We start from the raw sequence: 262,242 nt of genomic DNA, 5'->3' as shown, positions 1-262,242 counted from the left end.
AGGATCAGGAACACCTAGATAAGGCTACACTGGAATGTGTCCAGGCGGGTTTTGAATGTCTCCAGAGAAGGAGACTCCACAACCTCCCTGGGCAGCCTGTTCCAGTGTCTGTCACCCTCACTGTGAAGAAGTTTCTTCTCATATTTAAGTGGAACCTCTTGTGTTCCAGTTTGAACCCATTACCCCTTGTCCTACCGCTGGTTGTCACCGAGAAGAGCCTGGCTCCATCCTCATGACATTCACCCTTTACATGTTGATAAACATTAATAAGGTCACCCCTCAGTCTCCTCCAAGCTAAAGAGACCCAGCTCCCTCAGCCTTTCCTCGTAAGGGAGATGCTCTACTCCCTTAATCATCTTTGTTGCCCTGCTCTGGACTCTCTCCAGCAGTTCCCTGTCCTTCTGGAACTGAGGGGCCCAGAACTGGACACAATATTCCAGGTGTGGTCTCACCAGGGCAGAGTAGAGGGGAAGGAGAACCTCTCTGGACCTACTAACCACCCCCCTTCTAATACAGCCCAGGATGCCATTGGCCTTCCTGGCCACAAGGGCACAGTGCTGGCTCATGGTCATCCTGCTGTCCACCAGGACCCCCAGGTCCCTTTCCCCTACGCTGGTCTCTAACAGGTCATTCCCCAACTTACACTGGAACCTGCAGTTGTTCCTCCCCACATGCAGGACTCTACGCTTTCCCTTGTTACACTTCATTAAACTCTCTGCCCAACTCTCCAGCCTGTCCAGGTCTCTGGATGGCAACACAGCCTTCTGGCGTGTCAGCCACTCCTCCCAGCTTGGTGTCATCAGCAAACTTTTTTATAGTACACTCTATTCCCTCATCCAAGTCATTGATGAATATATTGAATAATACTGACCCCAGTACTGACCCTTGAGGCACTCCACTAGATACAGTCCACTAGATAAAGTCCCACCCTTGGAAAGCCTAGAAATACCTCTGCTGTGATCTTTTACTTGCGTGTTGGGCACAAAATGACACCAAGTTCAGGAATTCACTTTCCAGAAGGAAACTGTCCACAGATGCTCCAATGTACAGTGCAGTCCAAATGACCTTGCTTTCAGATGAATTGAGACTTTGAGGCTTGTCATATCCCTTTTTTTGTCTGGCCACCGTAGTTCGTAACAATATACTAGAAGATAAACACAAAAAACTCGCAGTCACCCTATTTTTTTGTGTGTGCATGATGAGTTTAGCATTTAAAAATGCCTTAAAAATGGTGTGACTTAATTTTCAGCAAGGATTGTTAGTAACTAAGACTTTGTGCAAGTGCTAACAGCGTTTTGTGGTATGTGTACACAGTAGGATCATCATTCCATGCTTAGAATTGCACAGAAATAGATTTTAAGATTTACACAAAGAACTGTAAAAGAATTCACCAGTAATTTTGGGTTTATTTTCATCCCACAAGTACAAAAGCTGATGCCTAACACTGTAAATACATTTCATTAAAAGGAACGATTTCTTTTCGCTTCAGCAGGTTTTAGGTTAGGCTCGTAAACCCTTGTGCACTGGGATGAGAATATAGGCCTGGCTGTAAGAAGAGAAACATTAATTTCTACTGTCAAAATAGTGCTGAACTGGAATATTGCTAGTATCAGTAGTATTGATCCACGAACCTCACAGATCTTTCTGCTCCAGAGAGAGTTTGATGCTTCCATGCAGCATCAGGCAGAGGAACTTGACAGACCACAGTGCATGTGTGCAGCCACAACATTGCTCTTGCCCTAACTCTTTTTAAAAGGGAAATGTCACTGAAGTTTAACTTATTGTACTGAAAATGGTCTAGTGATGCCTTATGTTAGAAATGGATTAAAAATCTCTTCCTCCCCAGTACTGTTATGGAACTTAATTACATGTTACCACTAAACATGTTACAAGACATAGACCCAGTATGGTACAGTAACAATAAACTGTTGCTAAATCCACAGTACCGTGATATTGTCCATGATATACATGTGAAATATGATTTCTATTAGGACTATGAGGTTTTGAATAGGTACATGAAGATGGATTTATGAATAAAATGAAATTATGATCTTTTTGAGTCAACCTCATTTCAGGATAATGAATAGCACCTCTGCCATTTTGAGGTATAACTGGATTTGAAAAATCACATTCTGTGGTGGAATTGTGGTTACATTACAGTCATTTTGTTGATGGATTTAGAAGCTTGGTGTGCTCAGGTGGTCATGCAGCCAACAAGGAAGTGAGAGTATCTCTTCCACTTCCAGCTACATGATGTGCAAGGGGGATTGAACTAGAAAATTACCTTCATTTTCCATGTTGAGTTTGTCCAATTTTATACTGTAGTGGAAGGTGGCACTTGCTGACCAGAAACCACTCCACAGTGCAGTTCCTACAGGAGCACAGCCTGGAAAGAAGTGGAGCAGATATCCATCCCAGACCTGCAAAGATTTTCTCAACAGTTAAAAAATACACCATTTCAAGTGCAGTTCCACTGTTGAAAATACCTGTGCAGAGATGAAACTTTCCATTTCAGGACTTGTATTATAGAGACACTGTATTTCTAAATCATGTTCTTCCCAAGCCTGAAAAAAACAGAGGTGCAAGCAGAGATGGAAGCCACCCATAGCTTGTCATACACTATGAATGCAGTATTCAGCAAAATTTCAACCTGCCAGACTGTTACCGTGCTGCTGAGGAGGGATGGATGAAGAGCTGGACCCCAGCCACAGCAGGAGACAACTGGCTTCTACAAGCAGGCAACAAGCCAGTGTGGCTTTTAACGCTAGGGCTGGCAAAAGGACACCTTTCTCTGAGCATCCCTTTATATAGCTCAGCCTCCTGAGGTTGTAAAATTCTCTCTCACACCAATTAATGAGCCTGGCTCTGAAGACACACCACATATGTAGTGCCACAACTCTTATTCTCATACTCTCCATGAAAACTACATTTTGAGGTAAAATTAAGAGATTAGTAACAAGTACAAATTAATCCTAAATACTTTGTAGTAAGGGAGGGAGCTTTACCTGCTACTCTGACACATTTGTTGCTGTTGGTGCCCTACACTGGCTACCATTATCATTCTCTTTACCCGTGAAGGTGGGGTTTCGGCTGAAATATATTAATAAAATATTATGTGCAAGATGAGCAACTAGTAGTGTAAATAACTATTGCATGACTGCTAGTGCTCAGGAAGTAATCTGTATCATTATTAACCTACCAAGTGAGGGTTTTCCTTTCAAAGCAAAGAATGTGTGTTGAGATAAGTAAAGAGATTTCTGTGGTTCAGTCCCAGCAGAACTACACAGGAACACAAATTAAGAGCCTGCCCAGGTACAGAAAGAGCATTACTCTCTAGAGTATAAAAGCAGATTTTGGAAGTTAAACAGGGGCATTTCTTGGTGGTTAAATACTAACTAACTAGACTCACTGACTAACTCACTAAATAAATAAATAAATGAAAGCAAGCCCATTGTGTCACTGAGTCCCAAATTAAAAATTGCATTTTGTTTGCCCAAGGCCATATACTTCTCTTACATGCTTCTCCAACAGAAATTGATGCTGTGTTCTGTGATTGCAATGTGACGATTCAGCTTTGCTGCATGGCACTGCAGTTATTGTGGCACACATTTGGTAAGTTCAGTGGAGCCTGAATAGGCTGGTCTTACTGATTACATATGACTCATTTGGCAATTAAAGAGCAATAAATCACACAATTCCTTGAAGTGTGGAATCCCCAGGGCATCTACATATCCATGGTGGAAAAATGCCATCAGCTTTCTTCCAGTTGTTTTTCCGTGGCTGCTGGACCCTGAAGTCCCTATGGAAGGAGCATGGCAGCTAGAGTACATCTGAACAATTCTTCTGCTGCAAGAAATGTTCATGCTGGAAGGCCTTACTTTGGGCCTTAATCGTGCCTGATGTGCGTCTTCTGCTTGAGTTAACAAGATAAAGGTAGGTAGGCAGGTCGTATTCTGTTTATCAGGGGAAAACTAAACAAAACAAAATGTTTTTCTTCCCCATTGCACTGTGAGGAAGCATATAGTGTTCTGCTACTGAAAGCATGCTTTCCAGCTGCTTTGTAGTACATTGCTCACCTTCAAAAAAAAAAAAAGCAGGATCTCTGCTAACAGCAAAATGAGTTACAAGAAATCCAAAACAGTTATACAGAGGTCTGTCTTTATCATCCCTTTTGAAATCATTGTCACAGAATCACAGAATCACATAATGTTGGGGATTGGAAGGGACCTCAAAAGATCATCCAGTCCAATCCCCCTGCCAGAGCAGGAACACCCAGATGAGGTTACACAGGAATGTGTCCAGGTGAGTTTTGAATGTCTACAGAGCAGAAGATTCCACAACCTCCCTGGGCAGCCTGTTCCAGTGTCTGTCACCCTCACTGAGAAGAAGTTTCTTGTCAAATTTAAGTGGAACCTCTTGTGTTCCAGTTTGAATCCATTACCCCTTGTTGTATCATTGGCTATCACCAAGAAGAGCCTGGCTCCATCCTGAGACACTCACCCTTTACATGTTGATAAACATTAATGAGGTCACCCCTCAGTCTCCCCTTCTCCAAGCTAAAGACACCCAGCTCCCTCAGCCTTTCCTCATAAGGGAGGTGCTCCACTCCCTTCATCATCTTCGTTGCCCTGCTCTGGACTCTCTCCAGCAGTTCCCTGTCCTTCTGGAACTGAGAGGTCCAGAACTGGACACAATATTCCAGGTGGTCTCACCAAGGCAGAGTACAGGGGGAGGAGAACCTCTCTGGACCTACTAACCTCCCCCCTTCTAATACAGCCCAGGATGCCATTGGCCTTCCTGGCCACAAGGGCACAGTGCTGGCTCATGGTCATCCTGCTGTCCACCAGGACGCCCAGGTCCCTTTCCCCTACACTGCTCTCTAATAGGTCGTTCCCCAACATATACTGGAATCTGGAGTTGTTCCTGCCCAGATGCAAGACTCTACACTTGCCCTTGTTACACCTCATTAAATTTTTCCCGCCCAACTCTCCAGGCTGTCCAGGTCTCTGGATGGCAGCACAGCCTCTGGCGTGTCAGCCACTCCTCCCAGCTTGGTGTCATCAGCAAACTTGCTGATAGTGCACTCTATTCCCTCTTGGATGATTTTAAGTGGGTTTAGCTTTCTAAGCTTAAGATAGTTGTCTGCCTTGCATTTTAAGTTGGTACACACGCTCTGTGCATATGCAGTCTTGAAACTGCAAAGCAGCTCTATCTGCAGTGCAGTTGTCTTGGCGCACACTGAAGATTGTGAAGGAATGGGTTAAAAGAAAAGACATTGTGGATGGAACCCTCAAAAGGATAATAACAAATTTATGATCAGCACCACCCATGTGTAGACAGCAAGACATTAGCATAGCAAAGTGAAAACTTGGAGATGTTATAGACTTGTAACCAAAGGAGGCTGTGAAAGCAGGCTTTTCCTGCACAAAGAAAGGGTTGAATAGGCAAGAGAGACATGTTGGATATTAGGATGAGGGACTTGTTTTTGTCAACCCGTAACAGACATGTAACAGCACATCTGACTTCTCTTTTTAATGTGCAGTTAATTAGACTCTGTATGAACCCAGTGGACTGCATATATACACGCTGGAAAAGCAAATGTAATTGGAGAGTTGTGGCACTGAAATGAATCCAGAGTGATGGCTCCCATGCTGCAGTTTGACATAGTCTGGTTCCTTGGATACCTCCCTGCAGCTGAGAGCTGTGGAACAGCCATCCGTGATGCACTGCCTACTTCAGCTGAGGCTTCCAGCTTGTAGACAAAGGAGAATAAAACTGCAGAATTGAGGCTGACAGTGAGAGGAAAGACAGGTGCTGCCAGCAGGGCCAGCTTCCTCAGAACTGCCATCAAGAACGCCTCCAAAAAGGATCGTGATGCTGAAGTGCAGTTGCACTTAGCCCTACAGAGATGCATCAGAGCAAACTGTTAAATCCCTCCTCTCAGCCTCTGGCTTCTACACTTCAGGGAAAAAAAAAAAAACAAGAATGACAGAATAGCAAGTTTCAAATCAGGTTGCAGAAAGAGCGTAGAATGTGCTGGCATGTGAAACATCTTCTCCACAAAGCAACAACTGCTTGCTGCAGTCAAAAATGGTAGCTAAGTGTGACGTGCACTTGATTTACATCAATTTCACAGCTACGTGTCTCTTGCTGTAGTTCTGGAAGAGTGTAATTATTCTTCTAAGTCTCACTGAAATTCACACAGTCCAGCTTTGACAAATAGGCTTTTTTTCTCTTTTTTATGAGACTGCTTCCTAAGGAAATTCTTGAGTTGCTGTGTGCAACTACCACCCTGTAATCTCTTCTATGACCTTCTTCATTCTCTCCAAGGTGGGGAAGGTGCTTGTGCCACTAATAAAGGCCAGCTCTGGTGTGGCACAAGAGTGTATGTTATATCATCCCTCCTGAATGATGCTCGCTTGGCTAACAAGGACTGTTTGGTTAGCTCACCAGTGTGGTAAGCATACCGACAGTCACCCAATATCTTGTTCAGTCCTACCTGCCTTTCATGGATTAGCCAGTACATGATTGCTTTTTATTTGTAAAATATTTGTACTCCACATGTAGTGTCCTTGCACCCACAAAAAGTCACATCTATAAACAATAATATCTACAAGCAAGCAAACGAGCAGCCATAGCTGCATTTTCTCTCTCATTTCTCCTGCAGCCTGTAGTGACAGCACTGATCTTTAGTTTAACAAGTGTCTAATTCAGTGCTGCTGCAGTGTGAGAAGCGCTCTCACTTTCTCCTACTTCAGTGTACAGAGTCAAAGTATGCATGTGTGGGAGTATGTCACACAAATATGGCTTCACAAGACGGACTGACAAATTTTTAAAATACTGCTTTCTCTGATCTCACTACTGGAATGACCCTTGTGTCCCTGATAAGTATTTGGACAGTTTTATGCCACCACACCAGTTCTTGTAACTGATGTTGGGAGGAGAAGAGTAGTAATTTGTTTTCAGAAAAAAGGGCTGTGTGGAACTTCCAGGGAAAACAGCAGAAGACAGGGTAATGTTTCTGATGTGCACATAATTCCACGTTATTCAGTAACTCAAATTAGCTGGGTCTACATCTTTCATTATATACACTGTTTTGGAAAACAGTGTCATTTCCTCTTGAATCTGAAAGACCTACCAGTCTAAGAGCTCCATCACCAGAATCACAGAATGGGTGAGGTTGGAAGTGACCTCTGGAGATTATCTTGTCCAATGTCTTTGCTTAAGCAGGGCCAGCTATAGCTGGTTGCCCAGGACAATGTCCAAGTGGCTTTTAAAGAGCTCCAAGGATAGAGATTCCAGCAGTTCTCTGAGCAATCTGTATCATTGCTCCATCATCCTTAAAGTGAAAAAGTGTTTCCTGATGTTTCCTGCCTCCCAGCCATGAAAGTGTTTGGGGCTGGAGGACCTGTGCTGCTGTTGTAGAGAAGTGTCAAAAGGCTCAGAGGGCTAGGGCTGGAGGATGACAGCAGCCGTTTGGGTGCAGAGGTGCTGACAGGAGGGCCCAGCAGGGACAGGGCTGTCAGCATGGCCTCTGTTCATGGCACCCAGCTTCACAGATCTTCTGGAGAGGTGGCTGAGTGGGTGGTCAAGAGACTTCAGACAGCTCTGCCCCAGTGACTGGAAGGGGAGGTGGGAAGGCTGGATGGCATGCCTTGCAGTGGCTTGTGCTTTGGGTTTTGAAAGAAAGATGCCCTAGAAAGCTTCTGGATCGTTAGGCGATTTCTATGAAGACAATCAGCCAGGCTCTCAGTGCCAGCAGGCTGTTGCAGAGGATGGGCCCAGCAGCCAGGCTGGCCGGGCGCTCCCCTGCAGTTGGTCAGGTGCAGGGGTTGGAGGACCCTGGAGCTGCATCACCCTGCTCCCCTCGGTCCCTCCCCACAGGCACCTTCTCCCAGCTATGAGCTCATTGTTGTTGTGCCTTGGACATGGGTGGTAGGATCACTACGAGGACCTGCTGCGCATCCTCTGTCTGGCCAGGGTCATCTGCTGGTGGGCTGACAAGCCAGCCACATTCTCTCGGTGGTCCTCATCTGCCCTCACCCCATGCAGGACGTGGCTGAAGGGCAGAGCAGGCAGGCAGCTCTGTGGACCCGTTGACAGAGGCAGCTGAAGGCTGCATTGTCCAGAAAGAAGGGTCAAGGGCCCTCTGCTCCTGCCTCCCACCACCCTAGCTGCTGCAGCTGGCTTGTGCTGGCCATCTCACCACCATCCTGAAGAGCCTCCCCAGCATGCGAGTCTATGTCCTGCCAAGAGACAAGCTCAAAGCACCTGAGCTTTGCTGGTGCCAGGAGTGGAATAGCAAAGAAAGCCCCAGAAAGTGGTGGGAGAGGGGAGGTGAGTGGCTCATGAAGGGTCTCCTTTCGGGCTGAAGAGTGTTAGCAGTAGAAGCAGCCCCATAGGACAACATGCCCTGACCCGCTTGGCTTCCCCCAGAGACACTGCCCCCTATCCAAGACCTCCTGCTCCCTCTGCCCTGCTCAGGTACCTGAAGGACACGGTCAGAGAAGGCAGAGGAACTGGCTGCGAGTCTTTGATGGTGCCCATAGCCCCAGCACAGCAGCCATGTGGGACACATAGCACCCCCCCCTGCAGTGAGGTTCTGCACAAAGGCAGCACTCCAGGTGGAGGTCCACAGTCCTAGCAGATCACCAGGACCCCCAGGGCCTTTTCTGTATACCTGCTTTCCAGTCAGTTAATCCTCAGTGTATATGGCTGCTTGTTCGTCCCCAGGCACGGGACTTTGAACCTCCCCTTGTTGAACTTGATGATGTTCCTTCCACCTCATTTCTCCACTCTCTCAAGGTCCCTCTGGATGTTAGCCTGATCTCTAGCATATCAGCTGCTTCTCCCAGTTTTATGTCACTAGCAAGCTTGCTGAGGGTACACTCTGCCTCATCATCCAATTTATTAATACAAATGTTGAACAATATTGGACCCAGTACTGAGCCTGGGGGTACACTGCTGGTTGCCACCTTCCAACTAGACTTCATAGCATTGATCATCATGCTGAATCCACCTCCCAAGCTCTCAACAAAAGTCTCCTCTCTAACCCCTTGAAAAAAATATTTTAAGCTGCTGAAGTAAAATTAGAAATATATAATGAAAACTTTGCATGGAATCACATCTCAGTGGGTTGTTTGAGCTTCACCATGACATTCTGGTGAGGCAGATCCACAAGATTTTGTGGAGGTCTGATGCCCACATAGTTACTGCTTAGCAACCAAGAGCTTCTTCAGAAGAAAGCAAATCCTTTGCAGCCTAGGAATTGGTTGCTGTGACTTCTATCCAGGAAGGAGGAGGCGAGCTGAAACTGTAAAGTGAGTGGCTTTCAGCACATTCATCTCCAAGAAGATACCAATGGCTTTATTCCTCACACCAAGATCTATGTCACTCTCTGAACTAAGCACAGCTCAGAACCAGCTGCTGCTGTGCAGATTATCCTGGTGCTCTGGGGACATGTGGAAGACTCACTTCTTTCCTCAATAAGATTATTGCTTATTAGTCTGCAACAGGACTTCCGCTGTCAGAACCCAGGCTGTTCTGAAAGTCTGCCTTCTTTTATATGCTTTGATCAAGTTCATTCATTTCCTCAGTCCAAGTAGCATCAGCCCAGCCTTGGGAAACACTGGCTACGCACCTAGTGGGGAGCCGGGGCCAGCTGAGGGTCATTCTTGCTTAGTGCAGTAGTGATCTCACCCTCACCTGTAAAATTCCCACAGGAGACCAGCTCCATAAGGTGGAGTGTCTACTGATCCTCTTCCAGAGTTCTTGAACTGGCCTTGCAGAGAGACAGATGAAGGAAAGGAGCAATTGCTGGGCCAGACTGGGAGCAATGGTTATTTTCCAGTGAGTAGTGGACATATCCAGAGATGTTTGACACAGGCCATTCAGAGTATACTCCAGCTGCAGGATCACTGGCACAGAGATGCTTGACCTGGGTTATCAATACTTTCCGAAGTTGGATTCTCATTGATACTTTGCAACTCTTCTGAAGAGTAAAGAATATGTGTTCTTACTCTCTTGTTGCTCCTTTCCCTGTCATGAAAACAAGATGCTGTATACAAAGAGGAGACAAAAGGAAAAGGATGTTCTTCTCATCTGTATTTCAAATGCAGTCTGTGTTAAAAACTGACTCTAAATACCCTACAATCTGAAGATTTTTTCTGTTGTTTTCATTACCCTTTAATGGGTCTGTTCTAATGTGTGACTTACATTGCTCTGCCACTTCTTAGGGTCTGTTCTGTAAATGTTAAGAAGTTACCTTGGAGTTGCTTCTATAAATATTAAGGCAGTCTTAACCACCATCTTATATGGTCTCTGTGGCAACATTTCAGTGCTATTTTTAGGCCCACAGTGTTGAGGCTGGTGTGCAGAATACATCATCGCTTTGCTCCAGGAGGTTCTCTTGCCTAGTAAGTTTTTAAATTCCATAACCTTGTCAACCTTGGTATTCCTTGTGGCTCCAGACTTTTTCCTTGTGCCATATGTAAATGCTCCTTGCTATGTTAAAAACAGTGACCTTTGTCACAAGTGACATGCAGAAAGATCTATTTCCTTCCAGCTTGCAGATCTGTTTTTACATGATTGTGTCTCTGCTCAACCCTTTCCTTCCTTAAAATCAATATTAATTCTATTGTCTCATATGTTATATTTTCCACACTTTTGAACAGTGGCTTTTCCACCTCTGGATGTTCTCTATCTGGTTTGCTACTTTTGTGTTGTGTTTTGCCTTTTTTTTTTTTCCTGACATCTACAGTCTATTGCAAGAAATGGAGGGCATCTAGTACTGAGTCAAGAGCATTTTTTTCCTTAAGTCTTACTTATGCTTAGGTACTTCCATAAAATGTTTGCCTTTTGTCCAGTAGCACAATACTGTTCAGCTTATGACCCAGTGAAACCTACAGAGCCATTCTTGAAGTACTGCTGCAAAACAAATTGTTCCCATCCTGTGTGTAACTATATATACTTACCTAAATTCAGAATGTTTGTTCTTCAGGATTTTCACCTATTCCTTCTGCTAGGGTCATCAGCCTTGTGTCACTGTGACTGTCATCAGGCTCTTGTGTAGGCTCCTGCTCCAGCATCCAAGCCATGGAAGTTGCTCTGGAAAAGCAGTGGACAACAAAAGCTCTCCTGGTCTCCACTTTCTACTTCTTACAGTAAACCTTCTTCCATCTGGTTATTCTGGACATGAGAAACATGTATTTTCCAATCAGTAACCTATAAATAATAGGGTTTTTTTCAAGGATCTCTTTTGTTGCTGTTTGTGATCACCTCTTGTCCATAAGGGGGCAATATATGGCAAGAAGAACGGAAGAGCTGAACTGCACAGAAAGTGCTGTCAGGACCCAAGGTTGGGTGTATCTTTGCTTTTCACACTGGAGTGTCTGTTTTTCTTCATTAGAGAAGGAATTTGATGGATCATAACCCTACACTGTTATTGTTTTCAAAAACAGTATTATGTCTGATGGCTGTAGAGAAACTCATTTAATTTTGCATAAATATGGCCTTTGATTGGGACAGTTGTGCTCTATTTACCATTTGCTTTCCTGTAGAGGGTGAGAAAAAAATATTTTTAAGAAAAGAGGGCAACATTTTTTTTCTTTTCTGGTATACCATATCAAGAACTAGTATAAAAATATTGTTTAGCTGGAGATACACAATTTTGAAAAAAGAAGTTTATCAGAAACGGATGAGATTACAGGAGGACTATTCCCTCAGTGGTATTGGAAGGGAAATCAAGATCAGCTCACTGGCAATTCATCCACCTTTATGCTCTCATAGCAGTGCTCTGTATAGAACTGGGAGAAAGATAATTTTCCAGCTCACACGTGAATTTGCCACTGTTGGATCAGCCTGATCCTTCACATAAAATAAAGAAGACTTGTAGCCAGGTGTCATTGATACCCAACAACTCAACAGTCAGGAGTAGCCAGAAGATGATGTTCCAGCCATATCCTGTTTCCTTGACCTGTGCCGTAGTCTTGCAGAGAAGTGTTAGTGTGTCACGGTGATGTGCACTTGCAGAATTAGTTTGCATCGTTCTCTGTGAGATGACAGCAGTGATCATTCCCTGTCCTGAAAAGCGTGTAGTATGTGATATGCAAGAAAAGACACTGCATAATTGTTCCAGAAGGGAAATTATGCAGAGGAGGCCCCAGCAGTCTCACTGTCTTTTCTGTCAGACACAGACTGAAAGATCTGAGGAATAAGTCAGTATCCAGGTCTACTCACCTGGGACCGGTTACTGTGAACCAAAGGCCAGGAATTGTACCTGTGAAGCAAGTGCTAGTACCAAGCTAGTAGGCTTTGGTTGTTTCCAGCTGCTACCATCTGAGAGTCCACTCTGGGCAAACTGTACTATTTAATTATTTTGGTGGTGTGGTAATGTTTCTGAATACATGCCAAGAACAATAGCAAAAAATACCTTCACTATGCTAATAACTGAAGTCATTAGCTTCTACAGAGGCCAGTTTCCCAGTATCATTCAAATACCAGGCAGTGTGAGTGAGTCCTGATCATCTCTTTGGGAAAACAAATTTGCCTCTTTGCTGAAAAATAGCGTCCAAGAGGAGTGACCTCATAATTACTCTGCTATTTCATGGAGCTGGTGATCTTGCTGTGGAGGGTAGCACATCTTCTTGAGATCTGAGATGGGCTATCTGACAGTCGACTCTTTTATGCCTCAAGGCTGCAGGTGCATAAAAAGATATTCTCCAAGATGCTGTCCTTTCTACTCTGCACAGCCTAAACCTCTTTCTCTTCTGTGTCCCTTTTCCTTTTTGGGCAGCAGTAGCCACCACCAGTGGAGCTCTGATTTATTTATCCTTTGACTTTCCTCTTGTGCCACTTGCCATTAAAAATCTCAGAAAATCCAGGCCAGGCTCTGTTCTGACAGAAGCTGAGCCCTTGGGAAGAGATGGCGGGTTCATATTTGTACTGCCAATCCTGCACATTTAGCCCCAGCAAAACGTTATGTAGGTAGTTGCTGCTTCTGCTGCTGCTACCTGCAGCTGCTGCTGTGGGTAGGTGGCTTCACATACATGTCCCTGCCTCCCACCAGGATCTGAGAGGGCGGGAGTCAGGAGACCTTTGTGCAGCATTTCGTGAGCCACCCCCATCACACTGCTTCTGCTGTGGCTGCAGCAAGCCGAGGCAGAATGAACAACAAAGAACTCAAGTCCAAAGCTGTATCCTTAACCTCTAAGTGTATACAGTCTCCCTAAATGACCACACAACTCATCACTTCAGTATACTCTCTGACTTTTAATACCAAATATATCTTTAAAATTAGAACTAACAAGACAATTAAGAAAAGGGAAGAGGGAGACAAAGAGATTTAAAACTCTAAAACTAAAAAAATTTCTCTCTTATGAATTTGAGAGGCAGAACAGATGGTCCTCATAAAAAAAGTTCAGGCAGAAGAAAGGAGCCTAGAATGTCTGTATCCTGCTCCTACTACACTGGGATCATGAGCAGCTGAAAGGCAAATGCAATTGATTATTCTGTTGAATAGTGATGTCCATCCTTCAGTGGTCCTGTCTGCAGCTCGCTTGATCAGTTTTTGTTTGTTCGGTTTGGGGTTTGTTTTGTTTTTAATTCAGAGTTCCTTTTTTTTTTCTTTTTTTTTTTTTTTTCCCCTCAGTAACCATTGTGCAACAAAATCACATTGTGTGACACTGAAACACATGGTCAGTTGAAGACCTTAGCTGGTCTTCTATAGACACCTTTTCATTACGAATGCATTTGTGCAAGCACTAGACAATTTCTCTGTAATGATGTTTGTAATAGGACTGTTCTTCGAGTAAAGTAGTGAAGAAGAAAAGGCAAATTGTAAGATCTCTTATTTTATTGATCCTAAAACATATTCTGTTTCCAACCTTCCAGACAATTGCTTAGCAGGTCAGTGTGCTTCTAAACAGCCGAATTGTTCTTCTCCAGAGATAGTTCTGTAAAGCTCAGTTGTTGTTAACTAAAACCTTAGCCTCCAAAATGTAAAACCAATTGAAAGGGGTTTGATCTTTAAGAAATTATTTGTCAGCTTCAAAACCCTAATATTTACCTTTCCTCCCTGTCAATGATGCACAAGTGGCAACTGAAGAGCCAGTAATTCCTTCAACTCTCTGCTAAACTTTTATTGAAGTTAGTGTGTCACCAGCCCTGGTGGGGACCACAACATTTGTTAAAAACCCAAACCATCTTGTCTTCTTTTATTTCTGTATTCACAATTCTCTTGAACTGCTTTCTAGTCACCTGGGAATCATTTTGAAAGTGGAAGCCAAGCAAGTACTTCTGTGGTACGTTTTTATTTCAAGTAATTGAGTTACTAGCAATTTCTGATGATCTCTTGCCATTCTTCCATGGCAGGCCTGTGACAGTGTATTTACAAGGAGGGTTGCTTCTAGAACTAACATTCAAAGCTCATTTCAGATTGCATTGGTTAAAAACTTAATGTTTATCAGATGCCAAAGGAAGAATATTTTAAGGCATTTCCTCCCAAAAATGGGTTTGGACTCTCCATCTCACAAATCAAAGGATGCTTTCTCAAAGTAAATGCTTTCTGTTCTAGCTTTGGTATTATGTTTTGTATGTTCCCTTCAAATTTTTTCATTTGGAAGGACTGTAATTACAGGCCAACCATGGACATGTGTTCAACTGAGGCAAAGTACAGAGACTGAAGCATGAGTTTTGTTGAATTTTCAAGAATTTTTGTCCTGTTCTTTAAGCCTAAAAATTCAGAGACATGACAAGGTTCTGCTTCTTCTAATTGCTTCTGAGCCACTGATCACAGTCATTTTAAAGGGAAACAAACCAGAACAAGTTCATTCTAATCACATTACAAACAAGAGAAAGACCTCACAGTTTCACCTAAAGCAGCATCTGACAGTTCAGACTGCAGCCATTACAGAAACAGCCATTCAGAAACCATTCCTCTTTTCTGTAGATTAGTCCTTTGATCACTTATATCTCCTTTCTGCCATCGTAAGACCTTGTCATTAATACATTAGCTTCTGCTTTATCCACTTGTCAATAGCAGACAGTATATTCCTACATGTTCACATACCCAAAGTAGTGGCACCAGCAGGCAGTACAATAACATTAAACTATGAAAAAGTATTAGGAATCATCCTATTAACAAGAATATTTTCCCCGAGGCAGAGCTAGAGGAATCTGGCTTTCTGAAGAACAGCTTCTGCACATCTGTGTTTTTCATCCTTTGGCTGCTCCAAATACATATCTGAAATGGGTCTTTGTGCTGGAAATGAAGTATTCAGAAACTGTACTACAAAACATTATCAGAAAAAGTTTCTGTATGCTACGAAAGTTCCCTCCCTGTATACATACTTGTTGCTGTTACTGCTTTGTGATACTTCTGCATGAGGAAAGACCATTTTTGTAATTAGAGTTGAATAAAAATAACACTTGAATGTGAAAGATATTTGCTGGTTTTTAGAATACTTTGATTTCTGGAAACAGACCACCTGCTGCATAGGACCCTTAAGTCTCCTAGCTAATCATTTTCTCTCCACTTGGACTAATTTTAACTCTTGCCACTTGAAAGTTTTAATGGTTTCAGCCACCTACTGCCTTAACTCAACTTTTCTAGACCCTTTCTAGCAGTCTGCCTGTTCATACATCTGAGGATTATAAATAGTTTTATTTGGAATCGGTCACTGGAGATGGAGGTGGAGAGACAGGAATCATCTGAGAGTAAATAGATTGTTAATTCCCTTCTGAGCACTGAGCTGCTGATTCACTCCCAATCAGTTCCCACACAGCCTGGGCTGAGTCAGCCCAGAGGGTGTTGAATAGTCAAGAGCAAAGACGATTCACAGGATAATGGTTCTGCAAAGACCAAAACAGAAAAGTGATTCAGAAGGGGAAACTAAAAGAAGAAAAACACATACTGGAGAGAGGGAAAGAAAAAAAAAAATTTTTTTTTAATTTTTTTTTTAAAAAGGAGGGAATTAAAAATAGACAAGCAACCTCTATGCTGCCAGTTCTGTGTGGGAAACAAAGGTGTTCAGAGGGCCTAGAGAAGAAACAGAGGTGAATGAAAGGAAAGGAGTGGATGGAAGAGAAGAAAAGACATTAAAAACTAAAAATAGTATCAGAGTGAAATCATCAGGAGAGAACCAAAAAGGAAAAATGGTGTAGGCGGAAAATGGGCTCAGAGCAGGGACACACTTCCAGGTGTGTCTCAGCCTCACTTCCCATCCATGTAAGCATGCACATAAAAGCTTGCATCTGTGAATATCATACCATACCTAATCACAGAATGGTTGGGTCGGAAGGGACCTCTGGAGATCGTCTAGTCCAATCCATCTGCTAAAGCAGGTTCACCAGACCAGATCGTACAGGAATGTGTCCAGGCAGGTCTTCAACGTCTCCAGAGAAGAAGACTCCACAGCCTCTCTGGGCAGCCTGTTCCAGTGCTCTGACACCCTCAAAGTAAAGAAATTTTTCCTCACATTCAGATGGAACCTCCTGTGCTTCAGTCTGTGCCTGTTGCCCCTCATCCTGTTGTTGGGCACCACTGAAAGGAGTCTGGTCCCATCCTCTTGACACCCACCACTCAGATATTTATAAACATTGATGAGATCCCCTCTCAGCCTTCTCTTCCTCAGGCTGAACAAACTCAGCTCTCTGGGTCTCTCTTTGTTAGAAATATGCCCCAGGCCCTTCATCATCTTTGTAGCTCGCCATTGAACTCCTTCCAGTAATTCCTTGTCCTTCTCAAACTGGGGAACCTAGAACTGGACACAGTACTCCAGATGTGGCTTCACTAGGGAAGAGTCTACCTCCCCTAACCTCCTGGTCACACTCTTCCCAATGCACACCAGGATACTGTTGGCCTTCTTGGCCACAAGGGCACATTGTTGACTCAGGGTCAACCTGTTGTTGACCAGAACTCCCAAATCCTTCTCTGCAGAGCTACTTTCCAGCAGGTCCACCCCTAACCTGTACTGGTGTCCAGGGTTATTCCTCCTCAGGTGCAGAACCCTACACTATACATATCCTTGGGGAGGAAATAGCTGGAGTGAGGCCCCACAGTCAAGGACTTCACAGCCTTTACAGATCAAAGACCATGAGATAGAAAAAAAAAAATAAGGTTCATAGGAGAAATGGGCACTCCAGAGATAAACGAACATATCAGGAAGGACTTTCAGCCAGATTAAAGCCAGCCTCCTCCGTTTTAGTTTCCTGTCAGTTCAGTGAAGAGGATGAAGCTCCTGATCTGGGTGCTCTGAATCAACCTATGGGACATTTCCACAACCTTTAGTTGCTCTACCGCTTCAAAAACTGCCCTAGGATTCCTCAGTCCTCGTACTGCAGTTGTCTTAAAGTTCAAGCCCAGTGCTGCAGCCTCTGAGTGTCTTTGGGCTCAGGACAGAGACCCACCACACCAGAGAGTGCCCTATCTCACACCTTGTGCAGGAGCCTTCCCTCCTTGCACTTTGTTCGTATGAAAGGCAAGTAGCTGCGGCGGTGCTACACCTCCCACAGCAAACAGCTCTCTGCTTGTATTCAGCACTGCTGAATACACATTTTCACACAGGAATACAGGCTCTGATTTCCTTCCTATTAAAGTTTCTTATTTTAAAACAGTTTGTATATATTTAACCTTCACTAGTTTAAGGAGGCCATAGGGAAATCTTGTCAACAACAGGACAGAAGGAGATTATTATCAAGAGAACATATTGACTTGCATCTGGCAGATTTAATGCACAGTAATGGTTAAAATTTTGGCACAAATTGATAGGATTGATCCAAAAGCTTGAGGACAAGCACTTAAAGGCATGCCCCTGGATACATCACTACTGTCTCTGCAGAACTGTATGGATCATGTAAGGCCGCCTTGACCAAGGTGCCTAAGTTAGAAGTGTTTTTTCCCAGAGATGTGTGTGAACTGAGTGGAAAGAGGCAGCGGCTGAGAAGATAATTCAGCTTTCAGTTGGACTAGCTTGTCCTCTGCAGGTTCCCTCCAGTCCCTTTAGTGAGTTGAAGAGCACTTGTATTCCCACCCCCATCACCTCAGCCAGATGACTAAAGACAGCAGGGGATGAGCCCAAGCCTACATCCCCAATTTAAGCACTAAGATAGGTGTTCAAATGAGACTATGCAAGTTCCTCCAAGAGTCTATTGGTTACTTATGTGTGAAAACAAGTAACTGTGATGTGAATGTTTGCATAAAAATTAATCCCACCTCACTCCTCTAGGGAGCTGAGATAAACTCAGCGTTGCATCTGAGCCTGCTGTGTACTGCTCTGGCATCCAAACACTTTCCAGAACTGATGAAAAATAAAATTAATAGTTCTGGTATATTGTTCATAATGTCACCCTTTCTGCCAAAGGGTGAGACTTGTATGATTGTGGTTTATGGTCTGGTGAACTCTCGAGGAAAGTTGTTTTGCTTTGTTTTTGCTGTGTATTCACATCAGAGAAGGGAAACTCTGAAAAACACTCCTCACAGTTTGAGTAAATACCATTGAGCTTTGAGATGCTCCCTGGCTCCTGGCATGGCCAGAGAGCAATTTTCAGAGTCTGAGACCAGCTCCTGATAAAGTCTTACCTCATGAAATAGAAGTGGTTATTGTATCTTCAAGACACTGAAGAAGGACTCCAGAGAGAATATTCTGACTGCGAAAGATTATCAGGAGGTGGCTACAGCCAAAGAGTGAATGACTATGTTGCAGGACTCCAAAATGGCAATTCCTATTAGCCTTGCAGTGCTTCTTATCAGCTGCAGATTTAATAAGCATCTTACTGATTTTTTATTTTATTGTCAAAGAAACAATTGATTTGAATCCCAGAAAGAAACAGAATTGCCTGCAAAAAAAGATGTACATACAAGATAACTAAGATAATAAACTTTGGTCTGGCAATGAGAAAGGGAAGTGTCAGGTTTTCCTGTGCCACCAACACTGGCAGTGGGCACTGCACCTGTCTTCACACGTGCACACAACACACGGCCAAGCACAGGTTGCTAAAAGCTGGAAGAAAGAACCATGGATGTGGTAGAGGAGATCCTTGGGATCACAGCCTGAGTACCCATATCACAGGACAGTCAAAAAAGAAACGGGTCATTGACAAGAATTTTGGGGTTTGGTTGTTCTGTAAAACAACCAATTGATGTGATGGTGACAGAGGAATAAAAGTCTAACTGATGTGGCTGAAATTAGGTATGTTTCCACCGAAACATTGACATTGTCACTGGTATTTCTGGCTGACAAGCATTGGTGCAGAGTGAATAAATTGTATTCTTCGCCAGTCACATCTGCAGTTCTACCACTTCTACGTGGTGTAGACTCCCAACAACTGTGTGAAGAGCTTCCCCCATCCAACACCACATCCCACCACCTTGGGGCTGGGAGGATATTTCTGGGGTGGAAGATGTCGGAGATGCACCATGCTGCCGTGAAGCTCACCCACTTGTGGGTTACTAATAGACAAACTGCTAGCACAACTGACAGGGGCAGTCAGTGTATTAACTGTACTCCTCTCATTTTTGCAGGACTGGGAGTCTTAGTGGAGAGGTGAAGAAATGTCAGAAGCATGGCCAAGGGGCCAGACTTGGTGTGGTCTGAGGAGCACAGGCATGTGTGTGCTTTAATCACAGAGTCTCCATGAGGAGCACCGTTGTGTTTCAGTGCCTTCAGGGGCTTTACAGAACAGTGAGGGAGTAACGCATCATGAACTCAGTGGATCTCTATATCATGTTCTGCTGGTTAAGTGGATAAAAACACTGTCCACAGATTTAAGGGGACAAGGAAGCTTTCTTTCTCTCCTCCCTCTTCTGAATAGAGTGATTCAATAAAGAGTGCCTACAGCAGAGGAAATCACTTTTGATCTTAGTCATCCCATTTTTACCTCTTGGTAAGAACATCAACTAGGTCACAAATTCCTTACTGAATACAATAGTGGAGTCAAACTCTCCCTTCTCAAAAGTATCAAAGTGAGGAAACAGAATTGACATATACATGGCAAAGAGAAATTACTGGGTAAGACTTTTTTTTTCTGTAAGAGATACTAGCTTTCACTGGCATAAGAAAAGCATGCTTAAAGTGAGTTATTTTGTTCAAAAAGCAATATTATGCTCACATGAGGATTCCTGTCAGGTTCAGGGCTTTTAAAGCAGTGAATTTTCTGTAATTCATTAATCTGGTACCATTTAGTAGGTCACTGAGTAGTGCAATAAAGGACAGCCCCAAGAAATGGCAGTGCTATAAAGGCAGGCAATAAAACTCTCCAATACAGCAAATGTTACCTATCTTTAAATGTCTGCTGTTGCATTTAGGATTAAACTTGACAGAATTAATCACTTCAGGGAGAAGACGAAATCTTTAGGCTCTGCTTTGCCCACTGCAGTAATTTTATACAAGTATATACGCAAGGTGCTGTTGTTGTCTGAATCGTGGTCTGCACACCCCCTTCAGGGGGATAGATATGAGCAGGCTGCTAGTGTGGTGGTACAGAAACCCTACAGGCAGCCACACCGCCTGTGTTGGGACTGACCAGAGTGCAGGTCCTGCTGTGTGTGGTGGTGAACTCTGCTGGGTCAGCTTGAAAGCACTGGGTTCAGCCCGGCATTGACCGGGGCTGTGACTGCTCCATAGGTGCTGCTCAGCTCTGCTTGTCTTCTTGGTGGGCTGGAGGCTTTAAGCCTCCGTGAGAAGTATGCATTGCTTATCTCCAAATTCAGACAGAGCTCTGTGAAGAGTATCCTCTGCCTTACCATGCCATAGCGATAGGGCACTGCTTGCTCAGCTTACTCTGATACTCAGAGCCACGGTGGCAGTGCAAGGGGCTCCAAGAAGATGTGAGACCTGAGCACCTCTCTTCTCCCACCATTACCCTGCAGGCATTGCACTACTACCTAACACCCTGCTCTAGAACCTGCAGCAATTTTCTTTTCTGCTCTCCTCACAAGGCTATTCTGGATTGGCATACCATTAACCAACAACACGGTAGAAGGGAAAGGAATGGAAATACCTGTACCTTTTGAAAGGCTATAACAGTAGGAGACATGTCAGATTGAATTTTTCCTTGCTTCAGAGCACCTTTGGTTTTATAGCTCCTGCGCTGAATATGACATCCATTTTATAATTTACACACTTGAACACATGCCTAACTTCAGAGGATTGTTTCCATAATTGAAGTTAAATCTGTGTTTAGGTGTGTTTCTTAATCAGTGACCGAAGGCTAATGCAGAAACATTGATTCATTATATAATAAGAATTACTAACACCTTAACACACTAATAAACTGCTAACAGGTTTCTGCATATTTGCACTGATAGGATTTACGACAAAAACAGTATACTTGCAGAATAATTTGGCGTCCTTATTAAGCAGGAATGAGTGGACTTACCCTAACTCATTATGTTTGACTGGAAAAATGATGTTTGTTTTTACTGATGCTGTAATTAGTTGTGTCCAGGTTAGGTGGAAAACTTTTTATATCAGCTGATGCCTTAACACATTAAGAAAATTTTGAAAGCAAGTTTTTTCAACAGCTCAGTCTTCAATAGTATGGTTCTAGTCTGTGTATATGCTTGACAGATGTGGATCTGGAATCTTACTGGGGTTTCCTTTTGAAAAAATATTAAGAAGAGTAACAGTAAGCAGGGGGGGTTATATATTCTGCCCAGAAGGCAAAAAGATTTTGTTCACTGAAAACATTTATTTTCTCTTCAAAATAAGATATCTCAAGAGCCGGGGGAGTGCAGGTACCATGAGTAATTTAAGAAGTTTGCACCTGTCCTGGTTTTGTTAAAAAACAAATTTCTCTTTTAGTGAATTTTGCCTGTCAGCTAAAACCTTCATATCAGCTGCATTTTCCTGGAGAACCAGACACATGTTTTGGTAAACATAGCAATGGAATGCAAACTTACTGATAAGCACGGATGGACATCTCGAAAGAGGGGCAACGAGAAACCGGTGACCGAGAAACTGACCAACTGTGTATAACATCCCATTCACGTGAATACTTCATATAAAAGTGGGAGATCACGAGGATCTTGTCCCTTTTTTCCCTTTTTCCTCATGGCTGACATTAGGAGAGGACCTTGCTGGTCGTCCCTGTGAACTGAGGCCTAGTGAGAGACTGAATCCAGCTCCGGTTGGCTACAGAGTCCAATCCAGGACTTTGGGTGCCGGCTCTGCAGTTGCTGGGACTTTCAAGATTGGTTTTGTATATTTTGTATTATTTTCTCTATTCTTATTAGTAGCATTAGTAAAACATCTTTAATTTTTTCCAACTCTCTTCTCTCTGTCCTTCTTTCCCTCCCGATCGCCTGTCCTTAGTGGGAAGGGGGGAGAGGGAGGGACAAAAGGGGGAAGTGGGGAGGAGAGGAGGTTAACAATACATCTGCCAGGGTTTGATTGTCACCCCGCAATCTTAACCCTCGACAGCACCTTAAAATGAAGTGGAAATTCCAAAGAGACTGAGAGGGAAAAAAGCACTCCCCAGGAAAAATAAATAAATAAATAAATAAATAAATAAATAAATAAATAAATAAATAAATAAATAAAAGAGTGACATAGGAAACTAAGGCACAATCAAGTTAACAACGTAATGTAGTGAGACAACCCCTGTCTGTCAGCAGCCTTTATCTGGAAGAGACCAAGTTCGAACCTGTTGTCCACAAGTGTCTGGCTTGGTATATGTTTTGACTCAGTTCTGTGGGATGAAGTTCTTTGTGCAGGGAGTATGTCTTATGACCTACGGTAACATTTCATATCCCTCTGAAAAACAGAAGATTGGCTTCTAGGAATTTGATGTGTGATCATCTGGAAACTCAATAGGAGGAAAGAGAGAGATACTCCTGCTACAGCCTATTACATCAGTATGTTGGACATCTGAGGCTAAGTACTTTAGTTACACAATGATAGTTGGAGTTAAGAAGTCAGCTAGAATTTTATGGAAATACTTGAAGGAGAAATATTTTCCATCACTATATTGACTGGGTTAAAGTCTTAGGATATTGGGCAGTTCAGAAGAACAAAATAAACAATAACAAAGAGTTGAGCTAAGCCTCTAAGTGAGAACAGTGGCTGTTCTGGGGATCAGATCCTGATTTGAGCATCATGGCATTTGAAAAACCTCAGTACAGCTTCTCTGTCTGGATACCTTCAGACAACACCCTCAGGGAGTGCATCTGGAGCTAGAGTGCATCAGCATTTGAATAACCTTTCTTTTCCAAACGCTGAGCTCACTCCAAACTGTTGTGCTTAATGAATATCCATTAAATTGCTGATATACCTGTCTTCCAAGGGGACACCATCTTAAGTAGCAACACAGTGAAGGAGCAAACTGTTCTTCACTTTGAGCTGGTACAATATATAACAGGCCTTTTAGAAAAAGGTATCTTTCACAAAGCTGCCCTTCTGAAGAAACAATTAAAAAAAAAAAAAAAAGAAAGAAAAAGAATGCTCTCTGTTGTGCTTATTTATTTATTTGTTGTATTCCAGTTTAAATCACATAAATGCCACTTTTTTACTTGAGTGTTGCCCAGAATTGGCACTTTTTAATGCCCTGCTCTCCTCACGTAATTGGGAAAAACTTCTCACTGAAGTACCTCCCAAGGGCAGATACTTGAGGTTGGTGCTGTTTGTAGCAAAGAATACTGCTTAACAGGGCAGTGCTAATGGGAACACGAGCTGCTTTCGACTTTTGTTCATCTCCCATTCCTGATGGTGCTGCAGGTTCCTGGGGACTCCTGGCTCTCTGCTTTTCAGATCCCAGCTCTCCAGCTTGCTTCAAACCCAGGACAGGCAGAAAACCTCCTCTCTTGTGCCTTCAGCACCAGTTGTGAGTGTTGGGCCACTGAAGATTTTACACCAGTTATGTATGAAAGTTCTCATCTGATATCAGCCAGGGCTCACTCATAGCTTCACTTTTATTAGGGGTATCATATGTCAGTCGGTAGAGCCAGAAGCTGCTTAGAGGCTGTTGCTATGAGAAGATCCTCCCCTAGTGGCACAGCTTATGAGCATTGACTTGTTTTCTGTGCTGTTTTTCTTTCCAGTGGGAGTGAGGATGTTTGGAGTAGGAAGTGTTGTGAGGAATCTGCGTGGTTTTGGAACAGTTTCTTTGTGCAGCGATTCAGCACTGAGTTCCAGCTCTCCCATCAAGATAAGCCAGCTACCCCATAGAAGCCTGGATCAGATTCTAATCCTGCCACATCATCAGTCTAAACAGGGAGGAAACAGACTTCACTGGATTGGCTAAGCTTTCAATTAAAATAGATGGAATGCTAAAACATTACAAATGCTTAAGCAGTAAAGTGAGGACAGGATAAAAATGAATGATTTTAGAAACCAGCACTGAGGGAGAAAAAAGAGCTGCTAGAGAAACTCAAGATCATACTACATCATATCTACTACGGAGAAAAATAAGCACTAGGAAAGCAAAGCATATTATTATGATGATATAAGGAACTATGTTAGAATGATTGTCTGCAGACTCCAACATCAAAATTAGACTAAATAATTTCTTTTCCCAGAACTGCGAAAGAGCTTTTCCCTCCACATGAATAATGTGTTTACCAAGTGTTTGCTTGTGTTCTTCATTACTGAGACACTGCACAAAGGAGCTCTGATTTTTTTCTTGGGAGGCACTATTTACCACAGTAACACCTGAGGTTTCCCATAAGCCTTCAGTCTGGATGTTTGTACATTAATGGAAAAGTCTGATGTACAGTCTGTTAATAGTCCTGGGCTTGCAGTAAGCTACAAAAGCTTTCCTTTCTGCATGTGTTCCAAATGATTGTATCGCAAACCAAGCAGTGAATAGCTGAGCCTGGTACAACAGCAAAGACAGAGGAGCACATGTGTTTGGACACAATCACTTCCCAATGTGATCACCCAGGTAGAGGCACTGGAAGTTCTGCAAGGAAGGAACAAACAGAAACTGCCTGACGAAGGGTTGGTAAGGCAGTGAGAGTGTCAAAGTAAGCACAGTTAGCACGGAGTGGTTGTTTTGATTAGCTTGTGAGTACTCTTGTTGCAGAGGCACCCCAAAATTACTCCAAGCAAGTAATAAGCTTAGACCGAATTTAATTCAGAACCAAAACCAAATGACAGTCCAAAAACAAGTGACAGAAGCCAATGCAAGCAGAGGACAATCCAAAATTAGTCTGCACTCTGGCAACATTTAATAAACTGCAGGTTCAATATACCAGTTGGAGATATCATTACCATACAACCAGAAAAGAATAATAATCCACAGCACACACACTTTAACTGAAAAGCAGCAGTCTCTTTCACTCAAGGGTACCCAGAAGAAATAATCACTTGCCTGTGATGGGCAAGGGCTCACTCAAGGATACATCCAGAAGAAAATAATCACCCACCGAAAAGAAGATGAGAGCACTCAATCCTGACAGTGTCACTGGTCTGAGGGGGGGGCTCTGATCACAGCCTGGCTGCTCCAAGAAGACCACTCAGAGGAGACTCTGGCAGGGCCCCCTTTTAAAGCCTGGTTGGATCTGGCTGTGGTCATTTCAAGCATGATCCAGAAGCTTCTCTGGGCCTGGGCACCTCCTTGGCTGAGGACTCTGTCTGTTGACGAAGGGTCCAACCCCTCCTGCTCTCCCAGCCATCACCGTGCCTTGGGGCAGGGGAATGTGACTGTCAGCACTGACCAAGGTGTGTGAGGACAGGCACAGTGGGGCACAAAAGGTGCTGAAGAGCCATTAGTCACCCTATTGAAAGCTCTGGATGTCATGGGGGTGTGGGGAACTGCCACAACTCTGTTTTAGCTAACTCCCTGTATTGTTGTATTGGTTTAGACCACCCTAGGGTTCTTGCAAAAACCTAGAACTGCTCATCATTTTGCACCTGTGGTCTGACAAAGCTTTGCAAGCAACAGGTCTCCTCTGAGTATGAGTCTCTCTTTGCACACATGGAGTGTGGAGAGCTTCCTCTCTTCTCTTTTTTACATCTGCAATAATTCATCCCCTTCGTGAGTTCTACTTAATTTTTTATTTCTGTCTTGGCTCTGATTTGTGCCAAGAAAGTTGTTCTTCCTTTTGCCTTGGATCCTGCTGTGCTTTGCCCTTACACTGTCACATCCATCTAAGCAAAGCAAAAGCAGGAGTCGAGGAATGGGATCATGCAGACTTTCTCTGTTGAGTTGGCTTTTAGCTGTTACCCATCTGCTCAATCTAAGGGGTTGTTGTGGGGTTTTTAACTCCATTTCACCATCCATGACTGGAAAATATTCTGGCCATAATTTGCGATCAAATGGACAGGAGAATTTCAGTTCCCCTCTTCAAACAACCAGCAATTAGCATCTATCCAGATCACCTGTTGCTTCCGACAACAGCTTGATGTTGGGAGAATGTTCAAGATGGTGACCTGCTCTTTAGCTGATCTCCTCTGTGTCATGGCCAGCAGGTAGTATGGTCTGCTGGACAGATGTTTTGTGAGCACAAGCAAGGAAAATTTGAGCCTGAAAACCAAAAGTTCCTGCAAACCTTTGTACCATGGAAAGGGCACCAGTCCAGACTCACATTATATAGAATTTATGTATTAGGGTTGAGCATGTCTAGAAGTGTTAAGTTCAGCATCTTGTATTTCTTGTTCATTTAGGATATACAAAAGTGTATATAGATTTCAACCTTTATTATTCTCATTTTCGAGTGTATTTTGACCAAGCCTTGCTCCCTAGGAAGCAAACTCAAGCTCTGTGCCATCTCTTACTTTGCTCCCTGCAGGAATGTTCCCTTCCCTCAGCCACAAACCAACTGCCAGTTGGATTTCCTACCTTTGCCCTTTGGTTCTTACCCTATTTAATCCTATCTGGTCATACACCTGAAAAATGTCATGTGCAAGCATACTAGCTGTCTTTATACCACACACAGAAGGTAAAAGCGTAGGATAAATCAATGACTTGAATTCATAAGCTGTCAGAGAGAGAAGATGAGGAAGTATTAGAAAAATATATGTCTGGGCAAATAAAAAAGGAAGGGGTTATTCTGGGCCTAAAAGATAAATCGGTTTTGTCTTCAATAGCAACTGGTCTAAGTTTTCATTGGGGTAGTATGAACTGATTTTAAGAAGCGGGAAGGACTGAGAAACAGGAAAATGTTGGCGGTTCTGATTTGTTAGACCTACGGAGGATATCAGAAAGTTAAGGGAGAAAGAAGTTTTTTTGCACTTAATTTATTCTATAAACAGCTTTTGTATTACACTTGAGAAAGGGCTAGAGTGGTCAAGACACTCTATAATGAGAGGATGCAGAAATTTCTCAGGAGATCCGGTTCTGCATTCTAACTGGTAATGGATGCATGAAAAGGCTAGATTTCATTGTGTTTATATAGCTGAAGTTTCACTGTGACAGTCTGGCAGCAAGTAAAGTATGTCCCACAAAAGGCTGTGCCAGAAAGATCACCAGTGAGAACTCCAAATACTACAAGATGCTAGAAAAATATGTATCACCTTTCAGGCTTAAAGCAATAGAAATTGCAGGTTTAAGTCTGGATATCCTCTCAGATCCCTAGGCTTTATCGATGGGCACCTAGTGGAAAACCTGGGAGATTACCAAGATTGTGGTCTGGAATTTGCTGAGGAGTCTAGCCATAGCATGTCCTACTTCTTGATAATGACTGCGGATGTCTGACATCCACTATGGGATTTTATTGCAAACTATGGGTGCAGTTAATTCTGCTCTGTTTTTTCCCAGTTGCAGATGATAGAATTTCCTTTGTTTTTAAAAACTATCACTAGAGATTATGTTCCTGTCATAGCACATAAAAATTATCGTCTTTAAACAATTTGAACCCAAATGCTGTTCTGAATCACAAAGATGAGAACTGACACTTATATGTGAACTCACAGCAACTGAAGAATAATGACCATTTTGGACATGCAGTATTGGTTCCACATCTCTTGAGCCAGGGAGTGCCTGGGAAGGTTGTCTGAATATAATTCTGCAAGTTCCTCTGGGTCAGGCATTCACTCCTCAACACGTGATAGGATGAGAGGAAATGGCCCCAAGTTGTGCCAGGGGAGGTTTAGATTGGATATTAGGAAAAAATTCTTCATGGAAAGAGTTGTCAGGCAGTGGAACAGGCTGCCCGGGGAAGTGGTGGAGTCACCAGTCACCATCGCTGGAGGTGTTTAAATGACTTACAGATGATGTTCTCAAGGACATGGCTTAGTGCCAGAGTTAGGTTAATGATTGGATTCTATGATGCTGAGTGTCTCTTCCAACCAAAATGATTCCATGATTCTATGGTGTCTCATTCAGAAGAGCCTGAACCTAGGTAGAGGCCCTAGAAATGGACACATCCTTGGCTTGTAGCCAAGACAGGAAAACCCATAAGGCAGGGGTGTATTTCAGGACTGTATAAATGTAGGAATACTTATATTTATACAATCCTAAAATTACTTTAGACCCTTCAAAGGCAACCATGAGGCTGATGTGGCCCCTCAGTGAAAATGAGTTTGATATCCCTGCCTAAGGGTTGTGGTGCAGAGCAAGGGTCTTAATCAGATGAGGTATTGGTATCTGTGGGTTACGGGACATTGTGGCAAGGGTGAGGGCACAGAAAATGGAAACGGGCATTTATCTGCATTTGTACATCAGTCCCAAACAGAGCCCTGCTCCATGACCAGGGCATTTGAGAGCCCTCTGAAATAGCAGTAAAGCTGATTTCTTTGAGTGGTTGCTTGCTGAGATTTGTGAAGATAGTGAGCAGTCTTTAATAGGAACTGCTATTTTAAAATAGTGTGATGGTTCCCACTAATCATCAGTTTCACCCATCATTAAGATTTAATTATGTGGCACTCAGAAAGATTTTCACAACTTTTTTTTTTATCTACCAAGTTCTGAAGGTGTCTCATTACAGTCTCTGAAAGTATTCTCAAAATCTTGCAGGGGCAACAAGACCATAATACTATTGGTCAGCTACATTCAGTTGTATTCAGAACCAGGGGAAGATTCTCTTGGTTCCTAATAGACCCTGTGTTCCTGGGAAGACGCCAGGGCTTTTTTATTCTACAAAATTTTTAAAAAGTTTCAGTGGTAATCCTCTTCCAAACCAGGGTGTGACTAAGGTCTTCTAGAACGAAAAAAATAATTGTCTCATCCACCCAGAAACCATCCGTAGTTCCTAAGTCCAGCTGCATCTCTAAAGTTCCAGTGCCGGGGACTCTGATAGTTACTTATTCACAGAAATTCCAACAGCATTAAGAAAAGATGATTGGTAGGTCCCGGGAAGAGAACTGTTGAAGTTATCAGAGCTCTCAGCAGAGGAAGGTGTTGAAAAAGATGAGCTCCAGATGTTCTTTCCAGTTGACTCCATTCAATGGTGCTACTATTGTTAAGGACAGGCAGCCAAATTCTAATCTTGCAATTCTTAAGTAAAAACTCAGATCAGCAAGCTCTTAGCTGCTCTGAAGTGCACGGCTTTTGAGATAAAGTATTCCCCCAGAAAATTCCTCCTCAGCTCTCATATTGCAGGCTCAGCTGTGTTTCAGTCAGGCATGTTCCCTCGGGGCAGCTCTTAACCAGTGCTGCTTAGTACATTTTGATGATCCAGGTTTTCAACAGAATTTGTTTAAGCCTGGGTAGGCCACATTCTGCTGCCTGACAGGTCAGAATGACCTTGCCTACATCTTCACAGGTTTGGTGTCTTTCAACCTTACGTTCTTTTAAGCAGGACTACCAATGGGAGGGTGGGATTTACCCCTAACACTGCGTAGTGCACTGTCCTGATCTTTTCGTGTGTCGTAGGGGCTTCTGAGCTGGCCCTGTAATCCTGTTTGATATAAAGGGGTTGTTCTGGTGAGCAAGATGGAATTTCTGAATTGTGGATTTTTTGTTTTTGATATGGACATGCATTACTCTCTCTGGCAGCTCACTTATTGTAGGTTAGAAGAAAATACTGTGAGAGAAGCACAGCTTTCTAGTCTGTTCTGCTCCTGTCTATTCAGGCTACATGGTGCTTGTGACCTCTTGTGACAGTGAAAACACTGAGAATCCTCACTTGTCTAACAAGTGTCTTACAGGTAGCTGTATGTTCCCTTAATATTGTTGCCTAATCTTTGGTGCCTGATAACGAGCTGAACAATTTGCTTCAGGCTTCTAGTCATCTCTGCACAACTTCCATTGCACCCACCAACACTAGAACTGCTGACATCCACTGCAGTGGTTGTGGGCTTGGAAATAAAATCAAATACAGTTTGCTGGATGCTGTCAGGAGAAATCCTCACAGGCGTTCCTCAGTTTTCTTTTTTGAGGAACTGTCGGAGGTCAGGTTAGTGATGGTATTCCTCTGTAAGTGCATCACAAGATGAACTGCACCAATCCTGACATACTTCTAGCGTTGACATTTCAGGTTTGACACATTTTGGAGGTGCTCTTCTCTTTGTATATCAGGCCCTAGAAACAATAGCTGGCTTTTCTGGATGATGCGCGTTTCATAGAATTCTAGAATCATAGAATGATTTCTGTCACAAGGGACCTTAAAGATCATTTTGATCCAACCCCCTGCCGTGGGCAAGGACATGTTCCACTAGCCCAGGTTGCTCAAAGCCCCATCCAACCTGAACTTGAACATTTCTAGAGATAGGGCATCCACAGCTTCTCTGGGCAACCTGTGCCAGTGGCTAACCACCCCCATCTTGAAGAATTTCTTCCTAATCTAAATCTACCCCCTTTCCATTTAAAGCCGTTACCCCTTGTCGTATCACTACATGCCCTTGTAAAAGTCCCTCTCCATCTTTCTTGCAGGCCTTCTTTAGGTACGGGACAGCAGCTATAATGTCTTCCAGGACCTTTCTCCAGGTGGAACAACCCCAACTCTTTCTGCCTGTCTTCATCTCTGTAATTCTTTCACATAATTCTAGTCCAGCATCCTCAATTGTATTCTAACTGCATGTTACAGATAAGATGGTTTCCATTATCTAAACATCATACATACAGAAGTCAAGTCCCTTCTTGGTGTTGGAGAATTCCGCTCCTTTGGAGAGTTTCTGAAGCTCCTGTGATACACTGATCTTGTCCGTGAGCAAGATTCATGCCAAACGGGCAATACAAAACCTAGATTCTGTTTCACTGGTCCTGGTTAAATCTGTACAGATCTAGCATGGATCTTGCCTTTGCAGCTTGTGAAGGGTTTTGAATCACCTTAGGTGAACTATCTGCCTCTCCAGCTGTCAAGGAAAGTGACCCTGAGCCATTTCAGTCATGGACTGAGGTTCATCTTTGAGAAAATTTCCAGGTTTCCTGTTATAATCCAGCTGGCATAAGCTTTGCTTTGAATACTGTGCTGGTTTGACTGAAAATGGGTTAATTTTCTTTGTGCAGTTAGAAACTTTTCCTTTTCGTAGCTCATTATTTGGATTTAGTTTGAGAACAAGCAGATAGCACCCCAGCACAGAGTTAATGCTTTTAATTGCTCTGGTCTGAGAGCCAAGGGCATTCTGAGCACCCTGTTTACAGGTGTTGAGGAAGGGGTACATGGATGAGGCAGAACTTGACTGACATTCAGACTGATCAATGAGAGTATTCCATCCCATTAGCATCATGCTAATTATTTAAGAGTGGGGCTTTCCGGTTTTGATTCCACCAGTCTCTCTGGTTCTTCTCATTCTCTCTGGGGGTAGCCAGGAACTTCACTCAGGATGCTTAGCCTGGCCTTTTTGCCATTTTGCAGAGGCCTCTGAGCTTTTCTGCCTTTTTCCTCTCTTCTCTCTCCTTGGATCAGCTGCTGGGAGCAGGCTTTTCCCTAGGTCTGGCTGCTCAGTATGTTCATGAGGAATTGCCTTGAGTATTTTTTATTTCTATTTTACAGATATATATGCTAGTAGTGTATTAAAGTTTTTGTTTCATTAAACTGTGTTTATCTCAATCCAAGTTTCTCCCTGCCCTTTTGATTCTCTCCCCTGTTGGGAGGTGGGGGTGGAGGAGAAGGTGAGTGAGCGGCTATCATGGTTGTATTGTTAGCTTGGGTTAAACCACAGCAAATACAAAAACAGTATTCCAGATACTGAGGTAGAGATGACACCTCTCTCAGGGAGTTCTGCAATTCAGCAGTGACCTCAGGAAGGTTGTGCTGATCATCTTTGCTCAGGATCTACTTCCTCTGCTTGATCTACTCTGTCTTCCAGTGAGGTGACTCCTGTTTTTCTGGTGATCTGACAAACCTCACCTCTCGTGGGCTCTTCACCGTAGTTGACTGTGCTCTGCTCCCACATTCAGAGCACTTGCTCTTCAACCATCTCTCCGCAAACAAGTGCTAAGAGTCAGACCTCTGGGCGAGCTCTCCCCGCTACTGCTTACTTCAGACTACCTGCCTCACAGTTAGCAAATACATTTCTGTTCCATTTTTCTGTTCATTTTTCACTTTTCCCATTTCTTTATAAGTACCTTCTCTGTGCCTTTGTACCTTCCAGCTAGTAATGAGGCATATCAAGCGTAAACCTTGATTTCTGGTGTTTTATTTAATCTCACTTCATTCAATAGCCCTTTCCATTAATTATTGGAACAGAGCTCTGCGGTATTGCATCTTTCCTCTGCTATTGCTGCAACCTATCCCATCTTGTCCCCTGTCCCACCTTTCCAGGCTGTGGGGCTGACTTTTCCACCTAACTATTTGTTTTTATGCCTCAGGCAATAGCATTTCAGCCCTAGCATTCTTTCCAGGTCAGGAACAGCAGGGAGTTTTCCTTCTGACTGCTTCTGATAATTTCCTACCAGGTGAAAAGAGAAGTGTGTATTCTGAGTTCCCAAATGGGCATTGATTTACACATTTGGAGTTACAGGCCTAGACAGCCATTTGACTAATGACATTTTGAAAGTGCAAATATGCTTTTTTTTTTAACCCACCTTCTGTCAACCCTCTCAAGCAATAGACAATCAAAATGTCTTGCAGGTGGGAGCTAGCTCCCATGGCCTCTGGTTATAATAGGTTGTCAATTATTATTTTTTGAGATCTAATGTTGAGAAAGTGAAATACCTCCTAACAAAGCTTCAGTGGTGGGGTCCTTTAAGTGAAGTTCCTAGTTTTAAGTTAAAGTGTTATTTAGTCACTGCTTAGGAAATTAGTGTAAGAAGACTAAGCACAAGACACTGTGAAAGGGGAGTGGGATTTTATTTTACAAATCGTAGAATCATAGAACAGTTTGGGTTGAAAAGGACCTTCAAAGCTCATCTAGTCCAACCCCCCTGCAATAAGCAGAGACATCTTCAACTAGATCAGGTTGCTCAGAGCCCCATCCAGCCTGGCCCTGAATATCTCCAGGGATGGGGCAACCTCTCTGGGCAACCTGTGCCAGTCTTTCACCACCCTCAGTGTAAAAAATTTCTTCGTCACATCTAGCCTGAATACTCCCTCTTCTAGATTAAAACTGTTACCCCTTGTCCTAGTGCAACAGGCCCTGCTAAAAAGTCTGTCGCCATCTTTCTTATAGGCTCCTTTTAAGTACTGAAACGCTGCTATCAGGTCTCCCCGGAGCCTTCTCTTCTCCAGGCTCAACAACCCCAACTCTCTCAGCCTGTCCTCACAGCAGAGCTGTCGCAGTCCTCTGATCATCTTGGTGGTCTCTTCTGGCCCCTCTCCAACAGGTCCATGTCTTTCCTGTGCTGAGAGCTCCAGAGCTGGACACAGGACTCCAGGTGGGGTCTCACCAGAGTGGAGCAGAGGGGCAGAATCACCTCCCTCCACTTGCTGGACACGCTGCTTTTGACGGAGCCCATGATACAATTGGCCTTCTGGGCTGCGAGTGCACATTGCTGGCTCATGTCCAATCTTTCATCCACCAGTATCCCCAAATCCTTCTCCCCAGGACTGCTCTCAATTCCTTCATCCCCCAGCCTGGATTGATATGGGGGTTTCCTTGACGCAGGTTCAGGACCTTCCACTTGGCCTTGTGGAACCTCCTGATGTTCACATGGGCCCACTTCTCGAGCCTGTCCAGGTCCCTCTGATGGCATCCTGTTCCTCAGGTGTGTCAATCACACCACTGAGCTTGGTGTCATCTGTAAACTTGGTGAGGGTGCACTTGATCCCACTGTCTGTGTCATTGATGAAGATACTAAACAGTACCTGTCCCAGTACAGACCCCCGAGGGACATCACTTGTTACTGATGTCCATTCAGACATCATGCTATCGACCACTATTCTCTAGGTGTGACCATCCAGACAGTTCCTCATCCACCCATCAGTCCACTCATTAAATCCATACTTCTCCAAGTTAGAGAGAAGGATGTTGTGGGGGACTGTATCTAGGACTTTACAGAAGTCCAGATAGATAACATCTGTAGCCCTTCCTTTGTCCACTGATGTAGTTATTCCATTGTAGAAGGCCACTGGTTGGTCAGGCAGGACTTGCCCTTGGTGAAGCCACACTGGCTGTCTCAGTCACCTCTCTGTCCTCTATGTGCCTCAGCACAGCTTCCAGGAGGATCTGTTCCCTGATCTTCCCAGGCACAGAGGTGAGGCTGACAGGTCAGTAGTTCCCAGGGTCCTCCTTTCTACCCTTTTTAAAAATGGGTGCAATGTTTCCCTTTTTCCAGTCACCAGGGACTTCACCTCTCTGCTGTGACTTCTCAAATATCAGGGAGAGTGGCTTGGCAACTGCATCAGATTGTTCATCACAGGTGCTACACTTTCTTTGATGGTCCTTTTTTGGATGACATACCTGTAGAAGCCCTTCTTGTTTTTCTTTGTATCCCTTGCCAAGTTCAGCTCCAGTTGCGCCTTGGCCTTCCTGACCCCATCTCTGCACAAGCCAGCAGTGTCCCTGAGCTCTTCCCAGTACCCCATCCCTGCTGCCACCACCTGTGCATTTCCTTCTCACCCTTTAATTTGACCAGCAGGTCTTGACTCAGCTGTGCTGGCCTCTTGCCCTCCTTACCTGATTTCTTACACCTGGGGATCAAGAGCTCTTGTGCTCTCTGGGCAGTGTCCTTAAAGATCTGCCAGCTCTGTTCCACTGCCTTGTCTCTGAGGGCAGTGTCCCAGGGGATCGAGCTGACTAACTCCTTGAAGAGCTGGAAGTTGGCTTTCCCAAAATTCAGGGTCCTGAATTTACTTTTCACCTGTCACTTCCCTCAGGACTGAAAGTCCACAAGCAAGTGATGACATCACCAATTAGCTCACTTGTACATCCCTCTGTAAGTTGGTTCTGTTCACTGACAATCTCACAAGAACATATTCCAAATCAAGACAAGCAGTAAGTGTCCTGATTATTTTCTTTTCAGGTTTCCAGCACCTGTGCAGCTCTGGCCTGTTGCCCTGTTGGGAGAGCTGACAGAAGAACAGCACGTGCACCAGGCTGTACTTCTATTTTCATCCTCCTGGCACCAGTGCATGGCTTTATCAGAGCACAGGATCTCTGGTTTTGGGGTAGACAACACATTCCTCTGTGTTTACCAGCTTTATTGCTTACAAGTCATGTCCCTGGCTACGAGCACAGGCCCTTCTTTTAATTCTTTCTCTGTTGTTTTTTTTCTCGTGTTTCCACATGCACGTTTCCACTTAATCTTAGAATTATAATATTTCTGTTACAAATCTCTGCACCTGTCAGAAGGTATTAGGATGGCTTGGGGGTGGAGATTTTCAAAGGATACCATATGGCAGGTTTTCTCACTAAGCGTGGTCCCATGTCACACACTAATGCGGATACAACCCCACTCTTGGTATCTCACTGGTACTTGTCACAAAATACTGAGTAACATTTTATATTACTTAAGAAGACATACATTTCTGATACTTGTGTAAGGTGGTAGGTCTGAAGGAGGATGGTTTCTTCCAAAAAAAAAGACAACCCAAAAATAAGTTGGATGAGTGTGCCAGTAGGAAGCCACACTTCAGGTCCATTCATTTTCTGTGTACATCCAGAACTGGCTTCTCTGCTGAAGCTTCAGCCAGGATATGAAGCACTCATGACCACCTTTGAGATGAGACCTGCCTGGTCAAGACCAACAAAACCCTTCCACACACATAACCCAACATTCCCTCGAGGGACAGGCACACTGTGCCATCTGCTGTCTCCAGCCCAGCAGAGGCGTGCCAATCACTTTCAGCAGACAGAAATGTTGGAATGGTACAGCAAGTAGTAATACTTTCAATCTGTTAGCAAAGCTTTCTTCACTCTTTAAGAAGCTCTGTCCTTTTGGTCTCTTTCTTTAATCTTTTGGGAATTGTTACTGAGCCTGTCTTCACTTAAAAACTGCTCCTGTTTCTGCTGGTATATGTACAGAAGCATATTTCTTGAATACTGAGATCAAAAGATCTCATAGATAATCTGCCAAGCTTCCAGAGAGTGTCAGGATTGTGCTTGTGAGACAAATGTTCTGAATACTTTCCATTAAATATACTTGCTTTCTTTTATTATGAATAAAGGTTGCAGAAAAAGGACTCTGACACTAACTATAGTGTAAGCAGACAAATTACACAAAAAAACTTTCTAGCAGTGTAGTTTTTCTATGGTTTTGTATAAAAACATATTATCTTCATTAGCTGTAAAAACAAAATTAGAATCATCTGCAGGATTTTGCAGTAATTCATTTAATTTCCTGTTTTCTGAGTTATTTGACTTCTAGAGCATGATTGCTAAGAGGGGAGGAAAAAAGCATCAGCTGCTTTTCTTTGAAGATGGTACAGGAAACTCCGGAAACATAAGAGGAATATATTTTACCAAGTCCATGTACATTCCAAATAGCGAACTAACTCTAGACAGAGCTGTGATGACCAGCAGTTTCCATCTGTTTAAAAATAAATTGAAAAAAAAAAAAGAAAAAAAAAGAAAAAAAAAAAAGAATTAATGTTCTTACTATACTTTAAGGGCCAGAAAAAAGAGATATGTAAAATGGTTGTGTAACAGTGTCAGAAAATAGGCACCTGACACCTTTAGGTATCAAAATAGTAGAGGTTTTCCCCCCTCCACTGCCTACCAGTCCCACCTCCAGCCCAATGTAAAGATCAGGTCTGCACTGATGAGTTCTTCCCCATCAAAGCATTGCAGCTGTTTTCCTTCCCACATCCCGAATCTAGAGCCAGAAACCTCCCTTTCAGTGAAATACGGGTATGTTGTTGGGCAGTAGCAAAGCCATCACATCAGGTTCATCCACAGAAACATAGGAAGTGGTTTAGCTCCCAGCGTACAGACCTCGCAGCTCTGCCTTGTCCCTGTGGAGTTCCTGGGCCTGTGTAGACCATGGTCTTGCTCTCATTACTGGACTCCAGCTAATATACCTTCCTCTGGCGTCTGGAGTGCCTCAAAAGGGTGCAACAAAAATACAGCAGCATGAATGAGCCACATGTAAAAGCTGAGCCTGATGAGGGCCTTGGAATCATTCATGGAGATTCCTCTTAAAGGCTTGATGCAGGAGAGAGAAATAGTGGTGTCCATAATGCACATGGCTTTGTTCTTGTGTCACCTGCTCCTAGTGCCTCATAACACAATCCTGTGATCTATCTAAGTTTCAGGGTTAGGAGGCAAGAGTGTGAGCACAGTCTCACAAATGTGATTCAGCTCCCCTCCAGCTGCTGAACAGTTTCAGCAACCACCCCTTCTAAGCAAAGAAAACCTTTCAAGGACCAAGATCAGAAATTATCCAAAGTTACCACTATCTGGGATGTTGAGGGAATACCCTAGCTGCCCTCTCCAACAAATGCCAAACTCCTGACCCAAAACACACCCTTCTGCACTGGCTTTGCTGCTGGGGAAGAAAAGTCTACAAGGAAGAGGAATTCTCCTTGGAGAACAGCTTTTATCTAACCTCAAAGGCAAGAGCTTCAGAGAGCAAAGGATTAATGAGCTCATTAGCAAACAAGTTGCATGCTGCTGCAGACAATAGCAAGATCTGATTTCAGACACTGGAACCTTTTGATTCTTCCCTTATTTGTGGGTCAGATCCCTTGAGCTATCCAGTTCCAGAACCGAGACTTAATTGTACAGCTGAAATGTAGGCCTGGTGCATGCAGGCGAACTGTGGTCTCAAGAAAGCTGGGCCAGGGACATGGCAAGTGCCTCAGTGCTGAAAATCCAGTTCTAAAACTCAGGCCAGGGAAGTATCTTGAATTCCTTTCAACTTGCATTGGAGCAGACCAGTTGCAAAACTATCTCTCACCATTTTACAGTTTCCATGGATGTGGAACCACCACAACATTGCAAAGTGGTCCTAAAAGCTAAATATTCTCCCATTAAGTGCCATATTTCTGGATAAGTTTATCACACCTCAACCATACCTATATCATTCTCTACCAGAATAACAAAACCTAATATCCTATTTCTGCGCCTTTACAAGTATTCTTAGACTGCCATCAGGAATATCCAAACCTCTCTTTTTTTGCTAATCTGCATGAGTTTGACCTCCTGCAGTTCTTTACTAGAAGGCATTTTCTGATCTGTTAATCATTCCCAGCTGTGCTCTGGCAGAGCTCTTGTTCACCAGCACCATTCTTGAACCAGCACCAGGAGCCAGCTGAGCACTCCGAGATTTGCATCCATGTCAAAGACAAACATGTAACCACTTCTTTGCAACTGGATGCAGGCCTGCTTTTGTGTCCTCCTTTAGACCTTGTGGCCACCATGACAGAGAGGGAGCTTGCGGCTAGCTAAGTGTCTGCCATGACCCCATGTCACTCCCCAAACTGCTGGGACAAGTTCCCTTATTCTGCAAGCCTACACAATGCTTTTCAGTCTTCAACGGATGATTTGACATTTCACTGCATTCACATGTGCTCCATTTGCTTACCCCACACAGTCAGCCTGCCTAGATTCCACATGGTTGTATCTTTATTTTGCACCCCTTTGCATTTATGGCTATTTTTTACTGTGTGTGCTGCTAACAGGCTGTGTGAGAGAATATAAAAAGAGTATTAGTTATTCAGCCCAGGAACAGCAGGAAAGGTGACCACTCTTCAGCTCCTTCCTTCCTTCCCTTTTTCCTCTCTCTTGTAGCTGCTGCCATTTTAGCCAGCCATAAGGACTTACAGAAAAGGACAGTGCATAGTAAAGCAGATGGAGATAAGAGTGCTTTGGTTGACAGTGGATGTGAACACAAGAATGTGGGGTCTGTGCCAGACCCTCTCCTCAGTGCTCACCCCCATGCAGTCTGTGGGAGGCAAAACATAGGCACCTTACACAGCTGAGGCATTCCATCCTCCTCTGCAGGTGTATGTGAACACATTTCATACTAGCTAGCCAGCCAGCCGCAGCAGCTGACCGTGTGGACTCACTCTCTTTAGTAAGCCCTAGGTTGCCGTGACTGCTGTTCTTACAACCCTCCAAGCCCATCTCTGTGACTGGCACAGCCTCAGATGTTTGTTATACTCTCAAAGGCTGTTCTGGATTCAGCAACACTTCATTTTTTAAGGTACTAAACACCTTGCAGAATTACAGTCTGTAAAATATACATCAATGTCTTTTCTTTTTTGTCTTTTGACTACCAAAAGAATTAATTAGAATCAGCATGAGCATAAGAACTGTGGAAGGCAGAACACGCTATATGAACTTTCTTGAGTCTGTTGAGGAACCAGAGAGTTCTCGTTAGAATTCATCCAAATGTCATCTTTGGTTTGCTTCTTTCAGAAACTTACTATTCCTGTGTGTCTAAAATGATTCTATGGATGTACTGTTCATCTGAGCTAATTAAAGCTTACAGGCACATTTTGCTCCTTTTCTATCAACAAATGCTGGAGAGGCTATATGTGCAAAGATGTGTGGTAGATCTTGGGGTTACACTATGACAACTTTATTTGTAATAAAAGGGATCAATCTGAGCTGATATTATTTTTTGCAAAACTGATTTATTGTTTTGATGTTTCAATAATAACCTAATAATTTTAATTCCAGGAAGGGGGAAAGAAGAATATGTTACATTCTCATATTTTCACTCATAAAACAGTTTATCTTTTATAAAACAGTTAGTATTGAATATGTTAGTGTTATAATTGGGTTTATTAACTCTTTCAGGTATTTCTGGCCAGCTTTTGATATAACTATTTTGGTTAAAAACTCTAGGGGTTGTATTTGAAGAATGATGGCCAAGCATTTATTACATCTCTGCCTTTTAAATATCTAGTAATTGGCTAAGTAATCTGTGGCTCTGAAAACTCAGATTTTATTCTATGTAAGGGACACTAAAGAAAATAAAACAATGGAGAAATCTAGTCTGGAAGGTGTCACTGTATGCACTATTCCGATTTTTTATTGTTGTCACTACCTTCATAATGTATTAAAGACTGCAATAGTTTGAATGAAAATACATGCAAGGCTGTTTTAAGAGCCAAACCCAGAATGTTGCACAGCCAGATTTCTGTTGATATTTAAGAAAACTGTTACTTCACTTTTCTTGTGTTTAGGTATTGATCCACTGTTGTTATTTACAATTTGCCCTGTTGGTTACAGCCCCTTTTGAAAACACAAATGCTGTTCTCTGCTTGGAGCATATATCAGGAAAGGCTCTTCCCATGTTATATATTAATATTAAGACCATATTGGAGTGAAAGGTCTGCATAACAAATTAGATTTATAGACAGATGGATAAGACAGACAAATAGAATAACTGGGTAGAGATCCAGCCTCAGCTGACATATGTTGAATCAATATTAAAATAGCTGTTTTAAACCACAAGGCTTTTACACTGTGTATGTTGACAGAAGTTAACAGGTGGAGAACAAAAGTGAGATTTCTCCAAAGCAAAGTAATGGGACATTTTTTCAATTATGATCTCAGTGAGGCAAGAACATTAGTATCTCAAAATGGGTAACATTTTTTATTCGAAAACATACAGTACAGGTACAGGTTTGCCGTGTTATCCTGTAAATCCAGAGTAAACAGGTTAAAAGCATTGGATGAAGGGAGGCTAATGCAAATAAAAACCCATGGCTCCTAACACTGAGAGTAACTGCTGTAATTGGCACAGGTTTTCCCCCTCCCCTGGCTGGCTGGCTGGCACAAGACGCAGGAATGTTGAAAGAGGTATCCTGAGACAGGTTGAGCGGCTTGTCACCAGCTGTTGGGGCAATACGTATTGCCACGTAATGACTCTGACACCGCTACAAGCTCTAACCTATTTTGGGATGTGTCTCATTTAATCAGAAAATCCTGCTTCTGCAATACTATTCACGGCAATGGTGCCTTGAGCATCTGCTAGGTTGGGGTCTTTTTGCACTAGTCATTACACAAAGTTGTAAAAAATTATAGTCCCCAGGACTGATGGCTCATTCCTATTGCACCCAAGGGGAGTTTTATCTCTGGTGCCAGTAGGAGCTGTAGTGTACCTTCACATATCAAACCATGCATGTCCTTTGTAGTACAGATCTCAGGCAAGTAATGCATTGCCTGAGACTTGATCTCAGCAAGGGAGACAAAACCTGTGATGAGAAATAATAGGATCAGTGGCCATGCTAAGGTAAAATAACAAGCTAATGGGCAGGATAAGAAGCAGCAGGTACCTGAAAACGAGTTTAAACCATTACCAGTACTTCTGCATTGACTTAATAAGCCTGTGTGGGGTTTCTTTCAGCAAAGACTTGTACCATGGATACCACAGTTTTCTAAGGTAAAAAACAAACAAAAAACCTTAACAAAACCCCCTAAGAAGCCATGGGCCATAAGGATCAGTTTTCTGGACTTAGGGATGCACAAAAAAAAATTTGTTATCCATCATCTTAACCACACAAATCCAACACTGGTCAAATTATTCCCAACCCCCTGCCCCCTGCTACTTTCCTCTTCCTCAGGAATGCAGACCAGATTTAAAAGCAGATGTACATTGCTATTTGGGTACTTTGCAAACATCTGGTGGTGATCAGAGGCCCCTGTGCCAGTTAATCCAGCTCACAGCTGGATTAATTCTAAGAAAAATAAATATCTTCAACAGCTACTGGGCTGTTGAACCCCTGAGGACCAGGGTAGGAGCAAGGAAGGTTCTTGTTAAGTTGCCTCCCATGTTATCAGCTGGATATGCCTTACAAAAGGGACAGGGATCCTGAGTCCCCAGTCCTGACTGAGTGAAGTGACTGAAAGTGCCTTGGTCTAGGCTTAAGCTGTCAGCAGGCACCACATCAGAGGATACTTGGTGCTCTGGAAATCACTCCTGCTGCGCATTGTAGCATCAGTGTAGTCCTGCTATGTCCACCCTGATACAGAGCCAGGAAATAGATCTAGATCTCGAAAAGCAAAAGGGAGACCAGCTTACCATGTGAAGGACAATAATCTGCAGGAGAAGTGTATTTCTGAGGCCAGACAGAAAGCAGGACTGTCTGTTTGAAGAGCCAACCCTGCAGTGAGTGAGTGTGAAGACCAAGCTACGAGAGCTAACTACCTACATCTTGCAGGTCTGAGCCTCTTCTTGGCATTATGCATCTTGGAGCAGAAGGGCTGGTTGGGTCAGAGGAAGGTGAGGTCTCTGCAATCAGTAGTTATCAATATTAACTACTGTTTCAATGGTGCCTTAATACTGCTCCAGCAGGGGCTCTTCACCAGCTTCTCATTCTTTGTGAAGTGCTTGGATCCTGGAGGATTGCTCACATATGTTTTTATTCTACCAGGGTAGAAACGATATAGGGAGGGTTTTGAAAGACCTCACTTAGTTTATGATGTCAGCCTTAGCCCTTGTATCACCTCCAAGGAAAAAGCTCTGAGCTGCTCTAAGTGATTGTAAAACCTACACCTGACAGTAGATGAAATAAAAAGGTAGCTGAGTACTTTGTTGAGGTGGGAGAAAATGTGGAACTTCTGTTGACTTTGATCAAGTGGCTTATTTGGGTCTTCCTCTGCTCCAGAAGCACTGTCAAGAGGAAATTCCAGCTGAAAAGGCATAAACTCTTTTTTTCAAGACATCTCAAGTATGTACAAATCTTGCACGCTATTTATTGGTCTATTTCACACGAGAGAAACTCTTGAGATACAGGACTGTCCAATGAAGTACAGCACACAGATCCAGTGTGAAATCCAAGTATAACAGACTAGCACACAGCCCTGTGTAAGAGACACAGGTATATATGTGTCTTCTTATTATTGCAGTTTCCAAACTGTGGGGTTATGGAGCAGCTGGTTAGCTCAAGAGCTGATAATCCTTAAACACTGAAGTACACAGAAAAGTTTCTCATATAATCATGTTGATTGGGGAGGATATTCGTGGTCTGTAAAATCTAAAATCTCATGTTTCTCACCATCTCGTCTAATTTAGCTTCCTATGGAGCGTTTTAACAATGTGAGGAGTAACCAGAAGTAAATACGGAAGTTTTCTCCGTCTGCTCATATTTTAAATCCACAGTTGGTCAAGCCCAGCATATTGAATTTGCAATAGGTTTTACTCTGTGCTACGTACAGAACTACCCATCTAAAGCCCTAGGGAGAACATTTAGAGGAGGAGCCAGCAAGATTTCCACTGCACTGATCCCCAGACCCTACCACGTGCTGCAGGGAGATGAGCAGCAGGACCAACCCTGATACTTACAGAGTGTTCTCTTGCAATGGAGACAGAGCATCTCTGCTGTAGGAGGGGACAGGTAGCTCTGGGTTGGAGATGGAGGAATGTGCTGAGTATAAGGAGAGGGTTGCTGTGGGGCACTGCAGCCAGGCAGGGCAGGACACCACCAGGAGATCTGCCACCACATCTTCCTTTGCTGCTGAAGGATTCACTAGCTTCACAGTTTATAACTCCCTGCAGTGGTGTCCAGAGCAATCCTGACCTGCAAAAAAAAGAGTATTTTCTTTTCCTTAGTTTAGTGTCCCATAAAGTTAACAAGACTGAAAAGACAGAATTGTTCTGATGAATACTAGGCTATATTTCTGTCAGAGAAATGATAACAGTTTATAATGCAAAGGCATATACTTAAGTTCACCTCATGAAAACACTTTGATTGCCTTTTCAGTCAATGTTAGCTTTCCAAAATTTTGAAAACTGCTGATGTTTGAGAAGTTTGATGTTCTTGCCTGCGGCAGGGACACAGCTGAGTGGTTTTGTTTAGAAGGAAGCGAAGGGTGTTTTTGTCAGAAAATGCTGAATGTTTACACAACAATCAGCCCTTCTCATATGGCACATCTGCTTTTTCAGAGACTGGCAGAAATGCAGTTATAACAGCAACATTTTGTCCCCAGAACTGCTTGAAAAAGAAAACAAACCCCAGAGCTGGTCACTATCTCCACCTGGAGAGAAAAGGCTGCCTGACATAACCAACACATCCAATAGCACAAATCCCACTCCTGTCCACAGAACAGGGCAGCCCACTGGGAGCTTGAGAGCCTCCAGAACGCTTCTGTAGAGATTTCCCCAGCAGCATGGAGAAGGGGTAGAAAATAGGGAATTCAAAATATTTGCCAGGAGCACCTCGAAAGCCAGGCACTGTCAGCTTCAGGTGTGGTGTCAGCTGTTCTTTTTTCTGAAGTGGGTAAAATGAGTGTAAGAAAAGCACTACTGCCATTTAAATAACACGTATAACTTCTAATTGCTCTGAAATACCTCTGGTTTCCAAAGGACAGCAGTAGGAATATAGTTTCTGCATTCGTCAGTAATTTGTCTTTCCACCTTGAGCCACGAAGATGATGAAGGGAGTGGAGCATCTTCCTTATGAGGAAAGGCTGAAGGAGCTGGGTCTCTTTAGCTTGCAGAAGAGGAGACTGAGGGGTGACCTCATTAACGTTTATAAATATGTAAAGGGTGAGTGTCATGAGGATGGAGCCAGGCTCTTCTTGGTGACAACCAATGATAGGACAAGGGGAAGTGGATACAAACTGGAACACAGGAGGTTCCATTTAAATATGAGAAGAAACTTCTTCTCAGTGAGGGTGACAGACACTGGCACAGGCTGCCCAGGGAGGTTGTGGAGTCTCCTTCTCTGGAGACATTTAAAACCCACCTGGACACATTCCTGTGTAACCTCATCTAGGTGTTCCTGCTCCAGCCAGGGACCTTGGACTAGATGACCTTTCAAGGTCCCTTCCAATCCCTAACACTCTGTGATTCTGTGAAATTCTTCCTCTATTCCCTTCCTTAATACTGTCTTTACTGCACTTTTCTCCCCGCCCCCCCCCTTTTTTTTTCATCACACCAGTGGTCTTTATCATTCCCCACCAGAGCACAGTTAACCTCAAGTGAGTTCGAGCCCACGGTCCTGCAAGCATATGCCACGAGTGTGAACTGCTTGCTGATGCTGTGGGCCAAAAGTCACAGCACAGAGCATCGCTAGGCACATACATGGACCAGGGTTAAATACTTCTTTGCTACCAGGTCATATTTCTCATTCTGTGTGGGAAAAAGTGACTGGAGTTGGTTTTGTTCTCCCAGCAGAGGTCCGATCTGGGCAGGATGTAGATCCCTGCTTGGTCAGTCAGAACAGCACTTGCTGAAGAGAACCAAGTGAGCTAAAATGTGCCTAAACTTCAAACCTGACAACTGGTGAAATGAATTCTCCTGCAAACCACAGAGTTACCCACCCCTCACTGTTACCATCCAACTCATGGAGCAGAGCCCTGCAGTGAGCAGTGCACATTCTGGGCACAGACCAGCAAAGTTCAGCTAGGTCAGTGCTTGGTTGAACTGGGGCTTTACTGGAAACAGCTGAGAAAAAGATTAATTTTTAATCTATTTCTCAGTCAGGAAGACATGCTGTCCCTAAGGAGAAGATGTGACACATTGCAGAGCTGTCTGTGCAGGCTCAGAGGCCCTGGGGACCTTGCCAGCAGTCATGGGAAAGGCAGCGTTCTGATGTGGAGTACAAACCTTGCCTTTGGTTTATTTTTTTCCCCCTCTGCTATCTAGGAGGCGATCTCTCTTTTCCTTTTGCCTCGAATGAACATTACTAGAAGCAGGGAGGAAAACTGGGAAGTTAATGGAGCAGAGACAAGGGTTAGAGCTGCTGCTTTTATCCCCCTGGAGTAATTCTGCTGGTCAAAAATCTGTGAAAACAGTGAATTTTAGCCACCAGTTTGTGAGCACTTGTCATGCTGGTTGTGAAATACTGTGATGCAATACTGTGATGCAAAGAGGGCTGGCCATATGTCTGGAGGAGCAGCTGTGCAAAGAAAAGCCTGGTCTCACAGAGGTGCGTTGGTGGGCAGTGGCTGGGTGGCCTGGATCTGTGGCAGGAAGGACTCCAGTATCTCAAAGCTGGGACACAGCTGTGTGCACAGCCCCAGCCTATAATTAAGCAGTGATCCTTGGTCATCCTCTCCCTGCCAGTCACTGAACCACACCTCAGCTTCTTGCTGTGTGTGGTGTGTGCCTTGTGGCGTTCAGCCACATTGAGAGGCTGGTGCGGGGTTTCCAGGGCTGTGAACACTGGCTGTGTGTACCACCATGGGTGTTGTTCAGGTGTCTCCACTGCCAAGGGGAGATGAAAATTAGAACAGAGATAAGGTGAAGCTGAAATAATATCTAAGAGGCAACAGTGTCTAAAAACGCACATTAGAAAGGGCCTTAGCTGTGTGCTCAGCACTGACCCACATGGCTAGCAGGCTAGACATAGACATGCTGTCCCAGAAGTTTCAGAGTGTGGGGGACCCCCTGTTGTCATGAAGCCAGTATGTGAACCTGTGCGATCATACCTACGTTCAGCATTTCAGTGTGAAGAAAGCCCAGGTTCATCTTGGTCTTTGTGGCTTCCCGGGAGTGATGTGATGGCCATTATGTGAAGGGATGTCCCAGGTGCCTGCTGGTCTGGCCTGCTGAGCGTTTGGGTGAGAGTCACACTTTGAAATTGTTCAGCAATGGGTTCACTCTCACCTGCAGGAGCTGCTCCAGCAGGAGAAGCTCAGTGTTTAGTAAGCAGCAGAGCACGGCTGCCTGAGGAGCTCTGCACTGACTTTTGACCAGCATGTTTCCACCCAGCCTCTCTCCAGACTTGGAGCAGCAAGAGTTTCAAACCATTTCGGCTGGACTGCATCTGTGCAAGGTAGTAAGACCTATAAGAGCAACCACTCCATTACTTGTCACCTCTTGTAAATGAAGCAGGACAGTATTTGGCTGAGAGCCCTCCAAGGACAACTTGCATGCTGCAACTTGTGGTGGCATTGGCTGACTAAGCAAAGTACGCTTTGAAAGAGCATGATGGGAGCGTGCTGCAAGAGTCTTTGACATGAAGCATGAAGAAGTCCTCACTACTTATTGCTGCTCCCATTTCAGGACTGCCTTTCTCTTTGTAGGAGTGAGTGTCTAGTAAAGCTTTTTGCATCAAGATGTTAACTTGGATTTACTGGCTGGATTCTAATTCAGGCAGTTACCACCTACCACTGCAAACTTTCCATGCCGTTTCAGTTGGCTACAGAAGGATTTTTCATTTCTTGTTCAAATTTGATTTAATTAGTTACTTCATACACTTGAACAATTCCTTTATTTCACACCCAGCGGCAAGTGAAAAGATGTTATGTAGCATATGCTTGGATCCACTTCAGTGGAAGATATTACCATCACTACTGGGGCTGCAATGCTGAATAAATCTATGCTGAAGGAAGCAAGCCAGCAAAACTGGAAAATACTTCATTGTAGAACATAGCATAGGGCTTAAGGTATCCTACTCAATATAACAGCAGCTCATGATAGAAATCTGTAGTAACTCAAATACATAATTAATAGTAAATGTTTAGCTCTTGATGTTATTGTGCTCACACTAACCATGAAAGATGGGATCTCCACTGAAAACAAGCCAGTTGAACACACAGCTTAGTCTCTGCAACAGTGGCCAAACCCCGTTCTAGATACCTGCAATTTTCTGACACCCAATAGGACAGACTCTTCCTCAGCTTCTTGAGTTCCCTCATTTCACCAAGTAAATTTTTTCTTCTCTTATATTCCAGTTGTTGAAATTCATTCACCACCCTCTGCTCAAAACTCTATTTATCCTTTTCCTCCCACTTTTCAGAACTGTCATGGTTATCAGCTCAGCAATGTGCAATATAGATTCTTGAGATCTGATGTCATCTTGCTTGGCATATGTTACACCCTCAAATAAGCTGTTGTGCTGAATAATGTACCATATGTATATCTCCCAGGTCCTCCCAGCATTGTGAAGACTTATCAGTGTTCTGATTATGTGCCACTTAAACCAGGATTTTTGTCCTTGTTATGTAGAGTTTCCAAGTCTGGTGTTACCAACTGAAATAAAATCCTCAGCTCACCCTCTCCTCTCTGCAGCATGCTGCTCTGCCTATCAGATCCTGAAAATGTTCTGGCAAAAGTCTACTCTGATTATCTTTCGGAGAAAGGAATTGTGCTTGCTTTTAGATGCCCACTTGTGCTGCAGCACTTGAGGTGCTGCTTTAGATGGGGGTTTTGCTTGCAACTGTTTTTTTTTGCATGCAGGTTGCGACGTGGAGTGGAAAGAAAATACAGCACTGAATTTCATCCTTCCTTGGGGAACTCAACAGAAAGAGATTAACAACCAAAATGTTCTTCCCCTAGGGGTTCAAATGGCATGGTAGGAGAGCCTCCTGCCCCACGGGAGTGTGCAGAACTAGATTGGGTCACCAAAGATGGTATGGAACCGCTTCCCTGGAGGCTTATTTGGACTTGGTTGGATGTAGCCCAGTCTGACTTACTAACAGTCCTGCTCCAAGAGGGGAGGGACAAGAACTGCCTTCATCCCCTTCCAGCCAACGCAGAGGTTGCGCTGTGTGCTAGAGTCTGACTATCCTGGTCTAGGAGGCTGCAGACCATGACCTCAAGCATGGGGGAAACACAGAATCATTCGGGTTGGAAAAAACCTTTAAAATTATTGAGTCCATCCGTTAACCTGACACCACATGCCTACGAACCTAATCTACACATCTTTTAAACACCTCCAGGGATGATGACACAACCACTTCCCTGGGCAGCCTGTTCCAATGCCTGAAAACCTTTTCCAGTGAGAATTTTTTGCTAATATAAAATCCAAACCTCCCCTGGCACAATTTGAGGCCATTACCTCTCATCCTATCACTTGCTACTTGGGCGAAGAGACCAACACCCTCCATGCTACAACCTCCTTTCAGGTAGCTGTAGACAGTGATAAGGTCTCAGCCTCCTTTTCTCCAGGCTGAACAGCCCCAGTTCCCTCAGACCCTTTGCTAGCTTCATTGTTCTTCTTTGGGCATGCTCCAGCACCTCAATGTCTTTCCTGAAATGAGAGGCCCAAAACTGAACACAGGATTCAAGGTGTAACCTCACCAGTGCCAAGTACAGGGAGACGATCACTTCCCTGGTCCTGCTGGTCGTACTATTCCTGATACAAGCCAGGATGCTGTTGGCCTTTTTGGCCACCTGGGCACATTGCTGGCTCATGTTCAGCCACCTGTCAGCCAACACCCACACATCCCTCTCTGCCAGGCAGCTTTCCAGCAACTCTTCCCAAGCCTGTAGCACTGCCTGAGACTGCTGTGATACAAGTGCAGGACCTGGCACTTGGCCTTGTTGAACCTCATACAATTGGCCTCAGCCCAATGATCCAGCCAGTCCAGAGAGGAGAGAGTGACTCAAAGTGGCCAGAGAATGCAGGGTGGTACCATGGTGCTCCTGCTCCAGCTGCAGACCATGCCTGGGCCTTGGGTTCTCTTGAAATGCCCCCGCAGGTGATGATCCCTACCTGGAGACAATGGAGTAGGCAGTGACTCCTCCCAAGGGCCCCTGACCCCCTTTCCCCAGAGGCTTGGGCATGCTGTTACAGACACCTCTCTGCAGCCAGCCCTGGGTGGGAATGCCTTGGCCCCTGCACAGCACGATCCCCACCGGGCACAGGCACATCTGGGCACTGAGGCAGCAGCCATGGCATGGCTCATGCTGGGTCAGACACACGGCTGAACACTGGACATCTTTTTTGCCTTCTCAAAGAGCTGTATAACGAGCAGATCCAGGATGCTTCTGTGGTGCAAGGGCTGCAAGTGCTGCTACAACACATCAAGGGCCTGCTCAGATGGACACTCTCATTTTAACCCATGAGGTCTCCTCACATATCCCATTTTCAGAAAAACTTCTTTGATGTCTTTTCTTGGAGGAACACAATAATGACTGCATGTGAAGTAGTGCTCTCCAGTTGTTACTCATGAACATAAGCACCAGGTCTAATGAGCCACCTTCATTTTTGACTTTAATGTTTTTTGCATGTATGTTACTGGCATCATGTATTTACATGACTCAAATTTAAAGACTTTGAAGCCATTAAAGGAAATTGGAGTTTGATCACCATTGTGTATCCGGTTTACAGTTAACAAAACATTCTGTTTTTCCTGGATCCCATTTGCACCCTAGGAAAACACTAGGAACAGATGGTTAACTATCCAAGTTTTACAAGCAGTTCAAACAGGAGTGGGCAAGCTACATGCTGCAAATGTTTATAGAGGTTAAGTGTAATCAACTCCTGCTAGTTCCTGTCAACTGCATTAAAAGTTAGTGGTGAATATGGGGAAAAGCCTAAGGAAATACAGATTTATGAACATATCACATTATTCCACACAGCATTTAAGATCACAGCTAAAGAGCTGACATAGATTAAAGAGTCTCATGTCTAAAGCAGAGACTTTAATTTTCATGTTAGGTTATTTACCAATACTTGTGACAAGAAAAATAAATCTTTAGTTCCATTTCACCCTGCAGATGCGAAAGGTTCTTACAACAGTTGCTGGTAAGAGATACTTCATCTGGAGTGCTTTTTTGTTAATGCTGATCTATTAGCACAGAGGGAGAAGTAATCTGATAATTTTCTTTGCGTAGTGGTTCCTTGGGGCAACTTAAAAGGTGCCTTTGGTGTTCTTGCTTTTGGCCAACTACGGATAAACTTCATACATCTTGTCATTCTTTATTTGAGCAAGACAGTGTGAGAGAGATACTGGTCAAGACTGGCAAAGCTTGAATTGATATGGAAACCCAAGACTTCACCTTCTTTAACTACATCTGAAGTGCAAGCCAACAAGAAGGTCTTTGCTCTATGACTTCTATGTGTATTTGGTTTGTAGGTGTATTTTTCAAGTTCAGCAAGAGCTGTACATCATCAGAGATCAACAGTCACTAGAATGTGCAGTCTAATAGTTTTCTTTCTTGCTTGTCCAAAGTGTCTGACGAGTAGCACACTCTCCCTTGCATGTGAAATATTCTCATCCTTCCTCTCCATATCTGAAAATGTGAAATATCTTCATTATACTACTAAAATCAGCATAATGACTCATTCAGTAGCCCCAAAAGATCTGATCAGAAGTCACTACAACTCATGAAACTTAAGATATATGTTCTATTTCATTAGTCTGTAGGAATATTGACCTGGAGGAAAAGGTTTCATGTTAAATAAACACCATTAGCTAAGACCATCCATGCTACAAATGGAGTTTTAAATTTAGAATTTGGAGAGAAGTGATGTAATGGGCTCTAGGCTGCAAACAGGCTTTGTTACACAACCTTTACACTGCATTTTTTAAACTAAGTCACAGGTGTGAGTAGCTATAAAATGTCCTGTGGATGGCACACTGGTTATCTATAGGATTAGTAATTCGGGAGAAAAAAAGTATTTTTTCTGAGTTAGTATTGACACAATGTGACACCCTGGTTTACTTTCAGGACACAAAACCTAGGGCCTGATCAGCTGGCCTCATTTACGTACAATAGATCTGTGTTTAATAAGTATTGAATTTTAATATGACTGAAAACTTTACTTTTGGAATCCGAACAGAATCAAAGTGCATTTACTGCTTGTATTGTGACAGCCAGCATTTTGTTTCCTGGAAAAATCTGCAATCACTCTGCTCAAGGCTTGCCAAAAACTGAGACGAGTTGTTGTGACAAGGCATGGTCAGGTTTGGCACTTCCACAGCAACTGAAGTTCTGCTCTTCTTTCCAAAGCCTTAAATACTTTAAAATACCATCAAAAAAATAAAAAAAAGACACATGCAGCCGTGCCTCATATGCTTGACTCCTCAGTAAGACAGTTGCCACTATGTTCAGTTTTTGATGAAGGAAGAGGTTTGGAAAGGAAGGAAAATGAAATCCACTCATGCTCTAAGACAACTAATGTTATTCAAAGAAATCCAAAGGGTGAGTATTAGATAATTATAAAGTAACAAGATAAATGCTTCTATTAAGAAATAATCCTTTCGTTTATCTGTCTGAATAGTTTTGTAAAGCCCTAGCTGATTCTTACAATTAAATGTTCTGTGATTAAAAAAGAAATTACTATCAGTTCAACACACAAAGAACACCTGGTTTAGAATATCTACCTGATTACTTTTTTGAGGAATCAACAAAAATTTCAGCTCTCCTTTCCAGTACTCTGAGTCCCTTTGTCTTGTGCCAAAGCGTTTGAAAAATACATTTTTAGCATGAGGTGCTACAGCACACCTTGGAAAAGTCAGGCTGTGGGATTACAGACTTGTCTGACTCCAACTGATGAACGTCCTACCAGCTCCTCACATAGCATCCTTCCTTTGTATTTGTGCACATGCTGCTCCAAGTCTTTCTTTGGTGCCAGGCTTCCAGTATGGTAGCCTTCTTCAGAGCTGGTTTTAGAACTTCAGTGAGCCATAAAACAGCTTCTTTGCCCTCACAGTTGATTGACAGATAGAGTGATCCCATCAGTAGCTGGGCCCTCCAAGGACAGCTTGGGGGTCAGTCTCCAGAGGTGATGCAGCTACACATCAGGCTGGGAAAACCTCTGGAAAACCTTGTTGCATCACCCACCCTGCAGCTCTGTGGCTCGGACAGGCACAACTAAGCACTTAAGGCTCTTCTTTGTCTTGCTTCAGTGTGTAAGTGCGTTGGTGCGGAGATACTAAAACACAATTAGACACAATGTGGGTAAGTCTAAGCACACATAGTTTTGTACAGATAATACTATAAGCTGTAGGTCCAAGAAATAATATTGTCCCTTTCACAAAACTTTCTTCAAGGGTTGTGCCTGGCCAGTGATGTCAGAACTCAGGTCATTTTGTTCTGAGAGTAAACAAGAGAAGTGCATACATTTCTTTGTAAAAATATGTAGTTCTCCATATCCTCATCCATATGGTAAAGGAGAGCTCAGGAAAATATCCTATTCTCCTTCTGAAAAGCAATGCTTCAAAAAGCATTGTGCAGAAACTTGCTGTGATGTAGCTGAAGTTACCAGTAACTTCCCACAGAAATCAGCTACTGAGTAATTTGGAACGGTCCTGAAAAAGGGTGAAGAGCAGAGGCGCACAAGCAGAGCAATTCATGATGCCAGGTCAAGCTATCTTGTCTATTCAGCATTGATGTTTGACCTGTGACAGCACCGGAGGCTTCTGCAAAAGTGCATCAGGAAAAAATCAATTTTGTGAAAACAGGAGAGGGGAGAAAGTGGGAGCAAGTCAATATATCTGCCATCAGATGTAGTCAGAAGAAAGAAGTAGACAAATTAAATGCATCTATATCAATTTAAAAATACTCTATATCAATTCTTTCCATGGTGTGTCACCTTCATATGCTAAATTACCTACATTTTTGTAGCAGCTATCTCAAACCAAGCCCCAAGGAGACACCTGATAAACCTACAACTGAAGGATGTATTACTAAATCTGAAAACACACAAGAAAGTTATTAAAACCTCAGACCACACTGAACTGACTGAAAGAAAATGCAAAGGATATCATTATTGTTAAGAACTAGCAGTTAAATGCTTAATGAAAATCAGATGGCTTGCATCCTGTGGGTAACTTCCAGGAGCATAGCCTATTTTATTTCATTCAAATGGTCTTTGAAAGAAATGTGGTCTGGTTTTGTTCTGTTCCATCCCCCTTGTGGCAACACATGATTTCAATAATGCTTCAACAGAGAAGCAGATGCAGCAACACAAGGCAGGCTCTGTAAGGTTGTCCAAAACCCTTCATATAGCCTGACAATTCAGAGAGCAAATGCCATTCTGAAATTCACTGTTTCTTTCTCCCAACGTATATCTTGTGATACAGGAAATAAGACCCTTCCTCTGTGCCAGTGGGCAGTTTTCTTACCCAAATGGTGAACAAAGGACCTCTAAAACCTGTTTTTTCTTTTATGTCAGACATTTCCAACAGGCATGCAAGAATTCTGAGTGCCAGAACAGCAAATCAGAAACTCAAGAGTGGAAAACACAGTCTTACGCAAATGCAGGCAGGACTTCTCTATAAACACATGACCTTACTGTGAAGGAGGTAAGGAAATCTTACTTTGCTCTGCCAGATAAAACAGCAAACTCACTTCCAGGAATGTGGGATGCTCAGAAAACCAGCAAAGAAGCACTGGCAATAGTCGCTGCAGAGGACTGACACCATCCTGATAAAAGGGAAAACACAATGGGCAAATTCTTTTAGATAAGTCTACACCCACCATTAAACAAAAGGCCATAAAATTGCCATGGATTCCTCTTCAACTGTTTTCTTTCATGAACAACACAGGTTAGTAAAACAGATTTCTGGACCCACTTTTCTGTCACTGATGTCCCTGCTTATCTCATTTAAGATGTGCATCAGGTTTCATTCAGAGTCAGCAGTTTTCATGGCTATGGGTGAATTTCTGATGCACAAAGGCATCCATATTTGTCTCCTGTCCTACTGCCAACTGATCATTAAATCCCAGGGCAGAAGCTGTAAAAGCAGTGACAGGGGCATCCTAACATGTGTTGGAACTTCCCAAACCAAACCCAATAAGCAATTACACGGACAGCTGGCAACTTAAGTTTCAGTCTTCCTCAGGGTGGTGAGATCAGAGGAGAGTAAACTGGCATAAATGGCAGTGTCAAGACATGCCAAGGTAAGTCAAGGGCCTTCTACACCAAACTGACCTAAGTGTACCTATAAAGGACCTAAGGCTGGCTTCAGAAAGCTGAGATGGTAATATTAGAAGAAATGTAGGTAATGCCCTGCTCTTTCCACTGTCTTTCTCTAGGGAACTGTAATCCCAGCTGACCTTGTTCTCCCTGGACTCTCTGGTGGCATTTGATGTCTACTGGACGGGGCTGCAAACAGCACAGAGCCCTTGGAGATTGCTCTCAAGATCTGCCTTTGCTGGAGGTGGTATTTAGCAGCTTCTGTGCCTCCCACAAAATATTCCTCGGTGAAAAGAAAAACAAAAAAAGAGAAAGAGAAGAAGCATCCTGCCTGCTTCAGTCCTTCTGAGCATGTCACTCTGTTGCTATATTCTCTACACTGCATACTGCTGGTTGCCAACACCATTTTAACACTTAGTCGTCTCTCTGTGAAGACAGTTACCTGGGCCACCTAAAATAAGGAGACCAGGTAAACAAAATAATCCTCGTGAGCCCCTATGGAAGCAGAAAGAACAGATGGGAAACTGCTTTCTTACCCCATGGAAGTCAGGGGAGTTTCTGAGTTTTTCCATATTCTGCACCGAGGAAACAAGACCTGACAAGATTTTTGTGAGAAATAAGGTATCCCTGCCCACTGCAGAAAAGCTACTAATCCTCTGGCTCAGCCACTTGCCTAAAGCTGTGATGCAGCCAAAAGTAGTTCTCACTGCCCTTAATTCAGAGCAGAGAGCTGAAATCCCTCTTGCACGTAATAGAGTATCAGGTATTCCAGGAGAATTTGTGCCTGTTCTGTAACCATCAGTTCCCTTCCCCTCTCTTAAAATCCCTATCTGGGTAAGAGCAGTCTTTCCTGTCCAAAACAGTACATTTTTATAGAATGTACATGTTAGAAAAATTTGCATTTTCGAACAGCAACAGTTTCATCAGACAGTGTGTTACCAGCTGTGGATGTGCTGCGGCCCCTCCTTTTCCCCATGGATGCTGCTGAGCAGTGGAACACGCTACTGGAGGAATGTGCAGAGGTGCCTCTCACTGTGGTCACAACTAGGAGCAAAACTTGCTCAGAAATCCTGGCCTGAACATATGCAGCCCAGTTTAACCAAATATCAGTCTTGGCTTTTAGAAGTGGAAACAAAAGCTTTCTCCTTTTCTTCTTTAATGTCTCCCCACCCCCTTTTTTGTGTTTCTAATAATTCTCAGAACACAAAGACACCCCATAGCTGGAACTCACATGAAAGCCTAATGACTTTCTCTTCAGCATCAGACTCATTAATGCTATGGCATTAAAGTGCAAGTTAAATATAAACTGAAATAACTGACTGCAGGAATGGAAAAAGGTTAGAGCAGAAGAGTTAAGATTTAAAATAAAGACAACTAAAATGCATACAGAAAAGAAAATCAGCTACATTTGTTTGAAATAATTACCTAAATAAGCAATAATTGCAAGTGCCAAACCCCTACAAGAACATGGGTAGGCGATAACAGCTATAATACGTGGAACTCAACAGAGAGGGATGCATGAAGAGTAAGAGGGCAGACACGGGGACACTGTTCACAGCACAGCAAGGACAACAGTTTATTCCTCAAAAAGCGAAGGGCAGCTTTCAACATGACCAGTATTACCACTTGCACAATTGCTGTTGTGCCAACAGTAAATCAGCTGGCAGCAACTAATAAATGATTATTCACCACAGTGAATAACATAATACCAGCAAAGGTGGACTCCCTCTTCCATCACTTGAAGGTTGCTTTGGATAAAACCCAGCTTTGCAGAGACTCACACTTCCTTGTGTGTGCTCTCCCTCTCTCACCTCTACACTCTCGGAAACACAAACCATGAGGTGTTTGTGTGAATTGGCAGGCTGCCTAGCCACCCTTGTCAAAATGGCTTGGCAAATTTGAGCTGAGCACCGGATGCTTACGCAGGCACTGCTTCTACTTAATGAGTCCACTTGATACCCAAGGCATGCAATTTCTCTGCACTCTTGGTTTAACTGAAGGACCGGGAACATTCTGTATTTTGATGACAGTAAATCACCAACAAACTCCACATGCAATACTTCGACATAATAAAAATTTGAAACATTGACATTCATGATGAAAAAAAAATAAACGTGTTTTTAATGAAGGAATGAGCAAAAGGGAGCTGCACAGCACTAAGGAACAGCCACAAGCGATCGGCTGATTGACCGCAAGATCTTATTTGCTATGGAAATAAAGTTGTCCCATCATTGATTCCTGGTCTCAGCTTAGCTTTTAATGAAACTCAATAAACCTTGCTTGCTCCATCTTGCTAGGCTGGCCTAGCACATTACAAGTAATTTCTGTCTTTATTTTTCAAAACCTGCAGCAAGTCAATGGATTTCCCCCACCTTTTGCCCACAAAAGCATCATGTTGTAGCTAGTGAAGCAGGGCCTTTCACAGTCCCAAGTGCTGTAACACTGATAAATCTCTCAACAACAGGTCCGTGAGGGTGAAACCAGATGGCTCTGATGCTTTCCCTTGCTAATCAGTTTTTCTCCTTCCAACCTGACCTGATTTCACCTGTTCCTGGCAGCTTGGCTCCAGGCAGAAACGGCAAACCAGTGTGGTACAGGAAACACTGGACCTCCTTCTTTGCTTTAACACATCCCTGAGGTCATGCAGAAACTCACCTGCCCTCCCAGCAGCTACCTCTGACACAGAGCTCTGCTCCAAAATCGGCTGCCCCTGGCCCTCCCCGTTGCTGGACAGGTCTCCTAGTGCAAGAAGGCCAGTGTAGTGGAGCTTGGTTTCCGCACTGCTGCCCAGACCAGGACACAAGGTACCACAAGAGCATCAACTGAAGAGTGTCCAGAGGAGGCCACAAAGTCACTAGGGGGTTTGGAGGGGAAGCCGTATGAGGAGCTGCTGAAGTCACTTGGTTTGTTCAGCCTGGAGGAGACTGAGGGGAGACACCTCATCACAGCTACATCTTCCTCACAAGGGGAGGAGGAGGGGCAGGCACTGATCTCTTTGGTGACCAATGACAGAACCCAAGGGAATGGCAGGAAGATGTGCCAGGGAAGGGTCAAGTTGGACATTAGGAAAAGGTTCTTCACCCAGAGGGTGCTGGAGCACTGAATAGGCTTCCCAGGGAGGTGTCACGGCCCCAAACCTGACAGTGTTCAAGAAGAGACTGGACAACACCCTGAGACACATGGCGTGAACTGTGGGGTTGTCATATGCAGGGACAGGAGCTGGACTTGATGATGCTTGTGGGCCTCTTCCACCTCAGGACATTCTATGATTCTGTGATTAAGCCCCACATCATCATCATGTCTGCATGGCTGGGTCTCACATAGGTGCAGGATGGCAGAGCTGCCAAGAGGCCTGTGTGCCAGATACCATGTGGGCATATGCCTGGCGAGTGGTTGGGCCAGGAGAACGTCTCTCACCCAGAAATCCCCCTGTGCTCAGCCACTTGTTACCTTCCCAAACCAGGACCAGCACTCGCAAGCTCTGCAGGCAAAGCTGCCCATGGGTGTTCCCTCACCAGCTTCAGGGGCAAAACGCTTAATGGGCTGAAGCTGTTTAAAGCTGCTGTTCAGCGGGCACACACCTGGCAGCTCCCTACAACACGGCACAGAGCATCGTGACGACTGAAATACCTGGACCAGGTGGGCAGACGAGAGTGTCTTTTCCAGCGGCACAGTTAGGGCTGAATGAGGACAGTGGCTGGACGCTAAGCCAAAAGCTCTGGGCTGTGCACTTTGGTATTTGACCATCTCAACCCTCTGTGTGGCTCTCTAATAACAGCTGCTCTGCAGAACAGCCTGGTCCTGCACTGGTGCTCCAGCAAGCGCATAAAAACCCATCATCCCACTGGCAGGGGTTAGCACTAAGCTGCATTATGGAGCTTTTTGCTGAAACAGGCTAACCACTAACAACAGACTGACAAGATTCGTGAAACTGGATGTTGGTACTGAGAAACAGCACCATTTTTTATGTAGTGTCTTGGGAGTCAACTTGGTCTTTAAGTACATTAGTGACTGGACAACTCATTGTCAACAGCACAGACCAGCCAGATTGGAGCTACAGTGTGGTTTGTCAGGCTAACATAAGAAGCTGGTCTGCCTTTCTGTGTGTGGTGAAAAAAAAAACCAAAAACAAACAAAAAACATTATGAATGATGAATGGTTCCTACTACAATGCCAAGAATAATATCAACCAAGAGAATAAACGTACTCAAGTGAGTCAGGAAACCATTTTAACTAGGAATCAAATACAACCAGGTGTTTTTCTTAATGGAGTGCTAAACTACATTAGCAAAAGCAATGTGACTTCACCAATGTGTAAGCGTACATAAAAGCCTAACGTAACATCATTTCCAGAGAGGGGAAAAGACATTTTTAAAGCTAACTTGAAAATGTTAAATAGACCACATTTGTAGCAATTCATTCATAACAATTTTCAACTTATTTCTTCTGAAATATACACATTCCTACAACCAGCTAACAGAAGGACTCAGAATAGCCCCAAAGGCATCTACAGATGCACTTTAACCACAAGATTGCCAGAGAGCAGGGATGCTAAATGTGCAACTTGCGAGTGGTTCACCCGGCCCACACCCGCCAGCCTCCTCCACAAAGGAGAGCTCCGCAAGCTGGATGAGTCACTTCCAGGGAACAGTCTGTTCCCAGCCACCCCCTTCCAGGGGTGGGCAGAGAGGAGGGGGCCCACCTGCTGCCCCCATAGCAGCAAGACAAGGGAAACCCAGGGACATATACTGAAATTGCACGTTGTAGGCACGCACACAAAGAACCCATTATTTTGAGACTGCAGAGCTGCAGCACATACCACAGCCAGCTGCTCTGCACGGGAAGCAGGTTGCACACAATGGCCTCATGGCCCCACCAGTGCCTTCCAATCCATTAACTTACTCAGTCACTGGTTTGTCAAAATTTTGCTGTCATGCAGCCCAAGGCTCATGTTCAGCAATATCAGAAAAATCTGTGCTTCCCCATTTCCCCTTCCATAAAGCATTTGTGTTGAAAGAAAGGATTGGTACTGAAGAGATAGAATTAAAATTTAAAATCTGACCTCATCAATATGCCATATTGTTTAAATTTCTTGTTCTAGCAGACAGCAGGTTTGTTGTGGTCTGTTCGTGCTGGGTGTCTTTCATTGTTGTTTGTTTTTAATGGACAAGATAAAGCTTTTCACAAGGAAAAAGACAAATATTTTTAAAAAGATAATACCCATAAAAAATACTACCAAAACTCCACTAAAATTCCAAAATTTTAATCTTGGAACAACTTTTTTTTACAAAGATATTTTAAAGATTTGAGTGTACATATTCACAAAAGCAACAACTAAGGCATATTCCCCATAGCCACGTTTATAAATTAAAGACTTTGAAAAGTCATGTGACCTGATCTCATTTAAACCTTACCAAGATACAGGCGATAAAAATATTAAACGTTTGACTTACTTTTGCATGTAGTGGACTGTAGGTTTATACAATTATCATGCGTATGAGCTAGATTAATTTCAAATCACTGCAACAAATACTCTAGTAAGAGCATAAAGCTTAAACATTATTTTAAAGTGCTCATTAGAAACCAAACATTTCAATTACAATTAAGAAATGTTAAAGATATTACATTCCTTACATATCGAGTCTGCAAGTACAGTATGTACACAATCTACAGTCTTGTCTTTATAAACAGGAAATAATTTATCTATATATCTCAAACGTGACTAGTAGCTGAAGATAAGCTGAAAGACTACTCTGATTTGGCCAGGAAAACAAACAAAAAACACGAATAGTTATCCCCATATATACAGCTACTGGAATTCTGCATCCCAAGTGCTGCCTTTTTGGCCAACCTCCTTGACTATGTCTCCTTACACCTACTCATGAACATCTGTTGATACACTGTAAGCAAAGAATTAACAGCCTCTCCCTTGTAACAAATTTCTTGGGTCTCTAGAATGGGTAAGGCTGCTGCTAAGACAAAACATAATGAGATTTAAGTTCTTCAATTAAACAGAAGAAATATGCGCTGCAATGTTCTGTAGTTTTCAGAGATGCAAGAACTCTGAACTAGACTGTCAAACAATAAAAATTTAGACTTTTTATTTTAGTTTTTGGACGAACTGTAGTGCTCATAAGAAAATAAGACAAAACTCATTCAAAGGCATACGTGACAAATTTAAAAGCCTACATCAGCTTTCTTATAAAACCCTAACCAGTTCCTTTCAATGCTGAGCTGCAGTATGTTTGCTAGTCAAGTCTCTTGTCGTGACAGGAGCCAACCAAACCCCTCCATCTCACTACCAGTGCTCTGTGATTTCGACTTAACAGTTTTGCAGAGTGTGGTATTACCCTGTGCATAGGCTAAGCCTGTTTCACACACGCCCAATACCAGGTACCTGTGAAATGTTAGTACTGTACATCATCGCACTCCACATAGTGTACACACTTTTCAACAATCCCCCTCAAAGTACATCGTGACAGTTTTTCAAACATACAACCACCCTTAAAACACAAGACCCAAGAGTGTTCATGACAGTACAATAAATAAAAAAAAAAAAATTAACTTCCTCTCATTGCTCTTCATTTATGAGCTACCACGAAGGGTAACATTTGATTTTTTTACCAGCCTTTTCACTGATTTTGCAACTGGACTTCATAATTTTCAGACAGATGCCAGAGTATACCCGCTCACATATAGTAACATGATTACAGTAAAATCAAAAGCCACAAAATAAAATAACAGTGAACATTCTGTCAGTGGAATTTTAACTTTTGGTCAACATTTCTGCTAGGCTAAAGACAAAATTATGCAGTACAAAATCACTCTAACGTCTGCAGGAATAAGCCTCTTGTTTGCTTTAGCCTCAGCTTAGTGTGTGGCCAGCCTGAAATATGCAATTTCTAAAAAGAACAGGTAGATAGGAGATTGTAAAGCTGTATTTCTTCCTTACTTGTACCCCTTAGTGGATTCTTCCCTTGCAAAACAACATTCATGTGAAAAAATGTGCTGTGGCACTCAGAAGAGTTGAAGGCAAACACGTGTATGGGCAACAAAAGCTGTCAAGGTGACAGACGATTCAAGGGACTGCTTGCTTCTCCACCTGCAGCAAGCTTGAGCGTTGTTAGCTTTCGAGGGGGATGCTGAGGACTCTTACGAAGGTTGTCGTCCATCTGCAGAGAAATAATGAGAGCCGGATCTGGCAAACAGTAGAATACAGATCATACGATTAGTCTTATTTGTCAGGGCTGCCACCATTAATACTGGTTTGGGGTATTTTTTCACCCTGTTATTTCAAGCCCAGGCAAAACTGATGTCTTGGTTCCTTTCCGCTCCCAAATATATGCTTGTGTTAGAGTTATTATTCATTCTATCTGCATTTGGTGCATCAAACCCAGCACAAATAGATGTGGTTCTGCTCAAATCATTCTGTCAAGATTACTAAAGAAAGAAACATTGCTACCTTCTTCTAAGAGGTCAAAGTTTTACTACAGTATAATAGCCAAAAGCTGCTACAAGGCACATCAAAACTCAAACTGCTAACATCAATGGATGCTTTTGCATGTTCAGCACCTTCAAGAACAAACCTTTTTGAAATCAGAAGCGTTCTAGAAGTGCTGGGTAAAGTTAGATCAGTTACAGATTTCAAAACGTATTTAATAAAAAGAACTCATGAGAAGACCTTTTCAAAACAAGGTTAATATTAATCTCTGAATATAAAGATTTTACATTTTCATTGGAAATCCATCTAATGTCCTCTGTGTAATGCGGTATCAAAAAGAGTCTGTTTAATACAGAATAAACAGAATCACAGAAGACAGCACAGGGGAGATCCCCAGAGGTTATCCAGTCCATCCCACTTCCACAAGGCAGGATCAGCTTTACCTAAATCATGCCTGACAAATGCCTATGTAACTGATTCATTAAAAATTCCACAGCCACACTTTAATACCACAAAGAGGAGATACAATCAATATCTAATGCTACAGAAGCTGATCATAGTTAATGGTCTATTTCACATACTGATCTTTTTCAAGAAAAAATGCCTCCTGTCCTTCTAGTTAAAGTGTTCTGTCTGCATCAGAAGACTAATTCTTTACCAGTATTTTTCACATAAGTTGTATAGCTTTGATAGGTGCTGAGTAACAGCCTTAGGAACAAAGAATATAAAGAAATAGAAGCTGGAAGTAGAACAAGCAGGAGAAAGAGTGACTGTGGGTTAGTGACTGCAGCGCTCAGCTGGAAGCAAGGACGGTTGGCGATTGGTCTTAACTTGCAGGACCATTGCCGAGTTTTGATCAATACATTCAGCCTCCCTTTTGCTGGAAAGTACACTTGAGGAAAGACACTCTTCTTTCGCTGGTATGCGCAATTGCAAGACAATGTTCTCTTGATTGTAATAAAAATACTTTTTAAGTACCAGGCTTCATTAATTATTCCTTTCAAATTACATAATATTCTTCCCGCCTCTCTACACAACGTAACTCAGTAGAAAAGAAGCAATTAAAATAAAATGTCCATTACACAGTTGCAGTTGCCATGCAAGAATATCTGCAAAAACCACAATGAAGCAGGAAAACTAGAGACTGAAGCAAAGGTAACCTTTTCAATCAAGTTGGATTCCTTATTTACAAGTTGTGTGAGTTTCCGCAGATTAGCATCTGCTGTATCCTGTCCAGCCGGAGAATGGCCTGGAGAGTGAAGGCAGAAAGAGGAAGAGTGAAAAGATATTTACAAAAGCCTTTAAGTCCTTCAAAAAATAAACCCAGATTGGAGAGAAAGTTCACATAGCATTTTTATCATAAGAAGAATTGGTTAAGACATTCCATGTGAGAAAAACAGAAGTGCTAAGCACGAGCCATAGCGCAGATACAGGTGCATTTTGCCAATGCTTTACAGAGACTGAGTATTAACCCTTGCTTTTAATTTTCAGTCCCTTCTGCACAACTTTGGAAGTCTTCCTTCACCATTTCCCCAGAAGAGCTCTGGCAAAAACTACATAAAATATAATTCTGCCTTTGTTCACAGATGGAACCCTGGAGTCCTAAACCAAACAAGACCATACAGGACAAATGGGGGAAAGGAAACACAACTTACCTGAGACAGTTAACCTGAAGTAGAAAGTTAAAATATCATCACAGAATCGACACAGATTGGGAAGCTGTTTCAAATGCTCTTGTAACTGTACTCTGGGGAAGCACACTTTATAAATCGGTGCAAGGAAACCAAACACAAAGGCATCCAAGGTCGTAGGCCTGAAAAGAGTGACCAAACAAAAAACCAAAGTGACTGAGGCAAGACATTAAGACCTCTACAACATAACCATTTTCTGTGTATGTCAAACATAACATAATAAGCTCTTCTGGCATTCCCTCTCCATATTGATCTGGTAAATGCTTCGTACAGACTATCTACTGATTTCAGCACCTCTGAACCAGGGCCATGCTGGCAAGCTGAAACAGTAACTTCAGCACTAAAATCTAGTCATGCTGCCATATACATGGATAAAAAAGCCACTCCGAAACATACTTCTGGCACCACAAAAGCCAAGCTGTATGCGAGGCAGACAGGATCCTCTCTCATGAAGTGGTCTGACTTCATGGCTAAAGAAGCAGAAGATCATCCTTTTTAGGACCTGTTGGCACTACACTGGAGGCAATATTCGCCTCCTGCTCTGTGCACATACCACAGGAAAAGGAGCATTCCTGGCCCTACACACTCCTCTCATGAGGGCAGTGGTAACACCTCACGGTTAAGAGTATTTTTTCTACATACAAGCACAGCAAGTGACACTCAGCCACTTGCATTGTCTAGCACTACACTATCTCATCAAGCACCCCACATTTTCTTGGCAGCTGTGGGCAACATCTGCCCCTCTGTGAAAAAGTGCAGGATAAGGGAGACACCATGTTGCCTTAGTTCAAAAATGGCATTTGTGCCTTTCACTCATTCAGATTTATCTTAAAAGCAGAGGGTGAGACATAGAACTACTGTTTAGCACTTTTAACATTCTAGCAGGTTAAAAAACCAAATGTTTAAGTGTTCACAGGGTCATGTGGAACCTGTTTTATTAGTCATTAATAACACATACACACACACAAAAAAAAAAATCACACTCACATATCTCCAAAGAAAAACTGAGATGTTCCCAGTCTCTTCGACAGGAGATTTAGGCACTCCTTGGCATCCCTGTATATCTGACAAGACACAAAACTGTTTAAGAGCCCTAAGGTGTAGCAAGGCTTGAACATACAGCACTGTTCATAACTGACAGAGAGCTGCAAGACTGTTTCAGTTCTTGTCTCTGACAGCACCAACTTACAAAGCCTTTACTACACAACACGTACCTGTGCTTCCACTTCAGCAAGACTGTAAAGTGGAGGCCCGCCCCTGGTCAGCAGGATCCTGTTCAGCGCTTCCCTGGACATCTTTCCAGGCAGATACAAACTGAGTGGGAAGGCAATTCTTGAGGCAAACCATGGCTTTGTCACACTGGAGTAATTTTCAGCCTCAACCCAGAAAGTGTGCAGCTGTATCAACATAATGACAAACACAACTGGAATCTGAGTAAGAATAGTACACATCTCTTAAAAGCTTGATGTGTAAGATGTCTGTTCGAGAAGCATAAGTGCCAAGAATTATTATAATTTAAGGCAATCAGGCTCCATAAAGGTTTATACTAATCCTTTTGAGTGTAGGAGTATATAATTAAGGAAACAGCTAAATAGAAACAACAAAGATATTACATACACCTATATACACACACATAAAATGGCATACACACTCATGTCTATGTATGTGTATATATACATACACACACTGTACATAGAAAATACATTAAAAAAAGTTGCAGACATACAGGATCGGGTTTGAACTTTTCATATTTTTAAAATTTTTATACAAATCTTAAAATAAAGTACATTTTAAAATTACTAATTTGAAACCTTGTGGGTCAGCTGAAGAAGATAGCCTATAATATAACTTGGTCAGAATATTTTTTCCTTTACAAACTGAAGCCAAAGTTATTCAAGAGTTCCAGTGTATGGGTATTTTTATATCTCTAACGTAGACTAATATGGTGAGGCCATGTGGCCCATCTGTTATTTAGAAATGAAAAATGAAACTATTGATGGGTATTTTAATTCCTCAAAAGTTCTAACCAAACAGTTCAAAAGGCTTCCACAGTTGTGCACCCCACATTAGACACACCACATCCTACTCAAAGTTTTTTCAAAAGAATCAAATGAAACAAAAAACGGCCACAATAAGCTGTTTTCAGGGTACCGTTTCCCAAAAAAGCATCAAAAAGAAAAAGCATTTGTAGGTGGCTTTTTAAAATTTCTTTCATAAATGTATTATTATTACTTCAGATCCCAAACATACACATTTCCTTACTTTTCAGAAATTGCTAGGCAGTATTTCCAAAACTGGACTAACAAAGCAAATATGTTCCAGCCAGGACTATCACTGAGAGACTTTAATGTCTCTCATGTGGAGCACCTCTTGTAGCATTCACATCCAGAATTTCTGGTTGTTATAAAGTATTTCTCAATACCTACCAGAGCAGGAAGCAGCTTCTCTTCAAGTAGTGCAATATATGCCAGTGTATCAGCTCCTTGTTTTGCGGACAATTCATAATCAGCATTATACTTCTATCAATTAAAAAAGATACATACTATGAATAGTGTTACACAGAACTTTCCAAAAAGATAATCAATGCAACCCAAAGTTGCCTCAAACTTAACAGCTATCAAGTGAGTAAAAACAACATTTTTTGGGATAGAGCATGTGCTCACTAGAATTTCTTCACACTTCAAGTCAGCTATGTCAAACATCCCTCCTTCTCCCGTTTCCACTTTCCCATTCTTAGATTTTTGGGTCCTCCTATTCATAAAATAACTCTTGGCTCTTTCTCACTGCTTTCCAAGCAACTTTCCAGTGATACAGAGGAAATTTTTCAGTACTTAGGCATGCAGCAAACCTCTGGTAAGTCTCTATCTTTATTTTTGAAGAAGCATCTAGCACTTAAGCTGATGTAATCATAAAAAAAAGACAAGTATTCCCATCTTTTGCTGTTAATTACCACGCTAGAAGTTTAGAAACGGGATACTAACAATATGAAGGACCAAATGCACAGGTAAATTAACGTAGTCACAGCTGACTGAGATTTTAATTCTGATACTGAATCCCTTTAAGGTACATTAAAAAGGTTGATTAGTTTTTCGGAGGGCAATTCACTTTGTTAATTTAGAAACAAAGGCTCATCTTTGTTAGATAGATATCTGAAAAGCAAGCATATTATTTTTATGCTTTAACTCAAATAGTTTTTTCTTTTTTTTCCCCAGCATTAAGGAATCTTTGGTATTCAAATGGCTGTGAAACTCCTGAATTTAAAACAACCGTCTAAGATCCCATCTCAAATGCAGAGTTTTCAGATTCTGTTTTCCTCCCTCCAAAGATTTAAAGTTTCACTAACATGGCATTCATCAGATAATCTTCTTGACCATGCAAAGACTGAACTTTTAATGTAAAAGCAGAACAGTGAGCTGGAGGACAATCTTAGAAATCAAAAGATGACACCACGCTTTATTAGACATCTTTATACTTTGTGAAAAGAAGAAATTGGGTAGCTTTTTTCTTTGTGAATAAAACATCAATAGATTTGCAAAAGGCAAGCAAAAGTTGACTACACAATAACATATTGTGCATCAAGAAATACTTGCAGACATTTTTATGCTACAAGCTATAGAAAATCTACATAGATTAAAAACAACACTGTATGTATTATCCTTCGAAAAAAGAGTACTAGCAGACAATTATGCATTTAAGCAGTTAAAACCACACTTCCTAAACTGTTACACCCTAGGCCTGCAAAGCCATAACGATGTTAAAACTGTCATAATTAAGAGTAGGATGCTCAGTGAGAAACTGATCAATTAAGGCCAGTTTCTTGTCCTTTTCAATCAACAGTTTTCTTGTGCCTATTTTTAAATCTTTCACATAAGCAACAATCAAACTTTCAAACAGAAAACTGTTATCCACTATTTTGCAATTCTTATGCATGTATGAAAAACAGGAAAGCATTGGGTTTAAACTGAGTTCCAGATTCTCAGAATCCTAGATCAACATCTAGAGGGGACAAATAGAGTCACTACAAGACAGAGAAAACAAATCTTTTCAAAGAGACCTACCTGCTTTCTTAAAAAGTTCAGTATTTTTGCTGGCTGAGAAATAACAATGTCTTCTGATATCAGGACTGGTACATCTCCTTGAAGGCATAAATAATACAGACAATTTATATGGATGAGTTCTAACATAACCAGAAAGCAATCAGTTACTTCATCCGCTTTCCTTTTCTCCATAGCATGCACATAAACTAAAGTTTACATAGCAAGGGAGTCCCACCAAGGTGACTGTCCTGGTTTTGTTAAGAACAAATTTCTCTTTTAGTGAATTTGCCTGTCAAATTTATTTAGTGTACTGTGGCCTTCGCTAATAACAACACATTAAAAAGGCACCACATAAATCAGACTCAATCCAATGTCTTCTGCTAGATATCTGATACTTTGAGAACAAGGCTGCTTGTCTGGATTTCAGATGTTCGTCTTCAGACAATTCCAACCCAATCCAACTGTCCTCTCAACTTATTCAGTTCTGGGCCTCTCCTTCCCCTCACTGCAATTTATTCCTGCCCTTCTCCTACAAATCCATTTTAACCACCTGTTTTCTCTAGCCTTGCCACAACCACTGCTCGAGCTACCACTGCGTAACCATGAATTACTACAGAACCAAGTAGTTGCCTCCTGCCAGAAGCTTACTGGTCAGCCTTCACTCATCACATTGCAAGATCAAAGACCACAGAGTGTAACATCTCTTTAACCGGGGCTATCTTACAGCATATTCATAACAAAACTGCCACAACAATCCTAACATGACTGTGTTGCAAAATACTCATAAAAGGATCAATCATCAGTAATAGTATTTGGATCTGGGGTTTTTAATGGATTTTACATATTTGGGCTATGAAGAAATCCACTGAACTTCTGGCAAGTACACGCAGCTAGTTCTTGGTATTTTCTGCTAACAGAAAACAACACACTAAAGAGCGAGAGTCAAAGGCATGACTTTTGCATGGATACAGTAATGCCTAAACTGATGATGTAGTAAGTGTAAATTACACAGTAGTCTTACCCTGCAGTGATTTAACTGTCTGGAACACACCAAGACAACAACTTAAAGGCTGAGCCAAGCAATGTGTAGAAGTATTCAACACAAAGAAGTCCTCTCTCACATTTTATCTTCAACTAGGTTGTTAAGTCACGCTTTCTGAGCCAACCTCTCTACCTCAGCATAGCACTAAAAATCCCACCTGGGGCAAGTCTTTTTGAGGCTCACATTTCACTTCCAGCTGTACCAGCCCATTAAATTATATACAATTAAAGAACACTGTTTCCATACACGAGTCCAGTTATTATCATTATTAATATGCAAAGTGCGAAAAGCTTAAAAATATGCTGTCACTGTACCATCAATTTAGACTGTCTGGCAGAAACAGGTATGTACTTTGCACCCCTGTTTTCTTGACTGCTTCACCCATACACATTTTAATAAAGTGTCCTTTCAGGAACTTTATTTATGTCTTTCATAATTTTACTGTCACAAATTCATCACACTTGCTCCTGTAAAATCATTTATTGATGCACTGTGAAAGTAGGTAGTCTTCACTGGGGTGGGTTACACTCATGAACACAAAACCAAAGAAAACTCTGGAACAACGCAGAAATGGGAACCTGCATGTATAACGTGGCTGCGATTGAAAGAATAAAAACTGCAGAGATTGTACCTTTCGGAACTCTCCAAGAGTTATTTATAGTATTCACTGTCAGGGGAGCACCAGAAAATTTGGCATAAGCCTAAAACAAAGATTCCAGGGAGAAAAATCGAGTCAGTGTGAGTAAGAAAAGTGACAGATGTTTTTTGGACAGCTTCGGGCGCTGAGGCCCGGCTAGACGCGAACGCTCCGGTGGGTGTGCAGTGCAACAGCGCTCCTCGGAGCGCCGCGGCGGCCGGGGCCGGGCAGCCCTCGGAAGGGGCCGCAGCGCTGCCCGCGACTCCGGAGGGAACACGCAGGGTCCGCGGGGGAAGGGCCGGGGCCTCCCCGCCGGGCCCCACTGCCAGCCCAGCTGCCTCCCACCCCGGCTGAGCACGGCGGCACCGGCGGGGCCCCTGCCCCGCACAGGCCCGGCCTCGGAGAGACAAGGGCGGGCGCGCCCCTCGGCGGCGGCGCTTAAGAGCCGGTGGGTCAGCCGTGCCGGCGGCAGACAAGCCCACGGGCGCCGTCCCTCCCTTCTCCCTTCCCTTCCTCCCGGGGCGGGTGGTGGCCGCCGGCCGTTACCATGACGGTGAGAGACTCCGGGTGCAGGGACGGCAGCCCCCAATCGCCTCCCCAGCAGCTCAGCTCCATGGGAGCCGCCATCTTGTCCGCCCTTCGCGCCGGCCCGAGCAGCTCGCCGCTGCTGCCCTCGCATGGCGGCGCCCGAGCGCCCCCAACCGCGCCTCGGGGCGGGAGAAAGCGGCGGCGGGGCGGGCACGCCTGAGGGGCCACCGCCCTCCCTCGGGCCGAGGGGTCTGCGGGCGGCAGGGCAGGGGGGCGTCCTGCCCCCGATCAGTGCTGCGAGGGCCGCTGGAGGCGTCGCTGAGGGGAGGGCGTGTCGGCGACATGAAGCCGTTGCCCCCTGAGGAAACGCCGCCCGCCCTGGGACACCATCACTTCACAGAATGGCAGAATGTTAGGGATTGGAAGGGACGTCCAAAGATCATCTAGTTCCCTCGCCGGAGCAGGAACATCTAGATGAAGTTACACAAGAATGTGTCCAGACGAGTTTTGAGCGTTTCCAGAGGAGGAGACTCCACAACCCCCCTGGACAGCCTGCTCCAGTGTCTGTCATCCTCGCTGTGAAGAAGTTTCTTCTCATATTTAAGTGGAACCTCCTGTGTTCCAGTTTGTACCCATTGCCACTTGTCCTATCTTTGGTTGTCACTGAGAAGAGCCTGGCTCCATCCTTGTGACACTCACCCTTTACATATTTATAAACATTAATGAGGTCACCCCTCAGTCTCCTCCAAGCTAAAGAGACCCAGCTCCCTCAGCCTTTCCTCATACGGTAGATGCTCCACTCAGTCATCTTTCTTGCCCTGCACTGGACTCTCTCCAGCAGTTCCCTGTCCTTCTTGAACTGAGGGACCCAGAAATGGACACAGTATTCTAGGTGTGGTCTCACCAGGGCAGAGTAGAGGGGAAGGAGAACCTCTCTGGACATACTAACCACCCCCCTCTAATACACCCCGGGATGCCATTGGCCTTCCTGGCCACAAGGGCACAGTTTCATTCATGGAACACTGTGGCTTGTGCGCCTGCATGGCCGCACGCCAGCTCTCTGGCATCGTTGTTGTGACTTTCCACAGGAGCACAAAATTTGGCTTTTGATCAAACGTTGAGAGCAGTCGTCAGCAACTTGGCTTTAAAAATAAGGAACTCTTGACCATATGGTACCAGTTTTGAGCAGGTTATAATGAAAACCTATTCAAATGCGGGTCTTTTTACTGTGGACCTTTAATTAAGGGCATCGAGGTGTCAGCTGTTATATTTCAGTGTTCCTGCAGGCATGCCACAGCACACCTAATGTACTAAAGTGAAGTGCAATGTTTCCATCCTTCCCTGCAGACATGCCACAGCATACCTAAATGTTACTGAAGTGAAATGTTTCCATCCTGCCCACACAAGAAAAAATATCACATGCTGATTCAAAAGAAAAATCGCCCTGCACTGACCACCCGTATTTAGGTCTTCCACGCACAGCGATGATGCAGGTGGTTTCAGATCAGCACGAAATTTGTGTTGTAAAGTGTCATGATAAAAATCTATGACACAGATCTGACATCATTCTGCTTCATTTCACAAGGAACATGGGAGAAAAGAAGAAACACGTATCCAATTTTTTTTCCTCAGAAAACACACCACTAGCTATGCTAACAGCGCAAAATAAAAAACCAAAACCAAATCAAAACGAAAACCTACATAACATTTCTCCCTGCAAAGACGTACTGAAAGTATGTATTCTTAATGACACCTTTCTTTTCTTTTCCTTCCCACAAGGACCAGCTAATTTCTAGTCAGTCTCTCCAGGTACTTTGCTCTGGCCTGTTCACCATGCAATCACCTCACTGAGATGTGCAAGGTCTGCAGGCAAGAGTGGCTCCAAACAGCTGTAGCCCCAAACAGCTGTTTCTATAAGAAGGTTGAGCCAGCCTATGGCTCTTAGCAAGGCACGGTGCAAGAGGACTTTAGAAGTAAATAGGAGCGTAAACTTTCTTTGCATTTCCTTAGGGCTCAATTAGTCTCTGTGCTGTTGTGGAGTACAGAGCCAAGGCAGAGGGAAAAACAGGCTATCTGCATCTTCCCTCCCCCCATCCAAAAGCTCCTCAGGAACTTTTTCCTCTTGGTTGCCTGAGTGGAATTCCTATTAGTGTAAATGAGAAGTAAATAGCTGCATTGAGAATGGATATATGCCTTGACTGGAAAAAGTGGGGCTTCAATTTGTGTTTCTGAAAAAACAAAGCTTCTTCTGAAACCCGTGTTTGAAACCTTATGTTCAACAAAATTTTTATGAAAATGTGGCAAGGTCAAACCCAGAACCGTCGACTTAAATATGGATGGATGTGCTTTAGAGCTGATATTTCACTTGCATTAAGATCACTGTGTTAATTGCCCATGAATCTTGATTTTTAATCATCTATATAATTCCATAAAAACAGGGAGTCTCCTGAAGCATATTAGGAGCAAAATATGAAAACTGAATTAAGCAGCAGGAATTTCTTTCTGCTTTCCCTATCCCATTATTTGGAATTTGAACAAGTCATGGACACTTCTGTAAAGCGAAATCTATAATGTTGACAGTGTCTCTATATTCTGTATGCTTAGAAATTTACTGATTTACGTAAAGTAAGCAGAACAAATATTTTAATGGCTAAGGTTTACTTGCAGATCCTATATAAAAAAAATATAGTCATAAATTTCTGTAGGAAACCTCCTTATGAAATGTTACTGGCTTTATGAAAGTTTCCTGATAATGTTTTGACACCTGCCCAAGATATTAACCTCCAGTTAGATAAGCTGCAGTTGTACTTCAGAGGATACACAAGTGTAAAAGCAATAGCTAGTATTCCATTGTTTTTATTGAAAAGGACAATTAGAAGGTCAAATAGCCCTTTCCAGACAGCAGATAAACATTATACTTTGTGAAAATCCCTTAAAGAAGGTTCTGCTTGAGCACAAAATCCCCTTCAGTCTGTAACATACTCCAATAATAAAACTCAGCATAGCAATGAAAGCTGGAAAAATTGCAGTGTCCTTTATGTGTACTGGCTAAGTTTATCTAAGCAAGGACTTAAGTTTCTGTTTACATACATTGTGAACTGATTCCCTTCTGTTATACTGTATTATGCAGCACGCTCTGTTTGCAAAATATTGCTTCCATGTGCATTCTTGGAGAAAAACCACAAAGAATTAGCAGATGTAGAGCAAAACTAAAATATGGCCCTCACAAATCTAACACTAATGAGTATGTAGCACTACAAATAATATCGTCTTCCCACAGGTGATGAAAGACTTCTCCTTAATACATAGTAAAGAAACATTGGTGTGGCTCTCGGTCCACATATTAACCTCTGTAGCATCTGTGCTGTTTCCATCCTTTAGGTCAAGGATTAGTTCTAGACTCAGACTTCTTTCTAGGCAGCTTGTGGCACTGCAAGTCCTTACTTCTTCCTTTTTTTGTCCCATGTCCTTGCCTCCTGCTCTACCCCTTTCAGCCTCCCTCTTTTCCCTGGCTCCATAGCACTCTGCATCTGCTGCTCTGTTTTTCTGACTACACTGTGTAGCTCTCTGCCACCCGGTGACACCACCACGTCATCCTGTCACTTCCATTGCAGGGGTACAGATGGTGGCAGTGATGCTGAGGCACTTCTTGTGTGGAGACACATATGTAAGACCAGCAGGGCAAAGAGGAAGAACAGTCCTGAGCTGGGACACAGCAGATATGAGGGAGCACCCTCCAGCCTGGTAATGGGCAGGGAAAGAAACGAGCAACTAAAGGAGTGGGTCAACACTGCTACACAAATAAGCTAAGAAACAGGATGTGTTATAGGGTATATACCATGCATGCAGGCCAAATAAAGGGCATGTGAATATAGGGCAGCTGAAGGTATTTGAAAGTCCCATTGCACCTGCATTGGAGAGGAGCCCACACCCTGCACTGTGTGGCAGCGGAGCAGCTCAGGCAGACCCTTGGCAGCGCATTCTGCAGCCCCAGCCCCGCGGCGTGCTGTGTCTTGCCTCCCACACAATGAGCCCCCCAAGGGCTGTTCTCTGTGGTGCTCATTAGTTGCATACACCAAGTCCAACATGACTGAACATTAGTCAACACTACTTCTCTCACTTCACATAAAATTTTCCTCCTATTGTTGCCCTTCTTTTTATGATGTAAATAATATCGGACAGCTCCAGCTATTCGAACTGTGTTAGCAACCTGCAAGGGGGCCAGCCATAGCTTCCTGGGTTTCTTCTGATGTGACGGAGGGGCTGAGGTGCACACAGAGGCACAGGACAAAGAGGACCATGCAGCAGGTTGGGAAGCCCACCATATGCTGCCAGCTCCAGAGTGGGAGAAGTGCCTTGCAGCTCTTCTACCAGGGTCTTGTGGGAGACCCTTTCCTTTGCATGGTGGGAGCAGAGTGGCCAGCCTTATGGGTGGTTTCCCATGGGCATGGAGGAAACTGGTTGAACAGTCGCTGAGGCCCAAAAGGGCTTTCTCACTTGCTCCAGTTATTTCTTAATGTCAGCAACACATAGGCTGGAGTTTCCTGGAGTAGAAGAGAAACAGTGGGAAATCCTAGGGCCACACACAATACTGAAAATTGTTGTAGTTGAAAGCAGAAGTTTTTTCTAAAAACTGACTTTGGTTCAGTCATCAGGTTTAGTGATTTGTTAAGACAAACAACCTTTTTAGTACCCTCAGTCTGTTAATTTTGAGCTCTCCTAGTGCTCCTGAGCTCTCTAAATGAAATGGAGGAGCAGATGATATGCTTTGCACAAGTTGTTTTGGTGACACTCTTCAGTTAGGAAAAGTAGGTGAGTTAAATCGCTACCAAGACCAAGCCTACACACCAGTGCACCCCTGTCCGTTTTGAACTCAATGCCATTAATCACGTCTCAGCTCACATGGCTCCTCAAAGGGCAGGCTCCAGCCGGGATCCCGACAGGTGTTGATTTTGCTGGACCTCGGCAAGATCTCCGGCTCTGCCAGGGCTCTCCCACGGACGCTGCTCGTTCCCGGTTCGGGCCCCGACGGTTCGCTCCGTTCTGCGCCCCCGCCCCGACCCGCGGCCGCGCCCCACCGCGGACCCCGACCGCAGGAACGGCCCTACCCCGCCGCGGCCCCCGCCCGCCCGCGGGGGCCAGGGGAGCCCCGGCCAATGGTCTGCCGCCTGCCGCTCTCCCTCCCCGGACCTGGGGCCGCCCCCGTTAAACGGCGGGACCCGGAGCGGAGAGGCGCGCCGTCCTCCGCCGCCCTGCCCGGCCCGCGGCCGCCATGGGGTGCGAGCGTGGCGCCGCGCTGCTGCTCCTGCCGCTCGCCCTGCAGCTGTGCCCGGGCCGCGCCGCCCCGCCCGCCCCCCGAGGTAAGGGCCCCCTTGGTTTAGCAAACGTTTCTGTCCCCTCTCTCATTCAGGACGGCGTTGGGTTTGCAGGGTCCCGACCTCTCTGCCGGGAGCCCTGTGCTGGCAGCGAAAGGGGGCTGGGGGATCGCCAGCTCTGCAGGTGCGAGGGGAGCCGCGGCTGCCGCAGCCTGGGGGCACAGAGAGCGGCCGCTCCACCGCTGGGCTACTCCGGTCCCGCGGGCGCCTGTTCCCGAGCTTTGCCCCGCCGGACTCGCGGTGGGAACCGGAGGAGGTCGCGGCGTAGCCGCTCCATCAGCCAGCACTCCTAAAATCCGCAAAAAGTGATCTGGTTTTATAAGGATGCTGGTAGGTGTGTTGGACGTGTCTGAACAGCACTTTTTCAGTTTTAAGTTCTCATAAATGAGAAGTGAATTGGTAAGCTACAAAATTTCGTTGTGAAAACTACCTCATAAAGTGCATAGGAAAACAGCTACCTTCTAAAACCAACATTACTTTGGCAATGTTACACACATAGTAAGTCAGGAGCTGCTTTATTTGTGAGCTTGTATAAAGTGAGTGGTATCGCTCTCCAGTAGCAGCTTGGGACCGGGACCAGCTCAGCTACTAAGTGCAGCAGTTTGAGCAATTTGGTGCCGCTCCAGGAGCCTTAAAGCTGCTTCTGATTCTCTCTGCATGTTTAACCCCCTCCATTGTCTTATAAAGTTATGTTTGACATTTTAATCGGTTATTCCTTAGTTAAGTGAAGCCGATCCAAAAGACAGCCAATCAGATTAATTTAGCTCGATTTCTAAAAGCCTTTACTAAAGTCCTTGTTGATGTAAAAATATTTCAGAAAAGTGTTACATTCAAAAGTAGTGTATTGCCATGTTTTAAAAAATATAGACAGGTTTCTAGCTTGTCAGGAGGAGCCAGTGGAAGACCCCACTCTTCAGCATGTGGAATTTTCACCTTCTTAACATCAGGCAGAAAACATTGAAATAGGACTAGGGTTTCACTCCAGGTGTCTAAGTCACCGTTAATTATCTTGAAAAGTGCTGAGCAGCAGTGGAGCAGTGTTTACATTTACTATTATTGTGGTTAGCTGTGATCCAAAAAGAACCTTGGGGAGTCTCAAAAAGCTGGTGTGACATGGGGCAGAATTGAAGGAAATGGTCTTTTACTCTGATCTCCGTTCTCTCCTGTGCTACTAATTTCATGCCTCTTCCTCTTAGGGCTTCCTTTCACGTTTTTTAGCTCCCATCTGAAGAGCCTGCCTTGGTGTTTTTGGCAGGAATTATAAAGAGCGGTTTCTGCTGTCTGAGGGTGTAGTTGATCCCTTTTTAGCATTTCAATAGGAAGGTGAGCAGCTCCCTTCTAAAAATAACAGAAAGTGTGCAGGGGAGAGGATTCCTGGTCTGTTTCACCAGTGGGCTCAGTGTAGCCCAGTGGGTTTGCTCGGTCACGCTCCGGGCATGCCCAAGCGCTCACTTGTGCTGTGCGGATTGAAACCAGCTGTTTGTGCCTTTCAGCTTTGGCAGTTCTTTTATATCCATTTGTTTTCAAGTCTGCCTTTCCAGGCACAGAAACAAAATATTAGATTCTTCTAAAAATGAAAACTGAAATCCATGTGGATCTTTCTTTCGTGTTCCTTCCAAACAAGCAATTGTCTCTGCAAGGTCTAAAAACTGTCTCTCTCTGCCAGGTCTACTAAGGATGTAAAATGAGTTTTCATAACCCCATTCCTCTTCTGATAGCCACTTTTGCTAGCATGTGGTTAATTTTTGCTGAAGGATGGATCTGATCACATACTGCATCTGCTGGTTGAGGCCCTGTGCTTTATAGAATGCAACTACCAAACAGATTTGAGCATTCATTTAAATATGCAAATTTCAAAAATTTCAATAAATGTTTTCCGTAAGGTTAGGCAGACGTTTGCCACTGTTTAGTCATTATTTTTATAATATTCCTCCTCCATTTTTAAGTGTTTGACAGAGATTAATTACTCTCATGGGAATTGAGATAAAATCAGCCAATAGACTTAGCAGGACTGGACAAAATGTATAGCTATATTTTGTGCTGTCAAAAACTTAAGTACTGTATTGGCAGTGCTCTGGCTGAGAAGACACAGCTCTTATTTTATGGATTATTATTAACTGCAAAATGCTGTTGTACAGAGTAGTGATTTGTGTTTCAGTCTCTTGCTTGGGCAATTGCTTTGCTATCTGTGCGCTAAGCATGATGAAATATCCAGCTTTTTGCCTCTGCTGTCTGGATCACTGATTTCAGTGTGATGCTGTAAGTCTGAACGGAATGAAAGAGAAGTCCTCTGACCAGGTCAGTCTTTCATATGTGTTTCCTAGTTGTTTGACAAAACTATTACAAGTGCATCCAAATCAAGGTCCTGATTCTTTTTGTCCTGAGAACTCTCAGCAGAGCCATGGGATCCTTGGACCAGATGGAAGTGATGATCTGTATATCAATGGTTTCATGAGATGAAGGGAAAAAAATACGTCCTTTTTCGGAAATTACACTAGTGTCTAGATGAATGGATGCTCCAGAATGAGCAATGGAAGCAGCAGAGACCCAGGCGCTAATATAAGGGAACAAGGTTTCCCACATGGCTGTGGGTAGGTCTGTGTGGCTCTGTGATTGTCCTCTGAGTGCTCCTTAGTCTCCTTCTGCCTGTAGCTTGTGGAAACACACTGTATCAGTAGGATGGCCCCATTACCGTAGTTGACAATGACAGTTTTGAGCTTGTGCTGGCTAGAAAAGACTCATCTGCAATTGTCCACCATTTTTTTGGCCTTCGAAGTTACACTTAGTGGTACAACCATGGGCTTGAATCAAGGTAAGGTGCAGTGTGCTGCCTTGTGCCTTTGCTCTCTACATGGTGTTAGGGCTCTTCTCCAGTGGCAGCTCTACAAGATTGTGCTGGTCTGGGAGAAAAGCACAGCCCAGCTTTGTTAAGCCTGTGGAGTGGCAGTGGTGTACAATGGCTAGATATGCCATTGTATTTAAATGACACTCGTGCATAGTCATTTGTCAGACTTCATTGGAAGGGTATAATACATTCACTGTTTGAACAGTAGGGGGTTGAAATAGGAGATTATCAAGAAAACTAGTTGAATAGTTTATTGAGTTTGGAGACATCACGGATTTAGGAATATTGAGGAAAACCTGAGCTGTTTGTTGCAGTGTTTCAGTTGGGTAGCTGACATATGTACGAGTATAATGTTAGACTCTTTGCAGATGCATTCTGTAAATATTAAAAATTTGAAACAGCTTTCACTATGCCTTCAGGGTTATTCTTTTTTTGTCAGTTCTGTCTTTCATTGTTATCTGTACTGGAAGGGAAAGATGAGTCTTTTGTATATAATGTATCTTCTGAGAAGCCAATGAAGTGAGAAGGAGTTTATGAACATTGTATTGCTTACCTGGCATTTTACTATTTTAGTTGGTGCCCTGAAATTGCCATCAAAATGGTTCTTAGGATAAGTACAGTGGAAATCCATCTGAAAATGTTAATGCTGGATCCTCAGTCTACTCGAAGTGTGAAGACAAGCATCTGAATTTGTGAAAGCAGAAATAAGATAAAAAGCTTTCTGTTGAAGTGCATCCTAAGAAGAGAAGAATTTTAGAGATCTGCCCTAAAAATATTTGAGTACCTCAATTTGAAGACTAGATATTTCTTTGTTAATGAATTATTGACAATTCTTTTTTAAAAAAATTGCTGGAAGAGAATCAGTTGCAACAAAATCTATATGATATTTTGATAGAATCATAGAATAGTTTCGATTGGAAGGGACCTTTAAAGATCATGTAGTCTAACACCCCTGACATGGGACAGGAACATCTTTCACTAGGTAACGTTGCTTAAGCCACTGCCAGGGGCATTGGAATAGGTGATCTTTAAAGATGGTATTTGTATTGTTAATTTTTGTTTTCGTATTTTCTATTTTAGTAGGGCAACTTGGGTTCATTTTAAATTATCCATATGGAAATAGTAAAGGGCGTACAATCTCCAATGGATGGCTTCAGCCTACATGCTTCTTTGGTCATTATTATATTTAAATTTCTGTTGAAACTTGCTTATTTTTCAGTTTTTGACCTTCTTCCTTATGCCAACAAGAGAATGGTAACGAACTTCTTGCAACAAGCACTTGGTGACTCTACGCTGGATGATGTGTATTTGCTCTCAACATTCAAACTCCAGCCGAAGAGCACGGCCACTGTATTTGGCCTGTATTCGTCAGCTGAAAATAATAAGTATTTTGAATTTACAGTAATGGGACGGATGAATAAAGGTGAGTTGTTTGGAGTGTGTAAGGGAAAAGTAGTGTTAGATCTATAGTTATTGGTGTGTCACAGATGTTGAAAACTGTGTGATTAACCTATGTGCTTGAGTCATTCCTGTTGCATGTTATCACCACTCAGGCCCTCCCTTGCAAGATAAAAGTGTTGGTTACATCCCCTTCCACTCCTTTTCTCTTTCCCACTCTGGCTGGATGCTGCTCTCTCCTGGGTGGGGGAAGTTGACCTGACAATCAGCTGGTATCTCCACTTTGCCGTGGCGCTTACTTTGAGCAATGCTGAGAAAGGAGCTAAAAATGGAGTATGGAGACAGGAGTCACTTTTTTTCTTCTTCTTTTTTCTTCTTTTTCCCCTTGGGACAATCACTGGTTCATATTACTTAGGAATGTTAGGGACACACGCACATGCTGCCTCATGCATATGAAAGGCAAGTTCTTGCTCTGCTGACCCTGGAGTTTAGATGTGACTATGCATGACAAACATTCGTAGCACTTACAGGATTTTGGGTGAATTAAAGTGTTTGTTGTCCATTTATTGAAATTAGTTGATCAGGAGTCAAAGTAGGAACTTCAGCAGACTTTTAGAAATTGAGAGCTTTCATCAATCTCTAGACCAAATCTAGGATATATTGCAATTTTAAGGTTCAGTGAAAAACCGTCAAATGATGTGAATTATTGTTGCTCCATTGACTTCACCACTGCTCAGATAATTTGCTTCTGCCAATCTTGTAATCAGGCAGCTGAGTCCTGCATACTGAGAAACCTGACTGAGAAATTTCAGTTTATACGTAGGAAGATTATTCTATATGCTGAAGAAAAGCACACCTTTCACTTGGGAAACATAGAGGAATGAGTTAGATAAAGCATTGGTGGTTTTATCAGGTCTGCCAAAATCTTTCTGAGGTCAGGAAATAAGAACTTTCGTGCTCTGTGTGTGTTGGGGGTCGGTAACACATGGTCACACAGCCTTATCAGTAGGTGTCATACAATTCCTAACGCTGGCTTACCTAATTGCTGAATAAATGATAGATCACGCATACTCAGTCTTTCCCTCTCACACACATGATTATTTGTGGGAATGTTATACATACATATAGGAGTGCATATATATACACACAAATATATCTATATACATATCAAACTCTTCTCTCGATTTTCAAGAATACCTGCATGCCTGATGGTTACTCATACAGACTTATGAGACTTCGAAGTGGAACGTTATGTGGCTTCTTTTGGTTTTGTCCTTAGTATGCTAGTGTTGTATATGAGGAAGGTCTATGACAGGATGATGGCATAGAGGTAGGCAGCATGAAGAAATTCCTTCTTTGAGTGACCAGTATTGAGTAGATGGGTGGCGTCTGTAACCTACCTGTTATAAAGGACTGATCAGACAGAGGGAGGCTTTTCACAGCAGGCTGTTCCGTGGAGGTCTCTTTGCTTCCTTATTATTTTAAAACACCTTGTTTAAGGGACATGGCAGTGTGAAAGTAGTAGGCAGTGTTTTCTCATGTGGTTTCTCTGGAAGCGTTAAGTGTTCCATATAGCTCCTTCATACAGTAAGTTAAACTGCATCTAGGAGTTCATAATGTGAGCTGGAAGTATGGAGTGTGGGGGCTATTTGTGATCCTCTCAGGACTGGAGATTATCACTTAAGTGGTGAGCCAATGTCGACGTCTTAGTAAATGCAGGGTCTAAATATCTATGATTTTAGGAGGGTGCATATGTGCATAGCGCTTCCTCTGTGTGGTATTTCTACCTGTGCACCTAAGTCTGATCTAAGTAGCTGACAGCAGTCCTTAGTTATCCTTTAAAGTGCCACATTTGAGAGCAGTGTTCCAAATGATTTGCTCATGTTCTGGTTTTGTTGTGGAATACCTGATATTAAAATGGTCATAACATCTAGATGTTTTTAAAACACAGATCTGAATTACTGGCCAACTGATCAACTTGTTTTGGTTAGACTAATGTGCTTTTCAGAGGCAAACAGCTTCTCTGGGTTTCTTATCCTTTTTAAATGATTCTTTTATGGAACAAACAGCACTAAGTGCCTAAACATGATGTAACTTAACAATTCTGTGAAACAGTTCATATTTACTGTTAGGATTGGTGGTTTCATTGAAAATCTGTTTTCTAAACAGTACAGATGAGACACTAATTTTGATGAATGTCAGTGTAGAGTATCCTAGTGGCAAACATGTAATGCAGGGGCTTGATGAGTTAAATCTTAAGGAGTCAGAGACTGTGGTCCAGCAAAATCTCCCTTCAAAAGCCTATTCTAATTTACCAGATGGATATTTGGCTTTGACTGAGGAAGGAATACTTGATCCCCCATCCAAGCCAGACTACTCCTTATCCTGAAAATATTCTGGCAGGGTCTGTTCTAGTCCGTGCCACCACCTCCTTTTTCCTTCTCTAGCTTAGTGCTGCATTTGGTTGCACCGATTGCAGGGCCCAGATCCAAAGACCTTGCTTTCATACCACCAGGTGTTCATAATACTTGCATAAGTAAAATGTCTGCAGCATACTCTGTCTTGCCAGATCTTTGAGTTTGCCAAGAAATGCTACCTTTTAGCAAGTTACTGGTGACCTTATGTACCTTTGCAGAAATCTCAACTCTGGCAGTGTTTTGACGTAGAGAGCAGTGAAAACATTCCTGATATTGATCACAGCTGCTGGGACCTTAGCACTCGTGTAGACATACTCTGTTGTGTTTATTCTGGTGTAGGTCTGGATTTTTTGAATCTTTAGAATAAGGAATTAGAAAAATAGTAAGGAACATGTACACAGTTAACTCAGAAGGTCACCAGCAGAGGTATGATAGCATCAAAGTACATTAGTACTTGAGAGATGGGAAGGTAATTTGTGAAATGAATAGAAATGGGATGAGTTCAGTAGGTGTTATTAGCTCTGAAGCTAATAACAGTTTTTCCTCTGCTATATCCACAATTTTTGTTTGACCTCATGTTAATGTAGGTGTTCCTTGAAGGTCAGAGTATTTTTGAGCCCTCACTTGATGCAGCAGTAGCAGCCCTCTGTGAACTTCAAACATGTTTGCAAGAGCCAGCACTTCACTGTTCGGGTGCCCGGTGTTTGTGCAGCCTGGCTCCTGTCATCATCAGGAAATAAGGGACGTGTAGGCTGGTGACCAGTGGGGTCTTTGGAACTAATTCTGTCTGATATTGTAGGGTGGTTATACACTGTCTAGTGGCACTCAGCTCATTGCTTCCTCAGATATGTGTTTGGAGAGCCAGGGAGAGATTTTGTGGAGAGAACTAGCTAGCCGATCTAAGAGATTTAGCTTGCAGATCCTTGCTTACCAGTCTAATTTTCTTAGGAAAGAGACTTTTTTTTTTTTTTTCAGTATTACACAGCATGTAAGAGGTTTTGTTTGTCTGCTGTTGCGTTTTTTGGTGGGGCATTTTACTTCATAAAATGAGGATTTGTTGTATGTATTATGAAGTAGGTCGTTCACTAATGCCTTAAAGAGCTGAGACGGGGCTTAGTCATCCTTAGGTGGAATATCTCTTTTCTGAATTATATTTTGGTTTTACTTGCCATTTGTTACAGAGAAATGCAGGTCATTGGCTTGGAATCATGCTTCCTTTGATTTCTTTAATGATGCATTTTGATATACTGTCAGATGGCTTCACTGAATGCAATATCCATTGCTGAAACTGATTTTTTTTCTAGGTGTACCTTTCTGTTGCAGAGTATTTCTAGGTCTATCAGAAATGTATTTGCCAAAGTGCTGACTGCAGGCTGTCCACTGCACCCTTTACATTTACCACTTGTATTTTAGCATGTCATACCCCTGTAAGGTGATGTTGGTTAAGGCAGTTAGAGAGGCCTGGACAAAGCAGTGGAAAACGCTCTGCAAGCAGCAGTGCTTTGCAAATGGGCATTTGTGCAAGAGCCCTGGTAATCCTACTCTGAGGGTCAATATCCCATTTTTTATTACCATTTATATCTGCATATGGGACACATTTACAAAAGCTGATGTGGAAAAATGCCAGAGCAATTGCAGATTTCTGTAGTATCTTCCTTGATCAGCCTTGGGTTATCGGCTGCCCTCTGACAGCTCTGCTGTGTGTTCTGTACTAGTTGTGCTGCGCTACCTGAAGAGCGATGGGAGGTTGAATTCTGTGATCTTCAGCAACATCCACTTGGCTGATGGGAAACCTCATGCTGTCATCTTGTGGCTGAGTGGCCTGCAGCAGGGATCGAGCACAATGGAGCTGTATCTGGACTGCCTGCAAGTAGGGGCCATTCAGGACGTGCCAAAGGCATTTTCAGCACTTTCTCTGAGGTCGTCAGCAGTAGAGTTGCGAACTTTCCAGGAGAAGCCACAGGTGAGTGGAAGAACTGTGAGCAGGGTGAGCACATGAAGGGATCACCAGAATCATTCAGATCACTGAGTCCAGACCTCAGCCCTCCCAGCAGCCAAGCTCTGTACAATGGTGATTCAGTAATGCTTGAGTGTTAACTTGTGAAATAAATATAAGTTCCCTATGGAACAGGTAAAATCCTAGCTTGATTGAACCCAGTAATTACTACCACCCTTGCTTCAGTCCAGGTGTTTCTTGGCAACTGCACTTTTTACAAGGCCTGAGCTGAAGGTAGGAGCAGCTCTTCATCAGCTTCTTACAGCTGTTCAGTATGAGCAACCCTTGCCTGTGCATGTGGCTTTCCTTTCCACGATAAGCCACATGGACTAAAAAGATGAAAGAAGAGGGCTGACGTGGTGTGAGAGTCCCACCATGGTCTGTTGGACTGCAATAGCTTTTTTCCTCTGTCTGCCAGCCAGGGGTTGTCATACCTTCTTGTCATCTTCGTATCAGCTGTCTGATGTAAGCAGTATCTTGCACAAGTATCTTCCATCATCATTAATGCAAAATACGCATTACAAGGTGCAAAGGCATTCTGCCACCAAGGTTGCCCTGTTGCTTTGTTTCATTGCAGACTTGAAGATGAGCCTTTTTATGGAGAATCAGTAAGGTGCCCACATTCTTGACATGAATATAGATGTGTTTGAGGGTAGAAAAGAGACTGCTTTGGATTCAGTTCAACAGCAATGACAAAAATAATTCTTACGTGCCCCGAATATAAAAATATGTGAACTTTCTGGTGTGTGAGATCGTATGAATTGAAATAGTGAAAAAAAAAGTTCAAAATAAAGCCACAACTATGTGAAAATCTGCAAGACAAAGACTGGGGATTTTATTACAGATCAGATGGTGGTCAGTGGTCCTGAAGGGGATGGTACAGGTCCTCTGCACTCTTAGGAACTGGACAACCTCTCTAAAAATTAATTTGCTTTGTCTTATATTTCGTGTTTTTCCATAGTTGTACAAAAATTGTGAGCTTTGTTTTTCTTGTGAGTCCAGGAGGCACTAGATGAGCTGAAGCTGGTGACTGGAGGAACACTTGCCGAAGTGGGGAACCTGCAAGATTGTTTTCTTCAACAAATTGAGCCTGTTTCTCAGTACACTGGTAAGGCCTGCAACCAGGAGTCAACATTGTTTTTTAAGGTACCAGTGCAAAGATGCTAGTGCGATTAATATTTAAAATGTGGAGAAGCTATGTAGACAAGTAATAACGATTCTTAGACCAAATTACAGCCATGAGAGTTTCCTGAAAGTGTTTTAGAAATAGCTCAGTTTGGAGAGAAAACAGTTGCTGCTGGTGATAAAGCAATAAGTTGTTGTCCTAGGGAAGGAGGAGTCTGTAATGATTAAAAGAGGCTTATTAGCCTAATTTGGAAGACAGATTTTTGTGATCCGGATCTGTTTGTGTCAGTGTAATAACATTTTAAGCATTCAAATTGCAGAAGATTGCAGACAGTAAGTAGTACAAAATGTGATCAACTGCTACAGGCTTTATGAAGACAAGACGTATCAAAGTACTTATCTATATGACCATTATTGGTCTTCTGTTGATCACTGGAGTGTTCCGGAGAGGAGAGGAACAAGGTGTGAAGAAGGACACAGGAGACCGCAGATCGTGTTGGTGCTACAGCTGCGACATGGAACCTGCAGGTCCATGAGGGAAAAGCCATTGCAAGGCAGCCACTAGTCCTGCTGCAAGTTAGCCCAGGCTTTTGTCACCTGCTGGACTGGAAATGTGCTTTAAAACCAATCTGCTCTGCCTGTGCTGAGCATTGTGGAGGCTGAGCTGAGAGGAGGGAGGAAAGGAAGGAACTGAGGCTGCTGGGATTCCTGCAGGTCCCTAGGGGCTGGATGCAATGCCCTGTGATGGGTAAGGGTTCTCTCTAACCTCTTGACACAGCAAATCTGTGTTAGACTTCCCCATCTGTACCCTTTCCTAGTCCCTGTGGATCTGCCTTTCTGCTGCAGGTGTGAGGAAGAAGAATGGGTTCACACTGCAGGTGCAATATGTTAATGTGACAATCATGGGGAAAAATAAGTGAGGTCAAGGCTTGAAATAGCATCCATGAGAAGTTCTCTCTCACACCCTTACTTGTCCCCCATGCCAAACCCAACCCTGCAGCTTTGGTACTTTTGATTAGAGACAAGATACATAAATTTTAAATGAGAGCCTCCTGAGTACACTACATGAATGCAGGCATCAGTGGTGTGCAGTGATAACAGAATCTGTTTTGCCTTTTAGCTGTGTAAATCCTCAGTTGCATATGCTTCTGTTTTCTTGCTCCTTAACATATATATACACTGAGGCAAAAAATACAGAGTTTTATCATCAAGAGTTTCTCTTTCTACCTAAATGAACAGGCATTTGCATGTAGAAGGGAAGGGTAATTCACTGTTTCCTCCTGGAAAAGCTTACAGCTCTGTGCGCAAGGTTTCCAGACTTGCAGCTTTCTCATTTGTTTTTGCTCATTAATCAGTAATACAAATGGTAGTAGTACGTAGAGATATTGTCTCTCCCTGCCTGCCTCTGCCTGACTGAGCCTCTCAAATTCAGTTGCTTATAATCTTCAAGTGAAATTAGTATCACATTAGTAATAACAACTCACATTAATATATTCAAAATATACATAGTCAAATCCACCAAAGGAAAAGGCGCAAATGTTCCAACAGCAATATTAACTCACCTGCCTTGCACTTTGTGTATGCTTCATGCTGCCCTTTTACATGAGCAAGATATTAGATAACCACAATTTTTCCTTCAGCCAGAAAAAGCTGGAGTGCAAATGCTTAGCCATATAGGAGTGTGAGACCTATGTATTTTGGTAAAAGCATGTTTTTTCATATTATTTGGAAAATCCTTTGGAGAGCTTTGTACCTGAATAACTGTCTGTGGCTTTGACTGTGTGCCTGGTTGTTGCTCACCACGGTGGCAGCAGGATTCCCTCCAAGTTCAGTCTGTGAGACTGAGGCAGCAAGCAGTGTAGATGAGAATATGGTGATCAGATGGATGTTGAACATCTGTATTTGTGTCTTCCTGTGTGAGTAGCAGAATACAGAGCAAGATACACTGGGTTTAATAGGTGAGGTCAGTATGCTGTGTATAATCATCATCACAAAATAATTCAGGTCAGAAGGGACCTGTGGAGGTCATCTAGTTCATGTAGAGTACCTGAACCTGATGTAGTTTAAAAAGAATAGCTATGTTGCACCAGACAAAGTGTTCTTTTAACCTTGCTACTGTAAGAGACAGCATGCCAATATAGACCCAAGGGCAAGAGTATAAGAGAGTGGAGTTATAGTGTGGTTTTCGCTGGATGCTTTCCTGTTTTCCAGCAGTTCATGGCATACAGAGCTCTTGACTCAGGTAGAGCCTTTGTGTTTTGTACTCAGTATATGTTTCCTTCCATGAGTCTGTCCATCTGTCTGCATGAACGTTTCCTGGCAAGAAATTCAGAACATGTCTGAGGAAGTATTTTCTCTTCATGTTGAACCTGCCTCTTCATAGCTCTATGTGCAACTTGTGTAGCAACTTCTTTGGTGGAGGATTACAGGCTGACAGGAAACTCTTCTCTTGTCAGCCGTCATCCATGCTTTAATCATGGCTCGACCTATGGCCAAGTAACCACAATCTCTGAATGACAATTCAGGACTCTGACTTTGCTGGATGGAGGCAAGTGAGGTAGTTGAGCCAGTACTGCTGCCAGGAGAACTAGAAGAATTATCTATGAAGCATTTCATGCTGACTGGCAACTGCACAAGCTAGTGCTTGTGTCTTTGCCTTGCCTGGGCCAGTTACCTGTGCAGTGAAGGTAGTCGCCTGCTCTAAATCCAGGGCCATATACTGGAACATGTTGCCCAGAGAAGTCATGGGTTCCTCATCATTGGAAGTGTTCAAAGTCAGGTTGGACAGAGCAACCTGACCTAGTGAAATGTGTCCCTTCCATGGCAAAGGGGTTGGACTAGATGATTTTTAAAGGTGTCTTCCAACCCAAACCATGCTATGGTTCTGTACTGCAAGGTCCTGGGAAGAGAAAGACAAGGTAGCTCCCTAACATGGCCTTGGGCTTACAGAGAATAAGCATGTCAAGGGACTTCAGTTCCCTATTGGACAGTAATTCTTAAGATTTGTCTCAGAATTTAATTATAGCTGTGAAAACAATTCTGTTACTCAAGTTGTTGCTGGCTTAGAATATAGAGCTAGGGACTGGCTGAACTGCGGAGTCGCCTCAGTAGGTGGAGTGTTGATGAGAGAGATGACATGGTAGGATTGTGTAGCTTCAGGCTGTGCCTTTTGCTTACCCAGGATATACTGTGGACCAGCAGCTCCCTGGAAGGCCTGTCTTGAGTTCTCACCACTGATTGCCAGTCATTGTGCTGTAGGTAGGGCCTGCTGTAGGTCTTGGCTTTAAATAGGGGAAAAGAAACCCAAAACACACACAGCCACCAACAACTATGGGAAGTCATCTGTTTCTGCTGTGTTGTATCAATTTGCAAGTAGGACATGTACTTCATAGCAGTATAACCTGTTTATTCCACCTTCAAGTTTAACAGCCTGCAAAACTGAAATGTACGGAATAGATCTGGTTTTGATTTAGATGCTAGCCAACAAACAGTATGTGAAATCTTGAGAATTTTTTGCAGATTTCAATAACGAGAGTAGAGAAAAAAAACAACCAAACAAAACCTCAAGAAAAACAAGAACAGACCCCTGCATCTGTCCTGACAGCCTGTGTGCCAAGTTCCTCTCTGGGATTCTGAAATACCCATGATATTAAGTCCTGCTGGCTTCCAGTTAAAACTAAGACAAGATTGAGACTAGAGCAGAGGCAGGCTCTGGAACAGGTAGTTCCCAAGTCTTTAAACATCAATGTTTTGATAAGAAAATATCAAAGGAAGAAAATGTAGTATGTGATGAGTTGGGTGATTCCTGCTAGAATGTTTGGAAATGGTTAGACATGCTTTGAAGTACAGAAAAATGAGGTAAATATTGAGAAAAGCATTTTTCATGTAAGATTTCATTACTCGCAAAAGTAACACACGAATAAACCTCCCTGAAGCCATTGGGCATAATATCAAAATATCCTGCCTGCCTGGAAGTACAAGAGCATATATTTATGAAATTTGTTTTGACATGCAGACTTAGAGAAGTAAACAGCTGCTCCAGAGATCTACGAACTCAGGAAGGGAGCTTCAAACAGAAACTACAATGAGCTACTGTGCCAAACATACTTTTTGCTTCTTCTCTATCACTGGGTCAAAACTAATGTTTCATTTAACAGGTGAGAGTCTCATGTGAAGATCTTGGGTTGGTTCTGGTCCTTCACTGTGACTTATTACGGATGTCACTTTTGGTCTTGTCTCAGAGACCTTTAATTTGTTATTTGGTATTGAGAAATGGCTTTGGTGTGTTCTCATACTGTGTTGAGTAGACTTTTTGTGAGTCCATACAAACTCTGCATCCCCCTTAAGCAAATGCAGCCGTGAAACTTGTGTACAGTGTGGCGAGTCATCTTCTAGAAGAAAAGCCAAATGACAGTTGCAGGTATTAAGAGCACTGCTTTCATCAGAGCGGGCACTCTTGATGCACGGTTGGAGCTGCACAGTGAGGCTACTCAGAAAGCTGCGTGACTTCACTTTTAAAGCGTGCTGGAATCAGCGGTGGTGACATGGAATATACTTACGTGGTGTGACTTCATGTTGTATGCACAGATACTTCATGCCTTTGCCTTGCCCTCCTGTCCCAATTGGGTTATCACAAAACCCCAGCATTGAAATACTAAGTTTTTGCTTAGGGCTGCTGGCCTCAGGCCTGGGGGAAACCAGTAACACTGGTGGCATTGGTCACTGGTGGTGTTAGGTCTTACTAGAGCACCTTGATGCTGAAATAATGAAATAATAGTAGAAAAATTACAGACTGATTTTCTGTCTGGTGAGGTTTCTGCTTTGCCTGTTTCTGTGGTATACAGTAGTGTTCAGTCCAGAAAAGCCTTAAGTTCATACAAATCATTATGAAAACTGGAGCTAGATACTGTGTTTGCTCTAAGGATTCCTGCAGGGCTTAAGTAACTGTAATGTCTGCCCTCCCTGGCTCTTTGTGGTGTTTCCATCTTGTATCTCAGAAATCATCATGTCAAATGAAGGAGAGTTACGTGCATTGTGCATTCTTCTATTACTATTTCCCTGCAGGTGATTTTAACAGGCAGCTGATGGGCCAGATGATGCAGATGAACCAAATACTGGGAGATGTGAAAGACCTTCTCAGACAACAGGTACTGTATAAAGGCTTCAGTGTGAAATATCCAAAGCTTGCCACTTTTTTGATAGAGTCAGGGCAGAATTTACATAAGGGATAATGAACTCCTGTATGGAGTTCATTGCCTCAGAGGCATGACACAGTGGAAAAGAAATAACCATATAGGTCCTGGTACCCTGTGCTCGCTAGGGAGGATAACTGAAAGTCGGAGTGTAGTGGATTTGCTTATTCAGACTGAGAAAATCTAGTGTCTGAAGTGGAGAAGACCTCTCCTAGCCCAGTGTTAGATAGAGGCAGGTCTGTTGCATAAAACTGAAATTACATTTGTTACACTTGCTCGTGGGTGTCAGAACTGGAATTGCTGGTGGCGCATGCCTTTTATTAAACATATTATTCTTAAAGGTCCTGTTGATGAAGGCTGAACTGAAGTACAACCATTATCACTGTCCTTAATTTTATGGAGTACAAAGAGCATCTCATTTCAAAATGGAGTACCTATGTTGCATGGTTTGAGTGGCATTTTGGGGAAAAATGATAATGATTCTTCTGGCAGCCAAGTGCAAACTGGAGCTGCCTGCATCCAACTAATGTTTATTTTCTATATCCTCAAGGTCAAAGAAACAACTTTTCTGAGAAATACCATAGCTGAGTGCCAAGCATGTGGTAAGTATTCCTGCTGTTGCCTGTAAAAGGCAACCAGATGAGATGTACAGTCATTTTAAAACTAGTATTGATTGCATCAGCTTTATGTGGTTTCTAAGAAGTACTTTTAAAAAAGGCTGTGTCTAAAGTTCTAGATGTATTGGACACAACTTTAAAATAGATTTTCATTAGTGAAAAAGCTTTGAGTTTGCATAGACCTGGCTATCGCCTCTTGGAGGATAAAAGCCCACTAAAGAAAGCAGTAACACCCTGTGCTGTCTGTTCTTGCTCTGCCACAAAGCTGTGCCACATGGTCCTGCGGAGGGAGACATTGACTGCCAGGTGTCTCATGAACAATCTCAGTAGGAGGACAAGGGAGGAATCACGTTCTGCTCTGCCTGGTATTGTCAGTCTGAGGAAGATCCTGTGCAGTCCACCTGGAAGTCACTGGATTCTGAGTAGGCAGTCACTGGTTAGCAGCAGTAAGACCCAAAGGGTGTTACTTCCATCTTTTCACTCAATGGAAGGAATAAATGTTTTCCCAAATGCCACTGCATGACCCTCCTACACAACTGACAATCAGGAAACACATGCACTCAGTATAAAAACCAAAATACTCCCTTACTCGGTTGGGCAGGACGCCTTAAACTCATCGCGCCTTTTAGTTGATTTCTTCTCCCAGTCTGTCAGCCTCATCAAAACACAAGTTGAGCTCCAGCCAGGTTAACCTTTATGTGTAAGCACCAAAGAAAAAGACCATAAATCCTGCATGCATCAGTAGCAAAATTCAGCACCTGCCGGTGTCAGAAAACTTTGCTTTACCCCAGGCCTGGTCTCTGCACCTAAGCCGGTGTACTTGCATGTCCTGCAGCATGTTCCTGGGCTGCCAGCTGCCACTGCTTTTGTTCCTCTTATTTGTAAACTGTCAGATACACTCTTGAGAAACCATGGCACTGTTTTTTTATTAAGTGGTGATGTTGCCGATTTAGCCAGAGAAATGCCTTGTACCATCACACTTGAGTCCCTTGGGCTGTTTGAGCTCACTGGCTTCCAGAGTTTCCTCCCCTGGCCAACAGCAGGTCTGTGCTGGGACTAACCAAGCAGGAGGGCTCACATGTGTAGCCAAAAGATGCACGTGGGCTTAACAAAATAACCTTAGTTTCCCATGTCTGGGGACACAGCAAGCTGCTGGGCCATTCCCAACATAAGGTCTTTTCAGCCACAGCACAGCTGGTAGCCGCACGGTGCCGAAACACGAAGCCCCTGCTGCGCAGCATCTTGACAATCTCAGAACGCTTGCCAGCTAAAAACCATGATGGATGTTTCTTTCAATCGCTGAAACTGTTGTTCTTTCTGCATTGAAGGTTTGGGAACTGTGAATTTTCCAACTCAGCTTCCTAGGCGCAGTAAACCCAAATGCGAAGTTAATTCCTGCTTCAGGGGAGTCAGGTGTATGGAGACAGCCGATGGATTTCAGTGCGGCCCCTGCCCTGAAGGGCTCACGGGAAATGGAGTTACCTGCTCAGATATCGATGAGGTAAAATAGTGACTTTCACTGCATTAAAAAGAAAAAAGAAAAAAAAAAAGCTAAAAAGCAGCTGTTTCATAGATACCAATAGGATGCTGATGCTTGATGTCTTCAGCATTTGCTGACTGCTTGCACAATTAATATTAATTCATTCTAATTTGATTCTACCTCCCTATTTTGCTGTTGTTGCAACTTTGTGGAGGTCATCTGTGTGAGAACTTGAAATACCCTGGTGAGTTGAGAAGTCTCTTTTGATGTTTGGAAAAAAAAATGCAAACAGAACACACGAAAAATCCCACAACAACAATAACCAAACCAAGCTTTTGATGTAATTGTTTCTATTCTACAAGAAGATGCAGTAGTTTCTGTTACAGGCAGAACTGTATAAGCACTTCTTGTCAATATGGGCTTTATTCTTTAAATTGTAGTGCTCCTGAACAAGCCTTGGAGACCAAAGCCCTCTCTTCAACCCAAACTGAAGCCATGTTTTCAGCTTTACCTTAGAAGTCTATGAATGAAAATAAAAATTTATTGTTATTGTTCCTTTTGCTTCTTTATGGTTGTGTTGAAAGCTAATAATGTTGACATAAGTATATTTTTTTTCCTTGTGCTATATGTTAGAAATTCAGAGCTTGCTTGTATTGAGGACTGAGTTAATAAATTTACAATATCTGAAACTATTAAATAAAACCTGTGTTAATTGGAATGTGACACTTACTCAGAACACAAACAACAAAACCCCCTACAACTTCACTGCATTTTTCTTGTGTCATGATTTTTGCCATTACTCCAATGATTGTTATGGGAAAGCACCTGGATATAGTAGAACAGGGAACCAGGAGTATTAGGTTAGTAACTGTGCCTGTGGATGACACGGTACTACCAATGTACCTACCTAATGATTTAAAACAACAAAAGAGATTCCTTTTTTCTCCTTCCTAGCCAACAGATATGCTATAACTGCTCTTTTGGTTTACTTCCCACTGTAGACCATCAGCAGAGAAGATGCGATGTGCCCAGCTTGTATATGTCTGTGACAAACACTGGGGAGATAAAGTGGGTTGAGTGTCGCGGTTTCCCGAGTTGTAGGTAGTGTCTTTTGTTTTGTCTCACATGGCATGGACAGTGTCTGCTGCAACAGAAGGCATGAAAAATGGAGGTGAAGTTCTGAAATGTGAATGCAAGAGGTGAAACTGAGACAGCTGTGGTGCAAGCTTCATGCCACAGATGGCTGGGGAGAGACTCAAACCAGCCTGGGTAGGGCCCACAGATGGGTTCCACCTCCTGAGCCATACCCAGACTGGGGAAAACTGTGGCAATAATGTCCTCCCTGCCATTTTCAGGGTTGAAGCACTCTACTCATGATAGCAGTAGTGGGAAAACAAACTGAGACTGGTCTGTAGTGGCCTCATATTAAAATGGTTTTCTGTGAGCAGTCAGGCTCTGCCACTGGAGATTGATGTGCCTTTGTGTTCCTGCCACCAGTCCACGTGGCAGACCTCATTTCCCATTAGAAACGGTGTCACAGAGATGCAGTCTTGCTTATATGAGGTCTTTACGTGGACAGTGCTACTGAAGTGCCACCTAATATGGGGTAGTTCTGTTCACCAGTGAATATCTCATTTAACAGCTAGAGTGTCACTTACAATTGTGGAGGAGGAGATAAAAAAAAAGATATAATAAATGGCAATAGCTTTTCGTTGTCTAATAAGGGGGGATGTGTCCTATTATTTGTTTTCTTGAGTCAGCTGAGATTAAGAAGGAAAGTAATTCTTTTTTTAAGTCTTTAGGAATCTCTTCTGGGAGAGCACCTTTCTATTGAATAAACTATTTCTGTACTTTCTAATAGCTGCCATTTAAAAAGAAGTTCATATACAAATTCTGATAAAGACAAAGCTAGATGCTTACTCACTAAGAGCTGTTGTCACTTTTTGTGAGGCTGTTAGCATCTGTGCAATATGCTCCCTTATTCATAACCAGTTTGAAGACATTACTTTAATATGCCGATGCCCTGCATCTTGGGAGCTGCAGCTCTGCTTAGTGTGCAGTGTAATTTGAGTGCCCTCTGCTGCCTACACTAAAAAATCCACAGCAAATAAGGAGCACAAAATGTCTGTCCTAGGTTTTACATTTTCGTGATGCTATTTGTGAGCCTACTTCTAACGAATCTTTCCATGAAACACACTTTGATATTCAGCATACCTTTTCTTACTCCTTTGTGTGTGTGTTTGGTTGCAAGTTGTGTGTTTGTCGTAGGTGGGTATCTTCTGCCTTGTTCTGCCTCCATCTTGTGAATGTTTTTCTGTTAGCGATGGAAGGGGGAAGAAGGCATATTTTAAAAACTCTTTTATATTTCTTATGTTTCTTATTAATTGTTGCCTTTGAGCCATATGCTGCATGATGACATGTTGATGTTTTCGGTACTCTTACAAATGCTATGTAGTGGCTGGTGTCAGAAGGGCGGCAGTGTGGGACGTGGTTCCCAAACAGGCACCCTCAAGGCTGGTGAAATGGGTCACAGCTGTTCTGTAAAACTACATTAGGCAATGAAGCGAATGATGCCTTCAGGCCAAGGCTGATGCTGTGGATGTGTGGTATTTTGGGAGAAGTGCTGAGGGTTGTCTGTGAGCCTCTGGTCTGGAAATGTGTGGATGTCACTGACACATTGCTGCTCATCTGGCTCATGTTTGAACTTCACTTTTGGCTGTGAGATTTGCCCAAATATAAATGAGGGAAAAATGCTGCTGCCACTTTCATGTGTACAAAACACAACTGCAGGTGGGTTGGAGTTACACAGCTTTGCTGATGTTGTGGTCTGGACCCTTCCAAGGGACTCTCAGCCTCTGAGGGAGCTGAACCTGCCCAGCAAAGGGAAGGATTGGCAGTCAGAGCTTAGGGCATCAACCACAGACTATGGTGGAAGATTGCAAATGTTACTTACATTACAGGGATAGCTGAAGACCCTTGGGGGTCAGAAATACACGGAGAGACTGTTTCCTCTGTAAGCCAGCCCTGAAGAGGAGACCTGCAGACATTGCAGAGAGCACTGCCTTTGACATGTCTGTGCACACAGCCAGCACCCGGACGTTACTGAAGCATGAATGTGTGCTTGGTTCATTTTTTTCTTTGCAGTGTCGTTACAGCCCTTGCTTCCCTGGAGTACGATGTGTGAACACTGCTCCGGGTTTCCGATGCGAGACATGTCCCCCAGGATACACAGGACAAACCGTGCAAGGGGTAGGACTCAGCTACGCCAAGAACAATAAGCAGGTGAGTGGTGGCATCCCCGTGGTAACCACCATGGCAAGGTGCTCATTTATATCAATGCATCTGTGTTGCATTTTATTTATACTTCAGTCATTGTGTAATTGCCTTGTGCAGTTAGGCAGAGCTCAGAGCCTTTAAATTAGAAGATCTGGGTTGTGTTTGCTTGGCTTTAATGGGAGGATTAACAGCCCAATACTCAGGGCTGGTATGGAGACAAGAAAAAATGTCATTATTGGTATCTCTAATCAATTCTAAAGGGCCTCTGCTGATTTCTGTAAACTGGATTTGAACCAGGAAGAGTACAGCAGAAAAGGCCTATTTTACTCTCATTTTTTGCATGTTCCTGTAGCACTTCACGAGGGGAACATAGTTCTTGTCTAAACTCTTGTGGGCAAACCAGAAGTCCATCCTAAGGTTGAAATTTTCTGTATCACAGTGTTTCTGCAGGGTTTAGGTATGTCTGGTGATCCACTGGAACGCTAGCCTGTGGGTATATCTGTGCCATTCCAAGAGTGGTTTCAGGAGAGGCTATCACTCTATTCTGGACTCAAATTTTAGTGACTTTTCTTCAGACTCAGATCTCAAATTGACATTGTTTTTTTTTTTTTTTTACGTGTTGATTTGTTTTATTGCTAGATCTGCTTAGATATTGATGAATGTCAGAATGGTGGACTTGGACTCTGCGTTCCAAATTCCCATTGCATAAACACTTTGGTAAGTATCTTTTCATTCATGGCTTTAAAAAATTGATTATTTTAAAATTCCATTAGGCTGGGATTAGATTTATGGCTCTGATTGAAGACCTGAATAATACATTTGTTGTCTTCATCTAAGCCAAAGAACCCTTTCCCCTTTTCCTGACTAATAATAAAAAAACCCAATACTTGGTTTGTCATTAACATGTCCATCTGCACTGTATCATGATCACTTTCCCAGAGGAACAGCAAGAACTCCTCTCCACACCATCCAGTTATGTGTATTTATGAGTATGTTATTGCAAGGAACCTCCTTTGAAAGATTAAACCTTTGCTTCCTCTCATCTCCTCCCGCCTGGGAACTGCTGCAACAAGCAGTTGCCTGGGATTGTTGTGACTCATATGCAGGGTGCAGCACTTGGCCTTGTTGAACCTCATACAGTTGGCGTCAGCCCATAGATCCAGCCAGTCCAGATCCCTCTGTATGGCCTTCCTGCCCTCCGGCAGATCAACACTCCCACCCAACTTGGTGTCATCTGCAAACTTACTGAGGATGCCATCGATTTCTTCATCCAGATCAGATCATTGATAAAGAGATTAAACAGAACTGGCCCCAATTCTGAGCCCTGGGGAACACCACTTGTGACTGAACGCCAACTGGATTTAACTCCGTTCACCACAACTATTTGGGCCCAGCCCTCCAGCCAGTTCTTTATGCAGTGAAGAAAATGCCCATCCAGGCCATGAGCTGCCAGCTTCTCCAGGAGAATGCTGTGGAATACAGTGCCAAACGCTTCACTGACGTCCAGGGGGACAACATCCACAACCTTTCCCTCGTCCACTAAGTGGGTCACCTTGTCATAGAAGGAGATCAAGGTGGTTCAAGCAGGACCTACCATTCATAAACTCGTGCTAAATGGGCCTCATCACCTGGTTGTCCTGTCTTGTGTGTGCCACTTGCCACTGTCAAATACTGTTCTGCTATAGCTGGCTGCACAAAGCAGGCTTTCTCCATAGCAAGAGAGAGATTAAAAGTGTCCTGCAGGTGTAAGGTGGTCCTTTTTGCCGCTAGGTATCATTGAGACTGCCAGTAGTGTTTGAAGTGGTGTGCTTTCCTTGTGAATAACCTTGTTTTTCTAGGACTGCTTTCACTGTTCAATATGGTGTGGGTTGGTTTTTTGTTTGTTTTTGTTTGTTTTGGTTTTTTATGTCTAGAACATGTCTGTTGCAACTTGTATCTTATTGCATGACTAGTCCTGTTCAGGAGGCCATCAGGTCCTGTTTGCAGAGTACAGCAGGTGTCCTGCCGCCTGTCAAAACAGAGCAGTGTGGGTTTTTTACTTTTGTCTCCCTTTACAGTTTGGTCTGGAAGTGCTGCCTTAAAGGCTATTTTAATGCATACCAGAGCTTGATATAGGACAGAACATACTGAGCAAACTCAGCAGACTCCAGAAGATATTACCCTGGCCTCCATTAGGAGAAAATACATTGGCTGGTATGTTTTATATAGGCCATATCATGTGCCTGGCCCACCGATTATTTTACTCTTCAGTCATCTGTGTATCTTAATCTTCAGGCTAAAAGTATGCAGACAGCACAGACTAAAATACAGTGGCCAGCTGGGTAGTAAATGTATCTCTCAGTCATGATGGATGGGGACAATCCTGACAGTTCTTCCAACAGGCGTTGTAAGGGAAGAGTGAAGTTGTGCGAAGTGCCTCAGTTTCACAAAGGGATGGATACACGAGTTTGTCAGAGATCTGCATGTTTCTGTTCCTTGACATGTGAAAAATAATTATTCTCTATAAGGAAAAAAGATTGATTTTAATTAGCTTTTATGTCATAAGTTACAAATCTATAAGTACATGAGATGGAGACAAAAGCCACATGACATGCCTAAAGAAGACCCCTTCTTAACAGCATTTATCTCTTTATGTCTCATGTAGTGATTGTCCCAGCACACTCCGAGATTCCTTGTCTTAGCTCCTTTGGGTTTGTTTACACAAGAGAATGGCACAAATATAAAACATATACGTATAAGTCCAGGTAAACCACTGCAAAAAGTTACATGGATGTTCTTATTTTAGTGTAAATGAGGATGACCATGTATTCAACTCCTGAATGTTTTTTTTGAAGTACAGCATTTAGCTCAAATTAACTTAAAAACATTTAAGTTAGAAAAATAAAATGGGGCAAAGACATTATGAACTTTCATGTCTGTCTTTGATTAAAAGTTGTGGCCAGGTGAGTTTAGATAAGCCAATGGGTCTGCTTTACACAGAAGTAAGAGCATCCAGTATGATTGAGCAGGTGCTGCTTAGAATGTTACACAGAGTTTTGGCCACCCGGAAGCAGTTCAGAGTGATGCTGGCAGGGACAAGACCTCATGAAGAAGCTTTTGCTGCTACATGACTTTTCTTTGGCTTGAAAAAAGGTGAGACTAGAGTGTTTTTTTTTACCAGCCTGCACTGTGGGAGCCAAACCTGAATTTCACATAGAAAATAAAGTTTGTTCACAGTGCAAGAGGCCTTAATGGGTGAAAAATTACACTTGCACAGCATAAGCAGTGTGACATGCATCTTGCTTATGTGGTTGTTTTAAAAGTCCGGCTACTAACTTTTTGTTCTTACAGGGGTCTTATCACTGTGGCCAGTGCAAACCAGGATATACAGGAGACCAAGTCAGGGGATGCCAGGCTGAGAGGAGCTGCAGAAATCGAGCCCTCAATCCATGCAGTGTCCATGCCCGTTGTATTGAGGAGAAGAGAGGAGAAGTGACATGTATTGTGAGTTCATAAATTCCTGCATTTATACAGTGAAAAATAGCCTTTTTTAGGTTGTAACTGAGGAAGTCTCTGTGGTTGTTTTATACAGTTGAGTGTTTTAACCAGGTTGTGGCACACTGGCGCAGCCAGCTACAAAAATAACTGGGCTGAGTCTGTCTTGCAGTTGTTCTCTTCTTGGAGCATGTCTGTAAGGCACCCATACTCATGTACTGTATCTACTGTGTCTGTGTAATTAGATCTTTTGAGAATGGCTTTTATAGACTTTCTATAGTCTCCTGAGAAAAGACCATCCAGTGTCACTCTTCAGAAGACATCACAAGGACAAATTCCTCTTCTGGTGCTCAGCTACAAAGCTGTGAGTAGGGATCCTCTCTGCATAACCAATGTGCCTCTATTTGCCTGCTGATCAAGGTGGTATTTTTCCAACTGAGACCACAGATTCTAGGGACAGGTGGACTGTACTGTGCTTTCCAGCCGTGGGGGCAGAGGAGCACCAAGCAGCATATGAACTGTCGTTGTAGGAGTCTAACTGAAATATATTACCTACTTTTTCCAGCTTCCAAGGGTAAGCAAGAGACTAAAGCTGTGTCCTAAATCTGGATACAGTGCATGCTTTTGCTGGCGCTTTCTTTGGTCTCATTTTCAAGTACCTCTATTTCAGAGCAGAAGAATCTGTGATATTTTAAGCCCATGCTGTAATGGGAAGATGTGAAGATGCCTAGATACTTGTGTTAGGCAAGTCCTCGTTTTAAGGAGAGGCCACAGTTTGACATGCAATTCTCTGCACGCATCTTCAGTTAGAACACAAATTAGGCATTGGTTTGAGTACCAATTTAATTGACTAGGAGAAGCTTGTGTGCAGGTGCACTGAAATCATTAGGTGTTGCAGGCACACATTCCGTTTAACATCAAGTCTTAGCTCTTTGTAGTTGTGCCTAGATACAGAGAGCTTGAAACAAAGATTTTCTTTCCACGTTGGTGGATGCTGAAGTGTACCTTGTTGTACTTCAATGTCTCTCCATGCCTTCTGTATGTTAGTGTTTTCAAGACTGATGTGTGGTTTCCTTCCTGAATATTGCTACAGTGACTCATTGGCCCTTTGATAGTACTACCATGGTGTTTTTTTGATAGTGTGGCATTGGCTGGGCTGGTGATGGTTATATTTGCGGAAAAGATGTTGACATTGATGGCTACCCTAATGAAGAGCTCTCATGTTCTGCTGAAAACTGCAGAAAGGTAAGGAATAATTTCTTAATCCTGTAATAGTTCAGAGCCTGAAAGGTGAAGAGGAAGAATGGAAGAAACGTGACTGGATGTGTTAACCTTTTTTGAGTTATTGAATTCCTCTGGATAAATGCTATTTAATTTTATTAACTGACTAATTAAAACAATAATAGAAAAAGTCATTCCACTTATGAAAGTATCCAGTTTACCCATAGAATACCAGACACGTCTCATTTTTTTTGTCTAGGACAATTGCAGATTTGTCCCAAACTCTGGACAAGAAGATGCCGATGGTGATGGGATTGGAGATGCCTGTGATGATGATGCGGATGGAGATGGCATTCCCAATGAGCAGGTGCTATATATAGATCAGGCTGTAGGGATCTCTGCAGACAGAAGAAGCTCACGTTACTGCAATAGGCAGTGATTTTGAAATCTGGCTCACTACTTCTTGCCAGAGATTATCCCATACCCACCATTGTCAGCAGCTCTGTAAATCCTGTCTTTTTCCTTTATATTATATAGTCCTCAGTCTTGTAAGACTTAAATCCAGGCTGTCTCACCCAGCCTTAAATCCCACCAGTATATGTTCTGTTATTATATTTTAGCATTGAATTCTAGAGCTTTTTTTGTATACAGAACTTGTATCCTTCTGCCATACTCTGCAAAGCATAGCCTTCAGGAACTTTACTTGCATTAGTGTCTTTCTTTTGGAAGAGCAGGTTAATATGACATCATATTCCATGAGGGATCCAAAACCCACAGAAATTAAAGGGTGTCTAGCCAATAACTTGGAAAAACTTTTTAATCGTATTCTCAAAGCAGAAGAAGTTTCCATGTGGGTACACTACTGCAGAATACATCTGAGAATAAATTCAGACTGTAAGAGCCCTTTTACGTTCGCCCCGTATCGTGACATGCCCACTGTTGTTCCGTATTAATGTCCTTCTGTGGTATTACTGAATGTACTTCAAGGGAGACAACAAGAACACTCTATCCAGAATACAAATTTACGTGTGGAGCTTGAGCAGACTACCAGTCACAGGAGGTCTGTCTCAGGCTGTTTTTCCACAGAGGCCAACCCTAAATTCTGGTAGCTTGAAGCAACTGGTTTTATTAATGTTCTGTAAGGAAAGATGTTAAATTCTCCTTCAACTGTAAATCTATGTGTAGATTCAGCACCTTTACAGTCAAGTATCTTCTGTATGGTTGCTAAGCTCTGTTCTGCCTCTGTGTGTGCAAGAGAATGAGGCCACATGTGTGCTAGATGGGAGAGGAGAGTTTACACCACTTTGAAATAACGTTTTCTCCATATACCTCCTGAGAGTCTTAGAGAATCAACAGCAGATTGGTAGATGGGGTGGGGAGGTAGGGGGAAGAGAGAGAGACTCGTACTGTTTTGCATTAAAAAGTCCTGAATTTCAAAGTGTTTCCACCTTAGTTTGAGTCTCTACCAGAAGGGGGCAACGGCTTTTCACTGGGAGCATCTGTAAACCCTGTCAGGGTCTCTGAACTGCAGCTTTTGAGAAGGATGTGTAAGGAAACCAGGGCACAAAACCCAGAACCAGATTATTCACCATGGACCTATCCAAAATGAGAGTCAGAGGTCGAAGTTGCAAATAAAGCCTTATGATACTGGGTGTTAATGTTTAGGGTTCCCACAATGTGATTCAAAGCAGAGCTTTGAGGGAGCCAGCGAAATCTGATCCAGAGCTAATATTCACATAAAATATCAAACTGCTCATAGTAACCATTCTTGTGAAAGCAGAAATAAATACAAGAGTTATGTAAATCCACTAAAGTAGAAATTAAAGATGAGGGACCTGGTTCATGTCTGTGTCTCTTGCAGGACAACTGTGATTTGGCTCCCAATGTTAACCAGAGAAATGGCGACCAAGATATCTTTGGGGATGCTTGTGACAACTGCCGCAATGTCCTGAATAATGACCAGCGGGACACAGATGGTGATGGGAAAGGAGATGCTTGCGATGATGACATGGATGGAGATGGTTGGTAATTCTTCACTTCCAGCTTCTCTGATGCTCTTGAACAAGCTGCTAATATTGTCTTTGTTCATTAAACCTGTGTTTGGAATAGTTACTCTTTAGGTTAATATATATCTTATAGCTTCCATTGGAAGCAGATAAACCAAGCCATGTTTCATGAGTAAGTTAAGGTTGTTGGTTGTTCAGTAATTCCTTAAAGGTGCAGACATGTCCCAGAGTACCCAGCTGCTGCCTGTCTCAGATGCCCAAGAGCTACATACTGTCTTATTTTCATTGCTGTAGGAGGCTCAAAAGAAGTGACAAAATCACAACCCATCAAATGTAGTAATGAAGATGAAACGTTCCATCCTGTAAGCTGTAATACAGGAACAGGACAGAATGAATTGTGTGTAATAAATTGTGTGTGATGGGGTTGAAAGCTGTTCTTCAGCAAAGTGTTTCTAAGTTCTGTTAAATGAATGGATGCACAAATAAGAAAGATTTGCTGTGCAGGTTTATAATGTCATTGCGTAATTAAGTAGTTTCCTAAAAGGAATAGTGTCTTTACTGTTTTCGCTGTTTATTTTGTCCAATAACAAATATGGGAATTGTCCACTTTTTTGCTAGGTATTAAGAACCTTTTGGATAATTGTCAGAGGATCCCCAACCAAGATCAGGAGGACATGGATAACGATGGTGTTGGTGATGCCTGTGACAGCTGCCCTACAATCAGCAACCCAAACCAGGTCAGCAGGCAGAAAGAAAAAACATCTTCATTTCGAGAGAGGGACCGCTGAGGTCCAAAAGAATGCAAGAGAACGAGGCAGCTTATGCAGCCACAGTGTTTATCTTTCAACAGTAGGTACTCAGGGAAGTTTATGGAGCTTCAAATTCTCCTGACATGGGAAAGAGAAGCCACCAGGTGTATTTCTTTCATTAGGACAAAGTCCTGGTGTCCTTATTTAGTAAAACTTTCTCTGCTCCTAGGCAAGAAGTCAGTGAGACTTTTCATGTTTTGAATTCTGATTAAGCCCCTTGTAACTAACAAAAAATGCTGGAAACTTTAGAGAAACCTGGTGCATTTTTAAAGCTGCTTAGAAGTCAGCCTGTTGTAAATGAGAGATACTTTTTTCCAACAGCAGAAGAATCTTGCTTGAACTGTTCATCTTGCTTGAACTTCTGCAATCAAATTTAAGCCTGTTTATTCATTGTCTGGGTTTTTTTCTTTAATAAAACTGACTTTTTGTTTAGATAGATGATACAAACAAGAAAACACATTTTGTGAAACAAGTGTTTCCACATGCTTTCATTTTAATTGTATTTTATTTGCTTGTGTTTTGGTTTAATACTGCCATTTTAGTAGATGCTTTCAGCAGCTGATACTGGAACTTTCTGTTTCCTTTTGCAGTCAGATGTTGACAACGACCTGGTTGGAGATTCCTGCGATACCAATCAGGACAGGTATGCTGTGTTGTGGCCTGTAGCAGCAGCAGGAAAGTGGCAGAGGCTAGCCTTAAGCTGGAGCATGCTACTGATGCTTGGAGAGCGTTGATCCCTCAGACTAGCCTGGACTTAAGTCCATTGCCTCCTCAAAGACATCTTACTTCAAAAACAGTGTTATGATTTATCAGCCTAGTTGGTTTGCTGCCCTGTGGCACTACAGTTATAGAGCCCTTCACCTCTAGCCCCATGTTCACACAGGCTTCCTCTAAGTTCCTGTGGAAGTGACATTCAGAGCAGTTCTCTGGCTCTAAAATCCAGAGCACTGCTCAGAGCTTCTTAGTGAGGTAAAATATTTTTTTCTTTATTTATTTTTTGTTTTTCTTTTCTTTCCTTTTTCCCTTTAGCAGAAATTTCACAGTTAATGCCTGTGTGTTTTTCCATAAGAACGTACCATTTCAGAAACAGGATTTTATTAGCAAGTGTAAACCATTTGCAGACAGACCCCTTTGCTTTAGCACAGCCAGAGTGGCAAGACTCCTCTGTGGCTTTTACATGCTCTGAGCATTTGGGGGAGCACGTCCCATGGCTAATGCCTGGCTGGAAGCAGCTTCTGCATAACCAACTTTGGGGATGGCAAGTGTTCTCCTGGGCTCCTCACTTAAAGCAAGAGGAGAGGGAAGTCATAAATTCTGTGCTGGCACAGCATTTCTGCAGCTGCAGACGGCTGCAAGGTCTCACTCAGGTCTGTTGATAGCTGTTGCTGTCTGGGACTGTAAGTATGGGGAGCCCATTTTCCTCCTCCCATGGAGCATTCCCAGTCTTGGCCCAGTAGCTGCCAAACCCCCAAGCTGGGAGCTGTTTTAAGTCAATATGGCCTTATTTTTTCCTGTTTTAAAAAAGAACATGATTCCTTTTTTCCCTCGGACATAACTACTGTATTAGAAGCATTACATGGTAGAAATGCTCTAGCTCTCCCTGAGGTTAACCTTGCAATAGATACACGTGCATGGTCCTCATTGAATTTTATCTCAAGAATGTGCAGACATTAGTTGCTGTGACCTAAAATTAAAGCACCTTTCTTAAGGAGGGAGAGATAAGTGGGAATATGCAGATATAAGCGGCAGCACTGCCTTAATTTGGCTGCATGCCCCTTCTGCTCTGCCTGTGCTAGGCAAAAATCTACTGAGGTGAAGCATGCCTGCTTATTGCCAGAAACTATTTTGTTTATACAAAACACACCTGACTTCAGGACACTCTTTTGCGAAGATGCACTTAGCTCTTGGCATGGAGAAACAAGGCAGCCACCCCATAACTTCCCAAACCCTTTTCTGTAGTCTGTGTCCCCGTTCCTGGTGACTCTTCACTGTAACCAGCTGACACAGCTATGGGCTGGAGGGCAGCTTGAGAGCTACAGACTTTCTCCTCTCTTCCTTACTGCGCACCTCCCCTGTGGCGCCGAAACGTAACAAAACTTGCTATGCAGGGGGGTGAAAGTGATGCTTGTTTTTAAAAAAGTCTGATTTCAGGTGCTCATGCAGAGTCTCCCATAGTTTTTTATTCACTCTCACACCTGCATGTTCATGAGCACCAAGACACTTGTGGACAACGTGTGGCAAGGGACACCAGCTGTTGAGCTCTTACTGTCTCCTGAGTGCCTTTTGACTGGTGACACTGCATTTGTTGGATGTGCTTTACATGCCCTTTAGGAGTGGATGTTGTTTGGGATCTTGGGCTCTGGTAACTATTCCCACTCCATGGAAGGCTTTCTTTTCTTTTCCTCATCTACGTATTTTTATAGCTCCAGGCTTAGTCTTCATCTTCCTGCCACCTTATCATACAGTCTGTTTTGTGTCCCCACTCTGTTCATCCAGCTGAGGAACACGAGGTCATGGTGCCCCTGGTCTGTTTCCACCTCTGGCCGTGCCTCCAGTGTGTTTCCCACTCAAGGCACCTGTGCCATCCCTGTGCAGAGGCAGGAGCTGATGCTGACGTGCCATTTCTCTTTGTCTCTGTGCTCGCAGCGATGGCGATGGGCACCAGGACAGCACAGACAACTGCCCTACCATCATTAACAGCTCCCAGCTGGACACGGATAAGGACGGGTTGGGTGATGAGTGTGACGAGGATGATGATAATGATGGCATTCCTGACCTCTTGCCTCCAGGCCCTGACAACTGTAGGCTGGTCCCCAACCCAGGGCAGGAAGACGATAATGGTAAGATGGGCCTTCAGGAGCCATTTTGGTGCCTAGACACTGCATCCCTCCCCAGTCATTACACACGTTCACCAGGATCCAACACAGTCACCATGTGTGCATGCGCTCATCCCAGGATGTCCCCAGGTCCCCTCCCCAGGCACTGTGGATATCGGGGCTGAGACTCCATCTGCTTCTTGGAGACCTTGATCCAGTGGCTCAGCCAGATGTGGTTACTTGCTGCACCATAAATCTGCTTTCACTTCTCCAATGCATTCAGGTGATGGAGTTGGGGATATCTGCGAGTCTGATTTTGACCAGGATACAGTGATTGATCGGATCGATGTGTGCCCTGAGAATGCAGAGATCACCTTGACAGACTTCAGGGCCTATCAGACAGTGGTGCTGGACCCAGAGGGGGATGCACAGATTGATCCCAACTGGGTGGTTCTGAATCAGGTAAAAGTACATCTGATCTTTCTTACCTGTCTGAGAAAGATCATTTGAAAACCACAGTAAAACTGTCTCTATAATTACTGGACTTCTGGCAAACAAGGAAAAGTGGAAGCTGTTGGCTGACTATTTTGCAGGAGCTTTAATGGAGTAACTTTCTTCTAGCATATGATAGCTTGAAGCTTGATGCTCCAAATAATCTAAAATATATACTGGTCATCTTGTTCTTGGTGGATTTCACTGCTGCCAAGAAGGCAGATGTGACACTGTTGTATCACTCTGTCAAAATATTTCTGTAGCAAGCAGTTTCATGAATCCTTCCGAGAATCTGGAAGTCTGACCTGCTGTATAGCAAAGCATGTAATCCTAGATGGAGTCCAATAACTTATTTACACTAACAAATTTTAACCTTCAGGAGGCTAATGTGTTCTGAGTCACAAGGAATGTGCAATTCATTCCCAATGCCAAAGTCTCTGCTAAGCCATCTGAGATGTATACACCTTCATTAACCCAGCCCTAGCAGTCAGTTTAATCTGGAACTCCATGATCAAACTATGAACTAAGCCTAGGAAAATCTCTCTTCCCTGCCCCAGTGCCTTTACCCCCCCCCCAAGTCATATCTCAATTTCTGGCCAGGTTCAGTGATTTCAAGAAGAATATTGGGGTAGGGAAAGTATCAGAGTACCACTATGGCCATTTCTGCAATGGGAAAGGAAAAATCCATCCTGTCTTGGGGCACACAAGCAACTGAAACATTTGATTACAGTTCTTGTTTTAATTCAGAGCTACAAGTGTCACAGATGTGAGCAAACAGAGGGCATGGGAGGAGGGGGTGCTAGAGGGGGGCCAGATGAATCTGCCAGGCTTAGCCAGCCCAGCTCATCACACATACTAAACACCCTAAATTTACTCTTACAGGGCATGGAAATTGTGCAGACTATGAACAGCGATCCTGGCCTTGCTGTTGGTATGTACCCTTTTCTGAAATTCAAGTTTTACAGCAGAAACTTAAAGCATGTGAACACATTTTCTGCAGACTTGTTTTTAACGTGCGTGTATCCTCAGGTTACACAGCTTTTAATGGCGTCGACTTTGAGGGCACCTTTCATGTGAACACGGTGACAGATGATGACTACGCTGGCTTTATTTTTGGTTATCAAGACAGCTCTAGCTTTTATGTGGTGATGTGGAAACAGACCGAACAGACGTACTGGCAAGCGACTCCCTTCAGAGCGGTTGCAGAGCCCGGCATTCAGCTAAAGGTACTGGTCGTGGCTCCTCACTGGGGACACAGTGGTCGCCACAGCCTGGCCATGCCACCCTGCCTCCTGACTGCCATGGGCCAAGCCATCGTGCTGTGTGTTGTTCAAACCATCGTACTGCGTGTTAGCCGTGCTGCCCTGCTGCTCTGCTCTCCCAGTGTCACCACTGCCAAGTCAGGCAGCTGTACCACAGCCCTGCTAATAGCACTGTTTTTTAAGGAACTTAATCTCCAGTCTTGCCGCTGCACATCAGCTGCAGTGTTTAGTCTCTGCTCTCATTGTGCTCTTGCTGTAATTGATCAAATTGCCTCACAGAATCACACAGAAACACAGAATGGAAGGGACCTCTGGAGATCATCTGGTCCTACCCTCCTGCTAAAGCAGGTTCACCTAGAGTAGATTGCACAGGAATGTGTCCAGGCAGGTTTTGAATGTCTCCAGAGAAGGAGACTCCACAGTCTCTCTGGGCAGCCTGTTCCAGTGCTCTGTCGCCCCAGAAGATGTTTCTCCTTGTGTTTAGGTGGAGCCTCCTATGTTTCAGTCTGTGCCTGTTGCCCCTCATCCTGTCATTGGGCACCACTGAAAAGTCTGGTCCCATCTTCTTGGCACCCACCCTTTGGGAGGATGGGACCTCTTCTACTTGATACAGGTGCTCAGTTGCTTTTCCGTGCAGCAGTGGCTCTGGTTATGCAAGAGAAGTTAGGGGCTTGTGAGAAGGAGGGAGGGTGGTTCTGGAGACCCACTCCCCACTACAAAAAGAGTTCCTCAAAGTGACATTTCTCTGTGCTTAGCATTGGGAAATTGTATTTCTACAGGCTGTGAAATCCAAGACAGGTCCTGGTGAGCATCTCCGTAACTCCCTCTGGCACACAGGGGACACCAGTGATCAAGTCAGGCTGCTGTGGAAGGACCCCCGAAACGTAGGGTGGAAAGACAAAGTCTCCTACCGCTGGTTCTTGCAGCACAGGCCCCAGATTGGTTATATCAGGTAAGAGAGGAAAGGATAGATAAGGTGAGTACAGGTACATGTCTGCCTAAACTGTTGTTTCTCAACACCGAATTCAGATGATGATCTGACAATTTATTATATTTCTGGGTTTTGCACTGATGAAACCTTATAACAGGTTAGACTTTTGAAATTCAGCTTACAGTTCTTTTCCTAGGAAAGACAATTCCAAGCTAAGCCTGTTTGTGACTGAAGTTTTCTACCATCTGGCTGTTGTAACTATGCCCTACCCTAACAAACCCTTTTCTGGCTTTAATACCTTGTTTTCTAACCTGCTACTAGCCACTGATCTGAAAAGCAATGCATTTCAAATTTCTTAATTTTGGTCTTTTAGAGTATTTTTGTTGGAATTGTGATAGTTCATTTACATGTTCTGGGATAACAGAATTAATAAAAGGTTATGACTAACTAAGATCAGGAATTATCCTGACGTGATAGATTTGAGATTACGTAACATATATGCAGAAAGTTTGTCAAAGCTATGTAATCCATTTTACTTAAAAAAATTCACCATTCAGGAGGAAGAGTTTCACTCTGCAACATCCAAATCAGCAGGAATTATACTTGTAGAATAAGGTTGATGTTAAAATGCAAAAAATTAACTGCTCTGGCATCAACAGCTCAGGTTTTGAAACCTTATAATAGAACAGATATACAGTTAGTTGGTCTTCAAAAAAATCACTACCCTGCAGTTGAGATGCAGTAACTTGATAGTAAAATTATTCCACTGTTCTGGTGCAGAGTATCATCCTCAGCAGTAACTGGAGTGAGTGTGTTTGACTTTATGCTAAAATGGAATAAGAACGTCCCTGCCCATAGCAGGGGGGCTGGAACTAGATGATCCTTAAAGTCCATTCCATCCCCAAACCATTCTATGGTTCCATGATTTATACTGTCAGTTATTGTGTCCCAGCCACAGGGCAGTAGTGAGTAGATCTTGAGTGGCAACTTTTGTTTAGACCAAGCTGTTTGTGAAGCTGCTCCATGAGCAATCTGCCTGCAGTTGCAGTCTTTCTTGCCACCCTAATTAATGCCCCCTGCAAAGTCAGTGTCACAAAATCCTTCAAACGCTGAAGACAGCCAGGCCTGAAGGAAACCTCTGCCAGCTCTCGGTCCAACACGTCGCTGCGGTCTGTTGAGGCCAGATGCCACAGACCATAATGTGTCTAGCAAAGGTTCTCCGAGGCTTCAAGGAAGCCCAGGAAAAAGTCACTTGAGCCAGCCTCTCCCACGGAAATTTGAAAGACAACAAGTTCTGTTCATTGTTACAGATACTTTTGAACTGCCTCAGCAAATCAGGAAGTAAGCTCAGAAACATAAGAGGGTTATGTTTAGGGGTGTTTTGGTTTTCGTTTTTTGTTTGTTTTGTTTTCCTTATTTTATGGAAAGACAGAGGAACTTTCTCTCCCTTCACCACTTGATATTTTCTTGCATGTCGGACCAGCAGTGTCCTCATCCAAACTGGGGCCCTCCAAGCTCGTCACCCTCTGGGTCGCTGACCCGGGTCCCTGAGGCTGGGGACATGGTGCCGACAGCGCTGCAGCTGCTCCAGCCCTCAGCACAGGCACATGCTGGGGAGCTGGCGGGGTGCAGCTGTTCCCAGAGCTGCCTGGGAATTTGCTGATGGGTTTTGTGACAAGAAGATGCCAGACCGTCAAAACTATTCCTAGAATTAACCACGTTCACATTTGTAAAGAAATCTCGCAGTCAAGTTTAAGATTCCAAACAGTTTTAAATTTTGCCTATTTAAAAAAAAAAAAAGAGGTTTAGTTTCAGACTTTGTGAGACATTATCCATCTGGCCTTCTTCAACCCATCTAATCTGGTTCCATCTTTCTTCTATAACTATCGACTGTGGAAATTGTCAAGAGTTGAAGCTCTCGGCCTGACTGACTACAGGAGAAAAACATTGCAGGGCTTTTGTAGGATGTGTAAAAAAAGCCAACAAGCACCTAAACACCCTCCCTGCCCGGCTCTTGCCAGTGTGCAGCATTACTCCAGTTCCTGCCCCACAGAGGAGCTATCTTAACTGCTTTTTCTCCCCAAAGCTAGAGTCACCATGGATAAAGAAATTACTTCCATCATGTTGCAGCCTGGGAGAAGACCTAACAGACCTTCTGTATTTTTTCATTAAGGGCAAGATTTTATGAAGGCTCTGACCTTGTGGCAGACTCTGGTGTGACTATAGACACCACGATGCGTGGAGGACGGCTTGGAGTTTTCTGCTTCTCTCAGGAAAACATTATTTGGTCCAACCTGAAATACCGCTGCAATGGTAATGTTGCTCTCTGGTCATTTTAGCTAACAACTAGTAAGTGACCACAAAGAACTGGTAGTGTGGCTGTTGGATTAAGCCATTTTGCATCTTTTCCTTTGCTTTTCATTTACAAGTTATTCACAGCTGTGAAACGAGTCCCCCGGCACCAGCAGCACGCTGCAGCCCAGCCAGACGGGAACTAACACCTCACAGCTGCTCCTCCCAGAGCAGTCACTCTGCTGCACAGACTGTGCCAACTAAGTAGTATAGCTGTCATCAGAGAATTAGAAACATTATTTAAAACCAGCCAGCTGTGAGAGTTGTACATGCACAATATACTGAGGATGTAGGATGCCTTGAGGTCTGAATACAAAGCGAAATAAATCTGGAGAGCCAGTGGGATCAGTCAGCAGGCGTCACTGTCAGTCGTGTACTTGCTGGTTTCTCCTGTCTGTGGGAGGACGAGATCATAAAATGCCATTCCTCCCACAGAGGAATCCTTCTCAGACTCTTTGGGAGTGTGCTGGCTCACTCCTCTTGGGGTAAGAGCCTCGCAGCTTAGCCCTGATGCCCCTCTATGGAATAACTCAAACCTCACTCACGCAGACGCTGATCAGGTCAGGGTTTGTCTGCTCTGGAAGCTGTTCAGCTAGCTTGAAGTGGGGTTGGAGGGGCTGGCCCCTTCCTTTCAGCAGCAACCCCTACCTGACCAGGCAGCCTTAGGAAAGTTAGAATAGTTTTCCAAGTAGGAGTAGATCCAAGAAGCCCAACCCCAGGTCTGCAGGGACACAGCTGCTGCACGGCCAGACCTTGGCCCTGTGGCTTGTTCTGGTGACAGACTGGGATTCCTGGGCACTCGGTACACCTAGGCTGGTGCTTGGAGGTCATGGTTAAACAGAGGACCTTGTAGACAGTGGTGATTATAATTTAAAGTTACTTGATAAGAGTCTCAAACAGTATGTGGTTTCCCAGAAAACATGTTTCAAAGCTGCCACTGAAGTCATAGATAGTTTCCAGGCAGTGAGCAGACAGTGGTGTTGCTGCAGGCACTGCAGTAAGTCATTGAAAACCACTCAGAGAAGTCTCTGGAATCCCCAAGAATCCCTGCTTTCATTTCAGACAAGTTCCTGCATTTGTAGAAGAAGCTTAAAAAGAATTTTCAAGCCTCCCAAGAAGTAGGGATCAATAAAAAGCAAAGGACATACTCCTTTTTTTCTATATACTGTGTATGTTGATATAGTTAATTTATTTTTTGAGTTTAGAGTTACTTGTCCTGCATCAGGGTGGAAACAGTCAGAGTAAAGCTGTGGTACCGCAGTTGAGCCTCAGTGCTGTGGCTCCGTGTCTGGCTGCAGCTTCAGCTCTACGGTCAGCTCTGTGGCTCCGCAGATGAAATGTTCTGGGGTCTGGCAAAGGCACGCGGCAAACACAGCGCTTCAGACAGAACTGTCGTTACTCTTATGGCATGGATCCATCTACAACTCCCCGCACCAATTCTGAAGTTTTTTTACTGGTTGCTCTTGGTCCTTGTGTTAATGTTTCTGTCCTTTCTTGCGGCGTGGGAAATCAACATGGGGAAGTAGAATTAGGAGACATGAGAGAGACGCTGAGGCTACAAACATTTCTTGGGTGCAGAACAATACAGCCCTTTCTCTGCCTTTATGGGCAGCGTTTATTAAAAAAAAATACAAGATTGGAAGCCACAAAGATTTTGTGTGGAAATTTATTTTGCAGATTGATGTGACTCCTTTATGGGCTGGTACTGCAGCATTCACTGTCTTGTTACCCTCTCTGTGCTTTTCAGTGTGTACAGTTAAAACTGAAACCTTAATGTTTATTCTTAATGTGTAAACAAAAGAGAAGGCATGTTACCTAAAAAAACAAGGGCTGGTGAGTAATTCATTAATTAAGTGCTCCTTGACTTTGTCGGAAGAGACTGAACTTCTGCATATTTTCTTGTTTTCAGACACCATCCCAGAGGACTTCCAAGAATTTCAAGCTCAGCAATTTGGCGTTGGGGATATTTAAGAAGGAAACGCCAACTAACATTGCTATTGCAAACAATAAAACAATATATTTTAAATCCTTATATGATTGTTGTTGTAAGCGTGCACACCGCAGCTTGTTCTCATTGATGTGACTATGTCAGACTTTTTTTTTTTGTATAAAAGTGAAAATAAAAAGGAGACAAAATAGACTGGGGCTTCACTTCTTTTCAAATTTGCTTAAAAAGTAGGGACCAGCAGGTAAAGGAATGACACTTTGCTTAAAATATTCTCAGGACAGTTTTGAATCTATTGCCATTTTGGATTGAGTGGGGAAGAAAGTGCAATTTTTTTGTATCTATGTGGAACGTGTCAGAAACAACAGGTTGTGTCCAGGCATGAAATGGTTAGGAGCTGTCTGGCCAAGCCAAGTGCTTCTTAGTACCTTTCCAGTCCTGCTAGGAACAGATTTTATCTCCTTTAGAGCAGTTTAACTCCTAGGGAGACTTGGTGACCTTCGTCAGACCTCCACTGATAACTCTGTTAGACAGCCCTGCCCTCCCACTCCCAGGTAACTATGAGTGACACTATCACATCCTGTAAAAGTAAAAAAGCTGACTGCAGGGTGTTGTGGTTACATCCTAGGGCTTGCATGTGACTAAAGCCAAAAAAGACATTTGGAGATAAATGCAGAATCACCTATATAGAGAAAATAATCTTAACTTTCATATACACAAAGCCAGGCTTTGACCAGCTGCCCCCACTCAGAGACAAGCTCTCTCAGCAGGTACTGTAACGTTACGGAAGTCATGAAGTTAAAAACCCAAAATATTGCTTTAAGCATTAGGAAAATAAAAAGAAAAAAAAAATTTGTGTCACAATGCACTCTATAATTGAAAGTATAGAAGGCTTTGAATATGGTGTGCATTTCTATTACATTATTTTTTGAAAATGGAGCTAGGAAAGGGAGGGAGGACAAGCTCGAAGGACAGCTGGAGAAAACAGTATTGCAGCCTGCAGGATAATTACTTTATGAAGGACAATGGTAAACTGTATTTCAGCCTGTGGGAAGGAGGAGGGAGGAAACACACAGAGGGGGAATACAGTGAGGTTGTCAAAATCAGAAATAGCCCTGAGACAATGAACAGCCGTGGCTCATTCCCAGCACAAGAATACAGGGGAAATGCTGAGTTAAATCATCAGGTGAGAGTATTGAAACAAACAAAATGTTTCCTGTTCTCAATAGAGTAAAAATACCGTTTATGGTGCTATCAAAGGCTTGGGCTATGGGAAGAGTTTTCAGCACAAGCTTGCTCCCAGCTGCCAAGGCTCTGAGAGCCGTGCAGCCCTGGGACCTGTCCTGAGAGGGACCCCAGAGCCACACAGCAAGGAGAGGACACGGGAGCCCACAGCCCGCGCCTTTCGCGCAAGCGGTCTCCTCACAGTGGAGACAACAGGCCTGGCCCACCCTGACCTGGCTGCAGTGTGCGCTGGTCAGGGCATGACAAGACGTGTCAGCTCCATCGCAAAACGCGACAGCAGCCTCTGAAGCTCCGCACAGCCCTCGCACCTGCAGCCAGAGCCTCTCCTTCTGCTACAGGGCCTGGCAGGGACCGCCCTGGCCATTTGCCACACCAGTTTGCTGCCTTTGAAATTGTCCTTTGCCAGGGTCCCTTCCTGCCTACGGCATGGCTGTTGGCCACTGGAGTCTGGAAGATGAGATGCAGGCTCTGGCTCTCATGTTGTCACAGGTAATCACATGAAGCTGTGAGCTCCTTAACCTCCCTCAACCAGAAACTTGCTCAACTGGTAGCCAGAGAAACCAGTCACAGCTCTGCTGGCCAGAACTTTGTTTCAGAAGATGCTGTTGGGGCCTTACAATGGGATGCTGGAGAGCACTATGTCTGCTGTGCTGACACACAAACTGCTGGGTAGCCTGCAAGGTCAGGAACTGCCAAGCCCAGCTGTTGCACGCAAAGATTTGTCCCAAGGTCATAGTCCAGTCTTGGGAAATCTCCTGCCCCTCACATTCCCACCAGAGACTGTGCAGACCCTGCGTGTAAGTGTTCAAATGAGTGCCTTGCACTATTGTGCAATGCAGACATCTGGCCAGTAAAGATGCTGCAATCCCACACCTCTCAAACCGAATGTGTAGTTCTCTCTTGGCCCCCCAGGCCTGTGCAGCCAGGCTGTGCTCAGCAGGAGCCACAGCTGCAACTGCTTTGGAGGTGAGAGTCCTGGGGCTCCTGCGGCAGAGTCTAACATCTCACCAAAGGTTAACTCTTTCCTGCGTGCTACAAGCACCATGACAAACATGCTTAGGATGCTTCTGTTCCCTAAAGATCACCTCCTGGTTTGAAATACCAGAAGAAAACGTCCTGCCAGGATGCTTCAGGGTGGGGTAAAGGCAAGCGCGAGCAGACTGGTGGGAGGCTGCTGAGCAAAAATGGTCAGCTCTCGCCGACCTCGGCACCACTAGGGAGCAGCTCTCTGCTTTGCACCTTGGTTGGAAGGCACAGCCTCCCAGCTACATGCACCAAAATGCCCTCGGGCACCAGAGCTGTGTGGGGAACAGCAGCTGCCATTTGACCCTGTGAAACTGAGTCAGCAGTTTCTCCTAATGGCAGGGAACCCATGTCCTGGCACGGGTCTAGTCAGCTCTGAGGCATGGGTGCAACCGGCACCAGCAGGCAGGCTGCAAACGGCATGTGGTTGGTGTCTACTATAGGCCACCCAACCAGTGGGAGACCATTGATGGAGCCTTCTCACTCCAGCTACAAGAGGCATCGCACTCACAGGTTCTTGTCCTGCTGCAGGACTTCAACCACCCCAACATGTGTTGGAAAAGTAGCACAGCGAGCTGCAGGCAATCCAGGAGGCTTCCTAAGCCAGGTAATAGACCGCCCTGCCAGCAGGGATGAGATACTGGACCTGATGGTCACCAGTGCAAGTGAGCTAACTGGTGGCATCAAGGCTGGAGGCAGCCTGGGCTGCAGTGATCACACACAGAGTTCACAATCCTGAAGGATGTGGGATGGGTGATGAGTAAAGTCAGGACCCTGAATTTTGGGAAAGCCAACTTCCAGCTCTTCAAGGAGTTAGTCAGCTCGATCCCCTGGGACACTGCCCTCAGAGACAAGGCAGTGGAACAGAGCTGGCAGATCTTTAAGGACACTGTCCAGAGAGCACAAGAGCTCTTGATCCCCAGGTGTAAGAAATCAGGTAAGGAGGGCAAGAGGCCAGCACAGCTGAGTCAAGACCTGCTGGTCAAATTAAAGGCAAGAAGGAAAGGCACAGGCAGTGGCAGAGGGACAGGGGTGCTGGGAAGAGCTCAGGGACACTGCTGGCTTGTGCAGAGATGGGGTCAGGAAGGCCAAGGCGCAGCTGGAGCTGAACTTGGCAAGGGACACAAAGGAAAACAAGAAGGGCTTCTACAGGTATGTCATCCAGAAAAGGGACATCAAAGAAAGTGTAGCCCCTGGGATGAACAAGACTGGTAAACTGGTAACAACAGCCAAGGAGAAGTCTGAGGTACCCAACAACTTCTTTGCCTCAGTCTTCCCAGGCAAGCTCTCTTCCCACACCTCTCAAGTGGTAAAGGAACTGCAAGAGGGGACTGGGGGAGCAAAGTCCCTCCCAGTCTAAGTGAGGATCAGGTTTGTGACCGCTTAAGGAGCCTGATCATACACATGTCTCTGGGACCTGAAGAGACGCATCCCAAAGTCCTGAGGGGACTGGCTGATGCAGTTGTCAAGCCAGTCTCCCTGATACTTGAGAAGTCACAGCAGACAGGTGATTAGAAAAAGGGAAACGTTGCACCCATTTTTAAAAAGGGTAGAAAGGAGGACCCTGGGAACTACTGACCTGTCAGGCTCACTTCTGTGTCTGGGAAGATCAGGGAACAGATCCTCCTGGAAGCTGTGCTGAGGCACATAGAGGACAGAGAGGTGATTTGAGACAGCCAGTGTGGCTTCATCAAGGGCAAGTCCTGCCTCACCAACCAGTGGCCTTCTACAATGGAATAACTACATCAGTGGACAAAGGAAGGGCTGTGGATGTCATCTCTCTGGACTTCTGTAATGTCTTTGACATGATCCCCCACAACATCCTTCTCTCCAAATTGGAGAGATATGGATTTGATGGGTGGACTGTTGTGTGGGTGAGGATCTGGCTGGACGGTCACACCTAGAGAATAGTGGTCAATGGCTTGATGTCCAGATGGACACCAGTAATGAGTGATGTCCCTGCGGGGTCTGTACTGGGACAGGTACTGTTTAGTATCTTCATCAATGACACAGACAGTGGGATCGAGTGCACCCTCAGCAAGTTTACAGATGACACCAAGCTCAGTGGTGCGGTTGACACACCTGAGGAACAGGATGCCATCAGAGGGACCTGGACAAGCTCGAGAAGTGGGCCCATGTGAACCTCATGAGGTTCCACAAGGCCAAGTAGAAGGTCCTGCACCTGGGTCAGGGAAATCGCCGGTATCAATCCAGGCTGGGGGATGAAAGGATTGAGAGCAGCCCTGAGGAGATGGACTTGGGGGTACTGGTGGGTGCAAGATTGGACATGAGCCAGCAGTGTGACCTTGCAGCCCAGAAGGATAATCATATCTTGAGCTGCAGCAAAAGGACCAGGACCAGCAGGTGGAGGGAGGTGATTCTGCCCCTCTGCTCCACTCTGGTGAGACCCCACCTGGAGTCCTGTGTCCAGCTCTGGAGCCCTCAGCACAGGAAAGACATGGACCACAGAGGAGCCACAGAAATGATCAGAGGCTGGAACAGCTCTGCTGTGAGGACAGGCTGAGAGTTGGGGATGTCCAGCCTGGAGAAGAGAAGTCTCTGGGGAGACCGTATTGCAGCATTTCGGTACTTAAAAGGGCCTATAAGAAAGATGGGGACAGACTTTTTGGGAAGGCCTGTTATGATAGGACAAGGGGTCATGTTTTTTAATTAAAGGAGGGGACATTCAAGCTAGACATGAGGAAGAAATTATTCACCATGAGGGTGGTGAAACACTGGCCCAGGTTTCCCAGAGAGGTGGTCGATGCCCCGTCCCTGGGGAGATTCCAGGCCAGGCTGGATGGGGCTCTGACAAACCTGCTCATTGATGAGATGTCCCTGCTCATTGAAGGGGGGTTGGACTAGATGAGCTTTGAAGGTCCCTTCCAACCCAAACCATTCTGTGATTCTATGAAACAGGACTCCAGAACAGCCCAAATGTGGATGGTGAGAAAGGGACCCAGACCCACAGAGACGCAGCATTTTCCCTGGTGGGGATGTAGGTGTCGAATTCAGCAGCTGCCCACCTCACCATCTGAGCGGAGAAGAATATCAGAGATCCTTGTTTCAAACAACTGTAGGGGCCTCAGCATTATACTTGGCCTGGAAAATACTTTATTTGCGCTGTCAAAGGCCATCTGAGTTGTGCAGAGCAGACGCCATGAACACGGAACACAGAGGAACACAGAAATAACATGGATAGCGAAGCCATGTAATATTCCATAGGCCAACTTTGGGGTTTTTTTTTGTTAAACAACATCCAGACATAGTAAATAAAAAAGTTTGACCAACTTACTTTTACTGGCTCATTAAAAATATATAAATATATGAGATAAGCAGTTAAAGTTTCTCCTAGAATGAGTTGATTTTTCAACTTCTACATATCACAACAATTCATTTCAAACTTAAGAAAAACTTTATTGGTCCATTAAACATGGAATCTATAACAATACATTCACGCAGTATACAAAGTGTCCATAAAAACCATTAACATGCTTTAAAAAGGCAAAGCTGTTGACTATTTTACAATTAAGATCTTACAATTCTCAAATCTTAACCAATCCTTAAAAGTCAAAGCGTTACAGTTATTACAGATCACAATACTCGCAAAAAATGTTAAATAAACTAGCAAACCTCCACTTTACTGGGCTACAACTCAATAAACTAAAACCACACATACACACCAAAAAAGTTCCCTTGAGATATTAAGAACCTTGAAAAAGACTAATTAAAATCCCCTCACCATTAAGAAAAAGTGTTTACATTTTGACTACTTTGCATCCAGTTTTCAAACATGGCATACATGATACTGAACACCACTCACTGGTGGTAAACAAAAAGCAGACAGTGAATCCATATGTTCCTAGTAAATATTTTCTCAGCTTGTATATAACAAGTTGAACAATTTTCTCTGAAAGTAATTCTCCTCGCTTAAAGTTTGCATGGATGTCCAACAAAACCTAAGCACCTGGACACGTGTCGGTAAGAGGAAAAATAAAGCTACGGTATGAATTATGAGACATTATTTCCCCATAGCTTTCCAAAATTCTTCTTGGCTTCGCACTGAGGCTTCTTTGGCAAAAGCGCATCTGCAGTGCTCACCCCGCAGCTCTGGTGAGCAAAGCCCTGGAAGCTTTCGGCTGCTGGAGCGGTTTCAAAGCTGACTGCGGCTCTCATGGAGTCTGTGCAAACAGCTGTACCCTACGGCACTGGGAGCTATCGGAGACTGGCAAACGGGGGTAAGACAACGTAGCTTATATCTGAAATAAATTCCAGCTTTTTAAAAACAACGTTATGGAACGGGTGTGCAAGAAGTTGAAACTGGGTTTGACAAAACAAAACCGCATTCAAAGCCTACTTGAAACCTATGGAGTTTTTTTGGGCATTAGAAAGCAGCCGTCATGACAGTCTCCCGGTTTCTGCTTCACACACCGCAGTGTGCCTGCATCCCCACCCAGGGGCACTCGGGCGTTCTGCCATCAGGATGTTGGAAATGCAGAGACATACCAGTTCGCAAGCTATGTATCCTGTTAACAAGCACAAAAAGCCAAAGCTTTCTAAGCACTTGACCCCTGGCATTCCCTTGTAGAGTCATGTGAAACGGTTCAAACTACTGTTTGCAAAATTGAACATGCAAAGTAAAATGTCACGGTGCTGAGTATGTGTTTTCCTCCCACGAGAACTTGTAAGCCACTTCAGAAAACAAGATTTCACAGAGGAAAACTGATCTGTACAATAAGTTATGATCCTTGACTGCACTTCAACATTGCAGGTTGTTCTGCTATAAAAAAGAAAGGACCAACAAGACATGGCAAAAACATATTTGCTAGTTTCCAGCACCAAAGACATCACACTTGACAAGAAGCAGAATGGGAGCAAAGCAGGTTTACAATGCCTTTAAAAAACAAATCTGAGGAGAAAAAGGCAAATAAAACGAGGAGGAGATACAGCCTGCAAGCAAAAGACATTGCTTCTGAAGCCCAGAAGGAAAGATAAGAGCAAAATTGTAGCTGCAGATAATCTTGCTCACCTAACCACACAGGTACAGTCTCATGGTATTATGTTTCATCAACTTTAGAAGCAATGTCTAATAGTTTATAGCATAAAATCCTTACAGCATGTTTTTAAAGCAGTCAGTGGATCACTTTGTTACCAGACGGCTCAGAGATGCCCGTGGTACTGTGGGCTGCTGGCCAAAGTTCAAGCAGTACTATCTTGAGTTCTCAAATTTTCCTGATGCATTGGTCAAACCCAGAGAACTGCTAAAAAACAGCTTTTTTGCAAGTGCAATGGCTGCTTCATTAATAGCAATGTTCTAACCCAGAAATGGTTGCACCAGTGGCTGATAAAGCAGTTAGATGTGCATAGCTTACAGTCTCAAAGCGCTTCTAGATTGGTAAAAAGGTGCTAAAACACAAAATAAATAAATAAATAGACATGCAGTGTTTATGATTGTGTGAGGGGACAAACCCTCTCTCTGGACTACGCATACATTAGCAACACTGAATTACCCGTTTCAGACAAAAGTGGCCCAACCCAGCCAGGATTTACTGAATTAGCCAGGCAGGTATGATCATTTTGAACCTCATGGAAATGTTTGAAGTACAAAGCTAAGAGTATCACAAACATGCAGTAACTCTGATGTGTGATCACAGTGGAGTTCCAGCTGCAAAGGCTAGCTGCACACTCTGAGGAACTAGGTGGTAAACAGCAAACAAGCATATCCATCTGCTTTCCACATGTTCTGCATAAAGTGTTGTGGTCTCACTTGTTAGTCCAGCTATTTGGATTCGGGCACTTGCGCTGAGTCCATCCCATTGATTTACCCAAACAAGAACCAGTCACAATCGCAGCTCTCAGTTGCCTTCATGAGAAGACCTAAAACTGTTCCAGCCTCAGAGAGCAGTGCAGCAGTGAGGTTCCAAATGACCTTTCTTACGACCACAAATTTGGAAAAGTAGGAAAACGCCAGTAAAACTGTTTTACCTTTCCAACAAAACTGACTGCTGCCAACACGGTCTGTTCCTCCAACAGTCCATTAAATGATAGCATTAGTTCAAAATAAAGTTTAGCTAGAGGAAACAACACAGGACATGTACTCTAGGCTTCCTGTCTTTGTAATAACAGCTTCCTTACTTCACACAGCCCCAAAATACTAGGAGCCAGAAGTGCTGCAGCACTCACTTATGTCTGGGAACAAATTCAATCAACAATTGCGGCACAAGGCAGGACAGACACCGCAAAGCTAGTCACCTCAAGCAGAGCAGTTACCTGCTCTTCCAGGTATGGAAAGAGAAAGTTAGCTATTTATAGTTTAAATGTAAATGCAAGCAACAACTATTCATTTATTTACAAAAGCATCAGGCTATTTGTGAGTTTTCCCAGTTCATCTTCCACTGCACAGTAATATTTGAATCAGTCTTATCCCCAGAGGTTTGTCAGCACTGATTATTTGGTCTTCCACGTGCACCACAGGTCTGTGTCTTGTAGACAGCGGTGTAACGCACAAGGCAGTGTCAGCCAGTCACAGGCTCAGGTCAGGTTTTCCAGTTCCAGTGCCACCTGAATTATCAGCTATCACAGCAGTAGGTATAAAGGCACTTCTTCAAAAGGTTTTACAAGGCCGTCTGTGTTAACTGTTTGCAGCCTGTGAACTGGGCCCTAGCTGAGGATATTACTAAGTAGTTGCACATGGAAGTTCACAGTACAGATTTTACAGCAAACACTAAGGCTGTAACATTTGCCTGGCCAGCAGGAAGCTACGCCTCACGGAAGAACTAGAGGCTTTGCACACCCAGGTGCCAACAGTTACTGATTCTTTAGAAAGACTTGGAGATCCATAGCTGGGTCTGGGGCCACAGCATGGACACACAGGTCCTCAAAGTTATTTTTGAGGTCTTCTTCACAATGTTTTCTCATAAGTAGATAAAGCAGTATAGTCAGGCACTGCCTCATCCCCACCCTACATCCCCACTTGCAGACTGAGATCCTTAAGGTAAATAGTTGGTGGAAGGGAAGGATGAAGGAGCAACTCAACAAGGCGAGTGCTGTGTAAAAAGAATGGACCCATGCCTCATTGTGGACTTTCCTTCTACAACCCTGTTTCCTCTGTGCAAAACCTATTTCCTCAAATACAAACGATAAAAAAAGACACAAAGAGGTACAGAACGTCTTTACGCAGGCATATACAACCTACGTAAATCAAGTGTTTTCGTAAAGAAATAAGAACAACCATTGGCTAAGAAACGTATTAAGATCATCCACATTTGTGACTGGGATGTCTGCTATCAGAACCAGAGAACAGTTACCATTCCCCGCCTTATAACTTGACAGAGTGCCTGACACCTTCTGTAGAGCTCCTTGCCCAGATTGTTCTGCTATAAAAAACATTGCTAATTTTTAAAAAAACATTATCGGGTTCTCATAGTACAGCACATATAGCACTAGAAGGTAACTCCTGAGAGCCTCTATACTTCAGGGAGGAACAAGAGCCTGGACTAAACCAGCTGCAGTTTACAGCTCTAGCACGGGTTCAAGACTGTCAGAATAGCTGCTATGAGTTCAGTGCAACAACTGTTAGTCATCATTGCACAGTCCATAAGATCTAATCTCAGAGATGGGACAGATAAAGGCCTCTAGACTGTAAATGCATTAACAAAGGGCTTTTTCTGTTGCAGAAGGATCTGCATGGCTGGACTCCAAATGCAGGCAGAGACATACTGACGGGCCCCCATGCTAGCAGAGCTCTTGGCGAGATCAGAATCTCTCAGCACAAGCAAAAGGAAAGAAAAAACCCTGCCTCCCTCTCCAGAGCTATTTGTTGCTTCTCTAACTCAATGTCAAAGCTAAGTTTCAACTGCTTTTTACTCTAGGTGCAAACAAGGAGAAGAGCAGCAAGTGTCACCTCTGGACAGATGACTCCTTCCCTCAGTTCTCATGACAGATGTATTTTGAGGCTCTTGATCACTGGGGTAGGTGTTAGGAAGTACACAGGACTGAAGACCTGTAGATTTCATTTGAGGTAAGAGTGCACGGGGCTGGGAAGATCACACCCCCAGGAAGCTCCAAGCAGGACAGAAGCCCTTAGATACCACAGCAACAAGGCAGCTAAAACTGGTAATGAAAGCAAGAGCAGTACTGAGATCTGTTATGTTAGGATTACTCACCAGGTGTGCATTGGCCATCAATTATTGCAACAGAACAAAGAAGGCAGGCAAATATTTTTACCATCTTGTTGGCCTCTATGTTGTGCTTTTCTTTGTTCTGCAGAAAGCATTGGGTTAAGATTTAAGGCTCAATCATATTTCAAAAAAAGAACTGCTAAATTGATTGATTTTGTTTATATCCTGCATATTTCACACTGTACATATACATATATATGTATAGGGAGAGAGAGAAGACAAAACCTGTGAGACTAGCACAAGTCATAAATTCATCTCACTAGGCTGTAGATAGCTATAGTGAGTTCAACCTTATTCATCATTTAGGGCATCTGAGCTGTTGTTCTACCACCAAATAATCTGCTTAAAGCAAATACAAGTGACATTATAGGGTTTAATACTGTCAAGTCAGTCATTTGTACTAAGGCAGCTGCTGTTACATTTGTGTCATCTGGTCTTGTTGTTCTGAATGTTTACTCCACTGCTTGGAACAGAAGTTCTCCAAAAGAAGTTCAGTCTCCATTAATGGACTGGTTGGCTAAGTCCCATCCCAACAGCAAAACTAACATCAACATAGGAGTATAAAAATATAGCAGTTAAGAAGAATACTTTCCAACCAACACACAGGCAGAAAAGGAAGATGACGCACTGTAGTCCTTTTCTGACCACCAATGCATTTAAAATACTACAAAATTAGTAATGGAAACAGAACTGAAGATCCTGGAAGACCTTCAGGCAAAGTTGAAAGAGCAGCGTAGAAAAGTAAATGAGCACTCCACTTCTAAATTCAACAGCAACTGGCAGTGCTCCTGTAATTAGCATTTTCTCAACAGCAAACATTCTGAATAAAGAATGTTCTCTATTTTAAATCCCCATGTAGTACACACAACTTGCAGTTTAAGTGAGCTGGCAAAGTTGGACAAAATTCAGAATTTAAGAATTTGTGTGTAGAAATCCCCTTCTGCTACCAACTGGACCACACCTGAACTGCATAAAATATTCAGGTGCCTTTTAAAGTTATAATAGAATAAATACTCTATTATCATTGCTACATTCCTTTCTCAATCTAGGTATACAATAATTTAATATTTTAATACTTAGATAAACAATTTTTAGTAGACGCTTTGGCGGTCAAATTATTACATATTCTCTATTTCTACAGAAGTACTGGTATGTTTTAAGAAGAAATTATCCAGATACTACTTAGAAGAATTACATGCTGTACAAAACAGCACTCCAAATTATCACTGCAACCTGTAAAAGACACAGTTATTAAAATAGTATAAAAAGGAATGCGTATTTGCTAGAAGATACACAACATTCACAGGAAGGAAGGAGATACATCTGCACCATGTTTTTCTCTTTTCTTGCCAATGGAGCCAGAGAAAGATTGTCAGTTATCTGAAAAGAATTTCACTTATTCCAGTATATGCAACAACTGTGTCTCCTACACTGCACACATCAGTGTTAAAAAGTTTTAGAACAGATTTGTTCCCTTGGGCAATGCCTGTTCATGACAATTAAAAAAGGTAAAAAAGTCTTCAATCATTTGTTTAGTCTGACTAAAAAGCTAGTAGCTGATACATTATGATAAATGGGCAATAGGTTTCCTCATTAAAAACTGACCGTAGTATTTTAGTTTTAACAGGTGAAAAAAAAAAAGGGAGAAAAAAAACAGAAGGACCTTTTGAGTGTTCACACTAAGAACTCTCTGGTTGGGCAACACAGTGGAGCAATAAGAGTCCATAGATACAGAAATACACAAACCCAACAGGAGACCATCTTAATCCAGAAGGTGGACCAGGTTCCAGTGAAGAATTTTTCAATCTGAGCACTTTCATAACTGTTAAGGAAAAAAAAAAAGGAAGAAGAAATAAACTCACTATACATATCTCAGACTGCAATACCCTCTGTTTTTCCAAGCAGGTCACAGACTTCCACTAAATTAAGCAAGAGATGAAGCAGGGGAGAGCAGCCTTTTACAGAGCAAGATCTTGCTCAAGAATCGCTCAGGAAAGATCTGCAATATCTCTTCCAGCATCTCACTTTAAGAGACAAACTCATGGTAGAACTTTCTGTTCACATTTCCCCTCTCAATGCAGGGACACATGAATTTCTCAGCTTTAAACTTTAAAGAAACACACTTACTGGAACCAATGAGTTACTGTCATCATCACGTAGAGTGAAGCCAAGAAGAAAACAAAGTGGAAGTAGGCATAACTGTACACTGTGCCTTTCTTCTCATCATAAATCACAGTCTGGCCGCCCCTTTTTTCAATGTGCTCTTCAGCATCAGCTGTAAGATACAGGAAACAAGAAAGTTTTGCAAATTTAATAAGAACTGAAAACAGCAGCTGGCTTCACACAACAAAACATCTATGGTGTGATTTACGAAAGCGTGATACAGAACAACACTTGAACACTTCCTTGCCCTCAGGCCATGGGTCTAAGCCTTCAGTAAAAGAAATTTAACTACCACTGAAATCCTGCCCTGTATCAGCTTCCTGGCCTGCTGGCTAGTTTTTAAGCATTTGGGCCATTTAAATTGCTCTACGTGTATGGTATTCTTCTGGCAGGTCCAAGCTGATAACCCTGACTGTACTCCGACACTGCAGTTCCTGCAGAGCTGTTGAGCCAAAAATCCACCAGTCAGTCAAACCCACAAGCATGCAAAGAGCAGAGATTACTCTTTGGATGTTGCAGTAATGAAATGTCCTTTAAAGAATTATTAACTAGCCTGTTATTTTAAAATGGTATTGTAACACCTCTTGCTTCCTTCCCTTGCCTAACTTGGAGCATTTCAGCTGCTTCGGTTTGACTTGCTACAGAAGGAGGATACAAGCAGCTCTACATCTGCAGTTGTGTCCTTACTGTCTTGTCTTTGGTCTGAAAGCCACAAGTGAGGTAAACTGTGCAGTGAAAATGTAATTACCGTCTCCATCAGGCATGCAGCAAAAGCAGCAACGAGCCACCTGTGGAACAGACAACAGGAAGGGTAAGAGTCTGTGCTACACCAAAAACAAAGAAGAGCTGGTGAAGGAAGGTCTGTTATGTCTATGTTACAGGCACGAATGTAGAAAAGTCTGGTTTGTATTTCCAACCAGCACAAAACTCAAATTAAGATTTGCCAAGTAGATCACAACAACAGTTTCTAAGCTTCGAAAAAACCTACTCAGTAAGATTTGGAACAAATTAACCATTCTTTAAGAACTACTCCACCCATTTTACATAACTCAAGCTCAAGCACTGGTGCAAATAACTATGACAAAACGGTGGAAGAGCTACAGTAAAGCAGTTGCACATCAGTAGTTCAGATGGGACTTACCTCTTCAGACTTGCATCTAAGTACTTTTATACAAAAAAATTTTCTACTGAAATTAAAGTATAAGGAACTTTTAAAACCCTGCTGCATGGACTGGAAATCACAACTGCATACACGAGTCAGAAATGTACTTATCTTTGCAAGATTCTTCTGAAATGGAGCTGGAATGAGAACAAGCAGAATTGTAGTCTTTACCAATTAAAATTATTAACCCCATCAGCTATTACTAACATAAGGATGCATAAATCCTGTCAGAAGAATACACAGCAGTGGACTAGTATCAGGTCAGTCTGCTCCTTTAAAAGATATAGGAGTGATTTGAAGAGCTCCTTATCAGGAGCTGCTGTCCTTGCAGTTTGAACATCGTGAAACCAGAGCAATTTGTTGAGTTTGTTTAATGTACATCTTGAGACTGTCAGAGTGTCCTTTAGATGAACTTTGCTTATTATAAGCTTGTTATAACACTAAAAATCACACCCACAGGCATGAAGACCCCTACTGAAGTCAAGACCCTAACTCATGAGCACGCGTAGTACAAGAAAATGATTGAGCAACCACATGTAAATTACTGACCAATCATCAAAAGTGGGTGGAAAACCTGGGGAGGTACTAACCAAAACTGGAAGTATAAATGACATAAACCTACAATGAAGGTGTAGCAGGTTTGTGGTTTTATCACTTAGCACCTGACATAGTGCAAACCTGTAATAAAACAGTATCTCGACTCTGTGTATATTGGGCTGCTTGCACAATGGGTAAAGAATGCTGCTTTTGGGACAACACTTTGAGTAAAAGCACAAATCTGGTTTTACTGCTTCATTTAAATGAAGATTTTCCTTCCTTTTAACTGATGGAAAAACGAAAGCTGAAATTGACACTTCTTGCATTGAGTGGTAAATGAAATGGTAAAAGGGTGGTGACCATCCAACAAATATCCACATAAATGCATTTTTTGCACCTAACCAGAGTATAAGTCAGCACTTTCTGTAGTGCATTATCAACATTATTTGTTCTCATAAAATCCTGCTCTGGGATTTATTTTGTCTGTGGTCTGATGAAGACAACGAACCCTGTTAGGAAAATTCCCTTCCCTAACTATCATATCAACCACCCATTATAATATGAGTGTCTATTAACTTTGTTCACCTATTTTAGTCCACCGTATACACTGCAATGTAATGAGGTAGCGAAGTTTTACTGGAGACTTTGGTGTTCATCCTTAAATAAAACTAAAGCACAGCCCAGCCCTGGAAATAAGGACTTCTGCTTCTTGGAAGGTTAGAGCTGTCCACAAAGGGTGAAAGATACACCTGGACAACCAAGATAACACCATCATCCTAGCCCTGCTAGCACATCTTTGAAACCTTCCCAACCTCACAGACAAGTAACTATCACAAGAATGACTCCAGGGATGTCTGGATCAATAGACAAGTAGCAAAAACACTGCAGAAAGATAGTTGCTCTGCAAAGGTTTACTATCACTGGTAATTGGTGGGGTGTGTGTTTCTGATTAGTCAAATCATGCTACACCTGAATGCTTGAAAGGGTATAAGAACCCTGTGTAAAACCGCATTTGGGGTGCCCCAATTCGGCTGGGAAACTTCATGCACATGAATAAATATGTACTCTGAAGAATTCTGTACTTGGCATTCTAGCCTCTCTCCTCAGTTGTCATGGATCAGTTGCAAGTTTTCCTAGCACCTCCAAAAATCAGATAGTAAGCCTTTGAGGTAAAGTGTCCAACAGAAAGGGTTGTGAAGGTGTGGAACAGGGAAGTAGTAGAGTCACCATCCCTGGAGGAGTTTAAAAGGTTTACAGATGAGTTTCTTAGGGACATGGTTTAGCGCTAGAGTTAGGTTATGGTGGGAATTGATCTTGAGGGTCTCTTTCAACCAGAATGATTCCATGATTCTATACCACATGCCACTGCAGAACTACATACACGTTCTTGGCAAGGAGACAAAAGCCCATTGCCAGAGGGACAGCAATCAGAATGCAATTAGTTGCTCTTCAGCAGCCATTTTGTTTAGATTTATATTCAGCGGCTCTTGTACCGCTCTTTAAAACCAAACAGTCTGGAAATAATCCCACTGAGCGCGCAGTGAGGGCAGGCAGGTGGGCCTGAAGGACAGCTCTTCTCTCCCCGTCTGCTCCCCTGAGCGCGGGGCTGGCAGGCGCAGGACGTGCCCGAGCCGCCTGGGGCGGGCTGGGCCCTCTGGGTGCCCTGCAAGGGGCCTCCGGGCGCCATCCTGCCCCAGGGAAGCTCCCCCGGCACACACACACTCACCGTGATAGGTGTTTTGCTTCCCCAGGCCCAGGTGCTGCTAGCACCATGAGCCTCAGGAGATACTGCTGCGTTTTCTGAGTCTCACAAACGCTCTGATTAAAGACTTGAAAACCAGAAATTAAAACTGCAGATGCAAGTAACGCCACTGTAGAGAAATGTAAGGAACATTTAACGAAGGAATGGTGTTTTTACAAAACTAAGGAGCTGGTGCCTGACCCCAGCTGTGGGGAAGGACCGAGAGACATCAGACTATGAATCCTTAATGTAAAACAAAGTCTCTTTGAACTGATCCCGGAAGGCAAACTGATACCTGTATTTACAAGTAAATCTAGGGGAAACGGTAGCCAAAGAGCCAGGAACCCATATTTTGAATAGACTGATAAGGGGAAGGGTACTGTTCTAATCAGATGAATGAAATATGTAAACGGAGGTAGGCATTGGGTAGTCTGTAAACCCTGCAGTACCAAACCAATGGGGAACAGGGGAGGAAAACTGCAGCTGGGATTTGGGGGAATATAAGCAGGGGCTTTTTGCCCTATTGTGTGTGTCTACATTTAGGTAGAACACCCGATCTTGCAAAATTGTTATTAAAATATGATTTGCTGGGAGATCCTGCCTGAGCCTATTATATCTGCAAGGTAATTGTTTCCTACAAGAAATCTAGGGATGGAGATTCATCCTTCAAACACACACATACATTTGAAGGGTGACACTAGCAAGCCTAAGTAAGGGGTAACTGTAACTTAGCAAAAAAACATTCGTGTTCCAGGGATAAGAAGGCCAAAAAAACCCAAGCAGGCAGAATGAAGAAATGTGTACTGCTGAAACGGGGACAAGTACTATAAGCTGATACGAAGTTACAGGCAAAAAGACAGTAAGTACTTTTGTGTGGAAACAGAAATAAGAGATAGGAACTTGGGATCATAGTCAGTTCCTATGAGAACAAAGGCAACCAGGACTGGAAATGTTCAAGAACATCTCCACTTCTTTTTCTGATAGCTTCCCAGCAGACTTTTCCTTTAAATGAGAGGACATAAGCTTGGCTGGAGCACAAACAGATTTAAAGGAAGTCTGCAGGATGTTAAATAAACTGCAAGAGCAGCAAATTATTTCTGTACATAAAGGCACCTCCACTGAACCAGCAAGAGCTGCAGAACGGCCACTGTGGACAAGTGCTCCAAGGAGTCCATACCCAGCAGCACACACCATGCATGCTATGAACAAGCTTTCATTTTCACCTAATTACCGATTGGCTAGCCATGAAAACAACAGCAAGAAAAGCATATGAGCAAGTCTGCACAGAAATCCTGTTGGAGGAAGCAAGAACTCACTTCAGTTTCAGCTGTTGCATATATTCCCCTCAGTGCCTCTGAGCTTGCACGTGTTGTTGAGGTCAAACTAGGAGGAAAAGAAGATAGTATCAAAACCCTCAGCATAAGTATGAGCCCAACAGAGCGATTTTTCAGCACTACAGCAAACATAAATAGTATACTCCCTTGTCTATGCTAAGCATTTGCCTGGATATAGCATCAAGCACTAAGCATGTGAAAGTTTGTTCTGCACAAGTATTGAACAGCCTAACAGATGGCCACTGGCCAATTCAGGCTGAATCATGGGCTTAAAAGTAGGTCACTCCTGAAACGTGGTGAAGTCATCAGCAGCAAACAGCTAAGCACTCCAATTTGCAATTCAGAAATCTCCCCTGCTGTGCACAACCAGTGCTTTTTATATTAACTTCACAGCCATCACTTCTGCTCAGCATTTCTGTAAAGGCTTTGCTAGCAAAGTAATAGGTCACTCACAGCAGTTTTCAAAACTAAATTACCAATCACTGTTGTCAGTGTACCAATTGCTGGAAATCACTTTCTTGCATGACTGTAATTGTTTGGGGGGAATCCTTTCTAGCTTCTTCTGATTAGAAACACTTCTTGCCTAGTCTTCCCCTTTCAGGATGTGTAATGCAAACTTCCCATTAGGCACAAGAAGAGTGAGTTACTGCTTTGCTGTACTCATTGAACCCTAGTAAATAACACTACAAAACATTCCCCTTAAAGGCCTTCTTATCTTCCTGGTTTCCCCTGCAGGCTACATGAAGGTTGACTGCATTCCTGAACACTTGCCTGAGGCACTGTTCTAATAACGTAAACTAGATCCATGATATCCATATATGGAACACATACACGCATTTGATAGCAGAAGAGTAGCTGTGCTACCTCTTCAGAAAGTCTCTCTTTTTCACTTCAAAATTACGAAGGAGTTTCATTACGTGAATTTTGAAGTGGACTGATTCAGAGCCAGAACCCGCTCAAAACCATGCAGCAAACAACAGTGCTGTCTCCCAGCAATGTGCACAGCCAAAAGAAGTAATAAATCACCTTCCAATCATCAGCAACTCTCCCCCTTCCCTTCCTGGAGCATGACTTAATTTACTGATGTGAGCTGCAATTAATACAAGGTGAGCATGACAACCATATGGGCACAGACTTTTTCAGAGCAGACCACTGGCAAATCCTTATGGTAGTACGGTACCCATCACTCGATCAAAAGAAGCCCTAAGCCGTCCCAAACAGTTTTGTTTGATTCAAAGACCCTCAGGGAACACGATGCTAGAGAAATTTCATATAGCTTTTTTAGGCAGACATAACGGCATAGAGTTTTTCTCATAGAAGACTAAACACAGAATCAACGCACCCTGAGACTGGTTGGGATCATGGACAGATGGAAATTCTCTCCTTCCACCTCTAGATGTAAATCACTCTATTACGTTGTAATAAAATGTATTTGTTTCAAAAGTTATACTATCTGTTGAACATTTTTGGCTAAAACATCTATTCTGAATCTGAGCCGAATATGAACCTTCCAGCTCAGTTCTATTCTACTTCTCCTCATTACCACGACATTGCACTTACTGTGAGGTAACTGCAAACCCAAACTTACCATGAATATAAAATGCAGCCAAACAAAATGGTAGTACCCAGGCCAGTAACCAGGTTTTCATCTCTGTGTAGGCCTTGACTAAATTCAGGTACACAGATTGTGATGTTCTGATTGTTTTCATCCAGGACTTCACAACACAAAACAAACAAAAAGAACAGTTAGCAATGCTTATTTCACTGCATTTCAAAGTAGTCTTCAGAGAGAGGTTTTCAGCAACATATTTTTATTACTTCAGACATTTCAGTTGTTTCTATCTGTCTTTTAAAAAGACCACACTACAGGAAAAAAATCACTAAATCTGAGCTGGCATGTTCTGTGAAAGAAAAAAACCAACTTAGTAGAATACTAAAACTTCATGTTTGATCAGAGCAGACAAACAAGGAAAAAGACTGTTTGGTGACCTAAGAAATAAAAACCTCTAAGTATTCTAACACTTCATTCAAGACTACAGAAACATATAAGACCAAGATAATACAGATCTGAGACTGTAAATTTAATTGATAGAAGAGGTGCCTTGAGGAAAACTAAGAAATTAAAACTCACTGAAAAAATGTGTTGTGTAGTTGCCCTGTTCTCAGACTGATATACAGACCAAAGAAAAGGAGATGCACCAGTTACAGGCAAGATTTTATCTTAACATCTAAGCAAACAGTCCTTCTAGGTCCCTGAAATGAAATCAATTCAGCCCTTGATGTTCCCAGATGCATCTGGCTTTTTGGTGTCTCCCTGGACTCAAGGCAAGGCAGAGCAGTAGCCTGCAGCATCACCCCAAGGCAAGAGATTAAGGCTGCACTTTATCTCAAATCAAGAGCTTTTTAAGCCAAGGCTATTTAAGGCAAACTGTGTTCCCATCTCCTCTTTCCTTACAGCAGCCACGCTGCAGGCCCATTGGGACAGCACAATTGTTTGTAGGGGCAGAGGGCAAAATGCAGCAAAGGGCGACATCCAGGTTAAAAATAAACTCAAAGTCAGGCCCCTGACCTGGGAGAGGAGGACTTTGCATGGCTTTGCAGGGCTGCACAAACAGCTTTACCAGCACACAGCAAGAACAGTGTGGAGGTGGGAGCAAAAGAAGGGGTGACGAGCCTTCGTGGAACAATTTGGACACAATCCCCCACCTGTGTCCACCAAGGACAACTCTGCAGCAAGGCAGGTCCACCGTTTACGGCCTTTCAGCTAAGCCTGGCATGAAAAAGCTAAGGCACACTGTGATAAGCACAGGTTCAACAGATGTTACTTTTTATTTGCCCGTTCCTTCTAAAGAAATTTGCAACTCTGCTTTTCGGGTGTTGCAAATAAACGCGTGTAGCTTGCACTTTCTTCAGGCCTGGTTTCCAGGGTAGCCAGTTTGCAAGATGGCCAATTTTAAAGTCCCTCCTTGAGGAATAAGTCAACATTAGGTATGTTCATGGCAAATCTGAGAGACAGGGCATGAGACACCTTAAGTGCCAGCACCCCATACATTCTTCACCACATGCCACTATAAAAGGTGCACAGGCCAGTACGAGAGTCCTTATCACACTATCAGGGGAGAAGGGAACATCTCTGAGAGCCCATGGCAACCATGACAGTTCTCTGGCCTGCACGGTCAATGATGAACATCTGATTCAGGAGGTTTGAGAGACTACGCTTGATGCATACTCTGACAAATGCAATTACCATACTTGCAACACATACAAGAAGAATCAGAGCACTCAACTGCTGAAGGCTTTGACTGTCACAAGCATGAAATAACACAAGACAAATGATTTAATATCATACATCACCTTCTTCCCCTTTTGTCTTCCTTTTTTTTTTCTTTTTACACTGTGTAAAGTCTTATGAGTAATTCAGTTGCTTTCTAAATTAGCTTCTACATTCATTCAAAAACACTGCTTAAGCTCCGTAAGTAATTCCTCCACCCAAGTACTGTCTGTTTCTCCTTCTTAGTTCTGGAATACATTTGTGTGTGCCTGTGCCTACACAAGTGTGACAGCAAGATTCTTTTCCCCCATCCCTCTCCTTTCTTCTTGGGAGGCATCTGTAAAAACGTCTCCTTCCTGCCAACAGTCTCATTTTCCTCTAGTTGTTGTTTCAACTATTTAACACTAGAAGTTGAGCAATAATAAAGAAGAATTACTAATTTGAACCAAGAAAGTCTTATTTAAGTCAAAAGAATTCTCCCAGTCCAAACAGATAAATCTGATAGTTACCTGGGAGAAGGAAACAGTTTGAGTTGTGCTTGTAAAGTATTTTTGATTTTTGTAGCATAAATAACTTAAAACTCTACGGATTTTCCCAGTTTGCGATGTCAATGATTAGAATGCAAGTGGAGTACTGGAACTCTGCTGTGGAACATCATCACCTCAAACTATCGCAACCTAACTCCAAGTCCTTTCTCAGAATGTTTTCACTCAAAATGAAAGATGAGTGGTACTCAAGTTTTTGCTCCATTAGGAGTCCAGAGCTAAGGCTATCTAGCATAACAATTCTAGAAGAAAGTAAGTGATTTTAGTATCCACTCTGATGGTCAGCACATACTAACTAGTGGTGGACCGAGCAAACTTTTGGAAGGAGCTATCACCTAGCTTCTTCCAGAGACATCCAAGAGCCATTTGTTCCAGCTCCTTTCCCATCATGTGACCCAACACATAAAGTATTAAGTCATGTCCTGTTGTACAAGAACATGCACTTGCCACACAAGGAATAGGCTACAAGACTCTGTAATTAGTCTGTAGGAAACAGGCTGGAATTGCCCTGGTGCAACAGATGCAACTCACCCAAGGTAAGTTAAGCTCCCCTGGACCAAAGTAATTAAGGCACATGGAGAGTGCCCCTTGCACAGTCTCTCTGCTGCACAGATATATTTTTTGTATTTGCAATTTCTTCTGCATAGGTCAGAACAGACCCAACCCAGCACTCCTATATCCCTGAATTTGTTAACTCAGGTTTGCTAAATTTTTGCTTTTAATAGATGGCATGTCTAAAAGAAATTACATAAAGCATGAGATAACTTACTAGTTTCTGGTGGCTTGCTGGATAGTGCTGAGAAAGTGAGGTACATGACATAGCAGCTGATAACTCCTGACTGAAGCAAACCAGAATGGGGCTGACCTTTACAAGAAATAGCAAAATAAATGATTTTTGCAGACATTTTAACAAGCTAAAGAAATTCATATCCTTTAAAGAGGAGCACGCTACTGTCTTTCAGAAGATAAAAGTATATTTTATGTTCTACTTAAAGCAGTTCATAAGTCTTTGAGGCAGTTTAAATACATTTCCACTGGCATGTAAAGAGAAAAGAGCCTGTGCTTTAGTTCTGCTGGCTGTTATAGAGAGCCATTAGATTCCCACATAAGTAAAGAATCACCCCTCTGCTCTGGCCAAAAGCACCAGCTTTCCAAAGGCTATTGACAAGCTGCCACAACAGTTTTATTTGCCCATAAAATTTGTGTTGGAGTCACTCAAATTACTATTTCCAGGTCCAATGCATGCAAGATACTAACAGCACACACAAAATATACTGAAGCATGAAATACTGCTGTCAACTCCTCCAGGCCCAAACTTCACAGATGGTAAAGCACGAGCAGTCAGAAAGTAAACGGTAAAACAGCGTGAATGAGTCTGACAGCTATTACCTGAACTGCTACCACTGCAAGAGTTGTGTGAGCTCCACAACACATTACCAGCCATCAGCATGTGAACCTTCCTTACAGTATGACTGCCTGATGGCACACCCAAAATGTCTCATACCTCTGTAGTTTTAGCAGCTGAACTGATGACCAGAAACAGCACTTCATAGTGTAAATAAAAGGACAGAGGCAAGAGCAGCACCAGCTCTGAACTATCAGGAGTCTTTCATGCCTCCAGGCACACAACTGTGGCAGCACCAGAAACCCAGAAGAAGACGTCAGTGGACTCACGACTCTGGACACAAGGCGATATGGCCACCAGTGACACAAAGAGGCACAGGCCGCCGTTAACACCGATCAGGACCTTGTTGTACATGCAGCCCTCAGCACGTGTGTAGAAAAGAGCCATGAGGACCAGGGCTGCCACAGCAACGGAGTACAGGATGAGAGTGACCAGGGCAAGCAAACCATTCCACATCTGCTTGTGGTTTGCACCTGCAGTCCTGGGGAGAGATAAACAAGCACCTTATCTTTGTCTTTCCTTCCCCCTCAAAAACATTCTAATAGCTGATTAGTTCACAACCTCAAGCACAAAAGACAGAGCTTACTTACTGAAGCAAGTGTACACCATTACACCCACACAGGCCCCTGCAAGGCTCCTCCCACAAAACAGAGAACACTGCATAGCATTAGTGTTTATCTTTGGTATTATCTTGCCCAGCTGTTTCTGTAATTATAGCCCAGCGTGACTCCTGGAACTCACAGTCTCTGGAATAAAGCCCCTCAGTGCATCCCAGCTCAATACTTCAGGGGTTTCCTCAGTGGGAACCCAGAGTGCCCCAGGCTCCGCTAGCGAGCGGTGCTCTTCACACGAGGACAGCAAAGGCATATTGCTTGGCACAGCCCCTCTTCTGCCCCTTGCACTACCTTACAATTTTACTATTCTTTTGTTCAAAAAGCCTTCTCCCAATTTGGGTCTATGCCACCAGCCTCCCTCTGCGGAAGTGTGGTCCATCTTGTTCCCCCTCTTCAACTTTCCAAACTCCTCTTGCAAAAGTCAGGTTTTTTTAGGAGTAGGAACTAAATAAGTTGCTTTGCCATAAAGGACTTTTTGCTGTATGGAAGGTTTGTTTTTTGTCTCTTTGTTTTGAGGAAACATAATTTAAAAGAATATCTAATGTAGAAAGTGCTAAAGTTAAATGCTGTGGCTAGAAATCTTTCATCCGCAGAAAAGTAGCTACAGTAACTAGCAGTAAAAGTATCTGTGGTATAATAAGATCTCACCTCTTTCTCTGCAAAAACAAGTATCTAACAAAGCCCAAAGGTTTGCTAAAACTCCTTCTAAGCAGTCAGTATGCTAAACAGAACAACAGAGGACTGCAAAGGTTTGCAGAGAAAGAAATGAGACACAGCAAGGTTGGAGGTGGAGGCAGGAGTTCCTTCCTGGATATGGGAAGGTAATTTAAATATCTTAAATTTATGACGGGCTAAGGGTTAGGAAGATAACAGCAAATATGCTTAAAGCAGAAACAAAGTCAATGCCAAAATGGGGTATATATGGGTTGATAATGGAATCTTGCATATTAAGGTGAAAGCAAGTACGTTGAAGAGAAAGCAGCAGTTCTCATGTTGAGAAAAAAAAAAAAGATGTGCATTAAACTGACACAAAACCCCAATATTTACCAGGCTACATTACTGCAGACAGTTTCACTGTTACCTTTTGCAAATCCAGTTTTATTCTTTTGCATCACTCTGTTTCTCAGCAGTTATATTTTAATATAAAATACAAAATGACTTAAAGTAAGAGGTTTTTATCAGTATGCTACTACTTATTACAAGGTGAGCAATTCACATTAAGAATGAATCAGCAGAGTGGACATGAATAAGGAGGAATATATCCACTGGGACAGGAGAAAGTGGATGAATCAAAGATGAAAAGTTCTAAATACTGACATTAAAGTGTCTTCTTTCAGAAATTACATCCATGCTACTTTCACATTCTTTGTTATGAGAAATGTATTGTTCAGGAGCCCACCATAATTTTATGCAAATAAATACTTGCCCAACACATACCAATTTTTATTCCATTTGTGTGCGAACTCAACAAGCAGGATGAGCTGAATGGCAATGAAAAGAAAACCTCCTGATGCTCCTACATAGCGCCAGGCTGCAAGGCAGAAAGACAGAAAGTAGGTCAATCTGAAGACCCCTTCCCCTTGACATAAAATTGAATTATTGTCTATGCAGTGAAGCCATTACACAGTTTGAATATCTCAAGGCCACAGATGTAGCCGGAGATGAGAGATTTCAGCTGAGCGGCCAGCTCAGCTAACTCAGGATTATCTCTCTGACAAATACAGCTTGCAACCTCCTATACTTTCAAAATGAGCCTGTTAGGACATTTACTGCGTTTCCCTAACCTAGAAAATTTTTGTGGAGACTATGTGTTACTATATCCAGACACAAAATACTGAAACCTTTATTTGTGACTGACAGGAGGGAGACATTTCACAGGAATCAAAACCCTGAAATTGCAAGGTACTGGAACCCAGCACTAAAAAGGGCAATTCCTTCCCATCCAGATTCCATTACCACAGAAAAACAGAGGTGGGGCTTACCTATTTACTGTGGTTGTCCCGAGCCACTCCCAAAGAACACTTGCTATTCATTGACTAGCTTTAAGACAGGTTATTTGACTACTTAATCGTTGACCTACATATACCATCACAGATACCTATTCAAATATCTAGCTGCATACAGAGCTTGTGCTGCTGTGCAGTGCAGAGCCTACAAACGACTGCAGGTGTGCCACTGATTTCAGTAAAGATGACCAAGGAAGCGCATCAGCAGGGTTCAGATATATCCTACCATTGTGTTTTCCTTTTAAAAAAAGCTTGTAGAAGTGAAGTGAAAGAACAAAACAGCTGGGGCATGTCACCCCTCAGCAGATGATATAGAGATTTTTTTTTATTGTTATACACTTATTATTTGAAAGCAAGCAAAAATGCCATGTGCCTGCTTTTGCTAAATGTACGCACTTGATAAACACATTGTTCTTCAACCAAACATAACACAAAACTGGCAGGACACTGTGGGATGTTTTATGAATCTGTCATAGATAAGGTTAGCCTGGCCAGTGAGGTTGTAACGCTACAGCCCACCCAAACGTAGTGTTTGCACGTAATACTCTTCCTCCATGATTGACAAACTGCTAAGCATCCAAAGTACAGCAAGAGCTTTTTTTTTTTTTAATAGAAAAAATAGGCAAACTGAGAGAATGCTCAAACAACAAGAACAAGACATGTAAGTTTCTCAATGAGAGGAAAAAAAAAAGAAGGGAAAACAAAATGACACAATACTCAAACCATCTGTAGATCTCAAATTCAGGGGCTGACTGAAGGACAGGTTAGCAGGATGTGAAGAATACAGCTCTAGACAGGAAAGTCAATAACTAATTTGGAGAAGAAAGCTTGTTATACTGTATCTCCACACTGGGTTAGTTTGCTGTTGAGAAACAGCAGTCTAATCAGCACAAAAAGTTCTGTTTCCCTTTTTCCCCAAACACTTCATTTCTTGATGAATTTTCACATGAAAAAGGTCACTTGCAAAGAGGACACACAGTCTCAGTTGCTCATGAGTACAGTGCACTGCACCACTACATCCTTCTAATCCAAACAGTGAAGAGACAGTAGTGGCAAGAACATACAAACATTCTGTGATTTCAGAGAGTGATAAAGAGCCCTTCATATCTGGGGCATAAAGTGAACTGGGACCAAACCAACAGCTAGTAAGAACAAGAAGCTGAATTACACCTATCAGTAGTTTACCTGAAGTGGTTTTTACGTTAGTTTCCCAGAGAACTGTGTTCATAGAATGTCTGCCCACTGTATTATCTTCCCCCATGTTATTCCTTTCTCTTCCACTTTTAAACAGCCCAGCTAAAGGAGATCAGTGTTGAAAACACAGGAAATCAAGCTAGCCTTGGTGGAAGCAAGACTGGGTTACTGATCCCACCTCTTTCCACCTGCCCAGACTCAGCAGCTTACGGGCTCAGAAGTACCCAACAAACCAAAGGGAACAAACTCATTTCAGTATCACTGGGACTTTTGCTCATACCCCACAGGAGACCTGTGAGAAGCCACCCTTAGAACTGGCATTTAAGCACTGGGACAGTACCAGTGTACCTGTGCAGTGCACCAGGGCATCTCCTAAAACTGGAAATGCTTCAGCCACGGTATCGTCATCAAAGCACTCGCAACATGCCCCAAGAAGTCCAATTTTACCTTACTGCATTTACACCACCAGCCTGAAAGCTAACGACATCCCAAATTCTTGTGCTGCATTGCAGGTTTCCAGGCAGCAAACACCAGCGCCCAGCAGGTGACTGTGTCCCCTTGAGCAGTGGCACTTCTGCACAGTCCCTGGTTGCTGTGCTGTAGCAGAGCTATCTGCACAAGCCAAACATGCGGCTCTGTGTTCTCCAGTGAAGAATTTCTTGTGCACCATTACAGCTCTCTGCTTAAATGACTTGCAAGACACCACCGCAATGGTATTTATACCTACCAATTGAGTCTGATCTTGGTCAGGAAAACAAAAACAAATGCAAACAAACAAAACAATAACAAAAACACACACAGAAATCAAACAACAACAAAACCCCACCAAAAATGACATAAAAACAAAAAAATCGAACCCAAATCAAACCAACAAAACCAACAAGCTTTTTACTGCATGTTCACATGAAGAACATGTATTCTGTACACACAGAATTCCCTCCAAACAGTTCCAAATATTCCTTTTGCATCTGGATGATACTGGTTTTACTTGAAGAAGTATGGCAATATTTGCACCCATCAGACCTTTAGGATTTATAACCACTCACAAGACAGCACAGAACAAAGAGCATAACAAAACAAGGACATACCATTGAGGAAAGTGTCCTGATCGGGAATGAAGAAGGCTCCTGAGCACATTGCTGCCAGAAGTATAAGTTTAATGAACCAGAATCTGGACGAGAGCAAAAAAAACCAGATCACCTAGTTGTAATAGGAATTAGAGGTCTTCAACTCAAGTACCATGAGAAATCTCTATTTAAACCCCAACAAGAGAAAAAAACAGCCTTTGATGACTGATTGCCACTTTGGTTAGTTTTCATTTGACTGCGTTATTTCCAACAAAAGCCATAAAATCAACTTTTGTTTTATTTTGCCTAGTACTACACCCAGCTGGAAACTAGGCAGCACAAATCTGTAAAGAGAAGTGGAAATCAAGCAACCAAATACTTACCCATTATGAATGTATGCTCGGCAGCTTTTGCTGCTGTTAATTTTGATGGTGAACAAGGAGAACAAAAAGAAGAAACAGGCCATTCCAAAACAGACTTTGTACACCGCAGAGTATCCCACCAACTTCTCGCACATCTCACCCGCCTGAATACCCTTGCACATCTCCTTGTAGAAGGGAATCTGAAAAGCACAACATGTTACAAGACGTTAGAGAGGAAACAGGGTTCCTCATAACCAAGCATGTCTCTGAGTAACACTGACTTTTCAATGGCTTCATGTAACATCTTTCACTCTTGATAATCCTCAGCTGCACTTAACGGTTCAAGGAACATCAAGAAATTTAATAAACCAGGGGCTGGAGTTTTCCAGAGCCTCCACTCTCAGCTCCTTCCAGATGCTTTGGGGTACAAGTCCACTTACCCTTCCTCCAGCTCTCTTGGCTTAAGCCATTGCTGCCCCTTACTCCTTAGCTCCTCACCCTGGGGACCTTCTTCCTGTGCTTTACAGCAGAATTCACCGATGGCTTCAGTAACCTGGGTTACGGGAGCCATACAGGTGGCTTTACCAGCCGAAGGAGCATGAGGGGCTGCAGGGCAGGAAGCTCTGGCTCGTGCTGCCCTTGGTGGAAATGCAGACTGAAGCACACCTGAGCAGCACAGGGCAGCAGCCCCCTCCTCTCCATCACAGCCTCTGAAAGGGACCTGTGCCAGTTGCCCTGATTTTGTTTTAAATTAACAGAGAGGCAGGAAAATTCCACCTTCTTTCTCTTGACTCATTAAATATTTGCTTTTGAGGCCTTGCTCTCACCACAAGGGGAAAGCAAACAGCTACACGCTTTGGCTTCAGTTTTACCAGGCAGACATGATGCTGGGTGCTCAGAAAAGCAGGTCTGTGTGGCCAAAACCCATTCCTGTGGGGGTGTCTCCATGCACACACCCCCCTCACAACCAGGAAGCCATTGAGTTGTGCAGAAATACAGTCATTTAATTAGAGAACCACTGCGCATTTTAAAGAAAGAAAGGCCTCTCCTCACAGCACTCAGCTAGGGCTGGCAAGACCAGTCGAGCAACACATCACAGCTTCTGGAGCAGATCACTGCTACCTGCACAGGTAACTGGAGGAGACAGAAGACAATGTGTGCCAGGACACAACATGCACAAATAAATACATAACTCAGGCAAAGGAAATGGGAACCAGGCCTCAGCAAGCAGTCAGCCAGGCCAGGTTTTGCTTAGGAAAAATATACAAAGATTGAGGGTACCGGTATCCTTGAACATTTGCAAGAAATCAGCAAAGATAGGAGTCACTCCTTCCTTCAGCAGGCAAGTCAGTACACAAAACCAGGACAGGAAAAGAACAAACAGGACCCGAGAGCAAGCGATCAGGCAATGTTCCCAGCTGGGTAGGAAGCCATCCAAGATGCAGGAAACAAGGGATAAACACGCAAACTGCCGGCTTTTAGCACCAGGCTCTGACAGACAGCTTCCCTCAGCAGGGTACGCAACTGCCCATCCTGTGCCAGCAACTCAAACCAGATAGGAGCCCAACAACCCTCCCAGCAGTTTCCCAAAAAGAGCAGATACTTTAGTAGCTCACAGGAATGCTGGCTAAGGGCAGCAAACGTAACTGTGGCAGTGAGCTGATCCTCAGTGCGCTAGAACCAGCCAAGGAGATGATAAGCAGGTCCAGCGCATCTGCGTGGTGTTACAAGAACAGATTGAAGGTGGGCCATTCCGAGATGCTCTTTCAGAAGTATCTCAGAGATGCGCAGCCACTGCATAAGAAACTGGATGGTAGACGTGTAGCTGTGGCTAAGTCGCATTCAGGAGTTTTTAGAGAACTCCTGAGAACTCATCTGGAGCATCAACGATGCCTTTCTCAGGTCCTGAAAGGCAATGAAATGTCAAACAGGGAAAACATGCCAGCACTCAAAACCCACAAGCAGATTGACTGGAATAATTAAGAGACCTATCAATGCCACAGCAATGACAGGGAAAGCAAGAGGACTATCAATTAATGCTCTCCAGTTCTTTGCATGTAATACCATCAGTCAGCAGAGATTAAAAAGATGCATAATATTGAACTAACAATATTTCTGAGAAAACTAGATATTTGTTTGATATAGACAACAGCACCAATCAAGGATTTCTGTAAGACCTGTACTTTGTACCAAGCAGCATTTTGCTTATGACATTTACAGAACAAAACAAAAAATATCATGGACTTGACTAATCAACTAGCAAATTACAAACAGATCTCTGGGTAACTGCAAATGGGCATTGTCTTTAATTGCATAGGTTTCTACAGTGATCTTGATGGGATTTTTGACCCTATATGTTCTTTTCTCTGTTTAGTAGTAATTTCCTTACAGATCTGGCTGAGAGAAAATGAATGGATTCACAAGAACAATAGCTCAGTTTGTGCCTACACAAGCAAGAAAGAGCTCAGCTGTCACGAAGTATGCGTAATACTATGCAATAATAAGCAATGGCCACAGGAACAGTTGTGTGGGATTGAACGCCCCTTTTGGACACCCATGATCCTGAAGGAACAAAACAAGAATAAAACCAAACTCTTGGGGACCTCAGCAGATAATAATCACAAGTACAATGCTCGTGACAAAGGGGCTGATGTAATGAAAAGGGCACGTTTTCGTGAGAGGATGCTCTGCTGCTGGGAACAATTTATCAAGGCTTATGTGACTTCTTCACTGAAAGTTAAAATATTTTTTTTTTTTAAATTCTGTATCTCTGAAACATGTTCAGCTGCTGAGCAGCCTGCCTAGCCTATGTGATTTACCTGACTTCACATTTGCTGAGCGTTTTTGCCAGCTGTTAAAGACACGGATTAGCTATTTGCCAAGTTTGATACCGTGAAATAGTGACTTTTATACCTTTGGTCTCTGAGTAGGGGACAAAACATTCTTTCTGCAGAAACTCAGTATCCGCCCAGATAACGTAAACGCCTCGGTTCCTGTGCAAGCAATGATGTTATCACAGCAAAGTTGGCAGTTTTCCAAGTACAGTGAAACCCATGGAGACGACAGCAACATCTAGAGAAACGGGGGCAGACTGCCCTGAACTTGCTTCCCCTCGCTGAGAGCTGCTGGTGCCCGAATAAGCACGGTGCGAGAAGCGAGCCAAGGCAGCCGTGCTGCCACCGGCTCCAGCGCTGGGGCTCGGCCGCATCTGTGCCCCAACATGTGAATGCAGGAGGATGGGGAATCGCGTCAGAGGGAGAACAGGAAGGAAGAAGTGTGTAGAAATGGGCCTGAAGTGCCCAAGGGAGCCTGCTTTCGTCTCGACGTTCCCACTGAGCAGAGGAAGAATGTGGCGGATGAATTCTGTTTTGGAAACGGAGGAAGCATGAGGGAAAATCTGTGTGGGTGGGGAAACAAGGGAAAAATTCAGGTAAAACCGCCTGCCTTGAGCAGTGGAGAAACGATATAGAAAAACAATCCGACCAAAACACGTGCCGTCTTAAATCTATGGCTAAATTCAGAAATAGCCAATGGGTACCTGAACTTTTAAAGCTCATTTTTGGTAGCAAATTTGGGTTTTAACATACTATAATGCAGTTAAGGGCCAAGACAGAAACCCATGGTGGGAAACAAGCCTAAAAGCATGCTCTGCCAGAACATGTAATCATCTAGAACTGCAATGCTTTGATACAGCTGAACTGGTTTTCACCAGTATTTCCTGAAAACATCTTTCTTATTTTTCCCTTTCATTATTTAAGTAGGGCATGGATATTTTCAGGGTGAAACCACTGGTTTTGAAATGCGTTTAACATTAAAAATTTAATTAAAAAAAAAACAACAAAAAAATACTTCAACAGACCAAAACAATTATCTCCCTTCTCTCAATTATCCTTTCGAAGCCTGTGAACTGCAAGGTTTTGCTTCAACAGAACATTTATGAGTAAAGCTGTACCTGTTTTTCAAAGAAACAGAATAACTGGGGTAAAAAAACACAGATCAAGGCACTTCTTTAAGTTAGATCCTGCTTCGCTTCATTTTGGAACAAAGTCTCTAAACCATTCTGTATTAACACATACTGGTCTTTTCTTTCGGTCCCCATCACTGGCCCTGCCAGCTTTGACGAGGATGCGGAAGCCGAGCTCCCTGAACAGTGTTTCTTTTTTCCAGCCGTGCTGCAGGACACGGAGCAGATCCTCAGCTCTGGGCTGGCACCTGCAGACTCTGGCACCTCAGAAAATGAAAACCTGTCCTAAACATGTTTTAATAGACAGAATAAATGAACATGGAGATAGATGAATACTGCAAAACAAATACATTTTAAGTCTCTGTTAAAGATGTCCGTAAGGGATGTACATGTGCTGTTGATTCCTCTCAAAATAATGCCAAAGTGCTACAACACTTTCAAAAGTATTTTCTACATGGGAATTTATAGCAAATCAACAAACAAAAAAATCCCCTCTCACTAACAAGGGAGAGATTCCTTCCATGTAACATGAGCATGAGTATCTGATCTCTAAACTGGTAAAGCAGACAACTGGTTCCCTGTCAATACTATGGCTTCATACAGGATTGCACTAACATTTCCTTTTTTTTCTTTTTTGTATTTTATTACAATAAATTAAAAAATTATAATTAAAGTTAAATAAAATCCTATCTTCTCTCAAGACAAGAGAGGGCGAGGTCCTAGAAGAATCCAGCAAAGTGTGTTCTTACAGTCTGGCTTCACAAACTAGGAGTGTTCCACGAACCAGCCAAAAGTGAAGGATCAGTAAGTGCACAGCACTGTCAAAACACAGTTCATCACGGGGAAGCTGAGTCTGGTTAGTCTGAATAAATATTCTGAAGGTGCACTATTACAACTGGGCTGAATTAGCTTCAGGAGTCTTTCACCTTTTAACAGGCCCAAACACAATTATTAAATTAGAGAGCAGATGAAGAAAGCCTACTTTCAGATGGTCCTTTTCCCATTCAAAGACATCAACTGCTCTAAATTAAGAGGGTGATTATCCTTCCACTTCACAGTAACAGCTACTCTTTGTGCCATTTCTTCCCACACTGAGCTTTCAAGACTATGAACTGGAAAAGAAATTTGGCAATACTGAAAAGTATGTTGTTGAAGGCTTCTTGAATCACTTTTCTGTTGGATAAAGAGCAAGTATTTTTTGTTAGGGATACTAGCTGCATTAAAACCACAATACCGATGGAAAATGACTTTATGAAATTTGGATATGAGCACATAATTTGTCTTCCACACACTTGAGTTCCTTGTGTTATTCACTTTATTGCCAAGCTAAGCACCTAGTAAGTCAAAGTTAATTCTTGGCAAGCAATTTCAGCACACACATGTTGAACAGTTTTAAAGTTGCTGCTCACAGACAAGCATCATGTCTGTACTGGATGCCCTTACAGACTGTCAGCAACTTCTGATGGCCAGGGGTAAGAAGGTGGCACTAGGATAACTCAAGAGAAGTGCTATGAAATGAAAGAAAATTAGGACAGAAGATACGAAGAGGGTACAACAGGCAGCAAGAAAGAAAGGTCACTGGCAGCAGAGCACAGAAACCCTCAAACGTGCACCGTCATTAAGCCCGCTGGTTGATCTATGCTGCAGGCACAGGGTGCTACCACCAGCTCTTGGAGCTAGGCTACTGCAGAGCAAAGTGTTTCACAGACAACTCAAAGTCAAGCACAGAAGGTAAGCAGGGCATCAACTGGACCAGTAACTGGTTAAACAAAGAAAAAGTACACCCACCAGCACTTGCATTTGGGAGGAAAATGCAAAACAACTAGATGGCCCCATTGAGGGAAGCCTTCTGAACCTCCAGGGCAAGCACATTCACAACGCTGAAGCGGGTCCATTGCCAAGTTTGGTGCAGAAACTTCTTTTTTAAGAATTAAGCAATCCAGCCATTGTACCATTTACTTAAAAACAGACTTTTGTAGAAGGAGAGAGGATTCATGCTACTAAGAACAACTTGGGTGGCTTAAGAAGCCAAACCAAAGATGTGGTACAACAGGTCTAGTGTATGACGGCAAGCAGATTGGTGAGCATTTAGCTTCAGAAAGTTATACTAAGACTCTGAAAGAAACTTGGGTTTTAAAATCTAGTTTTAGCCACAGCTCCTTTCATGCTTTTGAAGCTTTTTAATTAAAAAGACAATTAGAGACAAACAATATCTGCTGTGGTTAGAGGCCATGTGAATGTGATGACTCAACGCACACTGAAGAAAACCCCTTGTAAAGGATCTGCAGCATTGTGCATTGTAGTAGTCTGCCACACAACACCAAGAACACAGAACTGAAATTACAAATGCAACACCTGAAGAGTCATTTTCTAATTTGCTGCTTCAGCTATTGAACAAGTTGCCAGAGAAAAACTCAACATTAGACTGATTTGTTCTACTGTAACAAGTTCCCTAATGGACCCCAGTGACACCACCTGTGCAGAAACCCTGGGATGGGTTCACTGTAGCAGGCTTCCACGCGACAAAAGAGGAGGAAGGAAGGCTGCTAGTCCTGTGATCCTTCACTCCTTCTGTTGCAAAACACACTCAATGGGTGAGCAACTGACAGGAAGAGGCATAGCATGGAAAATCACCCTGTCTGGGTCTGGAAGTGGGTGAGCGGAGGGAATCGACTGCCTCTTCTGAGGGAGCACCCCCATACATGAAGAGCTGTGGAAGGAGAACATTTCCTTCCGGGGCAGCAGTCGGTACATCTTTGTTACTTACGTGCGTTTTCATTTCGTTAGCTACTGTTGTTGACATCATGACACAACAGATGATAGTCACCAGGATGAAGTAAAGCGCATACATGAAGCGGGTGCTGGTTGACTGTTTTATCTTTGGGCAGCATCTGCAGCACAAGGAACAAGCGGCAGTACCACAGCAGCAGGCCAACTGCAAAGAAAGACAAAAAACACAAGTCATTCCATCACCACCTTCAGTTTCTGTTGCAAAAGTCAGACAGGGAAGCTGGGAGACTTCCTGTAAAGCTCTAGAATTTCTCAAGTCCTCTCCTCCCAGCTGAGCAGCATTTAAGTGGAAGCAGACTGTCTTGTTTATCAAAAGCCACTAAGTTTAAGCACACCAATTTCCAGTCTTCCCACACACTGAGGATGAGGAGGAACTGCTCCCAGTTTCTTAATCATGCTGTCTGCTATCTCTGCGCAGCTCATGGTTGTGACATGTTCCACCCAGCAGAACAAGCATTGCACCAGTGAGGCTCTGTTTCCTGCAATACACTCTCCTGCTTCCACAGTGAAAAAACAAATATGCACAAGAAGGACACAGACTCCAAAACAGTTTGCTTTTAACATACAGACACAACTATTTTATTTCCAAGACAAACTGGAGGATTTGTTTTCAAACAAGCTGTACAGATCCATTTCAATTCACCAGAACCATACTGTCCTTTATTAATGTGTCCTTTCTGGTACACACACAGACAAAAACCTTTTTTTTCTCTTGCTACAGAACTTTTAATGATACCAAACATTTTGAGCAAATTAAAGGGGAAGCAAAAACGAATTACGCCACCCTTCATGATAGTTGTGCTGAAGGCTTTATAAACAGACAATGGCTACAAAACCAAACCCAAACCAACAAACAAAAAACTACAGTAACAGTTCTAAATATTTTGGGCAGTAGAGAAATAATCTGGGAATACTTGGCTTACTGCAAACAAAGCAAAACATAGCTGAGGTTGAAGGAGCCAAAATACAATGGCACCATCTTGTACTGAAAAAGCCAGAGAAGAAAATACAACTTCAGAGTTATTTTGACACACTTTGCAAAGGTGAAAGCAGTGATTCCATGTGCAAGATACAAAGAAAAAAATCCACAGCTGCAAGAAAAATAATACCATATCGCACTTTAGCCGACAATGTCTCCAATTTTTAATCATTATTACAGACAGAATTTTAGTGTATTTTAATTCTTTTATACTTATAACTATCTGAGGGTCCAACTAGATAAAAAAGCCAAGAAGCACAGCAAAAAGCGCATAATTGCCTTATTCAACATGGTAAACGGTACCGAATAAATCCTGAAAGGAATCTATTTGATGATTATTATTTCCTTGCTGTCAAGGATATTAACTTTCAAATAAGGTGGATTTACTTTCCCTGGCTTCTACTTTTAGAAAAGTCATATACAAAAAATACAAATATATGCCTTATTTTTATACATATGTCAGCAGTGTCCTTGGTCAGGCCCCTCCTTGCAGCAGGCAGGAGCTTCATCTGGCTCTCATGCTTATCCCAGCAGCCACGACCACAGAAGGGGTTTTTGGACATTGGCAGGCAGCCAAGAGCAGGGAACCTCTCTTCCAGGTACCACTGCTGCTGACCCAGAGCAACCTCACTCCTCAGACTCCCGTTTTCGAGGATGTCCCTGTGGCTGGCATGTAGCACAGGGGCAGTGCACCGCCAGTGCCAGGGGCTCAGGGACACCCAAGCTGATTTTCCTGGTTTTTCCTGAGGCCCTGGAGGGGCTGCGGCGCCGTTCAGAGGACCCCTTGCTTCCTAGCAAGCAGTTGTACAAGACGGATGGCTTTTCTTATCCCTTGCCAAGGGATTCAAAATGCAGTAGTGCCACATTTGAGTCACCCAGGCAAACTTTGCTCTTTGTACGTGCCTCCGGGTGCCAAACCACCACACGCTGTTTTTCTCCCAGGACACTTCCAGCTTCAATGACTGTCCGACCCAGAGAAGGGGGCTTCACCTGTGTGTTTGCAGACACGCATACCTGACGTAACTCCACAGAGTCTCACAATCAGACGTGTCGATCAAAGAGCCCCAAATAATTTAGAAGAAGCTCCTTGAAAAGACTCCCAGCTTGTAATCTCCTTGCCACAACTATCTACTGCAACACTCCAGCTAAGGCTTCTGCCCTCAGCCCCACAGAAAGGTGGCAGCAGACGGGACCTTGCCTCGCTCAGCAACGGCTCTTTGGTTTGCAAAACACATAAAATGGGGACGGTCCAACCCAGCTCCCACTCTGCCCTTCTCTCAGTTCACCGCTGTATCTCAGGCCAGAGGAGACGGGGGCCTCAAAGCACACAGCTGCTAAAATTGCTGCTGCTGCAGAACAGAAATCCTCCCCAAAACACACAAAGCTCCCACTGTGGGGAATAAACAGAATGCGCTCATGTTGGCACCAAAGCTGGAAATTAAAAATACTACGTGCATAAGAACATCATGCAAGTATACTTTAAAAACAGAAGGCAGTGGTGGCTTAACGGTAATTTTATTTTTTGTCTGTAGTGAAATTCAGTTAACTTTTACAGCATCAACTACAAGTTGAAGAAATGAGGAACCTATGGCAAGTTACCAATTCAGCAAACAAATGGAATAATAACACTTCAAAACAAAAACATGTCAGGAAAGTGTAATCTATCCACTTCACAGTTATGGGGGGAAATATATTAAGACTAAAGGTCCTTTCAATCTGTATCAGTCAGATCCAACATATTTATAATGAACTTCAACTGCCGGCCATACTCACCATAACATTAAAAACTACAGTACAGAATTAAAAAGGTATGTAGCTTTGGCATTTGTAAGGGGAACAGCATTTTCCTAAGCCAGGTGCTAGAGAGCTCTGCCAATGAAACCTCATCTATGTCCAGCAATGTGTCTGCTGTTCCAGTTCTGGGTCCCTGGAGCTGATACTGCCATGGTTCAACCTGAGCTGGCAATAGAACCACCACAGCTGCTCACTCACCCCTCTCCCTACCTCCCCCAAATAGGAGAAAGAAATGAAACGAAACGGAGAAACTTGGATTAAGATAAACAGTTTAATAAAATAACAAAATACTAATACACTACTAGTAAATATATATATAAAATAGAAATAGAATGTAAAATAAAAGATACTCAAGGCAATTCCTCATGAACTCCATCCACACTGAGCAGCCAGTCCCAGGCAGCAGCACCTGGTCCCAACAGCCGACCCTGGAGAGAGAAGAGAGAAAAAGGCAGAAAGGCCCAGAGGCCTCTGCAGAACAGCAGGATGGCAAAAGGCCGAACTAAAGAAACTCCCTAACAGGTCTCCATCCTGGCTTCGATTGAATGAGGAAAGAACTCAGCCAGAAAATCCTGACTCCCCTTAAATCTGCAGCATGACACTAATGGGATGGAATACCCTCACTGATCAGTCTGGATGTCAGTCAAGCTCTGCCCCATCTCTGTCCCCCTTCCTCATTCCTCACACCTGTGGGCAGGACATTCACAACAGTCCTTGGCTCTCAGAGCAGAACAATTAAAAACATTAACTCTGTGCTGGGGCCCTAGCTATGAAAAAGAAAGCTTTCTAGCTTCATGAAGAAAATTAACTTGTTTTCAGTAAAACCTGCACAGATACTTAAAACAACAAATACTGGAACAGGCTGCCCAGGGAGGTTGTGGAGTCTCCTTCCCTGGAGACATTCAAAACCCGCCTGGACACATTCCTGTGTAACCTCATCTGGGTGTTCCTGCTCCAGCAGGGGGATTGGACTGGATGATCTTTTGAAGTCCCTTCCAATCCCAAACATACTGTGATACTTACACAGAATATATAGCTCATTTATGCATTGTTCCACATTACTTATGGAGACTTTAATGATAGTTTCTAATGCTAAGTACATACCCTATAAATTGGCAATATTTGTGAAAAAACACCAGCGTTTCCATCTTTTTTCAGATGCACTCCTGTAAGCACTCTTTTAACAGCACAAGAAACATCTTCAACACCTTTAAACACAGTGGAAAGTTGGTTAGGTTATTCATCCACAGTCCCAAATTTGGTGTCTGGTGGTTTTTTTATTTTTCTTTTTAAAACTCTGGTTATGACTGACTACATTCCAGAGTAGGCCACGACGAAATAGACATTCTCCAAAAATAAATGAAAAAAGTCTTTGTCCAAAGAATAAGATGCTGGCCACAACCTCCTGACCCTGAGGTTTCAAAGATATTATCTTTGGGTGACAAACTTCAAAGCTCACACATACAACAAGCTCTCTGTTAAAAGGTTGTGGTCAACACGCAGCTCCGTCTCATGCCACAGGTTTACCATGGGCATGGCCCATCTCACCTCACCTCTGCCTTTTGCTGGCAGTGAGGATCTGCCCAGGGGCTTAGGACCCACCAGTGCAGAAGTGCTAGGCGGTAACAAATTCTTCCCATGTTAAAAATGAGCTGTGAAAAAAAAAAGGCAAGTAATGCAATTAATCTTTTACAGATTTAGCTTATAATTAAACAAAAGCTTCTTCAAAGGATGGGTTCTCCAGAAGAAAGGCACTGTGTGGCTTCCAGGACAGCAACAACCCAGACAACCCCAGGTCTGCAATGGCTGCCAGCAGGCAGACCTTGAGAATATCTACAGAGCTCCTTTCAACTCCTGTCATCCTCCCAATTCCTGGGTCCCCAAGAGCCCAGCGCAATGGCCTCTGAAAGCCACGCTGCTCTGGCAGGGGTCTGTCACACTGCAGCAGGTTCTGACTTCAAGTCTTTCTCATCCAAAGGCTCCCTCAGTTCAGGCAGGACATACAGCTGCCCCACTCAATGTCTCCTCACTGGGTGAACACCACAGTCTGACAATCACTACAAGCATTACACAAATATTTATTTTTTCCACAAATACTTATCATCAGCTGGCCCCCTCACACTAACACACCCTGACGCAGACCAGCCGCCGGCTTTGCTCGGTGCTAACCTTGAAGAGCGTGAGGAGGGTGCAGTGACAGCTCACCCGAGATCCCCAAACTTGAAACCCTGCAGTACTTGAAAACAGTGACTTGAACTACCCAGATGACAGCTGACTTGACTGGTTTCACAACAGAAGCTGTGGAAAGCTGTGTGGAAAATTTTTCTGTTAAAAAACTATTCAAAGTGCAGTTTCACAGACATTTCCTCTGCCAGCCTGGTTGACTAAGAGCCACTGGCTCCCCCAGCCCTTCTCCTCTGCGGCCACTCAGTCACTCCTACCCCAGCAGCAGTAGTGGCCCTGGCAGTTGTTTCTGATGCTAGGGGTGATCAAAAAAAGCAACAAAAGGAAGAAAAATTACTTATCAGTCTTTCTCAGATGCTGATTTACTATGCAACGGCAGAAACAGTTCTACCATTTCAAGTGAGGGCACAGTGCGTGGTTGGGAGGAGAGAGCAGAGGTGAGTGCTGCGCAGCAGTCCCGCAAGCTTTGACCCTTCTTTGAACAGGTATTCTAATAGCATTTTCCTACCAACTCATTTGATTAGAGTGTGGTAGATTCCTGTCAGTGCAGAGGAACAATAATTTTTACATCCACACAGTGAGGAACAGAAGCAAGCAGACAATACAACAGCCCCAGCCCATGTAAACCACTTTTCCAAGTACAGGCAGGCCTGGACATACACTCTCATCTTATGCCAGCCTGGGGCGTACCTATGGCTAACAGGAGTTAGATTAACAAAACAGGGTAAAAGCAGATTTACCAACTTGCCCATGAGCTATCAGCTCCCTCCAATGAATACTCCACCAACACACACTTGCAGCAGGATACGAAGATGATGAGAGGCCTAAAGAACCTTTCTTTTGAAGAGAGACTAAGAGAGCTGGATCTGTTCAGCCTGGAGAAGAGAATGTTGAGACGGGGTCTCATTAATGTTTATAAATATCTCAAGGGTGGGTGTCAAGAGGATGGGACCAGACACTTTTCACTGGTGCCCAATGACAGGATGAGGGGCAATGGGCACAGACTGAAGCACAGGAGGTTCCATCTGAATATGAGTAAAAATGTTTTTACTTGAAGGATGACAGACACTGGAACAGGCTGCCCAGAGAGGTTGTGGAGTCTCCTTCTCTGGAGATGTTCAAGACATATCCAGACACATTCCTGTGAGATCTGCTCTAGGTGAATCTGCTTTAGCAGGTGGGTTGGACTAGATTATCTCCAGAGGTCCCTTCCAACCCCAACCATTCTGTGATTAACACCTGCCACACACTCAAGCCTTGATTTTAGCAAACTGTGATCCAATCTGATCAATCAGTTGAATGAGGTACAATGGCACTGTTAAGCACAAGTAACTGTTTACATCCAAGACTCAGAAATGAATGTAGCCTGCTTACTGCTTTTGTAGAGACAGTGACATTTTTAAAAGGTATTTTCCAGAGATGTTTCAAAAAAAAATCTCAAAGCTTGTACAAAATATTTGGCATAACCATTAAAACAAAGTGAGGAGTTTCAGGATCACTGCCCAAAACAGCCTATGGTATTTTTAAAATATACAGACCATAAGGAAGTATCAAGCTTATCACAACAAAGCACTCTTCCTTTTGGGAGACTTCAGCAGAAATTGTAAAAATCAAAGGGAAGAAGAGTACATTAAAAAAAAAAAAATGCACACTTAAATTAAGTAAAGACTTAACAGGGTTTCATCTCTTTCCTCCTAACTGACTGCCCAGCTGGCATGACCACACACACATGCCTTCTGGTTTGTCCACAGAGACAGGAATGTGCCTTGCTGAGGCCTCTTTTCATGGGGGCCTACAGCAGCTTAGTTTTTCATGCACTGCCTGATTACTTTCCTACCACAGCATCTAGGCCATAAGATCTGCAGATAACACGGTCACTGAGCTATTAACAGCAATGTCTATCAGAAACACCCAAACACCTCCTCCCACAGCAACATGCAGCCCCCAGGCAGGACGGAGGGGCAAAGCAGCCAGTCCCACATGGATAATGTGCTGAAGCAGCTGCACACTTGCCCTTCGACTTTCAGATTCAGGAAAGAGCATCTAGGGTTTGTTAGTGCTCTGGTTCATGAAAACAACACATACCTGAGGCCAGGTGTCCCAAGTGCTCAGACTATTATTGGAAACCCTGACTCTTACGTACACATTTTGCAAAGGTTTCTTTAACCAGCCACATGATCACATGATTACACAGTGGTTTGTTCCTGTGAAGTACCTAAATTCACCTAAGACACTTTATTTTGTCCTTTGTCTGTCTTAACTGCTTTTCACTGGTGCTTCTTTAATATTTAGACTTACCACGTGGCTTAAGCCAAAAGGTTTTCCGACCGGCATACCAGTTAATCAACCGACAACCTATTTTTGGCAGCACACCTCACACTGCAAACTGTGCAAAATTAAAACTGACTTCAGAAGAAAGTCATGCCAGCATAGACACTGCCTAAACACTGCTTTCCAGTGTGGCTTTCCTGCCCTGAGATGAGGTTCTGAAGCGAAGGGCAGAACTGCCACACAGCACCAAGCAGCTCAGAACCAAGGAGAACCACAATGAGAGCTGAAACGTGGGCAAGCTGCTGCCAGGCACCGGCAGAGCTGAAGTTAAGCTGAGCTGAGCAAGATTAGGTTCTGTCTCTGTGCTCAAATATTACCACATGGTGATTCAGCTCAGCATTAGAAAATAACGTCATGGCAAAATGTCTAAATTAAAGACTGTCCAACTGCTCTTATCCTGATGATTTTGGAAAAATAAAGACAATTGTTTAGTCTGACCTGAGCCTCGCAGTATCACATCACCCAGCTCCCCAGTAGTACAGCTATTTTCCATTAGCTAGACCATCTGGACTTGACAGCAGTATGAGATGGGCTGTCTGTCTCTCTGGTTACTTACATCTATCATTTAAAAGAGCAAAAAAAAAACCCACACTTCTAATTTGTCTGCTACGGTTCCCAGACCCTGGTTCTTGGTGAAGCTTTCTTCACTAGCTGAGAGAGCTTTTTAATTATCCGGTCTTTTTTCCCTGCTCATCAAAAAGAATCCAAACCATTTACCCTCAGTCTCAACTGAAGGCTTTAAGGCTTTTCTTCCCTGCAACCTAAGTTGTCTGCATTCTTTTCCTGCATCCCTTCAGATTTCCCCAGCCCATCCTACAAAAACCAGCAGCACCATCAGCCCAGCAAGTCATCTTGCTCTTCTACCCCAGGTGCATCCAAAGAGAAGGTGAGATGCTGCCCCACAGCATCCCATGCAGTGGGACCAGCCTCCCCTCTGTGTACCTTGCCTGTACAACCAGACAGCTGGATGTACTTAAAAAGTATATTTTATTTGCACGGGGGTCATGCCATCTGAGTTACACTACTTTCAACAGTACTCTCCACTCCACTCACACCTATGTACTTTCTGCAGAAATCTCAAATGTACCCTCAGGTTACTGATGAAAACCAGTCATCGTGGCCTGTTTTCATCAGTGACCTGATCCTGAAGATGCTTTGCATCGATCCTTTGATGATCTTCACTGAGAGCAACCTCCACAGGGTGACAGGTTCAACTGTCCTTTCCTATAATTACATATTTCACCGTTTTCTCATTTGCAGGTTGTTCCAGATCATGCTGCAGCCACTTCTATTATACTAACAGCTATTATACTAACATAGCAACTGGAAGATGAAAGACAAGTCAGCAATGGCAACATCTGACTATTCGAGGTCCTCACTTCATACAACAAGATTTTCTCCAGGTTAGCCCTGATGTTTGAGATCAGGACTCTAGAGGCAGAATGGCACACACGGATGCAACACGGTGCTTCACTGGGGACAGGCAGAACCAAGAACACAGTGTACGGCAGTAACTGCTTAAGTACATGCACCACAGGAGTGAAGAAGCAGTTAAAGTGAAATTTCTGTATGCATTGACTGCAAAGCACATAGCTGGAACAGCTGCTTCACTTTTGAATGAACCGACAGCTCTGAGCTGTTCTACAAAGATGTGTCTTTATAAGGTACTTTGGACACTGAGTACAAGTGGTTTTTAAGGCAGAGGAAAAAAGACATTAACAATTTGTACAAATTGCATAAGGGCAACAAACATTAACTATTTCTCACCATATTATATTTAGGAAAAAATGTAACTTCTCACAGCATTGCTAATACGTTCCAGTTTACACCAGTGTCACAACAGCCAACTTCACATGCATTCCCAGATTGGCAGGTTCAAAATGGAGCCTGCTCATGTTTTCCCATTACTTACTTCTTGATGAGCATTTTTAAATACAATTACAATGACTACTGAAGAAGTATCTTGAATAGGATTCCTGAAACACTGTTTTGCCAGTGACTGTAATACAAAAAGCCAAGGAAAAAACACAAGTTAGATTTCTTCAAAAAATGTTAAGAGCTGTTCCTGCTAAAACTCAGTGCGAGAGGTGGCAGGCTGACACATTTTTGGATCAGTCCTGCTGGACAGTAAGAAAGACAGAACTTTCCATTTTCAGACTGTGAACATGTATACGTTTAAGTACTTGAGCATATGCAGTCTCTAATTTTTGGAATTTCCAAACGTCAGTCCCAGCACAGTTATCACTAATTAAATTGATCATGAGAACACTAGGTGCATCAGGACTCCCTTCAAATCAAACATGGGGCCATCTTCCCACAGCTGCTGTCACGGTAAGTGCTGTAGTCCTCGCTGCCTCACGCTGTGTTGAAGTCCATCTCTTGGGTGACCTGAACAACTCACCAGGTCAGATACAGTCGGCAGAATGGTCAATCAGAGCCTAAAAATCTAGGAGGCCAGGCACCTAACATATAAAACATATTAGAGCCCCACACCATTGAAAAAGAAATGGAAGCACCATTAACTTGGGCATGAGAAGGACCTTGGAAGCAACCCAAGGTCCAAGTGTCTTCACATGGCTAAGCTGAGAACACCAAGCAGCCTCAGCACGTGTTTGGGTTGACAGCTGTCGCCAGCTCGAGACAAGACCTTCAGCTTTTCCTGCAGTTGTAGCTCAGGCTTGCATCCAACCACTCCCCTGACACAACTATGTCTTGCACTCACAACTGTGAGTGCATTCGTCACAATGAAAATCTCAGGAACAGAAAAAAAAAAAACAAAACCAAAACCAAAGACACCCTGGAATACCTGTACTTGCAAAAATTAAAATTTGCAGTAATAGGATTTATATCATTCCGCAGAAAAGTATCCCCTTGTTCTTAAAAGTAAAGGTCCTGCTCTTACATTGCCTTCACAGCTCTAGAGCCATGGGTATTCAAGCTGCGTATTTAAATCCACAAGGTAACCAACTTGTTAGATGCGAGAGAAAGGCTAAAAGAAATTAGGCAGCAATGGGAAATAAGCAGGAATGAGAAAGAGTATCTTCTGCCTCTTACGCAGTTCCAGGGAAAGGATTCCAACCTAGCGATGCAAGTGTCAAATGATACAATGCTTACAGGATCTCACTGGTTTTGGTTGCTTTTCCCTCCGTTTCTAATCACTTTTGAATCCAGCAGCAAATTTTATCCAGCTTTGGCAGACAGATGGGGGCCTCAAAGATATTACGTTCTTAAAATTTCCTTGAAAACAGATAAAGGTTTAGCAGAGAAAAACGATCTCAACCTTGAGCAAGGAAAAGGCTGCAACACAAGTTCAGTATTTATGAGAAAGGCAACTGACGTAAGATACCAACCTCAATCAACAAAGCTGCAGAAAAGTAGGCTTTGCTAATTCAGATGTTCAGTCAACCGTTTGTTTAAAACAAAAACACCATGCTTGTGTAAACAGCCAAAAAAAGTCCTTCCTCGGTCTCTTTTTTCTAACTGTATTTAAGTGGAATACACTACAGAACTCCACATCAGACCTCAGACATCTAGCTTCATCTTCAATCATGATTAATAATGGTGGTAGGGATATGCAAGGGCAGTTGTGAGAGGTGGTAAAATCCACAGCTAAATTTATCTTTTCTTTTTTTTTTTACCTGACCAGCTCAGGTTAAACACAATAAACCAAAGCCCTCTCACCCAGGAAGACCATTTGCAAGAGGAGAGAGCTGTTTTGGGAAGCACAGCACATGGAGCTGAGCCAGGAACGCCCCAGCACTTCACATCGCGCACCACCCAGCAGCGCCCTGGCATCCTCAGAGGACACCAGCCTGGACCAGGGTGGCAGAGCCACCCTTTTCACCACGTAATGAGACCATGAGGGCAGGACTGCAAGCCCCCTTCTCAACCTGCAGATGCAAACAGGCAGTGTCAGAGAGGCAGGCAGCCCCAGATTGCACGGGGGGCTTCCCTCCCTCGCCCCCAAAAGCTGAGGTCAATCTTATAAAGCATTTTTCTTTTCTTTTTAAATCCCTCTGAATTAGAGGTCTGGGTATAAAACGAAAATCCGATACTCTAACTTGCAGAACATCTTACTACACGATATGATTTCTAAGTGCAGCACAGTATTACAGAAAGCACTCAAGATTTAACAGATCTACAAAAATAGTTTTATAAACTTTAGTAACTACCAGTTCCAATTGAAAAATCCATCTCCTTGAACAACACAGCTAGCCCCAAATTAATGTTAACTATCTAAATTACATTTATTTAACTCTGGAAAAAACATATTCATTGTAATAAAGATTTTCTGCAACAGTTGCTTTTCTTAACCATGATCTCAACTCTATTCTCTTGAGAATAACTACTGAAGAAAAGCCAAATGTAAAATCCTGTTTCCTGTCAATTTAAGCAGATGTTTTCATGTAATCAAAAGCATTGTGGAGGCCTAAGCCAAACTGTATTCTCACCGCACTCTCAAAATATGTCTACCAACAGAACACTAGGAAAAGAAGAAGCATTTAGCAAGCTCATTAGAGTTCAGAAACCTAAAAGCGGCAGTTCTCTTCAAAACAAGGTTGTATGTTGCATGGTAAAAACCAACTGCAGAAACTAAGGTTTATAAATGTCCAAGTTCCTTGAAAGCACGTTCCCAGGGTCTACTTGGCAAGGATGCAAGTCACACAGTAATGTTGATTAAGATTATTTTAAATAATTTTTGAGTGCAAAATCAGCATGACCAAAGTATACTGAAGTTTGGCTGCTTGCTGCTGTATCCTTTAACACCAGGAATCTGGTTTGTAAAACCTGAATGCACGTATTCCAACAGGCACCATCAACTGGATGTTTGGCACGGTTTGACCCAAAAACAAAAGTACTGATCACTTATTGTCTACTTCACACCAGGAAAATGTGCTGGCATTAACTTACAATGGAACTCTGATATCAGCTAGACATACATGCACAATAACTGCCCTTTCACAGCCCAGCTGGACAATACCAAAGTTCTCCGGCAGTTCTACGAAAGCAGATTGACAGAGACAGACAGGCAGATATAAGACATCCACAAGGCAAAAATACTTCCTACAAAAAAAATCTACCCCATATATCAAACCCATTAAACTAGTATATTTTAGGTAAAAAGGAGAGATGCAACATCAGTGTTGATTTTGGGACACATAGAAAGTTTCATCTTTCCTCAAGAAAATTGTCTCTGTTTCTGGAGACAGGGTTAACTTCACCTTTGGGAGAACATTTAAGGAGAGGCCAAATTCCTTCTTGATTTCTCAGCTTGATTAACAGTACTCATAAAATGCCTGAGGAAGCTGGGTTGAAGGAGAAAGAAGAACTTCTATCCCTTTTGTTTTTCTTGTGTATTAATAATGTTAAACAAACATCCCTTCATCAAGGTTGGAATAAATCAAGTCATAAAGGCAAAGGCCATTTTTCCTCTTAAAAAAAGTTACACCGCATGCTGTTGAGACATGGTCTACGCCATTTATCATCCTAGCCTATAAAAAGGTTACCCACACCAAGTTTGCTGGTATAACTCCAGGAATATGCCGTATTTAGCACAGATAAGTCTTACATCAAAAATAGTGCTTAAGGCAGCAGAATACATCTCCCCAGGGTATTACATAATTTTGGCACTATGACTGCATCCACTTCAGGGCTTTTGCTTTAGCTGCAACGTCACTAAGGAGTTCAGTTTATTTACATACTCCAAAGTGACACATCAGTGCCAGTATAACACATTATCATCAGATAATACCACGTGCGATAGGAACAGTTGCTTTAATAACGTTTCAAAGTTCAGTCATGCTGAAGCCATGCCATTCGCCACACAAGTCTCACAACAGTTTCATCCTCTTGGTATTGTTACTTCTGTAGGAACTCCACCAAAATCAAAAAAGCATTGAAAATGCTAACAGCCATGAACCGCTGCAGTGACAGCACCTACTAACAGTGCTTCGTTGAGCTTCTCCAAAACTTGTTTCACATGCTGCCAAAACGCACACAAAGCAGTAGTCGAGAGACCCCCTGCTTTTAAGAAGAATATTAGCAAACGCGGGTACTGCTGTCACCCACAGCCACCCAAGGCTGCATGGTGAGGCGCAGAGGAGCTCCCAGAGGCCAGGCATGTGCAGACATGTTCAGTAATCCTCCTGGCCCACTGAAGACTGAAAGAACCATAGCTGGGAGACCAAATTTAGCCTGGGATTCCACCCTTCAGGAAAGATCTCAGATTTTTTTTTTCCAGGTGTTTCACACAAAAGCAAGAGAATAATCAGATGCTGGGGTGGGGGGTGGTGGGGAGTGCAGAGTGACCAATTAAGAAATATCAGTAGAATTAGGACGAGGCATTTAAATATGTAAAACAATAGGAATAAGCTCACTGACTAGTCTGTTGCGGACAGGACAAGCAGTAATGGTTTTCTATTGCAGAAGTGGAGATTTGGGAAAATGATGCACAAAATAAAGTGCCTGGGGGAGATGCGGTCTACCACTTGTAGGAACAGAAGTCCTTCCCTTGTGTGCAGTCAAGGAGAAGATCTGGACAGAACCTCGCAACCATCCTTCTCCAGTTTCACAGTCCTCCACTCATCAGCTCAGATTCAATCAGGAAAACAGGTGCGTCGCAGGAAGATGCAGATTACTCACCTCATGCACGCTGAAGGGCACACACCCTCTATCTCCACTTGCTCTCATCTCTCACTTCCTCCACTAGCACCTGAACTTGCTCAATCTTTCCACAAACCCAATTTAAAGCAGTTTGTGAAAGGGTCTGAAAAGTGCCAGGCAGCCAGCAGCTAAGAGAGAACTTAAGACCACACAGACTTCTAACACCGTGGGTATCAGCTCCCCGCCACCAACCGCCAGTATCAATCACCTAAGCGCCGCTCGTAGCTCTGAGTGACCTGTCACCCCTTTGGGAATGGCTCCTTGCAGCACAGGCCTTTGGGAAGTCTCGTCCCCATGCCCGCCGCCCCAGCGCAGCTGCTGGTGCGGACACGGCCAGCGGAGCTGCTCTCCGCTCCCTCATCCCGGGGAGACGGCGGCGTTCGGCTGCGGCTTCTCCCGAAAGGCGAGGGGAATTCATCCCGGGGGCTCCGCCACTCGCCACGACAAACACCTCAGGTACGCCGTGTCAGGGGCAGCCCCGCGGCACTCGGCTCCCGCTCCGCAGATGCCGCTGTTACTTTAACGCCTTTGCTGCCCCGTCAGGCTGGCTCTCCCGGGCTGACCGCGAGGCAGCGGAGCGATGCGGCCGCACCGGTCCCGTCCCGTGCCGTCCCGGGCTCTCCGTCCCCCGCGCTGGGCCGTCGCCACCCGGCCCGACGAAGCGCTCCCCCGGGCCCTCGCTCCCCGCGGCGGAGCTGCCGGGCGAGCCCCCACCGCCGTCCCCCCCAGAGATCCCCCACCGCCCGGCACAGGGGAGGCTTACGGCGCCCCGCCGCGCACACCTGCCGGCCTCCCCGCGCCCCCAGCCCTCACCTGGCCGGCGCAGCAGGGCGCGGACATGCCGGCGGCGCGGAGCGGCCTGGATCCCCGCTGCCTGGCTCCCCACTGCCTGGCTCATGCGGCGCGGGCAGGGCAGGGCAGCGCGGGCGCCGCCGCCGCGGGCGGAGCGGCACCGCCTCGGCCCGGCACCGCCTCTGCCCGGAGCCGCACCGCCCCGGCCCGGCCGCCGGCCCCTCCGCCTGGCTTCCGCTGTCGTCAGCCTGCGCGGCGGGGCGGCTCGGGCCTGGCGCTGCGCGCACCGGCCGCCGCGGAAGGGCCGCGTTGCCCTTGTTGCCGCTCCCTCCGGCGGGCCTGGGCAGCCTCTCCGCCAGCCCCGGCTTCCCCGGCCCAGGGGACACCCCCCGAACCGGGAGCCGCTGGGCAGAGCACCCTTCCTCCCGCCCGGGCCGGGGAGCGGTACCGCGGCTGAGGCGCAGCAGGTGTGAACCTTCCCATCCCGCTTGCCCGAGCCAGCAGAGGTGGCGGTTCCATGTACAGCTGCGGCAGCTGGAGTGCACCCGTGCGGGGCCGTCCTCCGCAGCTTACCCTGCTGTACCGAACCATCATCTTGACAGTACAATAGGCCCAGGCAGGATCTCTCAGCAAAGCATATTTTATTAATGATAGTGCAAAACCGGGTGTCTTACCTAGTGGAAGGCACACGGAATACGGCCAAAGGCCCCTGTTCATATCACCCTAATCACGGCTGCAAATTTCCTCACCTATTCCCTATTAGTTGAGTACTGCAGGGTCTACAGACTAGCCAACACCTGCCTCAGTTTACCTGTCTCATTCATCTAACAACCCCCTCCCCTCACTGATTCGATGTATGGATTCCTGGCTCTCTGGCTATCCTTCCCCCAGCTTAACTTTTTAAATACAGTAATCAGTTTGCATTTTGGGATTAGTTCGAGGAGACTTTGTTTTACATTAAAGATTCATAGCCAGATGTTTCCTCCTTTGCCCCCTCCCGCTGGGGTCAGGTGCCAGATCAGTTGTAAAAACAACATTCCTCCTTCAATGGCTCCTTGCGCTGCTGTCAAGCGCATTGCTAAGATCACTTACCTGCTCACACGCCTGCTAAACCACCCGTTTTTTTAGCGGCTGCAATTTAACAAACTCGGTGAATGAGAGAAACATACGCATCTTAAAAGACGAGACATTAAATGTAAGTTTAACGCTGCAAGGCACCAACCTTGAGCTCCAATGGCTTTGCGGCGGTCCGCGGCCCTTGCTCTGCCCTCATGTTGATGGAGAAGCTGTGGCACTCAGAGGATGGCTTCAGGGCCCTGCGTTCCTACAAGGAGCCAAGATCTTCCCTGGTGTTGCCGAAATACTTTCTCCAGCATCAGCTGCAAGGAGCCAAGGGCAGTACCCGGCAGTGGCAGAGGATCTCTCAGCTTCCTGTGTGATGATCTTTGCTGTTGCAGACAAAGGCACTGATAGTGGTGTTGTCCCAAAAGGTGGGATCGTTATCTGGCCTGTAGATAGCAATTCACTTAAAGGGTCGAGGTATTTGTTTCATTTGCAGTTCCGGGCAGAAAAAGGTGCTGGGCAGTCTTTCGCAAAGCACACTAGGAGCGGAGTGAGTTACCTATTTATACATTTCAACTTTTAACCACTCCTAACATCTTATACATATTTATACCTACTTAAAGTTCATTGGTCTAAACTTTGCTTGCTTTAGTTTAAAAGGTGCAGCAAAGATAAAATTTTCTATGCATGCTCAGTGAGCAGGGGTCTTCTGGAGGTGGGTAGCTTTCAACAAGGAGGTGTGGTTTTGTAATAAAATGAGCGTATAATGAGCATAGTTCACCAAAGTTCACAACATACTGCTAGTCCTTGCCAAATTTCATTGTTTGACACTAACTGCATATTCTTCAAGCTTTATCTCAGGGTTTGTCCTTCAAGTTCCTCTCATAAGTAACCAATTCCTGTTCTGTTTGAATCATATTTTTTGTTTTATGGTCTGCTTTGACCTTCTATACAACTCCATCAAAGTTACTGGAGACATTAGCCCCAGTGCGGTTCAGGCTCTGGCGCTGCTGACGCTCCTGCTCTGTGGGAGCAGCGAACGCCCCAAACGCAGGTGAAGGCTCCTCAGGCCAGGACTGGGGGCTGGAGTCTCAACACAACTCCTCCGATTTACAGCTCCTCTCCTTAGAAGCAGGGCTGAAGAGAAAGAATCAAGAATTGAACAAGGGGCAGGAAAGCCGTGTGGCCAGCAAACGGGCAATGGAAAACCACTGGTGTTTTTAACTCTGAAACACAGTCAGCTTCCTGAAGCATGTGGTTAAGACATGAGAACATGAGCATCGCAGCATAGTAAGAACTCAGCAAAACTGCATTCGTCTTTTATTTCTGTTCCAGACTTCTTATGCAATCACGAGAAGCTGACTGGTCAGGCTTTGCTTAATTTCCACATCTGCAAAATCAACTCAAAACATGATGGAGAATCTGAGGTTTAATTTAAAAATGAAGCTGGCTTGCCAAGAGAGACTGGCGAAGGTGACGTATGTGTACAATGGAAGAGTACAAGGGGCTGTACTGCACGTCAGCATGTCTGCGATAGCAACGAGCGTTCCCCGGGTGGGGAACACCATTAGTTCACTCCTCCATGCAGGTCTGTTAATGCCAGCCTGCGCTGTTATCACTGACACAAATCCAGCCTCTGCACTGAAGAAAACAGCAGAGCTCTATAATGGCCTTTCCAATCAGCAAGAGCACGCCAGAGCCCTGGGATGTGTGCCTTGGCTTTTTGAGTGAAAAATTTGTCACCAGGAAGGCTTGAACTTTCCTGCTGTGTTGCTGGCAAGCATTAAGCAGGCTAATAGCAAAGCAATGAGCAGATGTTACTGCATGAAAAGAACTGTCAGTCTGAAACTACCCATGCATTTAGAATAAGGTTTACCCATCAAATACATATTCTGAAATCAGAGAAGGCTGTTGTGTTCCCCTAATCTGATTTACTGGACAGAAATCTTCAACCAGTAATTCCTGCATCAGACTGTTCCTTTTGGCAGGATAAAGAGTGTCTATTTGAAGTGATGCTAATTCTGATTTAGGGCTTTCAAGTGGCAGAGAAGCCGTGGCATCAGAATAAAAAGGCAGGATGCTTTGGTCTTGCTTTGTATAAGGAATTTTATGAACATAGATTTACAGAATTGTAATGAGTCAGGCAGAACAGGGCAAGAAGTGGCTCTGTGTGAAGTAAGACAGTCCAGGAATGGAGTTAAAACTCTCGTCTCAGTTCAGGAGCTGGGGAACGAGGAAGGAAGGGAAGCACTTCGTTAGTTGTAACCATGTGTTGCTTCCCAGAAAAAAACCCGCGTAAGAAGCAGCTGTGCCCTGGAGCAAGCGGCTTTCCCTGCTCAGCGTGCCACAGGCAGAGCAGAGCGGCAGAACCTGAAGCCCCGCGAGCAAGTCACTGAGACACTCACCTTCAGGCAGCCCGCGAAACTCTGCCTGCGAGACACCCAGCCCGGATCCACACGTGCCAGTGACCTTCTGTGGCACACCAGCTTTGCTTGGGCCCCCGGGAAAGCCATTGGCCTTGGGTCCCAACTGTGGTTTCACTTGCAAGTGTGGCACCTTGATATGCATCCACTTTACTCATTCCCAACTCATTTCTACATGGATTCTTGTAGCAGAAGCAGAGGTGCTCACTGCCCCCCTTCACTGCAAGAAGAATGCAAGTGTTACAGCCTCTACAGAGAACTCAAAAGATGTTAGTGGTGAAACAAAGAGCTTTTTGGCATAGCACAGGGAAATTGTAATTACCAGGATTGCTCAAGGACTCTGTGCTCTCTCAGTACTCACATAGTATGAACCAGCTCAACGTATTTTCAAGTAAGAATATTGGGAGTTGTGCCAGTTTGCTCACACTTTCTGAAAGGAAGCTGCAACTTGCCATGCTGTTGTAAATGTTCTGTAGTTTCAGGATTTTACAGTAATGAAAGGATTTTGGTTTGTGCCAACTGGCAAAGAGAAGAGCACAAAAAATCTGTATCCAATGAGAAGGAGAAATCTACTACTTGACTGTTTTTTTCAGCTGAAATTAAACACAGAAAATATTTCTAAATGTAAATGTAATCAGAAAGAAAACAAAACCAGATTGTTACACACCATGGTGGCCACTTACATAAAATTAGTTCATTTTTTATAATATAAATTCAGACTTTATATGCTGGTTAGAGTACAAAACGTGAAATTGCGTTCTGGGTAAATGTATGTTTTGCTTGAACCTAGCAATTAGACACCAGTAAAAACGTGGTTATGGGAAGGAGGGGAAATGGCTGTGCATGTGCATGCACATGTTCTCAAAACCACCCCTCGGATCCAAAATGAAACTCTTACACAGCTGATGACCTAACTGCTGTGATGTTTGCTGAAATAGTTTCCTGTGGAAAAGGTGTTCCAGTAAAGGGCAACAACATGCAAAGGTGTGATCAGAGAGTAAAAATAATTTATTTACCACCTAAGAGATTTACTTGCGTGTGACTGCAAATCCATGTCTCACAGTCTAGGTGGCTGCAGGCCATAATAAACTCATGGCATCCTTCAGGTTTTTTTCTAAGTATGCACCGGCACCTGGATTATGGACCACTTCTCCCCAAATCCTCCTAGGTAGCCAAAGCCTTCCAGAACCTTTGGACATCTTCTAAAAAACAGTGTATGTAGGAACCACAGCAGGACCAGCTGCCACAGCACAGTCCAGCCCACCTGTGGACGTGGCAAAAGGTGAGAGGGACCAGCTCTCTGGGACACGAAGGCACACTGCACCGCTCTGCACCGCTCGCAGCCACAGCCTCCCAGACGTGTGGAAGAATCCCAAGGGCAGGGCCCATTCCGGTATTTGCCAGGATCACCGAGAACAGCTTCCTTGGCTGCTACACCTTACTGATTTGCATCTCCGGCTGCTACTCTGCTTGTGAGTAACAGAATAAATAAATAAACAAGAACATTACAATAACAGCTGTGAAGAGTCCTGAAGAGAAGCTGCCAGATTCATGCATACTGTGATTAGGTTACAAAAGACGTAGCCATCACTGACCAATTGACATGATAAATACTTTCTGACCACCTGCAAAACGAGGGGATATTTTTCAAGTTTTAGATCCTTCTGTATGACAAGAGGGAGACAGAAGATTAAGTGACACATTGTTTTGAAGCAGAGTGCTTAGTTTATTTTTAACTAATAATTAATAGATGTATTGTAAGTAAGAAACTAAGCAATTATAACTAACATCATTAATAATTTCTTAGTATAGATGTATTGTATGTCAAAATTTTCAAAAACTGTAATGCATATATAATAATTACGTGGATATAAGCACCGCAAGAGCATCCAGTCTTTGGAGCACTTAGAGAGGATGATCCCCAGTGTTCCCCAGCGCTGACAAAATAAAAATGCCGCTCAACAGTGTAATTGACTCTGCTGCCAAGTTTATTTCTCCGTTTCAGTCCAATGACAGGAAATAAATGAAGTAACTTTTATGCCATGTTTTGATGTTTGAGCTTTTAGGATCTAAGCTTTCAAGCTGCTGTCAGCATCTTCTGGGGCTGGAGACTACATCTCCCAGCAGCAGCTTTCGGAAGAGCATCGGTTAGCTTGGGATCTAGTAATAGACTTACATACTGCAGTATTTGTTGCTGCTACAATGGGATGATCACCTTCGAGACTGCCTGTGGAGGTGCAGGGAAGCACACAGAACCAATATAATAGCAAAGAGTGCAATGAATGATCTGCCAGTGTAAGACGAGAGCAAGCTGCAACTATACATCTCTGAGATGTGGAGGAACAGAGATTGTCAGTGCATGTGGGGCCAGACACACACGTGTAACCGGCCCTTCCAGAATATGAAGTTGGTCACAATACTACATGGTGGTATTTTCCCCTATATCTTTACTAGTGTTCTCTAATTCACACTGATTTTTTTTCTAGCTAGTAATAGTTAATTAAAAAAAAAAAAAATCAAAAGAAAAAAAATCTGTGCACTTAAGTAGTCAAATTTGGTCAGATTCTGATCAAATGAATTGTTCTGAATCACTTGTTGGATTTGAAATAAAGGATTTCATAGCATTTGAAGATTTCAGTATTAAAAAACCCACAAGGCTAGTATTTCCAGACAAATTTGCTTTAAAAAAGCTTTTATTTTGAGAATGATAGTTTAATAAACTGGTTGCTTAGTTGTTTTTCACTCCAGTGTTAACTTAAAGTGGATTAAAATTTGCATTGCCTATTAAGGAAATGCATGAACTAAACCTTTCTGGTACTTTAATTTTTGTAACCAAAGTACAGAACAGTAATATTACACAGCTGTGCACTGAGCTCTCCAGATGCTGCATTTGCACCCTCTTTGTTCGCCCTTTTTAGCACAATACCATGTAATGCCAATTATGTCATTCTTTCTGACCTCTCAGTGACTGTATGCAGTACAGCTTTTCATTTCTAAATCAGGCTTTTCATTATGTTGTATCTCAGGCTTCTTAATCAGAGCTAGTACCTTTACCTTACAGACAGCTGACACAGACACTTAACCTGGGCGAGACTAAGGAAACTTTACACTGGGAGAAAAGCAGACAGCAGCGTTGCTAGGTAAGGTTAACATAAAGAGTCTTTTTAAAGAAATTCTAGGATAATATGAAGCTAAGCAGGCTCAGGCTGCATGCTGGGAGACCTACTGGTTATCTGTCCTTACAAGGAGCTTCAAGCTGGCAGAGTGACGATTCTTGGAGAGACAAGTGTTAGGTTAAGACCGCATCTGACCGTCTGCCTCATTTCTCTGTCACACGCTGCCCCTACTAACCCGGAAAGCCAATCCACTTGTAAATCAGCACTTCAACTCCTGCAGTTAAGTCTGATTGATAGATTAAAATAGTTTTCTACCATCATAAATAAAGATAAACATGGTGGCACTGTGTTTCTGCACCATTGACTTCCTGAGGAAGCTGATACAGCAAAACCAAAGGAAGCTCCTGAATGTACGGGTAAGTTTCAAGCAGCAAGAGAAAGACAGTTTTACATTTGTCAGCCCAGTAGTAGACTTCTTCAGAATTACCAGATTGCAATACTTCATTAATTATCTGTTAATTTTCTTTGCCAGTGAACTTCTTCCTTAAAAAAAACCCAAAAGAGATATTGATTCACAGATAGCAAATTTGTGCAGGACAGCCTAAGTATTCTTCGAAGGTACTTGCCTACCAGCCTGACCCAAACTGCAGGTTTCCCAAAACCAAAGCACACAGCTCCCAACCTGTTGTCACAGACAGCTTTGTGTAACCATCAGTGTCCCTAATGAAGTGTCACGAACAGGCAACAGTAGCAGGCAATACACCACATTCCACTAATGCTTTTTGGCTAAGAGTGAAATGCCCCCTCCTCCTCCTACTCTCTTATCTGCAGACCATTCTGTATGAAGGTTTCTGGGCACAATTTGAACCAACAGCACTAGAGGAAATGGTCAAAACACTGGTGACCTCTGCAATGACCACACAGCAAGTGTCTCCAAAAATCCTCATGGGACCTGGCTGCCTGTGCATTTGATTCTTGGGAAGAGAAAGACACACACCTCCCACCAACTCACTGTCCTTCTATTTGGAAGAACATGTTTCTAAAAGGAATAAATAAAAAATATGAATGAGTTTCTCACAAACAGAAGGAAAAAAAAAAACTAGAACACAGAGATGATATGAGGCTAGTTCAATAGCATAAAAACGGATATTTTATTCCAGCTCTACTTGGGGAAGTTTGAAAATGAGAAATTTGCATTATAGGATGAAGAAAGTTTGGCTTAGCAGAGTTCTCAAGCTAGCAAGAACAGAGCTGCTCCTGGAACCTTCCTGGTAGTGGTGGTGGGCTACAGGAGAAACAAATCTAATTCCCAGCAGGTCTTCAGGAAGATAAGAATCAATGGAAGGTTTTCCTAGGCAGTGCTGTATTTTGGAGCCAAAAAGAGACTGCAGCCATGCATGTCTTTTCTCCAGCCTCTCACACTACTGGAACAACTTATCCTTGGTGCCATCTCAAGGCATATCAAGGATAAGAGAGTCATTAGAGGCAGTCAGCATGGCTTCACCAAGGGGAAGTTGTGCTTAACCAGCCTCATAGCCTTTTATAAGGACATAACCAGGTGGAGAGATGATGGTAGAGTGGTGGATGTGGTCTACCTTGACTTCAGTAAAGCATTTGACACAGTTTCCCACAGCATCCTCACAGCTAAACTGAGGAAGTGCGGTCTGGATGATCGAGTAGTGAGGTGGACTGTGAACTGGCTGAAGGAAAGAAGCCAGAGAGTCGTGGTCAATGGGGCAGAGTCTAGTTGGAGGCCTGTATCTAGTGGAGTGCCTCAAGGGTTGGTACTGGGGCTGGTATTGTTCAGCATATTCATCAGTTACTTGGATGAGGGAACAGAGTGCACTGTCAGCAAGTTTGCTGATGACACCAAGCTGGGAGGAGTGGCTGACGCACCAGAAGGCTGTGCTGCCATCCAGAGACCTGGACAGGCTGGAGAGTTGGGCGGGAAAATTTTAATGAAATATAACAAGGGCAAGTGTAGAGTCTTGCATCTGGGCAGGAAAAACCCCAGGTTCCAGTATAAGTTGGGGAATGACCTGTTAGGGAGCAGTGTAGGGGAAGGGGACCTGGGGGTCCTGGTGGACAGCAGGGTGACCATGAGCCAGCACTGTGCCCTTGTGGCCAGGAAGGCCAATGGCATCCTGGGGTGTATCAGAAGGGGGGTGGTTAGTAGGTCGAGAGAGGTTCTCCTTCCCCTCTACTCTGCCCTGGTGAGACCACATCTGGAATATTGTGTCCAGTTCTGGGCCCCTCAGTTCCAGAAGGACAGGGAACTGCTGGAGAGAGTCCAGAGCAGGGCAACTAAGATGATTAAGGGAGTGGAGCATCTCCCTTATGAGGAAAGGCTGAGGGAGCTGGGTCTCTTTAGCTTGGAGGAGACTGAGCGGTGACCTCATTAATGTTTATAAATATATAAAGGGTGAGTGTCATGAGCATGGAGCCAGGCTCTTCTTGGTGACAAACAATGGTAGGACAAGGGGTAATGGGTACAAAAAAGAGGTTCCACTTAAATACGAGAAGAAACTTCTTCTCAGTGAGGGTGACAGACCCTGGAACAGGCTGCCCAGGGGGGTTGTGGAGTCTCCTTCTCTGGAGACATTCAAGACCCGCCTGGACACATTCCTGTGTAACCTCATCTGGGTGTTCCTGCTCTGGTAGGGAGATTGGACTGGATGATCTTTTGAGGTCCCTTCCAATCCCTAACATTCTGTGGTTCTGTGATATCAGCAAGGTGTATGTCAGAACATGGCCTACCAAAGTGTCCAAGGCACTTGGTTAGGTCTCCAAGAAGTTTCTCTATTTCAACTTGACAAGCTAAATCCAGGCCTATCCTTGTTTTATCCCATGATTTAATTACGGTCATGTGGAAAGAATGAATACCTTACCTCAGAGACAAAGTTGGCATAGTTTAATATGAAATGCAAAGGGGAACAGAGGGATTCAAAGAAAAGCAGGCCTAATTGTAGCCTTTTTTGTCACAATCCTTCCCTTCTCTCTGAGAAGCAAATGAGTATCGAGTGGCCACAGGTGAAACCTGCTCTGTAAAGGAATCATTACACTGGAGCACATGGAGCATAAACATTTGTGCACCAGAAGAAATGGCTGAGTAGGAGTTAAGCCAACAGTGTACATATAGCAAGCCAAGAGAACAAGAACAGTCACAGAAGCCAAGAATGAACGCAGGTAAAAGCAAAGAACTGGCAGTGCTGCCTGGAGTGCTGACAGCATCAAGGCCGTGCCATGGCTAAGAGCACACCACAAATGCAGAGCAACAGCTGTATGTTACAACTCAACCTGGCTCTGAGCCTTTGACAAAAATAAAAGGGCTGCAAGGATCACGCAGTATTGGTACCAATCAAGAACCAGGGAGACAAGATGAGGATGTGAGAGCTAGCAGTCCTTGTTCTCCATGCCACCACAAGTAATGCTGGTATCTGTGAGAAAATGAAACCAGTTTTGTTTAAAACAGAGCGCAACTTCCCCTTCTGTATTGTGTGCTCATACAACAAGTTTTGCTGCATTTATTGTGGCTAAGTGGAAGGAGAAACCCAAAGTTTTAATTAAATTATATAGACAATATCAGTACAATGCACAGACATCACTCAAATTCCATTAAGTCTTGAGGTAAGAGCCATCAAGTTTGCAAAGAGGAGGACTAGCCTTTCAGGAAGAAACAGCAGTAACTCATGATAAGAAGGTCGTATGGGCAGAACTGTCTTAACCCAAGAGAGAAGGCATTTAGATTATGTTCTGGTTTGCGCAAGTGTGCAGATTAGACCTTTGCAAAAGCATGCACATTGCAGGCTCAAGACAAACCGTCCTTTATTGTTGTGGATCTGAAAAGAAGCCAAGTAGATTGCAGCAGCTGTATACTCAAGGAGCTGATGCGATAAAAAATAGATTGTCAAAGCTGAAGCATGATTAGCATGATATAAAGCTTACAAGGTACGCAAGTCACAAATTGAACAGTATTTAGATGACTAATTGCATATGACCACGTATTAAGTTACAGTCACCTGGAGTCCCAAATATTCCTTTCAGAGTTCTGACCTAAGTTACTAAACTTAAACTATCCAAAAGCCTGAGATTTAAAAAAAAAAAAAGGTGCTGATTCTTTTTCTGATATTACTCTGTGATGTGCAAAAACTTTATCTATGCTCACCACCACTATTAAGAGCAAGGTGATTTTAGTCCCTGACACAGGCAGCTTCCTTCACTAACTCAGCAGAGAACAAGACTTAACCTCATGGTCTAGACCATGTGTGCGGTTAGGGCCTGGTCTAGACCATGAGGTTAAGTCTTGTTCTCTGCTGAGTTTGTGCAGTGTGGGAACTGGAAGGGAACAGCTCCTGAACCTATATTATATAGAAGCATTGCTTTTTTCGAGCGTCTGCTGTGATAAACAAGACTGGAAGCATACAAGACGGTAACCTTGGTCACAGAATATCTTCCCTCTTCAAATCCACTCTTAGAGAGCACAACAACTGTGATCTGTACATACAAACACTGCCCATCTGTCTCAGTGCCTACTCCACAACTTTTGCCAGTAGGAGCTTATGTAGGATTGCTACTTGTGCAAGAGTGTGGCCAGCAGGACTAGGGAAGTGATTGTGCCACTGGTGAGGTTGCACCTTGAATCCTGTGTCCAGTTTTGGGCCACTCATCGTAAGAAAGACATTGAGGTGCTGGAGAGAGTGCAGAGGAAGGTCATGAAGGTGGTGAAGGGTCTGCAGCACAAGTCTGATGAGGAGCAGCTGAGGGAACTGGGGATGTTCAGCCTGGAGAAAAGGAGGCTGAGGGGAGACTTTATCGCTGCCCACACCTACCTGAAAGGAGCTTGTAGCATGGAGGGGGTTGGTCTCTTCTCCCAAGTAGCAAGTGATAGGACAAGAGGAAATGGCCTCAAGTTGTGCCAGGGGAGGTTTAGTTTGGATATTAGGAAAAAATCCTTCACAGAAAGGGTTGTCAGGCATTGGAACAGGCTGCCCAGGGAAGCGGTGGAGTCACCATCCCTGTAGGTGTTTAAAAGGCATTTAGACGAGGTTCTTAAGGACATGGTTTAGTGCTAGAGTTAGGTTAGATTATGGTTGGACTGGATGATTTTGAGGGTCTCTTCTGAAATGATTCTATGATATTGCAAAAGGTTTACTTGAGGGGAGGGTATCACCTAGGGACACACAGCATTTGACAAGAAAGGAATCCTGTTACTCTCAAAGCAGAGCTGGCAGAATACTTAAATTGTCAGTGCCATGCAAACTTTGTTATACGAAATATTTAGGATACTCACTGAAAAATCCAGTATCTGTTTTAGGGGCTGAAAGTTTCCAGGCTTTGAAGTCCAGTCAGAATGCTGCCTTTGGTAAGTTTAATGCAAAAAAAGTTTACTCCTAACTCTCTCTTCCCTATTCAGATTAACATATTTTTGTACATATGCCCATGAGAAATAGGAATGCAGTTCTGTTAATCCCCCAGCCTGCACTCAGGATGATGTTGTTTGATTACACTGTCAAAACTGCTGTAACTGATGTTATTTAATAAGCCTTTACTCTACACTGTCAATTAGATCTTAGTAGGAAACTTATGTTTAATTTTCAACTGCCAACAACCAATACAGAAAACAGTAGGGTATTGGAAGACTTGTAACTGTTCTCCCTTACCAGGCCAGCATACTTCGCACTGGCTCAAGGTAGGAGTAAACTGAAGCATCACAGGACCAAAAAGATGGTTGCTCATCCTCCACAATCCTCAAAGTCTTCTACTAATATGCCTGCCACATACATCAGAAACAAGAATGCTGAAAGCAGTTCACAGGTGAGCCATTGTCATTCTCCCACCAGGTACCCCTGAGCTCCACTGCACAACAGGGGTGGACATGTGGTTAAGCCGCACCAACAGCACCTAGTGGCTTGTTTCTTTCCATTGCAGAATTCTGGTTGCCCAGCAGCTTTGCAACACAGCCATGCTGGGAATCAAGCAGAGCTCAGCCCAGTATCTGCACTATGAACTGCTCAACAGCCACAGGCTGACAGGAGGGCTGGTATAGTTTTCCCAGTTGCATCTCCCTCCATCTTACTGTTTCTCTTTCAGCCTCAAAATTGCAATATGTATATGCTCTCAGATAATTTCTCCTGGAAGAGTGGAATCTGCAGAAAACTCCTAACACTTCACGTTCAATCTGTGTATCCCACTGTTTTCAGTACAGTGGAGGTGTCCTTGGAAAGTCCGAATGCATGACTATAGAGAGCACATGCAAACACATTTATTACACTGGTGTATTAACTGGAACAAAACAGGATCCTGCCCGCCCTTTATAATGACACAGTTTTTCCAACATTTATTACAGGTCTGGCAGGCAATCATATGTACATCTAAGCTCCAAGTGAGAAGGCTGTATTTGCAGTTTTCCTGTGTGCATCTGTACAGGATAGCTGCATGAACGTTCTGCAAAATTAGTCTGTGTGAATCTGTAGCCAGCAAACAGTTTTGACAGGCACTACCTCAAAGCATGAGTCCAAGTAATGAGACAGCAAACCAGAGAAAGGAATCTCTTTTCTTAAAAATACTTTTATTCAGAACAGAATATTAATGAAACCTTATTTTCAGTAAGGAAATCTTAAATTCGTATTGTACATACGAAAATATTACAAAATAACCATCCAGTGACTATAACAGCATTTTTTTCAATGGTTGCAGCTTGGGCCATTTTCACTTATTTTCATCCACCATCCGCAGCAATCAAAAAATCAGTTTTTTTGGTAATCCTGAAAAGTGTAAATCACATTGTTACCAAAGTAAAGGGGTTCAGTGGCCTCCTCAAAGTTTTACTACTTGTTTGATACTATTCTTGAGATACATCTACTCTGAGCTGGTACATGCTGTTTGCTGCACCAGAAAGCATGACTATTTCCAGTAAATCTATGAAAGAGTGATAGAATCAAAGCCCATTTGAGTTAGTACGAGTACTCCAAATAAGCCCCAAGTTCAGCTTTTAGGTGTTAATTGCATTTGGGATACATGTAAGTATTTACCTTAGTTGGTATAAAAACCTAGACAGTTGATTTTACTTCAAACCTAAGAAAGGCAAGCAATTCTGACCGTTAACCCAGCCCCACCACACATGCACTCCTCATGATTTTACTTATGAGCTGTCACCACTCAGCCATACGCTCTGTGCAAGAAGTAATGGCCCTTTTAGTCTCTGCCTCATCCTTTACCTATGTGTTTGTTCGCATCAGCTGTAGCGATGATGGGGGCAGCAGTACCTCTCCAGTTTTACTCCACATCTTGTCCTCTCATTTCTTCCTATGCTACTTCGTTATAATGTAGGTAGAATAAACCATAGCTGCCTTCTGGGATGGATGTGAAGCTTACTGTGAAAGGATCCAAATGTTTTTGCCTGCCCTATAGGCAGAGTTCTCCTCTGAAATACACTGACATTGAACTGCACCCATGAACTTTAAACAAATGCCCAAGGAATACAAATTCTTAACTTTACCTATGAACAGAATGGTATTTTTTTTTCCAAACAAACACAGAACAGTTCTTAAAATACATACATCCCCTATACTCTGTTAATTCAGAAATGCAGATTAATGCAACTAGAAATTGGTGTTCCGGGAAAGGATTGCTGTTTTTCATTAAAGTGTTTGCCCAAGTGGAGAAGATGGACAGTGATGTCATCATAGCATCAGTGTCTCCACATACCTCACTGATCAGAAAAAAAGTGGTAGCAATAGCTAGAAATGACGCATGCTTGATAGTTTTCACAGGCAGTCATCCGTCTAGTGAGTTTCCCCTGACAACTAAGGGGCTGTTTTTTGATAAGTATAGCTGCTGCACATTTAAGTTTGGTGAACACACCCCAAAGGCTATGGGGTTTTGTCCTTGTGGAAACCAGCACTTCTGGGGATGGCATAAGTTCCTTCTGGCAGCCAGTTCCTGGTGCCAACATTTTATAAGCAGGTACCTACCAGGAATCACTTGGTCCCTTCTGCTAAAGTCCAGAGTGCTATGTCAACAGGGCTGAGGGAAAGAGAATGGACTATGCAAGATACAAACATAGACCAGCCTAAGAATTTCAGGGGACGCAACTTATTTTTCTTTGAAATGACTTTTGCACATTTCTACCCTTAATAGCAATAAAAGCCTTCCCTGCTTCAAATTTTATTTAAGCAAAGACTGTAGGATCCCAAACCGATATTCAGATTTCACCTCCACATGGTAATGCTATGTAAAGATGTCAAATGAAATGCAGAGTAGCAGACTTGCTAGCTCTAACATTGGCTCTCTCCTTTAATGTTGGTTGTCACTAGAGGATCTACCTTTGAGACCCTCACGTTCCGTCAGCCCAGCCAAGACAGCAACAAGGAATAATGGATTTTCTTATGTGCTTCAAGAAACACTTAGTGAAAATGATACTGTTTTTTATACTGATACTCAAGTGTCTCAGAAATTAATGCTGATGTCCTAAATGCCTCAGTTACAGCCAGTCTCAAAACTCGTGACATTTAGCACAGAAGTCTAATTTTATCTTGCAGAAGATGAGACTTTTGTAAAGACATTAAAACAATTGGTGTTCTAGACTGATACAGCTCCAGAAACTCTGCTCATTTTCAAATACAAGACTTAAATGGTTACGTCACAAAACGCATGGAAGCATTTATTCCTCTTTCCTGTCCTTCAATTAACAGGCAAATTTTAGGGCATGTACTCCAAAACATTAATCACAGACCCTCCCATCATGTTGCAAAAGGAGCTAAAAAGCTTAAATAAATTACCTAAGCTATGGTAACTTGACAAGTTCCCACATGTCAGTTGAACCGTCATACTGGGGTCAGCAGAGAACATCCAAATAGTTATATGATAATTTTTTTTTTTTTTTTAAGATTAGACTTTAAATCTAATTTGGTTTGACATGGACTAAGAAACAAGAGGTCAAAGTGCCTAAAACATTAAGTCAGACTCTAATAATGTAGCTGTCTTTCTGACTTCAAGAGGAAATGCACTTTCATGGAGTCATCTCCATTCCAAAAAGTTATCGCTCTTGTATCAAAACAGAGTCTCCTACCAGCAATAACAAAAAGCTGATTCTAACCTTGCAGCTGCTATCTAGCATATTCCAGCTGTTAAGACCACCAACTCCAAGTTTAAGAACCAGCATTTGCCTCTCTAGTAGAAGGTCTGAGTAATTTAGTGTCAGATATAGGTCTTGAGTCCTCAGAGTTTTTCTTGCAATGAAGAAATGAAGTACCTGCTACTGTTTGGGGAAGACTAGAGGCTCCATACAGAACTAAATGTTAGGGAATAGGCTTGCCCTTTAAAAGGGTCATAGAAACATGCTTCATGTGCCTTACCCAGAGCAGTCTTAAGAGTTAACTTGCTTAGTCCATGACAGAAAGAACAGAAATCTGTCTTCTGAACTCAACTTACATCCTTCAGTCTGTACTATGAAAGATGACATGCTACGTTTCTCTCTTCTTCCCCTCATTTTTTAAAGTGATGTAAGTTACTTCCACACCTCAGTAAGAGGTCTCAAAAAAATAACAGGCCTCATAATAGCTTGTAATTTACCTAGTAGGGCCACACTATTACAGAATTTAGTGGAACTAGGTATTTCACCTAAAAAATCTATTTGTTAGAGATCTCTTCTAACAAGTAGATTTGTAATCATCATAAAAGAGCCTTTTTTGTACCAGTACTGTGAGAACACAGGGTGAAGTCATTCTCACCCTAAAGCATTTTTCCCTAAAACACAGATCAAAGGGCTTCAGCTGGTGCTGGTGCCCAAGGATGTAATCTGCTCAGAGAGTTTTTGTTCTGAAACACTGGAAGCATCACGTTCCCTCTGAGCATGTAGCTCCTGTTCTAAAACAGATGAAACATTAAGGGGTTACCTTGATCTGTTCCTTCTGTTCTTTTCCTTTTTAAATTTATAAGTGCATTCTGTGGCTCCTTTATAGCTTCTGCAGGACAGTTGGGTCTTGGCAGCTGGTTTCCTGGAGTGGGTCCTGGTCGGTTGCTGAAATACTTCTGTTTCAATGCCTTAACGATAATGGAGGAAGAATAAACAAGTAATTAGTATAAAGTGTCAAAACACCACCTATAAAGAGGTTATAATTAAATAAAGCACTTGCAATTGGACACTTTTATACCAGAAGGTGGCCTTGGGGCAAATCAAGATTGTGTTCTCAGTGACTACCATAGCCCTTCAATTTGTAAGGTGAGGTAATTGTGTACTGTTATTTTTAACTAATGCTGAGACATCCTAACAAAGCTCTAGACTACCCTGCAGGAGCTCTGGAGACCTTATATTCTGAACAGACAGATGAGACAAGAGGATGAAGAAGAAAGCAGGAACAAAGAAAGATTAAAATAATATCTCTGAAGCCTTGATCAGATCCAGGACCTGGACACCACCTATTTTGCTAGCTTTTACAATAAGTCTTTCCCCAAAATTTCTTTAACTGTGCTGTAAGCCATGGTAAAAATGTAGTTTGAATCAGAGCTGAAGACAAACACAAGGGAGCAGGGTTAATATCAGGGAGTGGAATTACATACCCTATTTTAAGTGTTAGGAGTTCCACAGCTTGCATAAACCATGGTTAAGGAAATGAGGCTAAGCTGTCTCTTAGGTAGTCATTGCTTTTGCTTATGTCTGTTACCTGGCATTCAGTACCAGCTATAAAACTAATACAGTAAGCACAAGTTGTTTCCTGCCTTAAACTGTGTCATCATCATTAAAAATGCTACACTAGAAAAAAAAAAACCTATATTCAATATTCAAATCACCATCCTACAATATGACCTCTAAAATTACTTCATACATACAAACTCATACGCAACGTGTCCCATGCACAGCAGAACTTATACTGAAAGTTCTTAAAGATGGTGACAAAAAAAAAACCCTGAATGTGCTCTGAAAAGTCTTCTAGTAAAAAGATAAGTAACACATGCATTAATCTCATGGATTGGGATCTGCCTTGTCTAACAAGCAATGAGGGAGTCTTGGCCTTAAGGGGACAGCTCTGTTTCTTACATGCCTCCCTAACAGTGTAAGGTGACAGAAATACAGTTTTAAAACTGCCAGCTGCTGTATCTTCTTCACAGCAGAAATCAATATTCTGAACTAGAACATTCTGCAAGATTTTCATTCAAGGTCCTTTATTTCTCCTCATCAAGGAGTAGTGAAATTTAGATCAGTTTTATCCAAGTATAATGGAAAATTATATTCAGACCAGAATGCTGGTTTAAATTGCCACAGAATTTCATGTTAAAACATAATCAAGGAAGTTTAAATGAAACTGAAGAACAGACTGCATGAATTGAGGATGAAAACCTTTCAAAATCAGAGAATGGGATATACTATGTTAAAATTGAAGTTTCAAGCTCTAGGTGACTGAATGTTGAATGTCATACATAAGGACTGAAGGCCATAACTCATACACCTTGTAGCTGTCTACCGTTGCTCTACATTGGAAATGGAGATGATCGTGAGCATTTTTCATGCCTTTCAGAGCTCTCTCTATTGAACACCAGAAATAGGTTTCCAGTATTTCATAAACAGAACTATATTACATTTCATTTCACACTTGGCTTACTTGCTTCAAAGCACATTTATCTGATATTAACAGTAGGTTAATGAATATTAGGACATCATGCAAACATACTATACCTGAGTAGCTGTAACCCTAGTACAAGGATTAAATGTGAATAAACCTTGCAGAAGATTGAGCAAGTCATCACCAGCTGCACTGAAGATATGTTGAAGAGGCATCCCAGGGAAAGACTTAAATGTGACATAATCTGGAAGACTTTTCATTCCCTACAAAGACAAAAATGGCATGTATGTTTTTCAAGTTAGAGAGAGTTCAGCTTTCCACAGAAAGGGAACTTCATACAGCAGTCTTTCAGGAGAAGCAAATTACCTTTCAGAAGACCCTGGTCACTGAAATAAGCGTAGGAATTTTAGTAATTGTTTAAGTTGTTCCATACTTTCCAAGTAATCTGTCCTTCCCTTGTGCTTTAGTGGTGACCAGTACAAAAGGAAAAACTGCTAACGGGAAGTATGAAAGAACTTTAGAGTGGGTGCAGACAAATAAAGTAAAACTTGTTTCTTTTGCAAACTGACATGGTGGAAAAGACAAGATTCACAAAAGAGCCAGTCTGCATTTTCTCCAAGATTAATGATACACTGTCCTCCTCTTCAAAGTCCGCTTATCTTCATGAATATTTTGAGCTACTTTTGAAACATACAACTGAAACTTTTTATCTGGGGAGTGGGGGGAAAGAAGGAAAATATGCCGAGCAGTTAAACAGTTTAATCACGTAATTTTCTTCTCCTGTATGTAAGAAATCAGTACCATATAAAATATATCATAAAAATGACCTTTTTACAGACTATTATCCAAACACTGTATTTTAATAGCATTTTAAGTATTTTAAACCTCTAGTCACCACACTTCAGTATGTTTATCCAAGCAAAATAAAATATTAATGCTCAAGAATGTGCTCAGTCATTTATAATATTGACAGTAAAGCTTTCAATTCTTGAAATGCACGGGCTTGCAAATTAATTTGGAAATGCATCATCTGTCATTCTAGCCAGTCTCCTGCTGCCTCCTTTCCCCACCTTTATCTTAGCTCTTCCCCTCCAAAGAAGACAGAAACGTAACTGCAAAAATCTTCATGTGTTTCATGCAGAATCCCAGAACAACAACAGAATTGTGTGGGACTAGTACCATTCACACAAAGGAAAAGCAGCACAGAGAGGGAGCAGAGGTGGGAAGTGATGACAAGTCCAGGGGTGCTTCCACAGCCCAACTACAGAAGATGATAATCTGATCAGGGAATTCAGGACCCTGTGCCTGTCGGCTGGTTCGGGTCACTCATCGGCCTGATTCCTGTCAGCCTGCCTGACAACCATAGCTACACAGGTCACTTGTGAACCCTGATATTAAATTTGGCTCAGTATTAGTGAACTACTGGATTTACTGCCATCTCGACACAGATAATGATTCTACTAATTTATATGTGTTACTGTACCATGAAGTACTGAGGCCTGAACAGTAGGCCTTTAACTGAAGTTGAACTGTATATGAACCTCCCAACCAAACAATATATCTAGTATACATAGTATTAACTGCACATGTATTCTTGATCTACTTTGGCATCAATATATATATATTCCTACTAATCTATAAAAGCTTTGCTCTAATGCTTATTGTGTAATGATAACCAGCAAAACAATCTTTCTTTACTTAGAGGCATGTGGTAAAGCATGACACTAGAGACCTGGCCTTATTTAGAGGTATGCTGTAAGTCCATGAAGCCAGATGTCTGGCCTTGTTGAGAAATACGTGGCTAAAGCTAAAGTAGATAGAGTCCTTTGAGCTCCTCCTTGAGCCCTGGCCAGGCTTTGGGTGGAATCCAACAGGGAGGATGACACCAGACCTTTCTGCACTTGAAGTTTTGAACTATGTTTATTTCACTGTATAAAAGCTGGACCTCTCTTGCAGCAACTTTGGAGACCTCACCTATGAGTGGATGCACTGCATAGGACCTCCGAATTGCTGGGACAGGGGCTCCAAATCCTCACTGCAATCAGGGCTCCCAAGCAACTGTGGATCTGGATGACTGTAAAGTATTAGGGCAACTGGTGATGTATCTTAATCACTATAGTTAACCTTATGTAGTAATGATTAGGTGCATTACCTTGCTTATTGTCTTTGCTGCTCAAAACTAGAGTATAATGAGCTTATTGCTTTGACTAAAGGTATCATATTTTTTCCTGTAATACCTTGAAATAGACAGTAAAATAAGTGTACTCGTTTGCTGGTGGCTGTGTCCTCCCTGTTGACCCTATTAATACTGGCAAAACACAGCATTATTCTCAGATAAACTGTTTATCCCTAAAACTGTTAGGCTGGTGTCTGCTACCATACCCTGAACCCGTAACTTGTCTGGAATATGGTACACAGCACCACTACCTGTCCAACCCTGTAGTGAGTGCCCTATTTGGCTGTTTTACCCTGCCAAAACCAACCAAATTTTCTTGCAGAGAGAAGTACCTGTTCCCTTTCCCTAGCTACTTTATAGAAATTCAGAAAGACACAAACTCTAAGGGGAAGTTACTCTGACTATTCTTCTTTGCTCACTGTCTCAGAAATGCTGAGCACCATTTGAATGCAGCCAAAACCCAAGCTGTCTCCCTGCAAAAAGAATTAGCTCAAGCCTGGCAGGATACTCAGCCTGCATTTGAAGACAAGACTCTTGCCACGGCCTATTTTAGAAGCTTCTGGGCTTGTGCAGATAAATTAAGAAGACTTCATGATCCCCCTAGTGGCAGTACCTGCCTGAGAAAAACATGACTGGCAGCTGGAAGCTACAGAAAAGGGAGTTTCTGCAACAAAAATACAAAAAGATTTATAATACTGACCAAGAAGACTGCAAAGGAAATATCTGGTTCAATTTGGATTCAAATGATGATACACTGAATTCCTGAAGCCCAACCAGACTTACACATCCCATCAATTATTGAAACAGAGTATGATGCTAACAGAGGCATCACAAGTATCTCTGCATGCCCTTTCACAAACATACACCTAGAAAAATTAAGCAAGTGCTACCGCAAATCTGTTACTGTGGATTACTTAGCCTGGCTTGCAAATACGAGGCAGGGGGGATACCCAAGTTTCAGAATCAGAAGCCCACACCCTTGCTTTAGGGTCTGGAATCAGACAACAAATTCCAATAGAAAATACAGACTCTGGCTTTTGGGCATTGACAGCTTCTGTTCACAGAGAAGTGCCCCAAGATGACTGAGGATTCTCGCTATTTCCTGGCCAATCTCCCAGATAAGAATTGAGCATAACTAGGTTGGTTATCAATCATGCTTTAGATGTAGGTCCTGTGGCAGATGAAGACCTATTATCATCCCTCTGAGACACAGCGGTGCCTACTGATCAAAAAGGGTCCACTCATAGGACATTTAATGTCAATAGGTGCTGGACTTACAGGTGCAGCACCCAAACCCACACAGCCCCTGCTATTACGTGAGACAGTCTGTACTGCACACATTCTGTTTTCTTCCTGTCTTCCTAAAGATGCAGCTATAGTTACCACCAAACCCTGTTGTGCACCCGTAAGTTAAAAAAACCCTACACCTCTCAAAGGTCCTTGACCCCAAAGCACCATGAAACATGGAAAGCCTGTTTGGCCCTGAGCATTCTTGAACAGGAGATACACAGAGTCTCAGCATCAGTGTTACTGGCCCTTGCCCAACCCCCACATTGTGCCACATCGTTTTCTTTACCTAGTTGTTTTCCTTATTTTGAGTGGCTTCTTACTTGCTTTAGTTGTCATATTAAAGATCTGTACTTGGCTTTTGGCTTGCACTCTTCTGATGGGTTTCTTGGCACTCCACCTTACTGACTATTTGTCTCAATTCAACCCTTCATCACCTCATGATCAGACTCCTCTCCACACTTGACTCTCCCAGCAAGGTGCTAAGTGTCAACATAAGACAACCGCGCTTTCCCCCCCACAGTTTCATAAGCAAGGGTTGAAAATCTGGGGCCAGTATTGCCTTATAAGGCATCTCCTCTATATGGTGACCACATGTCTTATACAGCTCTAGCTCCATTTGGTGATTGCACACTCTTTAAAGCAGCTTCTGAGGACTGTTCACACAAAGGAAAACTGGCACGGAGGGAGGGCAGAGGGGAGATGTGATGGCTGTTTAGCCAGTCCAGGGGGTGCTTCCACAACTCAACTATAAAAAAGAACAGTCTGATCAGAGAATTCAGGACTTGCCATGCCTGTCAGCTGGTCCAAGTCGGTCATCAACAGTTATGCCCTGTGTCCTGTCAATTGTGGTTATCAGGCACACTAGGTATGTCATTGTGTGCCCTGACACTAAGCTTGGCCTGGGGTTACTGAATTACTGAATTTACTGCAATCTCAGAGATAATCGTAGTACTAAATCGTATTTGTTAACAGTACCGCTACTCTGAGATCAACTGTTTATCCCTACAGCTGTCGGTCTGGTGTTTCTTACTGTATCCCAAAACTATAACTTATCCAGGCCAACTTAAGTCCCTAAAAAATTGTTCCTACTTCTGAAAGTTATTAAAGCCTTTCAGGTTAAAGCAGACTAATTAATCAAGCATCTCAAAAACATTGAGCAACCACCGTAATTTCACACCAATGGCCACGGAAAACTCTGGATACGCAAAGAAAGAAGTTTCATTACTGTCGCTTAATGCTAACACCACTGATATACTGATCAGAGATTTTCCAAGAGAAACAAATCTCAGAAGCAGGCAGCTGCTATTCTAGTATACCCTTTAATTTGATTTCAAATGTGAAAATAGGGAGTATAAAGTAAAACTAACAACAGTCTGTCAAACGAAAAGGACTCACAGGCCACTGTTCTTCTGTTGGAGTGCCCAGTGTTTCAAATATCCTTGTGAGCTGGTCAAGATCAGAATCTCCAGGCAGAAAGGGAACCTGGAAGAAGGCAAGAGCATTTGATTGAATTAACTTCTGAACTTCAATTCTAGACAGGAGCTATAAGCTATCCCTCAAAATTGCAGGGCAAAACATCTTCGTATACCAGCTGCCCACAAAGAGGTACACTGAATATCCAAGGTTTTGTAGTGATGTTCAAAATAGATTCTGAAGGTTTCTTGCAACCCAGGCTTGATAGCAGAGAGTTAAACATAAGATTAAACTACCACCACATTAACATAAAATAACTGATGCAGGGAAGTTCTTACACCTTGCCAGTTTATAGTCAGTTAGTTGCAGTGATCTTTCCATTACTTGTTCCCTGAAGTCAGCACAGAAAGACCATAACAAGCATCCCTACAAGGCAGTGTACTAAATTCTGATGTAATGAAAGCCCCTTGAACATAAACTGCTTTTGTAAAGATCCCAGAAGTTGCATTGTCCTTCAACCCAGTACAGTCAAGAAAAAGGATAGATACATTTAAAGTGATAAAAACGAACCGTAAGCCATTTTCTGTTTAGTGAGAAACCAAAGAATCAACGGAATTCAACAATTCGAGCCTGCTGAGCTCGCCTGTATTTCAAGGCTTCAGGCAGGCACAGCCTCCCACTCTTTCTCACAACAAAGCAGGAATCTCTGACAGTGATAAGGTGCCTAGGTTTTCTCACAGGCCTATGTTATCTAACACAGAGGTTCTACTCATCAAGCACACAAGGTCAGTAAAACAATTAGTGTGATCTATGTGCTTTTTCTACAGACAGGTGCAAGTCACTTGAGCGTATTTACATTTAAGTAACTTCCTCACCTATCTTGCGCTATATTCCCATACAAGGCCACACAAGCGTTTAAAGCACAGTGCAAAAACCAAGCAGAACCCACTTAGTCATGGAAGACAAAGTAGCCTGCAGTATAATTTATGTTTTCAGCTATGTCTGTGCTCGTAATCTACACTTCCCACCTCACACTTTCATGCCTTCTCCAAATGGCTGCATAATAAATGGTCCACTTCAGTAAAATGTACTTAAGCACCATTCCATCTATGTACCATATTCAGGAGTGGCATAGGATTAGCCTGATGTTAACCTTCAGCTTCATTCCAGTATTATCAACTAACCACATCTTAGAAAAATATCAGTCTTCCGTTCATTACAAATAAACCAACAAGTAAGGTACTGGTGATGATTATTTAGTCATCAAGGAACAATGTATAAGGGACCAAGCATGCATGATGTCACTTTTCTAGAAGGACAGCAAATGAAAACTGATAGAAGGCTGCGTAAAAGGATAACACTCAGAGGATGAGAGGAGTTACCTACTTGATCTTCCCCAAGATCAGACTGCAACAGTTTGCAATTTTTCTACCCAGCCATTTTGAAAGACTTCCAATGATTGTGATGATTATGGAACCTCAGTCTATTCCAAAATTTCACTATCCTTACAGTTAGCAAGCTTTTGGAAGCTTTTTTTCCCCCTCCTTTTCTTCCTTGCCTTAACAGCCTAACTGCCTTTGCCTGCTGCTGCTGGCAGGAAAGGGGAAGCCCACACACAAAGTTGTAATGCACTGAAGAGAATATATGAAATGGCTACATTTGAAGACTTACCCTGAGGAGCAACTCAGCTAAAATACAACCGACAGCCCACATATCAACACCAACACCATACATTCTAGCACCAAACAGGAGTTCTGGGGCTCGGTACCACCTGAAAAGAAAACACATTTTGGGAAAATCACCCAGCTTTGCTCGCGTCAAATGCTGTATATTGTGGCAATGCAAGAACTACAGAGAGGGTACTGCTCATGCCTATATATTTTTCAGACACTGAAGAGCTATACTGTACCCAGCAAAGTGTTTTGTTTAAGAAAGACTGAACAGAATTGTGCACTCCTCACCACAGGGTCATATAACCACAAATTAACTACAGTTTCAACAGAGCTGATTAACAAGCAACAGAAACATACATGTGCAAAGGAAAAAAGTATTTGATAGGTTTGCATGTTATAAACCAAAATTTTCCTTAAGCTTTATGTTGAAGAAATGACAGAAAGGCAAAATTCCTTCCAGCTTCCAAAAAATCTCCATACCAACAGACTTCAATATGGAAACTAGTTTTATGCAAAATGAACCTTGTCAGCCTTTGTTTAAAACAGTTACTTTCACTGCCTAAAAACAATCAAGTTTAATGCATTGATCTGATACCAGCTGCATTTGAAACTACTGTATTGTTTCTTCTTTTGAATAAAGGTGTCAACACAAACCAGCTTTGCCTGAATAGTAGCATTAACAGCAGACAAAAGGAAAATACCTTGTGTATTTTGCAGTCTTGCTTTTTAAAGCATACCTTAGGTATGCCTATAATAACATTAATAAATATTCTAATTGGTTCAAGCTTTTGTCTCATAATAGTTACTGTGACTAGCTACAAAAAAAAACCCCACCCAAGACAAAAAAAAAAAAACACAAAACATTCTAGGTTTCATGATTAACAGAAAGTAACAGCTGTCTTGCTCTGAAAGCCAGGCTTGTAGGCAGAAACATTGTACTTCCACGCATCACAAGGGAGTGTCATACCCCAGAACAAGCTCAGTGGATGGATACTCTAGCAGTTCTTACAGAGGCTTTGCGGAACAACTCTTTTCTTGTGTTTTGTTACGAGGCTCTTGCCACTACAGCCATATCACATGACCTAGATGTCAAACCCTGAACATGTTGATTTGACATATATCAGAGACACTGCAAAACAGCTACACAATCACTATGTAAGAAACAAAATAGAAGGTCTTACCTTGTTACTACCTGGTGTGTATAAACTCTATTTGGGCTTCCAAAAGATTTTGCCAAGCCAAAGTCAGCCAATTTTAAAACCCCATTTTCATCTAACAACAAATTATTTGGTTTAAGATCCTGTCAGTGTAGAAAGCAAAGAATTAATTTTCTCAGTGTTGATAAAAACAAACATATAACAAATGTGCTGGCAGGTGTGCCAGAACAGTATTATAAAATGCAGACTTTTGATTCTATTTAAGTCTACACTGTGAGTGGAAAACAAAAGAAACCCCAAACAAACAAAAAACACAACCCAAACAACAAGCCAGGAAATCAAATATTTCATCATACATGAAAATTACAGTGAACCACAGAAATTTGAATATTATCATATTTCAGCTGCAGAGTTTGAAAAAAGCCCTGCCTCTTGATAGGCTTTAGCTTTGCTGCAGGAACAGCAGTACTGTCTTAACTGCATAGCTCCCAAATGAATAAAAAACCCCGACCCTGCAAATGTTTCAAATAACATAGAAATCACAGTAACAGTGTGTTGCAGGTTGACCTCTGGCCAGCAGCGAAACACCCACACAGCCACTAGCTCAGTCTGCTCTCATCCCACACCCTCAGAAGGGCAGAACAAGATAAGCAAAAGCAAGAAAACTGGGAGCAATATAAAGCCAGTTTAACAGGCGAAGATTGAAAAAGCCAAACAAAGAAGTAATGCAATGGAAATAATTCATGGCCTTCCACAAGTAGACTGATACCCAGACAGTCCCTAAGCCACAGCCACCTCAGAAGCCAGAAAGCCAACTTGGTCCTCTGCCCCAGGTTGTATTGCTAAGCATGATGGAATATGGGACACAATATCCCTCTGGCCAGCTTGGGTTAGCTGTACCAGCTGTGTCCCCTCCCAGCTTCTTGCGCACCCTCAGCCTGCTTACTGGGGTGAGGGCAGAGTGGGGAAAAAGAGAAAGCTGAAACACTGGGGTGTTATCAAATCCAAAACTTTGCACCATGCAGGCTGTTGTGAAAAAACTTTAATCCATCCCAGCCAGGTCCCGTTCATATATAGAGCTAATCGAAGTCACATGTAACTTGAGACACTTTTATATAAGATATCTAAATGATAACCACCTCAGTAGTTCTTAACATTTCTGGTACTGCTGTTGTCTCCAAAACAGCTGTCATGAATGCTTATGGACTAAGAATGCCTGAACTTCAAAACTATCTTCATTAGAATTTAGACTGAAATTCTATCAAATGTGACTTCTGTTACAGCATAAAGGCTATCACTTTAGCACATGCTTACCCTATGCAGAATCCAGTGCTGATGTAAAAATTCTAATCCTTGAAGTGTCATCAGCATATATGCCTTGATGTGAGATTGCGTCAACACAATACTAGTATCCTTTATAATAACCTGTAAAGTGTTAGATTGACAGTAAAGTTTACCATGCAACATTAACTTCCATTCTTGCAGCTCAAAAGTTATTTCATCCTTTAAGACTGAAAGTTTGAATTGGCAGTCACATATCCTCTATCGTTCTCACCCTTTTTCCAGAAAAATAGGTCTATCATGGAGATCAGGAATTGAAGTGGAGAGTCCAGATAGCCTACACGAACTTTGTGGAAACAGTAAATAAGAAAATGCGTGGGAAATGTGAGTTTATTATTTTATCTCAGTACCACATTGATACCCAAAATTACAAGACAAAGATGTATACATGAAAGTGATAAATGTGTCAGTAAACTTGAAATTATGTTTCCACTTATTCCTTCTTTCTCCATGCAACCTAAGCAACCAATCTTCATAAATGCAATGTTTTCCTCCTCTATTTCCAAAAAAAGGAGGTATGGCTTTATACACTTTACTGTATTTTAACAGATCTACTTAGGTTTTCTGCATTCTTCAATTTTTACATTCTATGCAAACATTCTGTCTGAAAGTATTTTCTACGATACTATCCAAAACTTGCTTGTTAATATTAAAGTTCAGCCTTTCCTAAGCTTTAAGTTCTTTGAGACTTACAAAACAGCTAAGACCACACAAAATTTCATGTATGCAGCACACGCCTAATCACAACAGTCTGCAGTCCCAAATAGTGGCCTAAGTAATATCACACCACAGATAAATGCTCTGTGTACCACAGTATTATGTAGTACAAGCGTATTTAATTCCTCTTTGTATACCATATCTTCTTCAGCTCTAAATGTTGCATAGTTACTAAGTTAACAGAATGAATCCTCTAGCAAGTCCACTCATTATTTTAATTTCTATTAGCAAAAAAACTGATCTACTGTTTTCAGTCTTGCATTCATTTAGCTTTCAGCAAGCCTGTTGATATTTTCTTTCAACATTTTAAATGCTATCCCTAGTTCTTAACAGCGTATGTGTAATGAGCTAGCTTAAAAACTACATTAATTTCAGTCCAGAGTAGCAGTGTTATGTGCACATATACAGAATTGCCATCTAGGACAGTCTTCCAAAATGAAGAATCCTGCATCAAAATCTCACGCAAAGACAAACAGACTTCAGATCTTGGACAGTGAAACATCTGTAAGATGCTGATTTGCAAACATCTACCATTATTACAGTTAAAAGAATGGTTTGGGTGCATGTGATTCTAGTATCAGCTCATCACTTGTCATACTTTGATATTATACTTACTTGAACAGATTTGATGACATTATGATTAGCAACTGCACTCTGAGATGCTGATCTATGACTGAGGTTCTACACTTTGACTGAGTCCTGGAAAACTTACATGGTAAACATAATCTATTTAAAAGTAAAGGCACTATCAGCTGATAACTCAAAAAAACTGTCAAATTATCTGAACTACTTTTAAGACATGATTTGAATCAACTGACATAATAAAAGTCGCCTTTCTAACATGGGGAAATGTAAGCCTGTTAAGGTAGTATTTTTAAAAGAACATTTGAAGATACTGAAACTAAAGAGCCTTAAAAAAAAAAAAAAAAACTTACCTCAAGGTCTGTTTCCATAAAATCAAACACCAAACTAATGTTAGACTTGTGTCCAAATGCATCTAGAAGCTGTAGAACAAAATACAATATGATGAAGCCTACTCTCATTCTTCCTGTTTTGTAAAATTCTGCACCACTGTAATCTGCATGTGAATTTTCAGCTTGCTGAACTGGTTTAAGTTTTTCAACTTGCAATACAAAAATTCTTACTCAATTTAGATTAAGTCAGTCCCCCATCCACCCTGCCAAAAAAAAAAATCCCCATTAAGCATGGTAATAACATTTTACGCAATTGCCCCTCTTTCCTGGAGTTTAAAAACAACAAAAAAATTAACTTTACCATGTTCACTGCAACAAATAATTTAATGCACACTTTGTCCTCTTCCCAAACTTTGTTGTTCTACAAAACCCCTACCCTTTCTTAAGACCAGAGTAAATTTTCACATGGACTCAGCTCTGTATCTGCAATACATACGTAAGCATGCAATATTTAGAAATTCTAAGCGTTAGGCTTATTATCTTCCCTTTGAAGGTATTTCTAGGTGTGTATTCATCTTTGTAGCAAGTTTTCTAAGATAAATAAACCTATCTGGAGAACATCCAAATGGTCCTTTCTTAAGATGAAGCTGTGTAATTACAGTATTAATTTTTAATTTGAGATAACACAAGTGTGATGCTGAGTAAGAACAACAGATCATCTAGCCTTGTATTCTACCTCCATGATCAGGAAGGTATGCTTTCCATGGTGTCTCATTCCTTACAGTCCCAGTATGATGACTATATGTATCACCCAACTGAAAGACAGTTGTTTGCATAGTTCATAGCAGCAGTGCCTGTGCTCACCCTCTTTCTCTACAGAAAACATGGTAATAAGAGACAATGCAGGTGACCCTACAGGCTTGGCCACTTTTTGTAATTTATGCCCCTTACGCTTGCAACATCCACAATAGTTCTATCAGGACGGCTAAGAAGGGTACAGCCTGCTTACAGACCTGCTGATCATGAAATTGTCTAATTCCTTTTTGAACTGCTCATGCTAACTGCTTCTACAATGCCCATGGCAACAAACAAACTGGCTTCCCTATTGACATCAGTGACTTCTTACAGTAGTTTGTGCCAAGTCCTAAATACTGGAAAGGTATTGGGAAAAAACATTAACTGTATCCCAACGTGCTATCTTATTATTCTCAAACAACATTCAGAAACACAGGACCATGCTAACTATCAACAAAAAAAATCAACTAAACTCATGGCAAATTACCTCAGTTCAGCCAAACCAGCACAAAAAATTTCATGAAATATCTGGAAAATTCATATTTGGTGTAATATTTATGGCAGACTTTCAAATTATCACTATTAAGTAATTTTAAAATATCTTTAGTTCCACCTGGGTATCTGCAGCTGGAAGTCAACCTAAATGCAACTGAAAAGATGCAAGTTTTACTCCTGCCGACAGAAGTTTTAGATATCAGCACTGAAACCGAATGAGCTGCAGGAATCCCATTTTACCATTGGTTACAAACGCCTGCTTTTGGCTGTCACCAGTTCCATGTGAAGCAATCAGGTAAATTCAGCACTGCACCCACTTGCTAGTCTATCAGAGAGATGCAAAATCAGTTAATTAAAATTCTACAGTTCTCCCCACCATCAACATCCACATAGCCCCAGGCTGAAAAGTAAGAGGATTTCAAAAGAAACTATTTTGTCCTTGTTACTGAAATAGGTGTTTTGCTGATACAATTGTTTTACTGCCCATTTTGGGCTGGAAAAAACAGCTCAAATAAAATAAAGTAGCATCTCCATGACCCAAATAGTTCTAAATATCAGTTTGAACCTGTATCAAAAAGTACCTAAGGACAGATTCTAGAAGTAGCATTTATTTTACTTACACCAATAATGTTAGGATGGCTTAGCTCCTGTAACAATTTTATCTCCCTGAGGGCGGTTCTGTTGATTCCTACATTAAAAATAAAAAATAGAGACAGAACAAAATTGAAAACTTTGGAGGAAGCTCCAAAGCAACTTATTCTGTTACTTACTGATGGTTTACTACTAACTACTTAATAACCACTCAATTTGTTAAATAACAAGTACATTGCCATAGATAAATAGATTGCTGCAGAATAAAACTGGATGTACACTTCCTTCCACACCAAATAAATTCCACACCACAATAATCAAATTATGAAGCAACACGTCCGCCTTTTGGGAAAAAGGCTAAGTTGTAGCAAAAGCCTTGGGAAAAAAAACCAAAACAAAAAAACAACAAACCACCTTTTTGAGGGTATTGTAAGCTTCAGTTCTATTTTAAAGAAAAATTACATCTTGCAAATACTAGTTCTTCAGTGTGTCTCATTTCCAGGGGAGGTACACTGACAAACCTCAAGAATACATCTCTTTTCGACATAGTAATATTAAATAAGGCAAGGCACATGGCTTTTTTTATACTCATGCTGTGGCTTAAAAGGTATAGTGGCCAAAACCTGTTCACCCTTGCTTGAATCCTTTAATAGTTAGATTTTATAAAAGAAAAACCAATGAGGAGACAGCGCACTTTGGCAAGCACGCTGCCTGCACTGCATCAAACCACAATTACTGCAGGGTAACAATTCCTCCTTTCAAAATGCTGGTATGTATGGCTTGTATGAAAACTGCTCATGCACAACTGAAACATCCTGTGCAATGTACCACAGGAGCATTTGCCTGTTTCTCCTATTTTAATTATCTATTTTAGGATCAGGTTGACAAGGGCTGCTTTTAGATTAAAAAAAAAAAAAAAAAAGCACATCATGTTACCAGAAAGCACAGAAGCACAGGGAAACAAGACATGATCATTATTTTTCATAACATCTTTGAACTATAGCTAGGCATTGGCCAGATGGATCACAACTCTGGCAGCTGGCTCAATGGTGAGACTCAGGGATAAGAGAAGAATTTTTAAAGAGAAACTGAGCACTTAAAATGGAATTGGAGATTTGAGAGCACAGATTCTTCATTGGAAAGCTGGTAACCTAATGCAGGATCCCTGAAGCAGAGCAGCCTGAACACACAGAGATCAGGATTATTGAATTTTTACTCCAAGTATCTAAAAGCAAGTGGCCAGTCAAAACCATGATCAAAAGACACTGCTATATGGACCCAATTTCTGAACGTAAAAAAAAAAATCCACAGAGCAAAATAAGTTTTAAGATAGTGTTTTTAGTAAGTTTTGTCTCCGCATAAATTGAAAATAGAACAAGGGAAATATCTGAAAACAGAGATAAATACTCTCAGCTGTCTTAAATATTCAAGGCTCAGAGATAGAGATGTATCAATTAAACATATATCCCAAACTCAGGGCTGTAAAGATTATTATTGTGTGCCATATTCACGTCTGTATTCTACTTAAATTGAGAAGCTAGCCAGTTACACACTCATATTTAGACATATACTATGCATACAGGTATCTCTGCTGCTTCTTTCTGTCCCTGCATTTTGGGAAGCAATCCTCTACTAAGCCTTACACTAAAAGAGCTGAGCTCATTTTTTTTTCAACCAAGTTATGGTACGGGAAATTAGAGTACTAATTCACAGAAACAAAGCAAACAAAGCACAGCTTCTGCAGCACAAAAATGTTTTAAAACTTACCATCTTTAGCTTCTGATCTGTGTCCCAGTTTAATCTGAAATGAAATATTTCATATTACACAAGGTTAAGGCACCTGTGCCAGCAGTAAGGGGTATTACTCTTCTTTATCAACTAGGGTTGGTTTGGATTTTTTCTGCCTTCAAAAAAATAACTGTCTCTGCAGCATTAGCTTTTATAAAAGCTTAAAAATGGCTATGACAGCACTGAAAACAGACATAATGCAAACTGGCAGCATAAAATGCTTTGCAGCCACAAAACATTATTATACCATTAACAAGCTTCTCTCCAGGGAGATATGAGGGCAAAGGAATAGACAGTCATCTTAGATGACTCTAGTAAAATTAGCATATTCTGTAAATTTGGGCTGGCTTTAAGTCAACCACTTAGTGCCATGAAATGTTCAAGTCCAGAATCCTGTTACTGATACTTCCAGATAAGAAAAGTTAAGAAAATATTACAATTCAAACAAGTACACTTCTCACAATAGCTGCTACTAGAAGCAACCATAAAGGAGAAGTATCGTAATGCTAAAAGAGATGAGTGTATAAAATAAAATTACTTAATATTGATATGGTTAGATTTGTCTAATAAGTAAGGCCCTTTAATTAACCCAAGCAGTATAATGCGTGTTCTTCAACCCTCACAAAACACAGCTAATGACCTCTTTTTAGGAGAAGAACATCCTGCAACCTCTTTAGATAGCATTAAGTGAAACACTTCGTGACAACATAGACATTTCCAACATTTGTATTCAAACAGGTAAGTTCACTTTTCTCAAGTTTTGTCAAAAAAAAAAACCCTACCATCAATTCTGGAGAACTTAATCAAGAGTAACATTCCTGGACTAAAAGAAGTTCGGCACAGTAGGAGGAAAGATTTTTTTTTCAGAAAGCCTCTATCAAGGACTAACAAACCCAGAAGTTTGGAAACGTGGTGTGTTTTTTTTGGGGGGGTGGTGGTGGTGGTATTTTTTTTTAAATAAATCAGTTTAGCAAATACCTAATTTCCACGCCAGGTAACCCTTCAGAAACTCAGAAATGTAGTAAGACAGAAGGGGAAGGAAAAGTATTAAAGACATGCTAGCTAGATATTCTAGAAACATAAATACATACTCTCCCACTACCCACGAGGTAAAAAACCCCCCACATTAGGGGGGTCAAGAGCAACCAGACACTTGATCACACAAAAAGAAAACATTCTGACACTCACCTTTTTAATCGCCACGATTTGGTTGGTGTTCTTATCCCTCGCCTTATAGACCGTGGCAAACTAAGGAGAGAGGGAGAAGCTGACAGGACTGCGGGGCCGGGCAGCCCCGACGCTCGCCAGACGCGGCCCCGAGCACCGCTCCTCGGGCTGGAGCCCCGGCTGTGCCGGGCCTGCCCTCGGGAGCAGCCACGCACCGCTGCTGCCCGCAGGCCGGCAGCACAATCCGTCTCCCCGGCTACCTCCCCGACCAGCCGGTTCACAGCGGGGCCCTGCCGCCGCCTGCGGGAGGCGAGACGGGCCGTGCCGGGCCCGGCTGCGGGCAACCCCGGGCGGCGGGCCGCCTCCGCTGCGGCCCTTCCAGGCAAAAAAGGGCCATCCCGGGGCCGCCTGACCGGCCCTCACAGAGCGGCTGGACCAGGCCCAGGAGGCTCGCACAGACACCGGCTCCCCCGGCGTAACGGCTGCTCACCTGCCCCTCCCCCAAGAAGTCGAGCTTCTCGTAGCGCTTGGCGCGCGCCCGCGCATCCATGGCCGCCGGCACGGGTGGGTGAGGGCAGGCACGGCGCCGGCGGAGCGCGGATCGGAGCGGCGAGACCGGCGACGTGGATTTGACACGGCCACCGCCGGGCCCGCGCCGCTTCCGGCCCGCCAGTCAGCCGTGCCTGGCAACCGCCGGCGTCACCGCGCCCCCTCGCCCCGCCCCCTGCGCGAGCAGGCGGCAGCGCCTCGCGAGAGCGGCTGGAGGCCCCGCCCCCCCGTGCCGACGACGCGGCTCCCACTGTCGCCGGGCGCAGTTTGGCGCAGGCGGCAGCGGCGGGACAGGCCTGACCTGCAGCCGGGCCTGCAGCCCGGTCAGGAAAGCCCCGCGGCAGCAGAGCGGCGCATGGACACCGCGCCGTGCGTGCAGCTTTCCCGCCGTCTGCCCCCCGACTGCGAGCCACACGCGAGCTTCAGATAAATTGGGGAATGACCTGTTGGAGACCAGTGTAGGGGAAAGGGAGCTGGAGGTCCTGGTGGACAGCAGGATGACCATGAGCCAGCACTGTGCCCTTGCGGCCAGGAAGGCCAATGGCATCCTGGGGTGTATCAGAAGGGGGGTGGTTAGTACGTCCAGAGAGGTTCTCCTTCCCCACTACTCTGCCCTGGTGAGACCCCATCTGGAATATTGTGTCCAGTTCTGGGCCCCTCAGTTCAAGAAGGACAGGGAACTGCTGGAGAGAGTCCAGTGCAGGGCAACAAAGATGATGGAGGGAGTGGAGCATCTCCCTTATGAAGAAAGGGTGAGGGAGCTGGGGCTCTTTAGCTTGGAGGAGACTGAGGGGTGACCTCATTAATGTTTATAAATATATAAAGGGTGAGTGTCACGAGGATGGAGCCAGGCTCTTCTCAGTGACAACCAATGGTAGGACAAGGGGCAGCGGGTACAAACTGGAACACAGGAGGTTCCACTTAAATATGAGAAGAAACTTCTTCTCAGTGATGGTGACACGCTGGAACAGGCTGCCCAGAGGGGTTGTGGAGTCTCCTTCTCTGGAGACATTCAAAACCCACCTGGACACATTCCTGTGTAACCTCATCTAGGTATTCCTGATCCAGCAGGAGGATTGGACTAGAGGATCTTTCGAGGTCCCTTCCAATCCCTAACATTCTGTGATTCTGTGATTCTATGAAATTATTTAACTGTGTGTTGAATAGAACAAATCACTTAGAATTATAAAGTAATGTGAATTTTAGTATATTGTCTGCCTTGCACTACTAAGCTGAATTTGCTGTTCTCTTAAGCTGCATGTTGTAAAGTTCTGCTCATATTCACCAAACTTTTTTATCTACTTAATGAAAACAAAGGCAGCTACAGATCATCATGGACTTAACTCTGTTAAATTGCACTTTTTGTTAAGTGACACGAGCACTGTGGCAAGCAGGGGCCCAAGTCACTCATCTGTGACACGTCACACACCTACGTGCTACCATTTTATTACAAATAAAGCCTTCAGATCAGGTGTATTGCGGTCTCCTCACTGTAACTGGGCTGAAAGGACTGTGTGCTGAAATAGCTAATTATTTAAATTATCCCAGAAGAAGCTGGTTTTATTTGGCTCCACCTGCTGCGCAACAGCCAAGCTGAAGCTGTGTAACTAACAGCCACAAAGCCTCGATGACCTCTGAGAACACCCAAAAAATCTGAATCTTTTTAAGCAGAAAAATAAAATGACTCAGTTATATTGTCAAGTTTGCACATGGCTAATTGGAAAAATATTTTAATGGTGTGGACATCAAATATATTTAATTGCTTGTTGGCCATCCACAGAAATCCTCCTCAATCACAATATAACGTATAGTGTGTTGTGTCAACCTTCTCACCCTTCATATGGGTTTTTAGTAAAGCTACTGGTATACAATCATTTTTAATATTAAGGAAATGCCTTTATTGTGAATGCAATACTTCATTCTTCAACAGTGGCCAATGAACTATCTTCCATACTTATTCGGGACCTCCACGCTGCAAAAGAAAAGCAGACAATTAAAGATAGTTCACTAAAAGAACAGGGAATGGGAGATCCAATCTTCTTTTGTGCTGTTATAGGCCAACAGACAGAGTTCTAGTTTTAATTTCTGGCTTATACATTGATTTTTAATCTGTATAAAAACAAGCACAGAGTGTCAAATATCAGCATCTACAAGTAACAGCTCATTTTTTTTCCAGAGGAGAATGCAGAAAGATCAACACATGCAATCTACAATTACAGCTGCTTCAAGCTCTCCCACTCCAAAGAAACCTGACTCTTACTCACTTTAGAAAGGTCTGACAAAACACAGCAGTAGTAAACACAAGTTCTAGAACTATTTTCACGGCCCAAACTCCAAAGTGCAAAGTTGAAAACAAAACCAAGATGAGCCATTACATTATTTATGAGAAATCAGAAAGGTATTCCACTCATATTTTCCCAACAAAATTAGTTTACTGTAGTGGCAGAGCCCCCCCCCCGCCCCAGGGGGATGGGGTTGTCGCCAGCCTGGCTGAGAGGTGAAGCCAGAGACAAAAGAGACTAAAGGAGCACCATTAGAAGGTAATAATGAGTGAGCAATCGCCGGACACATGCGTGCAGAGTGCGTGGACAGTGCATGCAGCCTATCATGTTATTGTATAACACGAGTTACAACCAATCACATTGTTGTAAGGCGCGTGGACAGGGCAGCTTTGCTATAAAGCTAGCCCGGTCCAATAATAAAGCGAACTCTGTGAACATCATATTGGTGTGTCAGGTTCCGTGGCTCGCATTGATAAAGCAACACTTTGGTGACCCCGACGTGATACTTCGTATCGAAGCAAGATCGCCGGAAGTGAAGACGCGAGGACGCCACCTGGGGGCGACACCAGCCCAGCGCTCAATCATAGCGGAAAGTAGGCCTACGAAGAAGCAGGTGGCATGGGAAACACGGCATCCGTGGAAGAAAAAATAATAGTGAGAAGTATTCTGCAGCTGGCTGCAAGAACAGGAAGAATTTTGGAAAAAGACGCGGTGGAGCGCCTTTTACTATTCGCCCAGCGTAAGGGCTGTGTTCGTTCGACGGACGAATTTTTTTCTCCCGGTACATGGGAGGACATAGGGACCGAACTATGGGAAGCGGTTACAAGGGGGAGCCGCAAGGCTTGCGATCTCGCCGGACCCTGGCGGGAGGTCAGGCAGCTAATGCAGGAAGTCTCAGAGGAGCCGGAGCTGTGTGCCGTCCCCTCGGAGCCGCCCGCTGCGAGCTGCCCACCCTCCGAGGACTCCGAAGAATCAACACCGCTGGTATGTCCCGTATCAGATCTGGAGTTCTGGGACGGAGAGCAAATTATACCCTCTGCGCCCGTTGAGCCATTGCCTGGCTCCGACAACGAATGGCAGCAACCGGCAAGTTTCAACAAGCCAGGACAAGTTAATCCAGCCGACGTGCCTTTGCCGGAGGACCCGATGGAACACCAGGACGGAGCACCGCAGAATCGCCCTGACTTCCAGGAGGAGAGCCACGTGCAGAGCCTGAAGGACTTACTGAGACGGCAGGAGAGCCAGATGCAAGAAGTTCTAGAAGCTATGAAACGACTAGATGGCGGTAACAGTAAAACTTCGCGGTTAATAGCATATAAAAAGGCGTCAGATGCAATTAATGGCGGGCTGGAGGCAATTGGCAGGGAATGTGAAAAACGGGGAAAACAGGAAAGGGAGGGGGTGGAATTAGACCTCACTCCCGAGGAGCTCCGTATCAAAAGGGAGCAAATACAAAAATAGGCTAGACAATGTGTTGAAGATGGGATGTGGTCTGTAAGAGAAGCAGATGAATATTTGAGAGTGTGATATGGAAAAGGGCTGGAGACTGGGTTAGTAGATCGGTTTGCAAATATGCGTCGACTTACTGATCCACAGGGAAACACAAGGGAATTGTATAGCAGTGATAATAATGATAATTTGGGTGCTGCCCCTGTGCATCAGGGTAGAGATATTCCTCGAGATCATTCTTATAATGCAGGGCAACGTTGGCAAGGGGTAATCAGAGATGCAACTATTGAAGGGATCATGTTACCTGGTAGTATTACAGCAATGCCAGTGCACATAGATAATAGAGGACAAAGGCAGTGGTCGCCTTTTGATTGGAAAACGGTTAAGCAATTGCAAAGTGCAGTTATGCAATATGGTATGGATAATAAGCATGTGATGCAGCTAATCAATTCATTTTTCAAGGGGCAAGTACTAACTCAAACAGATATTAGGGCATTGATGGAGTTATTGCTTCCTCCAACGGGGTATTTGCTGTTCTTGGACAAGTGGCAGGGGAAAGTGGAATTGGCAGTATTAGAAAATGTTCGTTTACCAGCTGATGATCCGTTGCGGTTAGCTAGCATGGACCAGTTACTGGGTCGTGGGCAATATGCGGATGGTGCTACTCAGGCAGCACTTCATCCAAGGATTTTGCAGCAAACGCAAGGGCTTGCCTTGGCGGCAGTGAAAGAATTGCCAAATAGAGGTAACCCTGTGCCACCCTATTCTACAATAGAGTGGGATCCTGGGGAACCATATATGACATTTGTGGATTGTTTAAAAGAAGTGATAGATGCCTCTCCTAACTTGACTCCAGAGGCAAAAGCTGCTGTGGGGAAAGATTTGGCTATGATGAATGCAAACACCCAATGCCAACAGATATTAGCCGGTTTGGGAAAAACTGCTTCTTTAGCAGAGATGGTGGAAGCTTGCACACAGGTACCGATTATGCAACAGGAGGCAGAAAAAGCAAAAATACATGCTCAAGCCCATGCTGCGGCCTTGGCTGCAGCACTTAAGCCTGCAATGAAAGGCCGAAGCCCTTCTTCTTGTTCTTGCATGTTTTACTTGCAAACAGACAGGACATATTAAAAGAAACTGCCCTCAATATGCTTAGCAGCATTGCAAAAATGGCATAACTCTCCAGTTAATGTGGTAACAGATTCTCTTTATGTTGTGGGAATTGTACAAAGAATACATAGAGCACTTTTGCAGCGAGTTTCCAATTCCTTATTGTTTGAAGCATTGTTAGATTTGTGGAACGTATTGGATTATAGGACAGCACCAGTATTTATCATGCATATAAAAAGCCATACTAACATACCAGGTGGTCTAGTAGAGGGAAACAGCATCATAGACAAACTTGTGGCAGTAGCAGATATATCCCCTTTTGAACAAGCCAGACAAGCTCACGAATTCTTTCATCAATCCTCAGCAGCACTCCGAAAGCAGTTTACAATTACAAAGGAACAAGCTCGAGCCATTATTGCAGCTTGTCCTGATTGTGCCCGCATAGTCCCTCTCCAACAAAAGGGAGTAAATCCTCGGGGCTTGCAGCCAGGTCAGTTATGGCAAACTGATATTACTGAATTTGCACCATTTGGCAGACAAAAGTACATTCATGTCTCCATAGATACCTGTTCAGGACTGCTGTGGGCTACAGCCTTGACCTCAGCAAATGCAAAGGCAGTAAAACGTCATTTACTACAAGCTTTTGCTGTCATGGGTGTCCCTACACAAATCAAAACAGATAATGGTCCTGCATACCACTCTGACAGACTTGCAGCCTTCCTCACCCAGTGGAAGGTACAACACCTGTTTGGAATCCCTTATAATTGTACTGGCCAAGCAATTATTGAGCGTGCACACCGTGCATTAAAAATCTTTTGTCTGTTTTGAAAAAACAAGGGGGAATTGGTGTGAGCCCAGAAGAGGTATTGATGAAGGCATTGTATGTGCTGAACTGGCTTAATCCTAAAAGTGAAACTGAAATGGAACCGGTTGTTATGCACCAAATCAAAAATGTCAAAGATTTTTCCGAAAATGTGCCTAAGGTTAGTGTGTTTAATCCGACAACACAACAATGGGAAGGTCCTATGTCACTAATAACCTGGGGAAGGGGATATGCTTGTGTTTCTACAGGTAACCACAAAAATTCATGGATCCCAGCAAAGTGGGTGAGACCTTGGCTAGCTAACAGAGAAGAAACCGATTGCAGTGATGACAACCCTTAACCTCAGACATGTTATCGCTTTAAGCAACGAATGTAGCCAATGTTGAGAATACCACTTTGTAAAACAGAGCAGCAATTAATCTTTTGTTATTGGACATGTTCACAGTTATGAAGACTTTGATTGTATGTGTTGTTTGAACTTAAAAGTTAAAAAGATAGAAGATTTGCAGAACAAGAAAATAACAGAAGATATTGGGTTTTTTGGGGTGAATGCCTTGTTTGGTTAAAAGGAATATTGAAAACAGGTTTGTTCTTGTTAATTGTAATTGTATTAGCCTTAATGTTCTTACCCTGTATTTCACACTGTATTTAAAGCATGATACGGCGTATTGTTAATATTAAATAAAAGAGGGGGAGATGTAGTGGCAGAGCCCCCCCCCGCCCCAGGGGGATGAGGTTGTCGCCAGCCTGGCTGAGAGGTGAAGCCAGAGACAAAAGAGACTAAAGGAGCACCATTAGAAGGTAATAATGAGTGAGCAATCGCCGGACACATGCGTGCAGAGTGCGTGGACAGTGCATGCAGCCTATCATGTTATTGTATAACACGAGTTACAACCAATCACATTGTTGTAAGGCGCGTGGACAGGGCAGCTTTGCTATAAAGCTAGCCCGGTCCAATAATAAAGCGAACTCTGTGAACATCATATTGGTGTGTCAGGTTCCGTGGCTCGCATGGATAAAGCAACACTTTACAACTTACCCCACTGTTTGAAAATTTATGATAGAGGTCAAGAAGTGTATTGCTATAGGATATAACTAATTTTATTTCTATTATAATACCCTACCTACATACCAGCAGGAAAATTGATTTGCTCTACTAACATGATTATACTGTAAGTGTCCTTATCATTTAACAAAGCTATGCAGGCATCTTCTTATTTCAAACTCTTGCCCATCTCACAACTTCTTCAAATTTTGTGCATGCTCTCTTTTTAAGCCTCAGTGTTTACAACTGAGAATTGTTACAATTCAAAAGCAGGTTTTTCTTGCCTTTCATGTACAATGCCACATTTGCAAATATTGCAGGAAATATTTCTATCAAGTTTAATAAAACATTTCCACTGCTACAAATACAAGAGTTACCCTACTAATCAATAACTTAGAAAAAACAGTTTGAGAAATATCTTAGACTTCAGTCACCTGGTAATAGCTTTCACTTGCCTAAGAGCAGCCTCCTGTGCTCTTGTCCAGCACATTCAAATTACACATTAAACAGCTGTTACAAAACAGGTAGTGACGGTGATGAGTGTAGGCTATGACTATCGCTAGCTACATGCACGTCTGTTTTAAATCTGTATCTCTCCACTCATTGATACTGCAAGCTGCTAATTAGTGAGAATTGGGTACCTTCTGTATTAAGAATTTGTGGCTTGGGTATTATACATCAAAGCCATGAAAGCTGGGAGGGCACCCTTACCCAGAATTATGTGGGAGATTTGAGGGATCTTCTTGAAGCTAACAGACATTATATGGAACTGAACTGAACAGGCGTCTGAGGACTGTGTGTTCAGCAAGAGAGCAAGAGTTGAGCAGCCTATGTGCCTTATGTGACTTCGAGCAGCCTTAAGCGAGAACAAAAGAAAGTGTGTCCAGTGAAGAAATAAAGAGTCAGCAAATCAGAAATTTTGTAGTGAGGTAATGCTGAATGCTAGAGCTCCTGCTAACTGTAAAAGATCCAGTCCCTTGTTAGTTTGCAGCGTGTGGACAGCAGTTGTTACCCAATTATATGCAGTCCTTAAGCGCGTGGACAGTAGTTACTATCCAATCACATGCAGCCTGTAGACGCGTGAACAAAGCAAAAAGATACTTAAGGAGAATTGTAACAAGCAATAAACAGCTTTGCCTGGATTCACATTGGATTGTGTGGAGTCTGTGATTTTCGCCCTCGCAAGTGGTGACCCTGATGTGAGCCGCAAGGGGAATTTACGGTGAAGGGACAACTGCTGCGAGAAACGAGCCTCGGCTGGGCCGTGACTCGGTCTGAAGTTCATGGAGCTGCAAGGAAAATAGAGGATCTGACATCATTGTGCAACGGAGACTCGGAGGTCAGTAGCTGCGGGTGAGATGGGGCAGAAGGTATCAAATGAAGAAAGGGCGATTTTTCAGGTACTCTTGTATAACCTCTCTAGGAGAGGAGTGAAGTATGAGGAGAGTAACCTCAAAAGATTATTAATTTGGTGCCGGGACAATGGGTTTCCTGCCGACCAGTCAGGAGCCTTTCAAACAGAGACTTGGGAACAAGTGGGAAATGCGCTGTGGGAGGCGATCAGCCGTGGTGAAAAAGATACTAATGGCCTTGCAACCGCCTGGTGTTTGGTAACTACTACATTGCAACAGCTAAAAGCTGAAAAGACTGTTACAAAAGGCGGTTCCCGGCACTGAGTCCGACATTGCAACAGTTAAAAGACGAAAAGACTGTTATGAACCTCAGTGATTCAAAACAGGCATTTCCAGTTCAATTTCCAATGAAGTTCCAAGTGTTTGCCCCTGATCCAACAAAGTATTTGCTCCCAGAAGAAGTGCCGTCAGAGGAACCGTCTGTGCCTCTCCTGGAAGAAAAATCATCGGAAAGACAGGACCAGTGTAATGAGGATATGGAAACTGACCAAAATGTGCCGTCCGACCCAACGAAGAAGAAACTATTTTATCATCCTTTGCAGCCATCTACACTGCCTACTCCTGATTTGCCTCCGATACAGCCTGGGTTTCCAGATAAGCCAAAATGGGCCCAAGAGCTTATTCGGAAGCTGGAAGATTTGGAGAGACAACAGAAGATTCAACAAGTGGACCAAGAATGTAGAGAGGACATGATAACGCGTAAATTAGAACAGAACATCTCTGATAAACATGCCGGGTGGGCGATGGGGGGTGACGCAGGTGGCAATCCTACCATGAGGTGGCAGGGTGTCATAAAAAATGCATTATTTGAGGGGGAAATTTTACCGCCTGCATATCCAATAATGCTAGGGGGTACTGGGAATGATGGGAGACAAAAGCCTAATTACTGGGCTCCTTTTCCCTGGGAATTAGTCAAAGAAGCAAGGAAATTGGTAAAAGAACATGGGTTACAGTCACCTTTTACTCAGGCGTTTATTGACAATATTTTTACTACTAATCTTATGACTCTGTTAGATTCCCGCACATTGATGCAAATGATATTAACACCAATGCAGCAGTTACTTTGCCGGACACATTGGTATGATCTAGTGGGACAAGCAGTAATGCAAAATTTAAAAAGGGGGGATGGTGATCCGCTAAGGACAGCGACCGTTGATATGCTTACAGGACAGGGAGAGTTTGCTGATGTGCAAAAGCAAGCCAGACTAAATACACCAATACTGCACCAGTCAATGACTTTAGCCAGGGAAGCAATGAAAACACTGCCTGAGGACGGGAAAATTATACCACCTTATACTACTGTTAAACAAGGTCAAAATGAGTCTTACATGGCTTTTTTAGATCGTTTGCATAATGCATTGGAATGGTCACAGTTGACCGATCCAGTTCACAAAGCACTGCTCATGTCCTTAGCAGTGGAAAATGCTAATCCTGCTTGTAAGCGCATTTTACAGGCGTTGCCAAAGAACGCGTCCCTGGTTGATATGCTAGAGGCGTGTTTGAGAGTTGGCATGTCAGAAGAACAAGCTGGTTTTATGGCTAGCGCTTTTGCGGCAGCCATAAAGCCTTTGCTTCAAAAAAGAAAACCAGGATCAGGACTCTTGTGCAGTAATTGTGGAAAACCAGGTCACATAAAGGTACAGTGCAAAGTTAACAAGCAAAGAAAACGAGCAAATGGAACGAATTTTGCAGGTGTTTGTTATCGTTGTCAAAAGTTTGGGCATAAAGCTGTGGATTGTAAATCAAAGTTGACCAAGGATGGTAGGCCTTTGGGAAACAGAGCACTGAGCACGGGGAGGGGCAGCACGATGACACAAACCAGCAGCCCTCACAGGCAGGGTTTTTGGACAGCATCGCTGCCGCCACCTCAGGGAGCGCAGGAGCAGATGTCTCAACAGCAGCCGTCACTATCGTAAGCCTAGAACAATGGCCCTCTAATTGTCCTTTAGAAATTCCAAGCTTGCCAGTCATGGGTGTGGGTGGTGTACAGGCTATGAAAGTGAGTGCAAAGCCCATTGAAGTGCTGTTGGAGGATGGCAGCCACTGCGCTGTGCAACCCTACGTTATGCTGCTTCCTATTTGACTATTAGGAAGAGATGTTCTTAGTCAATTAAGAGCAGTAATCATGATTGGAGTAAAAAATTTTTGATGGCAGCCACTGAGGGGTGACCAATCCTTAATCTAAAATGGAAAACAGAGGTTGATCAGTGGCTGCTATCAATTGAAAAGATCGTCCGAATTAATGACTTAACTTCAGAACAGTTACAATTAGGACATATACAACCTTCCATGAGCCCGTGGAACACTCTGATTTTTACAATTTCAAAAAAGAGTGGGAAGTGGCATCTTTTTCATGACCTCAGAAAAGTTAATGAGGTAATGGAGTGCTGCAGCCTGGCCTGCCATCCCCCAACATGATTCCACAAGGATGGGATGTGTTAGTAATAGATCTGAAAGATTGTTTCTTTACAATTCCGTTGCATGAGGATGATTATGAAAAATTTTACTTTTTCAGTCCTGTCAGTCAATAAGTAGGAACCTATGAAAAGATATCATGGGATTGTTCTACCCCAAGGTATGAAAAATTCATCTACCATGTGTCAGTCATATGTTGCTTAGGCATTAGCACCTTCACGTGACAAACACAGAGAATTAATTATTTACCATTACATAGATGCTGGAAAGCCACTGCAAGCAGAACTGATAGTTGCAGAGCTAAAAGGAGAGTTGGGAGCCAGAGGTTTAAAAATTGCACCAGAAAAAATTAAACAAACACAGCCCTGGAAATACTTAGGTTGGGAAATTACTAAGGCTACAGTTCATTCGCAGAAATTGACTATTCGGACCGACATTCAGACCCTGAGTGATGTTCAAAAAGTAATGGGTGATTTGAATTGGATTTGTACCTGTTGTGGTATTACAAATGATTTTCTACTTGCAATTGCTAAATTATTCCATGGCGGAGGTGGGGTCAATGCTCCATGCTCAGCAAATGCTGAAGTACAGCGAGCATTAGTAGAAATTATGCAAAAAAAATCCAATCATTATACCTACAGATGGGATCCAGATCAAGAAATTGGATTAATGATTATTAATAACCCTGAACATCCTTTGCCCTGATCATGCAGTGGGCAAAAGAGCCTGATCCTCTCCATATTTTGGAGCAGCTGTTTCTCTCAATTCAATCTAAACAATCTATAGAAATAGAAATGTCTGCACAATTGATAATAAAAGGTGGGTCCTGAATAGTGGAAATAAGCGGAAGAGAACCAGATTATGTAGTGATACCTTTGACAGCTGAGTACCTGCAGTGGGCACTACAGAATTCTATAGCACTGCAATCTTCAATGTTAGACTACGCAGGACCAATCTGAGTACATTTTCCTCCACATAAGCTTACAGGGTGGTTGCTGACAGTTCAAATAGAACAGATACCTTTTCTATCTTCAAGCCCGGTAAAAGGCACCACTGTTTTTACAGACGCAGGAGGCTGCTCACACAAAGCTGCAATAACATGGCAGGAACAGGGAGAACGAAAGGATCTTGTGTTAACTGATTTGGAAGGTTCAGTCCAGCTTTTAGAACTGCAGGCAGTAATTCAAGTTTTTAAGATATGGAACAAGCAACCTGTCAATGTAGTGTGTGACTCACTGTATGCTGTAGGAGTTGTATTGTGGTTAGAAAAAGCATGTTGAAAAATGTTGACACTTTGCTACAGTACCGGCTATTTAAGGTTTTATGGGATTTACTGAATAAATGAATACATCGTTACTTTATCACTCATATCAGAAGCCATACAGCGATTGCTAGCAGCTTAGCTGAAGGCAAACAGTGCGTGGATAAGATAGTTGCTCCTGCTTGGACTGGTCCCTCCATAGACAGATTTGCTCAAGCTCGTCATTTGCATGATTTTTTAATCAGTCAGCTAGTGTTTTACAGAGACAATTTCACATCCCTGAGACTGATGTACACAACATTGTTCTGTTCTGCTGATTGTCAAAATTGAGCTGGTGGGCTCTTGGGAACCGAAAACCCGCAGGGTCTTGGGCTTTTAGAAGTATGGCTAATGGATGTCACGCATTTTGCAGAATCCAGACGTCTCAAATACATCCATGTCTCAGATTGTGCCTTTTCTCATGCTGTCTGGGCTACTGCTCAGGCAGGAGAGTCCAGTGAACACATTCAAACACACCTAAGGGCAGCTTTTGCTGATCTTGGCATTCCAAAAGAAATCAAAACAGACAATGGCTCTGGCTATATTGCTCGGGCAATGAATCAATTTTTATCCTTATGGGGTGTCACCCATATGACAGGCACACCACATCAACCAACAAGACCAGCTATTGTAGAACGTACACATCACACTCTAAAACGGCTGTTGTTAAAACAAAAAAAGGGGGAGATTGCACCTCAAGAGCGATTACAAAAAGTAATATATGTTTTGAACTACCTTCGGTTACCAAAAGGGGAAAAAGTCCCTCCAATAGTACCTAACGGTGCAGGTTTAACAGGAGGCTTAGAACAAGTTAAAAAGGGACAAGCAAAGGTTTGGGTAAAAAATGGAGTTACAGGACAATGGGAAGGTCCATGGAATTTGATAAAATGGGGACGGGGGTATGCCTGTGTCATTATAGGATCAGGATCGCGGTGGGTTCCAGCAAAGTGGATCAAACCTTAGCTAGAAAACACTGCCCGGAGCACAGAAGTCCAGAAGAACATCGAGACACGTGAAGCAGAAACGTCATCTAGTGGTGAAGCTGATGAGATACCTGACATACAGTTAGACGACAACAATGGGGCGGGGTGACTCAAGGCTGACTACTCACAACTCGTTAGGACAACATAACATAACCGCTCTGATTATTCATAGGGTAGTTCAATGATGTTATAGATTTTGCAATGCGTAGTAGGCATCATTCTAATATTGCTAAACATAAGCAATGCTTTTTGGCTTCCCTCTCAGCCAAAGACTAATATTTGGATAACTTTAGCCAACATGACAGGTCAAGACTCCATTTGTTTAGCTACTGCATCTCCGAGCAATCCTTTTTCAACATGTTTGGTTGGTGTTCCGCTAGACACCTGGCCTATTCCCGAAACGAGAGACAGTTGTTTGGTGGTCAAAATGTGACAAATAATTGGGACAGCTGGGTTATAGACTTACCACAAAGTGGTTTGGAATTCCAAGAAACTGAGTTAGTAGGATCGGTAAAAATGGATTTCTGTCTGTATTTCAATTATTCAGGAAAAAATACCTCTCTTGTGCAAGTGGTAAACGCCTCATCAACTGTATATCGTAATCAGAATTTTTAGTGTAATTATACCAGTCCAAATGTATCTAGAGCTACCAACACCCCTTTGAAATTACCCCCAGGAATTTTTCTAATTTGTGGTGATAGAGCCTGGCAAGGAATTCCTTCCTACATAAAAGAAGGACCATGCTCTTTAGGGAAATTGACCCTATTGACTCCAAATACATCAACCATTTTAATGCATAAGAGAGGAAAAGGAAGTATTCATGCCTTTGACAAAAACTGTAAGGATAATATAAAATTTTTGGGAAAAGGCTCCCATTTTTGCACCTGGAGTTGCGGCAGCACAGGCTTTGAGTACACTTAACAAAATAGGATGCTGGTTAGCAAAACAGACTAATGCTACCTTATTAGCATTGTCTGGGCTTTTAGCAGATGTTGATTCAGTTAGACATGCTGTGCTTGAAAATCGTGCTGCCATAGATTTTTTGTTGTTAGTGCAAGGACATGGTTATGAAGACTTTGATGGAATGTGATGGATGAATTTGTCTGATCATTCTGAATTAATCCACAAAGCAATCGGAAAGTTTGACAATATGACCAGGAAATTAACCTATGAAGATTGGGGTTTAGACAAATGGTTAAAGAGTTAGGGCATTACAGGATGGATTAAGGATTTAGTAAAAAATGGTCTAGTTCTATTGTCAATCATATGGGTGATATTAATGCTTATCCCTTGTGTCTTACAATGTGTACAACGTACAGTAGAAAAATCCATGAAAGGCCTATGGTTGGTTGAAAAACAAAGAGGGAATTGTGGGAGATTTGAGGGATCTTCTTGAAGCTAACGGACATTATATCGAACTGAACTGAACAGCCCTCTGAGGACTGTGTGTTCAGCAAGAGAGCAAGAGTCGAGCAGCCTATGTGCCTTACGTGACTTCGAGCAGCCTTGAGCGAGAACAAAAGCAAGTGTGTCCAGTGAAGAAATAAAGAGTCAGCAAATCAGAAATTTTGTAGTGAGGTAATGCTGAATGCTAGAGCTCCTGCTAACTGTAAAAGATCCAGTCCCTTGTTAGTTTGCGGTGCGTGGACAGTAGTTGTTATTCAATTATACGCAGCCCGTAAGCGCGTGGACAGTAGTTACTATCCAATCACATGCAGCCTGTAGACGCGTGGACAAAGCAAAAAGATATTTAAGGAGAACTGTAACAAGCAATAAACTGCTTTGCTTGGATTCACATTGGATTGTGTGGAGTTTGTGATTTTCGCCCTCACAGAATTATATTGTAATACCATATTTGAAACTTTGAAGAAGTTGTAGAAATAAGCTACATGGTAGGTAAATACAGGCAATACACACCAATAAATGAAACTTACTTGAATAAGTTCAATCTCTTCATCTGACATAAGTTTCCTTCTGTATTTCTGAGGTAAGGTTCTTGCTAATTCAAAAGTGTCTGGTGTACCTTGTACTCTATTAACAGGCGAAATACTTTGAAAGGCCAGTGATCTGCCTCCTACAGATTCCTGTGCTGCTGAAGCATGGAGAGATGGCTCACTTGCTTGTAGAGATTCCTGTACTGAAACCCAGATTGCAAAAAACATTTAAAGACGCATAATAAGACTGTAAAATTAATTAATAAGCAGCCAATAAAAGTTGCCAGTTATTGACAATTTCCTCAATTATAAAAAATATTTAAAAGAATTAAAGACACTCTACTTCTCACAGCCTGTTCTTATTGTTGTCAAATATGTCAAGAGCACAGCGAAAACATTCTGACAGTAAAAGAAAGAATGTCTGACTGGTAGAAACACTGATGTATAGACAAGATAAACAGCACATATCCTAACGAAGGCTTTTTCACTGGGAAGCTGTACTTACAGAAAAAGCGTAAAGTATCATACACCTGTGTATGGAGGCAATTATTTAGAAAGATAAATAACTAAGATCCACTGAAACGATGCTTTTTGTTTACTGCTACTGTAAAGACAGAGAAATGAAAAGGAGTTAAGATGCTTACAGAAAGATAAAACTCACAACTATGACATACCACAATGCGCAACACAGTGTTGTAAATTTTTTAATATCACAAAATGGTATAATATAAAATTTTGTTAACGATGTGCAAGAATGACCACCAAATGTTGGGCACCAGTGACCAATGTTAATGAAACGCAAAGACCAAGGCGTGCATGAAATACTTCACGGGTAAGTGCCAGGAGCCAGCCTTAAGGAATTCACACTAGAGAAGATGCCTTGAGCACAGCGGGACAGACAAAGGTGCAGTGCTGCCTAAGTCAGAATTCTGAACCTTAGGTCTGCCCCACCATGGCTGATTTTGTAATGGAAACACGCAATTACCCCACCAGGCAGGATGGAGTCTCACAGCAATGTGTTTACTTCACAAGCAGTCTGACTTCACTGTATAAGTTTAAATACCTGACAAAGCAGAATGCTTCCACAGGAAACCCTTCTCAGTGCTCCTGAAAAATGGGTATGACAAATGCAGCATCTAAACAGCTGGGACAGAGGGACTGTATGATTATAAAATGCGCAGCATCAAGACTGGATGAGTCAAAGCATGTGAGGAGTTAAAATACTAGAGCTTTGCCTGCCTATCTCCCTCTTACATCCAACATCAGTGAGGACACATCAGTGAGGACAAAAGAGAGGAGCCAGGTTTAGCCATAGTGAGTCTGAGTCAACGGCAGGATTGGGACATCAAACACTTGCAGCAATGTGATCAAACCATGGTTGGCAAAAAAGAAGGCACCATTGAGAGGCATATTCAGAGGTTCTCAGTCAGAAGACTGTATCTGAAAGTCCCAAGTTGACTGGGTGGTTCAGGAACAATGGAAGGTCTGAACCAGAGCAAGGAGGAAGAGACCCCATCAGAAGGAGCATATGGTGAAGAGGGGGCATACCATTAAGCTGAAATTTTAAAATTTAAGAGCAGAAAACAAAGCAAACAGAAGATAAAACCAAAAGACATAGTTGTTTGTCAACTTTCTGACAATACACAGGTGAAGGCTGTGCTGCCATTCAAAGAGACTGGACAGGCTGGAGGACTGGGCAGAGAAGAACCAGATAAGGGCAAGTGTAGGGTCCTACACCTGGGGAGGAGTAACACTGGACACAAGTACAGGTTGGGGGTGGACCTGCTGGAAAGCAGCTCTGCAGAGAAGGACTTGGGAGTTCTGGTCAACAACAGGTTGACCATGAGTCAACAGTGTGCCCTTGTGGCCAAGAAGGCCAGTGGTATCCTGGGGTGCATTAGGAAGAGTATGACCAGCAGATCAAGGGAGGTTGTCCTCCCCCTCTACTCTGCCCTGGTGAGGCCACATCTGGAGTACTGGATGCAGTTCTCGGGTCCCCAGTTTAAGAAGAACAAGGAACTACTGGAGGGAGCCCAGAGGTGGCCTACAAAGATGACGAGGGGCCTGGAGCATCTTTCTGATGAGGAGAGACTGAGAGAGCTGGGCCTTTTCAGCCTGGAGGAGAGAAGGCTGATAGGGGATCTCATCAACGTTTATAAATATCTCAAGGGTGGGCGGCAAGAGGATGGACCAGACTCTTTTCAGTGGTGCCCAGCGACAGAATGAGGGGCAATGGGCACAGACTGAAGCACAGGAGGTTCCATCTGAACATGAGGAAAAACTTCTTTGAGGGTGACATAGCCCTGGACAGAGAGGTTGTGGAGTCTCCTTCTCTGGAGACATTCAAGACCCATCTGGACACATTCCTGTGCGATCTAATCTAGGTGAACCTGCTTTAGCAGGTGGTTTGGACTGGATCATCTCCAGAGGTCCCTTCCAACCCCAACCATTCTGTGACTCTGTGAAACAGTTTTGGCAGGTAATGACTGCAAAGTATTTTTGTTTTGAAAAATAAAACACCTTATATATGAAAAAACAAGAAACAGCTTCTACGAGTTTGTTTCATACACCACAAAAATGTCTCGGGATATTTCAAAGTCTGAAGTGTACTTGGAAGAGATGTATTCGCCAATTAAAAACATCAGAAGTCAAATGTACCAGACTTAATATTGCTGTTGCTTTAGCTCAGATACAGTCTCTACTACATTTTTCCCTCCCTGTCTGAGACCACCATGTTGCAGTAGCAATATGGTAAAAGAATTTGGCTAGCCTTTCAAGCACTCACATCCCTAAACTTTAGTCTCAGATCTGCAGAGCTGTGTTTAGCTACACAGAAGCAACAGTCTGGTACAGGGAAATGCAGTTATTGCTACAGCATTCAAGCATGATGAGGCAGATTGCAATTTACTAACAAGACGACAGAACCTGATTAAGCTAGAAAAGTCTAACATACTTAAAAGATACAATCACAAAAATCTTCTGATGCAGAGATAAGAGGTGAGTAACACATTTTTAAGCCTTTGAAAAAAATAGTTCACTGGCATGAGAGGTGGTGCATTTGGCTGAACTGTGCACAACATACAGAATTCTGATAGAAAATCATAGCAAAAAGTAGTTTCTGAGGAGTTTGCAGAGAAGTCAGACATGGCACTTAATGTGTACTGTAGATACTTTGTAATATTAATGGATAAAGTAAACTTAAAGCTAAAATACAAATACGATAATGCTGTGGCAAATAACATGGTACGGTATCATTTCTACAAAGGTCAGAATAACATAACAGAGCTTCCTAAGACATCTCCTACTTTAGTATCAAAGGCTTTGCTGACTCAAATGGAATATTAAAACAACACATCACTCATATAACCCTGATGTCTAAATGGAATGGTATTTGGAATCCTATATCAATATAGCTATAGGCATAAAAAATTAATGTCAAAGATTGCCATGAAATTATTTTTTCTCAGCATTAATTAGTAGCACAAGAAAAGACTTCTTAAAATGTACAGTAGAACAGCTCTCCCAGCTATAATCAAGGTTTTAAACATGGCAGACATCACACACTTCAAATAAGACAAGATGAGGGAAATGCAACATAATTTCTGCAAGTATCACTGAGTACCTAAAAGTGCTTCAAACTGACCTAGGCAGAATAATTTCAGGCAAATGTCAGTATTGGGAAAAATGAGGCTTTTTATGTAAGTAGAAGAACAACACTGGAAATCTTTGGGGATTTGCCTTGACCAAGAAATAAAGACATTTGTGTGTTACTTGTAATCCCACAGTTGTACAGAGCCTGAAAAAGCAGAGTTGCCTTCAAACTAGGCCACCATGTTGCAAAAAGTCTGCTCAAAATCAGCTGAGACACAGAGTTGAAGCAGGAAAATTGTGTGCTAGTTCTTATACAAAACAGTTAACACAAAAAAAGTTGGTGCAACTTACTTATATCTAGAGATTACATAACTTACTTTTTGGTCTGGGGCTACTTTTTCTGTCCGGGAACTTAATTAACGGAGTATGCGGCTTGACTGCCTAAAACAGGGCAAGGTAGCAGGAGAAACAGGGAGAGTGAATGTATTTCTAGACACATGTTAGCTTCACAATAACAAAATGGAACATACGGTGTATTAAACAACCACTCTTATACTACTGCTTTCTGCACCACCACCTGGATAAACTTACTGCTTATTAATGTTCTATGTTAGCCCATGGAGAAGTCTCACCTCCAAAGGCATTCCATTCCTTCACCCTCGTGTCCTGAGCAGGAAAAGGGTTCTGGTTCTACTCCTCTCCTTTCCTCAACTAGTCTGTGTGTGTGCAGAAGCACCCACCACAGCAACATAAATGCAATCATGCAGTTTCAGCACAGGGAATGGTCAGCCGTGCTCTGCTTGTACATACTCAGCGTTCGGGTGGCTAGACAGGGGCTGGCCAATCCCATCCAGAAAAAAACCCTATTAATTATAAAGTTTAGTAGTCGAAGGCACAGGGCTTATTTTTGAAACAAGCCTTTCGAAGAAGACTCCACACCTCACTTTCACCTTGAAGAGGGATGGCTTAGAAAGGAGCTGCCGGCCAGCGCCCTCCCCTCTGCAACAGCGCACACACGGCTGCGGGCCGCCCTGCAGCACCCTTCGGTACCACAAGCATCGGGCACCGGCATCAAATAACGGGCGGCACCGTGCGGGCCCCCCCGCCACCTCCTCCCCCGCGCCAAGGACATCGGCCTCTCCGGCGGCCCCTCAGGCCCCAGCCACCCCGGGCCCTGGCAGCCGTACTGCGGGCAAGGCCCGCAGCCCGAAGGGGCTCCCAGCCCCCGCCGGGCCTCCCGCCGCCCCGGGTCGCCTGCCGAGCGCCGTTACCTGCACGACCCTGGCGGCTGCCGCCATCTTACTGCCCATGGTGACTCCGTCCCGCCCCGCGGGCCTGGCCCCGCCCCCCTCCCGCAGGCCTAGCCCCGCCCCCCCCGCCGAAAGAGCTGGGTGTAAAAACTCAGGAAACGTTTTATTTTTATTGTAGGAAAACACGCTCTTTAAAGTTACAACCGACAATATTTTACCAATTTTAAGAGCTTGGTCAATTTTCTTCAAACACAAAGCAGAAATGCAAGTGCCAGTTTAATAATATATTTAAAAGTACTGCTTATCTGCATAAGTGAGAGCTTTGCCTTGGGTTTTGCTACAGGGGATGGGATCCACGGGTTGCATCTACTGTTGGATGCTCTGCTTCACTAAGCCCTCTACAGCACAATCGCAAGTGGCTGCTAAAATTTAAAGTTTTTTGGTCTAAAATGATACACAATGCTTTTAAAAGAATAAAAACCAAACTGGTTGAGCTTTCCCCATGGGTAGAGCAGTGTCACATATCCTGTCTGAGCTCCACTGGTGCCCAGGGGAAGAGAACAGAAACAGCAGAGCCTAGGACAGCTATGAAGTGAATCTTCAGCTAACTTCAGCAGCTCTGCTACCTGTTCAAACATTTGTCGTGTACCAGGAATTAAATTTCACTTCAACAACTTGTGTGGACAGGTTCTCAATCTCTAGAGGCAACAACATTGATTACATACACTGTATAAAATGAAACACAATTTCTCCTTGCTCACATAGAATAGGCATTTTTTTCAAGCTGTAGAGCAATAGCCTTCAAAGATGGATCTTCCGCCCAGTTAACTCTGCTTCCAATTAGGATACTCTATAATGAAGAAAAAAAGATTGTTGGTTACAAAAAGCCTTTAAAGATTATTCCTGGTAAAATAGCTCAAAAGGTGTCTGGTTTTCAACTTTTAATTCGGAAGCCCTTGAAATTCACAGCAAGGTTTGAAGTAGGCAGGATGGGGGAGGGGAGATAGAAAGGCAAGTATTGTTTTAGATCCTACTGTCAATACACAGACAAAGAAAAAAAAACAAGCCGTGCTTTGAATTTCCTAAAGGTGCTTGCACATCGTCTCTATTTTAAACATATGAATTTAGAGGATGTTGTTTTCTCCTCTGTGGTGGTGGTGTTGGTTTTTTTTGGTTGGTTTTTTAAACACATGAAATAAAGTTTGCCTTAAACACAAGATAACACAGTTAACATTCTCACCCTGCCATTCTGGACTGAAAACGGAAATTATTACATTTAACCGAAGAAGATTAGATTTCAGGAATGCAAAACCAGGAGACAATTCTAGGAATCTAATCTAAAACCCACTAAAATGTTGAATTTCTCGTTCTAAATTTGAGATGTAGCCTTTTTATAAATGCACACTAGTAGTTAAAATAGCATACAATACAAAAACATGTGGCTCTCTTCCTGTCCTCGAAATTCTTCTGATCATCCAAATTCACAGCATAGTTATGTATCTTGTCTTCTACCCAAAGCTCTTCAATATATTTTATCCTTTCCTCAGTCTACATTTTTGAAACAAACCCTGTGCATCTCAACTGGGATTTCATAACCCATTTGCAGATAGACTCAAGCGCACTGCAGCTGGGTCTATTCACTGTTCACCATGCCTCCCATCTCAGTACTGAAGTCAGGGCTGTGTGGGGTCAGGCAGCAGAAGGCAAGACAAGCTGCACAGCCAGAGGCAGAGCACCAGCACCAGGCTGGGCACACTGAGCACAGGATGCTGCAGGAGGCCCCTCCAGCCTATCCCAAATCGTGAGGTTTTCTTCCTCACTCTGTGTGACTCCACAGTCCAGCCAGCTGCACCAACACAGACCAGTCAGCAGCAGCCGATACGCAGGTAACCAAAAGGGTGAAGGCTACACCACTGAAAGTATTTGGAGAGTGGCTGTGTCCGCAGGCCAAGACCTGCACAAGGGTGCAGCGGGCAACACCAGCAAAGAACATGTGGTCAAGGGGCAGACTGAGGAGCAGCTGTCTGGCTCAGCGGTATCATAGGATTAAAACATACTTATTTTTCCTAATCATGAGACTGGGGAACCGTTTTGGAGGGGTGTAGAGGTGACTCTCAGTGTAAGGAAATATAGTCACTGCTACTTTTCTACCTTTAAGAGAACAAAGGAATTAAGAAGATTGATAGACTGTCTCTAAACTTTGTAAATAATTATTCCAAAGAAAGTTGTGACAACTTCATGCTTTCAGCACTTAAAGCAACAGTTTTCTTTTCACACAGCAGTTTTTCCATTACCATTCTTACTTAAGGGTTTTAGAAAACACAATTATGTTTGAAGTTATATTTACCATACGCTACATTATCTTGACTACAATGCAAAACTACAAACTTGCTCCTGAAAGCTACAACACGTTACCTGGAAGACATTTTGAAGTATAATAATCCTCTGTCTTTCTTTTTGTATGTAATGACACACTTTCTCCAGCACTTTGTTCTCTTTCAGACGTCTTTGTTTCTCCTTTATTTTTTTTACCATGGTACGAATTCGCAGTACTGTCTGTTCTCCGCTTTTTCTCAGTGCTGCTCCATTATTAGGAAAAGTGTTACAAAGTAGTTAGATGAACAGTAGAACTAAATACACTTTTTTTCCTCACAGACATCTTCCACTTCCACTGCAATAACCCTAACTTCACGTTCCATCCCTTCCCCCCAACATGTTTCAAGATATTCCTTTTACACAAGAGGCAACAGATGCTGTGGTAACCTAGTATCAAAGTACATCAATTGGTTCCTGGCTGCTAGCAAAACAGGAAGTACGTTGTGTGCATCTGCATTTCCATCAGATATGTACTGCAACTTGAACATCTGTCCTACACCCCATCTTTGGTTGTCACAATTTTTAAGGTCAAGGGTGTTGAAGACCCTTTCCCTTTTTTCAAATTCGATCAAAACCAAATTCCAAAGTCATACAAGGAACTTACGGACAACACCAGCGAGCAGTACTGGTTTTTTATAGGAAACCAGGTTGAAAACAAGAGTGAATAAAACCATTTAGAGACAATTCATACAGCATACCTTTACATATTTCCAAAGAAATTAAGGATGTTAATTTTTCCTGTGGAGATGGCTTCACATCTAAATTTGACCCACTCTAATAAGTCTACTGAATACTGACATACATGCCAGTAAGTTTTTTGTAAGCAAAACCCATCCCGTATTCTGCAAACCTTTCATAAACGTGCAGTCTGACAAAACAAAACAAAACAAAAACAACAACAACAACAAACCCCCCCCCCCCACACACAAAAAAACCCCACCACAAAACCACAAAACAAAACTATAGCTGTTGTAGGACTGATTTAAATTACTAAATAGTGTGTAGTTTTCTGGGGAGTTTACACGAAGTAATAGAAAGCTACCATGTTCTTTTTGAGTATCTCCTTGCATCTCTCATTCTAACACATCAGTTTCGTGCTCTAGTAGACAACACACCATCTTATTTTTAGATTACTTCCTACTCTTTTCAGAAGTTTCATAACTATGTTGAGTTTCTCAGTTACTTCAGAAGTAAATTAATATTGCTACAAGAACTTTAAAATGCGAAATGTACATTCAAATGTAAAACAAAGTCAATACAGCTAAAACACTTACCGAATCTTCTCCTCTTTATGTCAACCAACTTACATTCCTTCTCACGTGTTTGCTGAAAGAAAAAAAAGTATTTCCTTGACTCTTGGGTCAAAAAAATATGGAAAGATGCTAATTCAATTCATAAAGCAGTTAAGGACAGCTAACTTTCTTACACGCTCGCTTTAAGTAATTATTTCAGTAGTTTTAACACCAGTAGAAACCCCACCCTTTGGGCCATGTATTCAGCTTCAAATGACGCGTGCAACCCTGCTACTTTCAAATTGTGCTCCTGGCCATATTGAGGTTGGCAGATCTGTGCAACTGCAAGAGAAACTACAACTGACACTTACCTGCTGATATGCAATTACTGTCCTGCTGAGCATTGTTATGTGTTTCATACTTCCTATGACCAGGCTAAAGAAGGAAACACGCATTACTATGAGTCAACAGCATAAATGTTTTAATCAAGTTATATGGATTAAACAAAAAAAATCTCCATTTCCCATAAAACCAAAATAAAACATTTTTATTTGTACAAACTGCACCCTTTCTTTATTACAGTTATTATACTAAGTACTGTTGTAGGGGCCAAATAGTATCCTTATTCCCCCCTTGGTTTTCCCAATGTTTCAGTTGAGTCTATCTAACAATTAAGATCACAGAGCTTGGAAGGCATCAGAGAAGCCTAGCTACCCGAGAATGACTAAGAACTGAAGCTCCTGAATTCCAGTGTGTGGCAGGGACATAATGAAAATGCAATGTTTTTAGCTGTGTTTCTGAAAGAAATTAAATTTCTCATATTATACTTCGTAAGTGTGCACCAATTAATATTAGGCAGGAAATGAAATCTGATTTTAAATATGTCTGAAATTTTCAGTTATTTTTCAAATACATTAAACTCCTACATGATTAATTAATGAAGGCAGCAGAAGCAAGGCTCTGTTACAAGTCCGATTACATGCTCAGCTATTTTAAGTTCAGGGTTACTCACGCATTATTGAAGACAAAAAACTCTTTAACTACAAACAGTTCTCACAGGTGAATCAAAAATTATGATCACTGGAATCAAGGGCTGGTTAATTCAGAGCCCAAATGTAAATGCACTCTGGGCATGAGAGGTCTGAGCATGCTGATTCTAGCCAGAAGGTAGACTGTATATCATTCAGTCAAAATTAGAAAAAGGAAGGTTGCTTTTAAAGAAGGCACAATAATGTAATGTAGAAACGTGTCACATTAAACTGTGTAAAGTCTATTCCTTTCTAGCCATCCTTTTGCCCAAGAACACCTTACCATGAGTTGTTATCATGTTGCTTCACTATGTTTTTCAGCTCAAACCCAAGCTGCATCCTGCATAGCGTGGGGAAGAAATGTAATTGATGAGAACTGATAAGAAACTGAAATAAGTAGATTTAGAAAAGTAAGAAAAGAGATATTTCCAAGGTTCTATTTATGTCTACTTTCATAGTTTAATTATATATATAAAATACTCAGTACCTTTTAAATATCACATTTTGTAAATAACGGGGCTTAACCCTCAGGACGAGAAAGGTATTATCGACCATTATTTGTTAGAGTGACAACTCCTTTCTCTCTTGCCACACACACACTCAGACACCATTAATCCCACAGGGTGCAGAAGGCAAACTGGGCAAAGATGGGGCTTCAACTGAAGAGCCATGTAACACAAGAGACGTATAACACCTATCAACTCTATCTTTTCACATGCATTTGTAAAACACTGCCAAGAAATCCATTTACTGATGTATATAGTCAGATTTTCACAATTTTGAAGTAACCCTTGTGTTTACACATTTTAACTTGCAATTTGCTGTTGTTCTCTATGGTATCTCCATCTGCATTGTTACTGGTTCAAATGCCTTATGTTTGTAACACACACCATATCACTGTGAAATCCTGTCTTAATCAGAATTATGTATATGTGCAGGTATGTGGACACAGAAACAAACATTAAACCTCCAAATAAACGAGAAGAAAACTCTACCTTTGCAAGGCTAATGTCTTGTTCTGGAAAGCAAGTTTTAATTCCTCCACAAGTCCTTCCAAATCGTCTACGGCACTGAAGGAAAAAACAAAAACAAAACCACACACAACCCCAAACAGTGTGAATATAACAAAAAATGTAAAAGCAATGGCGCGTTTTTAACTTGCTCTTTATGTGTCTACAGTAAGAATTTTTCCTGTAAACCACAAATTAAGGCCAGGAATATTTTAACATGTGGAACTACATTAGTGAATTCTAGCTGTCACAAGAAGGACTGCAAATTTTGAAGCCACATCAGATACTGAGCTACATTATGAGAATGAGTAAAATATTTCTTCCCTATATTTTCTCTTGATTTTCTCTATTTTCACCAGACTCCTACAAAGTACTAATAGTTGATCCAGAGATTTACTGAGGAGTGACTAGAAGAGAACCTCCAAGCTCATTTCTTCACCCTTCACCTCTTTATTTTAAATTTTAAATTTTAAGTATTTTAAAAGACATCAAAAGTTTGAAGTTATACAATTACATACTCCTGCAGATACTCTTCGTCAATGACATGATCAAGGCAAGGTGTTTGATCTGCAAAGAAAGAATGTCATTAAAAAAAAAAAGGCACAAGAGACTTTTAAATACAATCTACAGAGTACAAAGGATAAGCAGTTCAATGGTTATACTAACAAGTCTTTGTATTCCTACAGCCACACCTTATTTCTTCCACTGTTAGTGAGACTACACTATCAATCAGTTGTATTGGAGAAATAATTAAACATTAAAATACTTAAATTTAGCACTTTTTCGACACGCCAAAGCTGGCTCACAGCATTGCTCTACACATTCTACTAGCTGGTTCAGCACAGGAGGACACAAGTAATGGAGACACGACAGGAACAAGAAGAAACCCCTTAAATCAGCATTGCTGCCGAACGCTTCGGCAGACATCTGGTGAGACTTTAGCCCCCGTGGTCAGGCCCCTGAGAACCGCCATCGCGGGTTGGAGGGGTCTGGCCCGGACCCCGGGCGGGGGTCTGACCCGGGCCCCAGGCGGGGGAAGAGCGGTGGCACTGGCCGTCTGGCGGCTCCGTTAGAGTTCAAAGGCGTCTCGAGACACGTCTAGAAAACGCAGCGAGGTGCCCGGCGGAGAAAAACACCCCACAGCCCTTGTTACCGCAACATGGCACCAGGAGGAAGCGCAGGGGGTTGTTGGAGAGCGTCAGAGCAGGGAGCAACCTACCCACAAAGAGCGTGGCGCTCCAGTCCTGGAGCTGCTGCCTCATGCGGTCCCTCAGCCTGGGCACAAGCAAAGCGACAACGGTCAGTCACGGCGACAACGCCCCTCGCGCCGCTCCGGCCTGCCCGCAGCCGCCGCCCCAGCGGCTGCCCGTCCCCCCAGCACTGACCGCAGCAGCATGCAGACATCCACCGCCTTCTGTATCCGGGCGATCGCGATGTTCTGGGTGATCGCGATGTCCTTGGCGATCGGGCCGCCCCTGGCCGCCGCCTTTGACGGCCACCAGCGCCGCACCTCCATGACCGCCCGTTCAAACTTCCCGCGCGCCGCTCGGCAGAGCGGCCGGCGATTGCTTCTGGCTGTTGCCCGCGCGTTGCTGGCCAATCCCAGGCCTCTTCTCCTATATCGCCGATTCGGCGCTCGGCCGCCAGGCGGGGGCAGTGCCAGCGGGGCGCGGAGCGGGCGCCTGTGTGACATACGGGCGGCCCGAGGGCAGCGAGGGGGCGTTTGCGTGTTGCTGGACTTATTCTCTACAGCCCCGCTCTAGTGTGGCTAATCTGCCAGATGCCGTCTGTGCCACAGCATCAGCAGAGCCTGTGCCACCGCTCTTGCCTTGCCCCAGAGCTCCCATACACCTCCACTGCTCACAGCTTCCACAGGGATGTCTCAGCTATAGGTGGAAGACAACTGTCCTACCCCAGAAAACACAACTTGAAGGTAGAACAACTTTGTTTTAAAAGCACACAAATAAATTACATTATATATACACAGGGGCACATAGTCCCAAGATGTTGCTTGAGTTCACAGAGGAGTGAACTCTGGCACCAGAGGTTGGGCTAGATGCTGTATGATGTGCTGTATGAAGACTTCAGCTCTTCAGAGCTACTTATCTCAATGTTTTTGCTCGTGGAGTATTTTTTCTTGATTGCCTGCAGAAAAATAAGTTCAAACTGTTCATAAACTTACACTATCCCAGCTCACCTGAAGTTTGGTGGTCAAGCCAAGCCCATCCTAACACACAAGACCAGTTCACAGCTGGCATATGCCACTTTGGCAAGCTAGAGCTCTTCAGCTGCCATAAGCAGGTCTGATCCAAGTTTGACAGCAGTGTCTCAGCTAAGGCAGCTTCAGAGCACCAGTTATTGACACTTGATCACGCATACTCCCTGCCTGCACCATGAGATTCTTACCACATGCCGGGTAATGCCCTCATTCACAAGAACTGCACTCTTTGCTATGTGCTGCGTAACTGGGAGAAGGTCTCTCTCTGTGTAAGACATGTGGTATTGCAAAGTTGGTGTCTGAAAGGAAAAGTAGTAATTAGGCAAGCCTGCTAGAATGATCTGAGTACACTGTGTTCTTTGTCTTCTGTTGGCCTTGGACAGTTGTAGTCTGCTGTTTCACAGGGAAACTGCTGCCCAACTTCTATTCCTTGTAATGGACCATGGGGAGACAAGAACATGCTGAGATACTACAGGGGAAGCAGAAGGCATGCACTTGGCCCAGAGGAGCCTTTTAAGCGGGTGCACAGGCACAGCGAGTCCAAAACTAAGAGGTGGTCTGGCAAGTGGAACTTACCCACTTGTGTCCTTCGAGTTTCAGAGACAAACAAGAAGCAGCTGCTGCAATCTTAGATGGAGGGAAGTGAACCATGTCATAGTCCACAATGGACAAGTCTATCAAGTATTTGGCTAGAATGTGCTGTTCAAAGTCAATCTGCAGTAAGTCACAGTAGAGCATTAGCTATGCCTGAGGCATGAGCATCCTGTCAAAGCCTTCGTTTAGTCAAGTGGGAAGAAATACTTCCTTAGCAAACATTTTCAGGCCTATAGGCTTAAAATTCAAGTGGTTTAATCACAGAGCAGTTCTGAGCTGTATTAGGCTGTGCACAGTTTAGGACCACTTCCTTTCAATGGCAGTCTAGCAGTGACCTGCAGTACCAGGCAGGTTAACTCTGGTTTTGAGTGGGTTAGGCTTATGTGACTGAAGGCAGGCAAACAAGACCTGTTTCTACAGGAGAGAGGTCTCAACCAGGCACAGTTGCTAAACAGTTGCAGTACTCACAAATTTAGAACCATTTTAACAAGCTGCCACAGTCAGGCATTGTATTTTCCAGATACTGCTAACAGTGGCATCTGCTCTCAGCATTACCTCTGCAATCATTAAACCCCTCCTTAGGAAGTATGGAGGGAGAGGGTGACCCAGACAGAAGCCCAGGGCTTGCAGGATCTTCATCTCCATCTGGCAGATTTGGAACATTGTGTAACTGTGATTAGTTACACAGGCAAAGCCTTCAACAGTTGGGCTCAATATCTCTTCATATTTGCTGGCAATAAACATAGCTGCAACACCAACCAGTTGTAACTTCCTCTTAGTAACAGCGTTGTCCTGTAGTAAGGAAGAGATTTATTTATTTAGAGACTTATCTGAATGACTTGGCTCAGGACATAGCTTTTCAAGGTAGCCAATGTAAGGTTTGTTATATGGCAGGACGTACTGGCATGTACAGAATAACTGTACACCATCTATTACCTCTGTTGGGATCTGCAAGGTTATTGGAAGGCTTGGAGACCAAACGAAGGAGAGAAGTCAGCAGTTTTGATATATCGAGTCACTGTTCATGGCTGAGAGGGCTATGTGGTACATACCATTCAACATCAAATGCCCTTTGTTGGTCAGCTATATTTTGTTAAGGGTGATGTGTCTGACCATGTGTGGTGTTACTGATCAGTGCTCATTGTGCTTTAGCTTAGCAGAAAAGCGTTACCTGATGCTGGGCAAGAGACACTCACCTGGATGAAGCGATCAGTGATAGCAACTGTCATGTACAAAGTCTCCTGCTGGAGTTTGAGGTTCACTGTGTCATCAGGTGCCACTTACAGTTATGACATACTCAAGGTCTCTCAGATACTTGTAGACGTCCTTCGCATAGTTGCTGCAGGAGTTCGTGTCAGCGTTGGCTTTCACATCCACATCTTCAGTATCAAGCAAGACATCAGAAAAAGCCTGACACAGCACGCCACCTGGTGGGGCACATCCAGATGTCTCCATGGGAGCTGAAGACTGAGGCTCCAACTACAAGAAAATTTGGGATCAGTGGGCAGCACTCCCCCTCACAGCCCAGTGTGGGCCAAGTGAAGGCTCCCATGGGGAAAGCTGCACTCAGCAACCCTGCAGCACAGCAGTGCTGCTGGGGCTCACTGCTCTATTTCAGGGCACGAAGTGAAGCCGTGTCCCCAGCAGGGGCAGTGCAGACCAGGGCAGGGGGTGCGTACAGCCGCAGGGAGGCAGCGGTCGATACTTGCATGGGCTCGGGCTGGGACCGTGTCTTCGGGACTGGTGACAACACCTTCTTAACAGCTTCCTCCCGCGTCCTCTCCTCCAGGGCCTTGGCGAGCACGGGTCTGGTGCCCGGCTCCTGCCCGTGGGCACCCGCCGCCTTCACCGCCGCTTTCTTGCCACCAGACCGCGCCCTCGGCTCAGCGACGCGGCTGCCGATGTCCACCAGGGCGGGGCGGGGCCGCAGCTCCATCTGGCGCGCTGCCGGCCCGCAGCTGTCGGCGGACACCCCGCGGCTCTTGGCTGCCGCGCGACTCTGCCGCGGGGAGAGAGGCGGGGCGGTCAGCGGCACCGCGACGCGGGTACGGCGGGGGCTGCAGGCTGCACGCCAGCAGCCCGAACGTTGAGGGAGAGATCGCACGGCTGCACCCCCGGGACCTCGGAGCTGGCGGAGGGGAACCGGGGAAAGGCTGGGCGCACTGACACCCCGCCGCCCGAAACCGGAGGGAGGGTTGCACAGCTATGCCCACCCGACGCTGGAGGGTCACGGGTGCGGACCTGGTGGGTTGCAAACTTGAGGACTGAGGGAAGTCGGGGAGCTGAGGGAAGTCGGGGAGCTGAGGGACTACCACCGGAGAACATGCACACACGCCACCGCCCTCCCCCCGAAGAAGAAATAGAGTGAAAGAACCACGGAGAGCCGCCCTGCTGCACGCCGCTGTCCGCGGAGCGGGAGCGTTTCAGGAAAGAGGGAGCAGGACCAGGTCACCTTACCTCTCTACCCCGGCTCCCCAGGTTCGGGCGCACAGCGAAACCCCCCCCCCCCCCCCCCCCCCGCGCGGCACGGCACCCGCGGCTGTCCCGCACCCACCATGCTGACCCTGAGCACCATCACACAGCAACGCAGGCTCTGCTACCCGACTCGGCTTTAGAGCGCCCAACGCCGGCCGCTCATTGGCTGCCCGCTACCTCCCTATTGGCTGCCGGCGGCCCCGCCTGATGTGTTGCCGTGGCGACCGATGGGGGATGCCCCACGGGTGTTCGGAAAGGGGAGGGGCTGTGACCCGCAGGTGTGCGACCCGCGGCCTGTCTGAGGCTCCTGCCCCCGACTGCGGCAGCACAGGCCGGGCCGGGGCTGTACGCGGGCTGTACCCGCGCTGTGCCGGGGCTGTACCTGCGCTGTGCCGGGGCTGTACCCGGGCTGTGCCGCGGCTGTACCCGGGCTGTGCCGCGGCTGTACCCGGGCTGTGCCGGGGCTGTACCCGGGCTGTGCCGCGGCTGTACCCGGGCTGTGCCGGGGCTGTACCCGGGCTGTGCCGCGGCTGTACCCGGGCTGTGCCGCGGCTGCACCCGGGCTGTGCCGGGGCTGTACCCGCGCTGTGCCGGGGCTGTACCCGGGCTGTGCCGCGGCTGTACCCGCGCTGTGCCGGGGCTGTACCCGGGCTGTGCCGCGGCTGTACCCGGGCTGTGCCGCGGCTGCACCCGGGCTGTGCCGCGGCTGTACCCGGGCTGTGCCGGGGCTGTACCCGGGCTGTGCCGCGGCTGTACCCGGGCTGTGCCGGGGCTGTACCCGCGCTGTGCCGGGGCTGTACCCGGGCTGTGCCGCGGCCGTGCCGGGGCTATGCCGGTACCGGCTGCTTCTTCACAGGCTTTCCTGCTTGCACCCCAGTTGGTTTTTTTTTTTTTTTTTTTAACCAGAAAAGATGCAGTACACAAAACGTTATTGAAAAACACATTTATTTTCCCCTCTTTATATACACATATATTGCTTGCTGCCAGATGTACAATGATAAAATCACAGAATAGCTTGGGTTGGAAGGGACCTCCAAAGTTCCACCCCCCCTGTCATGAGCAGGGACATCTTCACCTAGATCAGGTTGCTCAGAGCCCCGTCCAGCCTGGCCTGGGATGTCTCCAGAGATGACGCATTGACCACCTCTCTGGGTAACCTGGAACAGCGTCTCACCACCCTCAGTGTAAAAAAATTTCTTCATGTCTAGCCTGAATCTCCCTTCCTTCAGTTCAAAACCATTACTCCTTGTTGTTTTGAGTCTTAGTCTCATTTTTGAAAGTGTTTTGTTGCAGCTGTCTGCATACAAATCAGATGACTAAGATCTCCCCTACCATAGCATTCACTAAAACATAAATAAATTTGCCTGTACCTGTGATTTCAAACCCTTCCCTTACAGCACAGTTCTAACAGTTCTTGCAGAGGCAGGAGAAGCCTGAACCCTTCTCTGGAGGATCATTGCCAGATATGGCATTCTTGTTGAATGAATTTAAGGCAGATGTTTATTGCCACAGTCTTCCTGCCAGGGTAGCCAGAAAAGCACGGTGCACATATGTTGGGTACACACAAGCAGCTGCAGAGTGCGTGTTCAAATGCACGTTTGCACCTGCCTGTGAAGTTTCCAGGTACGAGCTGATTGTCACTGCCATGACCATCAAACGTAGTCCCAGCCAGCTTGTTTCAGGTCCTGTTGCTAGCAGCTGGAGTATGAAATAAGCTTTTACTTAAGACAAACTGTGGCAAGCATGAAGGCGTTTCAACTATATTAAACCAATTTGGTTTGAAAAGAATCACCCCCTTTTTCATCTACCTGTCACGATAGGGCTAATGCTCAGTTTGGTGAAATGCTGTCAGCTCCAGTACAATCACCTCAGCTGTGAGTGGCATGTGCAAATAAATGAAGATTTTTGTTTGAAAATGGTTTTCAGAACCAGATCACCACCTTGTTTATAGGCTGAGTGTAACTGTAGCACTGTTATTGCACTGACCTAAGCCTTCTGGAGGAGGCAAGGTGAGAAAGCCACTTCCAAAGACATAAATCAGAAGAAAACAGGATCAAACTTTGAGAACACAGTTGGTTGTGCAGTGCTGTCCTGAGAAATGAGGGACTGTGATTTGTGCAGTCAATCTTCATCACTCCATGTAACAGCAATGCATCTTTCAGAGACCTTCTGACCAGAGTTTTTCAAGTCAGCCCTGCACTGCAGTCAGTGTTTTCACACAGCACCGAGGAAGGTGGGAATGCAAACTTGTTTAACGGTTACAAAAGAAACTATGCAGTTTGTACAGTCTTGTCGCAAGAGAAGCACAATTGCTTAAGGGCACTTCACGCTGTGTTGCTCATTATTCTGATCACCTAATCCCTACGTCACTCTAACCTCAAATTCCACTGACATCAAGTCTGGTCTTTAAAACGGTATTTCTATTCAAGTACTGATCCTAAATAGCAGAACAAGAAAACAGTCTGACAAAATAAGACTGCTGTGATGCATGGAATGATTAAAGACATAGTTATTCTTACTAACCACTGAATTGATTAGCTGAACTCCAAGGAAAATACATAAAAGATTCAGACAAGAAGGGGGGGCACAGGAAGACTGTAGACAGATGTAAGGATAACTGCCTCAGAAGACACATGTTATTACCCTGTTGACAGGTCTTCCTGAAGACAGAGAGTTGTTTATGCTTAATTCCTTGTTAAACACACTTTCTCTTTCCAGTCTAGAAGTCTCAATTCACAGTTTGTTTAAGCAGCTTGCCAAGTCCTAGACGACCAGCACCATCTCACATTCTCAACCTGGATCGCATCCTTGGGTAATACACAAAGGTACAGCTGGCTACAGTACACCTGCAGCTGTGTTATGTGATTAAGAAAAAAAAAATCAAGTGACAGAAAAACCTGAGGTGAAGTTTAGCTGAGTGTGAGGACACTCACTGATTAATTACTTTAAGCTTCAAACTATTGCAGTTGTAGTTATTCATACAAGAAGTAAACAACAAAAAAATGTATTTTACATAGTGTGTTTTTGATTCTGTGTCTTCCCAGGAAACAGAAAAGTGTCTGCAGTTTTTTCCCTTTGCAATTTCTCACTGCTCACCTGTGGATTTCTTTCCTTAAGAAAACCAGTTAGATTTAAAATGATAACATGTATGTGGTCTGATGCATTAAGTTTAGAAATCACATAATATAAAAACTGTATTTCTATTATCTAATAAACTGTGCAAAAAAACATGACTACATGTTGTTTTTTACTCCCCACAATAAATGTGTATTTTTTTCAAAGAGTCTTCAAGCTATGTTTGAAAAAAATATTTTTCAGCTGATTATGTTTGCATTCCAATATAAACTGTGTCCATTTCCCACTGTTTCCATGAAATCATAATCATGATGTTCCACACTCAAGTATGGAATATATCTCTGCTCATTCACAAGTTGCAAGACTTCTGTTTAATAAACACCAAGTACAGTATTTAAGATTTCTATTATTTTCACATATACAGTAAATGTTCAAGTCCATCTTATTTCCTTTATAGAAGCATCTTGATCCAATTTTAACAAAGTATGCTTTAAAAAAATCAAATATATAGTACATTTGTTTCTGTACATGTTTGTGCAAGATCTTCTGACGAAAAAGTAATACAAATACGGAATCCTACAGCTTCACCATTTACACCTCCTCTTTTTGCATCACATGATGTAAGTACCATCTTTATAGTATTTCATGGATTCCAGTTGCTGAGTCATTGCAAGGACATCCTGAAATCCTGTACTGAGTCCAGACATGTGCTGAAAATAAGCTTCCTTCTCCACTTGGACAGTTAGGTTGTTGACGCCAGCATCTTTCAGAATTGCTGTAACCTGAACATAACAGCACGGTTAACATTAGTATCACACCTTATATGCACTTCACAGTAACTTGCAATATTCTGACTCCGAGATACTGTAGCTTAAAAATATATCATCATAAAGAACTACATTTTCTGGAAAGCAGAGACTAGCTTCAGAGGGTATGGCATGGCTTTGCAACTTCTTGGTAATTATCAGTGTCTTGCATAAGCAAAATAAGTTATCTCTTTAAGGAAAAGAAAAATCCAAGGCAGACTGATATCAGTAAGCCAGTTATGAACCCATGTTTAGCATCCAGATATCCCTCATGTTTACTGTCTGTTTTGCAGTGTGAAATTCACCTCCTCCTCCTCTTCTCAGAGCAGATGTAGCGCCACTTTCAACAGTGAGAAAAAAACAGACTTTTGTTTTGTCTTCGCAGATGTTTCAGCAGACTACTTGTTATGCAATTAATTCCTGGCTAGTAGGCAATGGGAAGTGCAGCATTAGTGACCAGCTCTGAGACAGTAACTAGCAGTTATAGAAATAATCACAAACAGCAGCTTCAAGCTTCAGTCTATGGTTGAAAAGCAGCTGGAGAGTGAGAAATGAAGACATTAGGGTCTAAAAACCTTGTACCTACCTGCTGTACAATTCTCTGTTCCATCACATCTGATACCACTTGCACATGTATTGTACCTGCCACAACGCTTGCAGAGTGACACCAAAAATGAGGATCTCTGTAAGATATGACTCCCTCTATTTTTTGAATCTGTAAATAAATTACATTAGCAACAACTAATTTAAGAACACATTTAAAACCTGTGTATGTACATTGATATTGGTAACAAATATTTAACTGGGAAACAAAGCTGTATCGCAAAGTAGCTTTCCAGGTAAGGCATATAAAGAAATACATAGTACTGAAGGGTCACCTTGCTACTACTGTCAAAGACTATAGAAGCTAAAAGTCAAACTAAATGAAAAACCCAGCAGAGTGCAATGCAAAACAGGATGAGAAAAAAAAAAATCATTCAGTGTACATGTCACAATAAAATCAATGGACAGACCAACCAGAAAGCTTGCTGGATATTTAAACACTTCTAGGCCATCTGTTACCTGACTATCCAGGATATGCAGCTATTTAGTTATCATAGATGCATTAAATTCAGAGACATAGTATCTTTCCATAATTTATCATTTTTTTTTGAAATTTATCTTTGTACCACTTCTGGCTGGGATGGATTAACTATTTTTCACAGCAGCTGGTGAGGTTCTGTGTTTTGCACTTGTGCCTGGCACAGTTTCGATAACATACCGGAATTTTGGCTATTGCTGAACAGTGCTTGGGTGCTGCCAAAGTTGTCTTTTTCTCACTCTGCCCTCACCCCAGTAAGCAGGCTTGGCGTGGGAAAGAAGATGAGAGAGGACACAGCTGGGACAGAGGGCCCAAGCTGGCCAGAGGGATATTGTGTCCCACACCGCATCATAGGACCATGGGATAGTCTGGGTTGGAGGGCACCTTAATGATGATCTAGTTTCAAACCCCACTCTGGGTGGGTATCTGAAAGCAGACACCGTACTGCAGCAGACAGGAAGAGAATGGACTAGAATGAAAGAGTATTTAGAAAAAAAAAAAGCATTACTCCTGTCATCTCACCTACTGTGAATCAACATGCCCTTCGATTTATGAATAAGTAAGAAAACCTGCAATTACAGGCTCAAGGTACAATCCTGTAGCCTGAACTGTACACATCAAGTTTAAAAATGCCACAAGCTTTTGGGAATGGCTATGTTACTTTCTTAGTACTACGTTCCTTTCCCACAGTGTCACCATACCTGTCTGTAACCTTGAGCTACCCATAAAAGCAAAAAACAGTACGAGTTTTTTTTCAGTTGCAAACCAACTTTAATCAGCAGAAATTCTAATCCTGTCTCATCTCTGCAAAACTGATTTAAAAAACTTGAGCCATGAAGTTATCTAAGACAATGGAAGCTGTCAGACTGAACTACTTGAGTTTAATAATTATCAAGAACAGTTATAGCTTTGTATATTTGTATATGAAAACATGTAGATTTTTCTTCCTGACCTTTTCTAAAGCAGCATGCAGATCTTTCTCCTGTTCTGGAGGTATCCTCAACAAAAGCACTTGACAGGCATCTTTCAACAGTGGGATAACGCTAAGAAATATCAGTGTAGCAATAAAGAGAGAGCAGAGCGGATCAGCTATGAGCCATCCAAATTGCTGAATAAATATCGTGGATACGATAACGCCAACGCTGCCAAGAGTGTCTGCTAACACATGCAGAAACACGCCTGAAAACAAAATAAGCCAAGTGATTAGGTTGAACAGTTCTGTTTAAAATATGTGTACATGTTCAACAGAGGAAACACAGTAGGGTTCATTAAATATAATGAACACCCCTCAAGATAAACACAGAGGCAACTATCTGCCTAACTGGGTGCAAAATGAAACAAAACATACAGTTTTTTCCAATGTTCAATTACAAAACAATGTAAAAAACCAAAGCAAACACAAACACAAGAAAAAATAACAGTTTTACTCTACAGTGCAATGATCTAGGCAGGCATTCACAGATTAAATCAAACGTGACTATTCTTTAAATTGTTAGTGGGACTTTTACTATATAGCTTAATCATTTAACACTACAGGGAGGGACTAATTGATCCTTAACAGAAGATCAAAAAAGATCAGTGTAAATGCCTTGGCCTGCTACTGTGGACAGATTTTAATGTAACATTTGTTTTTTGTATGCCAACTCTGCTCCAATTTTATAAGAAGATTGTTGATCTGCTACTGCTAGGAATATTCCTTTATACTGTTTTAATGGTGGGTAGCATTCTCAGCGTAAATTCAAAGGGCACAGGAAAATAATCTCTAATGATTTCTGGGATTAGTGCTAGTTAAGTGTCAGGATTTGAAAGAATGTGGAAATAGTTAAGAATATGGGCAGACTTCGCAAAAATGGCAGAAAAAGAACAGCCAGCTGAATTAAGATGTAAAATAACAAATGAAATATCAGACTATTAGTTAAAAAGCTTATGCTCCGACATGCTTACACAAAAAAATGGGATCTTTTATAGATTTTTTTATAAGCCAGGCAGCTGGTAGATCAACAACCTTCTAACTACTAAGGAAAAAACTCCAATAGTAGCTACACTGAAATTTTTAATATAATTATCCTTCTTGGTTAGATTCTGATTTTAAATTTGAATCACAAATAGGAGCATAGTCTAGACTGCTGGTCTGCATTTTTCTTCTTATTGCCTCCCTCACTGTTTTAACAACCAGTTGTCACATAATACCTAGAAGCATGGTAATATCTTTACAGATAGAGATCTTGCACTTCCTTTTGCAGATGGAACTTAGAACCACAAACTTTTAAGTTCTTTCATAAGGTTTACAATGACTGCTTAATAATGTTAATGAAAAATGCAAATTAATACTTTTTACGGGGTACTACCCACATCTGAGAAAGCCAGGCAAAGAAGTATTTCAAGTTCTGTTTCTTCAAGTTAAACTATTAATGAAGAAACAGCTTGAGAAATTCAGATATATGACATTAAAAGGCTGTCAGATGACTTCTGGATATTTTAAGCATTATGCATAGTACAGGGTCTGATTTTGAAAATCTTCAAAGTCTGCTGGGAATCACAGACATCATTTCTGATTCAACAGTCCATACTTGCCTCTCATGTTGGTGTTCATGCCTCCTCCGTGGGAATGCCCGTGGCTGTGCCCATGGTCGGCATGGGAATGGCCGTGCCCGTGGCTGTGGCTGTGACCATGGTGAGAATGGCTGTGATCGTGCGAGTGACAACCTCCCCGAGATGCCCCATGGGAGTGCGCATGGCTGAAGGCACAGATACCAACCAGGTTTACGATCAGCCCTCCAACAGAGACCGGCTGAGAGAGGGAGAAAAGTCTTTAACATCACTAAGTCTTCCCAGGAGTTCAAGTTCATTTTCTAGAACATGGTAACCAGACACAATGTACACTTAATAAAGGAAAAACATGGAAGTGTTAACACCAACAGAAAAATTATTCTAAGTGGGTTCCTCATCATATTCATTTCGTATACAAGCTGATGTCAGAGGAATTATTTTCCCCTTTCTCTCTCAAAAAAAAAAAAAAAAAAAAAAAAAAAGATTATCCCTAACCTTTCCAGAAACCCCATGTAATAACCACCACCAAAATGCAAAACCTAGTATCCACAAATCGGGGCAAAATAGGAAATGTAGTTTTAAGAAGCAGTCATTGGTTTTATTTACTTTCAAAAAGAGATCGAGTGGTTTGAATGCAAGCTTTGCTTTGCTTTTATTTGGAAAAAAGTGTATGTGTTGTATCTAGGACACATACACTCATCTAAAATTGTACTTATGTGAAGACAGCAACTACTGCTTTATTCTATCTGTCTGCATATTTTTCTGCTCTTCTCTTGAAAAACGAGAGAAGTGCAAGAGTAATTCCAGGTAATTAAGGCACTAAAGAAATCCTGCTTGGCGGTTATTAGACCTTTCCTATGCAGACTTTGCCCCTGTTGAGGGATTAACCCCTCCCACCACAAGGGAACAAAACCAGTAGTGAAAATGAAGCGAATATTGCATATTAAAAAGAAAAAAAAAAATCAGGCCTCAATTCCAGCAATGTGCATTTCTACTTGTGGCTACATAAAAATCTCTCTCTTTGCTACTGAAGAGAGCAGGAGCGCACAAAGGCGAGTGTGTGTGGGGAAGAAAACAAGTGAAGCTGAAAATGTGATAGATGAAGGTCTGGATTTGCAGAATTCCATCTAAAAAATTAGTTTGAAGAAAAGAAAGATCACCATCTAAAATGATTAGGGTTGTAACATTTTAGGAAAAAAAAATCCAATTTAACTGTTATAATTAAATTATACTCTCCCCTGTATATTTTCATATTTTAAAAAGTCAAGACATGGTTTAGATTTTGTGAGTACGCAACTTTAGTCTCCTTAACTTTTTTTTTTTAATTAAAACCAACATAAATGAACCATTAACTGGCGAACAACATTCAAACAGAATGACGAAACTTACCGTTAGCATATTTGTATCTATGTCTGGAGGATCCACCAGTCTGGCCACTGATTCCATGAAGACAAAGAAAGCAATTACCATCAGAAAGAGGCCGTTAATAAATCCAGAGAGAATTTCTACACGTCCATACCTGAAAGCAAGCATGCACATCTGAGAATGAAGTACTGGTACTCTTAACAAATTGCAAAGTCATAATAAATAAAGTTACAATACATTTAATACAGCATTAAGTTTGCTTTGAGTTTTTTTCCTCAACACCACAAAATCATGCCTTAATTCCTGGGTTATTTATTTCTGAACAAGAGGTAGCTAGTTTGGAACTGTCCAAACACCAACAGTATAAAGCTATAATAATATATTTTTTTAAAAATAAATATTGCACTTTCAAGGTTTCAAACTGCTAAACTTCCATGCAATTTAACCATATAAATTTTGATTATGTTAGCACTATTGAAATCCTCATACAAACACTGATTTGCAAGACATTTTTGTTTGACAGACACACACATACATAAAGTAAGGCAGTTTTTACATAACTTAACAGTGATAAAGTTTTTAGAGGTAAATGAAAATCACATTTCAGGCACTTTTTTTTTGCTGGGTAAGAGGGAAATAGCATGAACAAAAATGGAACAGAAAAGACACACAGCAAAAAACCCACAGAAGCATGCACCAATAAAATATTCTGAACATATCTTTATGGCAGAGCACTTTGAAAATGAGCAAGTAGAATAATTTTCAGATAGTCCTTAAATAACCTAATATACGTACCCATAGGAGAATATGCGAGTTGCTTTCCATCTTGTCATCAGAGCTGCAAAAAGTCCCATCACTAATGCAGAACAATCAAAAAGCATGTGAAATCCATCAGAAATAAGACCAAGGCTATTGGTCCATACTCCATAAAAAAGCTCCACAAAAGTGAAAGCCTAAAATGAAAGAGAGTTTGAATTTTTCCTTCAACATTAACTTGTAATTTAATGTCTTAGCAGCTAGCAGGAAACTCCATAGGACACTTGATAGTTTTTCAAGGTATTGTTCAAAGTATTTCTAGACCATTTCCTCTCTACTCCGACCAAACAAAAATAACCGATACATCGCAAGTCTCTGAAGAGACATTTCTGAACCTACCCGCCACAAAAGCCTCAGTCCTAAGAAAAGAACCCCCAAAAGGAACAGATTTTTCATTTAAAATTTTAAGCTGATGTTGTACAAACAAGTTTTAAGCATTTTGATTAAGCAGTGTAACAACTCTGATCTGATATGTTATTAGCGTAAAATCAACCAGTTAGTTGACTGTTTAGATCTTCCCTGCACAATTTACTACTATCAATTGGTCTGCCTATAAACATTGTTTCCCACCTTTCATAACTCATAATGGAATTCCTTAAAGTTGTCATGGATACTTCAAGATCCTTTCTATATTTTCTTGGATAATTGCCAAAGAACAAAGAGAGATCTTTGCAAATGATGTTCTATCAGTCTTGCTTACTGAATGATCTTTTCCTATCTGAGAAAGAGTAAAGCTAGAAATAAAACCGGCCTACTCCAAAATGATGCTACTCAGTCCCACACTTACTATTTGGTGTCCGCATCCTTGAAAGACTTACTAGTTTAAGCTCATCTGCTGGTAATAATGAGATACCTCAATCTTAAATATACCATCATATGAGTAGTTAGTTACTGGTATAGTTGTTACACATAGAAACACTGCCACACTGTGACTACAAATCAAAGTGACCTGCCACCCCCTGTAAGATTAGCACAGGAATCTTCTACTTTAACATTCCATCTACTCCATCAAGGGTCACTTTAAAAACAATCAATCATGCAAACCTTCTAAAGAACAACTCCTCTCACTGTACTATGTATGTACTACTGTGATTTGGTTTGAAAAAAAAAAATAAACGATGCACTTACCAGATTTAGGCACAAGAAATAGAAGATCTGCCTGGAATCATACTCTTCAAGGATTTGTTTCAGTGACTCCTTAATAAACCGAGGTAATGACTGAGAGCTCTGCTGTAATGCATCACCCATGAAGTTATAGAGAGGGGTGCCTTCAGGGGAATAGCCAATAAGGGTACCCTTCTGCCCTTTCCTGGAGGGGGAGGACAGGATATTGGCAGCTGCAAGGAAAGTATTGAAGTTTTTGTTGCTGTTTCTAAGCTTCAGAGCTATTTTATAACTTGTTTTAGCAGCAATCAAAGCTTACATGAGATTTGCAGACAACAAAGCGATTGTCAACTTCATCTTGAAGTTTATCATTAGATTTCATTGCTATGCAAGATTAGGTCATCACTTCCACAACAAAACAGATTACTTTTTTTTTTTTTTGCAGACAGACAGTAAAGGAGCAAACAGTCACAAGCCCTTTTTACTCAAAAGAATCCATAAACGCTCATCCAAAAGAATTCTGCACACATCCATTTTCTGATGGGCTTCTTAGTCACACAGACAATAGATTTACTAAAAGATAAATAAGAGTACGTACATAAAATGAAGAAGACAGCACTCACTACCACCCCTCCAGAAAGAACGTGCTCTGTGCTTTCATGGTGTGGTGGTTTGTTCATAGCTCGAAGCTGGTCTGTTATTGGATGTGTCCAAAAATTGCCAAAAAGCAGTGCACTAACGAAAATAAGAAAGGATCCATATCGGGCACATGTGGAAGCTTCCATCTTGACAGAACATATTGATTCCATGTAGAAATCCAGGATCACAACAAAAAAGATGACTGTTATGAAAGGCATGATGAGAGAAGACCAAGACTCTACTTTACTCTGCAACAAAAAAAACCCATTTCAAACAGAATTGTTTGTCATTAGATGTGATTTTACATATACAGCATTAAATCTAGTTTATTTTCATTACAAATGGTTTCAGCTATCCATTGAAACATTCACACTTTTATACTTTCAATGTATTCATATAAAACCAATTTTCCAGCTATAGAAAGACACATAAAGCGAATATGCACTACAGTACCTTATTTTAAATACTCCCACGTGTTTAAAAGCAATGCCATATGCAGTACCATGTTTGCAATGGTCTACTCTACCTAAGGCATAATCAACACATTTTTAAATTACAATAATCCACTTCTCAGGAATAAAAAAGCCCAGTATTTATTCATTCATTAATACTTGTGCAAAGTTAGTATATGAATGTAGGATATATCTGAGCTAGAAAGATGAAAAAAGTTATCACACAAAAGAGGGTATTATGGTGTTATGCATATATACATCAAAATACAGAGGAAAAATTTCAAACAGAGCTTACTAGAAAAATAAACATGGCAACTCTGGTAATTTTAAAGCTATTATAAAGTAAAGATTTAAATTGCACTATTATGAAGTTGTGAATGTACTATTCACAAGCAGAAGCATTACAAAAAATGATTTATTTTTATACTTGCTATCTTACCTCTGTTGTCAGAGAGAGAACAATGACCCATGGGCACAACAGAAGCACAGAAACAAGATGAGACAAAGCCTGAAGACGCTTGGCTCCACCTACATCTACTGAGAGTTTTCGGGAAGCCATGTGAAAACCAACCTTGCAGCACAATGCCAGTACCAGAAGCAGTACTCCTCCCTGGAAACACAGAGGGATCCTGTTAGCCCTTCTTGACAGCCAAATACCTCACTCCAAACAAAGCGACACTCACATGAAAAAAGATTAACATGCTTTCTCTAAGTTATCTAGAAAAGCCAAAGACAGGATATTTCCTCTAATTGTTACTCTAGTTAAAAACAGTAACAGAGCATACATGGTTACACCTCAGCACTATTCACAACAGCCTAATATGACCTGAAGTTCGAAACCCTCAAAGTGTGAACTGGTAGTGAACAGTATATGAGGAAGAAGAAAAATCACACAAAACTGGGTTTCCCATCTTCCATTATTAAGAAAGTGTTGAAAGTATACATAAACCCCAAAAGTGTAATGTCATCTTGGTCTCTAATCCTTGCATATCCTTTACATTCACTTACCTTTAATTGTACCATATTTCTTCACAATATTTTCTTTCACAATTGTTCTATAAACGAACCACAAGATAGACAAGCAGCACCTCATCTCCCTTAGATCACACTTGCTTTGCGCACAGTTAAACAGTCTGTCTAAACATTTATTTTTATGTTAATACTTTCTCAGCTGTTCCATATATTTTTTTTTCCTACTTCAGTGTTCAATGCAGCCACTTTAGCAACAAGACTAAGCTAACAGAACAATTCCATCAGCCAGCTCAATCCCATATGGTAAGGTTTTGATACACAAGTCATGCATGTAACCTATTATAATGGGACTACGCTACTGAGAAGTATCAGAATCCGTATCTTCAAATACAAGCATCTAACAAAAAGGTAAGACTGGATAAAGATACAGAAGCAGCAACAAAAGACAGACCCCCAAACTGAGCAAGAAATGGCTTAAATGACAGAATACTTCATGATAATTTTAATGAGACTTTTTAGGTTACGCATTGCAGCAAAGTCCTTGTCAGCTACACAATTTGAATACTGTATCGTTTGGTTTGCTGTATTGAAGCTGCTCATACTCAGGTTGCAAAAATCAGTGCTAGTTCAGTTCCAATACGGGGAGATGATGTTGAAAATTTTGATTCAGGCTTGGATTAGCTCTGAGGTGGTGAAATTCTTACCTACAAAACTTACATAAACATTGACCTACTAAAACTTACTTTCTTACTCACTTACTTAAACATTGACCTACTAAAACTTACTTACTTACTTAAAAGTTACTTACCTTGTGATCTGCAACACCTAGGAAAGCAATGATTGTATACAAAACATGGGTAAGAGCACTGTCATGATGTCCCTCAGCTAAATAAAAACATTAAGGAAGAGTTTCAATTGATTTTTTTTTTTTTAAACCAAGGAAAAGGTAGAGGTAGCAGAAGACCACAGAAAGTAGAAGCAAGCAAACTGAACTTCAAGGTTTGCCAGATCCTTAAAATTCAGGAAAGATGCATATATTTCCACAGAAAATAAATAGTTAAAAATATTGAGGGGGAAAAATTAGTGTTTTATAACATGAGAACATAGTCACTTTTAAATACTAATAGCAGTCTTCATATAAGTTTTATGTTGGTTTTGGAAACCAGACTTCAAAAAATATACTCAAAAGCATTAAAAATCAGATTGATTTTCACTAAAAGCACTAAAACAGTCAGGTGTCTGAAATATATGTATCTTTCCAGTTTCTAATTATTTAAACTTTAGAAAAATTAGTAATTTACAAGCACAATGCAGCAAATATTAAAATAATGATAGCTTCTGGTAAAACTACTAGAGTCACTTGAACAATGAACTTACTCACTGAAAACTCAGGGGATTAATTCATACTAATATACCATTTGCATCTGTAACTCCACGTTCTCATCCTTCCTTGAGAAAGTTTACTTGCACCTTGTTGATTTTCACACGTTCCTGCTCCTGGGTCAGGGCAACGCCCCAGTATCAATCCAGGCTGGGGGATGAAGGGATTATTTTATCTCAGGCTGTATCAGGAGCATGTCGAGCAGGTGGAGGAGGTGATTCTGCCCCTCTGCTCCGCTCTGGTGAGACCCCACCTGGAGTCCTGTGTCCAGCTCTGGAACCCTCAGTACAGGAAAGACATGGACCTGTTGGAGAGGGGCCAGAGGAGGCCACAAAAATGATCAGAGGCTGGAACAGCTCTGCTGTGAGGACAGGCTGAGAGAGATGGCATTGTTCAGCCTGGAGAAGAGAAGGCTCTTTGGAGACCTTATTGTGGCCTTCCAGTACTTAAAGGGGCTTATGAGAAAGATAGGGACAGACTTCTTAGCAGGTTCTGTTAGGATAGGACAAGGGGTAATGGTTTTAAGCTAAAGGAGGGGACATTCAGGTTAGACAAGAGGAAGAAATTTTTTATAATGATGGTGGTGAAACACTGGTACAGGTTTCCCAGAGAGGTGGTCGACGTCCCATCCCTGAGGACATTCCAGGTCAGGCTGGACAGGGCTCTGAGCAACGTGATCTAGGTGAAGGTGTTCCTGCTCATTGCAGGGGGGCTGGCCTAGATGAGCTTTGAAGGTGTCTTCCAACCCAAACTATTCTATGATTCTATGAATCTTTCTGGATATACAGAAAAGATTGCCAGCCAGGCTGTCAACCATTTACTGCATACATTTAGGCGACAGCCATTATGTCTAGAATTCCTAAAAGAAAAGGAGACTTATCTAAAGAGCTTTGTATGGGGATATAGCAGAAGATTTGTCGAGATTAGTTAAATGTAAATACGCTCAAATGACTTGCACCTGTCTGTAGAAAAAGCACATAGATCACACTAATTGTTTACTGACCTTCTGTGTTTGATGAGTAGAACCTCTGTGTTATATAACATAAGCCTGTGAGAAACTCTAGGTATCTTATCACTGTCAGAGATTCCTGCTTTGTTGTGAGAAAGAGTGGGAGGCTGCGCCTGCCTGAAGCCTTGAAATACAGGTGAGCTCAGCAGGGGCAGTGATCTTCCAGCAGGGCTGAACTGATCAGCGCCTGCATCCCTGCTGGTGTCACCTCTGCCTGGGAGCTTAGGTGTGGCTTCGGAGATTCCCCAGTAGAGAGGTAACTAAAATAAAACTTGCTCTTTGCAATGCATTTGTGGCCTCTGGCTCTTCTTGCGACGTGCCTGCGTATGTGTACACGGCCTTCTAGCAATCCTAAGTGGTCTGATACGTGCAAATGGGCAGGGAGCCTTTAACTACCACTTAAAATCTACAGCTGTGTCCTAACTGAAAGTAAGCAATGCCATTCTTTTGGTGTAAATATCGGTATTTAGATATAAAAATAAAACCTTATTCTATAATATTCTCAAAAATAACATTCCTATAAAGAAAAATGCAAGCATATTTAATTATGTGCATTGAACTTCACATTCTCTATGATCCAGCAATAACAAGCACTTGCTCTTACACACAGCAAGAAAGGATACGATGTTCTGCTATTTTAGCCATGAGGTCATCATTATCAAAGAGTAGTAAGCAGATGACAGCTATGATGAAAAATGCAGCACCTCTTGTCTGTAAAAAACAAAATAAAACAAAACACACAACAAAAAACCACCTCAAATATTTTTATAACGTGCCATAACAGATTAACGCAAAAAAAATGCAGGAAGTCATTCTCCCTCCCTGATCAATGTAAGCATATTTTAGTTCAGCATGAAGAATGAGGAAAATACCCATTCTTTTTTCAAATGACCTTGACAATATAATTTTATATTTGTTCCAATTTTCAGATTTACCAGATAACTCAGGCCAAATCACTGCTCTAACAAGCTAGAAGCCTCTATCTTATGAACCTCAAGTGTGATTGCTTCCTTCTTTGTGGTGTTTCTGCTTGCCAAAATGCACTGCTACTTAAGCCTGATGATTTAATATCTTGTAGCATTAAGGAACTATAAACAAGATCTATTGGACAAACCGTAGAATTTTGCCTTAGGGAAAGTAAACACTAGAGCACTGTATAAAGAGCTCTGCAGTGCTTTTGTGAGGAAGGCAGAGAGGTAGCTATGAAATACCAGCTCCCAGAGCTTTCACCACCCTGACTCAAGACACTACAATTTTGGTATTCATTATCTTGGCAAGACACTGAGCTCTACAGCTAAAGAATACTGCTACAATCCATCTTCCAAAGCCAAATACAGCTATCACATTCTCTTTGGAATGCCAGCTGACTTCTCTTTGCCACAGTTCACTTCATTAAGCTGAAACATTCAGAGGACAGGAATTTTGCTCCCTTGTTCCTGTGGACTTAAGATACTCAGCTTTACTTCCAAGCATGGCACACTAAGATACAGACTGACAAAGAACCTCTTTCAGGCTCTACATCTACCCTTTGAGTGGTTCGCTGGACAAAAGATTTGCCTTCTAGATGAGGAGCTTCATGTTGGATGCCCATAGCATCTCAATTTGAGGCAGGGCACGTGTAGTGTCAGAGCAGATGACTGCTTTTCACTCTAAGGCCAGCCTAAAAGTGAATAGGGGACTCCAGCAGCAGTTACAAGACAAATTTCAAAACTCGCAGCCTGAGATGGTACCAAACCCAGACTTCCTCTTACACAGGAAGTACTCTGGCCTTGGGTATCTTCCTCCAGCTACCACTGGTTTTGAGTTAAAGTGGCCAAGACTACTAGGTGCTGGGATGAGCTCATTCCATTCAGGGGTGATTAGGCGCAGTTAGAAAATACCTTGCAAAAAATTGTGTGTAATGCGACTTGGACAAAGGATGTCTCAAGTACGAATCTCTGACTGAGTGAAAGACTGGGTCCGTGCATTCAGCACACATAAGCTCTTGCAGTCATTAAAGTACTTAGATAGCTTTTTGGCAGAAAAAAACCCGAAGTATGTGAAAAGCTACAGATATTGAAGAGACTAGGCAAGGATCTGGAGGCTGTATTGCTGGACTTCAGTGCCTAAAGACCAGAACGACTACAATGCACACATTTCCTTTTGTCAGTTTGACCCTAAAATTCCGTTACAAAGACTGCTTATGTGCAAATATCATTCTCAAGATCCTTTTGTGTTTACAAATAGAAAATACTTCTCAGGTATCTGCAATGGATCTCCAACAGCTCCTCCCAGTTTCCCTCTTCATGTCATATTTATTATTTCAGGTAGTACACCTTCTCATTTCATCACTAACTAAGCTAAAAAACCAACACAGTTTCTATGAACACAGGTCTGAAACATTGTTTGTTCGAGGTAAAGAAGTACTTGAATTTACATTCAGTATTTTTTACATTTCGTAAAATAAATTTTAAATACCTTTGCTGGTCCTCCACCTGAGCTTGTGAACAAGACACTAAGGAGTGATATCACAACCACATCACTGTGCTCAAACAGCAACAATGTCCTATAAAAAAGTGAAATAAACAATTATGTCCACTTACTAGGAGTTTACTTACCTCACAAGCTTGATACATGCTATTTCACCTAAAATTCAATGACACAGCAGTCAAAGATTTATCCTGTGATTTCAACAGGGAGTTTAAATAATTTAATAGGATAAATGCAAATCTATTTGCCTTCACCAGCAACAGATCTAGCAACTAGACATATCACAAAACAGAGAATGTTCTGACTCAAGGAAAAGACTAAAATTATTCTTTTATAGATTACTTTAAATTGTACTTTCTTCTAGTAACACAACAAGATATTAATTTGCTCAAGATGGAAATATTATCACCGTTACAACACCTTCTCTAAACCCAAGTTTCTGGCTCACAGAAAGAAGAGGTCCTATTCTATCGTATTTCAGCCCATTTATTGAGATCTTCATGGTCTAGTAGTTTATGCAACACCAGAACTTCTTAGTTGCTGAAAGTAAGAAATTCTAACTGGTACACTATCTCTTTCAGACAGAAAAGACTGACTAATAGGCTATATTGACAGCTTTCCAGAGCATAACATGAAAATAATAATTCCTGTCAAGATTACCAAATGGTTCTGCCATTCTCTGCATAGCCATGCAATGTGCTAGGGCCCATGTTCCTGGTTCTGTTTGGGAAGACTGACAGCATCCACAATACAGCATACTCTCAGGTATGCCTTTTACTGTATAGAGGACAAGACTTCAGTATCATAAAATGTATCATTTAAGGCTTCACCTTCCCCTCTCTAATGAAAGATGCTAATACATTAACCTCCATTTTTGGAAGTCTAATGTTATTCTTTCATAGTTAGTCAGTCAGTACTGCTAACAAACAGCACAAGTGATTTTACATGGAGTACATGCACTAACGCTACCCAACTCCAACACAGCACAGGCATACAACCAGATAAAGCAGTGCTCTGTCACAAATGCAGAAATTTATTATGGCCCCTGGCACAGGAATACAAGTGGCTATCACCAGCAGTCAAGCCATGGACTTCAAACAGTCAAATAAAAAATGTGGTTTACATTAATAAGACTAGGGAAACCATGAAAATGACAATCAGTACAGCAGTCAGTGAGCTTGTTAAATCACTCACATCATTTGTTTAAGCACTATCAAGAATTTCACTGGCATCTTGTCAAAGAATCAATTAAGAAAATCACAAGTTCTGCACAAAATTCCATGTACCCTTTCCCAAGCACAACAGAGTTCACAGGGAAAAGCATTAAAGATTCATTTAAAATTGCAAAAAATAAAGCGATAAGCTGGCTTTACGCACTAATGGACACAAAACAAAAAAACAAAGGAGCAAGACAGGAAAAGATCACAAAAAAAAAAAAATCTTAAAAAGATAAAGCATTCTTTACAGTAAATAAATAATTACCTCAGTGGTCCACAAAGAGTAAGGCCAAAAAACCACAAGAGCGAAATGATACATCCCACAATGGCATGCTTAAAAATTTTGATCCACTACAAAAGAAAGGTATTTCATTATCATTTTCTCCACAGTTTCAAAATAAACACCCCATTATTAGCATTCTTTTAACACAGTAGCTGTAGAAATAGAGGGGAAACCAAATGTTCTTCAAGTTCTGCAAAATTTTGAGTATGATTATCTTCTTAACTATTCTTCCAGTAAGTAAGGTTTGGACACATTATGAACTAGATTTCTTTTCTACCAGAGTACTAGATTATATAGCATAGCCTGAGATCTCTTTAACAAAAAGCCTGAAAAAAATGCTGAAAAAAATGCAAGTCCATTTACCTGTCAGAGATGCTGTTCATTTTGCAATCTATTTTATATCTGATAAGCATAAGTAGAACTAGATAAAACATCCAAGATAAAGAGACCAAGACCTTAAGTCTACAAATACTTATGTATGTGTTAAATTATTTCTTCAGGAAGCAGGTTATAATTGAGCTACTCAATACATTATTAACTGTAAATGCAAGTTTTTGAAGAAGAGACATTCATTCTGGAAATATATTTAAGAAGAAAAAGTGCCCATCACAAACATCACATCTTCAAAATCCAGAATTTAAAAATTTTTAGCAATAGGTAAACGATAAATTGAGAGATTTTTCTGAACATGAATCAAAGATGAAATTTATTCCTGTTCACACTTTAAAGTAGTTGACATTTGGAACACTTTTGAGGCTATTCTTCAGATTCTCTCTACTTAGCATTCACATTGACAACATCGTGCATGCGCCAAGTTTTTGTGCACACAATTACATAAAACCAAGAAGAATACAGAGCAGGTGAAGAAAATCCATTTCTTACAAAGCAGTGGGTTCCAACCTGGCCCTCTTCTGACATCTTGAGACACTGGGAGCTCAACAGAGGTCTGAAGAGCACAGACTAACCCCATCACAGCATACCATGCAGAAAGCACTCCTTTGGCGGGAGGGACACGACTGAAGCACTTAACATTCCAGCAGTCCTGAATTCAACCTTAGAAACTGTCTAAGTTGGCTAAATAGACTAAACTCTTTCTGAAAATCCAGTCCTCAAAACAGAGGCTTGTATGGAGCCAAGGATCAATCTTTTCATGATAGTCTCAAAAGGAGTTGCCATAAGCTAAAAATGCTGATTGTTCTTTACAGCGCACTAGAGACGAAGTTAGTTGCACACTTCCGGAAGTTGCAACCACATCTTCCAAGCGAAGTAACCTTTGCTCAGTGGCAAAAGCCATGCTGTCAAGAATTACCTACAATGTTGTGAACCATTATTACATATGTCAACTCACCTGATGCTTTGTTACAACTTTTCCAGAAGAAAATGGTTTTTGAAACAAAACCATAAAAATTGCAGATCTGTTAAAAGAAAAAAAGTTTTCTGTATTAGTGTGTTAGCAGTCAGCTTTTTATTCAAACCAGCTCTAAATAGGTATCTCATACAAGGCTCAGCTGACCAAACTGCTTCCTCTACATTTTAGATTAAAAAGCCACACTGATCCTACTAACTGGTTTTATTCTCCCTGTTGCATTACATGTGTCAGATACCAGTACAAAGGTGACAGAAGTGAACTTTGGTTCTGGTCAATTTTAAATGCAAGTTCTTCAGAGAATGAGACATCTCCTGTGATTTACAAAAATAAAAGTAACTGATCTCAGAAGTTTTCAGGAGATATAATACTATTTTTTTTTCATTAGCAAGATACATCTACCCAAAGGCTTATTCACATACGGAATGCTGAATACAGTCTTGTTAGAAATGGTGATAAACACCATGCATCTTCTTCAACTGGGATAAAATGGGGAAGAACACTATGGTGCCTGGGAACATGCAAGTCAGATGCCCAGAAATGTAAACAAATTTGAAATAAAAGGAAAAAATGAGGTTACAAATACTCCAACTTTGACAGGTTTATTACAGAAATCCTCTTCCACTTCATATAAGGCAAACATTAAGCACGACTGTGTCTGCAAAGTCTGTTTCTATATATTTGCTATCAGTTTCTACACTTTTCTCCATCAGGGAAAAAGACCAGTTGAAGCTCACAAGAACTACAGGAATATAAATTATAAGGAAGAAACTTGTCTTCTATACCCTTCTTAAGAAAACTTGGACACACCTGAGCTTCCTGTGATCAGTACTATCATGGTATGAACAATATCAACGCAGCAAAACCGTTTAAGTTTCTTGAGGTTAGAGGCTTTACAGAGAGACCTGGATAGACTAGACAATCACCAACCGATGAAATTCGAAACAGGCAAGAGTGGGATTGTCCACCTGGTACAGGGTAATCCTGGTTAAACATACAAACTGGGTAATTAGAGGCTGGAGAGCAGCCCCATGGAAAGAGATCTGGGGGTCTGGATTTGTGGCAAGTTGACCATGAGCCAACAGTGTGCCCTGGCAGCCAAGAGGGCAACCGTGTCCTGAGTGCATCACGCACAGCATTGCCACCCGGGCGGGAGGTGATTGTCCCGCTCTGCTCTGCACTGGTGCGGCCCCACCTCCAGTATTGTGTGCAGTTTTGGGGACCTCAATATAACAAGGCACATCAAACTGTTAGAGTGTGTCCAGAGCAGGGTGACCAAAATGAAAAAAGGTCTTGAGGGCAGGAATGAGGAGCAGCAGCTGAGGGCATTTGGTTTGCTCAGCTTGGAGAAGGCTGAGGGGTGATATCATCACAGCCTACACCCTCCTCACTAGCAGCAGGGGATGGGGAGGTGCTGATCTCCTCTCTCTGGTGACCAGTGACAGGACATGCAGGGATGGGTTGAAGCTGCATCAGCCTAAATTCATACTATGAATTAGAAAGAGGTTCTTTATGGAGAAGGTTGTATATAACTGGAACAGGCTACCCAGGGAAGTGGTCATGGCATTAAGTCTGTCAGAGTTCAACATGCGTCTGGACAATGCCCTTGGTCATATGGTTTAGTTTTAGGTAGTCCTGTGAGGAGCAAGGAGTTGGACTCCATAATCCTTGTGGGTCCCTTCCAACTTGACATATGATTCTAAAATCATAGTCAGCAGAGGTGTGAAAGAAAAACTGCTATGAACAGAGTATTTCCTGGATCCACTGCTACGCCTTCTCCTCCATTAACCTATAATAACATAAGGCAGGGCACGAGCCTGATGCTAGCAAAGACCACCACAAACCGTGCCACGGCAGCAGTGGACAAGGCTCCAGCCCCTACAGACTCACCCCAGCTGCACTACAAAGATAAACTGCACGAGGTGGACTGCTTTCAGAAGGTCGTAAGATTCAAACAGTCCCACGGCTTTCAGAAATTTGGTGAAGCACAGCAGCACGATGTACCGGGTCAGCCTGCAAAAGGAGAGAGGGCGCTTTGCACTTGTGGTCGTCCCCGGGCTCAGTCCCAGGCCCGGCCCCCCGCCGCTGCCTGTCGTTCCCCGCGCCCCGCACGGTAGCCTGCGGAGCCACGTCAGCTGCCCCCCAGCCGGGACGACGACAGGAGCACGGCTCGGGGCTCGCCCGAGGCACTCTCACCCACCGCAGCGGTCACTCCCCCCCGCCGCCGTTACCGGGCGCTGGGCACATCCACGGGCCCCAGCAGGCCGCCGCCGGCCAAGGCCTGCCCGCTGTACTTCTCCTCCATGCCGGAGTAGGGGAGCGGGCACGGCCCGACGCCGGTGCGAGGGAAGGGGTGCGAGGGCTCAGGCGCAGCGCGGCCCGCCCGCCCCGCAGCGGCGCCACCTCATCGTGCGCGGCCCGCCAGCTGCCACCGCGGGAACGGAACCGGGGGAAGCCGCCGCCGCTCCCCGCGCAGGCGCTGGCCGCAGTGCGCAGGCGCCGCAACGACGGGGCGGGGAGACGGGATCCGTCACGTGCGCGGGCACCGGAAGCGGCGAAAGGGCTCGGAAAGGGCGGAGCGGGGGCGGTCACTTCCCCTCAGGGCGGGGCGCCCCCCACCCCTTGGGGGCGGGGTTAGCGCCGGGCCGCGCGCGGGGAGGCGGGGCTCCGCGTCCCAGGCGGCTCTGCCCGCCGCCGGGGGGCCGGGCGTGCCCGTCCTGTGTGGGTTCTGTTGTGTGCCCGGCCTGGGTGTCCGGTGCGAACAAGCACCACAGAGATGACGAAGGGAGCGGAGCATCTCCCGTATGAGGAAAGGCTGAGGGAGCTGGGTGTCTTCAGCTTGGAGGAGACTGAGGGGTGACCTCATTAATGTTTATAAATATATAAAGGGTGAGTGTCACGAGGATGGAGTCAGGCTTTTCTTGGTGACAACCAATGATAGGACAAATGGCAATGGGTACAAACTGGAACACAGGAGGTTCCACTTAAATATGAGAAGAAACTTCTTCTCAGTGATGGTGACAGACACTGGAACAGGCTGCCCAGGGAGGTTGTGGAATCTCCTACTCTGCAGACATTCAAAACCCGCCTGGACACATTCCTGTGTAACCTCATCTGGGTGTTCCTGCTCCAGCAGCGGGATTGGACTGGATGATCTTTTGAGGTCCATTCCAATCCCTAACATTCTATGATTCTGTAATTCTGTGAAACTGTGGATGAAACTCAGTTTTGAAAAGGGTAAAATACGCCGCACATATTCTACAAGGGGATTTGCCACCCGTGTTTCGTGACTGGCTGTCCCAGCGCATATTGGAATTTTTTCCATTACTGTGGTTAAGGGCAGCGTGTTTGTGGTCACCTCGTCCATGGTGCGTGCGGCTCTTGCCTCATGGTGGTTCATGTAGGTTGCTGTAGAGCAAGGAGGTGCCCTGAAAATGGGGCTGAATCACAGTGCCAGAAGTACACTGCAGCCGTTCTCACTAATAAAATGATGATAAATACCAGAATGTGATTTTTGCAGGGTACAGGAATTGGATGGAATAGGCAGCAGTACCTGGCTGCAGTGTGTTGTGTCACCCCTTTCTGTCTGGCTCAATGTGTAGGGCCTTGCAACTTGTTTCTGTTAGGAGGCGAAGTGAACTATGGAATTGCATGGGGTTTTTTTGTTTGCTTGTTTTCGATGGGAATCTCTTAAATATTACTATGTGCAAAGCCTTATTGTCTTGATGACCATCAGGAGATGATTTCGCTGCTGATGGCTCCAAGCCTGTAAGTGCTTCCACCAAAAATACATTGTCTTTTATGTTTTCTCAGAAGGACTGCTGCACATCCTTCAGTGAGTATGTCTTTTTTTTTTTTCCTTGCACCTCAGCAGTTTGGTGTGGTCCCAGTTTCCTAGATGAATTTATAATTACGCACATTGCTGGGATCAGGTTTTTTGTTTAAGACATAGCAACTGAAGTGGAGTCCACCCCCAGCAGCCTGGTGGTTTGGTGAATGAACAAGAAACCTCAGCATGTGAGTTGCTCACCTTGTGAGTTGCCTGAGCACTTTCATTGCTATGAGTAACCGATTCTTGGTGCTCCTGCCTGTAGCAGAGGTAACAGTCAGCCTCCCTGCCTTGATACCTGCACCTTTTGGACAAGGCATCAGCATCACCATGCTTCTACCCAAGCCTGGTCTTGCTTGTGAAGCTGTTGCATGGTTGTTTCTTCATGCATGCACTAGGTTGCTTAGGATTTTCTGGTAACAGTTACGATGCTGGGAAGTCCTCCACAGTGGAGAGTTCCGATATTTATTGGTGAAGTGCCTGGAACCCATCTGGTTTCACCCCACCTCCAGTGTACCAGCAGGGTCTTTGCACAAGAATCGCTTCACTCACAAGTAAAGTGAAGCAACATTCTGGGTAACACACAAAGTTTGTAACAGTTCACGGAGATGCCACAGAAGAGTAGAGGGAACTAAAATATCCGGTTGAAACTAATGGGAAGATCAAGGCAAAAGGTTGGAAATGTCTGTAGCCTGAGCTAGCAAACTTCTTCCAGTCATGTATTGAACTCTGGTTTCGTGACATTTGAATAGCTTGTGTTGGTCCTTAGTTCAGCACTGAGGCAGGACGAAGAAATTGGAAATGAACTCATGTAAAGAGAGGTGGAGTGTGGGAGGAATGGTGCAGGAAAAGGGATACAGAGCAGAGACTGGAGAGGTGAGAAGGGGGCTCTGTCTACTGACCTTGCCTATTTCAAGTCTGCTTGAGCTGGCATCATGTTTTGAATGAATTTCGGCAATGGCCAGCTGTGTGTTGGATTTATTTGAAGTAACGAGCATGGTTAGACTTTAACTGGGAAAAGATGAAGAGATGGGAGCACACAGGAGTGTGGCTGCTGGCAAATGAAAATTTCAGAATTTCTCTGGTCAGAAATCAAAGGATTTTATGTTTGTTTGTTTGTTTTGTTTTGTTATTTGCAGATTAGCAAATTGTTCCCAGTGCAGGTGGAGACCTCCACATGACAAGCCTGTTAGAGAAGTGCTGGCCCTGCTATTTCAACCACCTTGTGAAGATCCCTTCAAAGTTTAATCCACAGGTTCTGCCTTCTGTCCAAAAGCTGTCAGTTCACAACTTCAAGTTCCCTGAAGCCCATGGATCAACCAGGAGATGTTGATAACATTTGTGGGCAGGAATAATTAAAAAAAGGATGTTTAGTTGACATGCCATGTGTGCTGTGTCCGGGAGATGGAGATGTTGGCAAACAGCACAGGGAGAGGACTGCACGCCCGGGGCAGGGGTGGGTGGGTGGCCCAGGAGCTGAGTAGGGATACCAGGTGCTGTGGGAGCGGGCAAAGGGTGAGAATCAACCCGCTGGCTCGGAGCCATGGAGAAGGGAAAAGAGAAGAAGGCTGGAGAAGCACAGGGAGAGCTTTCTGAAAGCAAAACTTGGAGAAACACAAAAGAGGTGTGAGTTAAATGACAGCTTTGCAAAAACCAGGAGACGCAGTCATGGATCCTCAACACTTGTCAAAGGTGGGAGAAATTTGGGAGGATTATTTTTTCCTACTAAATGAGATCTTGGTGCAATTGAAGCAAAAAAGGAGCCATGCCACTTTCTAAGTAGGGTATTTCTTTCTGCTATTCAAGATTACACTTAACTATGGTAGATTAAAAAAAAAAAGAAAAAAAAACACCTCCTGCCCTGAAAGCAAAAGTACTTAAATTTGTGCTCCATGAAGAGCTGCAGAGTTATTTCAAGTTTGGGCTCAAGAAAGATTGAGCATTTTCCACCCAGGTGGAAGGAAGCAAAGTGTGTGGGTGCCACAGGAGGCTGGAGCAATGTCTGGAGCCGACTCTGGGCTCGGTCCTGCTCGGCAGCACCTCGGGACAGTGTCCAATGTCCTGGTCGGAGAGCTCTGGCAGAGCTGTACTGCTGAATGGCATTTATTTATTCAAAATGGTGCTTTCATTAAGAGTTTTGTTTAGAAAATATCTTAATATAATGGCAACACAGATATCTGTTCCAGGAAAAGTTCACTGGGATTAACTGAATAATTGGAATGGCAGAAAATGTCTTTTCTTTCTGTTTAGGTATGAGAGCACAGTGACTTTGTAAAACTTGTTTTCTGCATTTCTTTGATTCTAATGCAGGCTGTACTCTTTCATTTTTCATCTAGGAAAGAACAACGGAGCAGAAGGCAGCATTACTTGGAAGTGCACAGACATCAGAGGTCCATGGATTTCGGTTCAGTCATGATACTAAACTGATGTACAGCAATTTGCAGAAAATTTCAGGATTGTTGTCTGAGGAAGCAAGGAAAGGAGGGCAGCTGTCTCTGAAATAATGCAATGACTTGGATTACTGTGAATCTTTGTCTCTTCCTGTTGTATTTTTGTGTGTATCACTGTAAAGTAGTGAAATTACAGTGACAGAAGAGAAAGTTTAAAAAAAAGCCTCTGTTGTAGTAATTCAGAGAAAATAAGTGACATAACAAGAAAGTCTTATTGTGACTTAAAAATGACATTTTCCTTTTAGAGCTCCAATATTAACTATGTAGCAGGCATGAGAAGGGAAAAAAGGACTGATAGGAAATCAGAAAAGCGCCTGAAAATCAGGGTCACTTTAGAGGCTTTCGTGATTTCCTGTAATGTGACATAAACCATCTATTGTGTTTTTGCTGGGAAATTCGTAGCTGAGGTCAGCGTAGCAGAAAATAAAAGTTGAGAAAACATACACTGAGTTGCTGTTCTGGAATGAGAGTCATGTTCCTTATCAAACAGGTCACAGAGGATGGTGCCTGTTCAAATTTACATAAAACAAATGCTGAAGCGTCTGTTAGACTGTATCCGAACATGTGTGTTGCTTCCTGTCAGTTTAATTTTGCATTATCAGAAAGCTTTTGTTTAGCTATAAGCAGCTTTTGTTACTCGGACTTGTTAGGACAGGTCTCTGGCGATGGTTCTCCCTCCTGTCCTCGCTGTGTGCTGGCAGCACCCAGCAGCAGTGATCCCCGCAGCTCTGACACCATCTTCCCAGTGCAGTTCTGGGGCCGGTGGTGGATCTGTCTGGCTCCAGCACCTCCGGTCTGGAGGACCGTCAGCTTCTTTCACCTTGCTCCATGCTCAGGTACGTGGCCCTGCGGACAGCCAGTCTGTGTCTGACCTGGGTCTTCCTCAAGACCAGCAAGAAACCCCAGAGACCAGTCCTGCCTTCCCTGTCTCCCCTTTGGGGTTTGGCCCCTTGGTCATGGTGGGGATGCATGCTGAGAACCAAGTGTCTCCCGAGGTCATGTGTGTGGTTTGCTAAAAAGTTAGTGGAGGGAACACGTACAGCTAAGGCCAACAAAGTGATGTGGTTCCACAGGGAGCTGAGTCAGGAACTGAACTTCAGTCCTAGGTCAGTGGTTTAACCACAAGGTCAGTTCCTCATTCATTATGACTTATTTAATAATAAAGCTAAAATAAATACTTGAAATAGTCTCAGAGAATTTTTTTGCAACTTTCCAGGCAAAATTAATTAGGTGCTATAAGTAGACCACCTGAACCATTAGAAATGATTCACTGCTTTCCTTCCTAAGGACGTAAATTAACACATGTTCGGTTTTGCTGACAGAGTGAATTCTGCTTTAGGAAACCCATGAAGCATGGCTAGTGTGAGCAGAGACAAATGCATGTTGCTAACTTTCTGTCTGAAAACAGCAGCCTCAGTTAGCTCTTATTTTGTATTGCCTTCCCTCTCCTGTGAGAGTCCTGAGTAACAAGGAACATATGCTGCTCAGAAGGTGAACCACACAAACCTCTTTCAACAGCTTTTTCCCTCAAATTTCCTCCTGCCCCAGCATGACTGAAGGCAGCAATTACGGACTCACAATCACATGAATGTTACCAACAAAAACATTGTCGTCTTCAACCTCCTGGATGATGTAAAAACAGTAACGATTGGTCTATACCAGCCCACCCACGTTTTCTAGCACTACCAGAAAACTGAAGAGAGCTGGTACTGCAGATAGGGGAGGTCACAGAACCACAGAATGTTAGGGATTGGAAGGGACCTCGAAAGATCATCCAGTCCAATCCTCCTGCGGGAGCAGGAACACCTAAATGAGGTTACACCGAAAGGCGTCCAGGCAGGTCTCGAATGCCTCCAGAGTAGGAGACTCCACAACCTCCCTGGGCAGCCTGTTCCAGTGTCTGTCACCCTCACTGTGAAGAAGTTTCTTCTCATATTTAAGTGGAACCTTTTGTGTTCCAGTTTGTACCCATTACCCCTAGTCCTACCATTGGTTGTCACCGAGAAGAGCCTGGCTCCATCCTTGTGACACTCACCCTTTATATATCTGTAAACATTAATGAGGTCACTCCTTAGTCTCCTCTTCTCCAAGCTAAAGAGCCCCAGATCCCTCAGCCTTTCCTCATAAGGGAGATGCTCCACTCTCTTCATCATCTTTGTGGCTGTGAGCTGGACTCTCTCCAGCAGTTCCCTGTCCTTCTGGAACTGAGGGGCCCAGAACTGGACACAATATTCCAGGTGTGGTCTCACCAGGGCAGAGAAGAGCGGAAGGGGTGAATTCAAGTTAACAGATGGTCTAAGCTCTGTGCTTACTAAGCTCTGTGACCTACTACACCACCCTAGATACAGTCTAGGCACTTTAAAAACAAGCTCCTGGCCATCTGTTAAAAAAAAAAAAAAAAAAAAAGGGATAATAACATGTGCTTTAAAAACTCTATATTTGGGCTACATTCTATTAAACTGTGCCTCACTCTATTTGGCTTTGTGCCGGTGTCAGCTGCATGCGACCCATGAGGAAGCGCCTGGACCTCAGGCTCCAGGCTGTGCAGGACTGCAAATGTATGGGCTTGAACCAATGTGGATGGTGTGCAAGCCCAGCTTTGGGAACAGGCCTGGCCTGATGCGTAACTCATAGTACAGATGTATTCAGAAAGCTCTCCATGCTGACAGAGATAAATGGGAGCTGTAGGAAAGTGATAGAAAGCAGAGTTCAGATTGCTCTCTGTGGGTGATATTCCTCTTCATGTTTTATTTCCAGTTATTTTAAAATTAAGCCATAAATTGAAGGCAGAATTCACATTACACATTCATCTCCTCTTCTGCAGGCCCCTGGGGGACAGCTGGTCTACTTTATCAGAATGCAGAGCGTAGGGTTTCTGACCGTTGTTCAGCTGTTTTCTATATGTATCTGTACTGCTTGAACAGGCCGTTGTTTTCTTTTATGTTGTCCTGGGATATATCATGCTTTTTTCCCCATACAGTTACTTGTTAACATCCATACTGGTATTCCTCAGGTCTTGCATTGACAAGGTGTATAATAGGACCTGGTCCCTGCAGAACCAGGGCTTATGCTGAGAATATACTTTTGCCCATATTGGAACATAAGGTTAAATAAAATACTTTTTTTTTTTTTACTTAAAAAAACATAGTTATGAAACCAGGTAAGATAAGGAGAAGGGGGAAGAGAAATTAAAAAAGGCACTGTGAACAAAGGAACATTTTTATTGCCAAAAACATAGCTATTAATGATAAGTAGGTTGTCTGAAATTACTTTCTAACCACTGAATCATTAATTAAGCCTGAATGAAACTTCACCTGCTGTTGAGGCATTTAGAATGGTCTTAATCTATCTGGATTCTCAGTTGTCTGATAGTTGGGTCAAACTCATACTGAAGACTTTTCCCTAGTGGGATGCCAGTCTAGGTCTCTCTCCTCCACCTGCCTGCAAATTTCCACAGAACTCTGGGAACTGAATGTCTCAAGGATCTCTACTGGTCTGTCTGTAGCTAAGGCTGGCCAACAAGTAAAAATAGCTCAGAAGGAGATGAATGCAAAGCCAATGAAATTAGCTGTAGGCAATGCTTAGGGAAGGAGGCTGGTAGAAAAGCACACATCAGCAGCAGTGAACCAAGCTAAGGGGTGAACAGGCTTGCACACTGGACTGAAGTTGTGAAATGGTTTGACTGGCTTCTGGCACATGTGGCTGTGGACAGTGGGTTCCCTCTGGCTGTCTTGGGATATGCATTTGGTTCTCACCCCAAGGAAATTCATCAGCATGACTACTCACAGCTGATTTACCCTGTGAGGTCTCATGGATTGGGGACAGGGTGCAATGGATGGTGGCTGGCTGGCTCTAGGGGGAAGGTGTGTTGAGATGCTGGCTGCTGAAAGAGGTCTGGGAGTTGTGGAAGGAAGGGAACCTTCATTCTAAGTCCTTGTTGGAGAAACAATGGAAATGGAATACAAAGGAAGAAGTGCAGAGGGGCGGGATCACAAGGAAAGGAGCAGTTGAATCAAGTTGAATTAAGATGGAGGTGCTCCGATGAACTACTTCTTGCTTCTTTTTCTTTCATAATCTGGTCCTGCCTACAGCCCTGAGCTCATGTTTTTGTACTCCCCCTGTTGCTCCATCTGCTCCCACTTGCTCTTTGGCAAGGCTGAGTATTTTCATGGCTGGGCTACAGAGTGCCAGGCTCTTTGGCACAGCTGGTGGCTGGGATCAAGGCTTGCATTGCGTTCTGGCTTGGCAGGCGGTGCTTCCTCCCACTGCAAATCCTCTTGGCTTTTGCCACTCAGGCTTGTTCTTTCCTGACTGAGTGCAGCTTCCCTCCACCGAGCTGATAGTGCAGCATTACCCTCCCAGCAGTAGAGAATTAGCCCTTGTAAGCAGCACCGCTTACATCTCAAATGGGCTAAGGAGAGCCTGTGGTGCAGAGGCTACAAACACATCCTTCCATACCTGACAAGCAAAAACCTGTTTCTACCAAAGCTTCCTTGCCTTTTTTTTTTTGGGGTGTGGCGGGGGAGTCTAAAGCACTGCAGCTGTATTTGACACAACCCTCTAATGTTCTCTGGTTTTTTTCGGTCAGTAAAAAATAGCAAAAAAGAACATGGTCAGCACGACAATTCCCCAGATAATTGTGGCAACATGTTAAATCTTATGTTGCTGTGAGCCTGTTTTTGTTTCTTGATGCTAGTAGTCAGAACATTTATCATAACTGCTCTGAATTATCTCAACATGCCATGATGTCAGACAGGGTGAGAGTCTCCCTTTGAAGTGGCCTTTCTTTCAGTAGGTGGATTTAGCAAAGAAAAAGAGAAAGGATTTAGTCAAGGTTATTGGGACAGCCTAAGCTCAGAGCTCACTCAGAGAGGATGCTCCTGCCTGAGTGGTTGCTTTGTCTGCAATCAGAGAGCAGCAGCTGATGGGTAGCTCTGTGGGATCGTGGATGATGAAGGGCAAGATCTGTCACTGGCATATACAAGTGCTGGTCAAATTAAACTGTCAGAATGGCCTCTTGTCCCAGGTCTGGATTTGGTAGTGAGTGTAAAGACAGATGGGATGCGGAAGAAGGAGATTACTAGAACTGAGGAACAAGCACTGGGCTAAATATTTTGTCCATACTGGACATGATCAAGCTTATCTCTGTCTCCTGATAAACAATGATTTGGATTATGAGCTGAGGGAGATGTCATGTCTCAGTCCTTCTAGTGCAACCTATTACGAAGGCTCATTATTCTCATGTCTGGAGCAAATGGAAGCACTTGAAATGTGCCATGACATGGAGAGCTTGAGTCTCACAGCCTTTAAAACACAGTCACAGGGCAGGTTAGAGGGATGGTGCTATCTCTGCCCATACCCAGAGCTGGTCAGACACCAGCAGCTCAGCCTGAGCATGCTGTGGTGGGAGGCTCAGCCAGAGCAAGTGTGTGCTACATGCATGTAGAAGGATTGTTACTCAGCTTAGCATCAGGCTAATGTGGCCACATGCTTCCCAAGATGGCATGGCTTATGCCCTCCCAGGGAGGCAAAGCAGTCCTGTTCCTCCCTTTGATCTGCCCCATAGACATGTTTAATGTGTCTGGGATGATAATGGTGTGAAAGTGGCTTCAGCCTGGCAGTGCTGCAGATTCCCCCATGCAGGTAGGGATGTCAGAGGAGTGATGCACCCTCTCTGAGGAGATATGCTGACCCTATAGCCTCTGGAGATGCAGCCGCTGGAGAACCTCAAGCTGCAGAGGGGATGGAGCAAGGAGGGTGACAGGGCTCAGAGCTGCATAGATTCCTGAGCTGCCAGGAGAGAGAGATTTCAGCTCTCATGGCAGCCATATTGCACAAGAGGGTCGGAGCAAAAGCCTAGGAATTTAATTGGGACAACATCTCACAGCTTGATGTTCTCTGCAGCACCAAGAGACCAACATGCCTTTGCTTGTATGTGTACCTGACAGGAGGTTTGGCATCAGTACCAATAATGGCCAAGACCCATCCTTTTCTCCCTTTTTCCCCACAAAGAAAAGTGGGCTGTTGAAGCCATGCAGAGTGCATCTGTATCTGTATGCTGGCATGTCTCACCTGGACCTATGGGCTAATTTGAGCTAGAGGTGTAGAAGCACTGATTTCAAGTAACTGTCATGAAAATGACGGCCTGGATAGAGAGGAGAGATTCCATGAAGGGCTCCTTTGAGGGGCTGGAGCTTGTCTGTGTTCATCCTTTGTTGAACCCCATAGAAAACCTACATGGGAAAGGGCTATTTTAGATGTTCCTCATAGAAGAAAGCTTCACCTGGAGTTTACGCTCCATTAGAAAGCCCAAGCCTGAGAGGCGAAGCGGTGGGGAACCAGACTCCAGTAGCTCAGTGATACTTCTCCCTCCATCCCTCGCTCCCTCTACCAGATGTACAGACCTGAGAACAGGTTTGGCTGGCACCAAAGGAGCTGAGCTATGTGGAAAACCTCCCCTCCTTTGCAGCATGCTGCCACGTCGAGAGTGCACTGTGAGCTGGGCTCACAGGGAAGGCAGGGCCAGGGGTGACCCCAGAGCTTGGAGCAGCTTTTGCTGGAGTCACGGAAGAGCCAACCCCATCCAACAGACTTGTTTCCTTCTTCAGGAGTGCTCCTGTAACATGTAGCTCACTGAAGGGCATTGTCCCATTTGCCTAGATGTTTTGACACTGTTATTTGTTATCAGGTTTTATTGGTGCTCTTTGGGGTTTCATTGGTTCACAGAGACCAAGCCCTCAGGGAATATGATAAGGGATATGAGCTAGAAAAACAACCAGCCTCATACTGCAAGAAGTCACGTTTCTTTACTGTAAACAGGTGGAAATTCCTTGCTAAAAACACAATATGGGAAAAGCAAACTTTGATGAAAACTAGATCAAGGAATGACTGAGCCAATACAGTTCATATGAAAATAAAAAATAATACTCAAACTAAATAAAATCAGGAGCTTTCTTGGCTGTCTTGCAATGATTTGGAACATTTTAACTGTGTATGCAATTACAGTTTGTGTTCTTTTTGAGGTCTGCAAAATTCTAGTTAGCCTTTCTGTTCTCCTTTTGACATTTATTTACACTTCTTGTTTTCAGACATTAGCACCGAAAAAAAAAAAAAGTGTTATGAGAAAGATTGGTGTTACTGTATTTCTGGCCAGATTGAAATGAGAAATTTTCAGAACCTTTCCTGGAAGAAAAGGAACATGATGTAATTTTTCTACAACAGGTAGTTTTTGGACACTTGAAAACTATGCCCTAGGCTACTGGATGCTCTGCAAATAAAACTGCAAGACTCCATATGCTGGAGTATTGAGTTACCTGTTTTGATTAACACTACATTGCATATGTAACTATTTAACAGGGACTAAATTCCCAGTGACAATTTCCCATTTACATTGCACTCTCTTTGCCACCTTGGCAGTTCAGTTACATACTTATGCTGACATATATACGTATACACAGCTGCACCTGCAGCTACACAGAAATGTGTGCATGCATCTGTCCCTAAAATGCATACATATCACATGTATATCTAGATATATTTTTTACAAGTTAATCCAGACAGCAAATATGATACTTCTGTTTTACATGGGATGATTGTGGTGTTCTTCTCTTGGCACTAGTGGAAGATCAGTCATACTAAGAGTCAAGGCTGCTGACCAATTTACTAACAGTACAGATACCTTTTGTGGTCTTAATCCTGATCATATGAAAATTAATGGCAGTTCTGTCATTGATTTCAAAGCAATGAGGAGCTGGGCCAAAATTTCAATTTATGCTACCTTCTTAATAGTTTTGCCTATTAAATTTAAATTGCCAGCAACAATCAGATAAACATTGGGGTAAAAATGTGATAAAATGATTTAATTTATTTCTGGGTCTATCAAACATTTGTGCTGATAGTATTTTGATGTTCCTAGTTTTCATTTTAAAATAAACAATAACACTGTGATGGGAGATCTCCTAATTTCCTGTTAATAGAGTTTAAATTGAAAAGCATTTTTCAATGGGAAAGCTGCCTATTTAAATTATGGATAGCAGTTTTTCTCCATTTTTAAGCTCTTCTTTTCTGGCTGGAGATCCTTGAGTCATAAGGCATTTATAGCTTCTTTAACAATACGTAACAACAACAGAATTGACACTTCCATATACATCCATAAAGATGTTAAAAGCATGTTATCATTATAAC

The 262,242-nt window shown here is 43.1% G+C and overlaps 8 protein-coding genes across 13 annotated transcripts; 1 reads left to right on the top strand and 7 right to left on the bottom strand.

Moving 5' to 3' along the window:
• Window positions 1-59,935: 59,935 nt before the first annotated feature.
• Window positions 59,936-70,241, bottom strand: MTX3 (metaxin 3). 4 transcript variants are annotated; one of them, XM_065861407.2, is made up of 9 exons: window positions 70,083-70,241; window positions 69,531-69,600; window positions 67,879-67,955; window positions 66,247-66,339; window positions 65,035-65,217; window positions 64,808-64,884; window positions 63,785-63,942; window positions 63,290-63,378; window positions 59,936-61,886 (listed from the first exon to the last, which is right to left on the bottom strand). In XM_065861407.2, the coding sequence occupies exons 1-9, from the start codon at window positions 70,161-70,163 to the stop codon at window positions 61,812-61,814; spliced, it is 903 nt and encodes a 300-aa protein (XP_065717479.1). In that variant the 5' UTR covers window positions 70,164-70,241; the 3' UTR covers window positions 59,936-61,811. The 4 variants fall into 4 exon arrangements, with proteins under 4 accessions (XP_065717479.1, XP_065717478.1, XP_065717480.1 ...); XM_065861406.2 differs by having other exon boundaries at window positions 59,936-61,860; window positions 70,083-70,239; XM_065861408.2 differs by lacking the exon at window positions 63,290-63,378 and having other exon boundaries at window positions 70,083-70,239.
• Window positions 70,242-75,274: 5,033 nt separating this feature from the next.
• THBS4 (thrombospondin 4) lies at window positions 75,275-113,288 on the top strand. The gene is made up of 22 exons (XM_065860856.2): window positions 75,275-75,424; window positions 79,504-79,707; window positions 83,815-84,062; window positions 85,098-85,203; window positions 90,285-90,367; window positions 90,963-91,014; window positions 92,358-92,530; window positions 95,654-95,791; window positions 96,425-96,502; window positions 99,116-99,268; window positions 100,400-100,504; window positions 100,740-100,847; window positions 102,342-102,501; window positions 103,105-103,223; window positions 103,886-103,938; window positions 105,942-106,135; window positions 106,395-106,573; window positions 107,486-107,534; window positions 107,633-107,829; window positions 108,645-108,817; window positions 110,970-111,109; window positions 113,058-113,288. The coding sequence occupies exons 1-22, from the start codon at window positions 75,337-75,339 to the stop codon at window positions 113,117-113,119; spliced, it is 2,862 nt and encodes a 953-aa protein (XP_065716928.1). The 5' UTR covers window positions 75,275-75,336; the 3' UTR covers window positions 113,120-113,288.
• A 5,469-nt stretch (window positions 113,289-118,757) lies between these two features.
• Window positions 118,758-164,105, bottom strand: SERINC5 (serine incorporator 5). The gene is made up of 12 exons (XM_065861760.2): window positions 163,662-164,105; window positions 147,674-147,841; window positions 140,964-141,142; window positions 140,602-140,684; window positions 137,751-137,844; window positions 135,969-136,180; window positions 135,064-135,159; window positions 132,067-132,193; window positions 130,461-130,527; window positions 126,453-126,492; window positions 125,669-125,816; window positions 118,758-125,363 (listed from the first exon to the last, which is right to left on the bottom strand). The coding sequence occupies exons 1-12, from the start codon at window positions 163,710-163,712 to the stop codon at window positions 125,216-125,218; spliced, it is 1,413 nt and encodes a 470-aa protein (XP_065717832.1). The 5' UTR covers window positions 163,713-164,105; the 3' UTR covers window positions 118,758-125,215.
• Window positions 164,106-175,587: 11,482 nt separating this feature from the next.
• On the bottom strand, window positions 175,588-196,819 carry CDK7 (cyclin dependent kinase 7). Of its 2 annotated transcripts, none has more exons than XM_065861412.2 (12): window positions 196,609-196,819; window positions 196,140-196,199; window positions 194,931-194,964; window positions 193,193-193,260; window positions 191,304-191,372; window positions 189,625-189,735; window positions 188,335-188,453; window positions 187,152-187,251; window positions 185,463-185,549; window positions 180,715-180,864; window positions 178,937-179,084; window positions 175,588-175,804 (listed from the first exon to the last, which is right to left on the bottom strand). In XM_065861412.2, the coding sequence occupies exons 1-12, from the start codon at window positions 196,666-196,668 to the stop codon at window positions 175,779-175,781; spliced, it is 1,032 nt and encodes a 343-aa protein (XP_065717484.1). In that variant the 5' UTR covers window positions 196,669-196,819; the 3' UTR covers window positions 175,588-175,778. The 2 variants fall into 2 exon arrangements, with proteins under 2 accessions (XP_065717484.1, XP_071658259.1); XM_071802158.1 differs by lacking the exon at window positions 175,588-175,804 and adding an exon at window positions 175,814-176,413 and having other exon boundaries at window positions 196,609-196,791.
• Window positions 196,820-198,541: 1,722 nt separating this feature from the next.
• On the bottom strand, window positions 198,542-216,353 carry KGD4 (alpha-ketoglutarate dehydrogenase subunit 4). Its single transcript, XM_065861323.2, has 4 exons — window positions 216,283-216,353; window positions 215,389-215,452; window positions 211,421-211,623; window positions 198,542-198,639 (listed from the first exon to the last, which is right to left on the bottom strand). Exons 1-4 carry the CDS (start codon window positions 216,319-216,321, stop codon window positions 198,622-198,624), a joined length of 324 nt encoding a protein of 107 aa, XP_065717395.1. The 5' UTR covers window positions 216,322-216,353; the 3' UTR covers window positions 198,542-198,621.
• A 59-nt stretch (window positions 216,354-216,412) lies between these two features.
• CENPH (centromere protein H) lies at window positions 216,413-223,748 on the bottom strand. Its single transcript, XM_065861398.2, has 9 exons — window positions 223,293-223,748; window positions 223,127-223,182; window positions 222,426-222,474; window positions 221,893-221,967; window positions 221,181-221,237; window positions 220,241-220,304; window positions 219,912-219,963; window positions 218,677-218,840; window positions 216,413-217,111 (listed from the first exon to the last, which is right to left on the bottom strand). The coding sequence occupies exons 1-9, from the start codon at window positions 223,598-223,600 to the stop codon at window positions 217,019-217,021; spliced, it is 918 nt and encodes a 305-aa protein (XP_065717470.1). The 5' UTR covers window positions 223,601-223,748; the 3' UTR covers window positions 216,413-217,018.
• An 86-nt stretch (window positions 223,749-223,834) lies between these two features.
• CCNB1 (cyclin B1) lies at window positions 223,835-227,361 on the bottom strand. Its single transcript, XM_071802699.1, is given in 8 exon segments — window positions 223,835-224,052; window positions 224,314-224,424; window positions 224,702-224,839; window positions 225,275-225,511; window positions 225,916-225,991; window positions 225,993-226,198; window positions 226,341-226,718; window positions 227,274-227,361. Coding segments are annotated over 8 exon segments (1,260 nt in total). The 5' UTR covers window positions 227,295-227,361; the 3' UTR covers window positions 223,835-223,959.
• A 3,260-nt stretch (window positions 227,362-230,621) lies between these two features.
• Window positions 230,622-250,258, bottom strand: SLC30A5 (solute carrier family 30 member 5). Of its 2 annotated transcripts, none has more exons than XM_065861658.2 (16): window positions 250,011-250,258; window positions 249,670-249,792; window positions 247,762-247,828; window positions 246,396-246,481; window positions 244,902-244,989; window positions 243,068-243,155; window positions 240,863-240,939; window positions 239,522-239,692; window positions 238,590-238,878; window positions 238,016-238,224; window positions 236,867-237,024; window positions 236,096-236,225; window positions 234,731-234,947; window positions 233,109-233,335; window positions 231,662-231,790; window positions 230,622-231,051 (listed from the first exon to the last, which is right to left on the bottom strand). In XM_065861658.2, exons 1-16 carry the CDS (start codon window positions 250,082-250,084, stop codon window positions 230,881-230,883), a joined length of 2,304 nt encoding a protein of 767 aa, XP_065717730.1. In that variant the 5' UTR covers window positions 250,085-250,258; the 3' UTR covers window positions 230,622-230,880. The 2 variants fall into 2 exon arrangements, with proteins under 2 accessions (XP_065717730.1, XP_065717731.1); XM_065861659.2 differs by having other exon boundaries at window positions 249,980-250,065.
• Window positions 250,259-262,242: the final 11,984 nt, after the last annotated feature.

The sequence above is a fragment of the Patagioenas fasciata genome, chromosome Z (genome assembly GCF_037038585.1).
Source record: "Patagioenas fasciata isolate bPatFas1 chromosome Z, bPatFas1.hap1, whole genome shotgun sequence".
Classification (NCBI taxonomy): Eukaryota; Metazoa; Chordata; class Aves; order Columbiformes; family Columbidae; genus Patagioenas; species Patagioenas fasciata.
Note: the sequence above shows the minus strand (reverse complement) of the source record. Positions and strands in the feature narration are given on the sequence as shown.

Bases quoted from the DNA above. Each gene is read 5' to 3' on its own strand.
- CDK7 (XM_071802158.1), bottom strand. From the start codon at position 196,668: ATGGATGCGCGGGCGCGCGCCAAGCGCTACGAGAAGCTCGACTTCTTG. The intron at 185,550-187,151 runs GTAAGTCTTCAA...GCCTTCTTCCAG, and splicing joins TAGCTGAGTTGCTCCTCAGG to GTTCCCTTTCTGCCTGGAGA. The intron at 176,414-178,936 runs GTAACCCCTTAA...ATCCTTTCACAG, and splicing joins AACAGAAGGAACAGATCAAG to TAAGCTTCACATCCATCCCA.
- KGD4 (XM_065861323.2), bottom strand. From the start codon at position 216,321: ATGGGCAGTAAGATGGCGGCAGCCGCCAGGGTCGTGCAG. The intron at 215,453-216,282 runs GTAACGGCGCTC...GCCCTGTTTTAG, and splicing joins CAGCCGCCAGGGTCGTGCAG to GCAGTCAAGCCGCATACTCC. The intron at 211,624-215,388 runs GTAAGTTATGTA...TCTGGGTTTCAG, and splicing joins AAGTAGCCCCAGACCAAAAA to TACAGGAATCTCTACAAGCA.
- SERINC5 (XM_065861760.2), bottom strand. From the start codon at position 163,712: ATGAGGGCAGAGCAAGGGCCGCGGACCGCCGCAAAGCCATTGGAGCTC. The intron at 135,160-135,968 runs GTGAGTCCACTG...TTTCTTGTAAAG, and splicing joins ATCGCCTTGTGTCCAGAGTC to GTCAGCCCCATTCTGGTTTG. The intron at 125,364-125,668 runs GTAAGTGTGTTT...TTTCCTTAACAG, and splicing joins ACAGTAACTCATTGGTTCCA to TTATGAAAGTGCTCAGATTG.
- SLC30A5 (XM_065861658.2), bottom strand. From the start codon at position 250,084: ATGGAGGAGAAGTACAGCGGGCAGGCCTTGGCCGGCGGCGGCCTGCTG. The intron at 240,940-243,067 runs GTATCCTTTCTT...GTTTTTATTTAG, and splicing joins GGCTAAAATAGCAGAACATC to CTGAGGGACATCATGACAGT. The intron at 231,052-231,661 runs GTAGGTACAAGG...TGTTATGTTCAG, and splicing joins AACAGAGAATTGTACAGCAG to GTTACAGCAATTCTGAAAGA.
- CENPH (XM_065861398.2), bottom strand. From the start codon at position 223,600: ATGTCACACAGGCGCCCGCTCCGCGCCCCGCTGGCACTGCCCCCGCCT. The intron at 222,475-223,126 runs GTAGGTTGCTCC...CTTTCTTTGCAG, and splicing joins GAGCGCCACGCTCTTTGTGG to ATCAAACACCTTGCCTTGAT. The intron at 221,968-222,425 runs GTATGTAATTGT...TTTTTCCTTCAG, and splicing joins GACGAAGAGTATCTGCAGGA to TGCCGTAGACGATTTGGAAG.
- MTX3 (XM_065861406.2), bottom strand. From the start codon at position 70,163: ATGGCGGCTCCCATGGAGCTGAGCTGCTGGGGAGGCGATTGGGGGCTG. The intron at 67,956-69,530 runs GTACAATCTCTG...TATGCCTTCAAG, and splicing joins CTCTTGGAGAGTTCCGAAAG to GAGATGTACCAGTCCTGATA. The intron at 66,340-67,878 runs GTAGGTCTCTTT...TTTAATTGATAG, and splicing joins TGAACTTTTTAAGAAAGCAG to AAGTATAATGCTGATTATGA.
- THBS4 (XM_065860856.2), top strand. From the start codon at position 75,337: ATGGGGTGCGAGCGTGGCGCCGCGCTGCTGCTCCTGCCGCTCGCCCTG. The intron at 91,015-92,357 runs GTAAGTATTCCT...TCTGCATTGAAG, and splicing joins AGCTGAGTGCCAAGCATGTG to GTTTGGGAACTGTGAATTTT. The intron at 106,136-106,394 runs GTAAGATGGGCC...CAATGCATTCAG, and splicing joins AGGGCAGGAAGACGATAATG to GTGATGGAGTTGGGGATATC.